A 285,868-nucleotide genomic window follows, 5' to 3' on the forward strand; every position below is an offset into this window, starting at 1 on the left:
AATCACAGCTGTTGAGAGGTGTAGAGGGCTGACACAAACTGGAATCAGGACAAGATGGCACTACCATAGTCACTTCAGTGGGTAAGGAGCAATGAGAACATCCATACCTCTGTAATGAGAGGGGCTGGACTGTAAAGGGAAGTTGGGGCAGAAACCTGGCCCACCAGAATGGGCACAGAAGGAGTTGGACCTTTTAACAGTCCACCCCCAGGCTCCCCACCTTACACAGAGGGTAGCAAGTGGCTGGTGAGTGAGCCCGGGGCCACTCCTGGCTGTCTAACTCCTAAAATCTGCACACACACCCTGAGTGTTTGCCGAAGGAATTCTGCTGGTGGCAGGACTCTCTCACACCTCCTTCCTTCCTTTTCTTTTCTTTTCTTTCTTTCTTTCTTTCTTTCTTTTTTCTTTCTTTCTTTCTAGATTAAAAATAAATAAATAAATTTAGCCAGACTGTGGTGGCACATGCCTTTAATCCCAACACTCAGGAGGCAGAGGCAGGCAGATCTCTGTGAGTTTGAGGCCAGCCTGGTTTACAAAGCGAATTTCAGGAGCCAGAGCTGTTACACAGACAGACAGACCCTGTCTTGGGAAGCAAACAACAAACAAATAAATCTTTTCCCATCACATTGATTTGCTTTGTGCCTGGTGTGGGGGTGGGTGGCAGATGACATGGCACATGTGACGGAGAGGGATTCTCGCAGGAGACAGCGCTCTCCTTCCGCTGTGTGGGTCCCTGGGGTTGACCTCAGGCTGTCAGGCTTGGCAGCAAGCACCTTTACCCATCTCGCAAGCCCCTTTTTAGATTCTGTTGTTGTTGTTGTTTTAATTTTGAGACAGAGTCCTACTATGCAGCCTGGCTGTCCCGGAACTCACTGTGTAGACCACGCTGGTCTCTAACTCACAGGAATCCTGCTGCTTCTGTCTCCCAAGTGCTGGAATCAAAGGTGTGCAGCATCACACTCAGCCAACACCTCAATTTTTGTTTTTATTACTTTCGTTAGTTGGTTGGTTCCTTGAGATCTGACTCATGTACCAAGACTGGCCTTAAACTCTTTTTTCTTTTACCTCCTGAATTCTGGGATTACAGGTGTGAGCCACCACACACAGAAACCATTTACTATTACCAAATTGTCAGTGACCCCCTCTTCAGTTACGCCACCCTCGGTGTGGAGGAGCTGGGCTCCAGTGCACCGCGAGGAAGCACACCCACACAGTTACTCGTATTGTTCTTGTAGCAAGAGCCACCAACAGCCACTCACACCGCAGGAATCCCCTACACAATACAAGTTTATTTCTTTGGGCCTTATACACAATAATGCTCTAGACTTCAGGGCCCCTTGAGGGTGCACTACTTTTGGTACCCTGATCTGCATATGCTCCCCTTTCTGTCCCCTCTCCCCGGGCTCTTTTTCGCTGCAGTGATGAATTCTTGTGTAGGGCAGGGAGGCAAGCCTGGGGACTCTGTCTTCCGGTCACAACCTGATGACAAGAGAGTTGACAGTCCAGGTCAGGCAGACTCACCCAATCTTACCGTTTCAAGAGCATCAGTGAGCTTCTTACTCACGCCACTAAAGGCATTGAATCACCAAGAGGTTACTCGCTGGCCTCTGGTGACATGGTCAGCAGGAGCTAGGTAGACCTCTGTACCCCCATTTTATAGAGGAAAACAATGAGTCTCAGAGAGGTGACATACCCTCCCGAGAGTCTAACCTCTGGATAGTCTCGGGAAGAGGAACCAGGAGCTCCAACAGGGGCCAAGCTGAGATGTTCAAGGAGACAGAATTGACCACCATCCAAAGGCCAGTAGTTGGTGCTCAGAGATCTGTGGTACCTGGAGCCAGACCACACAGTGGCCCTGGCCACTGTATATGTCAGAGATGTGAAGGCTTCGAGAGGGAAACTTGGGAGGCCTCACCTTTGCAGAAAGGTTGGCCGGTGGGACCGCTGTGGAGGGCTATGCAGGCCAGAAGCCCCTGGCCCACTCTGGTGCCTTGAGGCTCCATGAGACCCATAGGGAAGTCCCCCACCAGAAGTCGGCTGAGAGCCCTGATTAGGGTGGGGTGTGAAAGGAACATGCTAGACACTGTAGGCTTTTGGCTTTAATAAGCAGCTCCAGGCTGGGCCCTTGCTATATCTCGATGACAACCCATCTCACAAGACTAACCTGCTGTTCCCACTTAGAACCCTGGCTGTTCAAGGAGGTGGTTGGCCTCTTGCCCCACATCAGGCTTCCGTGGATTATTACCTGCTTGACCTCAGCATCCCGTAACTAATGGTGGCAATGGAGACCAGGCTGCCGGCCAGAATGCAGGTGGGTGTCAGGGGCAGCTCCCCTGTAGGGTGGGAAGGAGTGTGGGTTGGGCTTCTGCTAGGCCAGGGGCAAAGGAGGCATGCAGCATCCTCAGGGCCATCGTGCCCTGGGCAGTGCCAGGTCCAGCCCTTCCCCAGTCCTGGCCACCTTCCTGGACACACTGCAGCCCCCGCTCCAGGTCTGGAAGGGCCTTCTCACCTGGGGGCAGCAGCACGCGGGCACTGCTCTCGACACTGACGCTATTTGCAGCTTCGCAATGGAACCAGCCAAACGTCTGGGACAGCGGGATGGAGAAGTTGGCAGGCTTCCCGTGGAGGGGTCTCTGCTGTGCGTGTACACGCCCGTCATTCCCGACCAAGCGGTAGATGATGGGTGGACTGCCTGAGGATGCCAGGCAGGACAGCTCCGCCATGGGGCCTGAGTCCACATCACGTAGGGTGAAGTCAGCCTGCAGTTGGGACACGGGCTCTGACCGGGAGGGGAAGACAGGGTAGCACAGGTGAGACAGAGAAACTTTCAGGCTCCCAATACGTCCTCCTCTTCATATGTCAAAGGAACCCAGAGACATAGTTATGAATGCCACCTTCCCCTGGCAGCTTGCCAGATTGCCCTCTGCCCTGCTTGTCTAGGCTTCTAGGTGCTTATAGCATATACTATACAATTCAATCTTAAAATATTTTTTTAAAAACTCTTTTGTGAGCCAGGTGGTAGTGGCATATGCCTTTAATCACAGCACTCGGGAGGCAGAGGCAGGCAATCTCTGTAAATACAAAGCCAGCCTGGTCTACAGCGTGGGTTCCAGGACAGCCAGGACTACACAGAGAAACCCTGACTGGAAAAAAAAAAAACAATTTTTGTTTGTTTGTTTGTTTTGTTTTGTTTTGTTTTCGAGACAGGATTTCCTTGTGTAGCCCTAACTGTCCTAGAACTCATTCTGTAGCCCGAGTTGGCCTCGAACTCAGAGAGCAGACAGCCTCTGCCTCCTGAGCACTGGGATTAAAGGCATGTGCACCACCACCACCTGACATCATTAGGTAATTTTAAAATTGTTTTGGACTAAACTCCTGCGGGGACCAGGCTAAAAATAAAAATGGACTCATAAGAGCTAGGTTCCATATCACCAAACTAACACCAAGCAGACAGCAGTCAGGATTCCCAGGCAGCTGCTTTCTAAGTTCTTAAATAGAGACCTGGCTGGACAAGGCAGCACGTGCCTGAAACCCTAGCCCTCAGGAGTCAGACTGCTTTCTGCTCTTGCAGAAGACCCAGTAGGCTCCCAGCACCCGTGGTGTATGGCTCACAACCATTGTAACTCTGACTCCAGGGGGCCTTATGATTCTGGCCTCCAAAGACACCCTAAAAACCACACACAAATAGGCCAGGCATGGCACACACCTTTAATCCCAGCACTCTGGAGGGCAGAGGCAGGCAGATCTCTGTGAGTTCGAGGCCAGCCTGGTCTACAGAGTGGGTTCCAGAACGACTAGAGCTATGAAGAAAGACCCTGCCTCAAAAACAAACAAACAAATAAAAATCTTTTAATTAAAAAACAAGAAAGAAACACACAAACAAAAACAGTTGGAAACATGGGAAACACCCATTAATTTAAGGCCAGCCTGGACTACACAGCAAATTCCAGGCCAACCTGGGCTACAATGTGAGACCTGACCAGGTGTGATGGCCCATACCTTTAATCCCAGCACTGGGGATGGGAGCCACAGAGGTAGATGGATCTCTGAGTTCAAGGCCAGTTTGGTCTACATAGTGAATTCCAGGACAGACAGGAGTACACAGAGAAACCCTGTCTCAAGAAAAAGAAGAAGAAGAAGAAGAAGAAGAAGAAGAAGAAGAAGAAGAAGAAGAAGAAGAAGAAGAAGAAGAAGAAGAAGAAGAAGAAGAAAGGAAAAGGAAAAAAAAGAAGAAGAAAAGAAACAAAAGAAAAAAGTGCTTGCTGCCTTCAAAGGACCCTAGTCTGGTTCTTGGCTCCCACATGGAGGCTCACAACCATCTGCAACTGCACTTCCAGGGGCCCTGACAACCTCATCTGGCCTCCATGGCACTACACGTATGTGGAGCACAGACATAGAGACAAAACACTCATATCCATAAAATATAAATAAATCTGTAAACTAGGCTAGGGATGTACTTCAGTGATTGGGTGCTCACCTAGCCCGACAGGCCTCTGGCCTAGCAATTAAAGGTGAGAACTGTGGGGCAGGATGACAAACTCTTTCAGACAAAGGCCACCGCTTAGGAGAATGGAGGTGCTGGGGTCTTCAGGACTCTGCTGAGCAACCCTGCTGACCAGTAGCTAACTGTCCTATGCCTGCGCTTAGCCCCATCAGTGCCGAGTGTCACCTCTCTCGCATCTTTCTAAGCCCACTCCCCTCCCCTGGAGTGTCCTGTTATCATCTTGTTTCATGGGCAAAGCAATCGAGACCCAGACATGGAGAGACATGTTCAAGACCCCACAGTCAGCTCACAAAGAGATCCCAGCCTTCCATGTGCTGGGCTTCAGACCCTGGGCACCCTCTTTTAGGTTCTTGGCCTTGGTGTTTTTGGAGGGTAAGGATGCTGGACTCGTGGAGGCGAGCAATACTTCCTCGTTCCTATTAACAGAGAGTGACAGCTTGGGTGGAAAGGGAAGAAAGAAAGGTCGGGGGGGGGGGTAGCGTGGGAGATGAAAGCAGATGTGGTCACTTACGGGTAGTCTAAGCAATACCCTCAACCTCAGAGAACGCTGACTTCCACAGTGGCAGTGAGGAACCTGACTGCCTCCAATGCCTTGATGACCAGCTCCATTCAGACCCCACTGAGCCTTCTGGCCCCTGCCGGGAGACTGTGTCCTCTGGTCACCCACGGACTGGACACAGCCTTGGAGGCAGGCAGTCTGTCCTCTGTCCCCACTCTGCCGCCTCCTCCTGTCTCCCCCCATCTCAAAGTCCACCATCCCCTCTCCCAGCCCCTCCACGGATCCACATCCCACCAGCCTCACCAGCCCGCACCCTCTGTACTCACTGATCCATAGCTCCCAGTACATCTGCAGCCAGCTGCTGGGCCCATAGGTGCCCAGATCAGAGGACGCTTGGCAGGAATAGGTGAGCAGGTCTGGGCTGGACTTGAGCGTGACGTTGATGTTGAAGGAGGCCGGATTGTCGTCATGCACAACCCTTTTCGCCACCGGGACCCCTCGGCTAGCCAGGAGAGAGTAAGTGATGGGCCGGGGTGCCTCAGGGCTGTCGCAGGTTATAAGCACCCGGCGGCTTTGAGGGTAAACTTCCAGCACTTTGTAGGCAATGGTGATGTCTGGGAGGTGAGCAAGTCAGGGAAAGAAAGAAACCAAGATGGACCAAGTACTTTAAAACTCTGGTTTGATAATTTTTCAAAAATTTAAATAGTTGGAGCTGGACAGAAGACCCAGCGGTCAAGAGCAGTCCTAGGAGATTTGGGTTTTGGTTTCCGGCTTGTATCAGTCAACTCACAACCACCTGTAACTTCAGGACTGGGGATGGACATTCTCTCCTGGCCTCCAAGGGCACCTGTGCGAAGGTGGTTCACCAAAACGCATGCAGATACACACACGCATAAGCAAATAAATTTTAAATGATTTATTTATTTTTATTTTATGTGCATTGGCGTTTTGCCTGCCTGCATGTCTGTCTGTGTGAGGGTGTCAGATCTCCTGGAACTGGAGCTACAGTCAACTATGAGCTGCCATGTGGGTGCTGGGAGTTGAACCCGGGCTCTTAACCCACTGAGCTATCTCTCCAGCCCCACAAATGGGTTTTTTAAAGAAGTGTAAACATAGGGGCTGAGAGTGTATCTCAGTGGTAGAATACAAGACTAGCAATCAATTCTAAGACCCTGAGTTCAATCTACAGCACCATTAAAAAAAAAAAAGGTGTGGGAGGAGTTAAAAGAATTAGTGATGGCTCAGCATGTGTACTCCAGGACACATCCCAACAGAATCAAAGACAGACTTGAACGGATCCGTCACACACATGTCAGGGCAGCTCCGGTCACAGCTACCCAGAGGTGGAACCAACTTCAAATCCTAACAGTAGAACACAGTCTGTGCAGGGGATATGATCTAATCTCGAGGATGAACGAGGGTTTAGAGGCATCATGCCACGGCAGATCCTGAGCCAGGCATGGGCAAGGTCCTCAGTCTGGTTTCCAGTGAGGTCAAAAGGAAGAAATGAGCCCCACCCATTTCTTGATGCCATAACACCAATATAACGTGACTCCATGCTATGGAGTCAGACGGGAGGGAAATTGCTGTGTAAGCACCCTTTGGGGACTGGAGAGATGGCTCAGTGGTCAAGAATGCTTACCGCTCAGAGTCACACAGTGGCTCACAACCCCTCAGAGTCACACAGTGCCTCACAACCGCTCAGAGTCACACAGTGCCTCACAACTGCTCAGAGTCACACAGTCGCCCACAACTGCCTGTAACTCCACTCCCAGAGGGAATCCAAACCCTCTGCTGGGTTCTGTGGGAACTGCATGCATTGGTGCACAGACACATACACACACAGACATAGACACATACACACACACACACACACACACACACACATAGAAAGAGAGAGAGAGAGAGAGAGGGAGAGATAAAGAGAAGGCATGGTGTCAGCCTTTGAGAGGTAGAGGCAGGCAGATCTCTGTGAGTTTAAGGCTGGCCTTGTGTACATAGTTTACATAGTCCAGGACAGCCAAAACTACACAGTGAAAACTGTCTCAAGGAAAAGAGGAGGAAATACTTAACATCCCAGACTCCCGACCATATAGGTTGCCCTTGCTCTACTAGGCTTGTACACTGTACAGTACCCGTGGGCCAGGCGTGGTGACACAGAGCTGTAATCCCAGCACTCAGTTAGGTGAATCTCTGAGTTCAAGGCTAGCCTGGTCTACAGAGTGAGTTCCAGGACAGTCAGAGCTACACAGAGAAACCCTGTCTTGAAACCCCCACCCCCTGCAAGAAAATAGAAAGAAAAACTCCCGTGGACAGGCTTCAAGCCCAGGACTCCCCAAGTTTCTGACCACTGCACACACTTTCTTTCAGATCCTAATTTCTGCTTCAGAGGAACTTGTGTCTACTGCATTTCAGCCGAGTGCTGAGGTCAGGGACTCCATTCCATACTCCACAGCAGGGAGGAACCGGCTGAGACAGGAGCAACCCCTGGATAGAGGACAAGTTCTGGAGACACCTGCCCCAGCCACAACAGAGCACTTATCTTCCGTGGGTTTTTTTAGGGGGTGCGGGGGACGGTTTCAAGACAGGGTTTCTCTGTGTAATAGCTCTGGCTGTCCTGGAACTCACTCACTCTGTAGACCAGGCTGGCTTCAAACTCACAGAGATCCGCCTGCTTCTGCCTCCCAAGTGCTGGGATTAAAAGCATGCACCACCAGTGCCTGGCTTTTCTGCAGCTTTTTAAACACTTTGTTGAGTATCCCTCATTGTAAGGGAGTTTTTTTTTTTTCTTTTTTTTTTTTTTTTTTGCTTTTTGGATTTTTTTAATCAAAATAGATTTCTAACTTGAGATATCAGACCTTCTCTGGGCTCCGTCTGGCAGACTTGTAACAAGACTCCTGTCACTTGACCTTTGGGGACAACAGGTCTTTTCAGTGTCCAAGGGAGGTGTTCGGGGCTGGACTCTGTCTCACTGGGTGGGAAAGGAGTTGAGGGCCCAGCTGTGGTTACATGTTTGTTTGTTTTTCTGCTCCCTTCATGGAGAGCAATGAGCTTGACTTATAAAAGTGAAAAGAAAAAACGGTTCCTCTCATTTCCATTTTGGCGGCCCGGAATAGAAGCTTGGTTTGCATAGGTGGGAACTGGAAGCGCCACGCTAAAACAGCGCAGTTGGCGTCCTGGGGTGGAAATAGAACAGATCCCTCTCCACACATGCCTGCTGCGGTGACAGCTGCTGGGTTCTGTTGTTGTGTTCTGCTTTTGCTTGTTGAGACAGGGTCTCATTATGATGCCCCGGCTGTCTTGAAACTCACCGTGTAAACCATGCTGGCCCAGAACTCATAGAGCTCCTCCTGCATCTGCCTCCCAAGTGCTGGAATTAAAGGTGTGCCACCAGGACTGGTACCACCACTCCCCGACTTTTCTTTTAAAGATAGGGTCTAACTGTAGCCCAGGCTTGCCTCCACCTTGCTGAGGATAACCTTGCCCCTCTGAGCCTCCTGCCTCGGACCCCACACCCACCGATGTTCCTGATTCTAACAGCACGGGGTGCTCACTCACTTTCGCCCTCTGTCTCTGCAGGAAGAGTGGCTTCTCTTTCTGTACCTGTTTTACCCTCATGGCCAGCAACAGTGCCAGCAAACAAACATCCTCTGAGAAGATTTGTGAAGGAACAAAGGATCAGTCAGCCTTCAGAAGCCTCCTTAGCAGGACTCCACCAGCAGAGCTGAGCAGAGGCCATCGGCTGAGGGGACAGGAAGGCAGGACTGCCTCTGCCCAGGTACTTTCCTGAGACCCAGACACCAGCTCTTTTTTTAGCTATGACACTAATAACCTTTTTCTTTTTTACAGAAATGAGGAAATGGTAGTTTGGTCTGCGCCTCATCTGACTGAGACCTCCGTCAACACCACCCTGCACCCTTCCTTAAGCAGAACAGAAGGGGATGCCCAGGGACGCAAGGCGGAGGACAAGGCACAGAGGTGACTGCCTGCCTCACCCCGAGGGGCACAGAGATGAGGCTGAGTGCCAAGGGAGGGTCCAGGTAGGAGGGGCAGGGGAGGAGGCAAAGAGGAAGATGGAATAGGCCCAGGACTGTGGTCTTTCCCTGACTCCCTTTCCTCCCTGACTCTGTACCTGGGCTGTTGGGGAGGAAAAGAGGAGAGAAGGGGGCAGGGAAGGAGAAAGAGAAGGGGGAGACAAAAAAGGGGAAGAAAGGGAGACAGAAAGACATGTGTATATACATTATATACTATACATGTATGTATATTACACACTATGCATGTATATTTATCACACACTAAACATGTATATATTACACACTATGCATGTATATATTACATACTATACATGTATACATTATGTACTATACATGTATATATTACACACATATGCACGTGCACACTCCCCACCCCCCACATATATTGAGAGAGAGAGAGAGAGAGAGAGAGAGAGAGAGAGAGAGAGAGAGAGAGAACAGTCACTCTCAGCTGCTTCCAGAAAAAGAAAACTTAATGTCTAAGCCCTCCCTGCTCCCTCCCTCCCCTCCTACCCTCTTGAGGGTCCCCCTCCAGGGAAAGTGCACTCTAGAATATCCTGGCCTTCTCTGGATCCCACCCATCAAGCAGAGTTGTGGGCCTTGGGGCAGGGGAGTTCTATTCCCTATGAGGACCTGGGGTCCTGTGACTGGAACACAGCTACTGAGGACCCCTCCTCTTCACACACTGCAAACTTCCTCCTCTCCCCATGGGCCCCAGAGGCCTCCTAATGGCCTCACTCAGTCCTGCAGAGGTGGAGCCAGAGTTACCCACCTGGGTCCTCCCACGCCCCTTCCTCACCATTAGTAACCTCTTTCTGGTCAAGACACCTGCCACAAGCGTGCAGCTCTGGCCAAGGTGCCCCCAGCTAGATCCTTTCCCCTGCGGTGTGGGGGCTACTCACCTTCTGTTGGCTCCCCTGAGAAGCTGCAGGCAGCTGTAAAAGAGGAGAGGGGTAAGCGGAGCTAGGCAGAGGGAGACAGCCCAGACAGCTCCCTGTCCAGGCTGAGCCCTACTAACAAGGCCTCTGGAACCAGATGGTGGCTCTGGTCATGACTGCATGTTTTATTTTACTTCACACAGGCTCTCTCCTATATTCCAGCCTGGCCTTGAACTCACTATCTCCCTGAGGGTGGCCTGGAACTCCTGGAACTCCTGATCCTCCTGTCTCCACTTCCCAAGTGCTGGGATTTCCGGCATGCACCTGGCTTGAATGGAAACTCTTCTGCACAGTCTCACACTCGGAATCCCCAGTGCAGGCAAGTTAATGGGAATCGGAATCAGGAGAGATGACCGTGCAACCATGGTGACCACCGAAAAAGGTGGGTGTGGGGCGTGTTCCAACCGCGGTGTTGGGGGAAGCTGCAAAATTCAGGCCAGTGAGAGCCTTTGCCTCCAAAACTAAGGCAGGGATGAGATTGAAGAAGACACGATCTTAATGTTCAATGTCTGGTTTCCATAAGAAACCACACTGGCAACTACACACACACATACCAGTGGAATCGAGGTGATGCCCTGCGTGGTCATACATGCGTGTGTCATTTATGGGGCTGATGTCAGCATCCTGCTCAGACACCCCCCAACACACACACACACACACACGCACACACACACGCACGCACGCACACACACACACATCCACCCTCTCTCCCTCTGGTGCATCTGCCTTCAGTTCTTTCTCTGGACTCTCTGACACCCCATTCCCTGAGCCTACTTCCTCAAGGCCCTTCCCGTGGTGTCTGCAGGAGACTCACCCAGCACAGCCAAGAAGTACAACTGAAGGAGCCTCATGCTTCTGCGGGAGTGGGGCTGTGTGTGGCCTCCGCTCAGGCTTCCTCATCTGCCCTCTCCACCCTAAGGCCCCTGGATGCTCCTTGGGAGGCTGCCTGCAGCTAGAAGATAATTTGAAGGTTGTGGCTATCCAGGAGGCCCCCTGATACCCTGCAGGGCTGGCTCCAGGGGTGTCTGTGTCCTCCCTTGGTACCTATGGGGGAGGGAGGGAGGCTGTGTCTACTGAGTTCCAGATGGTGTTCAAACAAAGGCCTTTCTTTATCAAGGAACTTTTATTTTATTTTATTTTATTTTATTACTTTTTTGTTTTTGATTTTCGAGACAAGGGTTTCTCTGTGTTGTCCTGCGCTCGGCCTCGCCTGCAAGAACCACGCGGGACACAGGATCCTTCTGCAGAAATAGCTTTAATGCCCCTTGGGAGCTAGAGCATAAGCCACATGGCGGAGACCCAGATATGAAGGAAGCCATCCCTTATATATGAAACAGTCCTAGCTTCGGACGTGTCACTCTTGGATTGGTCAACTGCTCCCAGTCCCAGGTGATACCTTGGGAGTAGTGGAAAGTTACCAACACGTGTGAGCTTTCTAGCTCACAGCACCATCTATGGTGGAGAGTGTGGTTGCGGCCTTCTACACTGTGTATGTAGCCTTGGATATTCTGGAACTCATTCTGTAGAACAGTTGGCCTCGAACTCACCGAGATCCAGCTGCCTCTGCCTCCCAAGTGATTAAAGGTGTGGCCACCACTGCCTGATTTATCAAGGAACTTTGTAAAAAAAAATTATAATGACTTCTTTTTCTTCTGTGTACTTTGCTGTTTTGCCTGCACATACGTCTGTGTGAGAGTGTTGGATCACCTGGGACTGGAGCTATACACAGCTGTGAGCTGCCATGTGGTTGCTGGGGATCGAACCTGGGTCCTTTGGAAGAGCAGCCAGTGCTTCCAACATCTCTCTAGCCCCACCAATAAGGGGTTTTCTGTATCAAGGAGCCTGGGGCGGTGACCTGCTAAGAGACAGGGAGGAGAGGTGCTGTGGTCCGTGTCTATTGATTTGTAGCTAACCCCACTGACAGGGCACCTGCTCCGGTTGCTGTGCTCTGTATTGACTGGATGAATTCCCAGCAAGACCCCAGGGTGGATGAGGTTCTCCCTCACCTGAGAGTATGGAGCTGTGTGCCCAAGCCTGTCCTTAAAGGAGTCCAGAGAAAGGCAAAATCACCCCTTGAGGACCTGGACCCAGACTAACCTGAACAAGAGAATAGGCCATGCTACCAACCCTAAGGCCACAGCAGGGCCAGATCCCTGGGTCTGAGGGACACAACACAGGGCACCAAGGAAGCAGAGGATTTGGGCACTAGAACATGCTACCCCACGAGGGGCTGCTCATATCTGCCCACCCATGCTGTGGGCCCCTCGCCCCAGTCTAGGCCCGGGCCTGTGGACCAGTCTGTGGCTTTCTGGGCATGCTCAGTGACTGTTGAGAAAACACCCACTTTGGCAGTATCATCACAGCTGAGGTCCTTCTGCTGCCAGGTCACTTCCTGTGTCGAGTGTAGATGCTCTACAGAGCCTGGTTGACAACGGCACTCAAGCCCAGCCCTGCACTCTGGGAAGGCACACTGGATCTAGGAAGGCCCCTCCAGCCCGGTCCCTTCTGTGGAGGCCTGGGAAGGCATCAGGATGCTGTCTGAGCAGAGGGGAAAGCCATGGGAAGAGCCAGCAAAAGTGTCAGGTCACCTGGACACCCACCCACTGCGCCCCTCATGGTGAGGTCCTTCTTGCCAACTGCTTTGAGTCAGTTCCCCACTGAGCACCCACAGCCTGGCATCGCCCCCAGGGCTGGAGCCTGCATCCCACGCCCACCTCTTCAAGTTTTTCCAGTGGGAGCTGAGGGAAAGAACATTCTGACTTAGTTTCCAATAAAATTCTTTTTATTTAAAAATTAGCTTTTTAAACTTAAAATAGTTATTTACATTTTATGAGCATGCATGTATGCCTGAGTGCATGTATGTCTACCATGCATGTGCAGGAGCCTGTGGCAGTCAGAAGGCGTTGGAGCCCCTGGTGCTGGAGTCCAGGTGGTTGTGAGCCAATACTGGGTGCTGGGAACCGAACCCCGGTCCTCTGCAAGAGCAGCGAGTGCTCTTGATGGCTGGACCACCTCTCCAGTTCCTATCTATTTACGTTTGAGGCAGGGTCTCCTGCACCATGACCACTTCAGCGTCCCAGCTGCCCCAAGCCTGGACAGTGTAGCACCTACTGAATGCCTTTCTCAGCTCCCTGCACCTGCCCATCTCCTGCTCACATCCTCTCTTTCCCCAAAGCCATACCTGGGAGGAAGTCAACAAGCCCTCCCTCCGAGGTGCCATCGCCAGAGGGCCCCTGGCTAGCTTTCTGGTTGCCAGCAGGTCTCAAGTCCCCTTCCGCCCCCCCCCCACACACTGTGTCTTTTGGGGCACAACTTCACAATGTTTTGTTTAGTTTTATGTCAATGTTATTTTTAGGTGATTTTTATTGTTTGTCTGTTTGAGGCAGGGTCTTACTTTATAAGGGTCTTACTTTGTAAACTGTCCTGGAACTCACTGAACCAGGCTGAACTTGAACCTACAAAGACTCCTATCTGCCTCCAGAGAGCTGGGATTAAAGGTATATGCCACCATGCCTGGCTTTTTTTGGGGGGGGGGTATATTTGACATAACGTCTACTCTATTTCCTGGCTGGCCTGTAACTCATTATGTAGACCAGGCTAGTCTCAAATTTAAGGCTATCCTTCTGTCTCTGCCTCGAGCTTTTGGATTACAGGCATGTGCTACCATGCTGGACTAGCTTTGTCTTTGAGACAGAATCTTGCTTTGTAGTCTAGGCTGACCTCAACCTCATAATCTCCTGCCTCAGCTTCCAAGTGTTGGAGTTGTAAATGTGAACCTTGAGCCTGGCTGAAGAAACAACAAATACCCAGGTGGTGGCCCACACCTTTGATCCCAGAACTCAGGAGGCAGAGGTAGGGGTATCTCTAAATTTGAGGCCAGCCTGGTCTACAGAGTGAGTTCTAGGATAGTCAAAGTTACATAGAGAAACCCCGTCTCAAAAACAAAAAATAAAAACCAAACAAAACCAACACACACACACACACACACACACACACACACAAACCCAAATAAACAAAGAACCACAAATGACTAGTGAACCAAAAGGAACCACTGTTGCTGGCCTTACAACTCATGGTTTAGAGAGGCAGGGACAAGAGTCTGTTTCAACTGACTTTGCTCCAGCTACTGTTGAAAAAGCTGTTAATGAAGATGTCATTTTTTTACTCTTTTTTTTTTTTTTGATTTTTGAGACAGGGTTTCTCTGTAGTTTTTGGTGCCTGTCCTGGAACTAGTTCTTGTAGACCAGGCTGGCCTCGAACTCACAGAGATCCGCCTGCCTCTGCCTCCCAAGTGCTGGGATTAAAGGCGTGCGCCACCACCGCCCGGCCTGAAGATGTCATTTTTTTACCTGGACAGCTTGTGAATTCCCTCCCACTGATCACCAGAGCCTGCTTGTGCCCCTCCTGGTCTTGTTGCCCTGGGAACAGGACCCTGAATCCCTGTCCCGCCTGTCTTTGTGTCCCGGGAATGGAGACAGCATCTTCAAAGACCACCTCCTACAGTGCATTCTCTGCATGTCTCGGAGGGTAGGCCTGTACACACCACCTAGACCCTGGCACTTAGAAGCACTTAATTGGTTTGGGAGGGGGAGGTCATGTGATGGCCAGGCAAGCAAGGCAAGGTCAGCCACAGGAGGATCTGAACTGCCAAGTCTTCAGTGGTCACCTGAGAAGACTCTGTCTCCTGGGCAGAAGTCCAGGCAGGAGCTACAGGCTCCTCAGCTGGGTGGATGGCCCATGCCTGTCACCCTAGTGCTTGGGAAGCAGAGGCAGGAGGATCAGGAGTTCGGGACTGCATGTTGGCCCTGCCTTTGCAGCACCCATGAACATACCACCTCAAGGGCCACCTACACAACACACTCTCCACAGGTCTTGAAGTGCAGGCCTGCACCTGCCCCTGAGCGCCTGGCAGGGTAGGAACCGTCACCCCTCAGAGGCTCACTGTCAGTTCACAGGAAGGCCGAGAGAGAGAACAATGTTTGGCAGAGGTGTGGCTGTGAACCCTGAGCTGCTTGCTTTCCCCCAAGGGACCCAGATGTCACTCAAACTTCAGCAAGTCACTCTCAGGATCAGGCGTGACCCGGTTTACTGTGTCTCGGAGGCCATGTATCTGGCTTAAGCTCCGGCCTGGCCGCTTACTGAGCACAGGTGGGTGGAGGGTTAGCGGGTGGAACAATGTGGGGGGCACAGAAGAGCCCTCAGTACGCCCAAGCCTGTTCCAGACCAGAGCTTGCAGTGTCATGGAGAGAGGTATACAAACACTTCTGAGAGAACCCCTTCCTAAGAAATTTGAATGCTTCTAAAAAAAGGTACATAAATTTTTCCACGAGTTGATATACATACCATTATATACACTATAAAACACTCAATAAAACATTTGAAGGGATTAGACAAAATAAAATAGAGGTAGACATTCTCATGTTCTTCCTGCTGACCTGAGGATGAAGCCTGGGGCCAGCTGTAGGCAGTGACTCCTGAGACTAGGGATCCTCCGGTAACGGATGGGAGTGGAGGCGCCGGAGGAAGCTGTGGCAGAGCCGGGGGTGGGGTGGGCTGTGGGGCGATCGGTGCTACATCTCTTTGCGGCTAGGGAAGTGAAATCTGGAGACGGGAACCGAGGCACTGGGGGCTCCGGGGCTCGAGGAGCTCAGCTTGGTGGAGGGTCCCAGCCGGGGTGTCCTGGGGCCGGGTGAACCTGGGCACGGGAATCCGGGGCAGAAGGATCGCGGACGCGAAGCTCGAGAGCGAGGGGACTCGGGCTCCGGGCTCAGCTCGGGCAGCAGCCGCGACAAGTCGTCCACCAGGTGCCACTTCTCCTGGACTTGCTGCAGGGAAAAATTAAGGAACCAGCTGTTAGCTTGAAGCAAACCGTAGCCAGAAGCCACGCCCACAACGCAGTCTGAGGAGGTTGTCAATGCAGCCGGAGGCCATCTCGAAGCCCGGCCCCTAATTTAGAACCAGGCAGCACCACGGCCCCGCCTCCTACAGTCCCAACCCCGCCCCAGACCACGCCCACAAGCTAAGGCTCTGCTTCAACCCAAGGCCACGCCTCCACAGAAGTAGGCAGCCAGTCAAGGTACACACTCCTCAAGGGTTTGGCAGAAGCATAGTCACTCACCCACACCAGCTGCTTCCGCAGCCCTTGGATGGCTCTGGCGTTCGCCCGGGACTGGGAAACGCACACGGTCAGGACGAGGCTTAAAGAAGATAGAAGTGCAGGTCAGTCACCTCCCAGGCCACAGTCTTCGCTGCCTGACTTCCTTCCCGTCCCCAGTCTCTATCTTTGAGACAGGGTCTTTCCATGAAGCAGGGTGAACTCAAATTCACAGTCATCCTCCTGCCTCAGCCTCCCGAGTGCTGGGATCGCCGATGTGCACCACCACACCGGATCTACCCTCTCACTCTCAAAGCTCTGTGCACGCTGTGTTAACTGAAGACTCCCCTTCTTCCCACAGCCCCTCCCTCGCTCTAAGAGCTCCAGCGTGGTGAGGCTGCTTCGCCAGGGGCCATACAGTCCTCCTGGCGTCCTAGGAGCCCAGAAGGCCTACAATATGCCCTCAGGTCACCTGTGTTGGCGCCAGTTTCCCTAGTTCTTGCATCCCAAGACACTATCTGGATATGCCCAGCTGTACACCACCCCTGGGGAAGGAAAGCAAACTGGGTTTTCCCCTCGGTCCCTGCTGTCTGGAGTCACCTGAGCAGAATGAGGAGAGGGAAGCTGAAGGCGTGGGAGCTGAGGTACCGGAGGGCACGCTGGCCAGGAAGTGGGAGCTGGAGGGTCACCAGCTCTGGCACCACCTGCCAGGGGGCTGAATAGTTGGTGAAGAGGCCACAGTCCCAGGAGGAGTGGGTGCTGGGGAGATGGGAACGGACAGGTGTGTGAGGGTCTGGGGTAGGAGCTGCTGGACCGGCCTCCCAGCCGCCAGCCCCCATCACCTGCTGATCACGTAGGCCAGAGGGACCGCAGCCAAGAGCAAGCCCAGGAGCAACACCAGTTGGAAGAAGAAGGTGGAGCTGGAGGCTCGGAACAGCCTTGGGGACGCCCTGGAGTTCCTCAGGAGGGTGTACTGAGGTGGGCGAGATAACAGGACTTACCAGGGTGTTTTGTGGACCATGGAGTCTGAGGTCCTGGGAAGGGAAGGTAGAATCAGGATGCAGCAGCCCTCAGGTGCCTGTCCCAAGCTCCCACCTTCTTGATGTAGAAGGTGAGAAAGAGAAAGACACTGTTGAGGAGCGGCAGCAGGGGGCAGTAGAAGAGGCCCATCCAGGTGACAGTCTGCGCAGCCACGATGTCCAGCACATTCTTGGGCACCAGGAACTCCTCCCGGTCCAGCCAAGTCCAGAACCAGCCTGAGAAGCGCTCCACTAACAGCCTGGGGTGGGAAGTGCAGGATGGGGTAGGATCTGGGTCCACTCCCGGGGCGGGCAGGGTATGAGAGCCACGCGGGTCTTCCCTATGGGCCATTGCACCCTTACTCATGGGGACAGACCTGGCTCACGCTTGGCAGTGGCCTCCAGCTATCCCCTGCGGTGCCCCACCCCCATGTAGCTCACCTCCGAGGCAGGGTGACCAGAAAGGCGAAGGCCACGGTAAGCAGGAAGTTGAAGATGATTAATTTATATAACTCTTCACCCACTGAATTCTCCCAGCACTGGGGTGCAGAGGAAAGAGACCCATCACTATTCCCACATTCCTCCCAACTCTCTTCCCTCAACCACCGCTTGTCAGGGTTGGGGGTGGGTTGGTGGCGGGGGGGGGGGGGGGGGGGGGAGGGGTGACTCCCAAAGCCAGGAGAGCTATGCACCTCTGGGGTGTGGTGCAGGGCGCCCCCTGGGCGCAAGCCATGGTATGGCAGCTCCGCCTCCAGCTACTCACAAAAGCAAGGATAAGGACTGAAAGGGACCGGATTCCTGAGTTTGAGGTGGGCTTTATGGGGAAGGATGGGTGGGCACCTGGTATTCGCAGGCATTGTAGCCGTAGGTCTCGCAGCTGGTCTTGTTTCTGCCTATGCACAGCACAGTCTGACCCAGAGAGAAGGAGAACATCCCCAGGCTGGCCAGCTTCAGCACCACGCACCTGAGGGCAGCCGGGAATGCATCAGAGGTGGGTCGGAGCTCTAACCAGGTCATAGAGTGCCTGGTGTCTGAGACCTGGCGGCCTCAACCTGGCCTCCTTCCAGCCTGCTTCATCTCCCGCCGGCGTTTTTCAAAATGAGTTCCTCAAGCCTGACTCTACGTGGTTCACGGGGAATGGATCCTGCCTCTAAGTCAGTGTGGGAAATACTGTCCCAGTCAGTCCTTCCTGCTGCCAGATCTATGGTTTATTTGGACGAGTCCTGCAAGAGAAAGTCTACGCCCTCCTGGGTCCTCAGAGCCTCGGTTCAGGAGACACCTTCCTCTTCTTTTTTATTTAGTATGTAGCCCTGGCTGACCCGGGGAACTCACTATGTAGTCCAGGGTAGCCTCAAAGTTGCAGAGGGCTAGTATTAAAGGCATGCACCACCATTCCTGCCCTCCACCCTCTGTGTTGAGTACACTCACCCACATGTATGTGGAGCCCAGAGCTTGACTTTAGATGTCTCCCTCTCTCTTATTCTCTTACATTTTAAACATTTTATTGTTGTCTGTTTATTTATTTGAGACAGGGCCTCCCTACGTAGCCTGGGTTGGCCTGGGACTTGTTCTGTGAATTCAGTTGGCTTCAAACTCATAGAGACCTGCCTGTCTCTGACTCCGGAGTGCTCTTTTTATTTTTAAAACTGTGTGTTCTATGTCTGTGTGGGGGTGTGTGCCTGTGAATATGTTGTCAGCAATGGCCAGAGGCACTGGAACTCCTCAGAGTCAAGGTTACAGGATGTTGTGCTGGGAATGGGACTGGAGACTTCTGGGAGACTTGGACCTGGTCTCCAGCCTCTACTTTATTTGAGGCAGGGTCTTTCGCTGAACCTGAAGCTTAGTGTTTCAAGTCAGACTGGCCAGTGCACAGCTACCCAGTGCGCCCACCCCAACACCGGCGTGGATGTGGGGTGTGACAAGCACGTGCCACCACACCCAGCCTTTACATGGGTGCTGGAACTGAGCTCTGGCCCCTCTTTCATGCCAAGCACACGCTCCATGGCTACGCTATCTCCCGGTCCCACTCGTTAAGTCCTGGGCTCACTGCTCGGCGTCTTATGCTTCAGTAACAAATGCCATGTGTAGCTTCTTCATATGTCAGGGCCACACCGGTCTGATGGCCTGAAGCCATCATATGCCTATAGCTTGGACAATTACAATGTATGTGTGCCTAGAATAGCTGGGGACCAAGGGTTGGTTTCCAGTTCAACAGGGGCTGAGAAGCAAGGGTGGCTGGGTGCTTATTTCTTAATCTTTTACCTTTTGTGATACCTTTCTTTTTCTTTTTCCTTTTCTTTTCTTTTCTTTTCTTTTCTTTCTTTTTTTTTTGAGACAGGGTTTCTCTGTAACTTTGGAGCCTGTCCTGAAACTAGCTCTTGTAGGCCAGGCTGGTCTCAAAATCACAGAGATCTGCCTGTTTCTGCCTCCCAAGTGCTGGGATTAAAGGCTATTTTTCTTTCTTAAACAACAAGAACAAGGTAAGTCTGGTATAGTGGTGGCACAGATCTTTAATCCCAACACTGGGAGGCAGAGTCAGGTGGATCTCTGTGTGCCAGCCTGGTCTACATAGTGAGACCCTGATTCAAAAAACAACAGACAAAATCTCAAGGCAAGTTTTCTTTTTTCTCTTTCCTTCCTTCCTTCCTTCCTTCCTTCCTTCCTTCCTTCCTTCCTTCCTTCCTTCCTTTCTTTTTTGATCTTTGAGACATGGTTTCTCTGTGTATCTCTGCCTGTCCTGGAACTTTCTCTGCAGACCAGGCTCGCCTTGAATTTACAGAAATCCACCTGCCTCTGCCTCCCGAGTGCTGGGATTAAAGGCATGCATCAGCACACCTGGCTTCTGTTTTCCATGGCTGCATTTTGTGTACTCCAGGTTTACTGGCCCAAGAGTTTCCAGGTAATTCTCCTATCTCTCTCCCATCTCAACAAAGGAGTGCTGTGGTTACAGTTGTGTGCCACCACATCTGGCTTTGTACACGTTTTTCGGGGATCCAAGCCCAGATTGCCAGGCTGCATGGCATGTGCTTTTCCACACTGAGCCATCCTGCCAGCCCTTGAGGTGTTGACGGTTTTGACAGCTTCTTGCTGTGTAGCCCAGGTTAGCTTTGAGCTTGTGATCCCCCCGTCTCTGCCTTTCAAGTGCTAGGGCTATGCCGCCGTGCCTGGCACAGTTTGGAGCTGTTTTTCACGTACTTCTCAAAGCAAATCAGGCCGGGCGGTGGTAGCGCACGCCTTTAATCCCAGCACTCGGGAGGCAGAGGCTGGTGGATCTCTGTGAGTTTGAGACCAGCCTGATCTACAAGAGCTAGTTCCAAGACAGGCTCCAAAGCTACAGAGAAACCCTGTCTTGAAAAACAAAACAAAACAAAAAAAATCAAAGCAAATCAGAATTGACCACGAGGGAAGCAGAGGGGGAAAGAAGGCGAGACCCAGAGAAGAGAGAGGAGAGAGGCACTGGTGAAGCAGGCAGGGCAGATGGGGATGCTCAGAGAGGGACTTGCTGTGGAATCCGGACTGAGGGGCAGAGCTAGGAGGATGAGAGCAACCTTGGCCAGGACACCTCGGCAGTGAGCAATGGTCGTCGAGGGAAGGTGTCCAGTCCTCCCGGCTCACAGGGCTGTGTCTCGAATCGCCAGACTTTGCATGTGTTCACAGCCAGCCAAACAGCATCCCCACCCCTCCAACAGCTCTCTGTTCCCTTCAGGAGAAGCCTCAGATTTGGGACCTGAGGCTGGATGTTCTAGAAGAGCTGCCTACCTCCCCTTTGGTATAATGGTAAATATGAATCTCCCAGTTCAGGACTCCTACGGACCATGACGCTGCAACCCCAGGTACTCACCAGATTAGGGTGAGGTTGACCTCAGTGCTGGGAGAGAAGTTCTCCAGCTGGATCAGGACCGTGAACAGTTGGGGACCCAGGAAGTTGACCAGGGCAATGATTCCAGGGGGCAGGTACTGTAGCACCAGGAAAAGCGATTCCTGTCGGGAGATGAGGTGTGGTCAGGGTTCTGCAGGCACAGCTCACGTGCAGGGCCTTGGCCTGAGGGATCACCTCTCTCCTCTCACGGTTCAAAACAGAAAAGCAAGCAAGCAAACCATAAAGAGAGGAAAATATGGGGTCTAGAGAGATGGCTCAGAGGTTAGGAGCACTGGCTGCTCTTCCCGAGGTCTTGAGTTCAATTCCTAGCACCCACACGGCAGCTCACAACTGTCTTTAACCCCAGTTCCAGGGGGTCGGGGATCTAACACCCTCATATTTTTTCATACATACAGGCCAAATACCAATGCACATAAAATAAATAAGTTAATTAAAAAAGCATAATAAGCAGATCTTTTCTAAAAAGGAAGGAATATACTGCCCCACACCTCCTTGTTGTCCTGTGAGTACTTGGTGACCCAGAAGATGGCGCTGATGGCTCCAACCACTAGGAGCACAATGAGGACATTGGTACGCAGGTATGCGAGCAGGTGGCAGGCCTTCTGGGTGCGGGTCTGCTGTAGAGCCAGCTCCAGGCGGCGGCCCTCTTCCAGCTCCACCTGAGGGCAGCGGGAGGGGCCCTGAAGCACTTTACACACACACACACACACACCTACCTTTTGTGGTTGGAGTATTTTACACTGTGTGTGTGTGTGTGTGTGTGTGTGTGTGAATGCCATGGTGCACACAGGGAGGTCATAGCACAATCTGTAGGATCCAGAGAGAAACTACAAGTCAACAGGCTTCACAACAGGGCCATTTACCTGAAGAGCCATCCTGCCAACCCCTTGTCTTGTCTCACAATCTTGGCTGGCCTGGCACTTATACAACTGTAGCTCAGATTAGTGACAAACTCATGGCAATCCTCCTGCCTCAGCTTCCTGAGTGCTAGGGTCACAGGCATATACATCATACCTAAATATATTTACATATTTATATATTTTTTGAGAAGGTCTCACTGTGTATCCTTGGCTGACCTGGAGCTTGTCAAGTAATTTAGCCTGACCTTGAACTCACAGTGATTCCCCTGCCCCCACCTCCCAAGTGCAGGATTAAAGAGGTTTACCACTAGGCCTGGCTCACACATTCTTATAACATTTGCATGTTCTCCTACACAGCTGGTTCACACCGTCACCTGGCCACTCCTGTTCACACTCGTGCAGCCCCTCAGCCCCTTTCATCATGACACAGACACACATGCAGACACATGCACACACACACACAGAGACACATGCACACAGACAGACACAGACACACACACACAGACATACACACACACAGACACACACAGACACGCACCACGCACAAAGACACATACACATGCATATATACACACAGACACACACACACATATACACACAGACACAGATACGTACACACACACAGACACACATAGACACGCGCCACGCACACAGACACATACACATGCATATACACAGAGAGAGAGAGACACATGCACACACACATACACACAGACACACACACACGGAGCTACTCACATGCATACACACACAGACACACATGTACACACAGACACACGCACACACACAGAGACACACGCACGCATACACACACAGACACACGCACACACACACAGACAAGTGCACATGTACACAGACACAGACACACACACACACTCTGCCTCCCACACACCTTCAGTTCATTGCTGATTTCATGTTTCTTGATGGTGGCAGCTTCCCACACCCGGATGCAGAAGTCCCAGGATGAGAAGACTTTGGCGCTGAGGGGTGCCCTGTAGCCCTGGCCCAGGAGTGTCTGCTGTGGCAGTCCCTGTACCATCCTGGGGGACGGAAGAAGGATTGCTGTGGGAGTTCCTCCATGCTTCACCCTTGGCTTGACTTGGCTGGGATTCTGGCCTCAGAAAGCCAGTGCAGGGACCCCTGTTGCTCAGCACCCGCCTCATGGTACAGGATGCAGGCTGGGGGCCAGGTGAGCCTCGTTGCTCAGGGATCTATCTGCCAGCTGAGGGTCTCCTTGCCCCGGAAGGGATGGCCAAGGACGGAGGCCTGTAGGTGACGTGGGGTCTTTCCTCACCGCTGCAGTGTCCCACAGAAGCAGAGGAGCAGGCAAGCCATTGGGGTGAGGAGGTAGGCCAGGCGGATGCTGTACGCGGAGCTGTGCTCTGGCTCTGCACGGTAGGCACCATAGAAGAGATAGGTGTTGTTGAAGGCCTGGGGGACACAGTGAGGGTGTGTGAACGCAGGTGGACTGTTGGGCCCTGTTCTGAGTGCTTGTCCTACAAGGAAGGATGAGATTTCCCTTAAGTAGCCCAGGCTGGCCTTGAACGTGTGTCCTCCTGCCTCAGCCTCCCAAGTGTTGTGTTTGCAGGTATTTACCACTGTGTCTGGCCTAAAGTATCCTTGCTTTGCAGGCACTAAAAGAAGCTAGGTGACTTGCCCAGGTCATACAGATTTGGGCCCAGGACTTCAGTGGCCTCCAGGAATTGGTGTGTGTGTGTGTGTGTGTGTGTGTGTGTGTGTGTGTGTGTGTGTGTGTGTTCATCTTAGAGATCTGGACACCTTCCCCATTTGTCTTTTGCTCCAAACTACGTTCCATGGCTCATGGGCCCGGGTCACTATGTCCCTATATCTGGCCTGGCCTGTCTCTGTAAGACTCTCCCTTAAAAGCCAAAATGTCTCTTGAGGATCGGGGTCTTTTCTGACTAGAGTCTCCCAGATGCTCTGGAGCACAGTCACATAGACAGTAGAGACCCCACTGACCTTGCCCGTTAAAATATTCCAAAGTGGGTTGTGGAACTTCGGAATGCCGCTCTGGGACGGGTGGCTGCCGGAGCACTGAAGGCCTGCTGAGTAGGAAGAGGGGACCAACAGAACACGGTCCCCAAGACACACGTGACAACTCCACTGCATCTGCCTAACACTGAGGCTGTACGTGCAGAAGAATCCAAGGCTAGCCCACGCAGCATGCCCAGGCTGAGGGGCACAGGGGTCAGGGCAATTCTAACACTCACTCAGTTTCAAGGCAGGGCCTGGCTCAGGGTGGCGCAGCCAGACCAGGGGCAGCAGGACGAAACTGGTGGTCATCAGCAGGGTCAGCAGGTTGAGCAGCAGCAGGAAGCGAAGGAAAGTGAAGTACGACTGGATCCCAGTCCCGAAGAGGCCTAAGGGAGTAAAGTCGGGAGGGACAGGCTCCCACGTGGAGACTCCCAGGACTGAGTCGGGACCAGTCCATGGCAATGCTGGGGCTTCACATGCAGTATCTTCAATAACCCTCTGAGAGCTAACACCCATCAAGGTGTGCACGGGAGGAATTTGAAGGGACGTACAAGGATGGAGGGGCTGACTAGGGAGGTGGGACGTGAGGGTCAGTATGGGATCCTACCCCCAATCTCGTAAAGTGCTCCCTCCCAAAGCCCGAAACCATGGGCCAGCTTCTGCGCAGCATCCCTGAGGTGCTGTCGGGCCACCTGCCCTCTGCGACTCCACCGCTGCCGGCAGGACGTCTTCACCCCCTCGGGCTCCCGCAGTTCCCTAGGGGAGCGTGGTGATGGGGGCGCTCTTGAGTCATCCATCTGACAGGTACATCCTCGGGGGCTGCCCCCACCCCCACTGCGGCTCAGCCAGTATCTACCGGATGAAGCGCCTGTCGGCCATGGCGTAGGGCAGCATCCGTACCGGCGCCCGGGAGGCGCACAGCCGTTCCACTTCTTCCTCCCATAGCTCCTCGGCTGCCGCAAGGGATCCAGGCCGTCGGGGGGCCGGTCCTGACTGCATCGACCACTGGCGGAACATCCCAGCGGGCGCACGGGACAGACAAGCACGATCCTTGCTCGTAGGAGGATCGAGGGGCGCCCGGTGGTGAGCTTCGTCTTGGCCCAAGTGAAAAGAAGCTCGCTCCACCTCCGACCAAGGCCTAGGTCTCCCAGCCTGTCCAATGAGGTGAAGGGTCTCCAGAACGAGAGAGAGAGAGAGAGAGAGAGAGAGAGAGAGAGAGAGAGAGAGAGAGAGAGAGAGAGAGAGAGAGAGAGAGAAGCGGCCGCCGGCAAAGCGAAGGCTGACTGTCACAAACCTTAAGCTTTGGAAAAACACAATCCCTACTCTTTTTCATGTGCAGACTGACAGATAGGAAGTCACCCCTGTCCTGAACCCCGACAGCTCCTAGAATCCCCTTTCCTGCAAGACCCCAGCTTTGAATGTGCTAGGGCCCTTCTGTGTGTTCTTTCTCGTGCAGCCTGAGTCTACTCTGGTCTTCTTAAGGGACCCAGAACAGGAGGCGTGGCTACATCCCCAAGGCGAGAAAAGGAGGAACCCCCAAATCACCCCAGAGGAAGCCATAGACTTGGTCCAGCCCCTAGACCTCAATTCTTTCCCCTCTCACCTTCCTTTTCTCCACACATCAGGCAGCTCACGAAGGGGCAAGGGACCAAGCCCCCCAAGAAGCTCCCTCGTGTGACCAGCTCTGAACCAGACAGGGCTGTGAGGGAGTGGGGTGGAGGCAGCGTCTCCTCCCCTCCACCCACTCCCGCCTTCCCCGCAGTTTCCTCCGCCTCTGTGTGCACTTCCTGCACCGGAGCGGGAGGGCACAGGTGAGAGGCGCGTGGTGGGCACCAGGCCTACCTACCTGTTTTCTTCCCCTCCCCTTCCCGCCCAGTCGCAGAGGACCCGGTTATCTGCCCTCTGCAGTCACCCCAGAGAGCGTGATAGTGACACTTGGAGGGCCCCAGAACACCCAGCTGCTGGCTCTCTATAACCTGGCGTTATTTCTTTTCTTTTTTGTTATTCCAAGGCAGGGTCTCACTATGTTGCTATGATTGTCCTGAAACTCACCGTGTAGACCAGGCTGGCCTTGAACTCACAGAGGTACTTGCCCAAGGCTGGGGTTAAAGACCTGCACTCTTACTCCTGGCTGGCGTGTTATTTCTGAACTTGCCGCTCTCACAGCCGGCACTGCCCTCCCTTTATGGTATGCCCTGGCGCCAAGCCCAGCCTAAGTGTTCAGGAAGCGCCTTGGAGCCTTCACCGACTAGACCTTGAGGAGTCTTGGCCAGTTCCCAATTCTGAGAGCTCTAGCCTTTTCTCCCTGTCCACCTCCTTTAAGGCCTTCTCATCTCAGCTCTGGATTCCCTGAGTCTCCCTGCCCTGAGCAGCGGCTCTGTTATTCCACAAAGTTCATGCAGGAAGGCTCCCCAGGAAATGGCTTTCAAGCAGGGCCAGAAGCCATGCAAAATTCAGTGTTCAGTGCAAGAGGGAGCTGAGGACGGTTGAGTCTGCAGGCCAGGATGCCCCACCCAGCCACACAGGGACAGTTGCTGAGAATTGTCACTGCTCCTTCCACTCCCCAGCTCAACCCGACCCTGTTATCTCAGGAGTCACCACATCACTGTATCCCACACGCTTTTGTGGGGGCAGGGGCTCGTTCTCCGTTCTATTTCCTTCTCATAATCACCCTGCCTGTCACACGGGGGAAGGGGCTCTATGGAGCATTCTGGTGGCCAAGTGCCCTGCTCCAGCTGGTGACACCGAGAAGCTGGTGGAACTTTCTCAGCTTCAATTTCCTCGTCTGTGAAACAGCATGGTCTATGTCTCCGTCACAGAAAACCAGGCAATCGGCGCAGCATTTGGGACGGTGGGTACCGGAAGCGGCTTGAACTCTAGCTTCAGAAATAGACACCACGCCCAGGGTAGAGGAGGCGGTAACCCCTTTCCTCAGCGGGAGATAGGGAGCAGTGAACCGAGGCTGGGAGGAGGGGATTACCCAATCCCTCGTGGAGTGGCTGAGGACTGGTAAGTAACCTTGGGACGTGAGTGGGCTTGGAAATACCGACCCGTTTAGAAACTTGGAGAAACCGAGTCCTACAAAAATTAGGGGCTCCACCTAGGGATCTTATCTATCCAAATACTCGGCCGCGCCCACTTTGCTCAGACTTGAGGGTGGAGTCCGAAGCTGGCGGGCACAGGGCACTGTTTTGGATGGGCGGGACCTACCAGCGGGCGGGAGCAGGTCATGTGACCTTCTGGGCCCGCTGCCACGTGGGCGGGTGGTGGGGCCACCTCCAGCTGCCAGCCTGGGAACCATCAAAGGTTGCCCCCTGGACCTTAATTACTGTCTGTTAATGACGTCTGCTGGTCGAGCCGAGACTGCGCGGTTGCCCCGGCGGGTAGGCGCACAGGTGAGCCACTTGGAGGAGCGGGGCTCCTCCCGTCCAGCTGGACGCCTGGACCCCGGTGCAGGGTCGCAGCTCGGCTGTGGAGGCGGCTGCTCCCGCCGGGGTGTGTGTGTGTGACATTTTGGCTACGGGTTCCTGAGGGCTGCGGCTGCCGGCCTCTCCCGGTCTGGCTCAGGGCGCAGGATGGAACTGCGTCCCGGAACTGCGCGCACCTGGCCGGCCCCGGGCGGGACTGAAGACCTGAGGCCGGAGCAGATCCGGACTCCGGGCCTGGAGCCTCAGAGCACTTCCAGCATCTTGTGGAGAAGAGGTGTGGGGTGGCCTGGGGTGGCTTGAGTCTGAGAAGTGTTGTGACCAGGGAGGGGACCCGGAAACTAAGCGGGCACCACCTTGCCTGGCTGCTTTCCATTCGGGCGGTGCCATCCCTTGACTGGCTCCAGGCTGAAGCAGCGCAGGCAGGGGCGTGCCTGGCGCGAATCGGGGTTTCGTGGGGACTCTCGGCCGTCGGGGGAGCTCCCCGAAAACTGCGAGTTCCCCAAGTGAAGACGGAGAGGGTTTGCCAACAGGACTGAGCCTGCATTCTGGTGGGGGAGATTCTGCGGGAGTCAGGGGATTGGTTGCTCTTTCCGCCGCGCTCTCCCTTAGGGCCTTAGGCCAGGAGGACAATGAACCCCTTACAATGCTCTGGTTGCTATTGTGCCCGGTGGCAGAGCCGGACAAAGGGAGCTTGTGTAGGCTCAGCTTCCTCCTCTAGCTTTAAGCTGCGTTGGGAATGTAGGGAGGCAGTCTCCCGTGGACACGAGAACCTCTGAGCATCCAGACCCGAGCGTTGGGGGTGGGCTTCAAAGAGTCCTGTGTGTGGAGTGGGCGGTGCTAGGGGCAGGACTTTACGGCTGCCAGGCAGCGCTTCCTGCTCGGAAGAGCACTTTGGGGTCATAGGGCGGGCACAGGGAAGTCCTCTAAACTTCCCAGCCTCTTCTCTGAGAGAGTTGAAGCCCTAGGGCCACGCCTGAGAACAGACCTAAAGGGGTAGTGTTCACAGACCTCTCCCATTTCCCCGGGACTAGTGACATCTAGGAAGCCAATGGGGGAACTGCGCCTCACCCTTCCTTCCTGTTTGCTTTCCTTCCCCATAGCCGGTTACTGGTGAGAATGTCATTTGGGGCCATTTGTTTAACCAAGTGTTTAGCTGTCGATGGGGGGGCAGGGTGGAGATTCCTGTAGTGTGTGTGTGTGTGTGTGTGTGTGTGTGTGTGTGTATGGGCCCCCAGGGAATAGGTGCCAGGCACTGAAAGCTGGTTTTGTCTCAACAGATGGCCTGTTTGGGCTTCCATAGGCTGCGTCTAGTCTCTGAGCTCCCGTAGGTCTGCAGCTGGGCTGAGGGTGTACCACAGCCATGGCTCAGCCACTGGCTTTAGTCCTCAATGTCCCAGAGACCACCGGGGACGAAGAGTAAGTACCCTGGTGCTGGTGGTCTGGGATGATTCACCCTGTCTGATGTGAAGTCTTCTGGGAGTGGGGGAGGACAGGAGCATGGGTTCCCACACTCCCCCCTCCCTGGCAGCCTGGAGCCCAGCCCCTATGAAGAGAGCGAAGTGCATGACTCCTTCCACCGGCTCATACAAGAGCAGAGTCTTCGGGTGGCCGAGGAGGGGCTGGAGCTGCTGCCCCTGGCTCCAGGTGAGCTCAGCCCTGCATTGGGACCTGGTGTGGGCAGGACCAGGGAATATCTGCCCTACATGTTACAGGCCTGGGTGAGGCATCTGCAGTGTCTCCATTCTTCCTAGACAGAGGTTACCAGACCCTCCCGAGGCCTGAAGGTGCCTCCACCCACAGCACGGCCACTCTCCGCATCTTGGCCAGCATGCCTAGTCGCACCATTGGTGAGTGGGACCCTCTGCCCTTGTTCTGACTTTTGACCCCAGACTAGGTGTCTGAACCTAGTTCCTCTGGGCTCCTAGCCTCCCTGTGGCTGGGGCCTGGAGCTCAGCACAGCCCTGTGCCACACTCAGCCCTGCTGGATTCTAAACATAACGGCATTTGTCATGGGGTAAAAATAGGCTCTTGGGGCCAGACGATGGCGCACACCTTTAATCCCAGCACTCAGGAGGCAGAGGAGGTGGATCTCTGAGTTTGAGGCCAGCCTGGTCTACAGAGTTCCAGGACAGCCAGGTTACACAGAGAAACTATCTCAAAAACGAACAAACAAAGGAACAAACAAAGGCTCTTGGGTAAAATCCCTGGTAAAGGGATTTTCCTCAGCTCTGGGAAAGGCTAAAGGACAGGGAGGCTTGGTGCTAAGAACTGTCCAGAGGGATGTGAGGCTGGTCCTGCCTCTGCCATCTGCTACCCTGCCTGCCACCTGTTTTCCAAGGTCGCAGCCGCGGGGCCATCATCTCCCAGTACTACAACCGCACTGTAAGGCTGCGGCGCAGGAGTAGTCGGCCCCTGCTGGGGAACATGGTGCGCTCTGCCCGGCCCAGCCTTCGCCTGTATGACCTGGAGCTGGACCACACCATCTTGGAGGAGGATGGTAAGTGAACGAGGGCTGCCTGGCTGTGAGGCTCCTTGGGTATCAGACAAGAGCTGCAGAGGTCTCCTCCAGGGTCGGCATGCTGTGTCTCCAGCCCTTGCTGACTGAAGACAGGGTCAACGTCCTTGAACTCAGATCCTCCTGTCTCTGAAGGTCATTTATGTGTTGATTCAGAGGTAGGGAACTTCCCCCCACGGCTGGCGGCTGCCTGTTTTGTGGGGCCGGAAGTGTGGCAACAGGTTTCTTTTCCTGTTGTGATAAATTGCTGTGCCAGAAGCAGCCTAACGGAGCCAGGGTTTTCTCAGCTCACAGTTCGCACTGTGGCCCAGGGTGGCGGGGTCGTCAAGGTGACAGGAGCTGGAAGCAGCTGGTCCTGGCATCCACAGTCAAGAATGAATGCCTGCTGGGCTCAGTTCATTTCCACATTTTATATTGTCCAGGGTCCCCTATCCAGGGAACATTCTTGTCACCGTTACAATGTGGTTTCCCACATTGATTAAAATAACAGCATAACCCTTCACAGGCGTGCCCAGGGCCAGGGCTCCACTTCAGGTGATTCTAGATTCTATCAAGTTGACACTTAACACTGACATCACAGCGGCCATGAGAGGAGGCAGTGCTAACCTATCCCCATTCCCTTGTGGCTTTGCTCATCTGTTATAACAGGCTTATGACTCCTAATATGAGGGAGAACACCTGAGATTTTTTTTAAAAAATTATTTATTTATTTATTTATTTATTTATTATGTATGTAGTGTTCTGTCTGCATGTTTGCATGCAGGTCAGAAAGGGTACCAGATCTCATTATAGATGGTTGTGAGATACCATGTGGTTGCTGGGAATTGAACTCAGGACCTCTAGAAGAGCAGCCAGTGCTCTTAACCTCTGAGCCATCTCTCCATCCCTCCCTCCCTCCACCCTTTATGAGGAGTCCCAGGGTACCTTGATCAGGTCAGACCCTGTCCTCCATTCTCTGAGGACTGATCACAGCTGGGAAGCACTGGCCTCAGGGATGCCAGGATCTGGTGGGGATGAGAGAAGGGGCTCCTGGGTCCGAGGGGTAGGAGAACGAGGGGCGAGGGTCTTGGAGGCTTGTGCTGGGCTGCTGGCTGTCAGCAGGAAGGATGCTGGGCACTGAGGGACCTTCTTCCTCTTGGCAGAGAAGCGGAGCCTGCTAGTGAAGGAGCTTCAGGGTCTGTCGGTGGCCCAGCGGGACCACATGGTCCGGAACATGCCTCTGAGCCTGGGTGAGAAGCGCTGGCTTCGGTGAGTGCCCCATGGCCCTGGCGGGCCTCCCTGAGCCTGGAGGCAGCCACAGTCCTCTGTAATCTAGGCATTTATGGTCTAGGCATTGTCTCTGTCCCCAGAGAGAAAAGTTGGAGCCCAAAGGGAAAGCAGAGGGACCAGCAGGACCGAGGTGGGGCCTTCTCCTGCTGCAGCAGGCTCGGCTACAGCTGCATTCTGGTACGAGCTCTGAACTGTGAGGTCTGCTGTGGGTGTGGCTGACTGGGGTGGGGGACACCCTTTCCTGTTGCTGTCCTACCAAGGGACTTTTAACTCTACTTTTTTCCTGGGGCTGGGCATGATCTTTCCTGGTGGACTGGCCCTCAGAACTGACCTGCAGCTGTTCCTCCAGGCTCTACACAGCCTGGGGCTGGTGCTGGTCTCAGGACTGTATGCTGCCAGACCATGGCGCTACGCTCTGAAGCAGATCGGCGGCCAGTTTGGCTCCAGCGTCCTCTCCTACTTCGTCTTCCTCAAGACCTTATTGACCTTCAATGCGCTAATGCTGCTACCTTTGCTGGGCTTCCTCGTGGGTGTGCAGGCTGCCTTCCCGCCCAACCCAACAGACCCGGTCCCTACCTGCTCTGGTCTAGAACTCCTCACAGGCAGGGTGAGGTCTTCAGCTCCCGTGGTGCCCTCCTGTGCCCGTCCTGTCCCAGTGTCCCTGGTGGGCTCCTGCCTGTTCCTGGATGTCCCTATGAGTGGCTTCCCCTCCTTCTGGAGGCCTCAGGAAAGGCTAAGGCAGTGCATCGGTTCTCAACCTGTGGGTCACAACAACCCCTTTGGGGATTGCATATCATGTGTCCTGATTACCAGATATTTACATTACGATTCATAATCGTAGCAAAATTAGAGTTGTGATGTAGCAACACATTAACTTTATGGCTGGGGGTCACCACAACATGAAGTGAATTAAATGGTCACAGCATCAGGGAGGTTGAGAACCACTGGGCTTGGTGGGAAGGGAGGATCCCTGACTCTACTTGACGTCCTGACAGGGCTGTTTCATACACACCGTCATGTACTACGGCTACTACAGTAACAGCACGCTGAGCCAGTCATGTGACTCCTCACGGGACAGTGGCCGGTGCAGCCCCAGGTTGGGCAGCTTGCCCTATAACATGCCGCTGGCCTACCTCTTCACGATGGGGGCTGCCTTCTTCATTACCTGTATCACTCTGGTATACAGGTACTGACCTCAACCATGTGGACCTCACTCTGAGTCCCATCCTTCCACCCGTTGGTCCTCCATCTATATCTAGTTCCTTGTCTGCCCACCCACCTGTCTCTCTCCCCACCATCTAGCCATCTCTCTTGATTAGTCTTTCCTCCCATATACCTATTCATCTTCCCACTCACCATTCATTCATCTATATACCCATCAACCTGCCTGTCCATCTGTCCACCCACTTACCCATCTAACCATCCCGATCCCCCATTTATTAGTGCTTTCTTCTGTCAGTCCATCCATCAATCTATCCACCCATTTGCCCACCTACCTGCCGGCCAACCCACTTACCAGTCTATCCACATACCCACCCATCCATCCACCCACCCATCCACCTACCTACTCATCCACCCGTCTACCTGTCCCTCCTGTTCACTTCCTGCCTGTCTCTGCTGCTTGCTAGCATGTCCCACTCCTTCGGGGAAAGCTACCGGGTTGGCAGCACCAAAGGCATCCATGCTCTTACGGTCTTCTGCTCCTGGGACTACAAGGTGACTCAGAAGCGGGCCTCCCGTGTCCAGCAGGACAGCATCTGCACCCAGCTGAAGGTAAGCAGCTACCTACCCACACATGGCCCTGCAGACTTGGCCTGGATCCTCTCTGGATACTGGAGTGGTGTCTGCGAGCTGGTGGTCTTCCCCACAGTGTCTAGGCAGGTCTGATGCTCCTGCACCCTCAAGCTCCAGGGACACGAAGGGGCTGGAGTTACAGAAACTGCTCCAGTGTGCTTAGGCTTGGGCCAGGAGGACAGGGGTCCCTCTCTGTGTGACATTCTGTCCTCCTATCCTGAAGCCATCAGCTGCAGCTAAGAACGGCTCCTCTATAGTCATTTAATGACTGCGGTAGCCAGGGGCTTAGGACTATAGGGGAAACTGCAGCATTAAGGTCAGATCCTTTGTGCAAGGTTCAGGGTCCCAGGGCCAACTGGGCTTCATGGGAATGCTCTACCTTTCTGGGTTTCGTGCTGCTGTGACTCATGGGAGTTCCTACTGGGGACAGGTGTCCTCATCCTGGGGGCTCTGGTTGTAATGGGGCGAAGGCCACAGGCTAGGCACTGAGGATATCTGGAGACTAGGCTGTGGCGAAGGGATGAGAAAGGGCCCCAAGGTGGCAGCCATCCTGCTTTCACTGAGTCTCAGCAGAGGCAAGGGTGGCCTGGGCCTCTCTAGGGAACGGAGGGACTTGGGCAGCCTGCCTTGTATGTTAGGATCCAGTGACAGGGACATACTACCTGTCATCTACAGGAGCTGCTGGCTGAGTGGCAACTGCAGAAGCACCCCCGGAGTGCATGCGGGCAGCTGTGGCAGGCTGTCATGCTAGCTCTGGGAGGGCTGCTGTGTCTGGGCACCACGGTGGGCTGTGCAGCGGCTGTCCTCACCTTCTCAGAGGTCATGATGCAGGTAAGGCAAGGGACAGACCATCCCGGGGCTGAGACTCCCACAACCCCGCTAGGCCCATGGTTCTCATGCTCCTCCTTGGTTCCTGTGTCTTTGGAACTGAAAAGCCTGGGGTAAGCTGCATGTCTTGGAGGGAGGTGCTACGTGCATGTTGCTCCCATCTTCTAGCCAGACCCTTCCTGTAGTGCCTGCTCCCACAGGACAACAGTGAACATGTCCCCATGTGCCTTTTCTGACTGAGTCCTCTTCTCTGTCCTCATAGAGACCCACTGATGGTGGCCAGGGGGTGGAGCTGCTGGCCCTGCCACTGGTGGTCAGTGTCCTTAATCTGGGTGCCTCCTACCTGTTCTGTGGCCTGGCCACTCTGGAGCGGCATGAGTCCCCCGTGTTGGAGGTATATATGGCCATCTGCAGGTATGTGGCCGGGAGCATGAGCTGTTGGGTAGGACTTCTTGGAGCGTCCCCTGAGCCTTCACAACCTCTCCCTGTCCAGGAGTCTCATCCTGAAGACGGCTGTCCTGGGCGTGCTCTGCTATCACTGGCTGGGCCGCAGGGTGGCTACACTGCAGGACGGATGCTGGGAGGACTTTGTGGGCCAGGAGCTGTACCGCTTCCTGGTCGTGGATTTCATCTTCACGCTCTTGGACTCCCTTTTCGGGGAGTTGGTGTGGAGGTGAGGAGGCTCCACCTAGCCCTCCCACCCTGCCCTCGGTCTGTCAGCCCATGAGGGTGGTGGGCGGCAGGATGTCGGGTAGTTTCAGATCGGAAAGGAAAATGGTTTCAGTTTGCTCAGAGACAGGAAGAGAGGGGGAGGGGGCGTCGTTAGAGTGTCATGTCGTGGGGGTCTGGCTTTTTGAGTGCTCTTTGAGTCCTTTTGTGTTTTCTTTGAGAATACATGGCTTTAATGGTAGTTGAAAAGCAAGGTACCCTTTTACAAACTTTTTTGTTGTTTTTCGAGACAGGGTTTCTCTGTGGCTTTGGAGCCTGCCCTGGAACTAGCTCTTGTAGACCAGGCTGGTGTCGAACCCACAGAGATCCACCTGCCTCTGCCTCCCGAGTGCTGGGATTAAAGGTGTGCAGCATCACCACCTGGCTCAAACTTTTCTTATACATTTATTTATTGTGTTTTTGTGCATATATGTGCACGTGTGCTGGGGAATGTGGAGGTTAGTTCTCTCCTAACCATGTGGGTCTTGGGGATTGAGCTCAGGGCATTGGGTTTGGCAGTAAGCATGTTTACCTACCTGCCTAGCTATTTTACCAGCCCCCCACCCTTTTCATTAGAAGTAAATCTTGATGAGTTGCCCCTGCTGGCTTGAACTTCCTTCTACCTCACCTTTCTGAGCAGCTGAGCTGCCTGACCCACAAGTTCTTGTTTGTTTGTTTTGAGATAAGGTCTCTAAGTAGTCCCAGCTGGCCTGGAGTTCCCTACACAGACCAAGCTGGCCTCAAACTCAGAAATCCCCCTGCCTCAGCTTCCTGAGAATTATTTCAGGCATGTACCGCCTTGTCCATTCCAGTTTGTTTTGTTTTAAAGCACTACAACACTCGATGCTGTTGAGACTGGTGTCTCTTAGAGAAGGGGCTCGGGGGAGCTTGAGTGGTGGCGACAGCCTCTGGGCCCAGATGGCCCTGTCTCTCTTGACATTTGCCGGGTGCTAGTTTGCACTGGTGCAGGTGGCCCCTGCCTGGTGCCTTGGGGATAAGGGTCTCCCTGCCCATCTCTCAGGGACTCCTCTGTCCAGGCTCATCTCCGAGAAGAAGCTCAAGAGGAGGCAGAAGCCCGAGTTTGATATTGCTAGGAATGTTCTGGACCTGATTTACGGGCAGACGCTGACCTGGTGAGAGTTTCTCATCTGCATCCCGCTGGCTGTCAGCCACTGCCTTCCTTCCCTGGGCCACAGTAGCAGCCTTTTGGTTCTGGGTGGGTGGCTCAGAACCAAGTGGGAAGACACTTACCAGCCCTGCCTGCTGCCACCGTCCCTAGGCTGGGTGTCCTGTTCTCACCGCTCCTGCCCGCAGTGCAGATACTCCGGCTGCTGTTCCTTTTCTATGTCAAAAAGGTAATGTGAGCCAAGAGTTGTGGCGGGCACTTGTAATCCCAGAATTCCCAGCAGTTGGGAGGCAGAGGCAGGCAGTCTCTTAGTTGATGGCCAGCCTGGTCTACAAAGCAAGTTCCAGAACAGCTGAGGCTTAAAAAAAAAAAAAAGGAAAGACTAACTTGGCCCTGCTGCTATGCTGGGCTGCCCCTCCCTGTCAGTTCTATCTTAGGCAGGCTGGAGACATCTGCTGGTTCCCCAGTCCTTTGGGAGTGACTCTGAGTCCTTCTCCTCAGTTGGTGTGCTTGGGGACTGACAACCAGGACCTTGGTCCCCACTGGCTCTGCCCTACTTCTGGCCCTCCACACTGACCACACTGGGGCTGGTGTACTCACCAGGCTGATCTGGGCAGCATAGATCTGGAGTGCAGTCTCTGCCTGTCCTGATTAGGAACTTACACTGCTCACAGGGGTGCCCGGACGCTTGTCTTCCTGGTGACGCTAGATCCAGTCAGGCTGACAAGCCATATTAGTCATACTCTTAGAAGAGGAGGGTGGAAAGGTGCTTGGGGGCAGGGCATGGTGACCTTGGCTGAGTGAAAATCAGTCTTTGTCCCTAGGCAAGCCTGATGGCCAACTGCCAGGCACCTCGCAGGCCCTGGCTGGCATCACACATGAGCACCGTCTTCCTCACCCTGCTCTGCTTCCCATCGTTCCTGGGCGCAGCTGTTTTTCTCTGCTATGCTGTTTGGCAGTGAGTGGGGGCCTAGTTCTTTGGCTTTGGGGTGACACAGGACACATGTTGTCCTAGCTGAGAGTGGGACTGCTGCCTCAGGGTCTCTTGTCCCTCCCTTCTCCAGGGTGAAGCCCTCAAGCACTTGTGGCCCCTTCCGAACTCTGAATACCATGTATGAGGCAGGCACGGTCTGGGTGCGTCGTCTGGAGCGTGCTGGCTCCAGGGGCTCCTGGCTGCCCTGGCTGCACCACTTCCTGGTGGAGAATACCTTCTTCCTTTTCCTGGTGTCGGCCCTGCTGCTGTGAGTTCGCAGTGGGGGCTGGCCTGAGGTGGTGCCCTAAGCTGCTCTGGCCTTGCCTTGAGCCTGAGCCCCCATTTCCTCAGGGCTGTCATCTACCTCAACATCCAGGTGGTGAAAGGGCAAAGGAAGGTCATTTGCCTGCTCAAGGAACAGATCCGGAATGTAAGTCCTGCCTGTGTGGTTTCTGGGTCTGGCCACCTGTCCACCTAGCTTCTGGGGTTCCCCTTAGCACACCTGTTCTTGTTCTATTGCTTTTAGAGATAGGATTTCTCTCTGTAGCCCAGGTTGTCCTGTATACTGAGAATGACATTAGATTTCTGGTCTCTATTGTTGATGTGGTACCAGGAATTGCACCCAGGACCCTCTGTGTGCTAGGCAAGCACTCCACCAGCTGAGCTACACTTCCAATCCTTTTTTTTTTTTTTTTTTTTTGATAGGGTTTCTCTGTGTAGCCCTGACTGTCCTAGAACTTGCTTTGTAGACCAGGCTGGCCTCAAACTCAAGAGATCTGCCTGCCTCTGCCTCCTGAGTGCTGGAATTAAAGGCATGCATTCTGACTAAATTTTTAGATTTTTAGTCAATTTGTGTGGAGTTGGTCCTCCCACTTCTTTGTGGGTTCTGCTGTCGTAAGCCACCTTTTCAGGGTGACTTTTGCCGGGCTTCTAGCTGCAGCGAGGAACTTTTCTGCAGATCCATCTCCACCGCCCTGGTTTTTGTTTTTGAGATAGGGTCTTACTTTAATCTCAAAGTGATCCTCCTGTCTTAGGTGCTTGAGTACTGAGACTAGTGGGAGCCACTTCTCTTGACTGGGTTAAGCAGAGAGCAGGCAGGAAGTGGTCAGGCCTGGGGATGGAGTTGGCAGGTAGCTTGCTGTCTGCTTTAGGTGTGGGAAATACTGGGCTCACACGCTTCTCACGACCTAGGTGTCTGTGTGTATGCACATGGGCTGTCAGTGGGATCAGGACTAAAAATGTTATTAAGGAGACAGTATAAGACAGGTGTGGTGCACGCCTGAAATCGCAGCAACCGAGCTGGTTTAAGGTCATCCCCAGTTACCTGAATTTGAGACCAGCCTGGGCTTCATGAGACCCTTTCTCAAGGGAAAAAGAAAGGGGTTGGGGTAGGAAGACAACCTGTCTAGGGCAGAGGCGGAGCTTGTGTAAGTCTAGATCACGGCTTTCTTCTCTTTACCTTCATTGCTAGGCTTGGATCACAAATATCCTTTTCTCTTTGACCTTTTTGATTTTTGAGGCATGGCTTTACTACGTAGCCCCTGCCTAACATGGATTTTGCTACAAAGCTCAGGCCTCCCTCACAGAGATCTGCCTGCCTCTGCCTCCTGCACTGAGATAGAAGGTGTGGGCCACCATGCCTGGGCCCCTTTGACCTCTTAACTCTGTTCTGTGAGATGTTGAACTTCCTACATGAGCTCCACAGATGTCCAGAACAGGCCAACTCTAGGGTGGAGGGATGAACAACTCTGTCGTCTCATGCTGTGCTGTGGCCTTTCCAGGAGGGAGAGGACAAGATCTTCCTGATCAACAAGCTTCACTCTGTTTACGAGGGGGAGCAGAGCAGGTGATGGAGAGGCTGGTGGGAGGGGAAAGAGGGTGGTGTGAAGTGGCACTGCCCCATTGTAGTGGTGAGGTACTCTGGGGCTCCAGGAGTCAGCTCCTGGCTTGCCTCACCCTCTGCCTTCAGTGTCCCCACTACCTCAGTTAGAGCTGGGAAGGGGGCTGCTGAGATGTAGGGGTTTGTGTACTCAAGGCACCCTTGGGGACGGAGAGCCACTTTTGGGCATTACTAAGGTGTATGGGTGGTGTTTTGCTTGCATGTATATCTGTGCACCATATGTGTGCCTGCAGTGGTCAGACCCCCTGGAACTGGAGTTAAGCTATCATGTGGATGCTGGGAATGGAACCTGGGTTCTCTGGAAGTACAGACAGTGCCTTTGAAGTCTGAGTCATCTCTCCAGTTCCGCAGACCAGTTTTACAATGACCCCAACAACAGTTTCTCCCTGCTGAGTGGGACACGTCCACACAGAGGTCCATCCATCCCCAGTAGGCTGAGGCTGTCCCCCAGACTATGTCCACAGGTCCTCCCTCAGCTGCAGACCAGTGAGGCCAAGGCACCAAAGGCCTCTCAGAACTCCTACTCATTATGGGCCTCAGCCTATCTCGTAGGGGAACCCGAGGTCAGACATACAGCCCAGCCTCTATGCCTTGTAGAGATAGCAGGTGTATATACGCACTGTGTTTTGAGCCCCAATACTGATGACAGGCCTTTACTGAGGGGACTGTTATTGCAAGCTGCTCCACACAAGGTAACTGACAGTCCAGAGTTTTGAACCACAGAAGTGGCCAGGTCATGTGACCCAGCAGCTTTCCCCAGCAAATTCCTGGATTGTAATCCTGCAAGTTCTTCAGGCTACTCCGTCAGCCTGGCCCTCACTGCTCTAGAGCCTTCAACCTGGAAGGCCTGACATAAAACATCAGGGGCTCAGAGCATCCACTGAGCCCAGCCACACAGGTTACAGGGGCTTTCACATTGGTTGGGTCACCCTGATTCTCCTTTCTGGCAGGCCTGGCAGAACCGAGGAGGCCACCACATCATCTGCCCAGTTTGTGGATGGAGGGGACAGTCACCATGACCCTGCAGGCAGAGACTTGGACCTGAAGTCCCTATAGGACACAGCACTAGAGTAACTTTCCTTGTCACCAACTCCTTGAGGTGATGGCGGAGCAAGGATGTGGGGCTACTCCAAGGACTCTGTCCTACCTGGGACTCCCTTCCCCTAGGTTCTTCAATTTATTTATTTTGAAGACAGGATCTATCAACACAGCCTTGGCTGTCCTGAGTTCACTATGTAGACCAGGCTGGCCTTGATCTGCCTGCCAAGTACTGGAATCAAAGGCATGTGCCACCACACCTGGCTTTACCCAACTTTTTATTATTCTAATTAAATGGGTTTTGAAATCTGGATTTGTGTTTTGGGATGGGCTTGTGACCTGCTCCTGCCAGGTATGTGTAGGTGCTTGGGACCCACAAGCCTTCCATGGGAACCTTAGGACTTGGGGCTCAGTCAAAGTCGTCATCTACTAGCAAAGGGGAAGTTGCCACATTTTCCTGGGCAAGATGAAAGGCCTGGTTGTGTCCCCAGGGTGAGAAACTGATCAGTGGTGATGTTATGTGGGCAAAGGAAGGGGGCATACTTAGGGAAGGACTCCCATGTTTAGGGATGACTCAATGCTTTGGGTTGAGAAGCCCTTTGGTAGAGGGTGGGACCATCAGCACCCAGTCTAGGGTGGATGGTGTGGGGTGAGATACCCTGGGTGAACTGAGCTACAGGAGCTTGTAGGTTTTACTCCTAAGACTCAACAGCCACAGCATCCTCCAAGTCTGAATGACCTTCAGTAGGTGCAGTTTTTTTGGGAGTCACCCTGGGTCAGGACATAATAAGAGTGCTGGGCCCACTTGTGCCCATGGAACCAGAAGTCCATGCTGGGCACCAGCCATCCCCTAGTTGGTCTAGTGCCACCCTAAGGCCAGCCCCATGGGTGTCTCAGCTGTCACAGCTGGATGGTACTGTGTCTTCAGTCCCCATGGGCCCTGCATTAAATGAAGACATCAGTTCTGTCTCACAAGGTCAGGATGCACCACTGAGAAGGGGAAGAACACACCCAGGGTGTTTCACAGAATCACCAGTGCTGCCTTCTATGGGGTGTGACTCGTCACACAAGGATCCAGGCAATGCCTGAGAGCAGCAGAGGCTGTCAGCACCCCAGCTGGCCATGCTTTTTGTCTACAACCTCCATTCCTTACCTGGGGATGGGGCTCTAGGGATCCTGGGAGTACTTAGCATCAGGGGCTCTACCACAAAGCCACTCCACTGTTTTGTAGGAAAGGGAGGGAAGATGAGTTTGCTGTAATTGGCAAATGCAATCAACTCCACACTTGGAAACTGTAAACTTCTGTTTAGCAGGTAGTAGCGTTTCACAGTGAATACAGAGCTCTAGTGTGGGGTCTCATGTAGCCCATGCTAGCCAAGGATAACTGCAGTCCTGATCCTCTTGCCTGCACTCCCTAATGCTGGCATTGCAGGTGTGCGTTCCTGTCACCTCTGCTTCTTGACCTTGGCTGCACAGGGGAGCACACAGGCTTTGAAACCACCTGGGCCTCTGCTCTGAGGTCCTTAAGGAATACTCAGACCAAGCACTATGATTTTGAAGATTTCTGGGTGCGATCTAGCACCATCTGTTGTAAGTGGACACCTAAGCTGAAGGCTGTTCACAAGGATGGATGGGGCTGACAGCAGGAGATGAGCTTGTGAAGACGCCTTTATCAGCAGTGACTCCGCCTTTATCAGCAGTGACTCCGAGAAGCATTGGCTCACAAAGGCACTTGTCACCCTGGCCGCACAGAAGCTTCTTGGGATAACCCTTGCTGCCAACGTCTGTCTGCTTCATTCAACGCAGGCCCCACAGTAGCTCCCACCATGGCTTGGGTCCCATTTGGGCTTGCCCACCTCCACAGGCATTCTCTTCTGTCAGGCACACCACCTTGGCTGGGCATCCTGCCTTCTGCTGTAACTGCTGTGCCACAGTCTCGTCAGAACAGTGTAGTGCTAGGGCAGCTCCAAACCTACTGCTTCCTGGATCTGACATAAGGCCTACTTCATCCAATCCAATCCAATCCCATGAGGTTTCTTCCACTGATTCTCATTCTGGTCCTCATCAAAATCCAACGTAGCTTCGATGGCCGGGCCGGGTGCCACCTCCACAAACCTACTGTTCACTCCCTGGCTGTCTTGAAGGCACTGGAAGGCTGACAACAGCATCTGACTGACACAGGAGGCTCCTCTAAGCCACTGCTTCTTTACCTACAGGAGACAAAAACGCCTGTGCCACAGCAGCTCCAAGGCTAGCTGTAGTCTGCTCTTCTGCTGAAGCTCTGGTCAGCTGAGCTGGAGGTTGCTAGAAGGCCAAGGGCAGCTTGAAATCCTGAGTCTCACTCTTCCTCTGGATTCCCATGAGGCCAGGGCCCCTTGGGTGATTTCCTCAGCAGAGCTACCAGCTCTCCTCCTCAGCTCATGGTGGGTCAACAATAGCACGTGAGAACTGACCTAGTGCCACCCATGAGCCCTAGGGCAACAATGCTGCTGTTTTGTGCGTTTTAGCCAATACGTTTTAGGGGCAGAGATCAATAAAACACTTAGAAAGCATATTAATGCCCCCCTTTTTTTTTCTGAGTTGGGCCCTTGTTGCATGGCCTGTGGACTCAGGCAGTGCTACTCCCCAGCCTCCTGGGTGCTGGGACCACTACAGACACATACCACCGTGATTTTTCCAGACAGCACTGCGGATGGAGCCCAGTACCCTGTGCCTACACACAAAAGCCCTGCCAGTGAGCTACATCCCAGCCTCTCTGGTTTCTTTTTAAATGCCTGTATTGGACATGTGACAATGAGCATGGGTGGTAGTTCTGGGAAAACCTGCAGCCCCTGGCTCTACCCGCTGCTTGCCTGGGTTATACTGGTCTTCAAATGCATCCAATTCAGTCAGGTCAGGGGGACTTAGAAGCTGTTCTGTCTCTCAGTGGCTACTGACAGAATCCACATATTCTTAGCAAAACCAAAGCAATGCTTCAAGTCAAACAGCCAAGACTGAGTTTAGCCAGGAATGAATGCAAACTCAGCAGAAAGTGAAAAAGGAAGTCCCTGCCTCTCACAGATAGATAATGACCCAGCAAGAGTGAATAGCCAAGAAAAACCGCAGTTTATTAAGACTCAACAAAGCGCTGTATTTTTAAAAGCAACCTCTGGTGTGCGTCCAACCACCACATTCCATGAGGAGGGGCACTAAGCGCCACAAATGCTTTTTCTTTTAATCTTAGAGTCAGAGACATTTTAAATTCAAAAGATTCAAAAAAAAAAAAAAAAAAGAAAGAAAAAGGGGGGGCACAAAAATTGAAAACATCCTTTACTTCATCCCCAGTTTTAAAACATTAGGAGTTTTTCTATAACTCAGTGCTAAATGGCAGCATGGCAAGCTGTAGGTCTGAGAGCACACGCACGCACACGCACGTATTTGATATACATACATCAAATATCTAGGACGCACGTGATGGCGATGAGATGCAGTCACTCTGAGGAGGCCGTTCCGGGGGATACACGATGAACCCAGTTGTGCATAGCTCACGATCCTCTAGAGAACCAGCGTTTCTCTGCGGTCCTGCAGGATTTGCTTTCTTCCTTGTTTTGATAAAACCATTAAAAAGCTAATTAAAAAATGTAATGCACAAGTTTCCTTACCACATAGGCAGGGAGTACAATGTTCATATATTTTTTTAAAACATACTTGAGGGTGTGTTATTTCATTGTCTTTCTTCCTTGCAAAACAATCAAAACATTGATCATCTTTAAAACATAAAGCAATTTTTAATATATAAAGCACTCTTCAAACATCTATTTCTTTTGAGTCCATTATTTGGTAAATATGTAACTGCTACACATTAGAGATTAGGTATTTTTCTTCTTTGTGGTTTTTTTTTCTGTTTTTTCCTTTTTCTTTTTTTTCTTTCTTTTCTTTTTCTTTTTTTAAATAACCTCTTCAGTGCTAGGAGTTGGGTTTAAAAATACATGAAATGGTGTGGAGCTGCCCCCGGGAGCCCTGGCTTTCCTGAGAGCTAGCCGGCATGTGCAAGACAGAGACCACAATGCCTCATCACCTTGAGGAAGGGTGAAGACAACTGACAGAGTCCATGATGGCTGGAGGGAGCAGCACGCCCCATCCCAGAGCTCTGAAGTAACACATCTGCATTCTGAAAATAGGTTTTTGTTTGTTTGCTTGTTTTTTTTTCCTTTTTTAAAGATGGAAGTCTTTTTTTTTTATTCCTTTTAAATTTTTTAAATTTTTTTTAAAATTTTATTTTAAAGTCTGAAGGAGAAAAAAGGTCTGTAAACAGGTGGGAGCCCAAAGCACAGCTCCTCCAAAAGCAGTCACAACCCATGTCCAAGTGCTTGTTCCCGCTCCTTGCGGGACACCCATTCTCTACAAGTATCTATGGCCACAGTTCAACAACAGTTTTGTTTTTCTCTTTAACTTTATATTCCAGATGGGAAATGGTGCAATACTCTGGTAATAATCTTCTTGCATTAGTCCACAATGAAAAGCTGCTAAAGGTAGATAGACATATTATTCTCCAGAGATATACACTGTAACTTTAAATGCAATAACAGAGTCCTTGAGTAAACATTTACACATGAATTGTCACCAGCCCTGTCCCACGTTCTCTTTACTGTCTAGGATCAGCTGAAGGAAGGGCAGGGACACCTCAGTGCAAAGTTAGAAGCGAACAACAATGAGAACATTTGACCAATGCGCAAAAAAAAAAAAAAAGCATATACTGAATAAAAGGGAAACCCACAGTTAAATCCCTCACGCACTCTCAAACACGCATACAATAAACGCTAACCGTGCAAGCACGCACACGCACACACACTGTTCCACACGCACACACGCACATGTAGGCTATGACGTGGACATTTCCTAGAGCCTGTTTCTGTGCACAGATGTCAACGTGGAAGTGTTCACATTTCGGTATTGGCCTGCTGGGTTCAAGTATTTGCATGTCTGATATGTCTTTTTTTTTTAACTTTTTAAAAATAATTTTTTGGGATAAAAAAAATGACATGAAAAAGTAATGCAACAAGGGTAAATGTGCATAGGCGGATCCAGGGGACAGAGCATTAGCCACATCTCAGCTCTGTGCCTGCACAACGCAGCTGCCCACCCGCCCGCCCGCCGCCTCTGGTAATGTGCATAATCGTCACAGGCTCACTTTAAATAGGCTTCAAGTCTCCCCCACCCCGCCATAAAATAACCCTTTCCAGCCCACAGTCTGAAAAGTGCCCTTCATGATAGAACTATTCTAAGCAGCTTTTATACTTAAAACGCAAAATGACAACACACCGTACAAACATAAGACGACATAAAATAAAAAGCTATGAGGAACATCCTGTCGTTAGCACGTGACACTGACCAAACGCAGCCCGCACTGTCTTCAACAGTTCACAAGGGCTGAGGCCAAGGTTCATCTTCAGAACTGGACAGAGGTACTCGAAGGGGCAGCTTATCCATCAGCTGGAGCCTCAGAGCCGCGCCTGGCATGGTCAGCTCTCTCCTCCCTGATGAAGGTGACCCCTAGATGGACTCGCCGCTGAGCAGGTCCCCAGGCAGCAAAGTGTTGAGAGGCGTGGGGCTGCCGATCACCCTGGCATCATCAGCACTGGGAGGGCCCCAGAGACTGCTAGAGTACTGGGGCACCCCACCCCACAGCAGTTCACTGCTGCCTTTGCCGCTCAGGCACGGGGTGTTCCAGTGGGCAGTGTCGCTGCGCACTAGGCCATGGGTGCTGCCCGAGGAGCCCAGCCTGGGCTGGCTGCCCCCGCTACTGGATTGCCAGCTGGAGGTGGGTGGGAGGGCTTGGCCTTGGGCCAGGAACCGGTTCACTTCTTCTTCACCAGCGAACTCAGCCAAGATGGTGGTGTTTCCCAGTACACACCTAGAAAGCAAGAGGCTGGGTAAGTGTTTCATTATGAGTCCTGAGTCTGTGCTACAGGAAAGACAGACAACAAAAATCATCATGCCACAGGCTATCACGACGACCTAGCCTTGTGGCTGTGTTGTCACTGTTAACTCTAAGCTAGATAATGAATTTGGCAGCCACGGAGGACTGATGTGTGGAGTACATGTTTAAGAGTGCTGTACAGTGGGGGTTCAGCTGGCATCAGTGTCGCCCACCTCTGGCGACTCCAGAGGAGGTCTTTTTGTATTCTGCATGGAAAGCAAGTGGGCAGTGGGCTGCTGTAGTCCTGGAGGCTTCTAGAGGCTCCTTTTGACTTTTCTAAGGGGACACAAAACAAACCCAGTGACTCTGTGGAGACACAGAAGAAGATGGCTGTCTACAAGCTGAAGAGCTAAGCCAGAGGAGTCAAGTCTGTCCATATTTTTTTGATCTTGGATTTCCAAGATCTGGGCTAGGAAAGGACGGAGTTCTGCCCAGGGCACCACCTGTGCAGCAGTGTGGGGGTGGCGCCACAACACTCGCTCCCCCACCTAACAACACTGGGCACTGGTGGCAACTCAGCAGTGAGGGGACTGAGGAAAAAACATACATGTGCAGAGACTTTTGGGCCTTGGCGGCTTCTTCCTTGGAGCTGTAACGGACCACAGCATTGCCTTGGGTTAGATTCAGGTGGAATGTGATGAGAGGCCCATGCTGCAAACACAGCGTCCGCAGTGTAGAACCGTCAATCTGAGGAGGAAGCAAAGGGCAGAATATGCTTTCCTTCAAGCTCTTGCTGTGTTCTGCAATAGCAGTATGGAAACTGGGTGCACTGCATACCAGACAGACTTCTTTTGACACGCTAGTTACAGCAACTACCACTGGAAGGTGCCTTTGCGGCCAGGCATCTGCAATGTGGGCTACTCCAGTTACATTAGTCAGAGGCAAGGGCCAAAGTTCCATTTTGAGTTCTGTAGTTTACAAAAGGCATAGCAGCAGCCTGGTAGCCTTGAGGTGAGAGGCTAGTTCTGTGCCAGAGAATGGTGCCTACAAGCTGACCTACAAGCTGACATATGCCTAAGGAGGCCAAATCCCCTTGAATGGATGTGTAAGATGAAGGTTCTCTTATAAAAAGTATGTTTTTCAGCTTTTGAAGGGCAACTAAGTCACCAGGAGCATGGCTGAGAGAAGTGCCTGGCTGTGTCTGCCCACACTTACCTGTCATTCATACTTGCCTCAGCCACTCTAGGCTCTGAAGGAAGATGCCTGCCTGACACAGGTACCTGCTCCGGGGTAGAGCAGGTACCTCTTGGCCATAAGCAACTACTCATGGGTGTGACATGACAGCCCCCGACCTGGCAGCACTTTTACCTGGGGTGTGAGGTTGCGCAGAACGAGCCAGCTGCTTGTTCTTCCTGAGGTGTCAGTACTCCAAGCAGAACCTGTGTAACAAGTTCATGGATCAAGAATTCAACCCACAGGCCATGTTTCTAGTCTGGCCTAAAACATATAACAAGCTCTAGTCTTTGGACCCTGTGGAAGCCATAGCATTTTTTGATAAACCCAATCTCATAACCACAGCAGATTTCGCCCATGGCTCATGAAAACCCTGATTTCCCAAATATGTCTGCCAGCCTAGGAGGCTTTGTCTTTTTATGTCTGTGCCATAGGGGTAGGTTTGACAGGGTACCTGAGAGTCACTTGGAAAGTTCTACTCTACCTTGTGCTGTTCCAGCCCCAGGCAACACACTCAAGTTCTGCTTGTTACAGCACAACTTGCTTGTTGAACACAGCAGGGCAGGACTGCTGCTACAAGGCCGGACACTGCTCTTAATCTCCACAGCTGACTGCGCTGTCAATGGAGCCCAGTGACTGCACACGTGATGCAAATGGGGTGGAGGGACTCTACAGAGCTGCACAGCACTTCTGAGGGACCTTCATTCTGGTACAGAAAGCCCTTATATTTCTATGGAATCTTGTGAAGAAATTAAGACCCCTGTGCTGACTGAGGTGGGTGGAAAGCCTAGAATGGCTGAATTGTCTTTCCAAGGACACAGTCCATGTGGTAAGTGCCCTACAGGTTTATGATACTCCAGCTCTTTCTTAACCTCACAGGCTCCAGGGGTCTGATAATAGGCCTGGGATAAAACACGTGCATCCCTAAAGCATGTATGGAGCAGCTTCTCGTACCCTGTACCCTGTCAACAGGAGGTGCAGTGCTTACCCGAGGAGTAGGAGCTGGTCCAGCCTAGGGGGCTGGTGCCCCATGTAGAGGAAGGCTTGGGATTGGCTAAGCCTGGAGGTGGCCTGGTGGGTGCAGTAGTGTTTCTGGGTACCTTCCACAACTCATGAGACAGAGAGGCTTGTGTGTGAGAGGCTGGGCCCGAGGACCACGTTGATTTAATGTCTGACAGTTTACCTGGAAGGAGAAAAAGAGAGACTGTGTACTGTGCACACCCAGAGAAGTGAGTGCGGCTGTGGAGTGATGGAGTCCTGCAGAAGGGAGGGCAGCAGTGACAGAACACCATGTGCCTTCTGTCTCATACTGCCCTGCCTCTGGGTGGCCCAAGCCAGCCTCATGGGCTGATGGGACAGTGACCGTGCCACTGCACCCAGCGTTACTCTCTTCTCATTTCTGCTATGAAATACTGTGGGTGCCCTGTGCAGACTTGGCTGACACTTTTATCAGTTTGCTAACCTTTGCTACGAAGAAAATAGAGTACTGAAGATTAATCTTTTTTATTTATTAAATTTTGTATTTGCTTGAAATACGGTCTTCCTAGGTAGATCTCTGTGAGTTCAAGGCCTGTCTACAGATCAAGTTCCAGGACAGGCTCCAAAGCTACTAAGAAACTCTACATATAAAAAACCCAAAAAACCCAAAAAACCAAACAAAAACAAAACAGCAACAACAACAACAAAAAAAAAAGGAGAGAGGGTCTTCCTATGTAGCCCAGGTTGGCCTTGAGCTTGTGGCAATCCTGCTGCCTTTGTCTCCCAAGTGCTAGGCTTACAGGAGTACATGCATAAATATACCTGATTATTTGGTGTTGGGAATGGAGCCCAGGGATTAGTGAACGCTAGGCAAGCGGTTTATCAACTGAGCTACACCCAGTCCTCCCAAGATCAGTCTTTAACTAATCAGCAAGCTGTACTGGGATGGTCATGGTGTACACAGATGCTTCTTGTGCAGTCTCTAGGAGCATTAGTCCCCAGTCAGAGTAATGCTCCTTCTGACAGACAGACACTTCCCTCACAACCACTATGATCTCCCAAGTGTCTAGAGATCTCTTTATCTATCTCCACAGATGTCTCCACTGCTTCTGGATTGAGATGCAACACCAGGTGGGGATGCAGTAACTGGAACTCACTGGGAGAAACACAAAAGCAATGGATACCACCAGCCCCAGTTCTTTCATCTGCTCAAGCTCAACTGAACAGCCACTAAGACATATTTGCAATACAGATGTGCCCTTACCCCGGGGCTGGCTACTGAGAGGAAAATAGCCTCACAGCGAACACAGGCTAGACACACTGGAAACCAAATGCTATCAAAAAAGGTGATTTTTGCCTTTTTTCTTTAGCTACTTCCCAGTGGAGGTATAAAAGGTTGAAGCACACTTCTTTGTCAAATCAGAAGGAGTGCAAACAATCCAGCACCACTGGCTTTGCTTTCTTAGCATGATGCTGGAGCACATCAACACTGCTTTCCTCCCCAGGCCCAGGTGGAGTGTTACAGGAATCCCCAGGGAGCAGAGGCCTCAGGAGCACTTTCCTGCAGCAGCTCAGCTCTGTGCAGCAAGGTATACCATACCAGTTTAAAATCTGGATGAGATTTGATGGCATAGCGAGACAGTGTGTGTACACACATCCTATGTCTTTATCTTAAGGAAAGTTTTATAAAGCCTAGTGTGGTTGCATGCCTTTATTTACAGCACTAGGGAGGCAGAGACAGGAGGATCTGTTTGAGTTCAAAGTCAGCCAGCTACATAGAGAAACTCTAATTTTTTTTAAAGATTTATTTATTTATTTATTTATTATGTACATAATGTTCAGCCTCCACATATGCCTGCAGGCCAGAAGAGGGCACCAGATCTCATCACAGATGGCTGCTGGGAATTGAACTCAGGACCTCTGGAAGAGCAGCCAGTGCTCTTAAACCTCTGAGCCATCTCTCCAGCCCAACTCTTAATTTAAAAAAAAAAAAATATAATAAACCATTCTTGGGGCTGGAGAGGTGGTTCAGAGATGAAAGAGCACTGGCTGCTCTTCCAGAGGTCCTGAGTTCAATTCCCAGCAACCACGTGGTGGCTCACAGCCATCTATACTGAGATCCGTTCTCCACTTTCTTTTACTCTAGAAGAAATGATTTATTGAGGAGCTGTGAGGTCTGCAGTGTCACAAGAGTGTTTCAGACACCACAATGACAGGTCAGCGGAGGAAGATGGGTGCATACAGTGGGACTGCTGCAGTTAAGCACAAACCTACACTGCTGCCTGACTTTGCATGTCCAAAGAGTCACAGTGAGACGGTGGGACTGATCTAATGGGAGCTCACCAAGGCCAGCTGGACTGGGAGTGATGGAGCATGTGATCAAAATAGATACTCTGAACGTGGCTGGCAATGAAGGCTGACTGAGAAGCCAAGGACAATGGCACTGGGTTTTTATTCTACTGCATGGACTGACTTTGTGGGAGTCTGGTTTGTTTGGATGCTCACCTTTATAGACCTGTATGGAGCGGGGAGGACCTTGGACTTCCCATGGGGCAGGGAACCCTGACTGCTCTTAAGACTAGAGAGGGAGGGGGAGGAAAAAGGGAGGAGGGGAAGAGGTGGAAATTTTTAATAAAAAAAAAAAGATACTGCAAGAACATTTGAAACTGGTCTGACTTTTCACCACAATCTCTGGGAATGAAGTATTCATATTTAATATTTATTGTCTGTCATCATTTATTATATTGTTAGACTTTTTCATACATATGACTCTACAGTTTAAAATTAAAATTTTCATTAATAAATATTATCCTTTCTCATTCCCCTTACTTCTCTCAATCCCTCCAATATAGCTCTTTTGTTCTCCCTTAAATTCATATTTATCTTTAATTACCTTTATATATCTACAGATGTATTCCTAAAAAAAAAAAAAAAAACCAGAGTCACAGACCTTTGTCACTGTGAGGAGAAAGGAGCAGCTGAGCTACTCAGGAGGGACCTACAAATCACGTGGTTTCATCACTCTATGAGGAGACATTATCACCCCCACTCTGTAAGTGATGATACACGTTCCCGCTGCTGAGATGGTCAAGTCCCTGCCTTCTTTATCATAGGTGGCCTCCCTGTCCAGGAGGAGCAGGTGGGGAGAACCCTGTAGAACCAAGCAAGCGCTAAGATGGGGTGGTAGGCATGCAGTGAGCAGTGAGGATGAAGCATGACACAGAGTAGGGAGGAAGATGAGATTGAGTTTCCCAGATCCTGGGAAAGCCTACAATAGACCTTTTTTGAAAGTTCCAGAAAACCAAGATAACACAGTATATAGCAATGGCAGGAATCCCCTGAGGTAGGCAAGTCACAAGGGAGAGAACCACTGACAAGACAGCTAAACCCTAGGCCAGGACAGTGAAGGATCATGGGAATTTTCCCTACTGAAAGGATAATAATTTAAATATAGGGCAATTCTCATTCTTTTATAGCTCAAACAAAAGACACAAAATTAAAAAAAAAAGCAAACTCCTCAATATAAACTCTGGTATACATAGAAACAAGAGAACTTTTCTGAGCCTTTTTCTCTTTTTTCTTTCTTTCCTTCCTTCCTTCCTTCCTTCCTTCCTTCCTTCCTTCCTTCCTTCCTTCCTTCCTTCCTTCTTTCTTTGGTGTTTTGAGACATCTTTTCTCTGTGTAACCACCCTGGTTGTCTCTGAACTCACTCTGTAGACCAGCCTGGCCTCAAATTCAGAGATTCGCCTGCCTCTGCTGCCTGAGTGTTGGGATTGATTAAAGGTGTGGTCCACTGTTGCCCAGCATGAGTTTATCTCTTAATCCCAATTCCCTCAGGGACCTGGGGTAACAGGGAGGCATCCATCCCGACCACTGTGTATGCCAGAGCCATGACATTCTACTCTGAGAGACCTTGTCCCTGCATCTGCAGGGCCTCTGGGGATTTCGGCTACCCGTGTGACATCTTGGTTCCTCATGGCTTGGTTTGGGTCTGGCCATTCCTCTTTTTCACAAGTGTGTAAAGAAATCAAGACCCTGTAGAAAGTGAGGATGGGGTTGGTGCCAGTTCTGTGGCAGAAAGCAGAGCACAAAGAACTCCTCCAACTGGGACCCAGGCACAGCTGTGCTGCCATGCCCACTGACACAACAGAAAGCCATGGTTCCCCCAGCTCAGCCGGCTGCACTACTGTGCACATGCTATGATCTCTACTAAAGCAGACAGTGGACAGTGACTCCTGTGCTGTGGGTCTTGAGTTTTAAAAGATATCTGCTCTACCAAAAATCCTAAAATACTTCCTCAGTCCACTGACATCATCAGCCTAAGGTCACAAAATGAAAGACTGAGCCCTGCAGAGATGTCCTTTATAGTAAGTAACAGAGTGGAGTTTAGGAGGGACCTCCTGATTTGAAATGTTTTGTTTCAACAGTGAAATCTATCATATAAAATCATGTCCCTCCCTCTCCAGATGAACCAAGTCTTTTAAAATGACCTTGCAAAACTGAGCCCACCAGTCAGTCTGGCTGCTGCTCACTTCTCAAGGGTTTAAACCAAAACAGCACCCATCAAATACTGGGGCTTGGTACTATTTTTTTTTTTCTTGAGATAGGGTTTGTTTGTTCGTTTGTGTAACTATGGCTTTTCTAGATCTTGCTCTATAGACCAGGCTGGCCTCAAACTAACAGAGACATGCCTGTCTCTGCTTTCTGAGTGTTGGGATTAAAGGCATGTGCCACTACTGCCTGGCTCTGAATCTTTTTAAATACAGATCAGAATTCAATACCATGGCCATAATAATAAAAACTTAATTAAAATGTTGAGGCTGGGCAGTGGTGGCACACACCTATAATACCAGCACTCGGGAGGCAGACAGATCTCTGTGAGTTCAAGGCCAGCCTGGTCTACTAGAGCTAGTTCCAGGACAGGCTCCAAAGCTACAGAGAAACCTTGTCTCGAAAAACCAAAAAAATAAATAAAATGTTCAACAAAGTCAGAAATGTTGGTGTCATTTATATAATCTCAGTAGTTAGCTAAGCAGGAGGATAGGGAGGTTCAAGGCTAGCCTGATCTAGAGAGTAAGTCTGAGGTCAGCCTGGGACATATGAAACCTTGTTTATAAAAACAAAACCAGGGGCTGGAAATATGACTCAGTGGTTGAGAACACTGTCTGCTCTTCTAGAGGACCCAGGGTTCAATTCCCAGCAACCACATGGCAGCTCACAACTGTCTGTAACTCCAGCTCTAGTGGATCTAATACCCTCACACAGATATACATGCAGGCAAAAACACTAATGCACATAAATAAATCATATGCAAATAAATTATTAAAAACAACCAACCAACCCCCCCCCCCCAACCAAAGCAGTAAGAGCAACAAAAATAAAAACAGGATGTGGTGGTACATGCTTATATTCCTAACACTCAAGAGGATCAAAAGCTCAAGGTCATTCTCAGTTACACAGTATACTCAGGACCACATGAGACCTTGTCTCAAAACCACTGAAACAAACCTCCAAAATAATAATTAACCTCCCATCCAGATCCAAAACCCCTCATATCCAATATCCTAAAAAATATAAACAAGCACCATGGTCTAAGTACATAAAAGGAGCTCAACAGAGCTGTGGGCAGCTGTCTTTCCTTTGGGCATGAGTGTCGTCTTGTTGTAGTTTGGATCTCAGTTCAGTCATTCAAAAGGTTCTGTGGGGGAAGCTGTCCACCTGCTGATCTAGAGTGAGTGCAGAAGCACTGGTGTGGGGTGTGCCTACCAGATGTCTCCATCAGAGGAGCCCTAGGGTGACAAGTGTTTCTAGAATTCAGCAACTGGCAGAGGATGGCCTGAGTCACTGCTGAGCACTTTTGCAAATGTTCATGACCCTAAAGCTTCATCTTTGATAGGTGGTGTAGGAGTTCCTTTTGCTTATGTGTTGCTTTCATTGGTTAATGAATAAAGAAACTGCCTTGGCCTAGTTGATAGGGCGGAACTTAGGTAGGCAGAGAAGACAGACTGAATGCTAGGAGGAAGAAAGCAGACTCAGAGAAGATCCTCTGCCTGGGATAGATGCTGGTTAGAATCTTGCCAGTAAGCCACAGCCACATGGCAATACATAGATTAATAGAAACGGGCTAAATCAAGATGTAAGAGTTAGCCAATAAAAAGTTAGAGCTAATGGGTCAAGCAGTGTTTTATTTTATTTTATTTTTTTTAAAATATTTTTTATGGTTTATTTAACTTTATTTTATGTGCATTGGTGTGAAGGTGTCAGATCCCTTGAAACTGGATCTTCAGACAGTTGTGAGCTGCCATGTGGGTGCTGGGAATTGAACCCGGGTCCTCTGCAAGAGCAGTCAGTACTCTTAACCACTGAGCCATCTCTCCAGCCCCTCAAGCAGTGTTTTAATGAACACAATTTCTGTGTGGTTGTTTCAGGTGTAAGCTAGCCAGGCAGCTGAGAAGAACAATCGGGCTGCTCCTTTCCTACAGATAGGACAGGCCATGGATGCAAAGAGCTTCAAGCCACCAGGCTAGTTGGCCATCTCTTTAGTGCTGAACTTGATTCTGCTTTCTTGCCTTGTTCTGGTAGCTACTGCCTTTTCCAGGCTTGGATTCCTTTCTGCTCTCTAGGTTTATCACCTTTATCAAGAATGTATCAACTGGAAGATGGCTGCTCTCATGTCTACAATGCATATTTTTCTCTAGGCCACCTATGCCACACCTTGAGCAGATAGTACAAGTCACTCAGAATGAATGCTCCTGGTGCCAATCAGTGCTGAGGGATCACTCATTGCCCCACTGAAGCATGACTCAGGCACTTCAGGATACCTAGCAACTGCCGCAGGGCAGCTGGAGAGGAAGGTGCTCTGTATGCATACAGCTTCCATTCAGAGCTGACTATATTAAAGAGTCAGAGGTGCACCCCAAAACAGAAGGCTCTAAGCAGTGACCTAACTGAATATTTGGGTAACTGACGGCAGCTTGAGGAGTGACAGGCTACTTTGGAAAGATGGTTCTCCCATTACCATCAACAAGTAGCAACGCCTCAGCAAATGCCTCCTAGGGTGACCTCCACTGTGTGGAAATCCTACCTTCATGTTCTTCTAGCTTTACAGTGTGGCCCGGCACTACTCTGCACCCTGGTATCTAAGAGGCTGTGCCAAACATCAGCATCAATAATGGGGCAGGAAACAGACCAGAGCTGGGTGTGGTGGAGTATACTTCATCACACCTTTGATGCCAGCACTCAGGAGGCAGAGGTAGGGGTTTTTGAGTCTGAGGTCAACCTGGTCTACATAATGAGTTCTAGAATAGCCAGGAAAACACCATAAGACCGTATCCAAAAAAAAAAAAAAGACGACCAAAAAGACCAGGGGTGGGGAGAATGAACAAAGGCTCAATTTCCTTCCAGTTTAAAGAGATTTCAAGAAAAACACTGTTTCTGGGTAGTGATGGCACACATCTTTAATCCCAGCACTCAGGAGGCAGAGACAGGCTGATTGATGTGGGATGTTCTTCTGTATGCTGTGAACATGTTCTATTACCACTGGTTAATAAAGAAGGTGATCTGACCAATAGCCAGGAAGAATATAGTCAGGCGGGAAATCCAAGCAAAGATAAAAGGAAAAAGAAGGTGGAGTCTGGGAGATGTCAGACCAGTCTACAGGGTGAGTTCCAGAACAGCCAGGACTGTTATACAGAGAAACCAAACCATCTTGAAGCCACCACCCCCCCAAAAAAAGGAAAAAACAAAAAACAAAAAAACCCTTGTCTGAAAGATAGATGACCGAAGCTGTGATTGTCTAATACAATGGTTAAAAAATGATGCAGATGACTTGTGGTTGAAGATTCATCTACAGAGTGTTTGCATTTGTTTGTTTTTCTAGTCAGGGTTTCTCTACGTAACAGTCCTGGATGTCCTGGAAACCACTATGTAGACCAGGCTAGCCTCGAGCTCACTGAGATACACCTGCCTCTGTCTCCCAAGTGCTTGGATTAGAGGCGTGTGCCACCACCGTGAGTCCTACAGAATGTTGAGTTTTGTGTTTGCAGATTAGGGACAGTGTCTGAAGGCCCTGTGTCCTGAGCACTTGGTAAAGGACACCTGAGCTGTGCTGTGCTAGCCCATCCAGCACAAGCAGATGCCTCAAGTCAGTCTCCTCACAGGCTTTGCCAGGAATCCTCTGACACCACAGTCAGATGATACCTCTCCGGGAGCCTGGAGACCCACCCACAGAAGGCAGGGTGATGGCCCTCCTCACCTCCACTCTTGAGGAGGTAGCGATTCACATCCTGGATGGTGGTGTTGATGGTGGGTCCAGTAGGGACACTGCCAGGAGTGACATCAGGGTCATTCTCAGGATCAATATTCTGAAGTCCTTTCCACGGAACTCCGGGATGAAATTCTGTTCATGGAAAGCAAAATGAGGATGCATGCTAGAGCACCTTCATGTTGTATCATGACACTTAAAAGTAACTTTTTCATATTTGTAGAAATTTAGAAAATCTGAATGAGGCTCAGAGGCACTCCTTGCTTAGATTTAATGAACTCTAAGCTTATTAGATTGGTCATTCTTTTGGAACAAACTAGAAACAGTTACCAGGTAGAAGTTGGTGTCCCTTACTTACCCACTCCCCTTTGCCACTGACCTGCTCCTGTCTTGAACCGGGAAGCTACACAATAATGCTCGACACCAGCACACTCTGTCCATTCTCAGTGGAAACCCCAAACTATGGACTTTAGACCCAGACTCCCACAGCCCTAACAGCTATCCTAGGTTAGGGTACATCTGCATCTACTGCTGTCCGAGAGGGTGTGCAGTCTTACCTGGGGGCCAGCTGATGCTGGAGCCATTTGAAATTTTATCACTGTCAGATTTGGCACGTGACCAGCTATGGGGAACAGCTACGGGAGGACTGGCTGGTGACTCACTGTTCTGGATTAAATCGTACCGGCCATAGGAGTCATCAATGGAGGACTTACCTGGAGGCCCAATGCTTAGACCTCCAGGGATAGCACCTACAGAACAGGACCAGAAACCGAGTGAATATTCTGTCAAAGACCCCTGGGGATACACTGCAGTCTTCCCTTCCAGGCCCAGTACCTCACTCACCCCTTGCAGTCACACGGACTGTCAGTCTTAAGCTATCCGAAGTTCTCTAGGAACTGTTGGTTAGCCCAAATATGGTCTTTAGATGACTACATTTTTTGTGGTGCTAAGCATAGAACCTAGGGCATTGCGTATGCTTGGCCAAGCTTCTACCCGAGAAGCACTGACTAACTCATTATTATTTTTTGTTTCTTGAGACAGGGTTTCTCTGCACAGCCCTGGCTGTCCTGGGACTCACTCTGTAGATCAGGCTGGCCTCAAACTCACTGAAATTCACCTGTCTCTGCCTCCCCAGTGCTGGGATTAAAGGCGTGCTCCACTACCACCTGGTTGTTGTTGTTATCATCATTGTTACTTTTCAGTGTGGGGAATCTAATTCAAGGCCAGGGAAGTACTCTACTATTGAACTTTAGTTTCTGAGATGGTATCATATTGTCTGGATTGGCCTTGAACTTCCTATGTAGTTAAGAATGATCCTAAACTCCTAATCTTACTGCTTCTAGCTACCCAAATCCTGGGGTTATAGCTGTGTGGCACTATAAACTATTTTAGTTTGTCAAGTTGGAAGGTTTGCTTCTTTTTAAGATATGGTCAGTCCAATACTGGCTTTGAACTTGCTGTATATACTGGATCTTCCTATTTCTACCTCTCTAGTGCTAAGATCACAGGCATATACCACCAAGTTTGGTTTACATGGTGCTGTACACTCTATCCCAGACTTCTTGCAATTCATGCAAACACTCTACCAACTGAGCTATTGCCTTAGCACAGAAACATATAACATTTTTTGATTTGTGTGTGTACACCCATGTGCTTGCACAGAGGCCAGAGGTGTCCTTGGACATGGCCTCTCACTAAACCTGGAGCTAAGCTAGTGGTTAGCAAGTCCAAGGTACCCTCCCATCTGCTCCAGGAATCACTGGGGTTAAAGGTATATGCAACCACACAGGGTCTCATGCTTCTGCAGCAAGTGCTTCTACCTGCTGAGCCAACTCCCCAGCGACGCTACTCTCCCCCCTCCCCCCGCCCACTTTTAAGAGACTTGTCCAGGCATGAAAACTTGGGCTCAAGTGATCATACTGTCTTGGCCACTTGACTAAATTCATATCACGTACGCAGTGAATATTAATGACTCACTCCTTCCTTCCTTCCTTCCTTCCTTCCTTCCTTCCTTCCTTCCTTCCTTCCTTCCTATCTATCTATCTATCTATCTATCTATCTATCATCCATCTATCCATTGAGCTAGTCTCTCTTTGCAGCCCTGGCTGTCCTGAAACTCACTATGTAGACCAGACTGGCCTCAAATTCAGAGATCTTCCTGCCTCTGCCTCCAAGAGCTATTAAAGGCATACGCCATTATGCCTTTTGTGCTCTGGCTATAAATATAGATGGATGTTACACTCCTAGCTACATTGTAAATCTTTTTTTTTTTTTAAGATTTATTTATTTGTTTATTATGTACACAATGTTCTGGCATGTGTGCCCGCAGGCCAGAAGAGGACACTAGATCTCATTACAGATGGTTGTGAGCCACCATGCGGTTGCTGGGAATTGAACTCAAGTCCTCTGGAAGTGCAGTCAGTGCTCTTAATCTCTGAGCCACCTTTCCAGCCCCCATTGTAAATCTTATATCGAAAAAATATTTTTTTGAGATAGATCTCATGAAATACAGACTGGTCTCCAACTTATAAGTAGCTAAGGATAGCCTTGAACACCTGGTTCTCCTGCCTCTACCTCCCAACTGCTGGGATTACAGGTGTGCACAGAACACTCCTATCCCCGTAAGCTGGAAATCTTTATACCTTGGGAAGCTGCCCACTGTAAGTCTTTCTGGGGACAAAGTAAGAGTCTTCCTGGTTAGTGATGATATTTGCTGGTATCTCTACACCGCCTCTTTCTGCAGGGGTGCTCTTAATATGCAAGAACAAAGTGGGCACTGATTTATAGATAATAAACCAAAATTGACAAGGCCAGGTAAAGGGCACAGATGTTACATGGAGATTTTCTTGCTAAATTAAGCATTAGGGGATTTAATTTTCTTTTTAGATTATTTTCTATCTTTTGTTCCTTTCCAGTTCAGGGAATAGAACCCAGGTCCTCAAGTGTTTGAGGTTAGTTCCCTGCCACTGAGCCACACCCTAATCCACTGTAGGCTAACCTGGTGATTAGCTGTTTTGTCTCTCTCTCTTTTCTGAATATTTCTTTTTGTGTTTTACTTTTTTGAAAGATGATTATTTCTGGTACTATTTTATGTATTTGTATATCCAGGCGTGGGTATATGCATGTGAGTGTAGGGACCCATTGGGGCCACACAGCTTCAGTTACAAGCAGTTGCAAGCTATGCAATACAGGCGACAGAACTAAGCTCAGGTGTTCTGTAAGTGCAGTAACTGCTCTTACTGACCCATCTCTCCAGGCCCCATAGGAGTTACAAGGACTCTGACCTAGCCTCTCATTTTTAATTTTTATTTTTTTAGTTTTTCGAGTCAGGATTTCTCTGTAGCTTTAGAGCCTGTCCTGGAACTCACTCTGTAGACCTGCCTCTGCCTCCCAAGTGCTGGAATCAAAGGCGTGCACCACTGACCTATCTTCTTTGGTATGTTTGGAACTAAAGATCTGAAGGTTGACCTTGCTGGTAGACCTTGCCAGTCCTGTGTGATGGTAACTGCTTTTCTTCTGCTTTTGGAGCTGCATTCATAGAACTGCACAGAATCAACATGTGATACTTCAGGCTACCTCATCACTAAGTCAACCCACAACTTGCTGTGGGGCAGGCACTTACCCAGGACATACATACCATGCTTGCTAGGGTTCTGGTCCAGGGGAGAAGCAGCACTAGACAAGTTACCCATGGAGTTGGGATGTGTCCACTGAGGGAGGCGTGACTGGGACTGAGATGAGTCCTTCACAGACAAACCACTGCTCATGTCTATACTGTTGACATTCATGTTTGGGTTCAATCCAGCTGAAAACACAGGCATTATTAGTATTTTGCCTCTTCCCTGAAGATCTCACTCTGAGAGCCCTGGAGGGTCACCCTCTACCTTTACGCACAGCCATACACTTCCATTGTAAATCCACTCCCTGCTTCTATAGTTTTTTGGAGACAAGGTCTCACTATGTAGTTCCTCATTGGTCTCTAACTAAGAGCTGATTGACCCTGGCTCTAGTCATGAGCCATATGCCTACATCCCCCCCCCCCCGCCTTTTTTTGAGATAGAATCTTAACATGTAGCTTCTTACTTCTGGCTCCTAAATGCTGAGATTACAGGAGTACACATGGCTCAACTATATTTATTAAGTATAAACTATATATTTAACTATTTATAACTATGAATACTTAATATAGAAATCTTTAATCTATATTTAACATAGCTATATTATATGTGTGTGTGTGTGAGAGAGAGAGAGAGAGAGAAAGAGAGAGAGAGAGAGAGAATATGTGAGTGTGCATGTATAGGTGTTTTCCTGTATGTATACCTGTATATCACTTACATGCTTGGTTCCCACAGAGGCCAGAAGTCAGATGCCCTTTAACTGGCATTACAGATAGTTTATAAGCCACCATGTAGGTGCTGGGAATCAAACCCAGTCCTCTGGAAGAAGAGCCAGTGTTCTTAAGCACTGAGCTGTCTCTCCAGTCGCTCCTGAATTAAGGTGAGTATGCTACTAGTCTTCAGGGCATATGGCTCACAAGCCTCCCCTGCTGTCTCGGTTCTGACAAGACCTTGGTTCAGAACACCAGGTTTCTGAGGTCCAGACAGGACATGTCAAATGAGTCCATAGCACCATGTGGGAACTACCAGATCAAGCAAATTGCCTCCAAGTCCTGACACACCACCTAAAGCTGGTCGGGACAACGTGAGCCTGCAGAAGTCAGCACTGATAAAGCTTATGAGTTAAACAGTAAACAACTTTTCAGGAGCTCTGTGAGTGTGGGTGCTGCTGTCTACCCACCTCTGGAACGGTGAGCTAATGTTTGGGGGGATCGGGCAAGAAGAGCACTATGCTAGGATAATAAAGATTACTCACTGAACTTTTGCCTGGGTCTCAACTTTAAATTTTTTTTTCTCTCTCTCTCTCCCTCTCTCTTTCTTTCTTTGGTTTCTTGATACAGGGTTTCTCTGTGTACCCCTGGCTGCCTGGAACTCACCCTGTTGACCAGGCTGCCAGGCTAGCCCTGAACTCACAGGCTGCCTCCCAAGTGCTGGGATTAACTACCGCCCAGCTTATTTCTTTGTTTTGAGGGAGGGTCTTGGAACATGACCTGGCTACCCTGTTATTTGCTATACAGCCCAGCCTAATCTTTAACTGACAGCAGTCCTCCTACTTCAGCTTCTTAATGCTGAGATCATGTTTTTGCTTTTTTTTTTTTTAATTTTGTTTGTTTGTTTTGAGATAGGGTTTCTTTGTAACTTTGGAGTCTGTTCTGGAAGTAGCTTTTGTAGACCAGGCTGGCTTTGAACTCACAGAGATCTGCCTGCTTCTACCTCCCGAGTGCTAGGATTAAAGGTGTGCATGAACACAGGTGTATTTATTTTTAGTTTATCATGGTGACAGTGAACCTTTCCTTCTTGAGAGTTCTTAAGATCACTGGGTTACTGTTCCTGTTGACACGATCGAGTCCATCAGGCAAGAGACACTGCAGCCCACACTATCTGAGTGGGAGAAGGGGGAGACCCTAGAGTAACATGGGCTTCTGGTTTCCTGCCACAGGATGTTCAGTTCCTAAGTGGCTCTTCAGCATCAGTGCTGTTATAGCGAAAGGCCAGGAGCCAACAAGACAGACCATTTTGCAGGTAAAGTTTCCTATAGCTAATAAGCTGCCTATTTTAAACATGTTATATCACATATATTAAATATAACTGTAAGTTCAATACCTTAACAATTTTATCAAAATAAATCTTTATCCAGCTTCAAAGATTCACTGCATACATGATTCCTAGAAATAAAGTCTATTGGGGGACAGATACACCAGGATCTGAGGCACTGTGGATGGTGAACTGAGTGGCATTTTCAACACAAGTCTACCAGCACGTGCGACACACACATGCACACTCTTCATTCTGTTGAGCACTCTCAAAGCCAGGCTGGCCTCAAACCTAAGTCTATGTAACTGGATCAACAGCACTAGTACTGGGATCACGGGTATGAGTCACCATGTCCAACCCAAGAACTTTACATATTATTAACTCATGAAATCTTTAAAAGAGTACTGTGTGATAAATATTTCTACTTCATATGGACAGGGAAATTGAGGCAATGAGCAACCAGTTAAACTGTACACATCAGCTGTGGGTGGAAACTGGGACTGAGGAGGTCTAAGCCCTAACTCGGGTCTTGACCAAAGGAGACTTGTACTTCTGCCACTAAAGGGACAATAATGGACAAGACAGTAACAGAGGATACATTCTAGCTTAGTAGCCTTCCGCTTCATTATAAAGGAGTAATACATCTATTACCTGTCAAGTAGGAAGACATGACATACCATTCTCTAAAAATGTGCATCAGCATTCTAAAGAGGGAGGTAGGTCATTGGCAGCTATTCACTGCTATCCAGCTGGCCTTTGCCCCTTTGGAGATGTATATTTGAAGCTACTAATTCCCCTTGTCCCAGGTCCACAGATTCTTTCAGATATCAGCAGATAATCCTGAAATGTTTCTCCTAGATCCCCAGTTAGTACCAGGAAGTCTCCAGCATCAAGTGTGTTCTGACAGGTCAGGTTCTGTGTGCTGGCACTTCCCACACACCTGTACTATAGGAGTGCATGCCAGCAACCAGGCTATGGAGGGTCTGCTTTATCAGTGTGAACATCACTGACCAGAGAGAGATGTCTCTCTATAGCTGAGGCTAGAAAAGAACAGTGGAGACCTGTAATCTTAGTACTTGAGAGGTGGAGGCAGGAGGACTGCTCAGAGTTTTAGTTAGCCTGCGCTACAGTTTGAGATGGCGTCTCAAAGAAAAAAAATAAAAATAGTGAAGAGGATAAACCAGGCCAGCCTGTGGTGGCGCACGCCTTTAGTCCCAGCACTTGGAAGGCAGAGGCAGGTGAAACTGTTAGTTCGAGACCAGCCTGGTCTACAGAGTGAGTTTCAGGACAGCCAGGGCTACACAGGGAAACCCTGTTTCAGAAAACCAAACAATAACAAACCAGAATGAACTGAACGGTTTTCATAGCCCCACTCTTCAACCCCAGCACCACGGGTCAAACTAGGCAATTGTTATGTAATTCAGGCTGATCTTGAACTCATGATAATGCTGCTCCTGCCTCCCAAGTGTTTGGACTATAGGTGAGTGCTACCACATAGGGCCTCCCTGGTACTATTAAGTATCTGTAGCAGGGGGAACTTATATTATGCTGAAGGCAGTATTGCTCCCTCAAGATGAAGTCTTAGGAGGTCCACTCCCTGATTCTGCCTCTGATGTGGTGTTTCAGCATTGCCAGCCATTCAGCTTACTGTATAGCCATCCTGGTTATCATAGGAGGGACTTGAGGACTCCTGAACCTGGCATAGCTTTTACACCCACAGAAGACTCACCAAGAGGATAAGGAGCAAAGGTGTTGGGTGAAGACTGCTGCTCTTTGGTCTGCAGGTCGGGAAGGCCGGGAGTCTGGGGGTGAGGGGGGAAGCTATCCATGGCCGATTTGCCTGCAGAAGGGTGCAGAGACAGGTGTGGCGGGGGTGGTGGTGGTGGAGGCTGCTTTACAAGCAGGGCCTGGGCCAGCTGGCGCTGGTGCTGCTGGATCTGCTGCTGCAGATTAGTGATTGTGCGCGCAACCTGGCAGGTGGAAACATATATATACACTGCACGTTAGCCAGGGTTGGCCAGAGTCCACGGATGACCTACAGACTGGGTTTAGTTGTACCTCAGTCTCTACCAGCTGGGTCAGCCTCATCCCAAACCTAGCTAGTCCTGGACTTTCCACAGAGGAGGTTCAACTAGAGAAAAGTCAATATCAAGGTAAGAGTTCATCCACTGGGGTTTCTTCTACTGGAATTAGAGCTAATGGCAACAGTCAGTCCAAGTGACACCTACTTGCTGCTCCTGCTGTCTCATGGGTCCGGAAACATTCCGCTGGGCCTGTAACATCTGCTGCTGGATTTGTAAACGTTGGTATGCCTGTTGACAGAAAAATCAAGCATTGTAAGAAACCATCAAAACAAGTGAGTCAATCTCCTTAACATTCAGAAAATAGAAAAAGGAATTTTTAGGAGGATCTAGATTAAAGGCTAGGTCAGCTAGATGATGTGGCAGAACACTACAAAGCTCAGTCCAGTTGTGCATGAGCCAGCATGAAGCACTTGTGTGACCGACTCCTGGACAAGCTGGGAAAAATGAGCACAATCCTCTGGCTGATGCAGAAAGTCTTCTCACTTGATTATCTCAAATGCTGGCTGAGTGCTGCTTATTTTTCTGCACAACACATATTTTGGGAGACGTCTCAATTAGAAGACTCCTATAGGAACTTCCAAATCAAACTCTGGATCCCCAAGGCCTCTGTGAGGTCCAAATACAGTCACCCATATTGGGGTGGGCTTTTTAGTGATATAGCTGCCCAAGTCACCCATGCTCCTGTTAAGTAATGCCAATAAACTCACTGGGTCACCAATCTAGACTCAGGCGGAACAACCGTTTCTTTAATTTGTTGTTGGTGCTCATTTGATCCTTTCTCTCCAGGAAAAGTCATTCAGAAGACTTGGTTAAAACAGAACCCAATGGAGGTGGTACTGTTAAAAATGCCTCAGGAGTTCCACGTAAGGTTTTCATGTAAGAATTCTCTAGAAGTTCTAAAACTGTAGCAAGTAATAAACTTCATTTTTCTAATTTTTCTGGAAAAAAAATTGTGACCAGAATATACTAGGTGTAAGCCAGCCTTTCTTCCAACTTACTCACACAAGGAAAACCCTCCGGGAAACAAAGGCTGTGTGTACACCAGGTGCAAGCCAGCCTTTTCCTGTACCTTCTATACCATGGGGGAAAACCCTGCTGGGAAATACACTCTGTGTGTCAACCCCAAACCCAGCTCTGGCCAGCGGCAGTGCAGCAGGCTCTGCAGTGTCACTCAGAAACAAGTTGTGCAGCTTCCAGGAACCTTTCCTGCCTTGGGTGAAGGAGCCTCCTGCTACTGCTGTCAGTCCAGGAAACAGCATGACTTCATAGGTGTGTTGTCCACTTCGGGAAGGCTTCCCTGAGAGGGACCATGGGCATGTGACTCCCTTAGTTAGGGGTCTGTGTTGGTTTGAAAGAAAATGGTTGCAAAGGGGAATGGCACTATTAGGAGGTGTGGCTTTGTTGGAGGAAGTGTGTCACTGTGAGGGCAGGTTTTGAGGTTTCATATATGCTCAAGCCACATCCAGTGTCTCAGACGACTTCATGATAGAGGACTCTGAGCTACTTCCCCAGTACCATGTCTGCCTGGACGCCACCATGCTCCCCACCAGTGCTGACAATTGAACCTGGGTTCTTTGGAAGAACAGTCAGTGCTCTTAACTGCTGAGCCATCCCTCCAGCCCCTAAACTACACAACTTATAAGAACTAATGGGTCACATTAGCTAATTTCAACTGAGGTTCTGTAAGACCTGTATTTGAATAGGCCAAAGCACATGCTCCAGGTATGGCAGTAACTTTTCTCCCCTATGATCCCATGATGGTGCCTGTGTATCCCCTTCTTGGGAGAAATGAGGAAAACATTATTTTGTGTCTGTGGCTCAGAGGAGGAACAGATAGGCCAGGTTAAAGATCTATGAGACTCTGAATAGGATGGGCTAAGACATTTACAAAGCTTAGGAACAATAATACCCTTGAGCAAAAGCTTTCCTGATTCATGAACAGTCACAAGAGAGTGCAATATGGAAAGAGTATGATAGCAACTTCACCTACCAGGGTGTTTCTGCTGCTTGCTGACATGAGACCTTGTTTCTAGACTGGGACCTTTCTACTTACCAGCTGCAGCTGATAGAGCTGGTTCAACATCGTCATATGCTGAGGGTTAATTGGCGAGGTTAATAGTGCAGGGCTGAGACCAATGTTTTTTGCTGCAAACTGCAAAAGCTGTGCTTGAACCTGTTTAACAGAAAATATATCATTAACCACCATCTCTATGGAAACATTCACTTATCTGTGTAGCTTTGTTTTAGGACACAAACTGGTTAACTGACATTATACTTGTTTGACAGTTGAACTTAGAGAGGCCATCAGAACATTTTATGGACATATAAACATTAGTAGTTAACATGTTCAAAATACAGAAGACAGAAAGTCTAGAACAAATGTATTTTTTTCAGCTGTGTGTGGTGGTGCACGCCTTTAAACCCAGTACTTGGGAGGCAGAGGTAGAGGCAGGTGGATCTCTGTGAATTCAAGATCAGTCTGTTCTACATAGTGAATGAATTCCAGGACATTTAGGGCTACATAGTGAGACACTGTCTCAATAAATAATTATAATTCTTTTTTCTTTCTTGAGACAGGATCTCATGTAGCTCAGGCTAGCCTCAAATTGGCTATGTAATGGATGGCCTTGGATTCCTCCTGATCAGCTTTTGCCTCTACCTGCTGAATTCTGGGATTATAGGCAAGGACTACCATGCCAAGCCAGCTTCCAGAAGATTTCTTCCTCTAAAGACTTTAGTCCTACATTTACTCTCCATGGCTTGAGGCCAGTCCTATTAGAGGTTATGTTCTGCCAAAGGGAAACTTTAAGATCGGGAGGGGGGACGATATTAATCCAGTTATCTGCTGCCTCAGTAGGGGAGGAAGATGCATATATCTTACATAGGCCCCCAATCAATCTTCACAAAATACATGTAACTTATTTTTCTACCAAGTTCCAGCCATCTCTACTCACTGTATACACCTGTTCTTCTCCACAGGTCAACACTGTCTTTCTATGTTTGAAGGTCAGGATATATATCTCCCAAATTCCAAGGCTGCTCTTGCAGAGGACCTGGGTTTGATTTCCAGCACCCACATGATGGCTCCTAACTGTTTGTTTACTCCAGGTCTAGGGGATCTGACACTATCTTTTGGCTTCCAGGGGTACCTGGCATACATATGATATCCAGACATAACATACAGGCACAACACCTATGCACATAAAATTAAAAAGAAGTTTGTGGGTGTTGTGGTGCACACCTTTTTGAGAGGTTAAGACAAGCAGATGGATCTCTGTTAGTTCAAGGCCAGCCTGGTCTACATAAAGATCCTGTCTTGTATATACTCCATCTCAAAAAAAAAAGGGACACTGTGCTGGCTAGTTTTATGTCAACTTGACACAAGCTAGAGTCATCAGAGAGGAAGAAGATTCAACTGAGAAAATGACTCCATAAGATTGGGTTGTAGGCAAGCTGTACTACATTTTCCATTAGTTAATGATTGATGGGGGAAGGAGAACCCAGGCCATGGTGGGTTGTGCCACTCCTGGGCTGGTAGTCCTGGATGAGTAGGCTGAGCAAGCCATGGCCGTAAGTCAGCAAGCAGCACCCCTCCATGGTCTCTGTATCAACTCCTGCCTTTAGATTTCTGCACTGACTTCTCTCAATGATCAACAGTGATGTGGAAGTGTAAGTCAAATAATCCCTTTTCTCCCCAACTTGCTTTTGGTTAGGGTGTTTCATCGCAGCAATGACAACCCTAACTAGGACATATATCATGAAAACAACAAACAAATCCCCCTCAAACAAACAAACAAACAAACAAACAAACCCCAAAACCTCACCAGGCAAAAAGGATCAGCTAGTAAATAGTAAATGTAATTCCCAATCTACAGCAAACATACTCTTTTTTTTTTTTTTTCGAGACAGGGTTTCTCTGTGTAACCCTGGCTGTCCTAGAACTTGATCTGTAGACCAGGCTGGCCTCAAACTCAAGAGACACTCCCCCTGCCCTGCCTCCTCACCCTCCCAACCCACTCTGCCTCCCAAGTGCTGGACTAAAGGTGTACACCACCACACCAATGCAGTGCACTCTAATACATAATCCCAACTGCCATCCCATTAAAGCACTGCTGTCCTGGCTGTCCTGGTGGCCTCTTCTTGATGTCCCATGTCAACAGCAGTTTGCTTGTCTTTGCATTCCAAATGGCCCAAGAATACCATCAGGTCATCACAGTAATCTCCTTAAACCAGACCAAATAAAAACCAAACACAACATGCAAAGCTTATTGGGTCAGACCTGAGGGGATAGAAACTGAGGCACTTGAGCACGGAGGCTGGGCTGGGAGGAATTAAGAGGCTGCACTGGCGGCTGCTGCATGGTCCTGGCTTGTGCTGCTCCGCTATTGCCAAACACACCCAGATTGCCACTCGGGATCTGCAGGACACAGAACAGCTTTTAGGGGTAGGTAGGCTGGGGAAGGGTGAAGCAACAGGTTTCACACCATGAATACCAAGTTTTTTCTGTTTCCCACCCCTTCAACCTGATCCTTAACTGCACTCTGAATGAGTGCAATTTGTACAGGTTATAGAGGATGAAAAAAATCAACCTAGGAAGTTATGATTTTAAATCATAGGACACACACACATCAGTGCATCTTAAAGTGTCTCCAAACAAGGCTATCAGTTAAAGAGATAATTAAGAATGTTTCAAAAATAACAGTAATAAGACGTGATCTAGGTGACACACTCCCTTCCCTATGAACTCCCTGTGTTCAGCCAGGCACAAAGTGAAGTGATCATGGTGAAGCAGGTGGAGGAGGGGTCTATTTCAATGAGAAATGTGGCCGTTCAGTTACTTCAACAAACCCCAAGGCTGGGTCAGCTAGCAGAGTCAGAGAGTTAACCTGTTATCCAATACAATGAATATCATTGGAGTGTGTTCTGCACACTGCAGCATGAGCCACTTGGCTGACGGGTTGGAGCAGGATGGCTGTCTCTGCTGGAAAGCCAACTGAGAGGGACTAGGCAGCAGAGTTTGCTATGCCTGTGCTTTGCCCTGATAAGAGTGGGTTTCTAGGGTTCAGACTTGCCACTAAACTTCACCAAGGAGCTGCTAAGAGCCGACAGGTCCATGACAATCCTTCAGGGACCACAGGTACTCTAGGGACTGATTAGCTTCTGAAGAGGCACTCAGTTCTCCCAGTTCCTTTCTCACATATAACACAAGCGGGTAAGACAGCCAGGAGCTCTGCTAAGCTCACAGACGTCCCGTTTCTGGGGAGAGGACCCCATGGTGAAGAGCTCCTGGTAACACATCAGCACTTTATCCAGTACCAAGTTAGTTCTGAGTGCATACAGGAACTCAAATACACTTTAGTCCAGTGTAAAAACAATCTCGAATCATTCCTATGGAGCAGCTAAATTTCAGGAATCGCCACTCAGTTCTGAGCTTCCCTGAGCACGGCAGGGGCAGTCCTGAGGGCATTTCAGTTGTTTCCCTATTCCCTCATGTCTTAACATCCAAGCATCACCTGAAAACAATAGTTTATTCTCTAATAGTTTAAAAAAGTCAGGAGAATGAATGCAGACACTGCCCACTCTTTCCCAACAGCCTTACCTGTCTAGAAGAGTTCAAGTTTTGCATGCCCAGCCCTGAGGCAATCCCACCCAGGGCCTGACTGGGGAGTGCACTGTTGGAAAGGGGGAGCTTCAGGCTTGGGGAAGGCAAAAACGGTGAAGTCGTGGGCTCTTCCACGAGGCCGCCATCCTGATTGGAGAAAGAAAGGGTGAGCTGTGTGCGGTGCCCACCAGCACGCAGAGCACCAACAGTTTCCCATGGAAATAGTGAGGAGGGGATGGATGGATAAAAAATTGAACGATAAAAAATGTGTAGATAATGAGGAAATGGAGGACATGGGCAAAAGGAAGAAGGGAAAGAAAGAGAGAAACATGATTAAGACACTGCTGTTGCTCAGACACTGACAAACACACATTTTAGCTTCTCACATTCTCCCCATGCTACCCACTGCCCTGGTCTGGTTGGAGGGGGAGGAACAGAGACTCCAAGAGCACAGCTCCCTAGGGGGCCCAACTCCCACCTCCACACAGCACCTGGCTTACTCAATCTCATTAACAGAAGGGCCTACTGACTTTAGCTTCTCTGAGGTTACACTAAAGTGCCCAGCTCTGCAAATCTAACATCTCATCTAACAGCTCAACCAACCTGAAGGCTACTCCACACTTTAAAGAGCTCATCCCAATTACACTTCCAGATTCAGCAAATAAAAATTAATATAGTACACATCTAGAATCTCAGCACTCTGAGGCTGAGCCAGGAGGATAATGAGTTTGAGGCCAGCCAATAATTTGAAATTTCAGATAGACAAGTAATTTTTAGTGTAAATATGCTCTGACCATGCCTGCCATAGCTCATCTGCCTGTGAGGAGCATGAGAAGACTCTGGGAACAGCAAGTCCCATCAGGGTGTCAAGGGCCCTCAGAGAAGAGAACTCAGATGGGAGCTAGACTCCAGTGCCGCGAGGCACAGACTCTACCCCTGAGCTAACACTCCCAGAAAATCCCCCTTTACTTGGAAGCAAGGTCTTGTTCATAATATAAGGTGGCTTTGAACTTGAGATCCTCCTGCCTCAGTTTTTTGGGTAGCTGGGGTTACTAGTGCCACCAAGCCTCATTTTTTTTTTAAATACTTTTCTTGCTTCAGTTTTATTTTCAGGGTTCAATATTTAAGTTGAATTTAATGTGAGGTATTCTCCTTTTAGGATCATACCACTTTGAAGTAGGGACATCCTCCCATGATAATGCTAAAGGGGGACAGAGCTTTGCCTGGATTGAAAACACCCTGTGAGTTTCTCATGGGTACTTAATGTGGCCACTGGCAAGAAGGGTCAGCTAGACATAGGTACCCAACCAAACCTACCACTTACTTTTCTAAGGTTAAACCTGCTACGTATCATTTCCAATTGGAAGAACTGAGTATTCCAAGCAAGACAAAAAAACATGAGGACCCTGGCCTGCTACATAACAGAACAGATAATTGTCAAGTTAATGTAATAACAAAAAGAGCCAGTTTTCAATTCCATCACTCTCCAGGCCTTATGATACCATGTGTAAAGCAACAGTACCTCTGAGTTAAACACTCTTACATGTTAGGAAAACTGAGGAAAATCCACTTAAATGTCGTAACTTTCCATCTAACTTGCTTTAAGGATACAGCTCAAATAAAATGACTTCTTGTTGAAGGCAGAAACAAGACAGACGCCTAGATCCATACCTTGTCAAGGAAGGTGGGGCGGTCCATGGAAGACTCTTTGGAGATTGGTGGGCGGCAGCCGAGGGGTTTGGTGACCATTCCATTGTAGTCGGTCATTCCCAGTGCACGTCTGTCCATGTCCACCTTCTTTTCCAGCAGAGCGCCTGGGGCACAGCACACAGAGAGCAGCGCTGAAAACAAAGGAGCGCAGGAGGAGGTGGCCCCTTGCTTGTCAGCAATGAGCAGAGGCATCATGAGCCTGAGCTGCTCCCCAGCCCCACCACCACCCTGCTGGCCCTGCTCATGTCCACTCTAGCCACAGTGTCCTCTGCCAGCCCCTAGGGAGCTCAGTCATCTATCACCCTCTTCCTCAGGATGAACTTCCTCTGCTTCCCAGGTCTTCAATGTACTTGTTTCCTTTCTCCAAGCTACCATTCTCAAGGGTCTTCCCAATGATACGACTTGAGTGAACCCCCACATAGTCATTGCTTCCCACTTGCTGCTAGCTGTCAGGGGGTTCTTGGGCTGGTGAGCTGTGTCTGGGTTACTTTAACTGAACTACCCATGTCTAAGCAGGTACGTGACTGCTTCTACTTGCCTGGTCTCCCTGCCTTACTACACTATGCTCAACACGATTTGGCATTTTTATATAAATGTGCTACTGTCTGTCTCTTTCATTCATGAGTTCTGTACTCACTCACTGTATCATGTTTATGGTCACTTGTGGACCCCTGTAGGTGGGCAGAAAACGTGACTTTGCTGACAAGGTCCAATTCAGGTGGAAAAGTCAGCGCGCTGCCTCCTTGTTGGACCTGACACTGAAAAGCAACTCTGGTGCATCTGGTGCTACGCCCTTCATCTGTGTGTGTTTGTTGATTGTGGAATTAAAACTACTCCCTAATGTAGCACTATGTGGTGACCCTAACGCAAGAAAGCTAGCTGTGTCTTGCAGAGAAAGTGCATGCGCCAGGTCATTTTCTTTCAGACGTGGGCTGAGCATTGTGGATTTTGAGTTCAGTGTTAGCAACAATATCAGAGGGAAGCAGAGGAAAATGATTTCATTGTCTGAGGTTACCAACCACAGCATGGGCTATTGACAGATGAACAAACAGGCAGGTGTAGTGACACTGGCAACACGGCTCAGCAGTAAAGGAGCTTACTATGCACATGTGGTGACCTGAGTTTGATCCCCAGAATCCTAGTAAAAGTTGAAGGAGAAAAGTGACTCCACAAAAACTGTCTTCTGACCTCCACACATGTACCACTGCATGTGTTAAGACACTTCATACATCTACACAATTAAAAAACATGGATAATGGGCAGTACAGCTGTAGTCTGAGTACAAAACAAAAAACCAGGAAAAAAAAAACAAAAAAAATAAACCAAACCAACAAAACAACAACAACAACAACAAAAAACCCATCACAGCCACATTACCCAGGGTCAGGATATACTATATCCTAATTAACTCACATTTCATTACAAAAACATGTTAAATAAAGTGTCTGAAACATAAACATGCATAAAACAAGGGTAGCTATGGCTTATAGGCTTGTGGGGGCCTCCCTGGTTTACCCCAAAAGAGGGCTTTGTATTGGCTAAGGAAATGCTAGCCATGGCTTTAGAAAATGTAATTGCCAAGAATATAAAAATATATACTATAGGTTGTCTGCTCTTTCCCTGGTCCTCCAGCACAGGCCTCTGCGCTCCGACTTGCAGTACTGGGTGCAGACCTGATCTGGTCTTGAGAATGACTGAATAACGCAGGACGACAGTGGCACACTGGTGCCTTGACATTATTCTTGCTTGGGCTACGCAGTTCTGGTTGCTATCAGTGAAATTACTGGCTACGCAAAAGCAGATAGTGTGCTGTCCCTGGCTGCTGGACTTTTCTTTGGGATCCTACCAGGCCTTGGAGCTTACCAGCTGTGGTGGTTTGAAAGAAAATGGCCCCCAAAGGGAATGGCACTATTAGGAGGTGTGGCTATGTTAGAGTTGGTGTGGTCTTATTGGAGGAAGTGTTGTCACTGTGGAGATGGGCTCTGAGGTCCCATATATGCTCAAGCCATGCCCAGAGAGACAGATCACTTCTTGTTGTCTGCATATCAAGATGTAAACCTCTCAGCTCCTACAGCACCATGTTTGCATGGATGCTGCCATGTTGTACTGTGCTAATGATAATGGACTAAATCTCTGAAATGTAAGCCACCCCAACTAAATTTTTTCCTTTATAGGAACTGACATGGACATGGTGTCTCTTCATAGCTACAGAAATCTCAGGATTCCAGGAATGTGTGGGTCTTCTTAGCTTTATCTGGGACACTGGTTGGCTTATGGGGATGAGATTCCATAACTCTGGGAAATCTATGCCTGCAGGTTTAATCTCAGGTGCCAATTTGCTGAAGGTTGCCAAACTTGGAATCAGTATGTTGTGTTCCCATCTGTAGTAGCTAAAACCCTTCTTTAGCTCATGAAGAACTAAAACTCTCCGAACTGCCACATTTACAATGCATAAAGAAAAAGCGCAGTGTATTTACAGACTTTGACATTTTACAAAGCATGGACTGAGCATGGTCAGGAGAAGATGACCTGTTAGTGCTGTAGTGTTCGGAGGCAGCGAGTGTCTGAACCTGAGCACATGTTGCCTTCATGCAGTTTCATGCTTATGTGATGCTGTCTCTCCTTTCTGGACTAGTAGGTAAGGGGTAAAATGTCAGGTATCAACACTGGGGGGCTCCAGAACCACATGTTCTGCCCAGAAGTGTGTGAAATCTCTTGGTGATATTTGTGATGTGGGATCATTTTTATAGGTCTGCTATGAAATTATGTTACAGCGAAATGTCAGTGACAATAAAGTTTGCTATTAGCATTTTAAAAATATAGACTATATATATTTTTTTACTTCTTTTTTTTTTTTTTTTTTTTTTTGAGACAGGGTCTCACCAGTAACTCTGATAGAGATCTGCCTGCCTCTGACCCTCCTGAGTACTGGGATTAAAAACATATGCTACCAAATCCAACTAAAAATAGACAATATTTTACAGAAAATTGATAAACAATAACCTTTTGGTAGCTTAAGAATAGACTACTTGTTCTTGACTGGTACTTGTGACATGGTGTCTCCTCCAGGCCAAGGATAGATGGGTGTGTTCAGTCTGGCCTGGCATCTCAGCAGCTCACAATGCAGCTGAACACCAACTATTCCAGACTGAGAATGCTTATTCTCTGTGTGCCTGTGAGAGTGGTTTCAGGGATGATCTAAGATGAAGAATGCATTATTTCCTCTACGGGTTCGTAATATGACAACATTATTGGCAAATGCCCAGATGAAGTAGGTTACTAGTGTGTGTGTTCTTGGAGCTATGTCTTTCTCAGGTCCTTTCCTGTACTCCTCACTCCTTCCTGCTTATAGGAACTAAAGAAGGTTGCTCACATGTTCCTGTTACCATGATGGTTTTGTCCAAGTGCAAAGGGCCAAGTGACCAAGGATTGAATTTCCTGAAACTGTTAGCCAATAGAAGTAATTCCTTCTATTATTATTATTAATAATAATAATATTATTATTAATAATATTAATATTATTAGTATTCCTTTAAGCTGTTTTTGTTATAGCAACAAGAGTTAGCTAATATAAACATGAACCAAAGGCAAACAGCTGCCAACAGGGCATATTGTCTCTATAGCTCACCTGTCCCCAAACACTCGCCATATGATTGGTGCATTCTGTGGTTGCTCTTTCCCTGGACTTGGATTTGCCTTCAAGTTTAACCATGACTATAAGCAAATGGTTCTACAAAGCAAAACTTCCCAAGAGGCACCTGTTACTTACTCATGGCCTGGTCAAGGTTCATACTGTTGCTCTTCAAGGCCTCTTCAGCTGGCTCTCTCTGGGGGTGAAGCAGAGCTCTTGTTAGTGGTACACAGACAGACAACCAGAGTAGCTATGAACAGCTCAGTACTCTTAACGGAGAAAGTGTCTACCAGTACTAGCTTTTAGAATTGGAAATGTTTTTCTCTGCAGTTGAGGTCAGAGACAATATTTTTTTTTTAAAAAACAGGGTTTCATCAGGTGTGGCGGCACATGCCTCTAAATTTTACCACCTGGGAGGCAGAGACAGATAGATCTTTGTGAGTTTGAGACCAGCCTCATCTATACAAGTTTCAGGCTACCCAGAGAGACATAGTGAGACCTTGTCTCCCCCCCCCCCCCCTCTCTCTCTCACACACACACACACACACCACAGAACAAAAAAAAAGGGACAGAGTCTCACTGGCTGGCCTGGAACTCTACGGTGTAGACTTTGCCTCTGTCTCCTGAGTGTTATCGTGATGGGACTTGTAAACAGAAAACACTTGTAGCTAAAAATGACTGTACTGAGTCTAGATTGGAGAGTCAAGAACTTGTATGAGTTGGGCATTGCCAGCACACGCCTTTAATCTCAGCAGACAGATCTCTGCATTTAAAGCTGGCCTACACAGTGGGATCTTGTCTCAAAAAGAAAGAAAGCTTTTATTTAACATGCTAGAAATAAAATGTGGAATCCTAGGAAACTCTGTAAGCACCCCTACACTTGCTTCTATACAGCACCGAGCAGCAACAACTCAGCAGGATTACAGAGCTGTGACCTCACATGCAGGTCTTATTTGTCACTTTGAGTGCCAGGACCTATGTAACATCAACCTTTTGTATGTCATCAGTGCCAGTCTCTATCAACCAAACTTTTGTTTAAGAAACAAGAAAGCAATCAGATTCACACTGGTAACTGTTTTTCCATCAGTACAGACGGATCTCTGAAGAAAATCAGAGTTGTTTGCTAGGTGCTGAGAAATGGTTCAGCAGTTAAGAGCTCGCTCTTACAAAGAATCACAGTTCATTTCCTAGTATCACACTAGGTGGCTCACAAATGCCTGTAACAATTCCAGTTCTAAGAGATCTGACACTTTTCTGGCTTCTGTAGGAACTGCATGCATACATACAAACCCACAAGCAAACACACATACATACACATGAGAGCACTGCTGCTCCTCCAGAGCACCCACACACAGTCGCCTGTAGCAGTCTAGCTCCAGCTCCAGAAAATGCAGCACCTTCCTGACCTCCAAAGGCATACATGAAAATAAGGTCAGAGGTTAAGAGACCTTACTGTTCTTGCAGAGTATCTGCGTTCAATTCCTAACACCCACAAGATGGCTCACAATCCACTTTTACTCTAGTTCCAGGGGATCCCATATCTACTTTTGGCCTTTGCAGGCTCATAAACTCATACATAAATTAAACAATAATTTAAACATTGGAAAAAAATCTTAAGAATAAAAAAAAAAAGAAAACCAAAGTTGCTGGGGATAAGGGTGGGGCATGCTACAACTCCTACAATATTTTCTGGCCCTTCTAGACAGAGGCTGTCCCACAGGGGAATGTCTCATCTCAGCTTATACAGTACCAGTGTAAGGTACAAGGCTATTCTGGACCTATTTTTTTTCAGACACAGGAGTGACTGAGCGATGAATACTCATTGAACAGGGATTTGGAAGGAGACACGTGAAGGGTTTAAGCGTGGAATGTGGGCAAAAGCTTGCTATCTGGACTGCCATCACTTGACCTGAGGGACTGAGAGGCATGAGGTACTTCTTCAGGGGACATCTTAGTTCTGTCTACATACTGGAAACTTGGGAACAATTTGTTAGGGTGCCGTGGGGAGGCACGATGCTTTAACTCAGTACTCAATTTTTTACTAGACCTTTTATTTACTACATAAAGGAATTAACTCCCATGTAATTATAAATCGTTAAGTAAATATGAAATTGTCTAAGTACATGAAAATTACAAATCATAGTCTTTTATTTAGAAAAAGATATTCTTGACGGAAATTGCATGATTCTTTGCTCTACTCATGGCCTAGGCCAAAGGGAACGTAATAACTAAATAATTAGATAGAAACTTCATCCCGCAAGCATCTCTGCCTCATCACACACCACAGACTGGCTAGGGAACACTTTTAGGTCACCCACTTGGAGAATGGGAAGGATATCAAGATGCCAGTTACCGGGAAGCCCATGTCTGTGAGTTGTTTGATCAGCCGGCTCATGATCCAGGCCTCATCCTGCTTGCCAGGTGTCTTCATGCCCTGGAAGAGAAGGGACAAGGGCTCTGAGAGGTCAAGAGCTACTTTTGATGTGCCACATTAACTGGTGACAGCCCTAACTCAGTGACTGCAGCCACAGAACCTTCTTAGTGAACAGTAAACTGTGCTGTGCTCTTCAGAGTCCAGCATCATCTCGTAGTGAGCACCATGGGAAACTGCAGGTGCACCTACAGACTGGTTAACGCATGGCATTTATGGACTAACAAAAAGCAGGGTAATTATTCCCCTTTTTATAAAATTATATTTTATCACAAAACGTATTATTTCCATTGGTCACAAGGAATGTTGCTAAGTGCTGTGCTATGTGAAGTCTACTAAAGATTACACGGTTTTTACCCTTGTTCCAGGGAACAAAAGAGCACATAACAAAGGAAGAACAAGCCTGTTGACCTTATTAACTACCCATTCTCATCTATATTCTGGCCCTCAGGTGAGAGAAAAGAAGTATAAAGGAAGATGTTAAAGAAAAAGGAGAAAAGCCAACCTCAAAGAAAAGGCAGCAGTCCAGAGGTAAGGAACACAAAGGGTGACATGAGAACTAGGTATACAAAATGATCAGTGTCTAAGTATTCTCCCTAATACCAAACAAAACCAAATTAAAAAACCCTACCCTTCTTGTGAAGAATTTGCTTTACCATGTTTGCTCTCCTCATTCCTTATTTCCTTTCCCTCTAGAGGTCTTTTCTTTTCTCCCTTCTTCCTTTTCAGACAGGGTCTCATGTAGCCCAAGCTGGTCTTAAACTTGCTTTATAGCCGAGAATGACCTTGAATTCTTGACCTTTCTTGTCTTCATTGTCTGAGTGCTGGGTTACAGGTGTGTACCGCCACTCTTTCACCATGGAGGCTGTTGTAACTCCACAGTACAACGTGGAGCTGCAGCAGCCAGGAGGCGTTCTGTTCCCTAACAGGCAGTTTACCTGGACAGCATGCTGCCAGGGTCAGAGCCTATCACAGCAGTTTACTACTTGGGGATTTCTGGTCCCGTGGCAACTGGATTCCCCAGCCCCACTGTAAACCAGCTTTTCTTCATGTCTGCAATCACCCCTTATCATGAATGCTTTAAAAAACTCTATTTTTAAAAAAATAACACATTCATAATTCCTAATTACAGAAGGGGTATAGAGAAAAGGTATCTTTCCATACTATCTCATCTGCTTAGAGCCTGATCTCTCCAAGAAGTCTCTCCTTTGAAGATTTACATTTCCGAGAACAGGAAACGTGGACCATTGTGCAGAAGCAGCTTCAGGTATACACAACTATTCCCTCATTCATTTCACCACAGGTCGGTGGTCCATGCTATGTACGTTTTCTGTACCTTGCTTTTTCTCTCAATGATGTTGCTTGCTGATGTTTTCTTAAGTATATATTCATCAAGCATTTGGTTCCTCACGTTAGAAGGCACAGAGTCCAACTGGCTACTGCATTAACACATATTCATTTTCATTTTTTGATGACAACAATCTTACAAAAGAACTACAAATGCCCATGACAAATGGCAGTGCTATGTCAATGTGCAAGTGACATTAGTGTACAACTGCCAGCAAGGTGCAGTGAGAATTGATGTCCCATAGTCTGGAGAACAGATAAGCTTGTATTTCATTTACTTCTGTATTCTGTTTTGAGGATTGAGCCCACGGTCAATGGGCAGCCCAGCTCCCAGGAGTATTTAGTTGACTTCTGGATTTTTCTTAGTCTGAGATGAAAAATGGCACCTCTCAGTAATCTTTTTCAAATATTTATTTATTTATTATGTATACAATATTCTGTCTGTGTGTCCGCCTGCAGGCCAGAAGAGGGCATCAGATCTCATTTCAGATGGTTGTGAGCCACCATGTGGTTGCTGGGAATTGAACTCATGACCTTTGGAAGAGCAGGCAATGCTCTTATCTGCTGAGCCATCTCTCCAGCCCCTCAGTATTTTTTTTAAATAATTTTTTGCTAGGTTTTTAAAAAACATTTATCTATCTATCTAGATATCATGTATACAATATTCTGTCTGTGTGTAGGTCCGCAGGCCAGAAGAGGGCACCAGACTTCATTATAGATGGTTGTGGGTCACCATGTGGTTGCCGGGAATTGAACTCAGAACCTTTGGAAGAGCAGGCAATGCTCTTAACCACTGAGCTATCTCTCTAGCCCAGCACCTCTCACTATTGGCTCAAGTGGTTTTGTCTGAGTAGGGATGGCCACCCTCTTAAACGCTGGACAGTACCTTATCATCTGATCTCATTTTCATTAGAATATTGGATACTTTTATGTATCAGGAAGATGAGCCTTCTTTATGATATAAATGGTATTTCCCTCCTACATTCTCCCTCTCTTTTGGCTTATAATTAGGGTGCTATCAGTTATGTGCATGCTTTATAATTTTGCTGTAATCCACACACCACCTTTGCCCCCCAAAAAGAACTTACTGAAAGAACAAAATTTTATTAACAGGAAAATATTTTTAATCTTTCCAATTTACAGAAAGGATTAGAGTCCCAAGACTACCTGGGAGCGAATCTATTTCTGCACCATTCACTGTATCTGCCTAGTCTACAGTACAGGCCTACTGGCCACCAGATCTCTCCAGCAGTGCCTACCTTCTGAAGTCCTTTTTTTGAGGCATTGCCCCAGGAGCTGCAGGATGAGCTGCTTTCTTGAGAGGCAGCATTATTCCACATGTCCCCATCCTCATCCTCCCACTGGCTGGTGCCCAGGTTCATTTCGTCCCCACCACTGCCCCAGCCTTCTTGCATAGATTTGGAAGCTGGAAGAGAGCAGACAGGAACTTGTCAGACTCACCTGTTCTGAGAAGAAACCCGTGTCACGTGACATAACAGGGATGGGGAAAACCAGAACTATGTTATCTACCTTTTAGCCATTATTTTTCTCTTGGAAAGGCACAGATAAAGTGTAATGTTTCCTTCTAAAATCCAGTTGTGCTGCTCCAAACTTCCTCAACCAACTATACACCAGCTGGACACACAGGGATTCTAAAAATAAGTCCTGGAGCAACTGGAGGGGGGCAATGTACCGGTCTCTCACAAATGCGACTCAAATGTGAACTCCCCACAAGGTCACTGTCCTCCTTTCAGGTCTCAAGTCTCAGCCAGAGAAAACCCTGGGCAGTATTTCATCTGAGCGAGTGTTCTCACACCTGGCAACAGGCAGGAGTCAGGAAGACACAGGGATCACATTACAGGAAGCAGGTCTGGGAAGCTCAGCTGCCTGCTTTTCTAACAGTGGTCAAGAAGTCCACACTCAAGATAGAGATTGGAACCAGCCTACTAAATTTTCTTTTCAACATGTTATTTCCTCCTCCTTTTTTAAAAAAAATTAGTTTCTATTTATTTATTATTTATTTATTTAGGTTTCAGAGTTGCCGCACACTGTTTACTTCTTAGAAGAACTAGGCTGAAGTTCAGGCAGTAGCAGGCTGTTTAAGGTGCTAAAACTGAAGAGTGGAAAGAGGCTCAGCAGGCAAGAGGGCTTCCTGGTCTTCCAGGGGACTTGAGTCTGGTTTCTAGCACCACGTCTGTGCTTACAACAGCAATTTAATTAACAGCAGCTCCAGGAGATCTACCTCTTTCTCCCGGCCTCTGAGATCACCTGCACACACGGACACATACTCACCAACAAAAATAAAAATAAACATTTTTTCTTAAAAAAAAATACCAACAATTTGGGACTGAGGACAAAAGCTCAAAGTGACATCCTACTTCAAAACACATACATCTCAACATCCAGAATTTTCTTTTCCCCTAGATTTTTAACAAAAATTAACTAGAATGGAATAAATATTTCCAGAACAGTGACCATATGAAACAAATATCCGCTTTTAGCAAAGCAGGAAAATACAAAAAAGGTGCCCTTTAAGAGTCCAGGACGGAGCTGGACTTGGTGGTATACTTTTAATCCCAGCTCATGGCGGGCAGAGGCAGGAAGAGCTCTGTTGAAGTGAGCCAGCTCAATCTACAGAATAAGTTCCAGGTCAGCCAGGCCTACATAGTGAGACCCTGTCTCAAATCAATCAATCAATCAATCAATCAATCAATCAATCAATCTAGAACATATATCTAACAACAAGCAAAGAAAATAGAATGATTTTGCAGCCATGAAAATAGTTATTTTACTGTTTCTATTTGTGGTCTTTTTCAGTAATGGAATGTAACCCAGGGCCTTGTAACATACTAAGCAAGTCTACCACCAAATTGCAGCCCATACTCATTTCTGCTCGTTTTTTTAAAAAGATTTATTTTATTACGTATACAACGTTCTGCCCTTTGTATGCCTGCATGCCAGAAGAGGGCACCAGACCTCATTAACAAATGGCTGTGAGCCACCATGTGGTTTCAGGGAATTGAACTCAGGACCTCTGGAAGAACAGTCAGTGCTCTTAACCTCTGAGCCATCTCTCCAGCTCCTCAAGTTGTTTTTTAACTACAGACTTGGAAACCCAAATAGAATTTTATTTTCAAGATAAAAATCAATGCAAGAAACGTCAGGTTACTATACTTTTAAATTCTACTCCCAAGAAGAACACAATGACATTATTTATTCATCTTGTTTGGTGAAATGAATTCATATGGGTGTGTATAAAATACTAGAGACAGGTGAATGTTGTTGCATGTTTGAATGTCTATTACTGTAATGCTTGTTAACAGAAATGTTTCAGATTTTAGAATAGGATATGTTAGGGACTAGAAACATGAAAGTCATTTATATTTTGTATATAATTACATATATTTCCTGAAGGAAATTGTATTTATCATCTGTAGCTCTGGAGGTTGAGTTCAGGCAGTCTTGTGCAAGCTAGGCAAAATTATAGGTCCAGCACATGAAGGAAATTTTTAGTAGCCTTGGCTGTCCTGGAACTACTTGCTCTGGCCCTGGGATTAAAGGCTTGCGCCCCCCACTGCCCAGCTTTTTTGTGGTTTTTTTTTCGCAGTGGGGTATGGGGTATCAGGACCACAGGCAAATGGTTTGCCATTGAGCTACAGCCTGGTAGCAGTAATAGTAATAACAATAATAGTAATTTTGAGACAGGGTCCCTCTCCATAGTTCTGACTGCCTATCCAAGAACTCGCTATGTAGACCAAACTGGCCTCAGATTCTTATGCTTTTGATGGGATTAAAGCCATGTGACAGCATGCCCGGCTCAGTCTGGTGATTCTACAGAGCGTTAGGTGATGTGTGGTGTCCACTGCCATGTTGCTATATGCCAGAAGCTTTTGCTGATGACTGCTGCGCTCAGGAGCTCCTCAGCCTTAGAGCTGTGAGAGATAACCCTCTTTCCTTCCTTTATAAACATGTAATTTTTAGCCTGCCTAGACTTTGACTGATATTACATATGACATAAAATGTTCAATTTTCTACTTAGAGTGTCATGTTGTTATTCAAAAGTTCCAGATTTTAGAGCATTATGGTTATTATAAAAAGGAATTTTCTGTGGATTTTATTTTTGAGACAGGGTCTCTGTGTATAGCAATGGTTAGCCTGGAACTCTCAGAGATCTTTCTATCTCTGTTTCCCAAATGACAGTATTAAAGGCAAGCACTGCTACATCCAAGCACAAGGGAACTTAATTGAAATCCATGCTTTCTTTCTTTTAAAAATGAATATAAAACCAGATGTTGAGCTTGAAGTCATCCTACAAATGAGTTCCAGGCCAGCCAAAAGACTACACAGTGAGAAAGACTGTCTCAACAGAACAAAACACAACACAACAAAACAAAATCCTTTTGTAGTCATGTCTTAAACATGGCAAATACTGTTTTTACAGTCTTGGTTTAAGTGAATTGAGAAAAAGCATCCTAATTCTAAAAATGTAATTTTTAAAACTTTAGTATGGGCAAAAGCTCAGTGATAAGAGTGTATACTTAGCATGTTAAGCTGCTAGGTTCATAATCCAGCATTACCCACCACAACAGTAAAAAAGAAAAAAAAAACTATTAAAAGAAAGGTATGCTAAATTGGGTGTTGGTGCATGTTTCTGTTCCTAGCATTCAGGAGGCAGAGGCAAGTGGATCTCTGTGAATTCAAGGTCAGCCTGATCCACAGAGTGAGTTCCAGAACATCTAAGGTTACATGGAGAAACCCTGCCTCAAAATACATACATACATACATACAAAACAAAATGAAAACCAAAAAAAAGTTCTAAAATTCAATGAAAAATATCTCTGTAAATAGGATATTCAAAACATTTCATTTACTTATGTTCATGTGTATGACACAAGCGAATGTATGTGTTGGTACAGGCACTAAATCTAAGGATTCATACCCCATGTGTGTGCATATGAATGTCAAAGAGTGCACCAGGTGTCATTTTCTCTCTTTCTACCTCATTCCTTTAAGACACCATCTCCCACTAAATCGGATGCTAGCCATTTTAGCTATGCTAGCTGGCCAGGGAGCTCCCAGGATGTACCTGTCTCTGTCCTTCAATGCTGGATATAGATGCTGGATATTTGAACTCAGGGTCCTCATATTTGCACATCAAATAATCTTACTGATTTGTCTCCACAACCACACGAACCGTTTCTTAACTGCCAGGTCCAGGCATGCAGAAGGCTTATCTTACCTGGTTTGCACAGGGCTGGGGCAGCAGCAGGAGCGCTGGCTCTTCCAAATGGCACCACTGGCTCAGCAGGGTGATCCCACCCACTGCCACTGCTGGGAGGCTTCCCCCATGCTGCTGTGCCATTGTCGACCAGGGGAGATGGGGAGGATGGTTCTCCCCATGAGTTCTCAGCCTTGGAGTGCACACTGGGCATTTCTCCCCAGCCAGATGAAACTGGAAAAGAGGAAGGATACAAGTGAAACTGAGGTCAAACTGCGGTCTTCCAAATCAAGTTGAACCCTTGCCACTCAGCACCTCCATGGAGCCCCTGCCCACTTCTGCTGACAATGACAAGGACATTTCCCAAGACATCCAACACCACATAGTGCATTAGCTCAGAGAGACCTCAAGAGAAGACATCACATGCTGTGGTCAGTTCTAAACTGTCTGCTTTCAACATGACCATTATTATCTCAATTGTGAAATTTGTTAATTTTCTTACTAAATATCTTTACTAAGATATGGGATTGATTCCCATGATACTCTAATTTACTTTATTTATTCTAATAAAATACAGCCATTCAGATTAATGACAAAAGGGCATGTAGCTATCAATCATTTGAAATTACAAGCTCTCTGCTGAACAACAGTTTAAGCAAACTGTCAACAATAACTGGTAAGTTACTGCTGGCAACTGCTACCTGTAATTACACAGAAAGTAGTAACCAAAATTGAAGCAATTTTACAAATTTAAGGGACAATCAAATGAAGACAATTCCCCAGCTGATAATGTGTACTGTGACCCATCAGCAGAGAGCTACTGAGTCAGCAGCTGGAAGAGTGAGCAGTGATTCTCTTGATCTGGTATTCCTCCAGGTGCATGTCTCTGGAAGGCCAGACCACAAATTACTAACAGAAGAATCAAGTTAAAATTAAGTATAAATAGTCAGATCATAGTAATTAGTTAATCAATTTTTGTGGAAAGTTTTGGTTTCTGTTAAAAAAAAATCAGTAGGAAATCCTACAAAACATTTGTATGTAGCAAATATTTATCACATTCACATTTAACGCCTTGGTGGTAAGTGGGATATTACCTGATTTGAAAAGCAAGTAAGCAGTTTCCCTGGGCTAAGTGGATCTCTGGCAAGACTCACACAGACTCAGGGTCTAGCATCCAGAAGAAATGTGACAAACTGAAACATATCAACAGTTCTGGTGCACAAGCACTTCGGCTCACAGAAAATAATTTTAAATGTACAGCATTAAAATGATGTCCACTGCTTAGTGTTAGTTAGAGCAAACCTGACATCTTTTGGTAAAACAGCTGGATGGAACAGGCAGACCAAGTTTTATTTATGCTTAGAACATTGATATTAAAATGAAGAAAATTACCCTTCATGGACTGGAGGATGAAGCATAGTGGGAGAGTGTTTAAAGCATCCATGAGGCCCTCTGCTCCATCCTAAGCATTCCAAAACACCCTCCATCCCCCACCAAAACCCTCTGAAATTTTCAAATACTATCATTTTTTGCTAAAGTTTTTCTCTTGGCACGCGCGTGTTCACTTTTATGGGTATTCTGGGGGCCATATTGTATTTCCAACTGTTACCCATTTGTTTGTTTATTTTTACACGAAGGCCCTGTAGTGGGAGCCCGTATAGGCGTTCACAGGCTTTCACATACAGGCACCCTTTTCACTTCTGCAGCAGATCTGTCAATCCCCATGCCGTATAAAATATAGCAAAACAAAACCTACCCCCCCGCCACTCATAGCTATAAGAAGTACAGATCACTAAGATCACTTCCCTGTTAAAAATTACTGCATTGGTGCTGAACACTGAATCCCTCCGGCTGGTGACTGGAAGGTAATTTTAGAGTCACGGTGTCTTGCTGATTCACACTGAAGAAGAATAAAGGAAGTCCCTGGAAGGTCTGGATGCTTGGAGCAAGGTCACTGTTCCTTTGCTACTGTTAAGACTTCAGAGATCACCAATCACAGACCTAGGCAGGGGCGCATTTTCCCACGTATCAGAATAGTAAATGCGAGACGTGCCTTTTCCACGATTAACTTACGTGACCTGTCTTTATAAACCTTACAATATTTCTGTCAGAAAAGTAAGCTTTGAAGCAAGTAGCAGTGGATGCAAATGCAAAGCCAAGCTTGTAGTTAGCTTCAGTCTTTCCGGACACTGAAAGCCAACCACAGCCTCCTGGTGAGCAGTCTCAAACCTGCTGCAGCTACCGCAGGTGACCGAGGATGTAGGAGTGGGCAGTCAGCAGGATGCAGGAGTCCGAGCAAGCTCCTCAAGCGCTTTCACAGGGAGCACCACTGTGTATCTACAGGCTACAGAAGAAATGTGGCAAATGGAGACCTCTTTTGGGGTTGGACAACAGTTCAGTCTTTGGGAGCCCACGGTGGGCAGGGTTCCTCATCTTGCTTGGATCAACTATATATTGCCCTCCACATGTATCTTTCTCCAACAGCAATTCCTCTAAAAACTATCAGAGCATTTAGGTGAAATGACAATGCTCAAGGATGAAATAGCCTCTGGTGGCCAGGTCCAGGGCCAAAGGCCTGCAATCCCAGCACTGGAGGCTGAGGCAGGATGATTTCAGGCTAGAATGGATTCGACTGGGACTCAAAACAAATAAATTTCAGATACCTACCCCTCTACAAACAGAACCCAACTCAATCCAGGTCCCACAGCTGCACTTAGAGACCACCTGTCGCTGAGGACTTGTACCCTGAACAGTTACATTAATAGTTACTGCTTTTTATGCATATGCAAGCTATTTAACTGCCTTGGGATACCATGTCCAAGTAAACTAACTAGATAAACAGGCTGCCTGACATTTTTCAGAATTTGCTTTAACCTCTTAGAAACAAATGCTGTATTTATGCTTTCTTGTTCTTGAACACTTCTCGCCAGAGGTCAAAACAGAAGCCTGATTCCAATAAGATGTAGCGGTTTCAGGTTCTGTCAGACAGCCTGGCTCAGAATAAGCAATCAGGTCATGTCACGAGGAGAAACACGGTAACATGCAGTAGAGAGCTGTGACTTGGTATCCCATGTCACTATGGCTTATGAGTGCTCTATAAGCACTTGGGAATCTGATAAAATGACAGGTACAGAGACATTTCCCCAGGCGATTACTGCTGTTCTAACCCCAAGGTTGGGGGTGAGTCAGGTCCAAACAAGCCAGTTAACCACATTTAACTGTGGCATAATACCCCATTCTCACCCCTGTTCTGTCGTCACCCTTCCCCCTGGCCTGAAGGCCCAACAGGGCAGGGGCTTGGCTGTTTTGCTATGTTCTATAACTTTAGCATGAACACTGCCAAACCCAGAGCAGGCCCCACAGGGGCTAAACAATGACCATTTCAGTCACTATTGGGTGTATCATTGTCTGGGAGCCCTTTGGGCACAGTCAGCAATCTGTTCCATCTTCTACACAGACATCACGTCCCTGCTCTCACACCTCCTCTCTCCTCATGGCTAGTATTGGTGCCCTCAAGCTCCTGGCCACTGAGCTGGCCTGTCTGGGCACTTGTCCTTCTATAGGTTGGAGAATAGATGATCCTCCCTAGTAAACAAGGGATCTCTCCATTTATATCCATGCTCTTCTCTATCTTCTCCTTTCTATTGACTTTTAAATGTGTTCAGTCCTGCCACTTGAAGCATTTTCTTTGTGGGGCTGGGTATTGAGCCCAAGGGCCTTCAACATGTCGGGAAAGTATTCATTTACTGAACCACAGTTCTAGCCTCTTAAGTATCTTAAGTCATCCCCTCCCACCCAAATCTCCTGCCTGCTGTGTTCTGGAAACGCCAGCAACACCACCATTGCTTGTGTCTGGCCACAATGCTGAGCCACTCCTTTGCTTTCCCAGTCACTGCTCCTTTTAAGCATCCCTCCATTTCACCCTGCCACTATCCCTCTCTGCTGCCATCGCCTGCTTGCCTGTTTCCCCATGCAGATTCCCACTGAGTCAATCTTTGTTTTCTAGTAAGAACCAGTTCTACCAAAAGTAAGCCTAGGCCTAAGTTTTCAAGCTCTTCTTACAATTGTTTCCTTATCCTGGGGCTTCTAGATACAGTCCAGATACTTATAAAGAACTCACCTGCCCATGAGCCTCTACTTGGGTTGCCTATTACTGTAAGGACTTCTTCATGATGATGTCCAACCACTCAAGAATTCCTACCTGTTCTTCCCATTTGTTCCCTGTGTACCACACGGAATGGGAGTAGAGGATGCAAAGAGCTCACAACTTCCTGGCAGCAGTATGGAGCAAGGCTGCTACTGATGGGGCATTCAGCTCTACTTCAGCAGTGTGACTGGTCAGGACAGTGTTTTAAGTCAACACCTTTACATTTGTTATTTTAGTTTTGTTTCTTTAAAAAACTACAACCATTTACTTTTGAGGGGACTGGGAACTATGGAATAATAGTGGAAGTCAGAGAACCAACTCACAAGTCCCAGGGATCAAATTCATGCTTTCAAGGCTTGGGGACAAGTACCTTTATCTGCCAAGCCATCTCAAGGCCACTTAAGCCAGTAACTTATGTGTAGCAATCAACCAGTACTCAGCACCCATTCTAGTGACCTCTCTAAGCCTCTATCTACCTAGGACACAAGTGAAAGGGACACTTTCCTACACAGAGGGCTCAGGATACCGAGGAGAGCAGACTTTTTCCTCTTGTCTTTCATGGTCCATTTAAACACAAGGGATGCCTGGAGAGGGGTCAGTGAGCAAAGCGGCTGCCAGGCAAACATGAAGACTGCAGTTTCGACTTGCCTGCAATCCTAGTACTCAGGAGCTGGAAAAGTAATCCATGGAGCAATTTGTCTAGGTGGACTAGGTGAACCTCAAGATAAGGTGAAATGTGATTGAAAAAAAGACACCTAATATCAATCTCTGACCTCTACAAGTACGAATATACATGTACACCTTCCACTTACATGTCCACATGTGTATGAACATGCACAGACACACAACTATATTGCATATATATGTACACATACACATATAAGAAGTCCATAAAAATATCACCCCCCACCCCAAACCCCAGCACTCAGGAGGCAGAAGAAGGCAGAATTCTGTGTTTTTGAGGCTAGCCTGGTCTACAAGAGCTAGTTCCAGGACAGCCAAGGTTACATAGAGAAACCCTATCTTGAAAAACCACACACACACACACACACACACACACACACACAACAACCATACAAACCTAAAACCACCAAAAAACAGCAAACAACAAGCTCTAAAACCAAACTAAACTAAACCAAATAACCCCACATACACAAAACAGGAAGGAAAAGCTAAAATCAGGAACAGGGCTCTACACCTGGGACCTAGTGACATATATGGATGAGCAGTCCCCAGGACAGAATACCAAGAAGTAACCAGATTTTAACTCTGATCTGAGAAGGGTACGTGACACAGCTCACTTATAGAGTGTAGCTCTGGGACAGGCAGGCTGTAGTCTCTGTTAATTGCACACCATGCCACATACTTAAAGCAAGGATGCTCTGAGGATGCTCTTAAAGCCTTCTCACACGACCACCAAAAACACCAGAAATCCTAACTATAGGCCACACAGCTCCTGTGGACCGGGTAGACAAAGTAGCCCCAGTCAACTGCTCTAGCTCTACACTGTCGTCTCAAGGACAGAATTTAAAGTACAACTAAAGAACAAGGCTGCTTCAGGCCCTGGCTGTCTAAGGAAGAAGATCATGAGGCCAGGAGGTCAATCTGTGGGGCAAGGCCTCTTGAAGCCTCTTCCTTACTTGTATCAGAGGTTTCAGAACACAGCTGTGCCATGATTGGACAGTATTACCTCCCACATCCAGGGAGTGCTGTGGTATAGTTCTCACAAACCACTCAGGCTCATTTCATGCCTGGAGCATAGTACTTTGTACCAGGGACCAATATTCCAGATAGAAATCTGAGGCTCCTGCTGGTTCTCCAAAGTGCACCTGTATTACCTATGCTTTAACATAAGCTCTTGTTCTCTTAAAACCACTCGAGCCTATATGCCTATGGCTCTGGGTGGATTACTCCAGTATCTTCTTTTCCACTTACACAGAGCAGAAACTCCAGACACAAGTCTTATAGTCTGATTTGAAATTTGTCTTTCAAGTGAAATAAAAATACGACTTGGATAACGACTCAAGTTTTACAAATATTGTTTCATTTTCAGTGACGACCTTTAAAACTATCAGTGAAACTTTTAATGGTTTTCCAGAACCATTAAACCAGATTCTTTGGGACTTACAGCCCATCCCATGAAGCACCAAGACAATTTCAGGAAAGCCAAGGCTGAGAACAAAAGACACACTAGTGCAAGGGGTCTGGGGCTTCACTGAAGAGAACTATGCTTCTTTCCTCCCAAATCCCATCAGTGCTGGCCCTATCGTGTGAAGGTTATATTACGGTATGGAGTAGACCCAGACTGTTCACACAGCATAGGGAAGAATGAGCTTGTACCTGTACTAAGATCAAGTAAAGCTTCATTGACTGGGCAAAAGCCAAAGAAATGCACAGAAGCATGAACAAGGGATTTAGGCAAAAAGACTACAGCTGCACAGCAGAAAGATCTCAAAGCTGTTCCTATTAAAAAAAAAAAGGTGTCAACTGCCCAATGGCGTCATTATTGACAAAGAACCCAGACAAGCAGAGTACAGTACAGCACAGCAAAATAAAATTAGCCTGTGATTGCTGGATGGGTGCTGAAAAGGACCCAACAGGCTGGAAACACTGGCCGTATTGAGCATACCTAGTGCTTCTTTCCTTGGAAAGCTAATGAAGGATCTTGCTTCGTTTGTTCACTTGGAATCAGCTACACTACGTGGTCATTTCCTATGAAAAGTGCCAGTCCAAGGATTCACACACAGACACACAGTGCACACCAGCGGTGTAACAGAGGGCCCCCAGATTACCTGGCCCGAGCAGTGGTGACCGATTCAGCTGAGTGCCAGCCTGGTGTGAAGGCGGCGTCTCGGATTGGTGTGTGGTGCTGCTCGAGGTGGGGGTCGTGGGGGTGACAGGGGTTGTGGTACTGCTCTGGATGACTGGATTGTTTCTGTCCCACATGTTTACAGTTTTATTGTTGTAGGTGCTTGGGTCCCCCCAAGCTGAGGTACCATCATCAATTTCCATTTTGCGTCGGATGGATGGTGGGGAAGGCTCCTCCCAGCCAGTTGCCTCACAGCTGTCCTTCTGCTTGACTGGCAGTGGCCCCCCAATCCACCCTGTCCCTGTCTGCTTAACAGAAGCAGCTCCTCCCCAGTTACTCACATTGTTGTCTTGGGGCTTGTGAGCCCAATTCTGCTGGGGACCAGGCTTGAGAGACTCCCCCCAATTTGTACCAGGATTCACCTTAGCATTTGTGCCACTGCCCCAGCCACTGGTCCCAGATCTCGTGGCATCATTCCAACCAGATCCTGACCTATTACCATCAGCATCCCATCCAGATCCATTTTTCTTCCCATCCCCTAGATGTCCAAGAACAGATGATGAATCTGCCCAGTCGCCTGCTCCTGCACTCCAAGCTGGGTTTGCTCTTTGTCCATCTCCCCAGTTTTGGGATTTGGGTTTCTGAGGCTCACCCCAGGAGGGTGATTTGTCCTCTTGGTTTACGGTCCCACTCCAAGCATGGCCACTCTTGGTGGCAGCAGCATTGTTAACAGCAGTAGAGCTTATCGAGTCCCCCCAAACTCCTGGGCCACTTGGCGCTTTGTTGTTGCTGTCTCCCCAGCTCGTGTTTGCTGGCACGGCGGCAGGTGGTGAGTTGACCCACCCCGATACTGAAGAGGTATTTGTACTGTTCATGATGGACCCATCACTCTTCCCCCCTGAGTTTGAAGGCTGAGTAGCTGCATTACCCCAGGCCTCTGTCCCATTGTCATTTTTCCTTTCAGACCTAGGGGACTCTTCAAATTCCCAGGCAGTGTTTTGCTTTACAGGAGTCTGTCCCCATCCAGTATTAGACAGAACTCTTGGGTCAAGATCGTTCCTTGGCAACTGGATGTGCCCTTGGTCTAGAACCCCCTTGTCTCGCCTCCTGCCCTCTCCCGTTCCTTCCCTCCCAGTGCTTCCTTCATTGTGACTGCCAGACCCATCGCTACTTCCTTCACTTGCTGTAGTTCCAGAAGATGTGGCTTTGGCCCATGAGCTCATGTGTTCACTGCCAGGCTGCAAGGCAGGTGTCTGGCTGGTAGCACTGGGACTATCCCACCCTGCTGATCCTTTCCCGTTGATGTCACTACTGGAATGCTGGTTTGGGGGCTTCCCCCACTCCCCATTCACACCATTAGAAGAGCTTCGGCTGGGGTGGCCCCAAGCTCCTGAATGGATATTACCAATGCCATTGTTGCCACTGCCCCTTCCCCAGGAAAGGATGCCAGGACCTGTAGGAGGTCCCGAGTCCCAGGCATTCCCTCCATTCCCTTCCTTTTGCACAGCACTGCTGGATCCATTCTGTTTAGCACTTAATGCTGAGTTCACAGTGTCTCCATTCCCCTGATTGAACCCAGAACTGTTATTTCCAGTGGCAGGGTTACCAGGGGACAGTCCCCACACAGAACTGCCCATTCCTTCCCCACCACTTCCACTGCCTTGAGAGACTGATGATCCATTAGCACCAGGAAGGCCTTGCAAATGGGGTGGGATGATGGCCCCCAGACCAACAGCCATGCCCCAGTTTGGCAGTCCATTTGTCTGCATTGCATTGATAGGGTTTGGTGAAGAGTTCATGGGGTTAGTGTTATTTGGTCCATCAGTGTTAAGGTTCTGAGGTTGTACGCTGAAAGACACATTCTGAGAAGTGGACGTCTGTGGTTCTGTGCTCTCTTGGGGCAGCAAATTTCCCCAGGCACCTAGGGTGCCCACTGGGTTCCCATTCTGGCTGCCCATATTCTGACCTATGGCACTGACTGGACTGCAAATACTGGAAGGGTTGCCTGTTGCCACAGTTCCTTCATGCCCGAGTACAGGCCAGGCAGCTGGGTTGGCATTAGGATTAAGGTTGAGATTAATGCCCGCATTGGAGTTGGAAGCACCCCAACAATTTTGACTTCTCCCATCTCCAATCATGTTGTCCATTTTTCCATCTCCACCACCAACAGAGCAGTGAGTCAGGCCAGAGCTGGAGCCTGTGGCTACACCCCACACTCTGGCCACACCTCCATTCCCGTTGGTTCCACCTGCCCCAAGGGCACTCTGATTAGAAGGGCTTTGGACGAGTGCACCATTGGTGCCATTATTGCCATTTGTCTTCTTGGGATGTCCTGTGAAGCTGCCCTGGGCGCTCCCTGTAGCCATGCTACTGTTCTCCGAGCCACAGTTGGAGGCAGAGTCAGTGTCTGTAGGACATTCTGAGGCAGATTCAGTCTCTGTTACTGGGATGGACGGCCACACCTCCTGGTCAGTCCTGTCTATTGTCACTTTATCCCAGCTGCAGTTGGCTTCACTTCTGTACGTGGGCTGCTGTCCCCAGTGGGAATTTTCATAATGCTCTGCCAATCCACTATGACCAAGATCTGAAAAAAGATGAAATGAAACTCAAAATTATATTTTCCTACCATTTGCCAATGAATCAACTAAGAACTCTAAAAACTAGCTCTGGGTTTTTTTTTTAAATCTCAAGTTCTCAATTCTAAATGACAAATGCCAAAACAACTCCCCCCGCCCGAAAACAAAGACACAAAAACTCCCAAAGGTCTTAAATGGGCTCAGTGGTAGAGCCCCACAAAAACACTCTAAAACAAACTAATAAACAAACAAATCCTTAAGACTTTGCATGTTTTCTTAACAGCTAGTGATGACATTATGCTGACTGGACTAAATGAGCAGGAGGTAAGAACTAAAACTCAAGGATTGTCTACCTCAGCTAATTCTTAGGATTCAATAGTGGTTGAAGCTTGCAGGTGTCCTTATAAGGTAAAGGGTAGGTAAGTTACTGCATCTGGCCCCTACCAACTACCAAGAAAGGGCAGCAGTTAGTGGGTTAATCTGGATTTGAGAGACAGCATAAACCTCATTTGGGTATGTTACTCCAACACATAGACCAAGGGACTTGGAAAGCTGCTAGCTTTGTGAGGGGCCTGGAACAGAAGGCTCTTCAACAAACAGGTCCAGGCTGCTGTGCAGGCTGCTCTAAAACTTGGACCATATGATCCAGCAGACTTGATGGTGGTACCTGGGGTGTCAGTGGCTGATACAGATGCTTTGTGGGACTTTGGCAGCCCTATAGGTGAAACACAGAAGAGACCTTTGGGATTTTGGAGCAAGGCTCCACCATCATCTTCAGCCAATCAATCTCCATTTTCTTTTCTTTTTCTTTCTTTCTTTTTTTTTTTTTTTTTTTGGCTTTTCGAGACAGGGTTTCTCTGTGTAACAGTCCTGACTGTACTAGAACTCGCTTTGTAGACTAAGCTGGCCTCAAACTCACTGAGATCCGCCTGCCTCTGCTTCCCAAGTGCTGGAATTAAGGGGTGTGCGACCACTGCCTGGCTCATTCTCCATTTTAAAGACAGTCTTGGCCTGCTATTGGGCCTTAGTGGAAATGGAACGTTTGACCATGTGCCACCAAGTTACTATGTGACTTGACCTGCCCATTATGAGCTGGGTGTTATCTGACCCACCAAGTCAGAAAGTAGGATGTGCACAGCAGCAATCCATCATCAAATGGAAGAGGTATATACATGACTGAGTCCCAGCACATCCTGAAGGCACCAGCAAGTTGCATAAGAAGTTGCCCAAATGCCTATGGTTTCCATTCTGGTTAAGATGCTGCCAAGCATGAACCTATAGCCTCATGGGGTGTTCCCTATGACTGGGTGATTAAACAAGAGAAACTGGTTTATTGATGGTTCTGCATCTCATGCAGGCACCACCCATAAGTGAACAGCTGCAGCATTACAACCCTGAAAAACATAGGAAATTTTCACAGTGGGTGGAACTTCAGCAGTGCACACAGTCATGCATTTTGTTTGGAAGGAGAAATGATCACATGTGCAGTTGTTCACCGATTCATGGGCTGTAGCCAATGTATTGGCAGGATGGTCAGGGACTTGAAAAGGGTATGATTGGAAAATTGGTGAGACAGACATCTGGGGAAGAAGTACGCAGTTGGATTTCTCTAAACAGGTAAAGGAATATGAAGATACTTGTGTCTCATGTAAGTGCTGATCCAAAGCAGAGGAGTTCAGTAGTCAAGTAGATAGAAAGAGTTGTTCTGTGAATAGCGAGCTTCTTTCCTCAGTCATCCGTGTCACTGCCCAATGGGCTCATGAACAAAGTGGCCATGACGGCAGACAACATAGACTTCCACTCACAAAAGCTAATCTGGCTACAGCTGTTGCTGAGTGACAGATGTGTCAACAGCTGAAACCAACACTGAACCCCAGATATGACACATTCCTCAGAGCTACCAGCAGCAACCTGGGGGGGCAGGCTGACTCCACTGGACCACTTCCTTTGTGGAAAGGAAAACACTTTTGTCCTCACTGGAATAGAGAGCTATTCTGGTTATGGATTTGCCTTTCCTGCACACAATGCTTCTGCCAAAACTACCAGTGTGGGCTTACAGAATGCTGATCCTCTGAGATGGTATTTCACACAGTATTGTTTCTGACCAAGGAATTCATTTCAGTCAGAGAAGTGGTGACAGTGGGCCCACAATCATGGAATTCACTGGTCTTACCATGCTCCTTACCATCCTAAAGCAGATGGCCTGATAGAAAGATGGAATGGCCTTTTGAAGACACAGTTATAGCATCAATTAAGTGGCAGCAGCCTGAGTAAAAGCTTTGAATCAGCATCCAATATAAAGTGTGGTTTCTCTCATAGCCAGGATCACAGACTCAGGAATCAAGGGGTGGAAAAGGGAATAGTCACACTTACTAACCCCGCTAATGACCTACTAGGGAAATTTTAACTTCCCTAGGTCATGTTTTCATGACCTTAAGTTCTGCTAATCCAGAAGTTTTGGTTCCAGAGAAGGGAGTGCTCCTGCCAAAAGATACAGCAAACATTCCATTGAACTGGAAGCTGAGACATCCCCCTGGCCACTTTGGGCTTCTGATTTCTTTAAGTCAACAGGGTAAGAAAGGAGTAACAGTGTCAGGAGGGGTGATTGATTCAGATTACCATGGGGAAAGTAGATTGCATCTCTATAATGGAGGCAAGAAAGATTATGTCTGAAGTTCATGAGATCCTTTGGAGAGTCTCTTAGTGCTACCATGCCCTGTGACTAAAGTCAGTGGAAACTAGAAACAACCCAATCCAGGCAGGATGACAAAGGGCACATGCTGTGGGACAATGGTCTTTTATCCTGTCACTTTTATTATCTCTAATAAAATGCTGATTGGCCAGTAGCCAGGCAGAAGTATAGGCAGGCGACCAGGCAGGAAGTAGAGGCAGGGCAATGAGAACAAGAGAATTCTGGGAAGAGGAAAGAGTCAGTCTGCAGCCATCACTCAGACGCAGAGGAAGCAAGATGTGACTGCCTTGCCAGGCCAATCAGTTTATAATTAATGTGGGCCTCTGTGTGTTTATTTGGAACTAAACGAATGTGGGACCTGGAGGGACAGAAAACTCGGTCAGCAGGCAAACACCTGTCAGGAATAAAGGTATAGTCACTCTTCCAGGGAAAGAACCAAGACCTGCTGAGGTGCTTGCTGAAGGTAGTGGTAATACAGAACAGGTAGTGGAGGAAGGAAGCTATAAATATCAGCTAAGGCCATGCGACCAGTTGCAAAAATGAGGATTACAGTTGACATGAGGGTTTCTGTCATATTTTAAGAATGTGTTTAGGTAGATAACTGTGTTTTCTTTTTTCAATTTCTTCCTTCCTTTTTTTCTTTTTTCCCCCTGGTTTTTCAAGACACAGTTTCTCTGTGTAACAGCTATGGCAGTCCTGGAACTCACTCTGTAGATCAGGTTGGTCTGGAACTCACAGAGATCCGCCTGCCTCTACCTCCCAAATGCTGGGATTAAAGGTGTATGCTACCACTGCCCAGTCCTTTCCTCAGTTTCTTTATCATGTAATGTAACATCACTTAAGAAAGTATCAGTAGTTATCATATTTAAGTTTTCTAAAAGAATGTTCTGGAGCTGGCGATGGCTTAGTGGTTAAGAGCATTGACTGCTCTTCCAGAGGACCCAAGTTCAATTCCCAGCACCCACAACTGTTTGTAACTTCAGCTCCCAACACCTCACACAGATATACATGCAGGCAAAACACCAATGAGCAAAAAACCAAAAATAAGCCATTAAAAAAATAAGAATGTTCTTCAAGGGACATTGCCACCTTTACTAAAATTTCTAATGTGTTTGTGGTTGTACAAAGGATAGTTAAATCACATGAGGTCTAATTATGGCCTGGTTAAATATATAACGTGATTGTACATGAGATAGTTATATCATATTAGGCATAATTATGACGGTTATTGTTTTCATTTGGAAATAAAGAATGGCATGAGATATGATTATGTGTTAAGTTGACAAAGGGTATACTTGGGATAGCTATTCTTGGTTGTTGACTGCATCTGGAATTAACTAAAACTCAAGCAGGTGGGGAGGTGGGTATACCTGGAAGAGGCTTTTTCTTTTCTATTTTTTCTTCTTTTTCTTTCTTTTTCTTTCTTCTTTTTCGGTTTCTTGAGACAGAGTATCTCTGTGTAACCCTGGATGTCCTAAAACTCACTCTGTAGACCAGGCTGTCCTCAAACTTAGAGGTGCAGCACAAGAACTTTTTCTATTTTTTTTTTTGTGTGTGTGTGTGTATATATATATATATATGTGTGTGTGTGTGTGTGTATAATTTAAGTATATAATAAATGCATATAATAAAAATATATAAATATATAATAAAATATATATAAATTTTAAAACACAAAAATAGAAAAATATATATTCTCATATATATGTATATATTTATATACACATACATACACACACATATATATATGTCCTGCGTGTGTATATGTATACCACATATGTGCCTGGTACCTATGGAGGGTGTTTGAGCCTCTGAAACTAGAATTATAGATGGCTGCAATCTGCCATGTGGGTGCTGGGAATCTAACTCCAGTCCTCTGCAAGAGCAAGTGCTCTTAAGCACTGAGCCATCTCTCCAGCTCCACTTGGAGTACCAAAGGCTCCATCTATCTGATGTATAGCAGGTCTGAGAGAGTTGACAAGTGAGATTCTTCACGTCTTTATGACATCACACACCTACCAGCACTCTGAAGAATTTCCACATACACAGAGTTAAGTGAATCCCACAAACAAACCTAAACCTTGTCCATCTTGTAAGAGAAGGGAGGAGTGAGGGAGGTGGGGTGACTGAGGTCTGGGACCCTAAACACATGCTCTGAAAGAAGATTTTCTTGCTACCTACCTCATACTCTATTACCAATATAACTCCCCTTAAAAAACAGAAAGATAAATGAGGTTCAAGTGTAATGCTAAATTATCTTTTCTTCTTGTGTTTAAATGGCTTATGTTCTATAAATAGGAGTCTCTATAAAAATCTAAGCAATATAACTGTCCTAAGTGATTAAATCAAAAAAGGAATAATAACAGCAGGAAGGGAAAAGTTTTCCTCTTCATTTTTAAATATCTAAATGTTAACTATATGAGTATAAAATTTTCTAGGCAAAGTAGTTAATATCGACCTCACAAAAGCTACAGTATGCAAAGTTTTAATTAGGTATCAAATTAATCTGACAGGAAAGCGAGGACAGTGTGTTGAATGCACTGACAGGAAAAGCATCTTTTTTTTTTTTATCACCACAGGTCCTCTAACTGAAATCACAAAGTAACAACCGCAAATAGAAAGCAGTCCCTGGTGGTTTCAACAGCTGACAGTCTATGTTCCTTAATATTTATTGAGAGTACAGATTCTTTGCTACCTGGTTTTCGGGGACAGGGTAAATGTCACAGCTGTCTACAGCTTGAGACCCTCTCCCCTTTACCATGTATACATTTTACATTTCATGTAAAAAACTATGCGTGAAAGCACTTTGTGTTTCCAATTCCACTGAGGGTAAAATCAAAGCTCGCCTGTCAGCTGCTAGAAGTCTAGGCAATCAATAAGGTGGGACAAAGCAAATGGTGTCCCAAACAATCATCTGTTGCTTCATGTTTCTGTACAACAGATGATGAGTTCTAAAGGTTGAGAAGATGATTGACAATAAGGAAATGGTGTAGGGGTACGCTGCCTGGAACCATGGGCAGCAGGGTAGGTAACGCCACAGGCTTGGTGCAGCTCTCCCATTTTCTCTACTCTGAACTGCACCCAAGAGCGGCCGTCACACACTGGAATGCCACACACACTCCAGCTGGGGAAAAGCAGCTACTCCAGGCTCAGGGTCTGTTCTGTCTCTCTTGGCTTTGGGGTCTGAAGAAATACCTTCAGACAGCACAGCCCATCTCCTAGGCATTGCCGCTTCTTGCACAGTGGCCTCTGGTGAAGGGCTCTGACTGCAGCATGACGGCCACCTCTTAGCAACTGTCAGCTTGCTCCCAGCAACCTGGCTCAAGCTACATGCAGATGCCAACTGTGTCAGCCTGGAATGGACCTGAAGATGCTTTTGCCACCCTGGGGAAGTAGCCCATCTTCTCCCCTTCTAGAAGTAGTGGAGGCATCCACGGACAGGTTCTTTACGCTTTGATGATCTAATTGTAGCGGACACTAAACCAAAATTCCTTCCTCTTTAAATTCTCTCAATTGTCAAAAACATTTTACTTCAGGACTCAGTGACAATTAGCATCAGAGCCACCCCCACCCCTTCCTTTCTACTTTTTGAAATCTAGGCAAAAGAATAACAGCATGTCGCCTCAGAAGGAAACATATGCTGATTGCAAATAAACTGGCACTTCCCCACCTTGTCCTCTACACCTGCAAACCAGCACTGCAAGATTCTAGGCAAGGTCCATGTCAACTGGCATGAGTCCAAGTTCTTAACTACTTTCCTGTCTCAATCCAAAAAGGGTCTAAGAAATAAATACTGCCACATACTAGTCAGAGCTTCTGTTTATATATGTACAAAGTAGACATGAATACAATTATTGTTCTGCCTAAAGGCAGAATGAAAAAAGTTTAAATTTTTTATTACTTTTATGTAATTAAGCATTTTAATAAAAATGTTAAATTTTATTTTAAAAGATAAGAAAAAAATTTTTAAAGAAAAAAGTTTTCACCTGGTGGTGATAGCACACGCCTTTAATTTCAGCACTCAAGAGGGAGAGGTAGGCAGATCTCTGTGAGTTCGAGACCAACCTGGTCTACAAGAGCTAGTTCCAGGACAGGCTCCAAAGCTACAGAGAAACCCTGTCTCAAAAACCCAAAAATTCCAGCACTTGGGAGGCAGAGGTAGGTGGATCTCTGAGTTTGAGGTCAACCTGGTCTACAGAGCAGCCAGGGCTGCACAGAGAAAACCTGTCTTACCCTCCCCCAAAGAAGAAAGTTCTCATGTACTTCAAGCTGGAGTTTTCCTGAATCCTGAACCCTTGCTAAACCAGAGTCTGAAGAGAAGACAACAAGGCAGAGCATCTTTAGAAACACAGCACTGTGCACACAAACAGCCATGTGCAGGGCAGGTTCTCCTCCAGTCGGTTAAACAACACGGATATAAAAGTTCACTTTCTGTTGGGATCTTTTGTGACAAAGCCAAGGCTACATAAAGAACATCTGGACTGTGGCTGGGAAGGACAGAGATCCTTGCAAAGCTCACCCTGACCAGGTCAGGGCTTGGGGCCCATGACTTCAGTTTTGTAGGCATGCCTTCTCTATACCCATGGCTCTAGCTAAGGCTGTAGTGTGGTCGCCCCTCAGTTGCTTCCTGAGCCCTTTAAGGGCATTTCTAGGCTTCTGTCACTTGTCATTGGGCACACTTATCTGAAAGCTCAGTTTCAATGAGGGAAATCACATACAAAGTTGTATGAAATTGCATGCTGTGGAATAATAGTTGAAGATGTGTTACATTTGTTTATGCTGTGGAACATTTGTTTAATGATACAAAGACGTGTTGCATTCTTTTATGTCACATTTGTTTAACTCTGTGTTATTTACTTTGCCTGTCTAAAACACCTGATTGGTCTAATAAAAAGCTGAATGGTCAACAGCTAGGCAGGAGAAAGGATAGGCGGGGTTGGCAAAAAGAATAAATAGGAGGAGAAATCTGGGAAGAGAATATCAAAGATCGTGGAGTAAGAAAAAAAATGGGTCAGCCACACAGCCAGATACAGATTAAGAAGGAAAGAAAAGATATACAGAAATAGAGAAAGGTAAAATCCCAGAGGCAAAAGGTAGACAGAATGATTTAAGAAAAGGTGGCTAGAAACAAGCCAAGTTAAAGACAGGCATTCATAAAAAAGAATAAATTTCCGCGTGTGCATTTATTCCAGAGCTGGGTGGTGGAACCACAAAGAGGAAAGCCAAAAGAGTAAAAAAAAAAAAAAAAAAAAAAAGAAAAAGAAAAAAAAAAAGAAAAACAAAATTCCTCAAAACTATACAATTCTGCAGGCAGAGAATTAACTCTAATAAGCTTGATGCTAGAAAACAGAGCTTTGAATTGGTAGATTACTATAAGTCTGTTTGTGTTTTAAACTTGACTAAGCTTCATTGCTACATATTAATGAACATCATAAATATCCAGAAATAATAATAGTAATCATTATTGAGACTAGTTTCTACTATGTAGTCCTGGCTGGAATTATTATGTAGATCAAGCTGGCCTCGAACCACAGAGATCCATCTGCCTTTAACTCTAACAAAGTGCTAGAGTTAATAGCACACATTACCATGCCTGGCCAGAACACTTATTTTTGCATGCAAGTATCAGAAATCTTGGTCATCCTACAAGGTGGGATAAATGTTGACACTAGTAAGCTTCATGTGACAATACACCATCTACAATGAGTCAACAAAGGGGGGATGACTGAACCTGGGATATGGAAGGAAAAATGTCTATTACTATTCTCTGGAGACCTGTGACCCAGCAAGCATGAAATTGTCCTCAGTCACAGCTGCCCAGGCCTGGGCATGTAGTTCAATGGAAGTGTTTGCAAGGCCATGGGTTTCATTCCCAGTACTGAAAGTAAAGGTAACAAATAAGCACTGCTGGGCTGAAGATAAGGCTCAGCGGTTAAGAGCACTGACTGCTCTTCCAGAGGACCCGGGTTCAATTCCCAGCACCCACATGGCAGCTCACAACTGTCTGAAAATCCAGTTCCAGGGGATCTGACACCTTCACACCAATGCACATAAAATAAAGATAAATAAATCGTAAACAATTAAAAAAAAAACAAATAAGCACAGCCAGGCTGGTCTAGACCATCATGAAACACACAATAGCGGTCACAACTGCTTCAAAAAGGCCACAGTCAAATCCCTTTGCCTCACACACGTCTACTTGCCTGTTCTAGTGCTGTGGAGCAGAGGGTACCCACTGAGTAGGAGCCTGCAGGAAGCAAACATTCCTATGCGTGCAGCGGCTAGCTCTAGGTATTTACTGAGCACTAAAAATGCTGGCAAATCCTGCCACTGGCCCTCAACAGAGCTTACGTCAACCTCACACTGTCTTCAGGCCCACAAGCTGCCTGTGCTGCTTTTAAGTCTGGAGAGGACTGAAGTAACTAGGGCTTAGCATTTACATCAGCAAATGGTAAAAAGTACCACACACAGTATGACTATTGTCAGCCTAACAGGGAACATGTTAAAGCTTTGAGAAGAAATGGGGAGGCAGACAGAAGAGAAGAAAAAAGAAGCGGAATTAAGCTTTGATGCAAGTAGAGAACTTATGGAATACACTGGAATATACTAACACAACTAACCTAGGTTTGGCTTTAGTAAATCATTTGAACCATGAGAAGAGAAGCTCCTAGTCACAGTATGTTATATACAAGTCACAGAGGTGAGAAAGTATGACTGATTGCACTATGTGACACAATGGAGTAAATAAGACTGAGAGTTAAAAAAAAATACTTCATAACTGCCTTGAAGATGGGTCTGTGCTCACAATACACCTCAGTCTCAGCAGTCCTGCTACACAGCTGTCATTTCCATTTGCTGACACCTGTTACAGGCAACATGATACAGAGTGTGAAACTGAAACCATCTACCAGGAGGAAGCAGGAACCTTTCCACCTGATAGGAGTCCCAAGTGCCAGGAGTATAAGTGACATGGCAGCTATGGTCTGGAAGGAGAATCTGGCCTGACTGCCACACTGTACCCACAGCTGCTCACCTCCAATTCTTGTGGCTATTCTACAATACCATGTCATCTAGCAGCACCCACCTTGGAAAACACAACTTCTGTGAACTAGAATGTGAGTTAGAAAGGAAAGGGAACACTCTTTCAGAAGAGTGAAGGACTAGCTCAGCTGTTGGCATTACCAGTACTTCTAGGTTTTGACTCACAGTTTAGAGACTTTTCCATTCTATAAAGTCAGTCATTCAACAGGAAGCTCTGACGGTCTGTAGGCTATTTTCAACTTAGCTGAGAGGTGAAGACTCTAATAACTCATCAGCAGAAGATGCAAGTCATGCATCTCAGGGTTGTGCACTGCAGATCGGCACGATAGTTTCAAAAGGAGCGATGGAGACAAAGAACAAGAAGCTCTGAACAGAGGGAGACAGTGAAAGGGTGGCCCTTTGCATGGAGCTCTAGGGAAAAATAATCACGGGCCCTCTGTGAGGTGACTAGGACAGAAAGCAGGCCGTGGGGGGACAGGTGCTGATCAGACATAGCTGTGGTGGCAGAAAGACAGGCAGCATGTTAGGAACATGAAAGGTATCTGAAAGAGCTGCTGAGTCAATGAGGTGGTAGGAAGATCCAGTTGGCAGTACTGTCAGACACTGCTGGGGAGAAGACAGATGAGAAATGAAGAAGTTTGTCTGGGAGTCAAGAGCCAATTTTTCATTTATATTCATTATACAGATTGATTCCATTTTCACACATTTCTTTCATCCATAAAGTGAGTTATACTCTAAATCCACACACATACACAAACATATACATAGTGTGTGTCTGCATGTGTATTATGTGGTGACCACACAAATATCTATCTAGATATGTTCCTTGCCTTGTTTGTGTGAATCTATATATTTATAACATCTTTCAAGCCAAGGGTCTCACTGCACTGCCCAGGCTAGCCTCACTAGGACAGCTCAGCCTGAGTAGTGGAGACCATAGGCACATGGAAAGAAAGCCTCAGCACTGGCAAGCAGTGCAGGAGCCAAGTAAGTACGAGGCCCTGTCTGTCCCTAACACTGAAGAAGAAGGAAAAAAAAACCCCATTCTTCACAGTTCTTACCTGGTTGGAGTTTGCTGGGATGCAGCTGTGTTCCAGCTCCAGGGAGGGGAGGAGGGCTTGCTCCTGAAGGTCCAGCAGCCTGTGCTGGGCTCACACTGGTCAGAGTCCCTGTAGGCAATGGCTGGCCTCTCTTTAACAGCTGCTTCTGTTCTTGCTGGCGAAAGCGTGGAGGCACCTCCCGAGGCAGGTAGCGGGATGCAGCTGTCTGCTGGCCACAGGCAGATGCACGTTTGCCATTGTTGCTGCTAGAGATAGTGCTGGTGGAAGTACTGGTACTGGTACCGGCAGGTTGGGGCTGGCTTGAACAGCTCTTAGTAAGTTCTGGCACTGAAAAGACCCAAAGGAGAAAAAAAAAAAATGACCCAAAGGTTTACTAACCTCTTAAAACTCAAACAAAACAAAAAAACACATACACAAAAAAACAAAAACAAAACCCACAGCTCCCAAGGACACAGTGCTCTTGCTGAGTGCATCTGTAAGTCATTTACCCTGTGACTTCTGATAATAACAATACAATATTCTGCATCTTGGGTTATGTCAATGACTAGAGTGAGTACTATAGAGTCTCAGAGTGGGCATTTATGGAGACATACCTGCAACACTACAGACTTGTTGACAAGGATACAGGTGACATGCTTTACCAACACTAATAAGCATGTCAATGAAAAAGACAATTTGTGTCAGGTACAAAAAAAATCTAACCCTCAATACTCAGACCTACCTTCATCTTGAATGTGAACTATTATCCAGAATATATAGATGGAAAGTTTCCATGTACTTAATTTGTGACTTTATTCCCTTCTATGTCTGAATAAAAACTTTGTACAAATGAATAAAGAAACAATTTCGGAAATCTTTCTATTTTATTTTTATGTGCTGAAGTGTTTTGTCTCTATGTGCAGCATGTGTGTGCTTGGTGCTCATAGACGCTAGAAGAGGGTGTCAGATTCCCTGGAACTGGAGTTACAGGTAGTTGTGTGCTGCTATGTGGGTTTTGGGAACGGAATTTGGGTCCTTTGGAAGAGCAGCCAATGTGCTTGATCATTGAGACATTCTCTCAATATCAGGGACAGTAAACTCCTCTGAGTCATAGCTTCTCTAAGACAGCACAAGGATCTGGAAGATAGTTTTCCTTAAATCAGCAACTCCACTTAGCCTGAGTCTGGTCTGCCAGCCTGGACTTTATTGTACACTAGGTTACCAGTACCATTCAGGGCCTTTCCTATCTTTCTGTCACTTGTGCCTATCAAGAAAGCCACTGACTCTCTTTATACTGACTCAGACTAAGTAAAACTCTCAGAGTCCCCTCCCCACGTCTTTTTTCTTCTAGACAGGGTCCTGGAACTCGCTTTGTCGACCAGGCTGGCCTCAAACTCAGAGATCTTCCTGTCTCTGCCTCCTGAGTGCTGGGATTAAAGGCATGTGTCACCATGCCCAGCTTTAGGGTACCCTTTCTAGAGCAAATTCCAGTCCTCAGTGCTTCCTATTAACACTGTGTTCCTGTATCAACAATTCACCCAAGGTCTTTCACTTCCAAGCCTCTAATGCCTTAGCCTCTCATTCCCAGAAGATAAATATGACTTTTGTATGCAGAAAAAATAGAAACATTAGGGGAAAGCTTCCTAAATTTTTGGCACTACAAAAACATGACCATCATCACACTGTTCCTTGTGCTTCACATCTGCCAGCTCTACTCTAGGACTGAGACTGTGGTCTCTCACTGTGCAGCACATCCCTCAGATGCTAACACCAGAGAGAGCCACTGCTTGTTTTCTTCTTTCTTAGTGGCGTGTGCGTACCTGGTGGGGCCTCAGGATCAGTGGCTGGGCTGGGAAAAGAGAAGCCAGATGGACGCCCTGAATTTTCCACTCAAGACTTTCTTCAGAGCACAAATGAAAAACTAAAGATTGGGTCTTAGATTAATCTGTTTTTACAGATGTTTACATTTATTCCTGTTTTAATAATGCAGATATCAAGAATTTAACAGTCAATCATGTTCCCACAGGGGGTGGGAAAATGCACACTTCTTCAACATCCTTTGAGAACCACCCTTCTTCCTGGATCCCAGTTATTCCAGCTTCCTTCCAATCTCTCTCCTCTGTGAAGTCAGAGACAATCTTAAGAGAGTCTGTGTAAGCTGCCTCTTCCTGCTCCTTATTTCCCATCCTTCCCTGTCCTCCTTTTTGATTTGTGGTGTTTTTGTTTGTCCATGGAAGCCACATCGCGCAAGGTGAAAATGACTTCCTGGTGCTTAAATCCAATGCCACCTTCTGATTTGATGTTCTCACTTCTAGTCATCAGGGTCAAGCCTTCTCCTGTGGTCACAGTGAGAGCCACAAAGATGACTAAGGCACTGACAACACAGCCACTGAACAAGAACTAGAGTTGTGCTTTCAACTGCCAGTCCAGGTCTCTTCTATTATCCTGTTACCATTTTTAACAAAAGACCAAAGGAGTCAGGAAGATGACTCATCAGGCAAAGGTACTTGTCACATAAACTTGGTGACATGAGTTCAATTCCTGGAGCCCATGTAAAAGGAGAAGGTGAAAATGGATCCCACAGCCTCCACTTGAGGCTGTGTCAAGCACACCCACCCATCCTATGCAATATCAACTAATTAATGAACTAGACCACAAAGTCAGGGCTATTTTTGTTATTGTTAAACCTATTACAGGAAACAAAATTCATGTAAATCAGCCACTTTATTTTCAGTCTAAGTCACCAAAGTTTAAGACCTATGAATACAGAATATTCCGTTCTCCTTGGCTGGCATATCAAGTATGTCTGATATCCATGAATCCTCCTCTTGCCCTTGACAACTGCTATCTGGCAGGACAAAGACTGGTAGAAATTAAGAAGAATGCTTCTCATAGTTTTGAAGCATGGGAGGAAGAAACCAAAGTAATGAATAGGAGAGACCAATTATGGTCTCCTAACTCTAAACTAGCTACCACTCAGCCCTTCATAGGACAAGTTTGCTGTTTACTGACTTAGGAACAGACACTATTTGTACTATCAGACTACACACAACTCTTCTAGGAACAGACTGCAGCCGTGTATCCAAGTCTACCGCACACACCTCATATCCTTTGCTGGTCAGAGTTCATCACCATGCAATGGAAAGGGAAGGTGACACTTCTAATGGAGAAAGGCACAGGAAATAGCATGTTCCAGAAGCATTAGCTTCTTTCTGAAGACAGTGCCTTCTCTCCATCCCAGCAATGAGCTCCAGCAACAAGAATATAGTGATATTTTATTTATGCTTTAATGAATAAAGCTTGCCTAAAGAGCAGAAGGGCAAAACTAAGCCACTAGAGGCCAGTCAGTGGTGGCACACACTTTTAATCCCAGGATTTGGGAGACAGAGGCAGAAGGATCTGTGTGTTCAAGGCCACCCTGGGCTATAAGATCAATGCAGAAACAAATCCAAGTGGTGGCTCACACCTTTAATCTCAACACTAGAGGGAATATAAAATGGGAGGAGAGAGAGGCTCGGTCTGCTTAGTCTGCAGTCACCCTGCCTTGGTAGAGATAAGGCTTCTCTAGAGGCTTGGCTGCTTTGCTTTTCTGGTTTTCGGGTTGAACTCTAATATCTGACTCTGGATTTTTATTATTTGTGCTACACAAGAGAGCCACATTCATCAGGCTGGTCAGAGGAACTGCCCATCTCTTACCTCTTCTTGGGTACTTTACACCAACAGACTTCACATTTTTGTTCTCAGTTCTGTCCTAGGCCATCCAAGAGTGGGCACCCACACTCACATGGCCTCCTCTTTGAAACCCAAATACAACTCCAGTGTTGCTCTAGCCCTGACCTGGCTTTATCTTCAGTTGTCAGCTGGACAGGGCCACTTGGAAGTCATTTATTTCCCTTCCAAATGAAAATATCCAAGAGTGGAGCACCAAGTCCCTGGGGATGAGTCAAACGTCTCTTTCTATAGGAGAGCACTGAAGCACAACTTACGATTTCTTACCCAAATGAACCAACGACTGAGGAAATAAAGAACTGTAGCCACACGTGGCTACTAAATGCTACATGTACTAACTGAGATATGCTGTACATTTAACACACAGATTACCCTCAAGGCCAGGGGTAGTGGCATAGGCCTATAATCTCAGCACCTGGGGAGTGAAGGCGGAATGGTCAGGAGTTCAAAGTCATCTCAGCTGCACAGCAAGTGTAAGGACAGCCCAAACCACACACTCAGGCTCAAGAGATCCTCTGCTTCAGTCACCTGTGTGGCTATAGGCATGTGTTGTCATGGTGCGCTAAATGGAGTTTCTTCTCTCTCCTGAGGATCAAATTCAGAGCTTCACACATGCTAAACAAATACCTATCAATGAGGCAAACATTCAGCCCTTTGCATTTTGCTTCTGTTAGACAGGAGTGATCCAAAACATGGCAATGTGCTCCTTAAGAAGTTTGAGCAGGTTTCTCAGAAATATATTACACTTAATGATTTGTTCTCTTAAAAGTTGAAACAACTCTGTACTGCACGGTGAGCTACTAGCATGTTGTTTCATAAATGGAAAAATGTCACCTAGAATATGTTCCACCAGCGAACAGATTGAGGCTCCTGACCTAGGTGCTAATTTTCAGAGTTTCCAGCTGCCCGAGGGCTAACACTTTGAGCTGGTCATCTGGGACCCAAAGTAGTGAGGAGGCCAGCCAATAGTTCTGAACCAGGGCAAGCTCATCTGCTGGGCCTCTTTATGTGATATGCTGATCAAACCCTCTCTGGTTTAAGCCACTATTTCTTAAAATACTAAGAAAGTACTAGCCACATGGGGCTACATGCTTTTTTCAGACCTAAATTTCTGATTCTATCTCTACTCCCAAGAAATAGGATGTCAAGACCACCCTCTTCTTCAAATAAATGAATCTAGGGCCACATTACAAAAGAATAGTTATGGGCTGGAGAGATGGCTCAGAGGTTAAGAGCATTGCCTGCTCTTCCAAAGGTCCTGAGTTCAATTCCTAGCAACCACATGGTGGCTCACAACCATCTGTAAGGGGGTCTGGTGCCCTCTTCTGGCCCATAAGCATACACACAGACAGAATATTGCATAACAAATAAATAAATAAATAAATGCAGTTATTTAAAAAAACTTGCAGTAGGCTAAAAAGTTCAGTTTCTCTGGGGAATCAGTAGTTCACATTTCTTAAGTGAGAGCAACACCTGCTGGCAACAATCTCTGAAAACAACTTTTTAAGAAGCAAAGTTTTGTTTTTTGTTAAGTCTCCTTAACAGCAGCACAGTCACAACTGGCCAAGCAGCTCCTAAATCCCACAGTGCCAAATCCTCCCACAGACAAGGCTGCAATGACTTAGAAACCCTTTCCAAACTGACCGTAGTCTCAGCATCTCTAAGAGCCCAAGGAACACAAATTGTGCCTTAGTCCTGGGCCACTTAGCTTTGGTTCTAAACATGGTGACCAAAGCCTCTTACAGCTCACACAACCCATGCTCACATTCTCTTGTCTCTCTGGTCTTCATGTGGTTCCAGTCTTCCCTCTGCTTCACTGTTGGACTTCTATGTTTTATGTCTAACCTTTAGCATGGCTTCCAGCTTCCTGGCATCGCTGTGGCCTCAGAGACAAGATGGCACCTGCTGCCTGGTCCTTCCTTCCTAAGTGCCATGGCTGCAGGGAATTCAGTGTAGTGTGCTTGGTCAAACTGCTGTCACTGTTCAAAAAACAAATCCTCACAACCCATATCTTCATTGCCTTGTGGTCTTCAGAGGAAGAAAGTGCTCACTTACACAACAGACATATGAGCTATTTATGCAATTGCTGGCGTAGGACTGTATGGAGTATGGCAGCTAGGGGGCTGTGCGTGATCCAGCAGACATGAGAAACAATGTTTGGATGTATGTTCTGTCCCAATGCATTACCAGTTACTGTGAAATGACATTAAAATTAAATTAAGTACTGCTCTCATTATAGTGGCTACTAGCAACGCGAATAACCTCTTTCAAAGAAGATAGGGTGGGGACTGTTCTGTTAAAGCTGAGTAAGTGACACAGCACTAAAGGCTTAGTGGCCTTTCTGGACTCTTATCCACATCCATTTCCACCTTGGCAGCAGACTGCAGACTGGGCAGACAACCAAGGAAGCAAGGGGCTTCTGAAAGCCTGCAGTGCTCTCCTGCCTCTCCTTTCCCCAGTCATCCTCAAGTGTGTGAGCTCTGGGACAAACATGGTTTCCTCCATCTCAGACAGAAGCCCATAAACTTGGATCCCAGGTGTTCTTCTAGGACACAGATATGCTGAGTACACTGTCCATAGGGCTGTTTGCATTATCTTTATTAAACTGTTAAACTGTGGGAAAAAAGGTTCAATCTGCCAGAAGAGGGAGCCCATGTCAAATAACTGAAACAGTGAGAGACGGCAAGGCTTTGCAAAGTTCACGCTCATGCGGCCACACACTCTTCTCTGCTAGTTCCTGAGGAGCTGTGTCAATCTTCTGTTTAAGTTCTGGAAAATGTCCTACCACCAGCCTTAGGCAAAACTTACTCTCTTGGTGTGTGTGGGTCCTAATTTCTCGCCCCGCTCATCCAGGCTTATTAAGTCTGGTCACCTTTTAGATGTCAGTTTAGCATTACCTAGATTCCTTCTAGTAGCTCTCCACCTACTTCAGATTTCCTTGCCCTCAGTTCTCAACCAAGCCTGCAGCCACTGCAGTTAGCAAATTCACACGGAGTGGATAGTTGGGATTTATGTCCATCCTCCAGAAGACACTTGGGCCTACAAGGACAGTGTTGTTTTTATTTATTTGTTTGTTTTTCCCTCCTCTCTGAGCCTTGACTGTCCTAAAACTCATTGTGTGGACCAGGTTGGTCCTGAACTATAGAGATCTGCCTCTGCCTCCCAAACTGGGATTAAGTGTGTGTGTCACCATGCTTCACTCTCTTTTATTTTTAAAAGCAGATAATCTTCCAGTCCTTAAAGAGACAGAAATACTTAATGAAAAGAAAACTAATTTCTTTTCAGACAGAAAGTGTGACATAAGTAAATTACAGGATCCAGAAATTTTATTACATTCACTTGCCTATATAGCCATCTCTCTACTAAAATATTTGAGAGAAAAAGAAACTTACCTAGAACATCCAACAGGTCTTTCCAGTTAGCTAGCTAATGAGCTAACTAGTAAATTCCAGTACAGAAAGTGACTAATGCAAGCCTGCACTGTGTTAAGAATGTCATCATCCTTGTTATCAAGTCACCACACGTCCAGAAAGAGGACAATGACAGAACAAACAGCACACAGTGCTGAGCCTTCGCATGAAGATCAAAAGGCCATCTGAGAATCACAAATAAGTAATATAAAGGGAGGCAGCTGATGGGAACAAACACCCCTCAAAGAAGATACGTAGATGGCAAATAAGGACATGAAAATAATGTTCAAGACTGTGCTAGACAGTTTTATGCCAACTTGACACAAGCTAAAGTAATCTGAGAGAATGGAGCCTCAATTTTAAAAATGCCTTCATAAGATCAGGCTGTGGGCAATACTGTAGGGCACGTTCTTAATTAGTCATCGATGGGAAGACCCAGCCCATTGTGGGTGATGCCATCCCTGGGTGGTGGTCTTGGATTCTATAAGTAAGTAGGCTGAGCAAGCCATGAGGAGCAAGCCACTAAGTAACACTCCTCCATCCAGGTTCCTTCCCTGTTTGAGTTCCTGTTCTGTGTTCTTTGAATGATGAACAGTAACGTGGAAGTGTAAGCCAAATAAACCCTTCCCCCTGTCCCCCGCCAACTTGCTTTTTGGTCCTAGTGTTTGATCACAGCAATAGAAACCTTAACTAAATACCACTAGTTCTTAGGAATCATAACAAGGCCCAAACCACGTGCTGGTGGAAGATGGAACTGTGAATCAGAACAATAACTTTGGAAAACAGTTTGCAGCCTCTTGAAAAAAATATAATTATTCTCTTCCACATAATTATTCAAGAAAATTCAGCTCCATACTATTTTAAGACCTAAACATAAAGGCTCATAAAAGCTCAAGAACAGAAAAAACTCAAATGCCCAGGAGCAGGTGACTGGATATGCAAAATGCTGGTATGCCTGCACAATGAAATACTAGCAGCAAGAAAAGGAATGACCCAGTGACACACACAACATAAATGGATCCCCAGGAACTCTGCTGAGCAAGAGCATAATGGCCTAAGATCCATTTATTATACATTATGCTAGGAAGTTAATTCTGTGGCAGAAGCAGGCCAGTGTTTGCTCAGGGACAGATGGCCAAGGAGGAGACAGGAGAAATGGCTGTGGAAGGAACAGAGATACTCTTAGGAATTGCTTGATGTCATTTTGAATGGTAGGGATGGTTTCACAGGGGCGTATGTTCCAACATGTAGCAAACTGTCCTCTTTAAATATCTGCAATTTACTGTATTCCAGATATAAATCAATGAAGGTATTAATACACACACACACACACACACACACACACACGAAAAGAGGTCAAACTGAGGGGTGAGGGTCGGGGCTATTATATTCTCAAATTCTTTCTCAGAAAGAACACTGCCAGTCAGCTCCCTTTCAGAATTAAGAAGTGTAATTTCTAATCTTGGAAGCTGCCTTTATGGTTAAAGTCCCAGTGGCCAGCCAGATTCAGTAGAGAGGTGTCCTACCCTTCAGGCTCACAGAAGCTGAACAGACACAGGGCAGGGACCGGGACTAAGTGTCACCTGCTGAATTTTGGGACCAAGGGGCTTTCTGAATTTCTTTAAAAATTTAGATTAAGAACTTACATGTCCATGTAGCTGCCCCGAATTTGGGATTTAGCAATATGTTTTTATCTTTTAAAACGTATTAAAAACACCAAAGTCTTAACACACTTTCCTTTGTTCCTACAGGGAAAATTAACCATTTATTATCTCTCCCCCCTTGGGTTAAAGAGTAGAATTTTAAAAATTTCTTTAGACACAGAACAGGGACAACAAAAGACAAACCTAACCTTTAAAACCTTAAAAGATCTTTCACATAACAACCCTCTTAGGAATTTCTTCAGTCTTGTTTGAAAACTACAAAGTGTCTAAATTCTTTCCAACAGCAGTAGTTACACAGCTAAGAGACACACAGACTGTGTTTCCGGTTGTGTGGTAGCAGAAACAACACACAATTTGACAACCAGAAACCGAGGTTCTAATTCTGCCACTAACAAGCTGTCATAAACCATTTAACTCCTTGGGATGGCATTTCCTCACTCAGCACTACGGGAGCTGGAAAATCCTGAAGGAGCCTTCAACTCCGAGATTTTAGCAATCTCACAGACAGGCAAATGAAGTGTCATACAATGTAAAATGTACAGTGCAGAGCCCATTGAACAGACTTTTAGCTTGCCTCAAAACATCTGTCTTAATGAGTGTAAGCCTGAGATTTTTAGTCATTTTATTTTACTGTCTAATGCAGGAAACACAGACCTGGTATTTCATAAAAATTCGTTGCTGACTGCTGTATTCAGAGAATTTTCCATTCAGTGAATGTGGAATCAAGTTCTTGTTTTGTTTCATCTCCATACCATTAAGTTAGGATGAGACCCATGGTCTCAGAACTCTTCATTCACGTTGATAAAAAGCTTGTGTTTCAGGTGAGCTGCAAGTAACCTGTGACTGAAACCTAACTCCATGCATGGCTACTCAAAGACTACGGCTTCAGATGGCTACAATGATGACAGAGCGCAGAAACGGTTCTCTGAGAACTAGCAGTTACAAAGTGAACAGATGTCAGCCCACAGCCGCACCACTGAGACTGCACCTCAGTGATCTTGTCATCATAATCAACAGCAGAGCACTTGCTTTCATAGACGATGTGACTTTCAACTTTTTATAGGAAAACTCATTTATATTTATTTCAAGAATATAAAAATATTAAGCTGAAATCAATCATTTATGAGTAGTACCATGTTACTGTGGTTAATTCTGCCCTATACCTCCCAATCAATGAAAAAGACCCAGAAAATAACAGGCTCACAAAGTTCACATATAAAGCTATTATTATCTATATCCGAATTAAGGCAGGACCCTAAATAAACAGATTGCTGCTATTTGGACACTGGTTACCAAACAAGGCAGCAGTTAATGTTTTACAACAGGATTATATCTACCCCATTTCCCTACTGTCATGAGATCACTGAGGTCTCATTAGGGCAGGAGGAGACTCGGGTATTTAGCTATCCTTCTTCAGTCACTAGTACAAAGATAAGGGGCAGGAGAATTTACCAGGAAATTTTTGTCTACGGACAGGCCAGTAGGCAAGTTTTCTTACTTTCTTCCTTTCCTTTTTCCCTCTCCTTCAGTCCCCTCCCACTTTTTTTTTTTTTCAAGATAGGGTTTCTCTGTGTAACCACTCAGACTATTCCAGAACTTGCTCTGTAGACCAGGCTGGCCTCAAACTCACAGAGATCCACCGGCCTGTGCCTACAGAGTGTTGGGATTAAAGGTGTGCACCACCACCATCCATCTGGCAGGAAGGTTTTTCAACAGTTTAGTGTTTGGGTATAAGAGGACTATAAACTGTGGAATGCACTGGATTCTGTGTACTTAAATGAATACCTAATGAGATATAAAGGATGGTTAATAAACATTACAGCGCAGGATGGAGACGTTTCTTAGGATTATGTGTGTGGTATGTGTGCATGTGAACACAGAAAGAACAGAAATTGACATTAGCCGTCTTCTATCATTATTTACCTACTTTTTGAGACAGGATCTCTCAATGAACTTGGAGCTAATCAACTGGCAAAATTAGGTCAGAGAGTCCCAATCTTCAATTCCCCAGAGATGGAATTACAGGCATATGCCATCTCACCCAGTTTTTTTTACACGGTGTTGGCATCTGAACTTAAAGTCCTTATGCTTGTTTAACAAGCACTTTACCAACTGAACTATTGTGATCTCCCTTCACCCTTTAGGCAAGGTCTCCATTCTGCAGCCAAGGTTAACCTTGAACTCATTACCCTTCAGTTTCACAATGTTTTCAGTAAGGAAGGCATTAATGTAGAGCATTAATTAGGGATAGAGATCAAGTATGCCCAGAGGGTGAAAAATACTGGAAGACAAAAGTGGACTCACCATTTGCAAGCAGAGCCCCAGAGAGGAGAAGCAGTGTTCCCGTCTACAAAGAATACAGGGTTTCTCCTGGTACAATCTAGGGGCAGGATGTCAGAGAAAAGATGTTCTGCAACTCTGAGACCACCCATAAAGAAATTGTAGGCCAGGACTTGAAAGATGGCTCAGAGAGGACCAGGGTTTGATTCTAGTCACCCACACGGCAGCTCACAACTGTCTGCAAGCCTTGTTCCAGGGGATTGGACATTCTCTTTTCCAGTCTCTGTGGACATACTTACACACAGGCCCAATGCCCAAACACTTAAAATAAAAATAAATTTTAAAAAAAGAGAGCCAGAGACAATTTCTATTTCAGTTATGATTTTACAAAGACTTTCTAGAAACTACACTTAAATTTATAAGGCAAAGAGAAGTGTGTTCTACCTTTGAATAACAGACAGACAGGACTCCCAAGGTCCACCCGTCTGGAGTGCTGCTGTCCTTCTCTGACTACTTTCCTGACATGGGCTGCTCTGAAGCCCACTGGCTGCAGAGACAGGAGAAGGTGGGCAAGGGTCTGTTATGTGATGTTTCACACTCTCCTTGCTTTGTAATGAACTTTGTACCTTTAGAATACTACTAGCCCTGGTGACAACAGCAGCAACAAGGAGACTCACTAATGCCAGGGCCTAGAATAGCACAAAGGCAGTAGCTGAGTGAGGGTTCTGGGGAACAAGAAGAAACATGCAGATGCAGCCCCTGCACTTGTGTACTGCCAGGTCATGACAGGAAACAAACACAGAACTGGCAGGGTACAAAAGCAAACCTGTCTTATGTGAGCACAAATGTTATCACCAAATCAGCTGTGTCCTGTCTAACATCAGTGCCTAAGTGAGTGTCACGCCACAGCACGTGATTCTGATGGGGCTGAGTAATGGTGGAATCTGAGAAAAGTGGAAAGCCGATGCTGCGAGTTATCATTAGAAAACAATCTAGGTTGGAGAAACGACTTGGTGAGTAAGAGCACTCTGGCTGCTCTTTCAGAGGAACTGGGCAAGTTCCCAGCACCCACACGGCAGCTCACAACCACTCTCCAATTCCAAGAGACCCAAGCACCCACTTCTGCTTCCACAAGTGCCAGGCACACATATGGAGCATACACAAACATGCAGGCAATATAGTCATACATATAAAATAGAAATAATTAATTGATTAAAAAGAAAATTATGGAGAAGTACTTTAGATTGTTTTATTTATAAGGACACAACTTTTTAAGAAAAATTTTATTTCTTATATTTTATTTTTTAAAATGTTTTCTTTATTATTTATTATGTATACAGTATTCTGTCTGCATATACACCTGCAGGCCAGAAGAGGGCATCAGATCACATTATAGATGGTTGTGAGCCACCATGTGGTTGCTGGGAATTGAACTCAGGACCTTCAGAAGAATAGTCAGTGATGTTAACCTCTGAGCCATCTCTCCAGCCCCAAACAACTGTTTTTTTTTAGGACAAACCCAAAGGGCAGTTGACCCAGCTACTCAGAAGAGATAACAGAGCCCAGCTGTCAGCCACTCGCTGGCACAGTAACACAAAGCAGGGATCCCATATAAGGGACAGCACAATTAGTTCAGTCTTCACACAGTTGTGAGCAATCAATGTTGGAAGTAAACAATTAATAAATGACAATGGAAACATATTGCAAAAATGGCTTTTTAAAAGTGTGGGGGGGGTAAAAGATGTAGAAAGAGTTCTATAAATGACAGCTAAGAACCACTGTTTTATCTGAAATCATAAATTCAAATACAGCCACAGTCAAGCCTTTGGACCCTTCTGAAAATATTCTCACAGAGCAGAAATGTCCTTGGACCCCCTGCTGCTTCTGATACTCATGTAACAGTGAATGCATCTCTTGATGCAACTCTAGGAACAGGGTGCAAGGACTGACACACAGGGTCGGAAGCACTGGCTCCACCAGTTATTGCCTTTACTACAGTAAAACGAAGAACTCAAGTCCTGTTCAGTTATGAAGTAAATTCAAGTGAGATCATACATATAATTTTAACTTTGAAAGCTACAAGATGCCAACTAGAAGTGAAGTGCTGGTATGGACTACAACTGAGAGAATTCTTGCAAAAGCTCTTACAACACCAGCAAGTGTATATGTACAACTGCATCTCGTCCAAGGGAAGACAGAAAGACTGCAGCATCCCTTCACTGACATCAGTTATGCTCTAAGGATCGGCCCCTTTCCTGTGCAAGTGCATCTGTCTTTACAACAACTTTACGAGGCAAGAACAACCCATCAGTTTTCTCATTTGAAAGATGCAATACCTGAAGCTTAAAGAAGTACACTGTCATGGATGGAACAGAGTTGGTCTCTGTGACCCATGAGTGTCCCTACCGTGTCAGGTATAAAGTGGAGGGCTTGGGGGCACAGCTTCCCTGAGCTCATTCTGAACCTCCAGCATACCAAGCATGCCTGAGCCACACTGAGAATTGCCTGTGTTTCTACCAACACTGTTAAGATAAATAGGCAAGTAAGCTCTGGAAAGAAGCCTCTTACGAATCAGCAAGAAAGAAACAGAGTAAGTCTTCAAGGGAATAGCTGGCAGTAAGGAATTTCAAACTTTAAAAAAAATTAGATTTCTCTGGGTCTTATTCCAAATGAATCACCTTCCTGAATTCATTCCTTATTTGGTGGAAACTAAAAGGAAATTTAAAAGTGTTGTTGAAAACACAGATAACATTTTTTAAGCAGCTTTATATTAACCTAATGTCAATGAAATGTAGCTATATAAAACCAGCTATAAATGAAGAGCTTCAAAATGAATAATAAAGGTAGAAACAAAGATCCTTTGTTTTAAAGTCACCTTCTGTGGTTTAGGGTTTAAAAGCACTAGCTCCTGCAGAGGACCTAGGTTTAATTCCCAACACCCACATGGTGGCTCACAACCACCCGAATTCTAGAGGCTCCAAGACTCTCTTCTGGGCTTTGTGGGCACTACACACACTTGGTGCACAGATACATATGCAGGCAAAATATCCATCCATAAACATGAAATAAATTTTACAAAAGTCACCTTGTTGCAAAGTTTGGTACTGCTATAAAAAGTATGCCCCTCTCAATATATATATATATATTACAAACAAACAACTCACCTTTGGTTTTTTGATCAGCAGCCTGAAAAAAAAATCAGAAATGCTTTAGAAACAATTGTGTGGAATGCACACATTGATGACAGTTTATAAGAAGACTTTCATTTTAGGCTTTTCTCTTTTAGTTTTTTTGAGACATGAAGCCGTGACTATCCTGGAACTCACTGTGTTGAGCAGGCTTGCCTCAACACACATTACTTAGGTGAAAACAAAGATGGGTAGTATAATTTGATATACATGGAATGAAACAGAAATATGACTATAAGGTTTAATAAGGTTTAAAGAACTCTAAAAAACAGATTTTCAATTATATATGTATGTTTGTGTACATATGCGCACCTAGATGTGTGTGACCTTGCATGTGAGTGCATGTGCCAAATGGGTCCAGAAAAGGGTACTGGATCCCTGGAACTGGAGTTACAGGTGGCTGGGAACCTCTCAATATAAGTGGCTATGACTGAACTTGGGTTCTCTGGAAAAGCAGCAAACGTTTTTAACTATTGAGACATCTCTCTAGACTGGTTTGTAGAACTTCTTATTTTAACACTTTTAAATAGGATTTATAAAGAATATTTACCAAAACTGCAAAAATTATTTGTCAGTTTCATGGCCCCTTCCTGATGTTTTAGTTGGAGCTGCTCTGGGCTGAACACAGTCCACTCTCAGAAGGCATGAGCATTCTTGAAACATCAACTATACAGCCCCTGGAAACAAGACTTTGATGCGTCTGGCTCTTTAGAAAAGACATTGTGCAACAGTCACCCTAAACTCACTTCACTAGCCAAGTAGCTATTATTTACTAATTATAGATTTAGCATATTGCTTTAAAACAGTAATAGAATCAGGTGTGGTCACGAGACAGTTATGCTAATGCAGATGCGACACACATGACTGCAAGGGCATGGAGGAAGGAATTCTAGCAATCAAGTGTGGTCACAAGATAGCTTCAATAATGCAGATGTGACGCACAACCACAAGGGCACAGAGGATGGAATTTTGCAAACCTTTTTCTGAGCACCTTCCTTCTTTTTCTTGTCTTCCTGCTTTTTCTTTTTCTTTTCTTCCATCAAACGTTCCTCTTCTCGTGTTTCCTGTTCTTTTACCCTATTGAATATTTAAAAAAATGGTATTAGTATGACTACTGATTTAAAACCTATTAAAACATGAAAAAGCAACCGGGACTGGCAGCACAAGACTATAATACTAGCTATTTGGGAAGCTGAGGCAGGAGAATCACAACTGGCCTGCAGGATAAGTCTGAGACTGATCTGTGAGTGGGAGGGTGCTAACTGTGTTGTCGGTGAGAGGCCCTGGGTCTGAGACTCAACACTGGATAGGATAGTATCAGTACACAAAGTCTTGGGCTAGACAGTGTCATATACAGGATGGAGTCACTCTGAGAGGATGTCAGAAATGGAGGTTCACCCAGGACTACAGCAATTGCCTTGCTTTTTTTTGTTTTAAATAAAAAATGTCTCAGCTGTCTAGTTTGTTCAGTCCACATTTGTGGAGAAGCAGACTAGTGCTGAGCATTGTGTGAGAAATATGGAAGAAGGTACACCCCCATCAGGCTAGTGCTTTTCAAAGTATTGTCTCAACCGACTGCCATCACCTGATTTTAAGTCAGAAATGGAGGATCACCCAGTACTATAGCAATTGCCCTGCTTTTTTAAAAAATTGTTTTTATTGAGCTATACATTTTAATCCACTCCCTTCCCTTCTACTCTCTTCCGTGACCACCACACTCCCAATTTACTCAGGAGATCTTGTCTTTTTCTCCTTCCTATGTAGATCCACATATGGCTGTCTTCGGGTCCTCTTTGTTGTCTAGGGTTGATGACTATAGGTTGGTTTTCCTTTATGTCTAAAAGCCACTTGTGAGTGAGTACATATTATATTTGTCTTTCTGGGTCTGGGTTACTTCACTTAATATGTTTTTCTCTAGATACAACCATTGGCCTGCAAATTTAAAGATATTAATTTTTGTCACTGTGTAGTACTCCATTGTGTAAATGTACCACATTTTTTTCTTATCCATTCTTCGGTTGAGAGGCATCTAGGTTGTTTCCAAGTTCTGGCTATTACAAATAATGCTGCTATGAATATGGTTGATCACACGTCCTTATGATATGATTGAGCATCGTTTGGACATGCACCCAAAAGTGGTATTGCTGGGTCTTGAGGTAGGTTGTTTCCAAAGTTTCTGAGAAATCGTCATACTGATTTCCAAAGTGGCTGTTTAAGTCTGCACTTCCACCAGCAATGAAGGAGGAGTATTCCCCTTATCCCAAATCCTCTCCAGCATAAGTTGTCATCAGTATTTTTGATCTTAGCCATTCTGACAGGTGTAAAATGGAATCTTGGAGTTGTTTTGATTTGTATTTCTCTGATGGCTAAGGATGCTGAGCATTTCCTTAACTGTCTTTCAGCTATTAAAGATTCCTCTGTTGAGAGTTCACTGTTTAGGTCAGTACCCCCATTTTTTACTGGATTATTTGTTCTTTTGATGTCAAGTTTCTTGGGTTCTTTGAATACTTTGGAGATCAGTCCTCTGTCCGATGTAGGATTGGTGAAGATCTTTTCCCATTCTGTAGGCTGCTGTTTTGTCTTGTTGACCAATAAAGTGGCCCTATTAACAGAAGCACTGGGCTCTAGGCCTGCTGCACTGATGATACTCACCCAATCCATACACCTAACCATCAACAAGTCCAGGGCTCCTTTCCAATGGATATGTAAGCAACTAACTGAGGGCTGGCTGGTTGTGACTGGATTGGGTCTTGCAAGTGCTCCAGTTAAAATACAAGAAGCCTGGAAGTGCTTCCTGCTGTTCAGCTCAGCAAATCTACCCACTGCTCAGTGCATGTGCCAGCATGTGGGACTCCCTTCTAAACCAGATATTCCTCTGTGGATACTCTATAAGCTTAGGGGCCACATCACTTTCTATAGTTAATTCTTTGTTGTTGTTGTTGTTGAGAAGGGGTCTCACTATGTGGTCCTGGCTAGCCTGAAATTCATTATATAGATCAGGCTGGCTTCAAACTCAGAGATTCCCCCTGCCTCTGCCTCCTGAGTGCTGGAATTAAAGGCATGTGTCACCATGCTCAATTTACAGCTAATCCTTTTATCATGGTTTATTCCTTGAATAAAACACACCCATTTATACCACTGTGAGGTTTCTATATCCCTACTGGAGCTACACTAATACAGGTGGGCAGGCATAGTTAACAGATAAAAAGGAGGAATAATGTGCCCAAACGTCTCAGCCAACCATCGTTTACCCATGTATAGATGTTGCTTTGTATTGAATAATTTTGTGTTTTTAAATTTATCAATGTATTTTATATGTAACTACATATAAAAAAGAATTTCAACCTAGAGGCAGATTGTTCGTGACAAAATACTACCATAATAAAATTGATATGGTGGGAATATCTCTCAATATTCTATCTTCAAAACAGCGATTCCTCAGTCTTTGAATTTCAATCAGAATTAACTCAGAAAGCTTAAAAACGTCCAAAGCCAAGACTGCTGCTACTCGTCTGGATGGAATCTTTGTCGGCAGGACTCTGGCATCAGCATATGTAAAGCTTCCAGATGACTCCAGAAGCTCTGCATATTATGAACTTTGAAAAATGACTATTCGGTGACCTTAGAGATACTCTCCAGGGATGTTTTCATGATAAAAGTTGTGTTCACACTAAGTCATTCTAGGTATAAGTAATCCTAAGCATGACCATGTATGCTCCAACCATGCAGCTTCAGCCACATATCTAGAAGAAAGTAAAAATCATGCCAAGGGTAGGTAGGACTCTGTGTTAAAGAGGTATTCAATAGAAGGAGGAATAAATGATTTCTGCTTAATTCTATTCATCTGCAAATTAATTAAGGCCAGCTACTCTTCAGACCAGATAAGTGTTCCCCCTTTACTGCTCCTGTTTACATGACAAAGCACCCCAGAAGCAACCACTTCTTTCCCCTAACTCCTACTATACAGCTGCTGGTTTTTTTTCATTAATTCAAAAATTCGACCATCTAACCACATTTTTATTTTGTAACCTAAGACATGCCCACTCCTCTCCTGTGTGTCCACAGTGTCATCTCAGAAGCAATGGACGCTGAAAGTTTCTTGGAAATTCTTAGGAATGTTCTTGCTGGGACTGGGAGCATAGCTTTGCCTCAGCACATCTATTGCTCTGGGTTCAATTCCCAGGTCATCACTCTCCCATAAAAAGAAAGTGGCTGCAGCTGTAGCTGGTGGGACAGGGTGTGCACCTGCAAATCTCGAAATTGAGGCCAGTCTCAAACAGCCAAAACAACCCTGAACCAAACCAAAAGATTCACCATGTGCTTACTTTTTATTTTTTATTTTTGGTGAGCCTAGCCTTTAGTGGCCGAGCCATCTCTCCAGTCCATGTGCTTCTCTTTAAAAGTAATAAATGAGATGTATTTACTATTCCCTTCCTTCTGTGTTACTTAATGATCCATTCCAGTCAGTGTGGGACTTGTTTTTTTCTTGCTGTTTTGGTAATGATGGATTGGGCCTGTGTAAGTGTTACAGCTCTGAGGGAGAAGGTTTTCCCAGTAGGGATGCTACAGTTCTGAAGGAAAAAGTATCCTGATAGTCAGGAGCCAAGGAATACCATAAAGTCATGCACAAACCTCACACAAGAGATTTATTGGGAGAGACACAGAGGGAGCATCAAAGAACTGAGCAGAAGACAGACTTTACATAGAGTTTCAGTGTGTGTGTGTTGGTGAGTTTTCTTCAAGCATGTGAATGTAGCCAAGAAGCAAATGGAGGTCACTTTTTTACTTTTTGTGGAACCTTTTCCTCCACTTTTGAGGCAGGCTCTTACTGTGTTGTCCCTCTGCCCTGGCTGGCTTGAATTTACTATGTAGATTAGACCAGTCTTTAACTCAGAGAGATCCACCTGCTCCTGCCTGTCAACTACTGGGATTAAAGATGTGCACTGCCATGCTCAGCGGATTATACAGAGATATATAACTGGCCAAAATGCAGAGAACACTGACAGTGGAGTGCCCATTCCAATGGACACCCCTGTGATGCTGCAATCCCCACCCTGAAGCTCATGGAACATCATGGAAGAGGAAGCAGCCAGGACCCCTGCAGATAGATAGCGCTGCCTAGACATGACAGGGAGAACGCGCCACGTACTCTCAACTACATGATACCCTAACATGCCAACGTGAACAGGGGAAACTCCATAAGATCCTACCCCTAGATGAAGGGCTACAGGTCGTCAATGCTGCTAAGAGAAGAAGAATCAGTTTCCTTCATGGACAGGCTCCCACATAGATTGTCCAATCCCAAGAGGTCAGCCCTGGACATCTGTTAATATCAGCAATGCTAAATGGACTCAGTAGATTTCATATACACGTGTGTATATATCTGAGTATACACACATAACATGAATATGTATGTAATAATAATAAAGAGGAGGTTGTGAATTTGGGAGGGAGGGAGTATGGGAGAAGTTAGAGAAAGGAGTAGCATGAGAGTAATGTAGATGCGGTGCTCATATACGACATTCTCAAAAAAAACTAACACATTAGGGCAGAAAGACTTACAGGTCAACTTGCTCTCAAATAAGTGACATATTCTGTATCATTTTTTTTAAAGGCTTAGTAGTGATATTATTCCCAATGCCATGTGGTTAGCATGTTTCCCCTTTTGGTGCACTCCCCTCTCCTGGCCTCTACTTTCCGTCTTTGTGAATTTGACCATATAACTAGCTCATACAGCTGTGATTCTAACTCCTATGATGTCAGCAATGCTGACTACACTCTGTTAGGCTACTGGCATTTGTGCTCTTTCCAGTATCCTACTGGTTATTTTTTTTACATTCAACTTTTATTTTGAGTCATTTTTTAATTAAAAGTATTTTATGTGTCTTGCCTGCATGTATGTATTTGCACCGTGTGCATTCGTGAGCTAGTGGAGGTCAGCAGTGGGTGTGTCTGATCCCTAGGAACTGGGGTTACAGATGCTTGTGAGTCACCATGTGAGTGCGGTGAACTGAACCCAGGTGCTTTTCAAGAACAACAATTTCTCTTAACTGCTGAGCTCTATCTTGAGACCATGAATCACTCATTTTGATGTGACTCAAATTGACAGGGTAGGAAAAGGACACTGATGAGCATAGCAAACCACTGACATCCTTACTATCCACTGCTGTTCATTTCAATATTTTAATTCAGTCATTCCATGATTTGCCCTCGTGTAGATGCTTGTTCATATTGCTGGAAAATAAAAGTGTCTCTTTAAGAAAGGGTGCATGGTGGTGCATGCCTTTAATCCTAGCACTCAGAAGGCAGAGGCAGGTGGTGAGTTCCAGGCCAGCCTAGTCTATATAGTGAGTTTCAGGACAGCCAGAGCTACATAGTGGGACCGTGTGTGTGTGTGTGTGTGTGTGTGTGTGTGTGTGTGTGTGTGTGTGTGTGTGTGTGTGTGTGTGTGTGTGTATAGCGGGGGTAGGGGGCTGGAGAGGTGGCTCAGCAGTTAAGAGCACCGATTGTTCTTACAACGGCCCAGGTCTGATTCCCAGCACTAACTCATAACTGCCTATAACTCCAGTCCCAGAGAATCTGACACCTTCCTCTGTCCTCTGCAGTTACTGCATGCACACGGTGCATGGACATATACACAGGCAAACACCTATATACGTAAAATAAAAATAAAGAAAATTAAAAAAAAAAGAAAAAAGGGTATGTAGAGGTGAACCTCTAGAAACTTCACAAGCTTCCTTTCTGTTAGACTGGAGGCCTGGCTGGTCTAATATGTTAGGTTGAGAATTGACTAGAAGGCACCATGCTGCTGCATCTCATCACACAGTCCTGGGCAGAAGGACAAATCCTTTTTAGGTCACATGCCTTTTTTCTGCAGATACATATGTGTCTCTTACATCTGAGTTCAGAAACTTCTATATACTCTCAGTGGTTTTTGTGCTCACTATTCATGCTTAACATTTGGCAGATGGATGTTTTCAAGTTAGGTAAATTTGTTTCAGCTCTTTAGTGTGTGTGTGTGTGTGTGTGTGTGTGTGTGTGTGTGTGTGTATTGCTGCAGATAAGAATCTAAACCAGGAGCATTGGTGTACACCTTTAATCCCAGCAGACTCAGAGGCAGTGGGAGGAGGTTCTTTGTGAGTTCAAGGCCAGTCCGGTCTACACAGAGAGTTACAAGACAACCAGAATTACATAATGAGACCCTGTTTCAAAAACCTAAAACAAACAAATAAAAAATCCAGGTCCTGGCATGCTGAGCAAGTTCTCCATAGTCAAAACTACATGGCCAGACCTTGGTTACTGAGATAAGGTCTTGTATATAGAGTCAGCCTGGAACTTGCAATCTTCCTGTCTCAGCATCTTGAGTGCTGGAATTACAGACATGAATTACCATGCTCTGTGCTGGCTTCCTGAAAATATCTTCCTTTGGTTTTCTTCTTTCTTGTTCTGAGAATGGATCACATTATATAATTCAAGCTGGCATGAGTTTTGCCATTATCCTTCCTCAGCCTCCTCTGTGTTGAGGAACACACTTGTACATCACAATACCTATCTGTCCTTCAGCTTTTTAAAGGGCATACTGAAACTTTCAGATGGTCTTGGATTGACCATGTGTAATTTCCTCTTTAAGAAGTTATTTTCTAAAACCGGGTGGTGGTGGCGCACGCCTTTAGTCCCAACACTTGGGAGGCAGAGGCAGGTGGATCTCTGTGGGTCTGAAGTCAACCTGGTCTACAAAACGAGTCAGTTACACAGAGGAACCCTGTTTAGAATCAAGTTATTTTCTACTAGTGTGCGTGTGTGCATGAGTGCATGCATGTGTGTACTGAGTGCATGCATGTGTGTTTGGCTCTTTTAGGTCCTCCAAATCTATGGATACTTAAACATTTAGGTAACTTTCCCCTTTCTTGAATGCTTCTTTCCTACCACTTTGTCATTGTTTTGCATATGCGAACCTGTTCTGTTCCAGCTCCAGGTAGGAAGGCTGTCTATTTCCTACAAAATCACACTTCTCTGCTAGACTGAGGAGTTTTGTGTGCATGAATAGATGAGATTGATTTTATTGTGGATTCTGACCTTAGAAACATCAGTCAAGGAGCTGGCTGTTGTGCTAGAACAGCCTCAAATGCCAAACATATTATTCCCTCCTGGTTACCACACCTTTGATCTAGTATTAGGTACAAGACCTTAGCTGCCCATAACTGCCCCATTGCTGGAGTTGTCCCAGACTATCATGTACCCTGACTTTAACTTCCTATCCTTATTCCTATTTCTGTTGTATCCATTCTTGATCCTTACTGAAACTTCTATTTTCTGACTCTACCATGTCCTTCCAAGCTGTTGTCATTATTTGCCTTCCTTAAGAGACTAAAGTCTCAGGACTGCTAAACTTGCCTAAAGGTGAGATGGTCTTTCGGGGTTCCTGATTCATAAAAGAATTTGCAAGACATTCTACAGGACACAGCAGATAATGACTAAACTGCCTTTAAAATTTCTGCTTTATGGAAATGTCTACTGGATACTATGGGCCTAAAGGCTGAAATGGATGCCCCAACGGTACAGAGAAACTTTGGATGACTGTCCAGACAGCGAGATGTCTCTGTCATTTCTAGAGTTTGGAAGTTGCTTATTTCTTGTTTACTTAGGTAATATTATATCCTTCTGGAGTCTTTGATGGAGTTGAAGAATGTTTAGTTATAGTATAGTCTTCCATTGTTATGATAAAAGATAAAATAGGTATAAATATTGTAACTATAATTCTTGCTTGATAACTGTTTTGTTACATATAATTTTACTATGTTAAAGTTAAAGCCTTTATTTTTGTTTAAACAGAAAAAGGGGAAATGATGTAGGAGAGTCTTCTGTATTTCTGTTGCTTTCATTGGCTAATTAATAAAAAAAACTGCTTGGCCTGATAGGTCAGAACACAGGTAGGCGGGGAAGACAAAACAAAATGCTGGGAAGAAGGAAAGTGAGTTAGTCGCCATGGCTCTCCTCTCCGAGACAGATGCAGGTTAGGAACTTTCCTGGTAAGCCACCACCTCATGGTGCTACACGGATTATTAAAAATGGGTTAGATCAATATGTAAGAGTTAGCCAATAAGAGGTTACAGATAATGGGTCAGACAATGTTTAAAAGAATAAAGTTTCCATGTAATTATTTCGGGGGTAAGCTAGCCGGGATCCGGGTGGGAACACAGCCCACCGCTCCTTCCTTTTACACCTGGGGTTAGCCTGGCTAGAGAGTTCATTTCATCAAAGCATTATCTAGCTCATTCAACTCATTATGTAAGTGAGAGAGGGTACATCATCGTTTAGAAATCTGGGTAGCTGGGTGGTGCGGTAGTGCATTCCTTTAATGCAGTGGGGTGGGGGGACAGGGCAGGTCACAGACGACAAGTAGACCTCTGAGTTTGAGGCCAATCTGGTCTATAATGGGAGTTCCAAGACAGCCAGGGTTACACAAAGAAACCCTGTATTGAAAACTAATTCAGGAAAAATTTCCTTGCAGTGTTTAGGTTAGAAGGGGCTGGTAAATGTTATCAAACAAACTAAAAAGAGAAGGGGGGAGGAAATGGCACCTTGTCCAGACTAAATTCAACTTCTATTACCTGCTGTGCTCAGGAAGCCTGTGCTAGACTCTAAGGGCTGTATGAGAGAATGGGTCAAGACAGTCAAAGATCTCGAGAGCAAAAATCTGACTGGAAAGGCCCAGCAGGGCCTGAGTAATACTGAGTACTTGATAGACTTTCCATAGTCCTGGGAACGAGAGCCACAGGATTGGGTTCCATGGAAATGTCCAGTCACTAACAGAGAGTATGGACACAGTGCTTTGAACTCTTGGGTTACTTGGCAGCAAACCTTAGAAGTAGGGTGTAGACCCATGCACTAAATAATTCTGAAGGACAGGACCAGAAGGCAAGGAAGCATCACCTCTAAGGATCAAAGGGTAACAAGGTGACAGACTCTCTTCCTCTTGAGTGTAAGAGGAACAACCTGTGACTTGCTTCTAACCATCAGAGTACAGCAAAGGTCTGTGTCACTTCCCTCCCTCCCTATGGTCAGAAACCTGATTCTAACAGACTGTCTGAAGTCTCCCTCTTGACTGGGGCTTTGAAGACACAGCTCACTGTTAATCTCACTGTTGCAAGGACTTGACTTTTGTCAACTCTGGCCCGAGGAAGACTGAGGGGTGACCCTTCCTCAGAGGAGCCTTCAGGGGAAACCCAGCCCTGCCATAACTACCTCTAACCCTCAGAAGCTGTGAAACACTGAATGGGTATTGCTGTAAGCAATACCACCACGTCCATAAACTTGTTAGCCAGCATAAGAAAGTAATACAATAACATCTGAGGCTGACCAAGAAAGAAACCAAGCCCACAACAGACTCTCTTTCTTGCTGATTTACCAGACAAAGTCTAAGAAAATGCAAAACACAAATAAAGAGGAGCAAGCACAACTATGTGGACTCCCCAAAGAGGAGCTGAGATTTAGGAACTCAACCCGGCTGGAGGTAACTTTCTTATCTCTCTTCTCTCACATTCTGACCAGGGTACAGGTTGCCTCAAAGTTGTGCTGTGGTAGGGGCGGTCCAGGCAGCTCAAGTGGACAGAGCCCCTAACCCCGCTCCCCCCACCCCCCCTCGTTTCCTCAGCAGAAGAGAAGAAAGAAGGGAGCTAGCTGGGATAGAGTAATGCCAGGGAGGGGTAAGCTAGGAAAGGGATTCTTCCCCCGTTCTGGTACTAGCTGTCACAGCCTGGGCTTACTGCTGGCTCCACAGTCACAGTGGACACAGACAGCACAATCAGGCTGTGAGAAGTGCAGTGCAAGGTCAACACCCTCTCAATCTCACACCCACTCCCCAGTGCCCCAGGTAGTGAGTGAATGGAGGCCTGGAGTCTGTGCCCACAGAGTGTAATGTCAACTATGGTAAAGTCAACATGGTATGTTCTCACTCACAAGTGGATATTACCTGTAAAGAATAGACATGCTACAGTTCACAGACCCAGAGAGGCTAGGTAACAAGGAGGACGGAGGGGGGGAGGGGGGGCGCGGGTGGGCATAAGAACTTGAGGGATCAGATTGGGGACAGAGGGGCAGAATGCTGAGTGAGATGGCTGGAAAGGGGGGCTTTGGGGGGTTGGGTAGAAGCCTGATGCAAGGGAACCGTCGAGTCTACAAGGATAGCCCCAGCTAAGAAAGACTCTTGCCAGCAATGAAAGCATAGCCTGAACTGGTCATCTATGATCAGATTGGTGACTACCCTGGTTGTCATTAGAGAGCCTTCATCCAGTGACTGATGGAGGCAGATTCAGAGACCCATGGCCAAACACTGGGTTGAACTCAGGGAGTCTTGGTGAAGAGAGGGAGGAAGGATTGCAGGAGCTGCGGGAGGAGGGTATCAGGGATATCCGAGGAAAACCCACAGAAATGGCTAGCCTGGCTCATGGGTACTCACAGAGTCTGAACCAACAACCAGAGAGCCTGCATGGCACAGATCTAGGCCCTTTGCATATAAGTGACAGTTGTATAGGTTGTTCTATCTGTGGGACCCCAGCAACAGAGGCAGGGCTGTCCCTGGTGCTGACTGGCTTTTAGAACCTATTCCTCGTTCTGGATTGCCTTGCCCAGCTTGAATACAGGGGGAGAGGCTTGCTCTCACAGCACTTGATATGCTTTTGCTGATGCCCATGGGAGGCTTGCCCTTTTCTGAGAGAAAATGGAGGAGGGGTGGGAGGGAGGTGGGGAGGTGGGAGGGGAGGCTGTAATCAGGATGCAAAATAAATTAAAAGGTGAAAGACATACAATCTGAAAAGAACCTGAGAATATAAATTAAAAAAAAGATTTATTACCATGGCCTCAACAAAGGAAGATATAGATCCCAGCAGCAACCCTCAGTTTATCCCACTTAAGAAACAATGTCCCCTGCTGCCCACCTTAGACACACAACTCTCTGAAGCTTGACTCCTGGCCACCAACTAAACTGGTCCAACAGTTTTGCTGGCTTTCCTGTCAAATATGTTGTTCACCTACACATATCAACACCCTTTCCTTCTGCAGTGGTAACTGCACCTCAACTTCCTGCACAGAGCTACTTCAATCCAAGGTCCTTGAGGGACAGTATCTTCAGGGAAGCCCTGGGTGTGTAGCTAATCAGCAGGCAGCACAAACTGGGCTACAGTGCTTGGACTCAGGGATGGTTTAACATGAGGAATATCCAGAACTACAGGCTAGAAGCTGCAGTAGGCTTCTCTCAGCTAGAGATCCCAAAATAAAGGCAACACTGAGAAAGAGAAGCCAAAAAGCAGAAAGCTGAATTCAGCCCGTATGAGCATGGCCTAAGTCAGAACACATTCCTGAGCCCAGTGGCACAGAGCCTGCCCTCTAAGCTAGGGAAGAGCTTGAGTTTCACCAGGCAGTTAAGATGGTAGGGAGGCAGCACATGGCTAGGAGCATATCTGCACTGTTGGCAGTCCCCTATCCACCAGGGGCAGGTGCTCAAGTCTCTGGTGGCTGCTGGCTTTTTGTCTGAACAGTTCTTGCAGCTACCTCTACCTGACCAAAGTTCATTTTTGTTCTCCCCTAAATAACTGTTATTTTCTATCGCATGTAACTTAATCCTAAAAGCCAGTGTTATCAAAAGTCCATATATTTATCTATATTTATATAATCTAGGCTTGCCCAGGAAGACTAAGTACTAACCAGATGCAGCATCATTAACTACAATTTGCCTTAAAATCAATCTCATTCAGTAAACATCTGGATCACTAAAAACTTTGGCATTACTCTATTAATAAGTCCAATTCTGTGTGTACGAGTGTGAAGGCCAGAGATGTTTTCTTCTATCATTTTCTACCTTGTTTTCCTTTCTTTCTTTTTTTTTTTAAAAAAAATATTTATTTATTATGTATACAATATTCTGTCCATGTGTATGTCTGCAGACCAGAAGAGGGCACCAGACCCCATTACAGATGGTTGTGAGCCACCATGTGGTTGCTGGGAATTGAACTCAGGACCTTTGGAAGAGCAGGCAAAGCTCTTAACCACTGAGCCATCTCTCCAGCCCTCTTTCTTTCTTTCTTTCTTTCTTTCTTTCTTCCTTTCTTTCTCTTTCTTTCTTTTTTTTTGAGATAGGGTTCATCACTAAATTTGGAGCTCACTGCCTAAAATAACTAGTCAGCAAGCTCCAAGGACCTACCTGCCTCTCCTCTCATAGTGCATGCACTATATTCTGCGGGTGCTGGGAGCTAAATCAGGTCCTACTCTTTTAGGGTTGGTGCTTTACTGACAGTCATTTACTAGGCTGGGGGACATTTATTTGTTTTTGTTCTGTCTTTTGGGGGGATAGATTCTCCTATAGCCTAGGTTGGCCTCAAACTCCTGATCATCCTGTCACCGTGCCTGGCTTATATGAATGTTTTTTATATCACAATTAAGTTTAAGAAAGTCTCACTTTTTATTTGTTTATTTAATTTCGAGGCATTATGTAGCTCTATTATGTAGCTCTGGCTGTCCTAGAGCTCACTATGTAGACTCTGTTGGCTTTGAACTCACAGACAGCTGCCTGCCTCTGCCTCCTTAGTGCTGGGATTAACTGTGTGTACTACACCACACCTGGCCTCTAGTCTCAAAATTTAAAATCACAGTATAATTTTAACAGCACTCCATTTTCACATATATATTTCAAATATGGTTTAAATAGAAAGGAAAACTCGCAACTCATTTTTGAGAGACAGTAGCCTCTGCTAGCTCATCCTGCTGTTCATGCTACAGTGGTTGGTTACTATCAACAAGCTCTCACGGCTTGCTGGGAAATCTGACAATACATACTATATACCCATGATCAGTACTTCCAGCTGCTGAGGTGTTTGGAGGTGGGGAACTGGCTGGTTATTCATTTATGGGCCCCAGTGCCAACTTCTGCTTCTTGCCTGCTCTGTGAAATGGATCTGTGACATTTAACTACTTTTCTTTTCACCAGCTGGCACCATGTTCAGCTTCTCTGGCAGAGGGCGCTGGAGAGAAGTAGACAAGTTTACCTCCCAGCTGGGTGCTCCAAGGCAGGTTCCTGCAAGCACACTGCATAGGGGCTCCCAGGAACTGCTTTCATAGTGCACTGTAGCTCTCTGGCAAATTGGGTCCACATGGCAGGTACCTCAGAGACTTCTCTGCCATACCCACTACAGTGATGTGGATGCCAAAAGGATGCCCAGCTCATCTTCCCCACTACTCCAGCCCTGGATACACTTAATGACTCTTCAGGATTGTTTTCCTTGTTCAGATGATTACATGTTTGTTTGTTTTCTCTTAACTGAGAGAAACCTTCAAATGACAGCTTATTTCAAAGCCTGCCAATAAACTGAGAGTTTAAAAATACTTTCATACCAATAAACAAAGTCACAGATGTGTTTAAATAATGAATAAATTAATTCAGAGTATAAAGCTATAAACTGAATTTAACTACTATCACGTAAAACTGGAATCTCAGACCAACAGGCAGAATGAAAGCAGCATTGTTGAATTTATGTCATTTCTACATGTGGGTTTACGAACCGCTCTTCCTTCATGACTGTGAAAGAGAGGACAAAGCCCAGAACCAAAGCCTCAGGCCGACACTGAAGTGATGAAGCAAGCCTGCAGCAAGCCATCAACATGGGAACTAGACCGCCAGTCACCAGTCTCCAGGAGACCTGTCTGTTCAAAGCTCCTACAATTCTGTGAACTAGAAGAGCTGTTAACACCGACATTCAGCTTCAGGAGTCATTAAGCTAACTTGTGCTCAAGCTGAACTCTAATTTGGAAAAGGCAGGAGGCAGACAAGACCTGGGCAGAAATAGCTTGATGACAATCTCCACAAAGGAAAAATCAAATATAAAAAAAAGGTGATACCACCCTCCACCCCATCCCTTGATCTAGAAATAGCTAAAGCTGAGTGCTTGCCTTCAAAGTAAGCAAAGGTATATGCTCAGCACAATGGATAGATAGTTCGCTAACAGTCTCTATAATAAAACTTAATAGAAAAGGTTTCTGTGACTAATTGTAACTGCAGGAAAGAAAACCATTAGTACCAAAAATGTTTACTGACAGTTTCCACTGAAACATGAAATGTAGAAACTCCCAGAAAATACCTGACGAACACTTGTTAAAATTATTATTTTATTTTCAATTCCGCATCAGATTCAGATCAGAGGAGAAACAAGGTCTAAAGAGATTTAGAGCACCAGTTCTTGAAAGACCCTTTCACAGAGGTCACATATCAGATGTCCTGCATATCAGATATGTACATTATGATTTATAACAGTAGCAAAATTAGTTATCAAGTAGCAATAAAGATAAATTTATGGTTGGGGCCACCACAACATAAGGAACTATATTAAAGGGGCAAAGCACTAAGAAGGCTGAGAACCACTGATCTAGAGGAAGCATGCAAGACATAATGATATTTTGTCTTTATTCTTTTGCTCAGCAAACACAAAGCCACATACTCTTTACTGGACTGAACAGATGAGACCAGAGGACCTCTCACTTTATGAAGAGTGTTTCCTGCCGCCAACGTATGTCTCTGCTCCTCAAATTCCTACCTGGAAATCACTGCCTTCAAGTGACAACTTTAATACTGGAGCATGTGAGCCTGCAGGGACCATGTGACTGACACCAACACACACACAAAAGCAAATCTTCCTGTTATTCTCATAAAATCAGCATATTATCAGCTGGTCACATCCACAAGGAAGCAACAAATAAATGTGGGCTGCTCAGTTCTCCTTCTCCAGGGAAACCACAGTGAAGAAAGCCTGGGACTTTAGTTTCTCCCAAGTGCAATTAATAAGTTTAAACTGTCACTGTGACTGAAATTTCCTAAATGACACTGATATAAGTGAGGAGCTTGAAGAAAAATCCAGACAGGACTGGAGAGGTGGCTCAGAGGTTAAGAGCACTGGTAGCTCTTGCAGAGCTCCTGAGTTCAATTCCAGCAACCACATGAGGCTCACAACCATCTACAATGAAATCTGGTGCCCTCTTCTGGCGTGCAGGCACACATGCAGGCAGAAAACTATACAAAATAAATTCAGACAAAAGCATACCTTCTCTGTAAACACAGAGAGTCGCCTCTTGGAGAAGGTGGCACACATCACACACACAAAAGCATGCATAGAAATCAGGCTTCAAGTTTCTCCCACAGACACCCACCCAGAATTTTTACAATCCTAAAAGGTCTTCACCATACAGAAGTGGTTTGGGTTCTACACAGCAGCCAGGGCTCCAGATCCTGCTGCTCATCAATAGTACTGTGACAAGCTCTCTAAGGCCCAGTCATTGCCACTTGCGATTCCTCTACTGCCAAGGTATTCTCTTTAAGGCAACAAAATGACACTCAGCTAAAGCCACAGATGAGGTGGGAAGCTGGTGTCTGTTAACTGACACTGGCTGCACTGTGTCTCCTGAAGGCCTGGTTCCTGTCCTCAAGGAGCCGTCATCACAGCCATTTAAACAATGGGGTCATCAATGAGATCTCAACATTTTACATCTATACAACTTTATGTCTCCGAAGTAAAGTATAAAAACTTGGGCTGTAGCTCAGCTGGTAAAACATTTGACTAGAATACATAAAGCCCTGGGTATGGCGACATGTGCCTATAATCCCAGCACTTCAGAGAGGGAGGCAAGAGAAAAAAAATCAAATAAAAAAATCGTCTTCTGCTATACAGTGAGTTCAAGGTAAGTCTGGCCTACACAAACCCTGTCTAGAAAAAAAAGTTATAAACAATTTCCTGGCCCAGAAAGATGAGTAAACAGGTACAGGTGGAGTACTACAAGGCCTGGACCACACTCAATCCCAGAAATCCACCTGGTGGAAGGAAAGAACTGACTCCTGAAAGCCAAGTCACCCTCTGACCTCCACCTGCATGCTGTAGTAGGCATGCATACATACAAAATAAATCAAATCAAATGCAATTAAAATTTTCCTCAAAAATAAAAATATTACCTCTTTGTCATTTCTCTCCATACACACATACTATTAAATAAAGTTTAAATATATAGTACCCAACAAGTGATTTGATTCTAGTGTGAAATGTACACTGGAGAGCCTGGGTTAAGATGCTAATTATTTCTGAATCTTTTTTTTGATATTTTGAATATTCATATTAAAGAAATTAAACATTTGAAGATTATAGACTCTGTCTGTAGCACCCAGTGTATTACTAATTACACCTCATATTAATTATGCTTTTATTTCTGAATTTTGAGTCCTACAGATACTCAGACAAAAGCAAAACAAAGCAAAGGCTGGAGGGAAATGTGTGTTTCTAATGCAACAGTGGCTGTTCATCAGTAATCCCCAGTGAGAGTAGATGCAGGGACAGACAGGTGTAGAATGGGACACTCTTGAGGCTGAATGGTGCAGTGAGATTAAACAGATGTTAGACGCTAATTTACAGACTCAACAACACTGTGGTCACTGGGTTGGAGAGAGGGCTCAGTGGTTAAGAACATGTATTGTTCTCACAGAGGACAAAGGTTTGATTCCTAACAACTATATCAGGCGGCTTACAAATGCCTGTTAATTCCAGCAACGGGGGTAGGCACCTGAACATACACACAATTTAAAATGCAACTTAAATGTTTTCATGTTATTTATTTTTTTGTGTACAGGTATTTTGTGTACATGTATATGGATGAACCTGTGCAATACCAACAAAGGCCAGAAGAGGGTGTCAGATCTCTTGGGATTAGAGTTAAAGATGGTAGTCACGTGGGTTCTGAGTGAGACTACCAGATTCTCTGATAGCAGAGCAGCTATCAGAGATTAAGAGCCAGGTGCTCTTAATCTTAACCACTGAGTTGCCTCTCCAGCCCCTTCACACACATACAGATGAGCACACACACACATTTTTGAGAAAGATCTCACTAAGTAACCCTGGCTGATCTAAAACTTGCTATGTAGACTAGGCTGGCCTCAAACTCAAGAATTCACCTACCTCTGCCCCCCTCACCTACCCCAAGAGCTGGGATTAAAGGTGTGCACCACCACCACCCAGCACTACAAAAATTTTTTATGAGATTTTCATATGCAGAAACTTTGCTATTTTATTTTCCAGTTTTCTTCAATTATTTTTTCTCACACAGATGGTACTTTCTTTATAATTACTTCAGATATCAAGAGGAGACTCTACTTTTCTTTCTTAAGCAGTTAAGAGAATACCTGGCGATCATTTGGTACCCCAGGACTAAATGACCTTAACTCTACGCATCCTTCTTGTCCCCTACTGAAGCCATGTAACAGGCGAACTCTACTAACACCTGCACACATCTGTGGGAATCACACTAACATTCCAATGTCATAAAACTGTAGGGACTGCTATTATTTATTTCCATTTTAAAAATCCTTTATTCTTTTATCCTTTTAAGTGAAATTCACAATCATCTTGTTATGTTTCAAAAAGAAGAGCATTATGTAGGGCCAGGGAGATGGCTCAGCATGGTTAAGGCTCAGTTCTTGCTACTTAAACCTGATGACCTGAGTTCAATCCCCGAAATATACAGTGAAAGGAGAGAACCAACCTCTAAAGCTGTATTTTGACCTTCTCTATACATGAATCACACACCACACCCACCCTACTCCTTCCCACCACCACACACCTGCTCTCTCTTACACACAAAAAAATACATTAATTTTTTTTTTGATTCAGAATTGAACCAAGTGTAGTATCCATGCCTTCGGTTCTAGTCCTCAGGAGGCAGAGAGTGGCAGGCAGAGCTCTGTGATTTCAACTCCAGTCTGGTCTAGAAAGAAAAGTTCCAAGCCAGTTAGGGCTACATACTAAGATCCAATCTCAGAATAAACAGATAAAAATAAAAAATAGAACTGCTGGGGCTGGAGAGATGGCTCAGAGGTTAAGAGCATTGCCTGCTTTTCCAAAGGTCCTGAGTTCAATTCCCAGCAACCACATGGTGGCTCACAACCATCTGTAATGAGGTTTGGTGCCCTCTTCTGGTCTGCAGGCATACACATAGACAGAATATTGTATACATAATAAATAAATAAATAAATAAATATTTTAAAAAAATAGAACTGCTTTAGCCAGGAATGGTTATAAACTCCTATAATTCCAGCACCCAAGTGGTAGAGGCAAATCCTGGATACACAGCATTACTTCATCTCACTTAGCAGGCCAAGCTATCATGAACTGACAAGTGCCACCACACCCAATCCTGTTCACAAGTTTTAGTAGTCAGGATCATCCTGGTACTTAGAACTGAGTAGACTTTTTAAAATTTATTCATTTATTTATTTGGCTTTTTGAAACAGGGTTTCTCTGTACAGCTTTTAGAGCCTGTCCTGGAACTCGCTCTGTAGACCATGCTGGACTCCAACTCACAGAGATCTGCTTGCCTCTGCCTCCTGAGTGCTGGGATTAAAGGTGTGTGCCACCACCGCTCAGGCTGGTGATTTTAATATAAAGATCTGTTAACTGTTTAAAAGTGGGTATGTTTAAGCTTAACTATTCAAAAGTGGGTATGTTTAAGGGGTTAAAACAGGGCCTGAAAAGGCAGATATTTACTACATACAAGATGAGCGTGTCTGTGAATCTGAAAGGTGCTAAGAACTGCAAAGAGCACCCAACTCTCTGCAGGACTGAAGAGGATGTCAGCGGCTGGCTCTACAGTCAGAATGATGAAGGAATCCAGCTGAGGGCACAGGTCTGCGTTGGTCCATACAAGAGCCATCTAAGTAGGCAGAGACTTCATGGTGGGTGTGGAGAGCTGCTTTGTAAGTGCCAGAACGAGTTCCCCCGCCAACTCCTCTAGACAACTCTTTCAGTAGCTCCATCAGAAGCAAGCACACTAAAAGGAGGAAAGAAGTCTCCTCTGTCTATCTCCTCTTTCTTCCCTGCACTACCCTTTTTATAGCGAAGTGTAATGTTCACAGTGCTGGCTACACTTAAAGCAGGACAAGTCAGGTGGTGGTGGTGCATGCCTTTGATCCCAGCACTCGGGAGGCAGAGACAAGGGGATCTGTTAGTTTAAGGCCAGCCTGGTCTATAGAGTGAGTTCCAGGACAACCAGAGCTACACTGAGAAACCCTGTCTTGACCCCACTCCCCCCCTCAAAAAAAAACAAACCTTTTTTTGGGATATGGATTTATCAGACTGGAAGCTTAGAGACAGTCTACTGTTGGCAATCTATCCCCAGATGCTAGCTTCTATAAACCCTGAAAGAAGATGCATCTGAACTCACATAAAGCATCAAAACAATGTTTTTGCACCCAATGATGTTCTGACCTTCTCCCTTAAATAAGGAACTGACTTAATTACATATTACAGTTCAACTACAATCCCACTGAATAGTCCCTTCTGTAAAGATAAAACTGTTGAACTAAGTTCCAAATGTACATATAGAACATGGGCAACTGAAAAGCAAAGCAGTTACGCCTGGTTTCCAGAATGCCTGGCTTCCTCTTCCACTGCCCAGCCCATGTTTCCTTTGTCCTCCTGCAGAACCTCAGCTGGCCAGGGCTCTCACGGTGACGAGATGACTCCTCAACAGAGGTGGCAGCAGTGTTTCCCTACTTTTCAGTGCCAGAGCACAAGTTCTACCATACATCCCAGGGAGTCCCCAATTACAGAGACCCTTTGCCTTACAGCACAGCAACACCTCCATTTCTCCTCTGTCACCAGGACAGAGCATCCTAGGCAGGAGAGCAATCTCCTACTTTTTGGTTCACTGGCATAAAGAGCTCTAAGTGGGTACTGCCTTTATCTTCCAACTCAACAAAACTGTTCTATGACCGCTGGCAGAAATATTTATTTCAAGTCCTAGCGTAGTTCAAAGTTGCTAGGATAACAAGATGACATTCTGGGGGAGTTATTAGCATGAACTAGCAGGACTATTTTCAGGGTTTACCATCATTACCACCTGGAAACAGGACTATGAGCTTGTGTGTAACAGAACAGGGACACAGAGTCTGTCTTCCTTTGACACTGCTGACTTAAGAGAAAGGAGGGGTCTGTTACCATGGAAGGTATTGCTACTTCTAAACTTTCCCTGCCTATTCTATTTCTTTTTCTCTCTCCTCAATCTTTTGAACAGTTATTATTCCACTTGCCCTCTCTCTTTCCACCATTAGCTCAGTAGCTATAAATGCTCTTTTTGCTTCTCTCAACTTGAAATTCCATTAAAAAAAAAAATCATGTCCTACAGAAAACATATTGAGTGACATCTTTCTTTTCATTTTCTATGAGGAGAGTACATAGCTTCTACCATTCTAGATGCTAGGAAGCTAATTCATCAAGAACAACAGACGACTCAGAGCATAAGCATTACAGAATGGGTAATTTACATAACATGTCTCAGTTCTAGACGTAAGGTGACCAAGATCAGGAGCAAGCACGACTAGGCTGTGAGGAGGGCGTCTTCTTGGCTTGTAGATGCCTATCTTCTCTTTCTGTGCTCACAGGAGGAGAGCAGAGGGAGAGTGGCAAGCTTCCATATGTCTCTTTGTCCTACAAGGACGTACAGACTATAGGTTCATATAGAATGCCAACAGTCCACTGTTCACTAAGAAGGGGGAATTGATCCCTATCCTTGAACACTAAAATGTGATTCTATCACTAACACAGTGTAGGAAAGACTGCCTAGAGCACGGCATCACCAAAGCTTAACACAAGCTACAAGGGACTACACACACCTTCAACTCTTTGGTTTCCAGTGCTTTGGGTTGCTGTCCATCACTGGTTTTTGCTGTCTTACAGTGAGTAACACTTTAGCCTCTCCTTGCTCTTCACTCTTTTCTGTTTTTCTATGCTTCCACTGAGGAAAACTTTTCCTTCTACACAAGGAAACTTCTTTACAATTCTTTCAGCATGTGTCTGCTATAGCAAAGTCTCTCAAGCTTTTCTTAAAGTCTGCCAAGAAGCACCTATAACTTTGCCTTTGAAAGGCATTTTTGCCTGATACAGATTTCCAGGTTGGCAGCTATTTTCTTGAGACACTTTTACTGTTCCTAAACCATAGTCTGTAAGCCCAAGGTCCATGTGTCTGCTGTAACTCTCCACAGCTTCTCAGTTTTGCCTTTTCAGCCCTACAGTCAAGAGTGTGCAGTTGGCAAATGCCTTTGCAGGGTCACATGGTACCAAGAGTTTATCTGCACCCTTAAAGCAAGCTTCTCTTACATTTTAACACACACTGAGAATTTCCAACACCTTCAAACACAGGGATAATCATGCACTGGCCTTTTAAGTCTTTGGCAGAAGGTTGGTCTACCCAACCCAGAAGAAGCAGAAGTCCAAAAAAAAAAAAAAAAATTTGGCTTTTATGGCAATTCTCTTCAGCAAGCAACAGGGTGATAATCTTAGAGATTTTCTCAGTTGATCTGTTATAGAACATCAGTAGAGTTCTTTGTAGTCCAAAGGCAAACCTTTCTTCATCTTAATATTCTTTGGGGCTGTGGATGGAACCCAGGGGGTATCACACATACTAGTGTTTCTACCACTAAGTCATGTCCCCAGTCTAATTGTTTGAGTATGCTATTGCATTTCTCAAATTCTCTTAAATATCAGATTTTAATATATCAGAAATACTAAGCCAAGTGATGGTGGTGCACACCTTTAAGCCCAGTACTCAGAAAGTAGAGGCAGGTGGATCTCTGAGTTTGAGGCCAGCCTGGTCTACAGAGTAAGTTAGTTGCAGGACAGCCAGGGCTACGCAGAGAAACCCTGCTTTGAAAACCCAAAAGAAAAGGAAAAAGAAAGACAAGACAAGACCAACTAGAGCCAGTGTGATGGCTCAGGGGATAAAAGTACTTGCAACATATGCTTGATACCTGACTGTATATCACTGTCCTCTGGCCTCTACACAGGTGACATGGCACATGCATACACACACCAAAACTCCACACAGAGAGAGCAGAATGAGAATGTGAGAGAGACAGACTCACGGCTAATACTGATGAATTATCATTTCTGATTAACTGTGATGGCTATTCTAAGTTGTCAATTTGCCTTCATGTGGAATTAACTAAAGCCCAAATGGCACATCTGTGAGTGATTTTTTTCCCCTTAATTAAATAATTTGAAGTGAAAGACCTTCTTTTTGTTTTGTTTTTTTCTGGCTGTCCTGAAACTAGCTCTGTAGACCAGGCTAGTTTCAAACTCACAAAGATCTACCTGCCTCTGCCTCTCAGGTGCTGGGACTAAAGGTGTGCACCACCAACGCCCAGCAGAAGACCCTCTTGTAATCCAGATCTTTGAGGTGGGAAGATCCACCTTTAATCTGGGACACACCTGCTGGCAGCCTGTATAAAGGACAAGGAAGAAGGAAGCTTCTCTCTCTTTGCTTGCTTGACTTGCTCTTACTAACAACAAGTCTGTCCCTCCACTGGCTCAGTTCTTCAGTGTTCTGGCATCTACTGAAGACCGGCTGGGATGTTCTGCCTCATGAACCTACTGGATTCTTGAACCATTCAGTTTGTAGGCAGCCACTGTTGAATTAGCTGGACCATCGTTTATAAGTCATTCTAATAAATCCTCTTTCTGAGAGAGATTCATTTTATAAGTTCTGTTCCTCTAGGGAATCCTGACTAATGCACTGTTTTACAATAAAACTAAAAATAAAAAGTATTTTGGCTATAATTTTTCATTTTTTGTTTCATAACTAAACTAGTTTCATAAAATAAGACAGTCAATTCTTTCTAAGTTTTCAGATGACTTACCCAAAAATACAAACAAATTGTCAATTCTGAAAAGCAGAAACTTAAGGTTTGTTTGTTTGGTTGGTTGTCTTTTGATGCTACAAACCAGAATCAGGCCTTGTATGTGCTGAGTGTGTGCTTTAACTATGAGCTACACCCCATCCTAGGGAGAGGTACTTTATCAATGCCTTTCCTTGCTCTGGTTAAGCTTCTGGAGTCTAAAGGAGGCTGACTGCTTGAAAAGATCCTGCCTAACACAAAGTTAGTCAAATATTTGTTGATGCTAACTAAATGTTTGTTCTTTCTTTCCTACTAAAAAATTATCTTAAAAATAAAGGGGGTGGGTTTGCAGAGACAACTCAGTAGTTAAGAGCACTAGGTACCCTTCAAGAGGACCTGAGTTCAATTTCTAGTACCCACATGACAGCTCACAACCTTGTAACTCCAGTTCCAGAGAACCCAATGCTCTTCTGGCCTCCACAAGGAGCAGAGAAGCATGTTATACGTAAACATTAATACAGGCAAAACACTAATAATACATACATAAACATAAACAAAAATATTTTGGGGTCAGAGTGATGGCTCAGCAAGAGGCTTGCTGCTCTTGCAAAGAACCCAAGTTCAGGCCCTAACACCGACATGGTGATTCACAATCATTTTTAACTACAGTTCCAGGAGACCAGACAGACACCCTCTTCTAAAATCTAAGGGCATCAGGCACACATGTGGTGCACATATACACATGAAGGCTAATCTTTTTTTAAAGGCTTGTTTGTTTTTACCTTATGCATATGAGTGTTTGTCTGCCATGTATGTATGTGTGTCATTTGTGTGTCTGGTACACATGAAGGTCAGAAGAGGGTGTTGGAGTCTTTCAAACTGGAGTTACAAATGGATTTGAGCCAACATGTGGGTTCTGGGAACTGAAATCAAGTTCTCTGCAAGGAAAGCCAGTGCTTTTAACTGCTCTCCAGTCCCACAAAGATCTTTTGTTAAAGTCAGGTGTAATACCTACAGTCTCAATACTCAAGAAGCAGGCAGGAAGATTGAGAATTTGAGGTAAGCCTGAGCTATGGATTGAGACCCTAAGATAATTAAAATAAACACAACACCCCAAGCCTATCCCACTAAGCTCATAACAGAGCATTTGCCTAGCATCACAAGGTTCTATCTCCAGCACCATCACTTTTAAAAAAAGGGGGGGGGGTTGCTTTTCCTTCTTAATTTTTTTTTTACCAGCCATAAAAAATTACTTTCTGATTCTGAGACAGGGATTTGCTTTTTCATGATCCCAAACGTTATAACTCTGGAGATTAGGGACCTAGAAAGAGAACAGTGGAACTAAAAATGAGGCATTATTGCTCACTATACCTTCCCATATCACCCAAACCTTAAGGAACTGCAGAGTTCCAGTGTAAATCATCACAGAGTTCCAGAGCGTGAGTACTCAGTATTTAATTAGCCAAGCAGTATTTACCAAGTGCCTACTATAAGGCAATAAGCTAAGTTTTAATTAAACACAAATCCTGCCTACAAGAGTAATAATCTAAGAAAGGCAAAAAGGCACATGTCTATGACTGTGAAAAAGAATAAAAAGTTACGGTACCCCAAGAAAGATACTGAAACAGTTGTTCCTGAACAAGTCAAGCGTACGCTGTATATCAACACCATGTTAAAGGATTCTATTTTTTTCTCTTGCATGCACTTCTAAAATGGAGGAAACCAAGCTATACATAGACAAAAAGATACATGCAGTGTATACACACACACACACACACACATATAAACAAACATACAGCAACTATGCATTTTTAGGCATCTTATTTACTGCTGAAGTACCCAAGTACAAGATCACAGAAATTAAGGAAAGGAAGCAGATTTCTCAAACCCTGTCTGGGTTCTCTTTGTGAAATATAGGAAGAGAAACTGACTAATGTTGTAGAACATGTCCTAATAGTCTTACCAAGGTTACAGTTTCCATCCCAGATAATTTTATATCCCAGCATTTTTGAGTGTTTTCAGGGTAAAGAAACTTCCTTTCCCACCTTACAAATTATGCTAGTCAATTACTATGGCCATGCTCATAAAACAGTACCACTCCGTAGACTTGAGTTACTTCTTTGAAACTACAGTAATACACACAGAGAGAGGTAATTACAGAGCAGAGGTGTGACTGTGAGAAACAGTCCTGATGTATCTTTGCGCTGTGTGGTAAGCACGTGTACACCGCACAGGGTATACCACTAAGCATCTCCTCCAGTTGAGATAGCAAAGGCACCCAGATTAATCTCTGGGTTAACACACAAGTGATAGATCTAGGAAAAAAACCCAGAGGTAACACTCAAGACTATACTTGACAGTGGTTGCCAGAAACTGGTAATCGCTGATGAGAAAGATAAGGTGAAGTGTTCATAACTATTCTTTCTAACTTAAAGGACTATGCTGAAAGATGCTATCTAAAATCACCTGGGAGACAAAGTCCTGGGATGAATGTAGGGTGTTTTCAGGGAAGTTTAACTGAGGAAGAAGGAGTGTGTGTGTGTGTGTGTGTGTGTGTGTGTGCGCGCGCGCGTGTGCATGGGTGGGGAGCATCCCATGGGATGTGGTCCTGGACTCAGGAAAGGAGGAAGCCGGCTGCTGAACACCAGCATTCTGCCGATGAGGATGTAATGTGACCAGCAGCCTCACGTTCCCACCACCAAGCATTCACTATGATGGACTGTTCCCTCAGAAGACTGAAGCAAAATAACTTTCTCTCTTCCAGGTGCTTCTGTTAGGCAGCAACAGAAAGGTTGCTACTATTCCCCCACCCTTCCTCTCTCTTTGCATGACAGTATACCCTATTTTACAAAGGAATGGTAAGAATGGATGTGGTTCCTATTCACAGGGCTTACGGGCCAAGGCTAACTAAAAGCTAGCCACTAGGCGTGGCCTTTGATCCGGCACTCGAAAGGCAGAGGGATCTCTATGAGTTCAAGGGCAGCCTGGTCTACACAGTCAGGACAGCCAGAGCAACATAGTGAGATCATGTCTTTAAAAAAAGAAAAACAAAAGATAGTCACTAGCACCCATTTTTGTTGAAATTTTACTTGTGTACAAAGCCCCAAAGTCTCACAACCACAATGCTTTTCAATATTCTCATATCTGTCCTCTCCCCTCCCTCCTTTCCTCTGCAGCCCAGGCTGGCCTTAAACCTATGGCAATCCTTTGATTCCAGTCTTCCAAGTTTTGGGATTATAGCGGTGAGCCACCACCACATATGGCTTTATATTTTCTTTTTTTTTCTAATTTATTTTAACTTTATTTTATGTGCATTGGTGTAAAGGTGTCAGCTTCCAAGGAGCTGAAGCTACAGACAGTTGTGAGCTGCCATGTGGGTGCTGGGAACTGAACCCGGGTCCTTTGGAAGAGCAGCCGTGCTCTCAACCGTTGAGCCATCTCTCCAGCACAGCTTTATATTTTCAAAAGAACATTTCGCAGGGCAGTAGTGGCGCACGCCTTTAATCTCAGCACTTGGGAGGCAGAGGCAGGTGGATCTCTGTGAATTCGAGGCCAGCCTGGTCTACAGAGTGAGTTCCAGGACAGGCACCAAAGCTACAGAGAAACCCTGTCTCGAAAAACCACACACACACACACACACAAAATTTCAGTTGGGCATGGTGGTACATGCTAGTTATTTAGCACTTAGTAGGCTGAGGGTATATACATGAATTTCCAGTCAACTTGGACTACATAGTGAGTTACAGGCCAGCCTGAACTATACAAGATCCTGTCTCAGAAACATAGAAAAACAGATTTTACTCAAAAAAGATAAAATAATATTTGAGATTATTACTTTCTTAGAGGAATGAAAGATTTTAATGACAGCTACATATTTCAGCTATGAAATATAAGAAAGAAAGGATCACAAGACTGCTGAGATGACTGACCATGCCAACCTGACAGGACCTGGAATCAACTAAAAGACATGCCCCATTGGGGTGGGTCTGTGAGGGCATTTCTATAAGAACTGGCTGAGGAGAAGAGACCCTCTTCCAGAGTGAAGATGTTTGGCCTAAAGGTCCCAGGGGAAATCAGTGTGTTTGCTTGCCTGCCTGAATGAACAGCTTGCTGGGTTGTGTGCTCTTGCTCTGCAGCACTATCTTTCTTTTATACTACTATCTTTCACAGACTCCAGCTTCTCTGAGTTCTAGTGTGGAATGATCTTAAGCACCAATTAGGACACTAATGAAGCATCCATCAAAAAAACTGTGGAACTACTAGGTTCTCATCTTCTCCAGTGTACAGATGGCCACGGTTGAATTGCCCAGCCCCTAATATTCATAGGGATTTTAGTAAATCCTCCTTTATACTGTGTATCAATCACGCATTCTATCAGGTCTGTTCCTCGAGAGACTAGGTTTCCCTAGTCCCCCTGCCACTGTAGTTTCAGGGAGGCCCAAAATTTAAAACATTGCTTCTTCCTTTCCCCCATTCAATGCAAAATTTCACCTCAACAGTTATTACCCTGATTGTGAAGATGATTTTACAGTGAATACTTACCAAAATTTAAGTATTTATTAATACTTATAAACTAGCATATTTTAAACATACACAGACTGAATATATGAAAAGAAAATCACACACACACACACACACACAAGAAAACCTCATGAGGGGAAAGAAGGTTTCTATCTTTAAAATAGGCATGATTATTTCAGCACCTCAGTGCCTGCAACTGCTTCCACTGTACCACTACCAGCCACTGAAAGAATTTTTTTGCTCATCTTCCTTAGGCTTGTATTTACATTTTGCCAAAATTCAAGCTTTGAAATACTGATTAATTTACTTTTCTTTGGGTACTGGCAAAAAGATCATCATTTAAATAATGCTTGTCAACTAATATGCTTTACAAATTTTTTTCTTTTGACATTTGTCTGTGCCAAAAGGCACAGAACTAGTTTCCCCAAGACTTGGAATTGAGTCCAAGACTGTCTGGCCTTCGTAAGTCATGCCACTTTTTGTTTTTAAATTTGAAACACAGCAGGTAAGCAAGAACTGATGTCTGCTGCTTTTTAGTACCACTGTCCCTATGAACCATCATGACTTTGTCACACAGAACAAACAACAATGCTAATGCAAACCTAAAACCCAAGCAAAACAGGCTCCCATATCTTTAGCAAAAAAAAAACAAAAACAAAAATGTCAGAAAATAAAAGCATTACCAATTTTAGTATGCACCAAAGTTCTGAGATACAAGACGGTCTGGCTCTCTGAAGACCTATAGTGAATTTTCAGTTGTGACATCACAGCGATTATAATCCATTTATCTCCCAGAAACCCCTTGTGCCCATTTTCAGCCAGCCCCTTCTCATGCTAGCCCAGACAATCACTGACATACTAAGTTTCTGCAAATTTGACCCCTCTGAAACCATCACAGACATGAATTCTGGCTTCTTGACGGGGTATATATTCTTTTCTTTTCTTTTTTTTTTTTTTTGGTTTTTTAGAGACAGGGTTTCTCTGTAGCTTTGGAGCCTGTCCTGGAACTAGCTCTTGTAGACCAGGCTGGCCTTGAACTCACAGAGATCTCTGCCTTCTGAGTGCTGGGATTAAAGGTGTGTAGCACCATCTCAGTTCCACTTCTAATTCCTGAGTAGTATTCCTAAGTACACATCACACTTCTTTATATACTTACCAGTGGACAGTAAACTGGACTATCTCCATCCCTCCATTACTGTCTTCTGGTGACAGCAATTCTAATAGATGTGAACTGGTGCCTCACTATAATTTCAATTATTTCCCCAAAGTCTAGTGAGACTGAGTATCTTAGTGTATGCCAGCCATCTGGGCATCTTCTCTGATGAAATGCTTGCTGAAATCTCTTCTATTTTAAAGTGGGTTATTTTACTAACTTATGATGGTTTCTTTTCTTTCCTTTCCTAGGCATAGAGCATGTCTTTAATCCCAGCACTGGGAGGCAGAGATGGGCAGATCTGTGAGATCAAGACCAGCCAGGGATGCACGATGAGACACTGTCTCAAAAAAAAAAAAAAAAAAAGCTCTTACTCTGCCCAGGCTGGTTGGGAGCTCCTGGGCTCCAGTGCTCTTCCTGCTGTTCTGACAATGACAATTTCAATTACTTAACATGTGTCTCTCCTGAAAACCACAGTAGCAAACCAAAAATGTAAAGCCCAGCCAAATAAAGAAACAAAAGAGAACATGCTAGTCCCAAAGTCAGATGTTTGATTCTCCTGACCCAGCAAGACTATGAGGCTTATAATACTCCATTCCTGTGAACTTGTGTTAAAGGACTGAAAGAAAGATACGTTGCTGGAGAAAAATGGGTCAAGTGAGGGAAATTGCTTTCCCACTGAGGTTTGAGATTGAATAGGAAGTGGTTGAATTAGACAGAAGAAAGGCAGGCGTCTCCCATTCACACGTGGCTCTTGTATATCAAAGGTTCAGCTTCCTTTGCACTGAACCCATTAACTAAAGCATTCCAGTTTCAAGGTGACACAGATTCTACCTCCTTCTTCACAGAAATGTGTCCCCCCCACTTCACCACTTGTATTAAAACTAGAACCCTTGAACGGACTTAAATTTTTCAGTAGTATTAATTTTCAAATAATGCTCTAAGAAAAACCTGCTGCTGTGGCAGAATAAAAATAGCCTAGCAAGCTCTACATACTGAGACTGGCACCCTCCTGCCTGAGTCATCCTGATGCCACAGTCAGGAATCTGAGAAAAGGAACATTTACACCAGGGCTTTCACATGAGTGCCGTTCTTTCTATTCGCATCAAAGTCGTTTCATTTAGAGTCCCAAATGACACTGACTGGAGCTGTCAACTTGCAGCCTTATTAGTGACACATGTACCAATGGTTAAGAAATCTTTTATGAATAGGCCAGACACCTGAGATCAAGTATGGGGCATCAAAGATCCCCTAGAAGTTAGAGTCATCCAGTCTGAATGAGGTAGTGGAGGGGCTATGGGGTGGGGAGAACCGAAGACGCAGAGGTCTGGCCTCTTGAACTTGGCACTGACCAGCACTCCTGAGCTGGTGCTACTGTGACATCTTCAGCTTCTCACTGGCTACAGATTTTGGCTTGACAGACTGTACTCATTCCACATCCAGGCTGTCCTCTACCTCTGATGTATAGAACTTCAGGACAGCAAACAGGAAAGGCAGTGGGGGGCAATAAGCTGTGCAAGAGAAACCAATGAAAATTTTGAGCATATCTAAAGGTTGAATTCAGAAACGGATGTGTCTTATACTAATGTAAAATGCACTTAGAAAAATCACAAGTTAGAAAATAAAAATTATTCTGCCTTGAGATTTAACAAATCAAAGTTGTGCCATCCAAGGCTAAAGAGGCACATGGGGGCTATTTAAATAACTATATCTAGAGCCTGGAAGCATAGCTCAGTGAGAAGGCCCTTGCTGGGCATGCATGAGACTCTCAGTTGGGTTCTCAGAACCACAAATATGAGTTGACTGAACAAATACATGTAAATCTTTTGACAAGTACCTACAAGTCAATAAAAAGTGATTTCAAGCCAGGCAGTGGAGGTGCACACCTCTCACGTTTAATCCCAGCACTCGGAGAGGCAGAGGCAGAGGCAGAGGCAGAGGCAGATGGATCTCTTTGAGTTTGAGCAAGCCTGGTCTACAAGAGCTAGTTCCAGGACAGGCTCCAAAACAACAGAGAAACCTTGTCTCAAAAAACCAAAAAGTTCAAAATTCAAGAAATGAATTTTGACAACATCCTTAAAGATCCTCTAACTAAGTGAACAATAACATAACACATATGCGAACCAGGTAATTTCGCTTGGCCAGGGTGAGCCCTTCCTTGGAATGTGCTCATGGTTCTAATGGGATTGTATCTAAAGATAGTCATCCAATGGTTGACACAACAGGTACAATTGCTACCATTTATTAAGCCTAAAACTTTAACGTCTGTGAGAAATACCATGTGTTGTTCTTTCTCAATTTTATTTGGGGACATTTGCTGGCAGAGTCAGGGCCTAAGGGAAAAAGAACTACCCATTCCTCGAGGTACCCACACAAAAAATATGATGCAAGAGTCTCCGTGATGTCCACCAAGATAGACTTACCACCCTTCTAGCGCTCCTTGCAACTAGGCTGACTAGTTGAAAATCAGAAGTATTCAATTATCAACTCCCCTCTTTCCTTCATGATTGTTTGTGGAAGCAGCATCTCTGAAGAAATACTTGACTCAGAATTGAAAATATTTATTTATTAGTACTCTAACAGAGAAACTTCTCTAGTGACCAACTACAGCAATGATCCCTGAAAGTAGTTTTACAGATTTATTATTATTATTATTAATGTGTCTGTGTGAGCATATGCCACAAGTGTACAAGTGGCTGTGGAGGCCAGAAGAGGGCATCAGATCCCCCGAAGCTGGAGTTCCAGGAGGCTGTGAGCAGCCCTCTATGAGTGCTGGGAACAGAACTTTGTTCCTTTGCAAGAGCAACCAGTGTTCTTAACTGTTGAGTCATCTCTTCAACCCCTGGAAAAATTTACCTTAATATTTACAAAATACCATAGAGATTGTAGGAATTAAAAAGGTGAATAGGTTATTCTTATTAACAAGTAACTCAAGCCTAATAAAGAAATGATTAGCATATTGAAGACTTTTGCACTAATGTGCAACCAGTTAACTAAAGACTTATCAGATGTTAAGTACAGTGACAGCTAAGATTCTCCTCACCTGACTGTGTAAAAGACAACCAATTTCACCTGTTTTAAAGTTTTTTCAGGAAGAATATGGCAGGCACACTTAGAATCCCAGCACTCAGGAGGTTGAGGCAGAACAATAGTGAGTTCATGGCTAGCCTGAGGTACATAGTAAGACCTTGTCTCAAAAACAGCAAATAAAAAGCTTCTTCATTCTAAAGGAGTAAAAAAGGAAAAGTTTATTTTGTTTTTAAATCTTTTGTCTCTGTTAAACAATAATCTACTGTTCCTTAAGTTTATGGAAGTTATGTTTGTCTAATAAAATATTGTAATCTATAAAAAACACCCAACAAAACTACTAATGTAGCTATACTGTAACATTTATGTGACAACCCAATCTTGCTTCTTTGCAACTTTGAAAATATTTCCTTTTTCTTCCTTTTGGTCAATACTCCATGTCATAAAGTTTAAAGAATCTTGGGATGCTATGTAAGTTGTCAGTTAATTTCTTATGCTATGAAACTCAGAAAACTTGCTTCCACCAATAGCACTCACCATCACAGCAGAATCTCACTCTCACATGGCCCAGTGCATGTCTGGGTTTGCTGTGATCCCAAATTTCTACTCCAGGACAGAACCTCACACAATAAGCTCTCCTGCCCCAACCGTATCAAACAAGGATGCACTGATATGGCTTCTTGATGACTTAATTGTAAGCCTTCCAGGCACCGTACAAAGAGCAGGACACCAAAGGCCTCACTTCTTAGAATTGCTTCCTTCCGACAACCCACACCAATCCTGCATGTTTTGTCCTGCAAAGTCTTAATATCTTTCACTTCCACCCATCATTATGTCACCCAGGCCACTTGTCTCACGGAGCCAGTCATTCTGGCCATAATGTGAACATTGCATCTGTTCAGGGGATGCTCCCCACCCACCACTGGTCATGTCAAGTTCCCCAACAGCCATCAAGAGTTTACAAACAGGCAAACATGATAGTTCTACCCAGCATTGTCCCTACCAAGCCTCACTATCAACACAAAACTAACAACATAAAACTAACATAAAGCTCACTAACAACACAAAAGCTAGGTCCAGTGCTCATTAAGTTATTAAGAACTCTGATTCCCTCTATGTCACAGTTATGGTGTTCTCCAAACTTGGTTTGCCCACTGTCTCCTTGCAGAGTTATCACTTTCATCCAAGGAAGTTCCACCTTTCAGGACCAAGACTTTTCAAGTCAAGTTTTGTGTGTCCACACCACCATCACCCCATCAAGCCACTTTCTATTCTGACTGATGGGCACACCCTCAGCATTTCCAAGGGCAGTTTCCTTGAAGTACAAGTTAGTCTGGAGGGAAACTGTTCTTGGGGGTCATGGGAAACTGAGAAATACTGGACTGAACTTCTCTAAGCATCTATTTTGAAACCCATTCTTACAAAGAGGATATGGTAAGTGTATAACTATGTTATACTCCAACCACAGATTTTGGCCAAATTCCTGTATGGGTGTGTGGTTTCCTCCAAACCCTTTCTTGACTGCTCTCTTTTTGTAGACCATCCCCAGCAGGTCAACTCTAGGAAGTCCAAGAGAAGAGCCTTCTTTCACTGTAGCTGTGCACACAGAAGGCAGCAGAGGGGAACAAGCAGAAGCCCTGGCATTAGAGGACCTGAGGTACATACCAAGGCTGATGACAGCCAGCAACTCATTCTAAACCAGCTAAGATTCTTCCATCTATACATGACTGGAACACCCATACTTATTAGCTAACACAAAGAAAATGCTCAGAAAGCATGCTGCCAATATCAGCAGCAGGAGGGGTGAAAAAAAGGTGCAAAGAATAGAGATTAAGGAACTGTTTTCAAAGCCACCCTATTCCTGTATGAATTTGAATTCTGGTATCTCCTACAAACTGTAGGTTATTATGGAAATCCCTTCCTCGTCTGTCCTTCCATCTGTTCACCTGTGAAATGGAAGCAATAAAAGCAACTACCTTAAAGGAGTATTGTCAAGTATTAATAATATGATCTTGACATGGTGTTACATTGAATGTTTGTTAAGCATTTTTGAAGACTTTGCTTAAATGGAGATCTGACTGACAGAATACTGACCACCTCCCCTACATCGAAACTGTTCTCAATGACTCTGGCACTAGGGCCTATAGAACCACCAATTTCTTTCCTCAAGATATTCCCTGACAGAAGAAACTTTGCTCCAAATAACAATCTACAGCCTCCTTCATTGAGAATAAAGCTTACGAAGACTGTTCCTTGCACTCTTCCTCATTCACAGTATTTCCTATTTCATATGGACTGTGAGAAAACAGCACACGAACCAAGGAATACTCCTGCACTCCTCTTCCACAGCTCCTGAACAACTCTACTGTTAATCTCGTCTCAGCAAGAAGGCAATCCATGGGGCCTGAGTCGGCAGCCCCCACTTGCAGATCTACCTTAATTCAAGCTTGCTATTTTAACTTGGATTCTCCTACTTAGTTCAAAGAGTAATCAAAAAGAAATGATCTTTGGGAATAAAGAGTACACAATATAGGCTCAAGACAAACAAGTGATTTTTGCTGTGAAAGTTTCCTGGCTTTTTAGAATAATCTGACTTGATGCTTTGATACTGGAGGTCCACAGCTCAAGCCTTCTGAGGCAGGAGGCATGACTGTACAAAGAATATTCTCTACCAGAAGGTCGAAAGAAGGAAGACAGAGAAGGTCTTCAGATTGAGAAATGAGGCATCTGTTTAGGCATTTGAAGGCTCCTGGGGGATCATTTAGTATACAAAAAGATGATGGCTACAAAGAATGCTATCGGCTTCAATGGCAATGAACTGCTAATTTAAAAAAAAAAATGTTGTGGCAGAAAGGTTTATGAAGAAGCAAATGGAAAGCAAGGCCCATTAGACCAACCCAGCCTGTACTCTGGGGAACTCATCTCCCAAAGGACTCCTCAGCCTTAAGACTATGCATGGTTAGGTGAGCTCACGTGTGAGGAAAGATGTGTTGCAACAAATAGGAAAAGGGGAGGGAGTGGTGACAACTCCACATTCTAATTCCTAGAGAAAGTATTTGAATTCATTGGCCTGCAAGAGGACTCGACTTCAGAATTCACACTTTTGTCCACTCTTAATCACAACTATATCATAGCTGGAACTCCAAGAGCCACAGGATTTTCATGAGCAGGAAGGCTGCTTTCATAAGGCTCCTCCTGCTGTTGTGGTGTGCAGCTGTGGAAGGCGGGCTCAGGAGAGTGTGCACACTGGCTGGGCTGCCTCAGGGATGTTTCATGGCTGGGTGCCCAGATTGTCTAGCTCTGCACACAGCTCTGTAGTGTTTTGAGGGCTACATGGGAGGAATGCATTCTTAAATTAGCAAACAGCTCTCCATCTCTGCATAGCTTCTTCAGTCTCTGGAATCATCTGAGGCCAAGAAGTCACTTTAGTGCAATTCCAAAAATGGCACAAAGTGTACAGAGTTACACAGCACCCTGAACATGGAAAACCATGCTATAGCAAAGTGGAGGGTGAAAAATAAACCAAACGCGCTCTGGACAGAGGCTACCATTTCTCTGTCCCACATCATTTACATGCATTCTCTGCAAAGTTACACAATCATTTCTGACAAGTAATCTTTGTATTTTTAAGTAATTATGTTTTTGAAAAACTGTATCATCTGACAATTTATCAACAGGAACACATTTATGTGTTAAAGTCTATCTTTAAAAGGTGTATTATTTTATAAGAAACACTCTCCTCACAACAAGTATTTAAAAGTCAATTTGTAAAAATTTAATTTACATAATCAAACTGGCTGAAAAAAAAGTAAATCTGTAAAAAAAAAAATCTACCCCCAAATATTGACTAGTTCACAGATGACGCTCCACTCTCCTACTCAAAGCTATGATTAAGATGATTATGATTAAGGTGATTAAGATGTTAAGTATTGTTAAGTCCCCTTCACTGAAGCCACTTATCCTGACAGAGGACTTCATCACCTGCTCATCTCTCAAGACACTTCCCTCCTGCTCACCTACACACACAGCAAGGCCCGCTGAAAGAAAACCTGAATGACTGTCTCAAAGTAATTTCAGTCAAAGGAAACCCAACACAACTGGACAAAACCAGTCACCTGGTTTTCCTTAGCTCACTTGGAGCCTTCTATGCTCTGCCTGATGGGGGCTCTGCCTCTTATTCTCTCCACCCATATCTCTCCTGCTCCAAGGACTGACTGCTGTAAATCCAGCTTCCCCTTCCCATCTCCTTTTCATGCTTTCCTCAAACGTAGTTTTCTCTGCTAGCTTCAACCCCAAATCACCATTGTCTCAGACGCTATTTGTCAAACTAACAGTCTTAGCCTTACAACTGATTTCCTTTGCAAAAACATCTACCTCCTCAAGTATCACCTTTGCACAGTAAGCCGGACTGAGTTGTAAACAGTCATGGTGGTGCGCTCAGACACCCCTCCCTCCATGGATCAAATTTACACTGGAGAAGGTGGCAGTCTACAAAACAGCTCTTCAGCCTCAACATATTAGGTTGTAATAGAGCCAAAGACACATAACAAAGTCAAATCAAATCACAAAAAAAGCAATTTTACTACTCTCACCCTCCCCCATGTTATCCTGGGTCCAGCAAGAATAACTTCACAGGCATGACCCTCCCTTCTCCCCAACTGATGGATATGAATAGGTGGGGTAATACACTCAATTCTTGCAGAAATTTTATCTTTCACACAAAGCTCCCTTCAATGAAGAAAAAGTCTCTCATCCCACTCCTGACTTCCTCCTGGGCTTAGTACTGGGTAATAGTATCTGGGAAAGCACACAATTATCTCAGTAAAGGACACTGCTTAACAAAAAGGTGGCAGCAATGAGGAATACTGTCCTTTAAAGTTTCAAGTAGTCTCCAAATGGCTTGGCTACTTTTTAGCCAATAACATCAAATGAAACAATGCCTCTTACTTCTGCGTAACCAGTACCCCAAAATGCCAAGTCAATTAATTAAACATAAATATAATCCTGCCACAAAACAATCCTTTATTAAAGTTTACCTGACACTTGTGACAACCCAACACTAAACATCAAGAGGAGGAACAGCATTGGGAAGAGTCCCAACAACCACCAAAACATTTAAACACCAGAATCCCAAGTGGAATCCTTTGTCAATTCCAGGGTCAAAGCTTTAACATTATACCATACTAGCACGTGGGAGGTCAGTGTCAGGTTGCTTTGGACAAGGGGCATGATTTAAATCTATAGTATAAAAATCAGATCCCTATGATTATATCACAAGTGTAGGATGTGTACATTTAACTATTACTTCCTGAACTATTAATTTCTCATTATTCAAAATATGAAAGAAAAATAGACTCTAAGAATCTTTTGAGGAACAGATTGATACAGGGTTCTTTGTGTAGCCCTGGTTGTCTTGGAACTATGTAGACCAGGTTGGCCTCAAATTCACAGAGATCCACTTGCCTCTGCCTCCCTAGTGCTGGTATTAAAGGTGTGTGCCACTACCGCTCAGCTGACTTTTAAGAACCTTATGAGAATGCAAATATTAAAATATTTCGATAGAAGAAAAAAAAATCTTTTCAGTATGGGTAAACAAAGTCCCAACTACTCAGACCTCCTGTGAACAACAAAATCAATTCAGTCAATGTAACAGAACCCTGCATTTTAAAAGCCTCGCTGTGCATAATTTTCCTTAAAAAAAAAAGTCTTAGTGGGTGCCACACTGAAATGTCAAAAGCAAGGCTCACCTCTTCTGTTCTGGAAAAATGTAATTCTCTTCAAGGTGCCCCCTGACAGCCAAGTTCAACAGGCTTGGGCTGTCCTATCTAACTCAGTCTCTCATTTCGTAGGGAAGACGCCTGCAATCCAGAAATACAACTGTCCGCACCCCACACAGTTCAAACTGTCCTCTAAAGTCACTAGAGTCACGTTTTGAAGGTCTCAATTCATTCATATAGTTATTCCAGATCAAAGACAGGAAACTGCATAGAATAACACCGTATTCAGTCAGGTGTCATTCAGCAATGTGGTCATGAACGGACTAGCTGTAATTGGTTCAAGCCGGTTAATGTGCACACTAGATACCCACAAAACAACCACCACCACCCAGAAGCTGGGCAACACAATGGCGCAAACCAGTCAGGAGACTCCGACGTGCAACTCCTTCAAGATGCCCAAGCTGGCCATCAACGGTGCACCATTTTGAGTTTTGAATCTGCGCTTCATACCCAGAAGCCAACGACCAGACCACTCAAATGGAGGTTTCATCTGGCGAAGGCAAAGGTTGGAGCCAACTCAACTAATTACGTACGGAGGCATCAGCACTGTCAGATGTCTCGGAACGCCATAGGTGCAGCCGAGCCCCGCCGGCTCCTCCTCCCAGGGCTAACGCACAGCATCCCAGCACCATCCTTCATCAGGATTCCTCCAGCTACGCGCCGCGCGCGCGCCAACCGTCTCCTGGCCCGGCCAACGCACAGGGGGGGTGGGGTGGAGGACAGCTTGACGTCCACATCTGCAGGTTTTAACCGCTACGGATGCCATTTCGCTACATATCACCTACGTGGTGAAGGCGCGGACCAAGCATCCCTAAAAGCAGAGGCGGCGTCTGGGCGCTCGGCTTTCGTTATCTGTTAACGGGGCCGGGGCGGCTGCAGTGGCGGCGGCGGCGGCGCGTCTTCCTCGCACGCAGCACTCCGCAGTGTCCGTTTGCAACACCGTTACATAGAAATCCACCTCATTTCACAACTGCAGGGGGCCCTCGGGGTCGCGTACGACTCGTTAAACAACGCCACACTGCGGATCGGTGTATGCCACCCTTTGGAAACACACGGTCTGCAGGCGACCGTGCAAGGAGACCGAATCTCATCCACTGCATTAGTTTAAGAGAAAGAGAGAGAGAGAGTGGGGGGACAGCTCAGCGTCCGACCCCAGGATCCCTCAAGCCCGGTGCCGCACGCCCGGCCCGGCGCTCGCTGCCCGCGCCTCTCCTCCCGCCCGTCAGCCCCGGCCGGCGTCGCACGCGGGTCGCTCGGGGCCGCCGCGCTCCGGCTCGGCCGAACAAAGGGCCCCGAAGACCTCCGGGTGCAGCGGCGGCGACGCGCTCACCTGGGCTCCGTCCCCGGCGGCGGCTCCGCGGGGCTCCGGCGGCGCGGGCCTGGCGGTGGCGAGGTCGCTCTCGGCCGCCCGGGGCCCTCGGAGGCGCTCCGGCGGTGGGGGCCCGCTCAGTGCCGACGCCGCGGGATCGAGACCCGGCGCGGGCGGCGGGTGGGCGGCGGCACGTCCCGGCAGGTCCAGGTCCAGTGCCCGCGACGCCGCGATGCGCCCCGCTCCTCGGTCTCGGACGCAGCCCGGGTAGGAGGCGGCAACGGCGGCGGGCGGCTGAGCGCGGGGCCGCTCCGCTCCCTCCGCCTCGGGCTCCGGCTCGGGCGGGCCCGCGGCGGCGGCGGCGGGAGCGCGACGGCGCGGGGACGGCCTGTCACGGGGACGGCCGGGGAGGCCCGGCGGCTCTCAGGGCTGCGTGGCGACGCGGTCGGCGACGGCGGCTGCGGCTCCGGGGGCCGTCGCGCTGAGGTGCGGAGCTGCCACCGCGGCCATCTTGTTGCTCTAACTGACAAGAACCCCCCCTCCCCCCGCTCCAGCCAGACGCGGCGCTCGCGCCCCCGGCCCCGCCCCGCGTGGGCCTCCAACAGGAAGTCGTACCGGCCCCTGGCACGTGACTCCACCGCATCTGCATACCGGAGGGCGATCTGGCCAATCAACTCCCAGATCCTGAGCTCCGCCTCCAGGCACCACGCCAGAGCCCATTGGTTCGTCCCGACAAGGCCACGCCTCCTCCTGCTCCCTTAATACCCGCCCGCGCTGTGGTTCCCCAGACCGCGCGGGGTGCGCGCGGGGGTGCGAGCTGCGCGTTCTTATCGCGCATCGGATGCGCGCCTCTCCCCGGAGCTGGCTCTCGTTCGCGGTCAGCGCGGAGAGCCCGGCGGAGTGCGTCCCGTGGCCTCTTGCCCCTTCGCCTCTAGGCTCTATGGCTCCGAGCGCGTTAGCGTGCCCGCTAAATGGACGCAGACTCAGTGCTGCTACGCGGCCGCCGGGTTCTCCGGGTCTGCGCCCCGTGGCGTCCCGGCTCTACGCGGCGTTTTCGCCCGGAGGCGCTGGCTCTCTGCGCAGCGGCGCCCTGAACCTGGCGCACGCACCGGCGCGCGTCCTGCCCGTGCCGTGCACACGCCCTACACCTCCCCACGGTGCACACACGTACGTGCGCGGGCCGCGGCCTAGAAGCTCACTGCGCGCTCCTGGCAGCTGCCTCCGGCCCCCCTTCTCCGCTCAGCGACTCCCCGGGGAGCGCCCCGCTGAGAGCCAAACAATCCCGGCTGCGAAACAGCCCCCCGGGGAGGCCTGCTTTCCTTGCAGCTCCCACACCCCACCCTGCCGTGCACACTGCCTACCCACCCAGAGGCCCTGGGCTCCCGCTACTACACACCCCGCATTTCCTTCCTGGCTCTCGGTAGCCCGCCGCGGTCCTCCATTCTTTGGCTCCTCCTCGGTATACATAATAATCCGTGGTGGGCTAGGTCCGGTGAAGAGTCCCCTTTCAAGTTTCAGTTCAAGCCACGAGAATATTTTGAAAGCACCGATTTTTCTTCGTTTTTATGGAAAGGTCGTGGAAGGAGGCTAGTTCCTCTCCACCGCCTCCCACCCCTTGCTGCTCTGGAAAATCGGTGATGCTTCTGAAAGTTGTTGGTGCTGTAAGAGGCCATTCCCTGTCTGTGTGTCCCCGCCTGGAAGAAGAGACAAGGCTCTGGTACCTTCGCGAGGCAGTTTTGCTGCCGCCAGTGTCAAGCTTTGAAATGTTTGTGGATGAAAGGGACACAACAGACTCCCTGCTCTCGTTTCCCTTCAGGGTCCCACGAGCTTCGTACACTTTTTTCTTTCTGCTATATTCTAAGCCCTCGGATCGCCAGATTGGCTTACTCTCCGAAGTCGGCTTCAAACGCCTGTTGTGTATTTCCCATCCTGAAAACCCACATCCCTTAGAAAGGTCTGACGGCAGACGTGGCTCACACAGTGACTTCTTCTGCCTTTTCTATTCAGCATTTTATTGACTTCAGTTTAATTCTTGACTGCTGAGAACATGCATCTTTTGTGTTTCTCAAAAGTACAGATATCACATGATTCAAGAAGGAGCACAAACAGCATCCTGCAGATAAAAAGCGTGCACTAGGTAGATTGCTAAATCCATGAGGAGCCCAGGATCTGGATGGACCAACACTGTAAACTTCAGTTATTGGAATATTGAGCTAAAATGACATCATTTCGCATTTGTCCTTGCTGTTGACTTTTTGATGGTGACCTTTTCTCTCTTCCAGGTTCCTTTGTTACTGTTCCCTCCTCTGTAGTTTAGCCAGGCACGACAGGGATCTCTTCCTACCTTAGATTTCCAAACACCCGTAGAGAAAAGGTGGACTGTATTTTTTTTTTAATTCAAAATTAGACGCAAAGTTTGGCATATGGACCTGTGGTGGTAGAAAGAATATTTGAGGCTCAGTGGTAGAGTGTCTGCTGAGCCTTCTCAAAGCACTGGGTTCATTCCCCAGTGCTGGCACACACACGCGTGCACACACACACACACACACACACACCACACACGCATGAAAAATTGAAAAGCACGTATCAGTAATTTCGGTGCCGAGGAAGTGGAAAGAGACAAATTCTAGGGGCTTACTATCTGGCCTGCCTAGTTTGTTTGGCAAGTTTTAGGCCAGGGAGAAATCTGTCTCAAAAAACAAGGTGGCTGGTCATTGTCGGGCACACCTTTAATCCCAGCAGTCTCTCTGAATTCAAGGCCAGCCTTGTTTTACCTACAAAGTTTCAGACCAGCCAGGGCTACATAGTGAGACAAAAATAAAAATCAAGGCAGATGATGTAGGAGATTGCTCTCTGGCCTCCACATACATGTACACACATGCATATGCACACACAATACACAAAGAAATAGGATTGCCTCCTGTGAAGGTGCTGAGGAAGGTAGCCCGTCTCCTAGGTACCTTCCCAGAGGACATGAGTCCCGAGGGAGGCCAGGGAATCAGTAATAGAAGATAATGGAAGAACCCCCGGAGAGGGGAGCAACAGCAAACAGCAGGGAAGCACGGTGTTTTCAGGACCTGCACTAGCCCAGGGATAGGTGATGGGTGGTGGTGACTCTCAGACAGCAGCTAGTGCTGTTGAAGGCAAAGTAGAGCTTTCGATTGCTATAGACCTGACCTTCCTGGAAAATACGGCAGGTAACTTGGAGAAGAAGGACCAGGTGGATAATGGAAATGCTGGGCAGGAGCCCAATAAAGTTGTGTGGACAGAAACTAACCAAATGGAAGCACTGAGGTCAGACAGACAGGATGCTCTGGACAGATGAGTCTTACACTGTTGAGCGTTTGACAGAATACACACGTTGGATAAGGGAGATGGAGTTAGGTATGTATGGTCTAGTTTCCCGTCTTGGTGGTGGATAAAGGCTGAAGCAGAGCCCACAGAGGGGATAGTTAGATTCTGAAGCCTTGGATGCACTCCAGTCTACCCTCAGAGACCCAGGGGTGCGATACAGAACCTAAGATGACTGGCAGATCACAACGAGGAAGTCATCCACAGACGGTCCTGAGTGTTTCAGAAAGCCCCAGTGATCTGAGCCCTGTGATGATAGGCAGGTAGCTTGGGGTACTGATATTTCTTTGATTGTGTTCCACCAAATTGGTGATCTGGTGGATCTGTTGTACCCAGGCGAGAGCTAAGGAGATTCAGGTTGCAGGCTTTCTTTAGAGGGAGGAGACAGATTGGCTGGCAGGCTGGCAGGCATCCATGGGCTTCCTAGCTGCTTCGGTTCTCATGGCAGAGCCAGTGATGAACCGGGAACGGAGCTTTAAGTCACAGTTGGGGACTCCCAGTCGCTGTCTGAATTCACTCTAGGCCAGCCCCTCTGTTCTTAACACTCACTGAGCCAGTGTTTGCAAGAACTCACCAAGACCCCAACCAACTAGACATCTGCCTGCCTGAACTGTTGACAGTCTGCAGCAGACAGGCCATAGCGAACAGAGCAACAGTTTTGCCTCCTTGTTCTGCGTTTCTTCCTTGCACCTTTTCCATTGCCCCTTTCCCTTTTCTGAGTCTTATACTGTAGCCCGCGTTGCGCTCCCGTGCAGCGCGTAGCTCAGACTCCTGGCAATCTTTTGTCTCACCCTTTTGAGTGTCGGGATGAGAGCCGCCATGACCTACCATGCCTTGGGGGGAGGTGTTGTTTGTTTGTTTTGTTGTTGCTGCTGTTTTGGAGAGGTAAAGCCTTGTTCTGTAGCTCAGACAGACTTCAGACTTTGAGTTCTTGGTCTAGTCCTCCTGCCTCAGCCCCTGAGGGCTGAGGTTATAGGTGAACGCCTCCACATCCATCTGTACTTTTACATTTGTAAATAATGTCGCATTCTTCCTTCCTGACTCTCCTGACCCACTGTCACGACTTCTCACTTCAGGGGGATGGCTTTGTCTTAGTTAGGGTTACTATTGCTATGCTGAAACACCATCACCAAAAGCAAGTTGAGGAGAAAAGGGTTTACTTGCCATATCCTTCCACGTCAGCTCCGGTTCTTCTATGCCACTTCTCATCAGCCTCCAGGGGTCTTGTCCCTCAGGTAAATAGGATTTCAGTGTCAGAATTTAGGGTAAAATTTCTAAACAGGTAGAACATGTTTATCTGTAGAACATGTTTATCTATAGAATGGTTTATCCCTTAGGTTAGGGGGAGATAAAGAGTAGAAAGGTAGGCTGGAAGCAGAGCATGTGGAGCCAGCAGGCTGGGCTGAAGGGACAGCTCAGGGAAGAGCACTTGTGTAGCATGTGTGAGTACTTGGGGTCCATTCCCAGTACCACAGAAATAAAAAGGAGACAGGGCTCAGGCTAGGAGTGGAAGCACAGCCGTCAAAGTCTGGGGCAGGAAGGTGACACTGATGAAAGCTGTACCAGGCGCTGGCTTTCTAGGCCAGTGTGAGGATCACGTGACCTTTCCCACACTCACTCACTCGTTCGTTCATTCGTTCATCATTCATTTGTTCTCTCCGTTTTCTTCCTTCCATTTCCACCTGAGCCCCGGTAACTGCCTGTCTCTCCCTCTTCTGTTGCTATCCTACCCCTGCATTGGCACAGTGCCTGGCACGCAGTAAGTGTTTAATAACTGCTTGTTGAAGGAAGAACAAAGTTGAAGCCCGAGAAGAAAGACATCCACAAAGAAAGAAGTGGTAATTTCTCGGAGAGAGATGAACTTGGACTTGGCCGCTCCTGGGAGGCTAGGCCGTCGTGGCCATGGTCATTCCAGGTGATGGGCTCTGGGAATAGCCATGGGAGGACTTGGTGGGGACTGGTTCACACCCAAGGGAGGCTCAGCCCTCAAGAGAAATCCCTTTTTGCCTTCTGCAGCTCCTGCTTCAATGCAATGTGTATAAGGACACGTGCATGTGTAAGTACTTCTGTAGTGTTATGTGTTAGGACGTGCCATGCTAGTTCCTCATTGTGTTTCCTATCTAGTGTCACACTCCTCCAAAATACAGGGCTAGAGAAAGCATGTCATTGATTAGTTTCATTTTCTAAAGCAAGCCAAATATTTACCTGTTTTTAGTGTGTGTGTGTGTGTGTTTTGTCTGCATGTATGTGTGTTACATGTTTGCTTGGTGGCCTCAGAAACCAGAAGAGGATGCCAGAACTGGAACTACAGAAGGTTGTGATCTGCTGAGTGCTGGGAACTGAGTCCAGGTCCTCTGAAGAGCAGCAAGTGCCCTTACTGTGGATCCATCTCTCCAGCCTCTTCCTAAAGTCTTTCAAATGTCACCAGCAAGATGGCTTAGTGGGCAGAGGCACCTACCACTAGGCTTCACCACCTAAATTCAGTCCCATAATGGACAGAGAGCTGACTCTCCCAGGTTGTTCCCTGACCTCCACATAAGTGGCATGGCGTGTGCGTGCGTGCTTGCACACACGCACACACACACACACACACACACACACACACACTGAATGAAATATAAAATTTTAAGGGCCACCAAGATGGCTCAGTGGATAAAGGCGCTTATCACTAAACTTGATGATCTGCATTCAATACTCAGGACCCACTGAGGGAAGGAGAGAACCAACTCCAGAAAGCCATGGCAGGCTCATACCTGACCTGTAACACAAAAATGTGTAAAATAGGGGGCTGGAGAGATGGCTCAGTGGTTGGGAGCATTGCCTGCTCTTCCAAAGTTCCTGAGTTCAATTCCCGGCAACCACATGGTGGCTCACAGCCATCTGTAATGAGGTCTGGTGCCCTCTTCTGGTCTGCAGACATACACACAGAATATTGTATACATAATAAATAAATAAAATAAAATTTTAAAAAATGTGTAAAATATCCGGGCGGTGGTGGCGCACGCCTTTAATTCCAGTACTTGGGAGACAGAGGTAGGTGGAGCTCTGTGAGTTCGAGGTCAGCCTGGTCTACAAGAGCTAGTTCCAGGATGGGCTCCAAAGCTACAGAGAAACCCTGTCTTGAAAAACCAAAAAAAAAAAAAAAGAAAGAAAAGTGTGTAAAATAAATAAATACAATTTAATATAATTTAAATATAATTATATTTAAATATTTTAAAATATATTTATAATAAATATAATTAAAACTATTATAAATGCCTAGAAAAAGCTTATGCGTTATTTCCCACAAATATCTATTGAATATTTGTTTCAAATATGTTTACTCAAAGGAAAACAGAGAGGTTTCTTTTGTTTTCCCAGGTGGTATGATGTGGAGCTCACATGGCTGCTGCGGGGCTAGATTCTTGTTGTTCTATGGTTCTGTGTTCTGTGCTGTCTAGCTGGCGCCACGTGAGCAGAACTGTGTCTGAGCGGGTGCTTTGGGATCTCCAGTGTGCAGCACGTTGCAGGCACTCAGTAAAAACTTGTTGGATGGACAGATGACTCTTTTCTTTTCACCAGGTACCGCTGGCTCGCACTGCATGTGGCATTGAGGTGAAAGTCCATCAAAATGCCATGGGAAGCTGGGCATACCAGCGCACAGCCACAGTCCCAGCAGTTGGGAGGTGGAGGCAGAAGAATCAGGAGTTCAAATTCATCCTCAGCTACACCATGAGTTCTAGGCCGGCCTGTGGGCTATGTCTCAATAAACTTAACAAGGTGCTGGAGAGATGTCTCAGCAGTTAGGAGCACTGACTGCTTTTTCAGAGGACCCAGGTTTGATCCCAGCATCACAACTGTCTGTAACTTCAGTTTCAGGAGATCTTATGCCTTCTTCCGACCTCCATAGGCACCAGGCACACATGTACTGTATAGACAAAAATGCAGGCTAAACTCCAAACATATAATATAATTTAAAAAAAAAAACAAGCCTGGTGTGCTGGCACATACCCTTAATCCCAGCACTCGGGAGGCAGAGGCAAGCGAATCTCTGATTTCGAGACCAGCCTGGTCTACCAAGCAAGTTCCAGAATAGCCAAGGCTATTGCACAGAGGAACCCTGTCTCGAAAACAAACTAAAATAAAACAAAATAATAATAGTAATAATAATAATAAACAATGCCAAACAAAACTGCTGGAAGTGAAAGGGTATGCATCTGGAGCAGGACCAGAGTGGCAATGCTGGGCTCGAGGGCCCTCACGTGGCAAAGTGAAGATGGCAGTTTGGGTAGCAGAAGCAGATTTCAGTAGAAGTTTGCAGAATGAGACCAGTTTGACCTCAAACACTCAGAGCTGCAGTACCTGTTAGAACCAATAGGTTGGCTAATGAGAGGACCAGGGCCAAAATCCTCACTGGCTGGTTTCAGCTGCCCAGGTGGGCTGGAGAAAGGGGCAGGTTGACCAGGAGCCAGTCACACTATGTGCCAGTCTCCTGGTTTATGAGAGTGTAGCGTATCATCCCACCAGGGACAGGTCTTGTCCTTAGACCACCGAGGAGGTGCTAGCTGTGTACCTGCTAGCGTGCAGGCTTTGTTTAGGGAAGCTGCACCCAGGGAACCATTATTGAGACCTGCCCCCGCCAGAGCAGGTTTCGAGTGTCAGTGCCGTTTTTTGAGAAGAGATGGCAATTGCTCCATCTGCTGAGGGGTCGGTCTGCCTCTCAGGGGGTAGGGTTGAGTTCCCTGCACGTTTGCTCCTCGCGGTACAACCCAGATGTGTACATCCTGCCGCACACGCATGAAAGTGCACATGCACACGTGGCTAGAGCCAGAGGAAGGGGAAAGAAGAACCGGAGCCCAATGACATTCAGAGGTTGCCAGGCTTCTAAATTTGGAATCGAGTGTGATTTGGAGTCAGCCAGCGGTCCCGAGTGTTCGTCTCGAAGAGCCTGGGCAAGGTTCCCAGTGGCTCCCAAGGTTCCCAGTTGTCAGACCCAGACCATGGGTAGAACAAGACACTGGACCAAGGAGGCGGCTAGATAACCAAGTCCCCACCCCATCCTCTCACCACAACGACCGCTTGTCTGTTTATTTTTGGTTTATTCTTTCCAAATACAAATAATATATTCCATGAAATAATGTAGAAAATATAGAAAACTGGAAAGACGAACAATGCTCCATTGTCCCCAGTCCTGAAAGATGTCTATGTTTGCACTGAAGAGTGTTTCCAGCTGGGTGTGGTGGTATGTAAGTGGCGGGGGCAGGATGGTCAGGAGTTACAGGCCTGCCTCAGCTTTGTATGAAGTTTACTCCGGACTGGGCTATGTGAAACCCGGCTCTAAACACGAACAAGCGAATGGCGGTGACAGGCGCACACATTTAGCTTCATCACTCAAGAAGCAGAGGCAGGCAGATCTGTCTGAGCTGGAGGCTAGCCTGGTTTACATATTGAATGCTAAGCCGGCAGGACTGTCTGCTTCCAGACTCATGTCTTGGTGTAGATTTTAGAAACCACAGAAATGAGGCTGGGTCAATGGTTCTGTGTTTAAACATGAAATGAGGACAGAGTCTGAATTTGCAGCCCCCCATAAATGCTTGGTAGGTGTGACAGCCGACAACCTCCCTGTAATCCCAACATTTGGGAGACAGAGATAGGGCGATCCTAAGAACAAACTGGCTAGCTGGAGAGTAGCTTAATAGTGCACTCCGGATTGATTCAGTGAGAGCCTCAGGAAGGGAAGACACCTGACATGAACACCCACATATGTGTGACCCACACACACCTTAAAGGAGGGAAACGCAACACAAGTTGTTTTTTTGATTTTGTTTCTTTTGGTTTTTCGGGATAGGGTTTCTCTGTGTATCTTTGGCTGTCCTGGAACTCTCTGTAGACCAGGCTGTCCTTGAAGTCACAGAGCTCCACCTACCTCTGCCCCCAAGTGCTGGGATTAAAGGCACGTGCCGCCACCACCCAGCTCCGTACATGTTGTTGCAGGGAAAGAGAAACTTGTTTAGTCTAGGAATAAGAAATATTTTACTAGCCAGGAGGTAGTGGTGCATGCCTTAATCCCAGCACTCAGGAGGCAGAGGCAGGAGGATCTCTGTGAGTTCAAGGCCAGCCTGGACTACAGAACAAGTTCCAGAACAGGCTCTAAAGCTGTAGAAATTCTGTCTGGGGGGAAAAAAAGAAGGAAGGGAAGAAAGAAAAAAAGGGAGGGAGGAAGGAAGGAAGGAAGGAAGGAAGGAAGGAAGGAAGGAAGGAAGGAAGGAAGGGAAAGGTAGATAGATAGTGTAGTGGATTATTAAAAATTGTTGTGGGATCCCCGGCAGGCAGGAGGCAGAGGATTCCAAGACCAGCTAGTCCCAGTCAGGGCAGGGGTGAGAGACTCCAGCAGATCTCCAAAGGTGGCTGGTCCCCTGGGCGTCCCCGGCAGCTAGCCATGTGGGCAGCGGGCAGGCAAAAGACAGACAGGCACACCATGTAGAGTAAAGTTGGACATTTATTAGGTGGGAGGGGAAGGGAAAAGGGGAGAAAAGGAGAGAGAGAGAGAGAGAGAGAGAGAGAGAAAGGAGAACAAGAGGCTAAGGCTGCAAGCAGGGAGGGAGTGAGCGTGGCTTGTCTCTTAAAGGGACAGAACAGATAATTCCAGATAGATAGATAGATAGATAGATAGATAGATAGATAGATAGATAGATAGATAGATTTCACAGACTGGAGAGATGGCTCAGCAGTTATGAGCATTTATTGCTCTTGCAGAGACCAGTTCAGTTCCCAGCACCCAACATGGCAGCTCACAACCTTCTGTAACTCTCATTTTAGGTACTCTAATGCCCTCTTCTGGCCTCTGTAGGCCCCGGCACAGACACTGCTCATAAACTCATACAAACAAACACACATACACATAAAATAAATAAATCTTTTTTTATAAGATGAAGTTGGAGAAGTGATTCAGCAGTTAGAGCACTTACTGCTCTTTTTTAATATATATTTATCTATTTATTATGTATACAATATTCTGTCTGTATGCCTGCAGGCCAGAAGAGGGCACCAGACCTCATTACAGATGGTTGTGAGCCACCATGTGGTTGCTGGGAATTGAACTCAGGACCTTTGGAAGAGCAGGCAGTGCTCTTAACCTCTGAGCCATCTCTCCAGCCCAAAAATAAATGAATCTTAAGATGAGTGACATTTCACACCGAAGTCTTTCATGTAAAACATCTGCATAGCAGGCCTATTGTTTTTCTCAGTGGCCTTGCAACTGCTTACATAATGAGCTTCCTCTCAGCCGGGGAAACCTGCTGTTGGGACCTGGGCGAACTGATGTCACAGAGTGACCCTGCCACTCCCCAGCCATGGCGCTGTGCTCTGAGGGGTTGACACTGGTTTTCTACAATAAGCCAGAGAAACACCTCTCTCTGCTTCCCTCCATCCACTTAACAACCCAACTTTACACACCTACCCCACCCCACCCCACCCCCACCCCCACCCAAGAACAGGCTGTAGCTTTAGCGAGGACTGTGTTTATCCAAGTGACTCTTACTTCTGTTAGCCCTCTTGTTCGGTGCAGGAAAAATACGTGAGCCAGCTTAATTGAGGAAGGTCAGATGGAAATGTTCTGCTGTTGGCTTTGAGAGGCCCCGCCACTGAGCAGAGCTGCCGAGGACTCTGGAAGGCCCTTCAAGTTCTTTTCATCTTTTCTTTCAAATATTTATTTATGTGTGTGTGTGTGTGTGTGCCTGTATCTTTGCACAGAGCCCAGAAGAGGGTGTTGGGTTTCCCTGGAGTGGTGTGAGGAGCTGAACTCATTCTGCTGGAAGAGCAGCGCATACTCTTGACCCCTGAGCCATTTCTACAGCCCCAGGCTGTGGTTTCTGCTGGTCAGAGCCTGAGCTATTCCTCTCCAGAGTTGGAGCCTTGATCAGACTTCGTTTCTTACCGCCCTTCAAAGTCTTCCTTCTGGGGCTGGAGAGACGGCTCAGATATTAAAGTTCTCTTGACACAAGGGTTATGACCAGAGTCTGATCCCCCTGACCACCCGTGAAAGCTAGGCGTGATAGCATGCTTTAATTCCAGCACTGAGGCGGGAGAGGCAGGAGGATCCCTGGGGCCTGCTGTCCGGCCACCTAGCCAAACCGGCAAGCTCCAGTTCCAGTGAGAGACCTTGCCTGAAAAGGACAAGGTGAAAAGCAATTGAGAGATACCTGGCGTAGTCAACTTCTGGACTCGGCACAGGACTGCACAGGTGCGCGTGCGCGCATGCACACGCACACACGCATGCACCTTCTCCAGTTCTGCAGAGAAGACACCACACACAACATTAGGAACAGTTCACCCTAGGAAGACTGTAGCCTTGAAGAGTGCCGTCTGCCAGGGTACTGTCAGTGGAGTGGTGACGTGAGACTCAGAGATAACCCCTGTGCCGTCCTTGTTCTTCACAAGCCGGCAGAACAGGAGCAAAGATCTCTCCACACCTCGAGGGACCAACTCAGACTCCTTTGTCCCAAGATTTATGTGGAAAGATCCACTGGGACACAAGCAGGCCTTTGTGCCCTGGTGTCAGACATGGCTCCTAACTGGCAGCCTGCACAATGGGCCTCTGTGTTTGTTCCCAGAAGACAGCACAGATCAGCAGCAATGACACATGTTTTAATGTTTTTTTTTTTCTTTATTTCAAATAAAGCGCCAGACCTGACATTTCTGCAGAATTCTCTTTGGAGAATCTTGCACTTATCATGGAAAGACCTTGTTATGCATTATCCTCGTGGCTGTGGTGACAGTCTCCCACCACTGGAAGGCTGCTGTCCCTTTTGCAGCCCCCCAGCATGCTCCGCAGACTGCAGGCATGCCACAGATATGGGCAGTGACTATCTCAGGTGGTTTCCCTGGGCTGCTCTGCTACCAAGTGCCCGGAGTTCAGCTGGGACCAAGCGCAAGAGCTAGCAGGCAGGAAGAATCTAGGTTCCCCATGTCTCTGACCAGCTTTGCAAGGCTAAGTATGTGGAGCTTCTTTAGGAGGGATTCTTGAGGCCATTGTTGAAAAACCTGCTAAGAGGACTGGCTGGGCTGGGCACAGCTCTCCCATCGACTTGCAGCAGGAATATGGGGGCATGAAGCTTTCAGATACATTCAGGGCTCCAGCAATCTTTTCCTTTGCACCTCAACTCTGACCATCAGTGAGAGGCAGAGAGGGTAGCTGAGCCAGTGAAAGGAGAGAGAGAGAGAGAGAGAGAGAGAGAGAGAGAGAGAGCCAATTGATTAAAGAATGAATGGACTTCCACCGAGACTCGGGTTGAGTTGATTGCTTTGAGTACAGAAGGCTGTTTGGGCCGAGTTCTTTCTTTTTTTTAAAATTTTTTTATGATTTATTTATCTTTATTTTATGTGTATTGGTCTGAAGGTGTCAGATCCCTTGAAACTGGATCTTCAGACAGTTGTGAGCTGCCATGTGGGTGCTGAGAATTGAACCCGGCTTCTCTGGAAGAGCTGTCAGTGCTCTTAACCACTGAGCCATTTCTCCAGCCCCAGAGTTTCTTCTTTATTGGAGAAGTAGGGCTGCTTTCTTTTAACTTCAGATGAGGCCTGCTGCATTACATGGAGGAGGATCTTCCTTACTCAAAGCCCGCCAGCTTAGATACTACTCACATCTGGCAAGGCATGTAACTCTGTCGGCAGAGTGCTTGCTTAGCATGTATGAGAATTGCGGTTTGATCTCTGGCATCCCTTAAACAAGCTGTGGGTGGTGGCACATGCCTTTAACCTCAGCACTTGAGAAGTGGAGGCAGAAAGATCAGAAGTTCAAAGTCATCCTTGGCTACCCAGGGCATTCACTACAATATGTAAGTGGTATTTGGCCATCAACTAAATGCCACACCCTAAGCACGTCATAGTCACCTAAAACTAACCAGGGCAATAGAAGGTAGCACACAGTAGGTGGTCACCCAGTGTTTGTGGACTCTGCAGGTGATTAGTAGGTACTTTTCTCTGCAGTACCTACTCTAGCTGGGGTTCTCCATGTTTCAATCTATGCGTTGGCTTTTTTATCTCCCAGAGAAAAGCCTCGCATGCAGTAGGGACTCAATGAATCTCTGGGATAATGAATAAATAGAAGGATGGCAAAGCCCACAGGCTAAGCCTTAAACCACCCAGGAGGGGCTTGCATATGTAAAGCTGTGTGAGGTGGCACAGGTCCCAAGCCTGTTGGCTGGCACATGAAGCTGGCCCTGCTAGCTTATGTCACCTCAAGAGCACACTTATCACTACGGTCATTGTGGGGTTGTCGACTTTTCTTCCCATACAGTGGCCATGAGACTCGCTGGAAGGTGGAGCCACACCTGTTAGCTGGATTCGCTGCTGTCTGGAAGAACAAGAATGAGGAGGACTGAGGAAGTCATAGGACGTCAGAACACCAAGAAGGTGGCCCTGACATTTTCACTCCAGCTTGAGATTTAAAATGTTTTAAATGTATTTATTTATTTATTGTGTGTGTGTGTGTGATACACAGTCAGAGGTCAGAAGTGTGTCTGCTCCCGTAGAGAGCAGTTGTGAGCTGCCAAGTGTTGGCCTTGGTAACTAAATGTGGGTCCTTTGCTAGAGCAGCAAGCGCTCTTCCCCACTGTGCCATCTCTATGGTCTCCCAGTTTGAACTCTGAAAACACTTCAGGTTACATTTTTAGAATAATACATTTTTAAGCTGAAGAGCTGGCTCTGTTGGGAAAAAAAAAACAACTTTTATGTACACAAAAATAAAATAATATAAGCAGTAAGATAAGAATAATAGGACTGAAAATAAAGCAATAAAAAGAGTATTTTCTGATAAAAGAAAAAGAATAATAGGGCTGGAGAGATGGCTCAGTGATTAAGAGCACTGCTTGCTCTTCCAGAGGACCCAGGTTCAGTTCCCAGCACCCACATGGCAGCTCACAACTGTCTGTAACTCCAGTTCCAGGGAATCAAACACCCATGGCAAAACACCAACACAAATAAAATTATTGAAAAATTTAAAAAGGTAAGAATAATAACATATGACCGGCAGTAGTGGCACATGTCTTTAATGCCAGCACTCAGGAAGCAGAGGCAGGTGCATCTCTGTGAGTTCAAGGCCAGCCTGGTCTACAGCCAGGACAGCCAGGACTATTTCATAGAGAAACCCTGTCTCAAAAAACAAAACAAAACAAAAATATATGTTTTAAAATATCCTTTCACAAAACAGTTAAATAGGTTAATGCACATTATTTTAATGTATTTTATGCAGCTGTTACATGGTTGCAAAGCTGTGGGGGAGGGGAGAAAGTATAAAAGAAGTAAGAGGGGCTTGATGGGTAAAGGTGCTTGCTGTAAGGGTTACACAATAGGAGAAAATGTTTGCTCCGGTATGTACATATGTACATGCAAAAATAAGTAAATATTTTAAAAATAAATAATATACAAAACATACATAGTAGGGTTTCTTAAACATTTGTTTAAGAGCCATGTTTATCTGAGGAATTTTTATACAACCTCAGGTATATGAAATAGCTGTACGGTGGGGCTGGAGAGAGGGCTCAGTGAGTAAAAGCACTCACTGCTCTTGCAGAGGACCCCGGTTCAGTTCCCAGCCCCTACAAGGTGGTTCACAACTATCTGTATGTCCAGGTGATCCAAAGCTGCCTTCTAGCTTTCGAGGCAAATGCATACAATAAAAAATCTTTAAAAATTATAAATAGATAAAATAGTTATACCAACCAAACATTTACCTAAAATAAACCCCCAAATAAATGCATTTTGAAACAATTACTTGTTGTGAATATAATTTTACTATTTGCTCTAATTTTTAAATGTATTATTTACGTGTATGGGTGTTTTGCCTCCATGCACATTAACTGCCAGCACATATAAAAGAAGCTGGAAGAAGAGCCTCCCCACGGCTAGCAGTTGTCTCTGCGTGGTGAGATTATTTGCAGCTGTTTTTTACCATTATTTGTTAATGTGTTTATATTGTGGTGTGCGTGGCAAAGATCCCCTCCCTCTCCCTAAGCTGGTTGTCTCAGGCACGTATACAGGATTGGGAATCTCACCAGTAGACAGCCTCATTTGGCTCTGGATTCAAGTAAGACATGGAGGTTTGAGCGCCATCCCTACAGAGGCCCTTGTTCCTGACTAAAATGTCATTCAAGGAGAGGTAGAGAGCAATGATGTCTGAGGCCGGGGCTGTGGTGTTTAATGGGCTGTGTGGTGGCTAATCTCAATGGTTGAATTTAAGGAGATTTAGAACGACCTGGGAGATGGGACTCTGACCGAGGATGTGGCTGGTTACTTCAAGCTCTCGCAGCCTGACTTCCTGCCACAGTGGACCATACCCTTCAGCTGTGAACCATAACAATATCCCTTTCCCCTAGGTTTCTCACCCCCACCCCACCCCCAGAATATTTCATCACAGCAACGGGAAAACAAACTACGATGGGCAGAAAGAGGAGGGAGTCACCAAGGGGAAGGGTCGGAGAGGAATGAGGCAACTGTGCCCAAGAAGCACGGTGGGAGAACGTTCCTGAACCAAGTCAGAAAATCCACCACCTGCTCTGTGATGGAAAGGACCGGCTGGAGTAAGTGGGTAGTAGGCGGTGGTGGTGGCCATCACAGAGGGCTTTAATGGTGACATCTGAGTGCGTGGTGGGAGAGGTAAGAGGTGGGGAGCGGCACTGGCAGAGCTGAGTTGCTGATGCTAATCCTAGAGAAGCTTTGGGGATATCTGTGACAGTAGGCATCACTGGGGAAGGCTGGGGAAGAGCCTGGGGCTTAAGGAAATAGATAAGAGGAAGAGCAGGGCCTCTCACCTCTCCAGCCCCAACCCATGCCCAAGAGATGCAGAGAGGAAGGTGCAGCAGGGCTAGGCGCAGACTGCAGGATAAAGGGCAGTTTCATCTCTCACACAAAGTAAGTTTGTACTGGGCTGGAGATGTAGTTCAGTTGATAGAGTGACTGCCCAGTGTTCGCAGAGCCCTGGGTTGGACCCCCAGCACCATGCAAGCTAGGTGTGATAATGTACATCTGTAATCCCAGCACCGGAAAGGCAGAGACCAGATAATCCTGGGTGCTCACTAGCCAACCAGTCCAGCCAATGGGTAGGCTCCAGGCTTAGTGACAGATCCTACTTCAGAAAGTAAGGTAGAGAGCTACTGAGTGACAGCTGACATTGACCTCAGGTCTCCACAGTGCTACAGAGTGAAATCTGTCTAAATATAAATAAACAAATTAGTAAATAAATAAAAGGGCTGGAGAGATGGCCCACTGGGTGAAGCCACTTGCAGCCCAGCTTGACAACCTGAGTTTGGGGGGAGAACCAGCTCTCACAAACTCCTCGGACCTCCACATACGTGTTGTGGTATGTGTGCCATCATCTACCCACATACACAAAATTAATAAGCTATATTAAAAATGCTTAAAAAGCAAAATAAACAACAACAACAACAGGAAAAGAATGAAGGAGCGGTGCCCAGGTACAACTGAAACGCACCGGGCCGGTGCACACTGTTCCCTAGTGTCAGGTGCTTAGAGAGAGCAGGGAGCAAGGGAAATGGACAAGCTCCTCTTCACTCAGGACCCTACCCGCCTGCTTACCTGTGAGGCCATCCTGTTCTGAGTGTGCTGTGCCCACGGACAGTCAGCCCTACACCTCAGACAGGCTCCCTGGTGCCAAGACCCAGAGATGCAAAGGATCTGGATGAGAAAGCTCCCTACATAGCATTGGATAATGGGCCCCAGAAATGCCCGTGCCTCGGGAACTGGAACTGAAAGTCTATGCCTGATGGACGCTTATATTTGACTGCAGTGGCTGCCTCTATCCTGAGCTGTTGGAACACACATCAGAAGTTGGGGGTGTGGGGGAGCCGAGGCCAAAAACAAACGCGGAGCTTCCTGTGTACACCTGCGTACCGCAGTGAGTTCAGGCAGTTCTGTAAGCGTCTATACTGCGACTTGTGTTTAAATAGTGAGGGCTGTTCTGGGGTTCAAAGAGGGTGTCTGTTTTTCTTTTTTTACTTCCAGTAAAACAGTAATTGCAATAGAAACATCAGTCAATAAATAAATAAGTAAATAATGAATAAACCATCAAATGCTGCCTTGCCTCTCCACTGACAGTAGGAATGGAAGGTTTGAACAGATCATCAAAAATAATAAGGGTGGAGCCAAGGGAGGGAGGAAGAGCACTCCGCACTTGACTGAGATTGCCATGGGGGAGGGGGCTGGGTCACATCGTCCCCGGACAAGAAACAGACAGAAACTGGGAATGCTGGTTGATGTGAAGGGATGGGGCGGAGGGGGGGCTTCCAACCGACTGAGCCCCAGCAAGATGCGGGCTTTACAGACTCAGAGTGAGTCTCTTGAGGGATGAGGTGAAGTGTCTGGTTTTATTGAAAATTGGACTGTGTGAAAGAGGGTCAAATTAAGGGACCTTTCTCAGCAGTTACCTGAGGGACCTCTTCTCTCTAATTACTAAGATTGCGCAGTTAAACCGAGCCCCATTGTTCTGCATGCTTCTGAGAAGGCAGCCTTCCCTCAGAAGGCTCCGCAAGGCAAAGCGCCAGGCTTATCTCCTGTTGTCTTAAGTGGTTCATCTACATGGAGAGCAAAGGGACAGAGGTTTGTCGGGTTAATTGCTACTGGAAAGAAAGAAAAATAATAACAAAATAAAACAACCCTCCCATCTGCTGGGAAAATACCTTGGGAAACAGACACATAAGACTTTAAAAAAATTGGAAAAAAAATTATTTGTGTGTGTGTGTGTGTGTGTGTGTGTGTGAGAGAGAGAGAGAGAGAGAGAGAGAGAGAGAGAGAGAGAGAGAGAGAGAGAGAGATAGAGAGAGAACTACTTGCAAGGTGTCAATTTTCTCTTTCTGCCTTGTCAGTTCTGGGGATTGAACTCATGTTGCCAGGCAGCAGACACCTTTACTTTAGCTGCTGAGCCATCTTTCTGTCCCAGATACATAAAACTGCAAATAAATTGACCAGGCAGTGGTGGCACATGGCTTTAATCCCATCAGAGCCAGGTGGATCTCTGCTTGGTTTATAAAGCAAGTTCCAGGACAGTCAGGGCTACACAGAGAAATGTTGTCTCAAAACAAAACAAAACAAAAACTCATAGCCGGGTGGTGGTGGTGCATGCCTTTAATCCCAATACTAGGGAGGCAGAAGCAGGCAGATCTCTGTGAGTTCAAGGCCAGCCTGGTCTACCAGAGCTAGTTCCCAGAACAGGCACCAAAGCTACACTGAGAAACCCTGTCTCGAACCCCCACACACAAAAAGAAATGCTGTCTCAACAAACAAACAAACAACCCTGCAAATCAATGAATAGTTTGGCTACAAATTTTGTTTTTCATGAATTGGAATGGTTAAAGTTGCAGAAACTCGGGCCATAAATGACTCAGGGTAAAAGCACTTACTGTGTGAGCCTGATAACCTGAGCTCGCATCCTGGGAAACCACGGGAAAAGCTGCATTCTTCACTGCAGCCCCAATGTTCCAAAATCCTGGGAGACTGGAGGTGTCATGGGAGACTCACCCGGAAGCTCATGAGCAGCTCACGGGCCAGACAGGTGTCTTTCTGTCACCTTCTTGACGGTGACTATAAGATGCGCCTTCGTTCTTAGAATGAAGGTGTGTTTTCAAGAGACCCCGACAACCTCTTCTTCCTCTTATTATTTATTATTTATTCTGTCTATGCTTTGTTCCGCTGGTCCTCTCCTTTTCTCCCTCCTATTCCTCACAGTTTTGGAATATAGTAGGAATGCTTGGCTTAAGCTGAGGGCTGCTGAGAGCCCCTAGGAAGCACTGGTTCACACTCACTTAGCATAATAATCCCTGTTTTCCCGCGGGCACATTCTGCCATCTGAGCAAGGAGCCCTGGGGGGCAGCAGCCCTAGCAGAGAGAACGAGACTTTGATATCTTTGGACCAGATGTGTGATCCTCCCCACCCCACTCTACCCCGCCAGCCAGCCAGCGGTACCCAGAAGCCTTGAGTTAATGGCCGTCCTTCTCTCTCCGAGGTCAGTGGTGGTAAAATCCTATTTCCTAACGTGTGGTAGGATGCCAAGAAGGGCCAAATGCCTAGTGACTGCTTCTTAAACGCTCAGCTCTGGGGCTAGAGAGAAGATGGCTGAACAACTCTTCTTCCAGAGGATCAGGGTCTAATTCCCCGCATTCAAATGACAGCTCAGAACCATTTGCAATTCCAAACCTATGTTGATCCAGTGTCTTCTTCTGTCCTCTTCTGGCAATGTGTGCATGTAGTATACAGACAGACATGCAGGCAGAACACACACACGCATAAAATAAACAATACAGGAGAAAACATACTCAGCTCCCCTCCCTCACCCCGGAGACAGAATCCCCCTACCCCAGACAGGATTTCCCTGTGTAACCCTGGCTGCCAGGAACTCTCTGATAGCTGAGACTGGGGCATGTGCTGCCACCACATCCAGCTTCAACTCCTCTTTTATCTGCAAAGCCTTTGCTACAAAGTCCTGGCTGGCTGGGACTAGAGCAGTGGAATGCCAAGCTGAGTTTCAAATGTACAAGCGGAGCCTTCAAATACCGAGAAGATAGGTTTTCTTCCCATTGTCACTCAAGGTGGCAGAGCTGACATGTTCTTCGTGTAATGAAGCTCATGCAAGAGGCAGGACGAATGCAAAGCAGGAAAGAAAGTTAGGTATGGGGGCAGGATATTTGAGAAGTGCCGGAGCTGAGGTAGAATGTTCTGGATGTCTGTTTGGGCCGGCGAATTTAGCCGACATCCATGTGCGCCTAAGAGAGAACCTAAACCCAGATCTTCTCCCTAGCCTAAACTGGCGCTTGTCAAAGGACCTCACTCATTTGTGTCTGGATTCTCTGGGCCGTGGTGAGAGCCTAAGGAGCAGGAAGCTGGTGTGGTCTCCACGGGGTGACTCTGCCTGCGGCTGGCTTGTCATCAGATTGTGAAAATTAGTGATCGATTAGAAAAGATGATGTGTGGAGGCTGACGAGATGGCGCACTTGCTACGCTCGCAAAGGACCCAGGTGTCGTTCCCAGCGTCCACAGGGTATCTCACAACCATTTGTAACTCCAGTTCTAAGAATCCTGATGCCCTTTTCTGGCTTCCATGGCTACTGAACACAGAAGGTCCACATTCATAATGCAGGTAAACACGCATACACATAAAATAAAAGTAAATAATATTAATCTTTAAAAAAAAAAAGGATGAGGAATAGGAGTAAGAAGGGCTTGCCTTGCAATCACAAGGACCCGAGTTCAATCCCCAGGACCCACGTAAATACACTGGGTGGTGGCATGGACTTGCAATCTCAGCACTGAGGAGGAAGGGACAGGAGGAGCCTTGAAACTCACTGACCAGCCAGGCTAGCCTAATTAGCAAGCGAGCTCTAGGCCAGTGAAAGACTCTGCCTTAAAGGAGCTGAATAGTGCTTCTGAGGCTGACACTGAGTGATGTGTTTGTGTGTGTGTGTGTGTGCGCACACTGCCAACACATACACCTGTACACAGATGAGCATGTGCACACACGTGCATAAAGTGACAGAAGAAAAGAGAAAGCCAGGATGAAATAATACACCAGCACTCAGGCTGAAGGGTAAGTTCTGTGATAACGTTCATTTTAGTGGTTTAGAGCCAAGCAGGCACATAGGTTACTCAGCTGAGACATGGTGTGTGCCTCTGACTGTGGGTCTTGCCCTGGACTGAAAGATGCAGTTCTGGAGGTGCTCAGGAGATAGAGGGAGGGAAGTGCAGGGCACGGGAGCTGGGGGTTGGTTTGTTCTTCTCTGGCCACACTAAGAGGCAAGGTCATGTGCTTAAGTTTCCCAGCTCTGAATCTGTCCAGGCTGGGCTCTACGGAGGGCTTGTCCTCTGCCAAAGACTGGTTCTCCAAACCACGGGATCAGAAGGTACCTACATTGCTACAACTTTAATGCAGGACTCTGAGGCAAACAAAAGAAGCAGGTTTCTATAGACAGAAGTCTCTCTCCAACCTGGTCCTGCAGTTGTTAGTCCCAAAGAAACATATAGAGGCTTATATTAATTATAAACAGTTTGACCTATTAGCTCAGCCTTATTATTAACTAGCTCTTGCAACTTAAATTAACCCATAATTCTTGTCTATGTGTTTAGTCATGAGACTTGGTATCTTTTCTCACTGAGACATTCTCATCTTGCTTCCTCTGTGTCTGGCTGGTGACTGACTCTGCCTTTCCTCTTCCCAGAATTCTCCTCGTCTGGTTGCCCCACCTATACTTCCTGCCTGGCTACTGGCCAATCAGCATTTTATTAAACCAATATGAGTGACAAATCTTTACAGGGTACAAGAGGATTATCCCACAGTAGGTTTCCAGCATAGTAGGCCTTCTGAGAACATCTAAGTTGTCTTGTTCTTGACTTCCACCTTGGTTGCCTTCCTTTCCCAAGGCTTGTGCCCACTGAGAGGGTGTGAGAAAGAAAAGAGGCAGAGGGCACAAGAGAAAAATATCAGCCACACAGAACAAAGTGTGGGCACATGGTAGGTCAGGAGGACACGCCCTAGAGTCCTAGCCGCATCAATGTCAAGGATGCACAGGGTAGGTGTCCTCAGAAAAACCCAGTTCTGGCTTTTCTTCCTCTAGGCTGATTCTAGGTTGAGAGTGGGTGAGAGTTAACTGGTTCCTCGCCTCACTGCCTCAGCCTTCCCTCACTCCAGGCCCTGCCTCTCCAATGTACCAGGGTTTTGGAGGAAGGTGTGAAGAGGTGCTTGGCCAGAGGGATTTTACAAAGCCTCTCAAAGCCCCTCAGGCCACAGCTGACCCAGACTCCTTCCTGCTCCCTGAACTGGGGAAGGAATAAGTCTAAGCAAAAAACACCTGGGCATTTTGTGAAGCCTGACCCTGATGGGGTGCAACCTGCCCATGCCTTTCTAGGTAGCTGAGGAAGGAGCTGGGAGAGCAAGTCCATGGTTATGCCCCTTGACTGGGGTGGTCAGAGGCAAACAGGCAAGCTTGGGTGGGTATGTCCCCTGAGAAGCCATGCTGCCCCCACCCCCCATACTTTTTCTCCATATAGCTCTGGGACAGAAGACCCTAGGGCCTCTGAGCAAATTTTCCAAGGAGGTCAGAATCAGATTTTTCCATTCTGGGTTTGTAACACTCCATTTCTTCCTTGTAGCCAAGAGTGCATCAGGGCAGTCCTGCTGAGTGTGAGAGACAGACATCACAGACAGCAGAGGTGTGTATGCTGAGTGTTCCTATGTGAGTGTAAGACTGAGGGAGTGTGTGTGTGTGTGTGTGTGTGTGTGCGTGCACACACACATCTGCCCAACAAAATCACTTAGTAGGCAAAAGCAACCCTGAAGAAAGCAAGAATGTGTCCTCGTGTTCCATTCTCCGATGACCATTTTAAGTATATGACAATAGTTAAAATTTCATTTAGCTTTTATGCTTCCTATTCACAGTATCCATTCCAGCTAATCACAGCGATTTAAAAACATCTGCATTTACTGAAGAGCCCCCCCTCTTCCCTGTTCTCAGGGCACCCCATCCCATCTCTCTTCAGGCCACTGAGCTGACATCGTGATCTCCATGGAATGGAGTGTGGGACCAGGGCCATGGGATGTCAGCAGGGCAAGGTTTCATCAGGTTGGAGAGGAGACTGGGGTGGGCCAGAGGGAGCTGGGACAGGCGAGAAGTGAGACAGGAATGAGGTAGGGTAGGCCTTCTCTCCAGCAGAGGAAACCCTTGTTGGGAAAAGCCAACCTAGAAAGAAAGGAATAGACTCAACAATGTCCTTCATTAATTTAGACTTGAGATAGTTCACTGACACAAAGGGAGACAGACAAGAAGGGCTGATGATGGAGGCTGGAAGAAGGCAAGAGGCAGAACATGAGGGTGGGTCAGAGTCAAGCTCCCAAATGAGCACACAGGCTGGGTCTGGACCCTTCCCCATGCCCTGTAATGGTCTGTCCTGTCCCTTTAAGAGACAAGCCCTGCCCACTCCCCCCTGCTAAGGCAAGCAGATCTTCCTTCCCTTCCAGCCTGAGTTTTTCCTTTCTTATTCTCTTTCCCCAAAGAGGCAGCTTCTTCTTTGCTCCCTTTCTCCCTTGTCCCCACTTCTCCCCTTCCCCTCTCTTCTCTCTGTCTCTCTCTGTTTCTCCTTCCCCCCCCCTCTCTCTCTGCTCTTTTCCCTTTTTCCCTTCTCCCCTTCCCCCTCCATAACTCACTAAATAAATACCTACTTTCTCTGCATGGCGTGCCTAATAGGTCTCTGTCTCTCACCACCATGTGGCTCCCTGCCTGGGACCAGCTGCCTTCGTGGCCTGCTGCCCACTGCCACCACTCAGGGACCTGCAGCGTTTTACCATAATACCCTCCATGTGTATTTGTTCATGTGTGTGCATATATGTAACTCTGTGTGTGTGTGTGTGTGTGTGTGTGTGTGTGTGTGTGCAGATCAAAGGTCAACACTGGGTTGTCTTACTTTCCACCTTATTTTTTGAGTCTCTTGCTGAACCTAGAGCTCACCAGTCTGGCTGGACTGTTCCAGGGAGGCTGGAATTAAGGCACACACCACTTCGCCAGCTTTTCTGTGGGTCCTGGTGACTGAACCCAAGACCTTTGTTTCTGGGAGCTCTTGATAATAACAAGCCAGTCAATGCTGCACCCAGCGTGGCCTGGCTGCCATGACTGGCGGGTGTGTGTGTGTCTGTGTGTGCGCGCACATGGGCGCTGGGATTGAGACACGAGGCTTCTTTTCAGGTGCAAGAACAGCAACCTTTATTTTGCCCTGAGCTAAAGTCTTTTATACCTCTACTGCTTCTGTACCAGCCAGAAAGAACACAAACATCCTTGTCAATTACATTTCAGGGCAGGAGAGTTGGGTTAGTTAAAGGCTCTTGCTGCTCTCACAGAGGACCCAAATTCAGTTCCCAGCACTCAAGTTAGATGGCTCACAACTTCCTGTGACTCTAGACCTGGGGGATTTGATACCTCTGACTCCAGCAAGCACCTACACTCACATGCCCATGTGGTGTGGGAGAATTGTCTGTATTCTGTCAATCATATTTTAATAAAACGCTGATTGGCCAGGCAGGCAGTATAGGCGGGAAAGCCAGACAGGAAGTAGGGGTGGAGCAAAGAGACTGGGAGTATTCTGGGACACAGAAAGCTCCCTCCATCACTCCTGAACAGACCGAAGAGGCAGCATGTAACTTGCCCAGCTGAGAACGGTACGGAGCCACATGGCTAATGTAGATAAGGATAATGGGGTAACATAAGTTACAAGAGTTAACAAGAAGCCTGACCTAATGGGCCAATCAGTTTATAACCTTATGGAGTCCTGTGTGTGATTTCTCTTTGGGATTTGCCGGTTGTTGGGTACCGGGCGGGACGGAAACCCCAACAAGCTGGCCCCATCATGCTACACCCATGCACCTATATTCACATGCCCCTCCCACACGCACATGCCCCTCCCACACGCACATGTCCCTCCCACACGCACATGCCCCTCCCACATGCCCATACCCCTCCCACATATTCATCAGCAAAAATTCAAAAAATAAAAATTAAACTGGGTGGTAGCAGCACATGCCTTTAATCCTAGTACCTGGGAGGTAGCAGCAGGTGGATTGTTGAATTCGAGGCCAGCCTGGTCTACAGAGCAAGCTCCAGGACAGCCAAAGGTTACACAGAGAAACCCTGCCTCAAAACAAAACAAACTAACAAACAAAAAGCAAAGCAAAAAATAAATTAATTAAAATAAATAAGTAAATAAAAATAAAATTACATTTAAAAAATTAAGTAGCACTTAAATATAGATGAGGAGATTTACTTATGTCTTTTATCTGGAAGAATTTCTGTTTGGAGGGACAGAGAGATGGCTCAGTGGTTAAGAGCATCCACTTGCTACCTTTGCAGAGTCCCCAGCATCTACAAGGTGGCTAACTACTTACTGCCCGAAACTCCAGCTTCAGGAAATCTAATGCTCTCTTCTGGTCTTTTTGGGCACCTGCAAATGCTTACACACACACACACACACACACACACACACACACACACACACGCAAAACAATAATGTCCCTGGGAATGAAAGTATAAAGCAGTTTTCTGAGGTATATTGTTTGGGTTTGGAGAAGAGAGACATACATGTTACATGTGGCACAGTTAAAGTCAACACTGCTAACACTGCAGCCCTAAGTAGGCAAAGTTTTTTTTTTTTTTTTAGTTTTTTGAGACAGGGTTTCTCTGTAGCTTTGGTGCTTGTCCTGGAACTCACTCTATAGACCAGGCTGGCTTCGAACTCACAGAGATCCACCTGCCTCTGCCTCCCGAGTGCTGGGATTAAAGGCGTGCACCACCACCCGGCTGCAAAATTCATTTTTAACCCAAACACTGTTTAAAGTTGCGCTTACTAGTTTGTGCGTGTGCATGCGGGTGTGGGTGTGGGCATGCCACTGACTGGAGGTCAGAGGGCAACTCTGTGCCCTATTTGTTACTCTTAACGTCCACGCTGGAGCAGTCTTGGGCTTCCCTCTACAGGCCACTCGGCTTTATCAGTTATGTCGAGGCTTCTTTGCTCCTTTAACATCACATTTATCGATTTATTAATTTCTCTGTGTGTGCATGTGTGCCGCCGTGTGCATGTGGAGGTCAGAGGGCGCCTTGTGGGAGTCAGTTCTCCTCCTCCACCATGTGGGTCCCAGAGACTGAACTCAGGCCTTCGGGATTGGAGGCCAGCGTCTTTACCTGCTGAGCCATCTGGAAGGTACCTGTTGAAACTTCTTGACTTTCATGCAGCGGGAAAGGCTTAGTTCTCCAGGCTGTCTTTTTCTCCTCCTATCTCTTTTCTCTTTTCTTTCTGCCCGGCCTCAGTTCTACAAGGAACTTTTTGTGTTTGCTTTTTAATTCAACAGGGAGATGCTTGTTGGGCCCCCCCAGTATGGAGCAGGCCGTGAGCAGGGAAGGGTGGGAGTGAGGGCGGAGGGGAGGGGGGAGGGAGAGGTGAAAGGGGGGAGGGGGGAGGGGTATGAAGCACCATCCCTGGCCACCAGCACTGGGGAAATCAGCTTCAGGCACTTGAAGGCAGCTGGCCAGGTGGAGCCGTTACCCAGGCCTGAGGAAGGGTTCCCATTCCGTCTTTGTGGATTGTTACTTCCTGGCACTTGGTCTGGAACACTTGAGTCCTGTCCTGTGTGGGATACTCTCCATTGTCTGGTCTCAAGAGGAGGAGCCCCGAATACGGGATGGCACGATGGTTTGTGTTGTTCTGGCGACGACTCGGTCTTGGGGAGATCCGTCCAGCTATCCCTTCATCAGCCCTCTCTACAGCAGCAGGAGGGGGCGAGCAGTATGCTAATTCTCACAGGACTGCCACCCGGCCAGACACTTCCCACCCCGCTCTATGCCTGCTGGGTGAATCCAGGCACCTTGGAGTTCTGCTGACATCATGGAAAATCTTAGCTGCCTGGCCACAGAACACACACTTGCCAATTAGCAGGGAAGCCCACAGAGGAGAGAAGTGTGAGGCTTGTATTGTCCCCAAAGAGACAAAGGGCCATTGCCTGATGCCCGAGAGGTGCTGTCCTCTGCGCAGCCTGGGCAATCCACACCCAAGGTGGCACCAGGGCAGTCTCCTCTGACAGGAGGAGATGGGGGCAGGGAGCAGCTACCTGGTTGGGAGGAAGGGGGGGGGATGGCAGAGGCGGGGATCTTGCTGGAGAGTGGAAATGACAAATGTCTCCCACTGGGAACCCTGCCTGCCACCCTGCAGGATCATTCATCTCAGCTGCCAGTGATTTGCATTCCCACAGGGTGGGGGAGACTCCTGCCCACCACTCCCCCATCCCACCCAGTTCCCACTCCAGCCAAATCCCGAATGGAGCGACGGTCCTGGTGACCCCTGGAGTAGCCCCTAAAGCTTTTAAATGATCCCCAGGGGCACTACTGGAAGTCATTACCCCTCCAGGAAGCTTTTGCTAAAAGGCCAAAGCTGTGACTGGAGTGGCGGCTCTTATCTATAAATTCAGAGCACTGGGGAGGCTGGAGAAGGAAGATGGCTGAGTTTGAGGCCAGCCAACCTACTGAGTTCTGGGGCAGCCTGAGTTATATCAGGAGACCTTTTCCCTGCAATCAAACTAAATAGGCCAAAGCTTGGTAAGGTGATTCAATGGGTAAAGCCAGACAACCCCAGTCAGGACCCACATGGTAGAAAAGGACTCCTGAATGTTGTTGTCTGACCGCCACATGTGTGCAATGACACACGTGCACATATGCACGTGCACACGGTGTTGGGGGAAAAGAGGGGAGGAGAGAGAGAGAAAGAGAGAGAAGGCAATTTAATAAATGTAATTTTAAAAGCATCAGGGGTATGCCAAGACCCTTCCGGTTGAGGGATGGAGCACCAGGGGAAGGGGTTCAGGGTAATGGCACGAGGAGATGCCATTTGGGTGTACCCTTATGGTCTTAGGGGCAATGTATTGGGGAAGTGCCATGACTGGCTTTCTTGGGCAGGCACAGCACGCAGGTTGCTCGCTGGCAAGGCCCGCCAGTGCATCCTATAGCCCTGTAGGCTCCTAGTTCAGGAAGCCCACAGGTCCTTCCTGTTTCTTACCGAGAGGCCGCCTGCATCTAGAGCAAGGGGGAGGGAGGGGAGTGGATTGGAATGACTGTGATGGTGCTTTCCGCAGAGGGGAAGCCAGGTGGTGATGCTGGGCAGAGTGGCCTGTTGTTGTATTTTCCTTGTTTCCACTTCCTGGTGACTTCATCCTTCCACAGGCCAGGCTCGTGCCTGGAGACAGCGAGATGTTCTAATGGGCAGGGCTGTGATCTATGACAGGAGCTCCAGGTCGAGACCTATTCCTTTAGGGGTGAGGCCTATATGTGGGATCTAAGAGTTGGTGGCCTCAGCAGGGCTATCAGGGAGGCAGGGTGCTCCCTGAGGGAGGGGCTGCAGAGGGACTGGGAGGTCAGCTGATCCTTCCCACAGATCCCTTGCAAGTTGCTCAGTGTGGGGCAGAAGAAGGCTCTCTGTTGGTCTCTGCTTAGGAAGGGCTTGGGCCTTCTCATGGAATTCCCTCTTCCTCTGGCCTTCTGCACACATGTTCTCTCATCACAGCCCCCAGGGACCCGCCACTGCCCTGGATGTTCCCCTGGACCCCTGGCAACCGAGGGCCAGAGGAAAGTTGAGCTTCTGAGCCAAGAGAACGCCCTTCCTTCTTCCTGGACAGGGAGAAACCGGTGTGGTACCAGGGCAGGCACGGGAGCTGTCCGTTCCCCATGCCAGCAGTGAGAACAGGCCGTTCCTGAGCGAGTTTCCAAACAATAACAAAACTCATGGAAAGCTGGTCTGCTCTTTATTAAACGCCACACACCTTAATACTGACCAACTCTGGTTGACACCAACTGTTTACACTGAAATGTGTTGTGTCACTGTGGAGTCCTAATGTATAAGTAAGCTTGCAATTAGCACACTTTAAAAATTATGTATCTTTGGCCCCAGTCATCAGAATGGTTGTTTGCATTCATTTGGAAAACAATTCCTTATGGCTTGCTTTTAAAAAGGAGGATGGCCCTGCTTGCCTTTACAAGATGAAGAGATGGCTCAAAGGTTAAGAGCACTTGCTGCTTTTGCAAAGACCAGAATTCAGTTCCCAGCACTCATGCTGGGCAAATCATAACTGCCTCTAACTCCAGCTTCAAAGGATCTGATGCTCTCTTCTGGGCTCTACAGGAGCCTACACACATACGCACGCACAAACATACACACACAAATGTATACACAAACAGCACATATGCATACAAACATACACACATACATATACAAACACACATGAAGGCTCACTCCTTTAAGCTCAGCACGGGGGAGGCAGAAACGGGTGGACCTCTGTGAGTTCCAGGACAGACTGGTCTATGCAGCAAGTTTTAGGCTGGTCAGAGAAGCACAATGAAACCCTTTCTGAAAAACAAAACAAAAGCAAGTATTTAAAAATATGTATTTATTTGTGTGTGTGCATATGTGTGCCACCTACGTGTATATGTGTGCAGGCACCAGCACACTCAGGTCTCACACACACACGGAGGTCAGTCAGAGGACAACTTTTAGGAGTTGGTTCTCTGCCTTCCGCCTTGTTTCTGCCCCTGTGCTGTGTACTCTGGGCTGGCCAGGGGATTTCGGGCAGTTCTCCGGTCTCTGTCTCCCATCTGGCAGGAGTGTTGGGGTTATAGATGTGCACTGCCGCGCCCACTTTGTACAGGAGTTCCTGGTGAATTCAGGACACAAGGTTTTTGTGGCAAGGGACTTGACCTCCGTCCTCAGGTGTCCTTCCCTGCCTTCCCCAGGCAGAATCTCTTCCCCTGGCCCTTAGACAGCAGCCTGGAAATGAAGTACAGCCACACAGGGCTGGCGCCATCGAAGAAACCGAGCGCGGCTCCCATCCCATCAATCTGCAGGGGCGCGCGTAGCTTTTATTTCTGCTTCAACTTTAAAACAATGAAACAGCACGAACTGTGGCGAGAAATATTTATGTTTGGTAAATGCAAATTTTAGTGCACACATGAAATATTTTATTGAATTTGATTCTTTAAATGAAAATTTATTCTTCTATTAAAATTACTGTTAAAAATCACAAATCAAAGAGAGACCGTGACACACTTTAGTGCTTTATTAGTCCCCACAGCTGCTGTATGGAATTACCGAAAGCTAGGCTGCTGAGACAATAACGTTTATTATCTCCTACCTCTAAAGGCTAGGATGTTTCTTGGAGGGGGGCTAGGAATGTAACCTGACGCTTGTGCATGCGAGGCGAGAACCCCACTACTAACTAATCCACTGCCTGGCCCCTCAGAAGTCTCGAATGAGTTCTGCCCGAAGAAAATGATGGTTTTATCAACCCTGAGACTCTAGGGCGAATCCTGATCTAGTGTTGCCCGCTGTCTTTGGCTCATAGCCCCATCCTTCATCTTCACTACAATCTAAGTGTTTGAAGGCATGGAGTCTGCACTTAAGGCCCCCTTTGTGCCCATTTGTCTACATGAGAACTTTAGGTGTTCATGGGCTAACTTCCCATCAACAAATCCTCAAATTAAAAAAAATTAAGTTTAGTTCTAATTATATACATGCATGCATGTGTATGCATAAGAGAGTGCAGGTGGCCGAGGAGTCCAGAAGAGGGTGTCTGACCCCCTGGAACTAGAGTTGCAGACAGTGGAGAGCTGCCTGATGTGGGTGCTGCAAACCACATCCAAGTCCTCTGCAAGAACAGTATGCACTCTTAGTCGCTGGGCCATCTCTCCAGTCCCAAATCGTCAACTTTAATCACTTTTTGCAAAATTCTCTTTTCCAGTGACTGAGGGCTGTGGAAATAGGACCCAGATTTCTTCGGGGCCTTATTCAGCCTGAAGAAGAAGGAGGTTGTTGTGGGACAAAACTTTTCCTGGGGAGACACAACACTCATCTACTCACTCCAGGAAGGGAACCCATGACACACCAAAGCACGAAACCACCCAAGTCCAATTTGGTGAACCAATGAGTTTCGTTGGAGTTATTTACAGGAGCAGAAACGACTCAAAGACAGCTGCATCTCCAAAGCCCACCCCAGCATGGGTGACAGCTCACAAAGCTGGGAACCTGGAGCTCGCTGCCAGCCTGCAGGCAGCTGAGCAGGTTGAAGAGTGTCCTTCCCTCCCAGTGACTCTGGTCTAAACTTCTCTCAGCAGCTGAGTGCTTCTTCCAGGGTCTCCTTTGCATCCTTTGTAGCCTAGCTTCCCTTCCTCTGAGGGGGACTCTCAGCTTTTTTTTTTTTTTTTTTTTTTTTTTTGCTTATGATGGGAGGGAGGGGCCTAGTGAATCTGGTCAGTTTCAGGGACTTCCTGAAGCTATTTTGACTTGTTTACCTTCCTGTTTAAAGAGCTACTCTGCACGATGGAATGTTTCAGTCTCAGAGGAAACTGTTACATAACAGAGGTCAAAACACAAACTAGACCAGTCGTTTTCAACCTTCCTAATGCTGTGACCCTTTACTGTAGTTCCTCATGCTGTGGTGACCTCCAACCATAAAATTATCTTTTTTTTTTAAAAAAAAATTTTTTTATGGTTTATTTAACTTTATCTTATGTGTATTGATGTGAAGGTGTCAGATCCCCTGCAACTGGATCTTCAGACAGTTGTGAGCTGCCATGTGGGTGCTGGGAATTGAACCTGCATCCTCTGGAAGAACAGTCAGTGCTCTTAACTACTGAGCCATTTCTCCAGCCCCCCATAAAATTATCTTGTTGCTACTTCATAACTGTAAGTTAGCTACTGTTATGAATAATAATGCAAATATCTGACATGCAACCCCTGGAGGGATTGAGACCCATAGGTTGAAAACTACCGATCTTGGCTGAATGTGAAGACATAAAGCCGGGTCTGGCAGAAAATGCCTAGGATAAAGGAAATGAGAACGTATTTAATGCAGATCAGAAGTAAGCATGTGTGCATGAACACATGTACTGTGCACATGAATGTTTATAGTCCATAGGCTTAATTGCATGCTGTGCCAAGGTTGTTTGAGGCCAGTAAAATATGGTCCCACCTAGCCCTTGAAAGTGTTCATGCATGTATCTAATATGCATGTATCTAATATGCATGTGCGTTTTTGTGGGTGCATACGTATGTAGGCGCCAGGGGTCAACACTGGGTATTTTCCTCAACTGTTCTCTGTATTAGATACTTTGTGTTGCTGTGCTAAAACACCATGACCAAAGAGACTTAGAGAAGCTAGAGTTTATTTTGACTCATAGTTCCTGAGGGAGGGTTTATAAAGCCGGGGAGGCATGGCCTCTGGTGGTCAGAGCTAGCAGCTGGGTGATCACCTCTAATACTAATAAGAGAGAGAGAGAGAGAGAGCTGACTGACAGTGGGGCAAGGCTATAAACTCTCAAAGCCCATCCCCTGTGTTGATGGACTTCCTCCACAAGGCTCTGCGGTCCGAAGGTCCCCTAACTGCCCCCAAGCAGTGCCATCTACTGGTGACCAAGTGTATAAGCTCACAAGGCAACAGAGGAGATTTCTCATTTAAAACACATTTCTCATTTAAAGCAGGGTCTCTCACTGAACGTGGGGCTCACTGCCTCAGCTAGGCTGGCTGGCAGTAATCTTTGAGATTTGTCTGTCCCCCAGGCGCCGGAATAATAGATACGCACCACCGTGTCTGGCTTTCACACTGGTGCAGGGATTGGAACTCGGATCCTTAAAAAGGGGTCACTTTACCAACTAAGCCACTCCCTGCCCCTGTCCCACAATGCATCTCTTTTAACAACCTGATACAGGGTGACTTAAATGCTGAACACTCCGTAAATTCTGAGGAGGGCTGTGATTTGCACATGGTTTGAGGGTGCCCTCCAATGGCTCACGTGTTGAGAGTGTGGCCCTCACCGTGAATACGTTGGGAGGCGGGCTTGGTGGAAGGTCACCAAGGTCATTATTCCTTCTCTTTTTATGCCAGCCCACCAGAGCGGCCTCTATGTGTGACTCAGCCTTGAGGCTATGTAGTTCTTGGCAGGTGGTGTGGACTTTCAACCCCCTAGCACTTAGGAAGCTGAGACAGGAGAATTGTGAGACTAAGGCGAGCCTGTAATACATAGAGAGTCCTGTCACAAGCAACAAGTAGCACTCCCAAAATAAAACTAAATTTTTTGGTCTAAATAAACTTTCTTTACATAATTAACCTGGCATTAGGTATTTTGTTACAGTAATGGAGACCTGCCCAATATCAAGTTATGTGGTGTTCAGGGCAGCCCTCTAGCCTGGGGCCGCTGAGCAATGAATCAGGCACCCTGTTGGGGAGCCCTGGTCTTGGCTGGAATTTATCAGTCTCACTGGAAGGGCCTTGAAAGGCAGGCCCTTTGTCCTGGCTAGCCTGGGGATATTTCTCTTGAGGAACTCAGGGCACATAGAAGGTCCCTGTGCATATTTATTGAATGATACCTTAACTAGTTAAATCCTTTTCTGAATGGGAAGAAAATGTTGTCACCAGGTGTGGCAGAACTCGCCTTTAATCCTGGTACCAAGGAGACAGAGGCAGGCAGAGCTTTGTGGGTTTGAGACCATCTTGGTCTGTCTAGTGAGCTCTAGGTCACCCAGGGCTACATAGTAAGACCTATAAAAAACAAAATTTTAGAGTTCTCTTGGGAAAACTGTACCAATAGGTCACACAGGGAGATGTTGTTTCTAAGTTGCTTATTATGGGATGCTGTTGTTGCTTCTTTTGGGAGTTCCTGAGAGTCTTAGAACCCAGTGTCCATGGGGATTGTCTCTGAATCGCTGGTGGTTCAGTGGGGAAGGTTCAGCGTGGTTCCTCAGATGGCTCATGCTGCAGTGTTTGGCTGAGATCCTTTCTAGCTACCATGAAGTCTATTGTGACCCAGAACCTCTGTGCTGGTTTGCATGATGAGAGTGGCTTCCATTGGCTCAGATATTTGAATACTTAGTCCCCAGTTGTTGGAACTGTTTGGGAAGGATGGGGGTGTGGCCTTGTTGGAGGAGGTGTGTCATGGGGGCAGGCTTTGAGGCTTAAAAGCTTCATGCCCTTCCCAGTGTGCTCTTTGTCTCCTGCTCGTGGGTCAAGGTGAGCTCTCATTTGTTCCTGCTGTCAGCTGCCATACCTTTGCTCTGCCATCTTGGACTCTAATCCCTGAAACTGTGAGCCTGCTTACTTCCTTGGTTGTGTTACTAGGGTGTTTTGCTGCAGCCCTGGAAAAGTAATTAATATATCCACCTTGGAGGTGGTCACGTCCAAATTGCTGGATCTAGAAGACCTCCAACCTTGTTTGTACTTCTTTCTAAATTTTTCCCTTTCCCCAGGGCATGTACCCCAACATCCCAGGAGTCTCTCCAGCACTGCCCTCTGGAGGGAGGCCAAGGATCAAGGCAGCCAGCTGTTCATCTCTCACACCAGCAGGGAGTGATGGGGTGTTGCTTCCATGCTCAGGCAAACCCTGACCTCCGGGCAGCTCCACCTGGGCCTGAGTCTTTCAGATTCTTTCCTTAGCCCTGCATTGTCGAGGTTTTATGTTACAATCTTCCAAATGCCAAAGGAAGCAAGACAGGTGTGGTGGGAAGAGAAGTGGGGAGCTTGCAAGAGGAGACAGAAAGTGTAGGCTTGATGTCTGCAGCTGCCCTTGGTAAAACACCTGTGCCAGGTGTCATGGCAGGTGTTTATAATCCCAGGTGTGGTGGCAGGTGCTTGTAATCCCAGGTGTGGTGGCAGGTTTTGTAATCCCAGGTGTGGTGGCAGGTGCTTGTAATCCCAGGTGTGGTGGCAGGTGTTTGTAATCCCAGGTGTGGTGGCAGGTACTTGTAATCCTAGGTGTGGTGGCAGGTGCTTGTGATCCCAGGACTGTGGTGGCAGGTGCTTGTAATTTCAGAACTGTGATGGCAGGTGCTTGTAATCCCAGGACTGGGAGGGTTGACATAGGCAGATAGATTCTTGGGTCTTACTGACCAGCCAGCCTAGCCCATCTGATGAGCTCCAGTCCAGTGAGAGACCCTTTTTTAAAAACAGGATGAACAGGCCCCCCTCGACAATCTGGTCACCAGGCAGAGGCGACTACTCCCTGCGGAGCTCTCCTGATTCCAGTCCCAGCCTTTATCCAGAACCCTCATCTGGAGATGGATGGAGATGGAGGCGGAGAACCACGTTGGAACACTGGACCTAGCTCCCTAGGTCCAAATAAGAGGCAGAAGGAAAGAGAACGTGAGCAAAGTAGGCAAGGGCAGAGGAAACCTTCATCCGACGTTGGATGGCGATACAGATGGAGACCCATATTGGAACACCGAACTGAGCACTCCACGGTCCAAATGAGGAACAGAAAGATGAAGAAAATAAAAAAAGTAATCAGGACTGCGAGGGATGCGATCACCCACTGATACAAGGGAACTGATATAATGAGAGTTCACCAAGGCCTGTTGGACTGGGACTGAACGAGGTCGTGTTCCAACCAGATTCTCTGAATGTGGCTGGCCCGGAGCCTTTTTGAAAAGCCATTGACAATGACACTGGGACTTGCTTCCTCTGCATATACTGGATTTTGGCGCTCCAGTCTGTTTGGACTCTCACCTTTCCTGGACCTGGAGGGAGGGGGGAGGAACTTGAACTTCCCACAGGGCAGGAAACCCTGACTGCTCTAGGGGATGGAGAGGGAGGAGGAGAGGGAGTGGGGGGAGTGGGAGGGTGTTGAGAGGAGGGGCTGAAATGGAAACTTTTATAATTTAATAAAAAAAAAAGAAGAAAAAAAAACAGGATGAACAGTGCTTGAAGAATGTCCTCTGGCCTGCACACACACACACACACACACACACACACACACACACACACACACACACCACAAGCAAACAAATAAATAAAGGAATGAATAAATGAACTAACTTTCGTATCTACCCAGGGCTGAGGCAGGAAGAGAGGCCCAGAAAGAGCACCGAGTTACCTAAGGACAGGTTCAAGACAGCCAGACACAGACAGGAGGAAATGCTGGTGGGTGAATGAGATCCACCCCGATATGGACATAAATTACAGCCGAGAGTCCATCCCAGAATTTCGATGACATGAACCAGGAGAACAAAGAAGAGAGAGAATTTTAAATGTCAGCACTCAGCTTCTCTGTGGAGTTTATGGCATTGTTATTTAAGCTACACGCGCTGGGACACGTGGTTTCTGTGTGTTTGGCAACGCCATGGACTTCTGGCCACTCTCCTGCTGGGCTTCACACCACATCGCTGTCACCATGGCCATTTGAGTGGTTTATCTCAGAGTTGCCAGAAGGGGGGAGAGAATCTGTTCCTCCTCTTCCTTTAAAATGTGCATCCACCTAATTGTGGCAGACCAGGAAGAAAGCACCACGAAGGCTGAAGCCGGGGGAATTATGAGTGGGTTGGCCCCACCAGCTGAGGACCTCTCTGCATCCCCGTGTGGTGTTCTGTGTACCTCTGCTCTCTGGGGCACTCCTTGGGTTTGCTTTTGTGTCCGTCTGTGAGCTGCTCTGGGGAGATAGCGCTGTCAGCTCAGTGTTTGAATGAAGACCCGAGTGAGGAGTCCTCAGATCCCAGGTCAAAAAGCCAGGTGTGGTGCCTCACACCTGTAATCCCGATCCTGGGAAGGTGAAGCACCATAATAAAAACGCAGAGAGAGAGAGATTGGGTTTCAACCGGAAGGTCAGAAAAGCAAAACAGTCAGCCACTGGCTCTTACCTCTACCTCAGTCCGAAATGGCAATCTTGTCTCCAGGAATCTCAGAATGAGAGGGGAGCCTGAGAGCTGTCTCCTCCCGTTTTATAATCTTCTCTAGGGCTGGGATTAAAGGCATGCACCGCCCAGTTTCTATGGCAGCTAGTGTGCCTGCTGGGATTAAAGGTGTGTGTCACCACTGCCTGGTCTGGAAGGCTCACCAGTGGGGCTGTTTTACTCTCTGATCTTTTTTTTTTTTTTTAAAGATTTATTTATTTATTATGTATACAACATTCCTTCCATGTATGCTTGCATGCCTGAAGAGGGCACCGGGTCTCATTATAGATGGCCATGAGCCACCATGTGGTTGCTGGGAATTGAACTCAGGACCTCTGGAAGAGCAGTCGGTGCTCTTAACCTCTGAGCCATCTCTGCAGCCCTTACTCTCTGATCTTCAGGCAAGCTTTATTCATTAAGATATAAAAGAAATGCCACGACAGGGAGGTGGAGTCAAGAGGATTCCTGGAGCTTGCTGACTAGGAGGAGCACAATCCACTCGGCAGATTTCCAGGCTGGTGGGAGACCTTGTCTGCAGCAAAAGGTGGAAGGTACCTGAAGAGCAACATAGGAGGTGGTCCTCAGGTCTCCCTACGTGTTTGGAGGTACCTGCCCACAGGTGAACACACGTGCACCCCTCCCACACACATTTATTTGCTTCTCTTCCCAAATGTTCATTGGTAGTTGAGGGCTGCTGGTGTCAGAAATCCAGTCTCCTGTAAAGCCTGGGCTGGGTCCCCAGAGCCCCAACTCCTCCTCTTCAGGTTGGGGAAGAGGTGTGTGGGGCGCGGTGGCAAACCTGCATAGCTGTAGCCTGACCGTGTTCCTTGTTTATGCCTGCCCAGCTTCCTCTTGCTTTCTGACTGGGAAATTCAGACAGTGATCTGAGCTCTCGAAGAAGCTTCAGTTCCATGTTGTTTAAATCAAGATGAACGAGGCACGCTGACAGATTGTTGCCCGCAGAAGGCAGTGCAGGGATCAGGCTGGAGACCAGTGGGGTTACTCACAGCTCTCTAGCAAGGCCACCTCCATGGACTGGTTCCCACTTTCCCTGAAACTCCTCTTCAGCCTCAAGTTCAGCTGGCTTCTATTGCTGCCTGTGTACTTTTCAGCTTGGCCTTGGCCCCACTCACAATGAGATGGCTCTCGGAGGGAGCTCTGCTGTTCTCGTTAAACCACACACCTATGCAAGGACCGTGCAAACTCAGTTCTGTTAAAAAAAAAAAAAGAATATTCTACTTAATTGATTTTCTTAAAAAGTCTATTATGTTGCTGTGAGCCTATTGATCTACCGGCCCACAGAGGTAATGAAGCAGCCTGGTGATCAATAAGGCCAAAGTGTGTCTTGGTTCATGTCTTCTGGGCTTATCCACAGAGGGGTGGTGGGGTGCTGATGGGGGATAGGGGAGTTGGGGTGTGGTCAGCCCGATTCCCCAGACAGTGTGGGTCGAGTGGCAGCCTTCCTCTGAAGCAGAGATTTATTTCTGTCAGTGTAAACATAACAGATGGAGCCTGGTGACTTTTCTTGCTCTGAAAACCACGAGGAATTACATCAGTCAAGATTTGCAGGGGTCAGGGGGAGAAGTGTTTGGTTTTGTTGTTGTTGTTGTTGTTTGTTTTTTGGTTTTTGTTTTTTGATTTTTCTAGACAGGGTTTCTCTGTAATAGTCCTGGTTGCCCTGGAACTCGCTTTGTACATCAGGCTGGCCTTGAATTTACTGAGATTCGCCTGCCTCTGCCTTCCAAGTGCTGGGATTAAAGGTGTGTGCCGCCACCACCCAGTTTACTAGTCTGTTTTTTGGAGGGAGGCAGTTTGAATCTTATTGTTTGGTTTCCCCTTAAGCCATAATCCAGGGAATATTTTACTACTTGGCTTCCATGCTCTGTTCCCTTTTTTATATCTGTCCTCTGCCTGGCAATTCTGGTCGCTTTCACAAGCCCTGGAAGCTCTTGCTGTCTCGGCCATGAATACAAAGTGTAGGTAGCTGCAGCAGAGGGCTGATGGCTCCGACAGGCTCACGTTGCTCTCTTATCCTTGAGAAATAATAATGCTGAATGAGATAAGACACCTGCAGTCACACGCTCCTCGCAGTCAAGGGTAGGCTTGCACACAGTCGCGGCTGTTCCCTGCAGAGAGAAAGCTCCCTGTGCTTGGAAAATCACCTCAGGTGCTATTAATTCCAGAATTTATCATTTGCATTTTGCCCCGAAACCACAGGCTACTGCTGGACGCAGCTGCCAAGCCGTCCTGCCAAGCTGAATTGATGTGGGGCCACATGTTTTTGTTTTTGTTTTGTTCCACACCCCACCCCACCCCTCGAGGGGAGTAGCTGTGCCGTTGGCCCTCTTCCCCTCTGATGAAGCTGGATGAATGACTGGGGAGTGTAAACCGCCAGCCAGCAGTAGTTTGAGAGAAGGGTGCTGTGAGCCCCGGGAGGGTTTTCAGGAAGGAGGGAGGTGACCAGCTGAGCAACTCTCATCAGCTACAGTGCAGAACTGTATTTCTTACCCACCCCCCCCCTTTTTAAAATTAAGTGTGTGTGCACTAGTTTATGTGTGAGTGCACATATACACTCAGGTACATATGTGGAGACCGGAGGTCAGCATCAGGCATCTTCCTCTGTTGGTTCCCACCCTAGTGTTGGAGGCAGCTGAATTGGCTGGACCAGCTGGCTGGGCACTCTGGGAATCTGCCTGTCTCTGCCTCCCAGGGAAGGTTCCAGTGTGTCCTCTAAAAAGCCCAGCACCTTAGCAGCACGCAAAGAGCCATTAAAAAGTCCACGCGCGTCTTCCAGCAGGTCACATGGATCCACTGCGGAGGGTAGGCTGGGGGCTGGGTAGCTGCAGAGAGAAGGGCAAGAGGGTGGTGTGGCCAGAGCAGGAGGAGTGGCCCTGTCTTGGGATAGCAAGGGATTCCGAGGAGGGAGGGACCGTGCCCTCCATACTGGCTGGTGTGTTCAGACTTGTGTATGTGAGTGTGTGTAGGTGTTTATTTCATTGCTCCACACAGTTCTCAAGCACCAACTCTGAGTAGCTCCCATCCATGCTGGGTGCTGGGACACAGCAGGGGCATGCTGGGGACACACAAGGAAAGTGAAAGAGAAGCTGCAGAAAGCTATAGTGGAGAGACTCTGAGTTCAAACCTACCCAGTGGTATTCCTTGCTACACACAACAAGCATAAAGCCTTGTGTATTCATTCCGCAGAGACAGCTGAGCAAGAGGAGGCATGGCTAGAAGGTGTGCAGCTCTCAGGTGTCCATTAGGGCATGGTAGGGTTATTCAGAGAACAGGGGTCCAGAGCGTAAGCCTGAGCCCCGCCCCTAGCTTTGCATCTGAGAGGAGAACGGTAGCTTCCTACTCTGAGTGTTGACTGTCTTCTCAGGTGCGGGAGCCCCTGTCCAAGGGTCACCTCCGCTGCTCTGAATCATTCCAAACCTGGGCTGTCACTCTCCCACTGACAAAGCTGGCAGGATGCCTGCTACCCCTGTATTGGGACATGGGCTCCGCCAGAGGTTCTCACTGAACTGTGTTCCGGAACCCTTGGTGGCCATTCAGAAACATGGTGATCAGACACCTTCTCTAAGGCTGTTTGTAAGGATCCAGGGTGAGGCCAGGACACTGGGGGTATCACAGCCCAAGTGGTCCTCACAAATCACTAGTGTACCCAAGCTAAGACCCTGGGGACGAACCGTGATAGTAGTCACCTGTGAGCGTGTCTACCGGGGCAGGATTGTCTTAGTTAAGCTAATAAATGTTGGGAGGCCCATGGTGTCACAATTCCTTGGGCCAGGGGGTCCTGAAGAGACAGGTGCAGGGTTCAGGAGCAGGAAAGACAAGGGCAGAGGGGCAAGAGGTTCTGGAACAGGAATTTTTCCTGTAAGACAAACTATTTCTCAAGCTGTCTAGTAAGCAGATGCAAGCCTGGTGCCTCCTCTGGGCCAGGTTAGCTATGTGCATCATGCTGCTGTGTGGCAGGTGTGGGAGTGGAGAGGTGTGGAGCGAAGTGGGTGGGTAGGGGGGAGGGTGCTGTGAGGGGATAGAGTGGGCAGTGGGGAGGATGCTGTGGAGTAGGGATGGGATGGGCAGTGGGGGGATGCTGTGGGCAGGGGACAGGATAGGGTGGGCAGTGGGGAGGGTGCTGTGGGGGGGACAGGATAGGGTGGGCAGTGGGGTGGACACTGTAGAGGGGAAGTGGGGAAAGGCTGTGGAGGGGGGATGGGATGGGCAGTGGGGAGGACGCTATGTAGGAGGGATAGGGTGGGCAGTGGGGAGGTTGCTGTGGAGAGGGACAGGATAGGGTGGGCAGTGGGGAGGGTGCTGTGGAGGGGCAGGATAGGGTGGGCAGTGGGGAGGACTGTGGGCATGGGGACAGGATAGGGTGGGCAGTGGGGAGGACTGTGGGCATGGGGACCCATTCAGGCTTTCCTGTTGGTTCTTTCATTCACACCACACAGGATGCTGCTCTAGGAGCCAACACTTGATGTCCATGTCTGTCCAACACCAAAGCCCGTGTTTGGGACCATACTACTTTCTTGTTGGGGGCTGCAGACCCCGGCCCTTTGACTTTCTTTGCCTGCCTCAGACCCTTTGCCTGCTGGAGTGAACTGGGCAAAACAACTGTTTTCCTGTGTTTGCAGCTGCTCTGAGCAAGAGACCCTCATGCATTCCTGATGGCAGGGGAATGAATGCTGGTGGATTTTGCAGCTGAAAGATCCCGAGAGCTGGGGCGTGGCTATCAGTTAAGGATCCCTATATAAGTTTCCCTGGAGCACAATAAAGTTGGCATTCCTGTTTCAAGGACGACCTGTGTCCTATTTGTGTTTGCGTGTTTAAATCTCCAGCCTAGTTCCCGGCTTGCACCCAGGCATGTAGTGCAGGCCTTACACTCTCTGCCTCCCAGGACCTGTGCAAGAGTAGCTTTCTGATTTCTTCACTTGCCACTCTGACATGGGGGGCAGGGCATCCCACAAAACACAAGAAGAGCTCTCTACACAACCCCAGGACTGCCAGCCAAGCTGGGAGGTGGGGTTTGTCTTTTACTCTCCTTGCCTTGGTATGCCAGACGTTGTTGCTTGTGTTTTATCCTTTGCTCTTTGGGGACCCACCACCCAGCACCCAAATAAAGCACACACAAAGACTTATTATTTCTTATGAATACCCAGCCTTAGCTTGCCTTGTTTCTTTGCCAGCTTTCCTTAACTTAAATTATCCCATCTACTTTTTGTCTCTGGGATTTTTCCTTTTCTTACTTCTGTGTATCTTAATTTCACTCTTACTCTGTGACTGGCTGGGTGTCTGTGTGACTGACCCCTAGTGTCCTCTTCCTCCTTCTCATTTCTCCTTCCATTTGTCTTCTCTGCCTGCCAGCCCTGCCTATCCTTTTTCCTGCCTCAGCATTGGCTATTCAGCTCTTTTTTAGACCATCGGGTGTTTTAGGCAGGCAAAGAATCACAGCTTCACAGAGTTAAACAAATGCAGCACAAGCAAAAGCCACACACCTTTATACCATTAAGCAAACGTTCCAGAGCATAAACCAATGTAACACATCTTAAAATAATAGTCTACATTTCCCCCTTTTTGTCTAAACAACAAAAAAAATATTTTAACTTTAACATAGTAAAACTAACATATAAAAACAAAAACAGTTATCAGTAAGAATTACATTTATAATATTCTGTCCATTTGTAGTTAGCATATTCAGAGAAAATAACGCACTATCTATTCTATCTTAGTGAATCCAAAGTTTTACACCTAACTTTCTTTCATAATTAAAGAAAATGACAACTATAACTATCTAGTCTTCAACTCCATTTAAGACACCAGAAGGAATTAATATTACCTAAGTAAACATTGCAAGCAACTTCCAAGACTCTAGAAATGACAGAGACATCTGACTGCCTGGACAGTCACCCAAAGTTTCTCTGCAATGTTGGAGCATCTATTTTCAGCCTACAAACCTAGGATATCTGGCAGACTTTTCAGTGAAGCAGGAAAGTTGAAGGACTGTTTTGCCTTTGGCAAAATTTGTCACTTGATTTCCTCTGTATCCTGCAGAATGTCTGGCAGACTCTTCTGTAAAGCAGGAATTTTAAAAGATTGTCTTACCTTGTTTTGGCAAGGTTCAACAATCTTTTCCTGTGTGACCTGCTTGTCCAGTCTGCACACCATATTGTCAGCAGAGGCAAGAGCAGTTTATTTTTCCAGTGGCTTATTTTGCCACAATAAAAGCAAACTCTTATGGAGTTTCTTCAATTCCCATCATCCTTTTATGAAGTAAATTGGTGCTTCCAAGAGCAGATGTGTCTCATTGTCATGAAAAACCCTAAGTTAACAAAACATTTCAAATGCCAAATTCTGTAGGTCTTTGAAGTATTTGAAAACCATTTATCTACTTAAAATATATCCTAACATAGCTACAAATTTGATTATTATGAATGAATAACTACTAACTTATATTTTTGATTATTCTAAATACTTTATAATAATAGCTTTCAAAAACTAGAACTTTACCTTACATTTTTAAATAAACTGCATAGGTACAATGCCTTAAACAACAGCAGAATCATATCTACACTATGCTATAGCAACAATAACCTTAAATTTGTATCAATATATAAAAGTCCATACCAATACAAAATATCTGAAATTAATAGTTGTCTTTTTATCCCATATTCCTATATTTCCCTAAATATGACAAACTTCCATGACCCACCAAAGAACCAATGACCATCCACACCCCCAAGTCTTGGGAGTGTGAACATCATTTTCTCCAAAATGCTTTCTGCTGTCTGTAGGCAAAGCATCTTTGAGATCCCAAAGAAAAAACTGAGAAAATAGTCAAGCCCTAGGAAGACCAGCAGTAACCTTTATTGCTATATATCACCTGTCAAGATTCAGGAGGTCTTCCCTGATCAAACCATATTAACCTGGAGGGAATTCACCACCTCTTGTTTCCTGTGGAAACAAAAGCAAACGTGCTTCTCCAAAGCATTTTTTGATTCCCCTTTGACAAATACATTTTTTGACGTCTTTACAGTCAAAGCATTCCTAAAGTATCTAGGCTGCTTTATTTCAGTGTTCCTCTTTCGACTCCAGATCTCTCAGCAGCCGTCCTTTGCTTTTCAGCAATCAAAAAATTCAAAATCAACACAATAGCACACAGGATCCAGACTCCCTGTGGACTTCCCATCTTTACCTGGCTTTTTTCTTTTATATTACTTTTACTGTCTCTTTAAAGACTTTGTTTTATTTTTTAAAGCTTTTTAATTCTTTTATAACTGTTGATACCCGTTTTCTTTTTTTCTTAAGCCTACAATGTTGTAAAACACTGGAACCTATTTAGAGATTTTTTTTTTTCCATCTGGACCTCTTTTACTGTGTATCTTTTAGCCTTTTTTGACTGCATGAGCAAAATTTAGACTTTTAAGCTACGCCTGGATCTTCTGTGTGCTCTAGTAGCAGCTGACTTTGCCCACTTTCTCAGTTGGTGAACGCAAAGCCTAAAGTTGTAGCCTGGTCAGACGTAGGTGATCAAGAACCTTATTCAACCTTCCTAGAGCTCTTGCATTGCCTACTCTGTCTAAGAACCAGTTCCTCAAGGGATCCCCAGCAGGCAGAAACTTTTAAAGGAACTGTGCATTTTTCCCCCAGCTTTCTCAGGCCCTACATGAAAATACAGCCCCACATTGGGCACCATATTGTTGTCAAAATGTAGCTGTGTTTTCTTTTACATTAGCCCTGCGTTGGAACGCCAAAGCTGTGTTTTCTTTTACATTAGCCCTGCATTGGAATGCCAAAATGTTGTTGGTTGTTTTTTTCCACTCTTTACGTTTTTCTGGGGGGCTGCCACTCAGCACCCAAATAAATACCCAGTTGACTGCTTATTATTGCTTGCAAATGCCCAGCCTTAGCTTGGCTTATTTTAGCCAGCTTTTCTTATCTTAAATTATCCCAGCTATCTTTTGTCTCTGGGCTTTCATCCTTCTCTGTTTCTGTATACCTTTCTTTACTTCTCTCTTCGTAGCTTGCTGTGTAATTGGGTTGCTGATCCATGGACTCCTCCTCCTTCTCGTTCTATCTTCTTCCTTTCCCAAATTTCTCCTTCTATTTATACTCTCTGCCTGTCAGCCCCACCTATCCTTTTTCCTGCCTCGCTGTTGGTCATTCAGTGCTTCATTAGACCATCAGGTGTTTTAGACAGGCAAAGAATCACAGCTTTACAGAGTTAAACAAATGTAGCATAAACAAAAGTAACACATCTTTACATTATTAAATAAATGTTTCAGAGCATAAGCAAATTTAACATGCCTTAAAAAATATTCTACAGCAGGGAGGCAGGACCAGCTAGTTCACAGGGCAGCTAGTACCCTTCTGCCTATCCAGTAGCTGTTGGGGACTGTAGCTCACCCTTTGGAGGCCTCCTGGGAAGCAGGTCATTGCCAGGTAGGAATGCAAAGCCTTATCCTGGCTACCTGATGAACCCCTTCTCTTTGGACAGAGTGGGGGCCCCTAGTCTGGAAGACCCAGGCATCCCTGGGAGGTAATGTGCTGGAAGCCCTGTTTTGTTCCTACAGCTGAGCATGGGCAAGTATCCTTTTATTAACCCAGAGCCTTCATCCTGGCCCAGCACTGTCCCCTGGTCCCATCAGGGTGGTCCAAACCATCTCTGGACTGGGTCTTTCCAGGCAGCAACCTTCGGAATAGGAACCCATAGCCTACTGAGGCCTGTCATCCCCCAAATCCAGAGGATCTCAGGGGTCTCAGCCCTGCTCCTGACAGGGCAGAAAGACAACTCTTCCTCTTCCCAGCAGGGAGCTGACCCCCACAGTGTGTATTTAGATTCAGGGGTGAGGAGTCTGCGAAGCAGTAATGGGTGAACCAGTTTCTGTCTTCCTACAGTGCTGGTCAGCAGGACTCAGCTTTGTGCGTTGGCAAGGCCTGCTGGTCCTGAGGGATCCCTGCCTTCAGGGTAGGTGCTCAGCTCTTTACAGCTGTGCATGGTTGGGGCTGAGCCCCTGTGAGAGGCCAGTGTTCAGGGCAGAGATATTGTTTCCCACATCAGCTCTCACCCATCTTCTTGTCTAAGGAGGTGGACATCACCTCTCTACCTTACAGGCAGACAGGGAACAAATATTGGGGGGAGTGAAGCTGCTTGTTGGGAACATGCAGCTGGGTGGGGCTCCTGACTCCTCACTGAAGCTTCCTTGACCTGGTCTAGCTCCCCATTTTGTTCCCAGATAATGGTTCTGTTTGGGGAGCTTGTAAAGCCTTTCTGAGGGGGGGGGCACGCTGGAGGAAGTGGTTCTCTGGGGAAGCCGACCTTGAGCTGCATAGCCCAGCACCATTTCCTATTATTTTCCTGCTTTTTAAATTAAAAAAAAAATAGTTAAGAAAATTTCCTGTGTATGAGTGTTCTGCCTGCATGCGTACATACACCATTTTCATGCCTGGTGCCTGCGGAAACAAGAAGAGGGCACTGGATCCCCTAGAACTGGAGTTACAGACAGTGGCGAGCCACCATGTGGGTGCTGCTAACTGAACCCAGGTCCTCTGCAAGAGCAGCTAATGCTCTCAGCTCCTGAACCATCTCTCTCATTCCTTTTAAAAAAGTCTCTAAAAAGTTTTTGTTTTTATGTAATGTGAGTGTATGGTACACGTGTATAGATGCCGTGGAAGGCATGGAAGGCACGAGAGGGTATCAGATCCCTTGAGCTAGAGTAATCGGACCCTGTGCGGAGTCTGATCTGAGTAACTGGAATGCAACTTGGGTCCTCTACAAAGGCAGCAAATCCTCTTAACTGCTGAGCCATTTCTGTAGCTCCTTAATTCAATGCTTGTCAACTGTTTGGTCACAACAATGAGAAAAATAACTAATATAGCATATGTATGTATATTCATATCTATATACATATTTGCATGTATTTATACTCAATTACACACATCTATATTCATAGATATGCAATACATATTCATGTATGTGTGTAAATTTATATCTATATGAACATATATTATTCATATATATGCACATATATTTACATCTACCTAAATACATAACCATATATATGCATATATATTTTTATCTACCTACACACATATGTACAGTTATCATATATGCCTACATTCTTATATCTGTCTAAACACACATATACAGATATTCATGTCTATGTAAACACACGTGTGCACATATGCTTATATCTATACACAATCTTGCATGCATGTACACATGGGTTTATTTTGTTTCTCTCTCCTTGGCTAGGGTATTGGAGGGATTTTTTTTCTCTCCACAGGATAACATCACAGTAACTTTCAAAGCTATGCTTTTTTTCCTTTCTAAATTCTTTCCTTCTACCATGGGGGTCTTGGGGATCAAACTCAAGTCCTCAGGCTTGGAGGCAGGTAGGTACCTTTACCACTGAGCCCTCTTCCAGCCCCTGCTTGAGTTCCCTAAGTGCTGAAGTTCCAGCCACTCACTATGAGGCTGATTCTGTAACCTCAGTAGTAGTAGTGGTGAGAGTGGCTGGTCCTGGCTGCCCTGGCAGTGGTGGCCAGCAGGCACCTGAGAGGCAGTGTCATTGCATCTAGCCTTCCCTTGCTCCTGAAGCAGACTATGCAGCAAGTCTCTGACATGCCAGACTGGCAAACGAATGAGAGAATTTGGAAGATGTCAAACCTGACCCGCACCTATGAGGCTTAAAAATATGGTAATGCAATTAGCAACCTCGACAGCCTAATGAAGCTGCTCTAAGAGTCTGATCAGATACCACCCAAGGAAATGCTCAAGAGCCTCTTCAAACTCCCCAAAATATGAAGTGTGTCCTTACAGAGCAAGCGGCAATCCAGCCTCCTTTCTTCAAGCTTCGAGATTAATTAGGGGCTTATTTAGTGCGTGAATGAGGGAACAAATGAACTCTCGGATTGAAAGCGCTGAGACCGATTTAAAATTTCCTTTTTACAATCATGAAAGTCTTCATGATATCACCACCAGCAGGCTTTGTATCTGGGGAGGGAGACTGCCCTCCCCTCCCACTACTGCCTAACAAAAGGCCTTTCTTCCCAAGGCTCAGCTTGGGAGCTGGTTGAGGCTTCAGACAGTTTTCACCCTCTACCTGCCCTGTAGCGCTTGAACCCAGGACAGAGAGGCCAAGCAGGTGAGGTGGGAGGAAGGAGGTACCTACCTCCTTGGAGGCCTTATTCTCTTCTCAGCCATTTGTGCTGAAGAGACAAGTGGGGGACTGGGGACATGAGACAAGTGGGGGGCTGGGGACTTGAATCAGTTGGTAAAGTGCTTGTAAGCACAGGGACCTGAGTTGGAGACTCAAAACCCATGTTAAAACAACAACAACACAACAACAACACAACAACAATAGCACAACAAGAAGTCAGGTGTGACAGTACATGATTTAGACCCGAGGAAGAGTACCTAGGTGTGTGTGTGTATGCATGTGCGTGTGCGCGCATGCACACACACACACACACACACACACACACACACACACACAGGAGGTAGATGCCTGGAGAGATGACTCAGTAGTTAAGAATACTTATTGTTCTCACAGAGGGCTTGAGTTCCCAGCACCCGTGTCAAGAGGCCTACAACTACACATAACTCTGTCTTGGTGGGGAGACAACACCTTCCTTTGGACTCCACGGGCACTGTACTCAGGTGTACCAACCTGCACCCAATCACACACTTATACACTTAATTAAAAACAAATGGGAAACAACAAAAAATTTAAAAAAGGAAGACAGGTACAGGAGAGGCAGCAGTGCGTAGCTGAGGCCTGACGAGCTCCCTTTCCACAGTGACTGCTGGGTAGAGGCAGGACCAGCAGGCCAGGCCACTCTCAACCATTTGCACTTTGCCAGCTGGTGCAAAGGGCACACTGCACACCGTGCAGCCCGGCCCTCCTAGGTGACAGGACCGCAGCGGTAAGGGAAGCTTCAGTCTCCCGGCTCCCACAGCCTGCAGTCTAGGGTTAACTTCCTGGGTAGTTACAGATTACCAAGTGGATCTGCTCTGGATCTGGGACAGTCAGGGTACCAATCCACCTCCATGTATATAGCTCATTGACATCAAAGACGTCGAGAACATTGTCATGCTGAATTGAGCCTGGATGTGTCCTTTGCCTGTTCTCGACATTCTTCTAGCATCTGGAAATTGGGGGTGTGGCTGTGTGACTACCATGTCTTGGTGTGGTCCTCTCCCAGGACTCAGGGTGGGACTGTGCCGGATCAAATGCGCATGACCACTGAAAGATTGTCATACTGTCTGGCCGGGATACTCCCCCTTCTTCTGTGCTGACTTCGGCAAAGCAGTTGAATAAGCTCTGAGTTGCCTTATTATGGAGGGGGCTACTTAGCAAGAGGTAGAGGGTGGCCTCCTGCTGATGGCCAGCAAAGAAACAGGTCCAGCAGCCCACAGGGTCCCCCAACCTGACAGCCCATAAAGAACCGAGTCGATTGACAGTCCAGACGTTGATGGCAGCACCATGAGACTCCTCCAAACTGGAGGACCTGGCCAGACAGAGCCTGGACCCCTGAACGCTCTTTTGTTTTACGTTCATTGTCTTGCGGTCATTTGCTACAAAGTACCTGGGAGCTGGTCAGCCCTCCTGGGTGGTTTAAAACACAATCACGAGCTGTGGGGTCAAGAGAGCAGACAATCTGTCCGGTTTTCTCAGGGTTGGATAGCAAGGCTATCTGAGATGTGGGATCTGAATCAGGGTGCCTGGAGGAGACCCCACCCCATCCCATCTTCGCTGGGTGATAACGGATAAATGGTCTAATTGCCACATGCTTGAGTTTCCTCACCTGCAGTAAGGAAGTGGTACTGGTCCCTCCTTTTTCTTGTAGAAGGAGGAGAGCAATCACTAACTAAACACCCCGTAGTTCCTGATTGATAGATGTTTCTGAGACAGCTCCTTCTGCTGTAGGAGTGTTTCAGAGAGGAAAGACCAACAGTGCAGGGAGTAAGAAGCAAAGTGACAGCGTCACCTGCCCCCAGGTCTCTGATGTCACTCTGCGCCTTAGCCTGAAAACAATAACCAAAGAGGTTGCCAGAAGTACAGGAGGGGACCATCTGATCTGGTTGTTTTATTCTCTTCCCTCCACCGCCATTGTTCTTAGACAAAGAGGTGTCGGAGAGACCCAGAGAAGGAACCTAGGGAGGGGCAAAGGATGTGGAACAACCTTGTAGAACCCTTGACCAACTTTGGGGACCCTGAGTAGAACTGGAGCCACCTAAAGCCATGGCCTTTTTGAGAAGTCTAGGCTCTCGTCAGGCCAGTGGCCAGGACAGCGGGACTCGGCCACGCTGTGGGGGTGGGGCAGAGGTGGCCCTTTCTGAAGTTTTCTCACTTCTCTGCTTTTCCTCACCTTCCACATCCCTTCCTGTGGGAGCCACACCTTCTACGCCTGGGAATGGGGTGCAGGAGGAGGCCCCTCCTATTCTGATTTTCGTCTCTTCCCTGCCCCTGAGAATGGCCGTGAGTCTTCCTCCTTGCTTTCCTGTGGTTTCCCACCTGGCTCTCTTGCTCCATGCGGGAAACGGCCCTACACTGTTCTTTGGGTGGCTTAGTGGAGAAGACCATGTATATTACAGTATCTGGGTTCAGCACACCACCCTGCCACTGCCACGGTAACGGGGCTCAGGACATGCGTCCTCACTGAGTGCCAGCCCTCAGCATTCTTGGGCATCCCCGAGGTTTTCTGTGCCAACCTCTCTGCACTCTGTCCTGGACCGTGAAGTGTGATGGTGGGTGATGGCAGGGTGCCTGCACCCCCAGAGGCTGTAGCAATGTTCTTCGGGGAACCATAGCTGCTAGCCCTGGTACTTGTCAGCCTGTGGTAGGTTTGCGGCTGGTCTGTCCCACCCCTGCCCTCTGTGAAGTCCCATTCACCTGCTTGATGGAGCTTGTAGTTCTGTCTTTGATGTACAAGGAACTGGGAGGAGAGGGGAGGTGGTCTTTAGAATTCAGAGAAGGCTATAGAGGCATGTCCCAGGATCATAGAGATTCAGAACCGTAAGATGCAATTTGTATATCGCTTTGCATGTCATTTGCATGGGTGTCCAGTCTATTAAAGCAATCTCACTCTTCCCTCCTCTTCCAGTGGCTGGGGCTCCTTGGGTCTGCTCTATAGAAGAAGCCTGTCACTGTGCTCAGTCAGGAGGGCAGAACTTCTGCCGGCTGTCCTGGGGTGACAGCTCTGTACAGATTCTGGTCTCCCTCAGGACATGCTGGCAGTCAGGGAAGATTTTATAGATTCTCTTGGGGGGCGGCGTTTTTTTCTCTAAAGCCAAGAGCTCACTATGCTAACAAAGTAGCCTGTGACTCTGTTTCTGTTCTGGTCCCTTGGTCCTTGTGTGCAGTCTAGGGGCTGTGGAAAGGGAAAATCCATCTTCCTGAGTTTGAAGGGTCCGTAAATGTTCTTCCTTTGGTTTGGGAATGTAACTCAGTTGGTAGAATGCTTGCCTAGCATGCAAAAAGCCCAAGGCTCCATTCCCAGCTCCACATAAAGTTGAGTGGGGTGACGCACCCTATAACCCCAGCACTGGGGAGGAAGAGGTAGGAGGAACAGAACTACAAAGTTGTCTTCAGCTTCTGTGAGTCTGAGGCCCATCTGGACTATAGGAAATGATGTTTAAAAATTTTTTTATATATTCACTGATATTACTTGAGGTGGGTATAGTCTCAGCTGGCCCCTTCCTGTCCCTCCTGTTCCCAGAAGTCTGAACTGTGAAGTCTCCCTTTCCCAGTGTAAGGTCTGAGACCTTTGGTGACATATCCTAGGCTTTCTGGTGAATGCAATTCACCCCCTCCTTGATCTTATCCTGTAATTCAGGCTTGCCTCATACTCAGAGTGACCCCTAGCCTCAGCCTCCCAAGTGCTAGAATTACAGTCACGAGCTATCACATCCAGCTCATTGGTTTAATTTTGCAAGTACTGGGCAATTGGGCTCCCCTCCTACTTACTCTGAATCCTAGAAAGTAGAAACGCCCCAGGAGCACCTGCTGCACACTGCCCTTCTCTCTGCTCTTCTCACCTCCTGGTGAGAAGCTGACCTGGCTCCTCGCATCCAGGGTTCTGGCCTTCAGCAGAGAAACACCCAGATGGACCCTTCCTTGATTCAGCTGGCCAGATGTCGAGGGCTTGAGAGCAAATCCCAGCTCTGTCACTTATTGCTGAGTGATCCTGGGTAAGTTCTAAGCCTTTCTGCATCTTACCTTCCTGTACCAAACATTTAGAAACGGAAGCATTTTGGCAAATCTGAGGCCTGCAGGCCAATGGCCGTGTTGTGTGAAGGACATTCTTTTCTTGTGTTTGTTTCTATGTGTGTGTTGTATGTACGTGTTTGTGTGGGTGTGCACGTGTGTGACCACCCATGGAGACAGAGGTATTTTCCTCAGTTGTGCTTCACAGTTTTTGTCGAGCTGGGGACTCTCGCGGAACCTGGAGCTCACTAATTTGGCTAGATTGCTTGGCTAGGCAGCTCCGGGAATCCATCCCAGCCTTGGGATGCCAGGCGTGTGCTGCCATGCCCAGCTTTGCCGTGAATGTGGAGGATCCCAGCTCAGGGTTTCATGCTTGTGTGGTGAGTACTAAGCCATCTCCCCAGCCCAGGTTCCTGTTCTGAAATCAGCCCCTAACCCCTGCGGTTCCAGGAATGGTGGTTCTGGGCACCTGTGGGTGACAGATCCCACCTCATCCTGGAAGGGAGCGCTCTGACCTGAGGGTACCAGATACACATCTTGTCCATCAGCGAGAAGCAAGTTGAGAGCAGCATTTGCGGTAGGGGTGTGAAGCTTCATAGGCGTCCATCACTCCCATCCCCCTCCGGAGCAGAAAAGGGAAGGGGGGTTACAGTGAGGAGCGGAGATGGAAGAGGGAGTGAGCTGAGAAATATCAAACAATAAAGGACTTTAAAATAGATTTACTTTAATTATATACTTTGGTAATTTGCTGCAGTTTCCCACCCATTATTAAATTACAACAGTAACTCATCCTAATGAAGCTTTTTTTTTTTTTCTGGGAAAACATTCATTGTATTTTATTGTGTTTTTGTACTATAGTCTATAATGATGGCAAGCCAGTCTGCCCTTGTACCTTGAACAAGCTGGATATCTGGACAGTGACGGAGGGGCATTGTAGATTCAAATGCCTGCTGCTAATGTCCCTTGGCCACTTGGAGCTGAGGTTCTGGAAGGAACAGACATGGTGGCAAGAGAGGGAGGCTGGGGGCAGAGTCTTGGAAGTGGGCATGTACCTTCTGGGGTAACGAGTCACAAATGGGCAGAATGACCAATCAGGCCATGGTTTTCCCTAAGGTTTGTGCAGGCCCAGAGGACAGTTCTTTACTCATGGCTGACCACTCTTCCAGATGAGACAAAGACCCAAGGAAGGTGCCTAAGGATGGCCACAGGTGGGAAGGATCATCACCAGTGATATTGAATGTTGCTGGTCCCATGTCACCAACTCCAGGGTCAGGCCCGTCATGCTCTGGGTGGCAGGAGGATGCCAGTAGTACCGTCATGCCCAATGGAAGGAAGTCTGGAGCTGCCAGGCTTGGGGGACTCCTCCTAGCACCCCCACATTCTCCTCCCTCGCTTCTTTGAGCTGGAGTCACTAGCCACTCTGAACCTCAAATCTGGCTTTGCTCAAGTATTAAAGAGAAAAAGTACTTGTGTTTTTCCCACACCCGTGTGTGGCTGGGTCCAAAGCTGTCCCTGGGAACAGGAAAAATAGGTGGTATGGAATGCTAACTTCTGGGTGCAACATGGCTGCGGTACAGCAGCGGTGTTACCTGCACGACATCTACAGAAGACTGGACAGTCACCCCGTTGTGGAAAGGGCAGTCACCCCTGAGGCATTCCCACTACCAGTTTATACACAGATAATAGTTGTTGGGGCAGGGGTTCTCTCTCTTCTTCCCTCCCTCCCTCCCTCCCTCCCTCCCTCTCTCTCTGATGTATGTGTGTGGCATATTCATGCACATATGTCTGTGGTTGTGCATGGCGCATGGATGTATGCAGAAGCCAGAGAGGAGGATGTTGGGTGTCTGGTTCTGTCGCTCTCCACCTTATTTCCTTGAGACAGGGTGTCTCACTGAACCTAGAGCTTGACTGACCACCAACAAGCCCTGGAGATCCTCCTGCCGCTGCTCCCCACAACACTGGGGTTTGGAACACATGCCCGGCTTTTCACGTAGGTCCTAGGGATTTGAACTTGGGTTCTTAGGCTTCCACAGCTGGGGCTCCCATCTTCTTCAGTCAAACAACCAACATGAATCATTCCTTTTTCTCATTTACATATAAGGAAGCTGGGGCTCAGATTAGGTGAGTCAGAGAAGGCAGAGAGGTGTCCAGTGCCCGATGGAGAACTTGACCCCGGCTGTGGTGTCAAGTTAAAGGTCAGCGAGCCAAGGTGCTACTGGAGCCGACTGGCCGCTGGGAAATGGGATGGCTGCGGTGGGTGGAGCTAGGAAGCGGTCTTTATAAACAATCTCACATGACATGCCACCTAAGCCGCCTAGAAATGATCCTGCAGTGGAGATGGCTGATCCCTGAGTGGCCCCTGTGGACCAGTGTCTTCCTTGCTTCTTCTGGCTGACTTCAGAACGTTCCATGGGACACACATCCGCCTTTGCTGGTTGTCCTGCCTGGCCCTTTGAGATAGAAATCTGGTTTGGGAGGGGGCTTGAAGCTTAGGAGTAAAAACTCTGTGGTGGTGAGGATTCGGATACTTGCCACAGGAGAGAGAAGACTCTCCCTCTCCTAGGGAACCCCAGGCTTTCCTTGGTACAGCACCCCTCCTCCTGCCTGTCCCCAGATATTTTCCAGATTTTTCCATGACTTTTCTCTCAGGAGTCAGCATGACTCTGTGAGATAAGATGCTTCTAGACCAGAGAACTCTGGTTCCCCCTGCCCCTAAGGGTCCTGTCTGTCTAACCAGCCAGGAGGATAGCATCTTGTTGTGGTCCCTAAGTTGCTCTAGGCCCTGGGGTCTCCTGATGGACTGGTTTCTGCCTGGTCCCACCTCATCCTGAGATTTCTCTAGTCTGCCCCCCCACCCCCTCTGCCCTACCCCGCAAGTCCCATAAGGAGAAGGGTGAGGGGACAGGCATGCTCATAGGAACCAGCTTTGTCTGCAGGGACCAGAATCTGTAAGCCATTGTCATATAACCAGGCACATTAGACAGTCAGGGGGCAGAAAGCCTCTCTCTCCAAGGGGCAAAGGAAGCCGCCCAGCAGGTCAGAACAAAACACCAGGGTTTTATTCAACAAATCCCTAGCAACTGAGCTTGCTGGAGATAAACAGACAGACAGGATCCTCCAGCAGCTCCAAGCTGGCGTCAGGTGAGTGCTCCGTCAGGACAGCAGCTGCTTCAGGAAAGTAGGTTGCAAATGGGCTTTGGAGGGCCAGTGAGCAGGAGCATCTTGATGCATTTGCCTTTGATCTTCTCAGATAGGGACCTAGGAGGAGAGGAGGGGCCCCACTCTGCAGATGACCAAGCTGGTAGAGAGCGCAAGGTGGGTAACCAGCTGTAGCGAGGAGTCAGATCCCTGTGACTTATTTTCACTTTTTAAAATGTTTGTCTCTGGGCACGCGCACATGTAAGTTCAGTACCCACGGAGGTATTGGATCCCCCTGGAGCATCCTTGAAGGTGGTCGAGAGTGTACTGGGGATCGAACTCTGGTCCTTTGCCAGAGCAATGCAAGCTCTTAACCTCTCAGTCATCTCCCTGGTCTCCCCAACCCTGTGGCATTTGTTCTCTGCAGCTCCGTAGCTGTCTCAGAGGAGCTGTGGAGATGTCCTGAGTCCCACTATGTGCCCCCACTCCTGTTCTAACATGGGGCTTGTATATCGCCCTGCTCATAACAGCTGTGCTACCAAAGCTCCCCGTGCTGTCTCCACCCCTTATGCACAGCCCTTCTGCAGAACAATCCCTGTCTGCCCCGTGGCATCATCCTAAATGTGCTGTGTCCCAGTTTAGGAACTGTGAGCTAAGGGGAACTCGGTATGAGCGCAGCTCCCCAGGAGGTCTCAGATCCCTGCTGATCTCTGTGGGGGTCCTGTTGGCGCAGCCGCAGAGGAGCCCAGCGTCTTCACAGTGAAATTAGAACCTTTTTTGTGTCTCTCATGAGTGGAGAGTTGGTTTCTGATCTAGAGCATTGACTAGTTATTTCTGAATTAGGGTCTTTCTTTCCTTCACCCTTTCAGGAGGGTTGCAGGTTTGGTTTCTGGAGGGCAGATGGAGCCTTCGGAGGGGAGGGGGGCGGTGGACAGCAAAGAACCAGAGGAGGGAAGGAAGCGAGCAAGTGAGCTGGGGGAGGTGGGTAGCGGCTGGTGCTGTACTGAGCTGGCTCACATGGCCAGCTCTGACTCACCTCCCACCTAGCCTTTAGCTGTGGCCACTTGGGCGGGTCAGGCCATGGGCAGTACTCCTCTCAGCACCCCGCGCCTGCTGCCAGGAGGAAGTGGCACACCTACTGCTGAAACTTAGTGTTCAGAGAGTTTCGTAGCTCCTTGGAGCTGGCTCCACTGACCCCCTCCAGAGAGACCAGGATTCTAGCCATGGCCCCCATCTCCTAGCTACTCCGTTTAGGTTGCCTGTGTTTGTGCGGATAGCTCTTGTTCTAACTAGGGTCAAATGTGGCTGTTCAGAGGGAGAACCCCTGACTTCTCCGGCCACTGGACTCCATAACCATCCCGGCAGGAGAGAGGATATTCTAAAGAGACACACATCCGCTACCAGACTACAGAGACAAAGGACCTCAAAGGGTTAACATTTCCGCAGGAATCTCATGCTGCGGGGAGGGAAAGACTGAAATCCTGAGTGCTGATCCAGAGAATGGACTTGCTTCCCAGGAAGAGATTGTATACAATTCTGACAATTTGGTAACAGTTGCAGAATCCACTGGAGCAGAGACCGGGCTGGGTCAGTCCTGGGCGGGGCCACTCGTACCTTGAGCTCTTAGTTCTCTGGACCTCTTGCCCTTTCACGTCATACCTTAAAGGTGGGCTTGGGGAGGGATCTCATCTGTCCCTTTTTATATGATTCCATTTCTAGATTACATTTATTTATTTATATTTATATTTATATTTATAGACAGGTGTGTGTGTGTGTGTGTGTGTGTGTGTGTGTATGTGTGTGTGTGTGTGTAAGGTCAGAGGACAGCTTGCAGGATTCAGTTCTGTCCTTCACCATTGGGTCCTGGGGATCTAACCCAGGCTGTCAAACTTCACTGCAGGCACCTTTACCCACAGAGTCATCTCACTGGCCCCATTTGTCCCAACATGGCCACACTGAAAAAAATTTTTTTTCTTTGCTCTTCTCTAACACTTGTCTTTTTAATTGATACCAGGATAGGTAGCAAAACTTGTTGGGATGTGACCCTGAAAGCTTAGGTCACAGCTCTTCCACCGCCCTCAGGGCTCCCCAGCACCCTCTTCTTGCCCATTTTGTGGTTTGTGTCAACCCATAGTAATGATTTCTCAGGGTACCTCTTGCATCGGCTTCACCTGGGGTCAGGTACGACCTTTTATTTCGTCTTTTACCCTCGGTTTTTTACCATGCTGGGAGCATGACAGTTGCTCGGCATCCTGGTGGTGTAGATGTGTGAGGGGGGCGGCGGGGAGTGGTGGGGTCTGTGCCCCATCCCTTGCCTGCTTTTCTGCCCAGACATCAGAGACCACAGCAGCAGTAGTCCCTGGGAAGTGGTGACAGGCAGACTCAGTGCTGCATGCTGACATCTTTGTTGGCCTTTGTCCTGCCTGGAAGCCCCCTGGACTCCAGAGGCCAGGGCTCTGTCATTGTGATTGATAGAGTAGGGAGGGGTCGGCCACAGCAGCCACCCCTGCTTGTTTTCAACTTTCTCCCCTCTGTGACCTGAGAGTCCCATAAAGTACCATGGGGGGGGGGGATGTAGAAGGCCTTGGGAGGGGTAGGGGAAGGCTCTCAGCTTCTTCTCTCCCTACCTCTCTTCTCTTTCCTCCCTTTTTACTCTCCTCCTCTCTCTCTGGGTAGCACCCTAGGGCCCTTTAATGGTGAAGTGTGTTTATGTGGTATCTACAGGAGATTGTCTGGGTTGACAGCAAGGAAGAGGATGATTAATGGCTGGTGTCCCACTGATACACAAGGAGAGACTTCAGCGGCCTCCCAGGAAGCTCTGGTCAGCTGTACCTCTCACCAGCTTTGAGCCAGGGAGATGCTGAGGTCTGGAGGGAGGCCCAGGAAGTGTCTGTCCTGGCCAAGGTGTTCTCCACATTGCTGGGTGATTCGAAAAGCTGGAAGGAGCAATGTGAGATCCCGATGGTCTGGTGTGTGAGGCTGAAGTGGGCTGGAGTTGGAGAACTCCGCTGAAGCTTGTCTTAAAGACTCACGGTACTTTTGTGCCCTGTATCATTCTGTAGTCGTTGGTGTCTTAGTGAAGTTAACCTTTCCAGTGCTTACCAACTGATTGCATGATGTCAGCAAGATGTGCCATTGAGCTAATGCCTCAATCTCAGCCCATGTTGGGGGAGGGGGCTCCAAGTTGTGGGGACCTGGGTTCCCAAAGATTCCCTACGAGAAAGAGTATGTTGGTTTATCTTCTTTTCAGAATGTACTCACCTGATCTGAGATACCCAAACTCACCCTGAAGGGTGAAGCAGTAGTGTAACACAGTGCCCACCCAAAGCTTGGTGCCCTCTTGAGCGCCATGATTGATGCTGGGATGTGGGTGTCGAAATCACCCTTACCCAAGCCAAAGACTCTGAGCTGGTCTGCACAGGGCTTTGACTCCAAGTCTTGCCTCCCTGCTGGTCACAGGTATCCCCTCAGCAGTGCTTCTAAAAGGCTCATTGTGAGCAGCCCTGCCTTGTTTCTTTCTAGGGACCATGGAGCTTCACTCATTGATGGAAACAAGTGGCATGGTGTCTGTTGTCAGGACTGGCTCTTGGATGACTTGGTCCCATGCTGCTTTCCTTATGTCTGGAGGTAGCTTGCCAGGCTTAGCCTGTCCCGGCTTGAAGATTTGCCACTCCATTTTCTGCCTCAGCAAGTCTGTGTCTAAACTCTCCTTTTCTTTTGGGGGTACCAGTCAATAGATTAGAGACCACCTTGGTGTGTTATGACTCCCACCCTAACTTGATGCCACCGAAAAAGACCCCATTCACAAGGCAAGTCCCACCGACAGGTCCTAGAGTTCAGAACTTGGGATGATCTTTGAGGGGACATACAGCCACCCGTGCATACTTAGCTTTGTGTTCATCTTCCAAACCTGAGCCCAGGCTGTGCTTTAGGGACACCCTGAGCTGAGATGCATCTGTCATGGAGCAGGGGAGGAGGCACAGACTGGATGGAGAAGGGGAGGATAGAAGAGCCTGAGGAGCACCGGGCATCTCCCACACGAGGAACCTGGCAGGAAGCATAGGAGGCTGTTTCTGGCCTCGTTCCCTAGGGGCCAGTGTCTGACCCCTGGCTTTGGACCTTCCTAATCCAGAGAAAACACAAGCAGAATTCTCCATGAAAGATATCTTGACGCTGCACCATTGAACATTAATAACTTAGCTATTTTTGGATCCACACTAAGGATCAATACCCCTGGGGCCTTTAAAATGCCACTGTAAGTGTTTACATTATTTTCTCGGATGAACAGAGCTTTGGAAAAGAATAAAAGCAAACTAGAAAACAGACAAACTTCTGAGAACACACGGAGCTAGCTGATGCTTCCTTCTCTCCCCATGAGCGAAATTGGGGTCAAGCGACACTCCCTGCACTTGGAGTATGTTCCCCTCTCAGGTCCTTGTCCAAGGCACTTTCTCATCTGACACCCACAGCAGCTCCAAGCCAGACAGACAGCGCATATTTACACTTTGGAATTGAGTCCCTCTAGGGGAGCAGGCGCTGAGAGAGGGAGGGAGGGAGGGAGGGAAGGAGGCAGGTGGGGGCAGAAGAAGGGAGGGGATGCTTCTCAGACGGGAGTAAGGGGGAGGTAGAGCCCTCTGGCTCCGATGCTAACCACACATACCCAGAAGCTGGCTGCACATTGCCAAGGAGCCCAAAGGAATAGCAATATATCTGCCATCTATTCTGCATCCTGAAAGCTTTTGAAATGCCAAGCTGGCTTCCCTCAGCTTGTCCCCACCCCTGAGTAATTCTCAGAGGAGCTGTGCTCATAAGACAAATCTTCCGTTTCCCTCCCTCTTTGAGGTGAGTCCCCCTACCTTGTTGCTCAAGGGCCTCTCCGCTCCCTTCTGTAAGAAAGAGGTTGCTTAGGGTCCCCTTGTGGTTGCAGTGCACAGGTGTTTGGGTAGAGCGCCCTTGAAACATTGTTACCAACATTCTTCCCCTTGAAACATTGTTACCAACATTCTTCCCCGAAAGGGGCGTTTTTCTTTACAACTTCTCTCCCATAGGTCTTGGTAGATTCCATCCTTATTCCCAATTCTCCTCCCATCCCTCCTGGTGGAGAAATTCACATTTTTGTGAGGTGGCTTTGCAGTACCTTCCTCCCAATCCAGGTGCAGAGTCCCCCGTCCACTCAGGTTGGTGTAGCTATATGATGTGCAAGCACCCGGCACCGAGCCCCCACCGACCTGTGCCCACAAATAAGAGCACTGACCCGGCAGAGTGCTTACCATGCAGATATGAAGCCCTGGGGTCTGGTGCTGAGTCTGAAGAGCTGAAGAGCTGGTGTTCTAGAGAGCTGACGCTCATCCTGCCCAGGGCTGGCCACAGCATCCTGACAGGTTCCTACTCCAGCCATCCCCAGAAAGAGCGTCCCTATGTATGTATGTCAGCACACCTCCTTCCCCCTTCTCTAGTGATGCTCTGGGGCCATTGAGAAACAGCAATGCCGTTCTAAATCTTCCCAAGCTGGGTAGCTAGCCTATGCATTCGTTCCTTGCAGGAGGTAGCTACTGTGGCAGCCACATTACTGAGGCGCCCGCCAGAGTCGGGCCGTGTTTAAATGTGACCAGCATGCCTATAGGCACTGTCTTTATTTTCAGGTGCCACACAAAATCTTTGAGTGCAGCGATGGATACATTTTTCGCTCTTTCCTGCAACCCTACCCAAGTTGGGGTGACGGGTCAGAGACAAAATCCCTCACAACCACCTCCTAGAAAGCTAATGCAGAAATCAAAATGACATGGTGTCAGTCCAACACGCTACACGGCTTCGTTCCATCTCTGCTCAGCAGCAGAGACTGACAGACTCACCCACATTCTACTCATGTGACACGGGGATGTGAAGTGACTCCCTGAGGTCACCAAGTGCAGGAAAGAGAGGGTAGGCAGGTGGGGACCAGCCCTGGGTTTCTCTGGGTGTGGAGCTACGTGCTTTCCCTTGTTTGGCTGGGCTCCCTCTGTGGTTATACCTTCACTGTGCCCAGCAGCAGGAGGGCATGGAGCTGACTGCTGGCTGGTCTCCATGGCAACAACTGACGAGCCAGCCTGTATCAGATGATGGCAGAGCCGCCAGCCTCAAGCTGCCTTGGAGTCAAAGCTGGACATGGCAGGCTCTGTAGGGGAGAAGAGTGGATAGAGGGGGATGGGGTGGGGGTGGGAGGCCCCCTCCTTAGCAGCCATCATCTTAGTTCATCCCTGGTCCTGCGGGTAGGGTTCTGTTCTGTGCTGGAGAGGTTTGTCCATTTCACATGTATTTCCTGGAGATACACCCTGAGTTAGACACAGGACACAAGGCACATGAGGATCTTGCCTTCAAGGGGATACAGTCCAGGGAGGTAAGCTAAGCTAATTGCTAGGCAGTCCCAGTCCGCCATTACTGAAGAAAGATGGTGGGTGTCTGGGGCACAGTGTAAGCTCCCAAGAGCGGTGTTCTCTTCTCTGTATATCAGACTCGGATGTTTGTGGGGCATACTTGAAGGATGGAACAGTCCATTAGAGAAGAATGGGGGCAAAGGATCCAGGCTTAGGTGGGGAGAAGGTCAGGGGGAGGGAAGAGAGGGGGTTGGACTATTGTGAGTCTGCAGAGCTCTTTGAAGAGGTGGACAGGGCAGCAAGCTGGTCACGTCCCAGGATCTGGTGAGGGGAAGTCTGCCCCAGGCCAGGCCCTGGGCAATAGGACAGATTTAACCTTCACAGGACACCAAGTAAGGCATCCCTACCTCCCGTGTTACAGAGGAGAATGCCAAGGTGCAGATAGCTGCCCTGGATGGCAGCCTTGACCTAGGCAGCTGTTTCTAGGAAGAGAAAGATCATCCCTCATGCTGTGATTCCCCCTTCACCCCACTAAACCTAGGGGTTTAGAAGAGTATATGGATCTGCCAGGGTCGGCCAGTTGCTGCCTCAGGGCCTCGTCTATGGAAGGGACCCTTGAGCACGAGGACGATAAAGGAGAGTGAACTCCTGGGGCTGTGTGGACCCCTCCGGTCTCTGGGAAGAGATCAGAACCTCAGAGTTGCTGGTTGACTACTGTGAGCAGGTAGGGGTGGGGGTGGGGCTTCTGCCCTTCTCTCTTCTTTTCCTCCCCTTTCTCCCCAGCTTTTCCACATAGGTGCATTGGCACAAATGAGCACAGCTGTGCAAGATGTTTGCACACACACACACACTTGGATACACTCCATTGGCAGACCTGCCTGCACATTTTCTGCATCACCCTGGTACCTTTGCACATCACACACCCTTGTGCGCCTATGTACTTGCCTGCATGCAAATGCACACTCATCTCCTGCACATACAGCAAATGTGCACCCATGAACACATATGTAGTGAGATATGCACAGTGGCTTATGCCTCTCTGTCCCTGGGACCCCTGTTCTCTCCTTTGTTTCCCCCAATGTTGTCTCCATTGGAAGACTCTGAGCCTTGTGTCCTCTCTGTCAGTCTCCCGGGCGTAGGGCTGGTTAACGTCTTTCCTGCAGCTGGCTGCAACTGAGGGGTGAGGCTGAGAGGAAGCCACGTGTGGGGCCTTTGTGGGAGGGGTGTAAGAAGCTGCTTCTTCAGGAGGGAGAGGAAACCTCCTGCCCCAGGAGAAGGGGCAGTCTGTATCTCCCAGGCTGGTCTGGCACCCAGTTACTTGGGCCTCAGTCTTTCTCCTTTTGGTATTATCCTCTGGGTCTTACAACCAGCTTTGGGTGGGTAAATCCTCCACAAGGTGGGTCCTACCAGCCTCCAGGACATCCCCAAAGCTTGGGAAGGGGCTACCATTGATATAAATGGCCCCCAGGAGTTGGGCAGTGTGGGGTACCAAGCAGCAGCCTAGGGCCTTCCTGTAGCTTTTGCTTTTCCTGGCTCTGCCTCTGTCTCAGGCAGGAGGCCAGGCCTCAAGAGTCAGAGGTTCCTGCCTGAGCGGCGGGACACCCATCCTCCACCATCACACCCTGCCAGCTGGGGCGGGAGCTGCCATGCTCGACAGGGCAGGGCCTAGCTGCAAGATAATGCAGGGCTTGGAACATAGGCCTTCCTGGCCACCTACTGTGTACTGGGCACTGCTCCACGTGTGTTCTGGGTGGTGACTAGGGTAGAGATTCAGAGGGAGTGTCGTAACTTCCTTGATCATGCAGTCCGCATGACACAACCAGAAGACAGCGAGCAGATTTGATTCGACTCGAACCTAGGCAGTCTGGCTCCACGCTCTCACCACTGGGCCACCCAGTCTCCTGGGCCTGAGGCTTGCTGGCTTCATCTTCTTCTGTTCCCAGGCAGACAAACACAAGCAGTGCTTTCCTTTTACCAGCAGTTTGGCCCTGCTCCCTGGCTTCCATGACAGGCAGCCAGGGGCATCTTGCCTCCTCGAGAGGCCTGGGTGGGTCTCCTCTAGCCAGCTCCCCAGATCCCACCAGGATCTGAGTTTTCTCATGTGGGTAGGGAGAGGAGGGAAGTGTCATGGAAGGACACTCACTTGGCCCTGGAGAGCCTGTAGTAGGTACCTGCTGGCTTTTCTGTAGGACAGTGGGGCCCATGGCCTGTACCCACATCAAGGAGGAGTCAGTGAAGGCCTGAGCCTGTAAGGTGACCAGGCCTGGGACCTGACCTACAGGGGCACTGCACCCCAATCTAGACTTCCTTCCCTCAGGTTTTCTTGCCTTAGGGCAGGTGAGAAGAGTTCTTAGACCCTGGATAGCTCTCACCAAAGCCAGGAGGACTGTGGTGCCCATTTTGAACCTCCATCAATGAGTCAGAAGCGCGTGTCCCTGGACCCTAAGCCTTACTCTCTCGTGTCTCTGCTCAGCAAGGCAGCATGGAGGCTGGTTCCCAGTCCCCAGGTTCTCCCCCGCTCTGCAGGCACCAGGTCTTGGCTTCTCTGGCAGTCAGGCATACTATTGTGTGTTGGTCTGCGTATTCTTTTTGAGCCTCATTCTCTTTCCTTCAGGGCGCCTTGCCTGTATGAAGAGCATTTTGACAGGGATGGCAAAAGGGAGAGTGGAAAGGGATGAAAGGTAAACAAACCCTGGAAATCCTCTTGGTCCCCTCTGCCACCAGGTCTCTGCTGGACAGCAGGACAGGGAAGGCTCCAAGGACTCTGTCCTCTTCAGTTTCTCCATCCGCGTGCCAGGTGCTGATGGAGTAGGCCGTCTGGACTGTGCCATCCTGATGCTGCCCTCTTCTGCTCACTGCCCAGCCACTGGCCCACCCTTGGCACATGCCAACACGCAAGAATTTCATGGGTTAGAGAGATGGTTAAGAGGTTAAGAGCACCTACTGGCTCAACTCATGAAGAGGACCTGAGCGGGCTCTCAGCACCCATGGTAGGCTGATCACAACTCTTTGACTGTGTTCCAAGGGAGCTGATGATCTCTTTGAACACTATATTCAGGTGTAACACACATACACACAAATAAAACGAATTAAAAAAAAGAATTTATGTTTCAGCATCAGGGATGATGGCTCGTGTCTGTAATTTTAGCACTCTTGAGGCTGAGGTTAGAGGATTCAAGTTTCAGGTCAGTTAGGGCTACATAGAAGTTGATGTTTAAAAAATAATTTTTTAAGTTAGGCGGTGGTGGTGCACACCTTTAATCCCAGCACTTGGGAGGCAGAGGCAGGTGGATCTCTGTGAGTTTGAGGTCAGCCTGGTCTATAAGCTGTGAATGTTTTACTACCGTTAGTTAATAAAGAAGCCGATTTGGCCAATAGCCAGGCAGAATAGATTCAGGTGAGAAATCTAAGCAAAGAAAAAGGAAAAAAAGAAGGTGGAGTCTGGGAGACGCCAGCAGCCACTGGAGAAGCAAGATGTGAGGTAACAAGCCATGAGACTCATGGTAAAATGTAGAATAATAGAAATGGGTTAATTGAAGTTGTAAGAGTTAGTTAGTAATAAGCCTAAGCTAATAGGGCAAACAGTTTGTAATTAATATTAAGCCTCGGAGTGGGTGTTCAGGAACTGGTGGACAGGAGAGAAACCTCCAGTTACAACAGAGTGCATGCACATGGTCAGAAGAGGGTGTCAGAGCCTCTGCAATTGGAATTACAGGTGATAGTGAGTCACCATGTGGGTGCGGGAAACTGAACCCTGGGTCCTCTGCAAGAACAGCAGGTGCTCTTAATTGCTTAGCCCTCTCTCCAGTCCCCGCAGGGATATTTCTGAGCTGCACCTGAGATGAAGCAATAGGATTATAAAGAGACCAGCACGCTGAACCAGGGCTTGAAGAATAATTACACATAATTAAATATTTAAATGTTAATCGCTTCCTCAGGTCAAGGCACTTGTCATGAAAGTCACATCTCTGGAACCCATGTATTGGTGGAAGTTGTCTTCTGACCTCCACATGTGTGCCAAAGCACATATGCCAGCCCCTCCCAAATAACTTAAAAAGTTGCCACTTAGCCGCATGTGATGGAATGCTAACCAGAAGTGAAAAGAACAGAGCTATAGATACAGACAACAACAAAGCGTCTTCAAAACTCTTAAAGGTAAAGAAGCCAGAGCTAATGAAGTTGTAGAAATCCAGGGTGGAAACTGTGGTGGCCTGAGAGGCCATGACAGGTGGGGCTGTGAGGACTGAACAGGGGCAGGAGGGGGTTCTGAGGGGTCACAGAGAACTCTTTTCTTTTTTCTTGTTTTTCTTTTCTTTTCTTTTCTTTTCTTTTCTTTTCTTTTCTTTTCTTTTCTTTTCTTTTCTTTTCTTTTCTTTTCTGTCTCTTCTCTTTTCTTCCCCGCCCCCCACTTTGGTTTTTCGAGACAGGGTTTCTCTGTACCAGAACTCATTTTGTAGACCAGGCCGGCCTTGAACTCACAGAGGTACATCTGCCTCTGCCTCTTGAGTGCTGGGATTAAAGGCGTGCGCTGCCACTGCCCGGACCGTGGAGACGTTTTCTGTCTTGACTTGGAAGTATTCTCCACAACCTCACATGAAGTCCAAACCTGTCAGACGGACCCTGAAGACTGGCGACTTTTAGCCAGGCGCTGTTGGCACTCGGGAGGCAGAGGCAGGTCTGCCTGGTCTACAGAGCGAATTCCAGGACAGCCAGAGTTATACCGAGAAACCCTGTCTTGGGGTGAGGGGAAGGGTGACTTTTATTGCACGTGCATTGCACCTCATTGAACCTTTGTTTTGTTCACTGCAGTCCTGTGCTCTAGGCTCAAACTGGGCTGCCAGCACCAGGGTTTCAGCATCCCATCTGCCCTGCCCATCCTTTCTCAGATGAAGATGTGGCTTTGTGAGGTCACTCAGTGTCCAGGCCTATTGCTCACATCCCACCCTTTCCCCTCTAAACCACTAGACTTTTATAAATCAGGGCTGGCCTCATGAAGGTCCAGGCAGGCACCCAGGTCACTTGTCCTGCAGGAAGTCCCTATGCTCACCCATCCCCTACTGGTCCCCCTCCCCCACTGTCCCCCCCCCCCCCCCCCCCCCCCGCCCAGCCCTTCTCTCCTACTTCATTTCTCCTCTTGCACACTGATTCAAGATGATCGGTAAGAGTGCTGTTTGGGTGAGGATTATGAAGGGCCAGAAACCATGGAAACGGCTCAGTACCCCCCCCCCCCAAGGTGCAGCGTCTAGGATGGATACTCTGTTGCCATTGGCCTGCAGTTTGCACCTCTCCCTAATGTGATGTGTGACTTTTATTTATTTATTTTCCCATGGTGCATCTCCTCCTCTCTCTTGCACTCTTTTCCAGGTTACTCTACTTGCCAGACTGTGCGGGAAGCTGCAAGGTCAGTAGGAAAAAACCCAAGGCTTTGTCCTTGCTTCCTGCGGCTTTTAGGCTTCTTGTGCTTTGAGCTTCACTCTAGGGGGCTGTCCTGACTGCTGGGACCAGTGTTGACGGTGGAAGCAGAGACTGGGGCTATGAGCAGCCGAGAGGGAGCCAGCTTCTCCATAGGTATGATGATTGCAGAAGTAATTTTCATTTCTCTTTATCTCTGAGAAGCCGTCTGAGGGCTGAAGACCGGGTGGGCTCCATAGGTGGACTCCTAAGCAGAGACTGGGGTTATGAGCAGCAGAGAGGGAGCCAGTTTCTCCACAGGTAGGAAGTAACTCATTTCTGTTTGTCTCTAAGAAGTCATTGGGCTCCATAGGTGTGCTCCTCATGAATGTCAACGGAGCGTGGGCAGCCTGAGTCACGCTAAGTTTTCTTTTCTATAAATGCATTGTGTGGGCTGTGCAACTTTACCTGACTATGCGGAGAGAGGGCCAGATGTGCTCTGGATTTCAGAAGTTTTCCAGTTTTCACATATTTGCACAAACTCTGCCGGCTAGGTATGGTTCATCTGAAGACACAGACCCACAGTGCTTCCATCTGATGCCAAGCGTGTGCACGCCAAGTGAGCTCAACAAACCCCAGGTCTGTCTCAGCCTCCTCTCCTCTGGACCAGTAATGAGAGTAAGGGTTCTGCTGGGGCTAGAGTAAGAGCTCAGCTGAATTCAGATCCCCAGCTTGGTGTGGTGTCACACCTCTGTAATCCGGCACTGGGAAGGCGGAGCCAGGCAGAGCCAGGCAGAGCCACAGGGCTTTCTGACCAGCTAGTTTATATAAATTGGTGAGCTCTGGGTTCAGAGAGACCCCGACTCCAAAAAATAAGGTGAAGGATGGAAGTGAGGGATCAGGAGTAAATAAACTCAAACGGTCAAGCTTGGAGACCTGCATTTTGTCCCAGGCCCCACAAGGTAGAAAGAGAGATTCCCACAAACTGTCCTTTGACCTCTATTCTTTTGACTTCCTTACTAGATAAATAGAAAATGTAATTTGAAATATTTTAAAGGGTGAGAAGCAATTGAAGAAGACAATCGACATCAGCCTCTGGTCTTCACACACATGCATGTGCACATTAGTGCATACACACGAGAATGTAAATACATATGCATGTACACACTTATGCACATGCACACATACACATGCACACAAGAGTGCAAACACACATGCATGCACACATACATGCACAAAACACGTCCACTTACACCTGTCCCCTCTTATCCCCTCGGCTAGGACTCTAACCTCATTGTTGTGGTTTACCCTGGAAGATTCTTATGGTAGGGCTTCATCTCCTAAGTAGCAGAATCAAGAGAGGGTGTGGCCTTGTGGAACTTTTGGGAGTCTGCCCTCAGAAGGAATTCGTCCCGGGCTTGAGTGACTTAGGTTTCTTGGGGTTGGGTTCATCCCTGGGAAAGTGAGTTTGGCTCTCCAGGTGTTTGTTTCCTCTATGACTGTGTGCTCTGCCATGCATATGTTCCCATCATGAGATGCTGTCTGTGTGAGACCCTCACCAGAGGCTGGCAAGGGTGCCATGCTTGAACTAAAGAAGTCTCTTTTCTTGGTAATTTTCCAGCCTCTGGAGGTCTGTAGTAGTAACACAAAATGGGCCAAGACACCCATTAAGCCACTAAAGTCATTCCAGTGAAGTTGTAGAAGACTTTTTTTTCTTAAAAATGAAACCATGATTTTGCTTCCTGTATCAAAACAGTTTCATTGTTGTGGTGACTCAGATGAGAACTGTGCCGGCTGGTGAAAGTGTTTGAGAAGGAGTAGGAGGTATGGCCTTGTCGGAGAATGTGTCACTGGGGACAAATCTCCGAGGTTTCAAATGCCCATGATGTTCCAGTTAGCTCTTTCTCTGCCTTCTACTTCTGGATAAGGATGTACACTCTCCACTTACTAATCTGGCGGCACCCTGCCTGCCTGCCTGCCTGCTGCATGCTCCCCACCATCGTGGACAGAGACTCTAATCCTCTGCAACCGGGAGTCCCAAATTAAACCTTTTTTTAAACATATAAGCTGCCTTGGTCATGGGATTTCGTCACAGCCGATGGAAAATGACTACGGCAATTATCTTGTGATTTTGTGAACTGTCTGCACTCAGCTGGGAAGGTCTTGAGCTGCAGCCAGGAACGTGTTGCTCACTCACGTGACTGGCATCTGGTCACCTGGCCAGGCTGTGGACTGGAGGTACTCTCTGTTTCCTAGGCTGTTCATAGCAGAGGAGAGACCCATCACTGAAGGAAAGAGGAAGTAGGGAAGGAAATAGGAGTGGCTGGCTGCTTCAAGACCAGATCAGAACCACACAGCCTTTCTTTGCCCTCCAGAGGACTGTCTGAGGCTCAGGTCAATCCAGCACTCCCTCAGACCTGTCTTTTGCTGAGGCCCCGCCCTTAGCCTCAAGCCGTCCTTTCCCTGGTTTCTCACCCTTTTCCCCCACAGCCCCTGCTCTACCTTCTAGACCTTCCCAACGCTGGGTGATCTACTCTGCTTCTCACATCCTGCTGACCTCCAACCTTAGAATTACTTTTGTTGCTTCTTCACAACTATAGTTTTGCTGCTGTTATGAATCATAATGTAAACAGCTGGTATGCGGGATATCTGATACTCCACCCCTGTGAAAGGATCGTTTCACCCCCTAAGGGTGGTGACCCACAGATTGAGAACTGCTGTTGTAGACTACTAACTCACTCTTTCAGGTTCTGTTCATTTTACCCTTGACTCTACCTATTGTCCCCAAGACCGCTGCCTCTCCTGTGCCCAGGACCCTGCCAGGCCAACCTACGGCAACACCTGAGTGATCGTCCAGGGCATCCAGGCCCCTTTCCTATTTTAGGCAGAATTAACAACCTCACTCAGCGGGTACAGAGGGGAATCTTGTCTGTGTCCCAACCCTCTCCTGTGTGGTCCTGGTCACCACCTCCCAGGTTTCCTACTCACACCAAGCCCTGCAGGGCATTCTTCGAGGACAGAATAAACACCACCTGGGTCGTCAAAATAAGAGCTGGAAGTCAAAGAGGAAGTGAAAGGAAAGGATGTCGTGGTCCCAGGCTTTCTGGGGAAGCAGAAAGGTGCGCGCGTGTGCGTGTGCGTGTGCGTGTGCGTGTGCGTGTGTGTGTGTGTGTGGTGCCGTCCAGCTTGATTGGAAACCACACTGGTGCAACTGAGAGGCCCCAGGAATGGCAAACAGCTTCTCCTTGCTTAAAGGAATTTTCTGGAAACCATAATGGCCGCCGTTCCTAACCACAGCCTGGCCTTCCTGGCAGAATTGGTGCATGCGTGTGGTCAGGGCGGCCAGGCTGGAGCCGGCCTGGGAGCTTCTGCAATCTGAGCCCCCTCAGTGTTGACAAGTGGGGCCTGGTATTCCTGAGCAAGGAACAGGCGCTGCCTCCCCTTTTCAGTGGAGAGGAAGGCGCTTCGGCCGTCGGCTGAACCCTCTTTCTGTGCAAGGCCCCGCTCGGTCTCAGGGGTATGTGGTTCTCATTTCCACTTTTCATTAGCGGAAGCAGGCTCTGAGGAGCACAGGACTTGCTCAGTGTCAAAGAGGAAGCCTGGTGATTCTGGCCAGGTTGGCTGGCTGCACAGGGCTCTGGTTACTGTAAGCAGGGGGATGGCTGAGCTGGGCCTCCCATAACCTGGTTTTCCCTGCTCCTTACATAATAGCATCACTCCTGAGGTCAAGGGTGGGACAAGACAGGAGGGTCCCAGCTCAGCACCTGCAGGGGGCCAGCCATTTGCAGAGCAGCAGTCAGCTGCAGATGGCCCACCTGGCCAGGTGCTTGCATGCCATCAAGTCATTTGCTCTTCTTTACATATTTGCATGGTAATCTTATTTAAGTAATGACTACTTGAAGATGGAAGCTATATATAGATGCACTATATATATTTACAATACACACACACACACACACACACATACACAATTGAGAGCAAGGTCTGCAGAAACACCGTGCCAAGAGTATTTTTAGATAATTTCATTATGAAAATTTTAAGCACATAACTGAGTAGCACTCTGCTACGTCAGGGTGGATTTCCTGGGAGGCCCAAGGAGCTGAAATTCCAGGGCCTTTTCTGTGCCGTGAGAGGCATCCAGGGAGGGGGTCACCATTGTCATATGCTCTTGTAGATTTTGCAAAAACAATAACAAAAAAGTCTTTTAAGTACTCCCCTCCACCCCAGTTTTTCGAGACAGGGTTTCTCTGTGTAGCCTTCGTTGTCCTGGAACTCACTCTGTAGACCAGGCTGGGCTCAAATTCCTAGAGATCCGCCTGCCTCTCAGTGCTGGGATTAAAGGCATGTGCCCAGGCCCTCCACATATATGAGCTTCTAAGTCTTAAGCCTTCCCTTCCCAGCTTGGTAGACACCGGGAAGAACAGTCTAGGTTTGTTCCTGCCCCATTCTCAGGCTGAAGTCTGAAAACAGGCCCAAGGCCTCAGGGGGCTTCATTTGCTCCTCCCCAAGTGCTCAACTGGGGTTTCCCTACCCTTGGCCAAACAAAGTCCACAGGACTTTGGGGTACAGAGTGAGGGAAACTGGTGTGCCTGTTCCCAGGCAGTCAGGACTTCCTACGGGCCTACATGGGCAAACTGCTTCTTTTACTACCTGGAGATCCTTATGGGCCCCGGAGAATCTGTCTGCTGACCACTGCTCCTGAAGAAAGCCCTCTGGGCCTTAGTGCATCTGCTTGGGGGAAAAATGTGGAAGCAGGGTCCTGCCCAACCCCTTCCCTACCCAGCAGGCACCTGCCATCCCTCCTTCCCAGTGGCTACCATTGACTCCTTGTGTTCTGTAACCCGATTCCCTCCAGGACATTTGTGCTATATGGCTTCCTAGGGGCTAGCCTGGAACTTTGCCATGTGGGACAAGTTAGATGGCTGTTGACGATTAGTTTTAATTGCCTACTGTATATAACCTTGGTGGTTAGTCTCAGAAGTTAATTATGTTAACTGACATAGGAAGTCCTAGCCCACTGTGGGTGGCTCCATTCCCTAGGCAGTTGGGCGGCAAAATCAAGCTGAGCGCAATCAAGCAGGCACGTGAGTATGCAATGGCCATCTCTTTCTGCTCCTGACTATGGACATGACGTGACCAGTTCTCTCCACCTCCTTCCTCCCACTGTGACTTTGGGGACGGACAGTAACCTGGGGGTGGTGAGCTAAGATAAGCCCTTTCTTCCCCCAGCTGCTTTTGTCGGAACATTTAATCACAGAAATTAGACTAGGACACTGGCCCAGGAGCTCCCAGGGACCTGTCTGCCTCCCATCTCACCACCGCCAGGGCTGCAGACACGGGGACCAAGAGTGCCAGCTCCTTATGTGGGCTCCAGATCCAGACTCGGGTTCTCATGCTTCGGAGGCAAGCCCTTTCCTAGCTGAGCCACCATCTCCTCAGCCCCTGAAGATGTTTTTGAGGGAAGTGTGAGATCCATTTCCGGAGAGGCCCTTTGGGAATGACTGGCAAACAAAAGGGGTTGGAGAGTCCCCCAGTGCATCTGCTGGCCACATGGAACCAGAGGACAGAAGAGGTGGCCTAGAGAGAGACGTAGCTTTTCTCTCTCAGCCGCCACAATCCTCCCCAGATCCTCCAGGTCACAAGGCCAAAGCTTAGTCATGTTCCCACAATGCTACATGCTACATTTTGTTTGTTTGTTTGTTTGTTTGTTTTGTTTTGTTTTTTCAAGACAGGGTTTCTCTGTAGCTTTGGAGCCTGCCCTGGAATAGACCAGGTTGGCCTCAAACTCACAGAGATCTGTCTGCCTCTGCCTCCTGAGTGCTGGGATTAAAGGCGTGCATCATCACCGCCCAGCACACTACGTTTTATGGTATTGGAAGCTTCCTGGGCCTCTGGTGATGTTCTGTTAATTTCTGCTACGCTTGGACTGGCTTGTCTTTGAGCAGTTGGGCTGTTTAATTCATTCATTCATCCTTAGTCCATGCCTTCATTTGCATGTTCATTCAGCATTTATTAACTGTGCTTGATGCCACCAACACAGCTCAGTCGTCCTAGAGCCCCTGGGCTGATGACCGTGGCTCCCTAGAGGTGGGGATGGCTCACATAGGCCCTGAAGTCTGGAAAAGATGTTCACATAGGGACAAGTGCTTAAAATTGAAGAGAAAGGAGTTGAGTCGGGAGACTGGAGGATGCTATGCAGAGAAGCTATGGCCGAGCCTGCAGCCGAGGAGTGGGTTCCTGTCGATAAGGAGAACACACTAATAGCAGAGTATCCGAGCTAGGGATTCCCAAGGAGTCAGGATCCCAAAGATGCCCCCAGTTTCTGGTTTTGACTGAGTAGAGGATCCATTTTTTTAGAATGGGGTTCGCTTTTGGAGGGGACCCCACCAGACCAGGGAACATGCGTCTTTCCTGGGTACAGTCTTCAAAATCTTCTGGAACATAGCAAGCACATCCTTAGACACAGTCAGCTAGGAGATGGGGCTCCTGCGTAGATGTGGACACAGGAAAAGAGGGCAGGAAGTCAGCCTCACCTGAACTGTCCAGGGAAACGCTGCAGTGAAAAGGTTCGTGTTCCCTCCTTCCCTCGTGCGCGGCCTCAGATCCTTCTCCTTTCCTACCCCTCGCAAGCCAGGTGCAGGCTTTCAGAGCCTGCATCCTGTTTGAAGTCTGTTTACTCTACAAAATTAATCCCTTTGATGCCTGGAGAAGAAAAGACTCAAATTAAACAAAGACCCGGCTCTGGACTCTGCACACTAAGCCCCGCTATGGAGGGTCTTTGTTTACACACTCAGGAAAACAATGCCCCAAGCTCAGGTTGCACATCCACTGGGTGTGACTCCTTAGGTAGATGGGCACAACTCTCACTACTTCATATCAGTAGGGTACATGCTTGCCTTCCAGACACTAGGCTACAACCATAACAGAGAAAGAAACACAATGGTAATTTGGAACAAATAGCAAAGGAACTAGAACCATGCACTGTTGAACTGTTGAACTGTTGAACGAGATCATGTGTGTGTGTGTGTGTGTGTGTGTGTGTGTGTGTGTCTTTGCCACTACCAAGGTCTTCCTAGGAACTGAAAAACCAATAAGGGCTGAGAATGTAGCTTGGTTGGTGGGGGGCCTGCCTAGCACACAGGAGGCCCTAGGTTTGACTCCCAGCACTGCATGAACCAGCAGAGGTGGCATATGCCTGTAATCCAAGCACTCAAGAAGTGAAGGCAGGAGGATCAGGAGTCAAGGTTGTGGTGGTTTGAATGAGAACAGCCCCCCATAGCTTCATATACTTGGATGTTTGGTTCCCAGTGTGTAGAATTGTTTGGGAAGGATTAGGAGGCGTGGCCTTGCTGGAGGAGGTGTATCATTGAAGGTGGGCTTTGAGGTTTCAAAATCCCACACCATTCCCAGTTAGCTCTCTCTACCTCCTGGTTGTTGCTTCAACATTTAAGCTCCCAGTTGCTGTCTGAGCACCATGCCTGCTGCCACGCTTCTTGCTATGACAGTCATGAACTCAGCCTTTGAAACTGTCAGCAAGCTCCTAATAAACTCTTCTGTAAATTGTCTTGGAGATGACGTCTCTTCACAACAATGGAAAAGCAACTAAGACAAAGGTCATCCTCAGTTGCATAGGGAATTTGAGGCCAGTCTGGGTTCCATGAGACCCTATCTCAAAACAGGATAAAAGTAAAAACAAACAAACAAATAATAATAACACTGGAAGGCCGGCTGTGTGGCTACTACCATCGCAAATCCTCTGATATTCAGTTGGCATAGAGAGATAGGTGGGGCATGGGTGCCCCTCAACTCTTGACCTGCTCTGCACCCACCCATGATGGTTTGTAAGAAAATGGCTCCCATAAATTCACAGAGGGTGGCACTGTTAGGAGGTGTGGCCGTGTTGAAGTTTGTACAGCTTGGAGGAAATGTGCCACTGGAGGTGGGGTTTGAGGTTTCAAATGCTCAAGTCAGGCCCAGGGTCTCTCTCTTCCTGCTGCCTGCCTTCCTGGTGGTAGAACTAGCAGCTTCCTCTGCAGCACCATACATCTGCCTGTGCACTGCCGTGCCCCCCCTACCCAGGGATGATAAATGTTTTCCTTTATAAGAGTTGCCAAGGTCATGGTGTTTCTTCACAGCTATAAAATTCTTGCTAAGACAAGTTCTATGGTCAAGAAATGTGGTCTTTTGGAGACAGCGCTTTCAGAGAGGTGATTTATAATAAGATATGTAATGAGATAGCCAGGATGAGCCTGCACTCATGGGAATTTTCATAGGATGAGGAAGTTTTGTCACACAGAGAGACCAAGATGCATGTGAGAACATAACGAAGTGTGTCCCACAAGCCTAGGAAAGAAACCTGCACTGGTTGGACTTTACTATCAGCTTGACTTAACCTGGAGTCACCTAGGAAGTGGAAACTTTAATTGCCTGGGTCAGATTGGCCTGTGACCATGTCTGTGGGAGATTGTCTTGATTGATGGTTGATATGCTAAGGCCTCACCCACTGTGGGTAGTATCATCCCTAGGCATGTGGGTCTTAGCTGAGCAAGAAAGGTGGCTGAACAGGAACCCAGAACTGTGAGACAATACATGTTTGTGGTTTAGACTGCATTGTGGTGCTGTGTTGGGACAGATGCATAAGGATGCCATCACCTTCCCCTCGGATGCCCAGCAATGTTTCAACTTACACTAAATGTGGTAAACATGCCTGTAATCTCAAGAGTTCAAGGCTATCCTGGGACATGAAAGAAAGACTTACCAAATACAGAAATAACGGTATTGTTAGGTATGGTGTGTGGTTTGGATGAGAATGTCCCCCTCCACAGGTGTATATAGATATTTGCCTGCTTAGTCCCCAGTTGACTGGAAGGATTAGGAGGTGTGGCCTTGTTGGAGGAGGTGTGTCATTGGGGGTGGGCTTTGAGGTTTTAAAAGCTCACACCAGGCACAGTTCTCTCTCTGCCTTCCGCCTGTGGGTCAGGATGTAAAAGCTCTCAGCTTCTGCTTCAGCACCAAGCCTTCCTGCTTGCTTCCTGCCATGATGATCATGGATGAATCCTCTGAAACTGTAAGCCAGCCCCAGTTAAAGGCTTTCTTTTATAAGAGTTGCCATGGGCATGGTGTCTCTTCATAGCAATGGAACACTGGCACCAGGTAAGTGAGCGCGGAAGGCATTTTTACTTTTTTGGCTTTTTCTCGCCTCAGTTCCTCACATGGTACCCAGAAGAGAGTGGGCGCTCAATAAACATTGTTGAGTCAATGGTTGTGTGCGCTAATACCTTTATTCAATATTAAATACATATTGAATTTAATATGTATTTATACGTATTAGTCCAGGTAGTCCTGGTGGGGAGCAGATAGACTGAAATCATGATGTGAAAAGCAACAGACCCTTATGTCGGAGTCCAACCTTTTGACATTGTGGAATGACGTCACCCTCCACAAAGCTCAGGGGAATCACACAGTCTAACTACCAAAAAAAGAAGTTCATAAGGACTGGAAAGATTGCTCAGCCCTTCAGAGTGCTTACTGCTCTAGCAGAGGACCCGCGTTTGGTCCCCAGCACCCACATCAGGCAGCTCACCTGTAACTCCAGCTCCAGAGGCTCCAACACCCTCTTCTGGACTCCGTGGGCTCCTGCACTCACATGTATACATGTACGCAGAAATACATGTATATACTTAGCTTAAAAATAATAAAAACAAATTGTCATTGGTTGTCTTTTTTTACACTTTGTTCTTTGGCTCTTTGGGAGCCCACCACCCAGCTCCCAAATAAATACATGGAAGCTTATTCTTTCTTATAAATGCCAGGCCTTAGCTTGGCTTGTTTCTAGACAGCTTTTATTAAATTATCCCATCTACCTTTTGCCTCTTGGCTTTTATCTTTCTTTATTCTATATACTTTACTTCCTTCCCTCTCTCCCTCCCTCCTTCCCTATTTCCTTCCTTCCTTCCTTCCTTCCTTCCTTCCTTTCTTTCTTTCTTTTCTCTCTTTCTTTCTTCATTGCTGGTTGTGTAGCTGTGGGGTTGGCCCCTGATGTTTCCTCTCCTTCTCCTTTTCTTGCTCCTTGATAATCCTCTCTTCCCAGAATTTTCCTCCTATTTATTCTTTCTGCCTTCCAGCCCTGTCTATGCTTTCTCCTGCCTCACTATTGGCCATTCAGCTCTTTATTAGACCAAATCAGGTATTTTGGACAGGCGAAGTAACACAGCTTCACAGAGCTAAACCAATACAACATAAAAGAATGTAACACATCTTTGCATCATGAAACAAATGTTTCATAGCATAAACGAATGTAACACTTCCTTATTTAATACCCTTCAACAATAAACAATCCTTTAAAGGCCTCCAAGTTTCCAGTTTTGTTGGGCAGCACTCACAGCTGTTTTCAGGATCATGTGGTTTTCAGGCTGGAGGTTAGAGACACCTTCAAGCTGGCCCGGAAGTCATCAGACAGATATGAGGGCGTCATCCAGCCTTATCACCTGCTGACACCTCTCTGTTTTTCCTCAAGACCTCAGTTTCCTCCTCCCAACACAGGACTGCTGAGGAATGAGCCTGTGCTGCACGCCACACCTACCACAAAGGCCAGTAGCTGCCATTATCTGCTGCTGTAGAGGACAGCAGGAAGGGGAGAGAGAAAGCGAGGGACCAGCTTGGTAACTCAGTGCAGCAGGATCCTAGAGTGATGGGCAGGTTTTCCAGCCTATGGTAGGCAGACCCTAAACCAGTGTGGGCATGCCTGTGTCCTCAGCACAGCACCGCTCTCTCCCCACCGCTCTGGGTTCTGAATCTTACCAGATCTGCCTGCAGGCTGGCTATGGTCCCTCTTTGATGGCAGAGAAGCTGAGTAGCAGGCAATGACTGGGGAGCAGGAGTTCACAAAAGTGCCTGAGCCTGTGGCGGTTTCATGTCAGTCTGGAGTACTGCCCTGGGGCCTTCTTGGTCTCCAGGTCTTAAATGAGATGCCATGAGCGTGTGATGCATGGCTGTGTGTGCCTCCTTTTCCAGTACTTGGGGTGGGGCAGAGGGGATCTAGAGTTTGTCAACCTGGCTTACACAGTTAGTAGATCCTGTCTCAAAAAATGGGTGGGACTGGAGAGATGGTTCAGCTGTTTAGAGCACTTGTAGAAGACCCTGGTGTAGTAGGAGGCCGCTTGTTGGTTCCTGGCTACCCAGCCTCGAAATAATCACACAGACACTGTATTAATTAAATCTTGGCCCATTAACTCTAACTTCTTATTGGCTAGCTCTTACATCTTAATTTAACCCGTTTCCATTCATTTGTATATCGCCACGTGGCTGTGGCTTATTGTGTAAAGTTCCCATCTTCTGTCTCTGGTGGCGCTACATGGTTTCTCTCCAACTCCGCCCTTCTTTTTCCCAGCATTCAGTTTAGTTTTCCCCACCTAGCTAAGTTCTGCCCTGCTATAGGTCCAAAGCAATTTCTTTATTCCCTCATAGTAATCACAGCACACAGAGGGAAATCCCACATCACCCTGGTTTGATCCCCAGTATCCACATGGCAGCTCACAACCGTCTGTAACTCCAGTTCCACCAAGCAATTCTCTGACATCCGAGGGTATACATGTGGTGAATTCATACATGCAGGCAAAACACACAATACAGGTTTAAGAAGAACTCAGAGAAAGGAACAGATGTTTAAATTACTACTTAGCTTTTTTCACAGCATGGGAGCCAGCTGCCCAGATGCCTCCCTCGGGGTGGGGTTTGGGATGTGTCTTTCAGGTTGTATCTAGCCACTCATGTTGCCTTGTTCTGGCTCGTTATTTTTCCAGCTTTGAGGGCATCTGCAGGCACACCCTCTCAGAGACAGTGGGAAGATGGACCAGTTCAGTGACCACGGATGGCTACAGTGGGGCGAGAGCACACTGCACCCACCAGACAGTCTTGCGGTGGTACTGGGCCACCTGCAGGCATTTCAGAGGGGCCCCTTTTATAACACGCCTCACTCTCCCATGAGGAATGCAGGTGTCACCCAGGGACACTGACCTCACCGGATCAAGCCAGCCTGTGCAGAATTAGCTGGGCACAGACAGAAGGGTTCAGATGAGGAGCCAGACATGGGTTTGCAGGGAGGAGAAAACCTCCTAGCCAGGCCTGGTGCCGTCTATTCTTCTGATGCATCTTTACAGAGACAAGCGGAATATGTGCCCCTGTCGGCTCCTCAACCTTTATCATGGCTATTGGCCTAGAGAGCCTTGGGAGCATGGTCTTCAGAGTGACACAGAGTTTATTACACGCTCCACCTCTTGACAGTCTTCTCCAGCCCCCACCCCTTTCTCTTTGGGACCAAAAAAGGTTCCTGCCAATCTTTCTATTGCCATAAGTGTTTATTTATTAGGTCTTGTGTATATTGATGACTTCCCCACTGTCTGTTTAGACATCAGTGACTGGATGGCTCAGTGGTTAAGAGCACTGACCCTTCTTTCAGAGGACCCAGGTTCCAGTCTCAGTATCCACATGGTGACTCACAACCATCAGTAACTCCAGTTCTAGGAGATCCAAAGCCTTCTGGCCCTTGCAGGCATTTTACGCATGTGGTACATGGACATACACTGACATACATGGACACATGCAGACATACACGGACGTATGCAGACATTCACAGACATACATGAGGGCAAAATGCTCATACACATAAAAGAAAAGAAAAGAAAGAAAGAAAAGAATCTTCTCAGTGGGCTAGCAAGATGATTCAGTGGGTAAAGGTGTTTACCGCTAAACCAGATGGCTGGAGCTTGCTCCCTGGGTCTCACTGCAGAAGGAGAAAGCCTACTCCCGCAAGCTGTCCTCTGATCTCCACACATGCGTGTTGTGGCGTGCACACATACACACAAAATAAGTAAATGCAAAAATAAAATTTGAAACAAGAAAATTGAGAGGGAAGTAGACATGGCCCCCACCCCTAACCAAGAAGCAGTCTGTAAATGACACCCTGGTGAAGGAACAGTTAGTTCTCTCCAATGGGGTCTTATCAAACATATTAACCACACTCCAGGGTAGGCCCCACACCCAGGCATAGTTGGCCAACACAAAAGGATCTCAATGGTATTTTTGTAGACTTTTTGTCTCATTCGCTTGTTTGGGCATTTTTTTTTTTTTGTCTTACTGGTATTTTGTTTATATATTTTGGCTTCCTTTCTTGTTTTCTCTTTGTGTGTTCCTTGTCTTTGTGTGTGTGTGCGTGTTTGTTTGTTTGTTTTAAAGAGAGAGAGAGAACATAACGCTGGGTGGAGAAGTGGGAGAGGATCTGGGAGGAATTGGGGGAGGGGAAAATGTGAACAAAATATATTGAATGAAAAAAATTTAATGAAACATGAAACAAGAAAGTCCTTAAAGAGAGTTGATCCCAAGGCTAAACACTAGTCTCACACAGCTGCTGAGACCTCTGGGTAATAGGCTGAGCGCTGCCCAGTGCTGTAGGAAGACTTCCAACAATACAGTAGCAAGGGGTCCCTCCTGCTTGCTCCTCTGTGGCTCCAGACCTTACAGGAAAGCCCAGAAGTGAGCAGTTGTAAGCAGTCGGAGGCATGTCCTTCGATGGGACGCCACTTTGGAGCCCCTCGGCTCACTGCCACCCTCTTCTCCGTGACCAGGGCACATCAGCCGGAAGCACTTGAATACATGGACTGCTCGTAGCTCCTGTCCCTGAGACACCAGAGAGTGTGGAAAAAGAGTCATGCTAGAGAAGCCAGGGAAGGGCTGGGTCCTTCCATTAGCCTCTGTACAGGGCAGGATCAGCCGCAGGGAATGGGGCAAGCCATGGTGAAGACCTTGCAAGCACAGAAGCCCCCGCTGTGCTCCCCCGCAGGGGGGCAGGTTCACAGGCCACCCTGGAGGCCTCCCTGGAGGAGGAGGACTGTCCCTGGACTGTGGGAAAACTCTGATCCTTGGTGTCTGCTTGCTGCGCAGGAGGGCTACTTGATAGATACTGGCCTGTGGCCTCTGGGAGTGGAGAGGAGCTTCTTTGAGAACTGGAGCTGTTCTGTGACTCGGTAGGCACTGAGGCGAGTGACAGGCGGCACTGCATGTGGCTTAGACGTCCCTGTGGTTCTGGATCCACGGCGCTGGCAAGGAAGGTTGGAGTTGTGTGAGCACACATGCACACACAAACGTCTCTGCCCTTCCTCCATTTAGTCAGCTCGGCCGCTGCTAGGCAGAAATGGGAGCTGCCGTCTGCGAGCAGCGAGGGCAAGGAGGCTTTGCAGGAGCCACAGCCGGGCCCAGGTGCTGGGTGGACCCGGTTCAAGTCTCAAAAGTAAAAAGGATTTGAGGCCCATCAGGATGAGGTGGCTCAGTGGGGAAAAAGTGCTGACTGCCAAGCCTGACAACCCCGAGTTCAGTCCCTGGGCCCCACACGGTGGAAGGAGAAAACAGACTCCCAAAAGATGTTCTCTGACCTCCATACACCAGCCATAGCACACACGTGTGTGTGCTTACATGCATGCAGGCAAGTGTGTGTGTGCACACACAGAGAGAATAAATAGATGTAAAATAGTAGTATTTGAGGGGGGCACAGGGAGTGCCAGCAGTAGGATACCCCTGGGTTCTGGTGGCTTAGCAGCTCATCCCGCTGCCCACTGGCCAGGCAGCCTCCTGCCTACTGGGCACGTGGCACCTGCTTCCTTCGGACCTGTGAATAAAGGACAGGGAACCAGCTCTGTGAAGAAGGGAACGAAAAGCATCACTTAGATGACTCCAGTTCATGATGCCGCCTGCACCCACACGACCTCAGGACTCGGGGTCCTGTGATCACCAGTCAGACCTTGGACAGCCTGAACACAGCTGACAGTGCCTTGTCTGTCCTCCCCACTCCTCACAGCCCCATCCTCTTATTCAGAGCCCACCTTGGTGTCCCCAGTCTTAGGCCCTGAAGTCTAGGAAGAACTGAGACCTGAAGGTGGGGTCTCAGTACTGGTGGGCAGGAGGGTCCCCAACGCACGCACACAGGCCTTACTCATCCCACCAGAGAAATTCAGCCCAACCAAGCACTTTACCTAAAGCCCTGGGGAACGCAAGCCCTTAGGGGACATGGCACAACCCCACAGTGGACAGAGAACCAGCTCCAAAGCCTCTTTGTGGCTGGGCCAATGGCTGCAAGACCAAGGAGGAGCAAGAGAGCCAGCGTTCTGTTGTGATGTATCCAGATGATGTGCCCTCTGCTTGGGTGAGGATGCGCCCAGAGCAGCTGAGGCACACGGTACTGGAGGCCAGTGGCAGCCACTAGAGAAGCCATCTTGGCTGAGGGCCCAAAGGCCGTATGATGTCCACTTGGGAGGCTGCTTGGCTCCTGTCACTCATGCTCACCTGTCCCTGTCCTCTCAGCTCAGAGTGCTCGCTGGCAGCTATCAACTTCTCTTCCTGCAATGTCCAGAAGACAGCAGAAAGCTGCCAGCTTCTGAGGGCTGGCAGAGGCCTGGCGGGAGCAGAAGAGGGGTGCTTTAGTATCTCCCATGTTTCTCTTTACCTCCGGGTAGTGGGGACATGAAGTCACCCCCTATTGTGAGACAAGAGCAAAAACTCCTTCAGCCACTGCCCTGCTGTGTGTCTTGGGGACACAGAGAGCAGCTAGAAGGGCAAGGCTTACTTCAGTCCTTATCAGGGAAGAGACCCCTACAAGGAAACTCCCCTCTAACCTGGGCACACATTCTTGTAAAAGGAGCTGCAGGCCACTTCCCACTGCCGCCCTACTCCCGGCTAGTTTTACCCAAAATAATTACACGGAAACTGTATTCATTTAAACACTGCCTAGCCCATTAGTTCTAGCCTCTTATTGGCTAACTCTCACATATTGATTCAACCCATTTCTAGTAATCTGTATCGCCACTTGACTGTGGCTTACCGGCATGAGTCTAACCACCGTCTGTCTTGGAGAGAAGAGCCATGGCATCTGCCTGAGTCTACTTTCTTTCTCCCAGCATTCTGTTTGGTCTACTCCGCCTGTCTACTCTGCTGTCCTATCAAAAGGACAAGGCAGTTTCTTTATTTGACTAATGAAAGCAACATATAGCTAGAAGGCCCTCCTACTTCACATTCTGAGCTCCCCAAACTCTGAAGACCTGGCTGAGCAGGGAGCATGCTCCATCCCAGGAGAATCGAGACAAGTTGAACAATGGGCCCAGCTAGAGCAAAGCCTGAATCCTTCCGAGTACCAAGGGGCAGGCTGAGCCCCAGCTTCGGGAGTGAGCTTGGAGGCTGGCCGGGACTCCCGGCCTGAGCTGGGTATTAGTCACCATCAGCTGTAAACTAGACCCATTGTCCTCTGCTAACACAATCCAGGCTGGCCTCAAGCTTGCTCTGTAGCTAAGGATGACCTTGAACTCCTTGTCTGCCTGGCTACACCTCCTGTGTGATGGGATTATAGGGGTGTGCCACCATGCCTGGCATATGTGGTGCTAGACCAGCGCTTCACACATGCCAGGCAAGTGCTCTACCACTGAACTATATCTTCATCCTGAAAGAACAGAATTCTCAGGTGAGCCTCTCACGTCCAAAGCACAGCTCTTTGCCTCTCGAAGGCCAGCTCTGTCTTAACAACAACAGTAAATGAACAGGAGAGAATTAGCCGGACAGCCCTGCCCAGGGAGTGCTGATGGGCAGAGCTGCTGAGTTTGCTGGCTGGAATTGGTGGTTCCTCAAAAGAGTCACGGTGAGTTTCACACCTAGAAATCTGCCCATGCAGCCCAGTCACCTCCCATGCCCTGGCATTGTCAGGGGAGTGGTTGTGGGTAATGGGATGGACACATCCAGAGCTAGACTCAGAGGGCTAGACTCAGAGCATTTGCCTTCTTCTTCTTCTTCTTCTTCTTCTTCTTCTTCTTCTTCTTCTTCTTCTTCTTCTTCTTCTTCTTCTTCTTCTTCTTCTTCTTCTTCTCTCCTTCTTCTTCTCCTCCTCCTCCTCCTCCTCTTCCTCCCCTCCTCCTCCTCCTCTTTCTCTTCCTCTTCTTCTTCTTCCTCCTCCTCTTCTTCTTCTCCTCCTCCTCCTCTTCCTCCCCCCTCCTCCTCCTCATCCTCCTCCTCGTCCTTCTCCTCTTCCTCCTCCTCTTCTTCTCCTTTGTCATCACCTTCTTCTCTAGGAAAAAGTGACTAGAAGTTTTTTAGAAGGGACAGATTAGTGGTAGAGTATTTGCCTAACATGGAAAACCTTGGGCTTCAACCCCAGCACTGAAAAAAAAAAAAGAAAAAAGAAAAAGAGGGTGAAAAGGAAGATGGAAGGAAAGATGGAAGGAAGAGAGGGAGGGAGGAAGGGATAGACGAAGGAAGGAAGGAAGGAAGGAAGGAAGGAAGGAAGGAAGGAAGGAAGGAAGGAAGAAAAATAAGTCCAGGTTTGGCGGTATTGATCTGTAACCCTAACACTGGGAGATTAAGGTGGGAGAATTGAGGGTTCAAGTTTGGCTTGACTACAGGGTGAGGCACTCTCAATCAAACAGAAGCTGGGTGTTGTAACACAGGCCTGTAATCTTAGCATTTAGGAGACAAAGGCAGGAGAATCACTGTGAGTTCAAAGCCCCCCCTGGGCAGAATACATAGCAAAGGCCTGTTTCAAAACAAAGAAGGAAAAAGTTACATGCACACACATGCATACACGCAATCATACAACCCCCCCTTTGGCCATAGTAAGAAGACTTGAGGCAACAGAGCCATGAAAAAATGCCAGACACTCACGATGGGCTGGGACCACCACCCACGTCAGTCAATCACACTCTGCAAAGGGAAGGTGTTCAGTCTGTGATGTGACACCTGTTTGGAAAGCCCACAGCTGGGACAGGCAAACTGCTTGGGGCTGCCTGGCTTGCTGGTACCCCCATGGCTTTTTCATGAACCATAGCAGCAGTAAAAAAAAAAAAAAAATCAGGCCTCAGAACTTCTTCTCACAGTGGGGTCCCTTTTACGAGGTTGTGGGGACACACAGCAACCTCACTATGAGACAAACTGTCACCCAGTTGGCAACAACAGGGGCTTCTGTGTTTTCAAAAGCCATTTTCAGTCTAACGCAAGGACTCGTTCCGGTTTCCTTTGCACAATGGACTGGATTTTCTGTCATTATAAGGACTTGATTTCCAGAATCGGACCAGGAGTGGGGATGTTTTATGTAGAGAAGGGTGTGGGGAGAGGTGCAGTGGGGGAGGCAGCAGGAAGGCTGGGGAGAGCAGAAGCGGACAGGAGGGCATCTGTGTGTATGCACACATGTGGGTGCTTGTGTGTATGTGCACACATGTGGGTGCTTGTGTGTGCTGGAGTGTGTGGTCTCATTCATGGGATGGAGTGTGAATGCAGCCTCTCACACACACAAAGCTTCAGAGATCTCCCGCACAGGAACCCAAAACACAAACAAATAAAACAAACAGGCCAAGCTAAAAATAAAGGCGGCGGCTCTATAGCCCCGCAGCCTGGCAGCCCCTGAACAGCGCCAGCTCCTGCTCCTAGTGAGACAGCTGTCACAGCGTAGGTCTGCAATCCTGAGGCCAAGCTTGTTCGAAAAGGAGAGGTTTTCCATCTGTGCCCAGTGCTGGGGCCTCGTCTTCTCCCAGAAGCACTTCCTCTAGCTGCTCTTTGGGGCCTCGGTTCCACCATGGCTTCCTGCCCGAGCAGGTGTCTTCTACTCAAGGACGCTTCCTAATACCCAAGTCAGAAGGTGGCCTGTACCCAGGGGTGGCCTGAGGTTTCTGGCTTTTCCACATCCCCCCCAATCCACCCTGATCCTTAGGTGGTACCAACTCAGGGAGGGCAGAGAGCCTGGGAGAGCTCTGTGGTGCGCTTGTCCCTAGGAATGCAATCTGGTGTTTATCTGAAGCCTGATTCTCTACCTGTGGGCCGCAATCCCTTTGGGGTCACATACCGGGTATATATATTACGATTCATAACAGTAGCAAAATTACAGTTATGAAGTAGCAATGAAAATAATTTTATGGTTGGGAGTCACGACAACATGAGGAACTGTATTAAAGGACCACTGCGCCAGGAAGGCTGAGAACCACTGCCCCATTGACCTGTCTTCCTTCCTTGCCAACATGAACCCCTCTCTCTGCAGCTGCAGGAAGTGTTCTGAGCAAGGACTTCCTCCTTCCTCTTCATCCTTCCTTTTGGTCAGTATATTTCCATCAACCCTGTCTTGTCTGCCCTCCCCTCTCCCTCCTCTGTCTCTCCCACAGGCCCCACAGGCCGAGCTATTGAGACCCCTTGGGGTTGGGAGCCCATTGCCAGGATATAGCCAGGAACTTCAGGGGGACACTGAGGGGCAGTGGGCTTCCCTAGGGAACCTCACAGATTCCCAAGCAGGAAATGCAGGCTAGAAACAGGCCTTGCTTTTGCTTTTCCATCCTTCTTTTCTGAGAGTAGACTAGTGCTGACTGTGCACAGGCAGGAGATTTTAGCCTCACAGGGGCATGGGACGCAGAGATGCTCTATCCCTCCCCCTCTCCACCTCCCTGGGGGCACAGAGCTTCCTCCTAGCGCTTGTGCATCAGTAGAAAGGAAACCTTAGGGGGCTCAGCTGCAGGTGTCTGGGAGGCCTCACACCTTGCATGGTGGCTCCTGCCTTCTGGAAGTTTCTGAATTTCAGGTTCTGGGTCTCTCGGATAGAGATGGTAAAGGAGGATTCAAGAACTTGTCAGCCTTCCCACATGGGTTACTCAGTCTCAGGTCTTCTGACGCCCCTGTGGGCGGTCTGCACTAGCTTAGGGTGCCCCTCATGCGTCCTGACTCTTTGTCTCCATGCACACCTCACACTCGTAGCTGTTTGCCCCCGTGTGTGAGCGTCACTTTCCCCATGAGGGAAGGAGTTGTAGCTTCAGCTTGTCAAGGTCAGAGTTTAAAAGCCAGGCGAAGGGATGATTGGTTGCATGTATGGATGAAGGGATGGAGGAGGGGGATTGAAGGATAACTTGCCGGATGGATTGATGGATGGAAAGATGAATGGATGGACAGATGGATGGGTGGGTGGGTGGATGGGTGAATGGGAAGGTAGATTGAAAGATGAATGGTTGGATGGACAGATGGGTGACCGGATGGATAGGAAGATGGGAGATTGGGTTGGAGAATGGGAGGGTAGATGGATGGATGGGCAGATGGGAACAGGTAAGTAGATGACTGACTGAAAGGGTAGATAGATGACTGACTGTCTAGATGGATGGATGGGTGGATGGATGGATGGGTGGGTGGATGGATGGATGGGTGGATGGATGGGTGGATGGATGGATGGGTGGGTGGATGGATGGGTGGATGGATGGATGGGTGGATGGATGGATGAACAGATGGGATGGGTGAGTTAATGGGTAGACAGCTGACTGTCTAGATGGATGGATGGATGAAGAAATGGATGATGGGAATGGGCGAGTGAATGGGTAGATGGCTGACTGTCTAGATGCTTGTTGGGAGCAGGAAGGATGGGTAGATTTGTTAAGTGGGCTTCTCCTCTCTTCAAGAGCTCATGAAGTATAAGCACACAGAGGAAAAAAACCTCTGGTTTTCGCTGAAAGGGGTTCCCATTAGTGATCAAAGGAGCAGAACCCACAGTCCAGTGGGTGACACAAGACACTCATTCTGAAAAACAACACATATGTTTGGAAGAGCTCTGAAAAGTAGGTGTCTAAATAATACTAAAGCTAAACCCAACCAATTAATACCCCACCTCCAGATAACAACAGTGAAACCCAGGATCTGCAGGGGCGGAGGCTTCTGGAAGCAGTGTGGGCCGTCAGTTTCAGGAGGTAGCAGAACAGAGGCCCTGGATCTCCTCAGCCAAGGTTGAGAACACCCAGTCCAGGTGCTATGTACTTACTGCCAGGACAGTCTGGCACCAGGTTCATCCTGGTGGTCCGTGTTGGGGAAGGAACATGCTGATGTCTGGGGACTTCTGAGGCTAAGACATGCACACACACGTGCACGCGCGCGCACACACACACCACACATGCACATACACCACACACAAACACACCACACACACACAGTCTGTAGCTTCTGTTTGGGCCTCTGTCCTAGAGGGAAGTGCACACTTTTCCTCACTGGCAGGGTCATCCACGTTGTTTTTAGCTGTTTGTCCATGTTGGATTGAAAACTAGAATTCTTGGGGGCTGGAGAGATGGCTCAGAGGTTAAGAGCACCGACTGCTCTTCCAGAGGTCCTGAATTCAATTCCCAACAACTACATGGTGGCTCACAGCCATCTATATTGAGATCTGGTACATGTAGGCATACATGGAAGGAACGTTATATACATAATAAATAAATAAATCTTAAAAAAAAAGAAAACTAGAATTCTTGGAAGCAATTGAAATTCTGTCCTTCACAAAGAACCTCTTCCTCCATACGTCAATCTGGTAAAATTATGCAAATGACATGCAAGTCACACCATACAAATTATGTAAATTGGATGCCTTTACTCTCCCAGGCCTTTGGGAGTACACGAGTCATAGTAACGTTTACAGTCCGATGGTGCTGATGTGTCTGTCCTCACCTGTGCAGGTGTGTGGCTTGTCTCCTGGCTGCCATCCCTAGAGCCCATGGGCTGGGGCCCTTCCACACTTTCCACCATCCTGCCTATCACTCCTGCCGCCATCTTGAGGTGTTGGTACGTGGTCTGCTCCTTTAAGATGTCCACTGTAAGTTGGTCAGAACCCACCGTCTGAAGCAACCCCATAGCTCACTCTCTGGGGCAGAAAGTTAAGAAGTCATGCTGTGCTATGGCTCCACAGCCCCTCATATATGGTCCTTCCCAGTGCTGGCTCCTCCATCCCTTCTTGTCACAAAGTAACATGGTGGGGAACTCTCTGGCACCCTCTGGGTGGACGTCAGAGTCAGACCTTGCCCCTGGTACGGAGAATTTCCTCGGAGCCCTCTCTCACGGTCTTGCCCTGCCAGCAGTTGCTTTCTTACTTTTATTTGAAGCTATCGTTCTCCATGAGACCCCTTCCAGGCTAGAGGAGAGCCTCTCTCCCCCTTTAAAGCCCCATCACATTGTCTCTGACACAATGTCCCATCTGTTTCTAGAGCTCTCCCAGCTCCGGGCCTAATCATGGCTCCCACAGACCTCTGCTCCTTTCTCCCAGGTCTTCACTTCCGGAGGGGCCACTCTCGTTCCTAGCACCTGGACCATCGGCACACACTTGCTTTTTCTGGCCCATGGAGATGAGAATAGCGGGACTGACCATCCCTTTGGTGGCACACTTCTTCCTTCCGGAGCAGGTGTGTGTCCACAGACCCGGGCCTCAAGGGCCCCTCCTTGTCCCTTTAGAGTCTCCTGTAGCCTGCCTGGCTTCCAACTGGACATGTAGCCTGAGAAGAACTGATTCTTCTTCCCGAGTGCTGAGACTGCAGGTATACATACGTGTGTCAGGTTTATGCGGCGTGGGACTTCAACTCAGGACAGCGCGCATGCTGGGGCAAGCCCTGGACCTACCCTGGCCCCAGGTGTCTATCTTGGGGACCCTCTTCCTTTTGTACTCTAGTCTGTTCTTGTCCTTGTCAGGAGGGACCTTCCAGGAGAGGTGACCACCTGTGGCCACAGTTTGTTCCCAGTCACTTCCCAGTAACTCATAGCTTGGGAAATTCCTCGGTCTAAGTGGTCCTCACATCGATGTCAGCAACTGACCAAGGTCTCTGGGAGGCCATGACCAGGGTACTTGCTGAAGAATAATGGCAGGTGAGACCCCTAGGAGCTTAGCTGCTTGGAGCAGCTCCCTGAGGTCCTTTCCTGGACTGTACAGGATGTTCCATACCCCATCACCTACCTGAAAATAGGTGGCCCTTGTCCCCTAGAGGGCGTCTGTCTCTTTCAGACAGTCTTGGGGTCAGCCATGAATAGGGGCCAGCACTCAACCTGATTCCAAGCTCAACCTTCCTGTGTTGTCTGTGAGGAACTGTCAGGAGCTAGAGTGAGTTTCCCAGGTCAGACCTGCCTGGAAATGTTTATGGACAGAGGTCCCTTCCACAGGCAGGTGTTGAAAGTTGTCACAGCAAGCTGGATTCCCAGGGAGCATACTGGGAGGGGCCTTCCTAGGCTGTCTTCCTCCACAGCACCCGCTGGTGCCTCCCTTGCTCCCAAGCACATCTTTGAGACAGGGTGTGTCTCTGTCACACACATGTAGGCCTTGTCAATGTGCATGCCCACTTGGTGACCTTTAGGTGGTGTTAAGTGAAGAGTTCCTCCCTCTGCCGTCCACTCCACATGCCCACGCCCCCCTACTGTACTCAACCACTAGCAACCTGGTCTCCAGCTTCCAGATAACACCTGCTTATGCCATGCATAATTTAGACCTGTGTCTGCAAACATGGGATACACACCTCCTTTCCGGGGACAGTGTGTCCCTCTCTCTCACTTCTGAGCAGAATTTTTCTGTCCTAAGGCCACACAATGGTGAGGTCTCCTCTCTGGTGAGGTCTCCTCCGGGCAGAGCCAGACTGCCTTGATGTTGAGTGTACTCTTTGTAGACTCTCTCTCCCTTTCTCCCTCCCTCTTCTCTCTCTATGGCTTTGATGGTACTAGGGGCCACTCTGGGGAGGCCCACAGATCAAGGAATAGAAAACAGCCCCTTGCCAACAGTTATGAAGACACTGAGGCACTCAACACAGTGGGCCACAAGCCACTGAACAGCCGCCGTGTGGTTTGGGGGTCTGATCTCTCTGAGACCAACCCTGACCTATGACCCTGAGCCTGTATTGAAGATCCTGAAGCAGGAGATCCAGCTAAGTCATATCAGACTCTAGGCTACAGAGTCCTGAGGCAACAGAGTGTGTGTGTGTGTGTGTGTGTGTGTGTGTGTGTGTGTGTGTGTGTGTGTGTATGTGTGACTGTAAGTGTCCAAATGTGTGGGGATATTGAAACACAGCCACTGATGACCAGGACAAGATGTTGAGGAGGAGTGAACGGCTGCCAGGAGACCAGACTAGCTTTGTTATTGTTTGCTTTTGGGTTTTTTAGTTGTCTGTTTTGAGACAGGGTCTCATCATATAGCCTTGACTGACCTGGCTCTCATCATTAGAGCAGGCTAGCCTTGAACCCACAGAGATTCACCTGCTTCTACCTGACAGTGCTGGGATTAAAGGCGTGTGTCCCCAAGTCTGGCGTCAGACTATCTTGTTCACACAGCATCTTTCTCATACTTGTCTCCCTAGCTGTACTTAGTTCAGGTCCTTACATGGACTGTGGGCACTGGCTCATGCGTCTGAGGTGCTGGGGGGCTACATGGTGGCTGTGTCTGAGCCACTTTGGAGTGGGAGCCCAAGCCCAGATCTGGCCTTGCTCGCGCTGCCTTCTCCCACCATGACCTTGAGCAGGGCTGAGTGCGTCTATCTCATCGATAAAGCATGGGACCTGCCTACTTACAGGTTTGTGCAGGTCAAGCGATCTAATACTGCTAACATGGAGGCCCTATTACTTGTTAGGAAATGCTGCAGGCATTCCTGATGGCTGACTCACAAGGCTGAGACTTGGCGAGTTTCCCTTCCAAATAAGGCTCCATGGGCTTCTTGTTTGAGTCCAAAGGCTCCAGATGCCAGGCCCTGCCACCCTTGCCCTTCCTTCTCCTCTGTAGAAAAAGCCACTCTGAATGGATGCCAGCACAGAGCCCAAGGCAGATCTGCCCCTGCGGTGCTTACTCTGGGCTTGACTTCAGTACCAGGTGGTCCGAAGCCTTGGGAGCAGTCTCTGTGGATACAGGGGAGGACAGCATGCTTCCTGAGTCAGAGGTAGAGGGAGATGGGGAGGAGGGCCTCGGGGAGACTAGGGGGTTCGTTGACAAGGTCTGGCGAACAGGTTCCCTCTCCCTATTTTCTAGCTTTGTAGCAAGTAGCAGGCCTCTGAAAAGAGATGGTTCCTTGGGGCCCAACCTTCTAGGCAAACTCTTCCCCCATCCTACAACACCCCACACAGGCCTGGGAATACCCTGGGGTCCTAGGCCCCCCAGAGCCTGTCACAGATGAGTTCTCATCTCTCTCCCCCCAGGGTCCAGGCCAAGATTTCCTCCAGACCAGTCACTGCTATAGATCCCTTAGGTCACAGACAGGGTGTGGCTGGCTGTTCCTCATTTCCCCAGACCACCCTCAAGCTGCTTCTCCTGGCTTTGCCGTGGACTTGCACGGAAGCTGGGAGCTGAGGCGGAGTCCGGGAGGAGCTCAGCGGGTTTCATCACCTCTAATGATCCAACAGCAATGACAACTGCCTACTAGGTAATCTCTAGACAACTGTAATTACACCAATTAGTGTATATCCACCAAGCCTTGGAAGGCAACCATCCATCGGTGCTGAACTCAGCATACAGGAGAACCATTCACACCAAAGGGAGAAGGCCAGTCCCAAGCCACTGTCCATCCTGGTTGCAGGTTCCCACACATGCAGAAGATGGGTCTAGCCCCACTAGGAATGGAGCTCTGCCCTGGGGCTTGCAGTAGGTACCATAGCTGGCAGATTTCCTCCCGACGACTTCCTGTCTGCATTCTGTTTGTGTCTGCCTGTAGAGCCTTGGAGATGGGATGACTTCCTCCTCGGGACTCCACACTCCTGTCAGGCCTAAGGTTCCTCCTTGCATGCAGTGTCTGGGCCGGGCTTCCCAGACTTGGTGCTGTCTGAGTCCCCAGCAGGATTCTGGGTAGCAGGTGGGACCTTCAATGGATGACTTGTTCTCCCGTGTGTCCTGTAGCAGAGCTGCCTGGGGCTGGATTACGGAACCCGGAGCGGCTGCAGCTCCTGTGCTGACTGCAGTACCCAGGATCCACCTGCCTGGCTGGGTCCAGGGCTCTTATCACCTCTTTAGGGTGTGGGGTCAGCTGGACTGCTCAGGAAGTTAAACAGTGGTCACCTGGTAAGAAATATGCCCCCACCCTCTACTTTGGAAAGACCTTCACTAGCTTCTTTTCCTTTTTAAAACAACATTTTGGAATTATGCTTTAATTGCCGTGTGTGTGGAGCAGAGGGAGAGGGAAGAGAGAGAACACACACATACACACTCACACTCAACAGGGTCTGCTTGTGGAAATCAGAGGAAAACTTGTAGGAGTCGCTTCTCTCCCTCCAGGTGGGGCCTGGGGGATTGAAATCAGGTCGGAGGATTTGGAGGCAAGTGCAGCCCGGATTCTGATTGGTCTTAATAATAAAACCCAGAGTCAGATTAAAGAGACAAGGGAGCAAACCAGGGCTGGAGAGATGGCTCAGAGGTTAGAAGAACCGACTGCTGTTCCGGAGGTCCTGAGTTCAATTCCCAGCAACCACATGATGGCTCACACCCATCTGTAATGAGAACTGGTGCCCAGAACACTATATACGTAATAAATAATTATTTTTTAAAAAGGAGCAAGCCACAGCTACTTCTTAACTTGTCAACTCCCCTCAGCCCGAAAGGGGGAGGGGTAGCTCCTATCTCCGCCCAACCATATCACTCCCTGTCTCCTCCTTCCTAGTGATGGGATTAAAGGCCTCCCAAAAACTGGGATCAAAGGCTTGAGATCCCAAGTGCTGGGATTAAAGGTGTGTGCTACCACAGCTGGCCTCTTTGGTTAACTGGTGGCTTAGCTCCACCCTCTGATGTCAGGCAAGCTTTATTTGTTACAGCACAAACAAGGTATCACTACAGGCAAGCACCTTTATCCCCTGAGCCGCTTGCTGGCTCCTTCACACACACACACACACACACCAGTTTCAGTTGAGACAGAATTTACATGTCCGTTTATAGGCCGTGTTGTTGTATCTTCTCAAAGTTCATGAGTAAGCTCAGACTCCAGCAGTCCCTGTCCACGAGACTGCCTGAAGAACTGGAATGACTGAGGTGGTTAGGGTGGGCTCCAGCCCCGCAGCCCTGGGGACGGCCGTCCTTCAGAGGCACAGAGGCACCGGCATGACGACGTCAGAGAAGAAATCACCTGCCACCAGGGATGACGGCTTCACGAGGAGCCTCCTGCCCGTGGCTTCTCTTGGACTCTGGTTTCTAGAGCTGTCTCAGCCTGTGCTGCTCTGACAGGTCACATGCTGAAGGGACAGTTTGGTGGGTTTCCGTGTTTCCCTGTCTTAGCGGTCATTGCCTCCCTTGCTTTTGTCATCTTGGGGAGCATCTCAGCGCACTGGGGTTGGGGGTGTGGTTTAGTGGGTCAGAACACTTGCTGCTCAAGCATGAGGGCCTGAGTTCAAATTCCCAGCACCTGTGTTGTAAAAGCTGGGCAGACTCTGCACACCTGTTACTCCAGTGCTGTGCTGGGGGGCACTGGGGTGGAGACAGGAGGATGGCTGGGACTTGTCACTGCCAGCTTAGCTCTAGGCTCAGTGAGATACTCTGTTTCAAGAGAGTAAGTCGGAGAGAATAACAGAACAAGACAGGTACCGCTGTCTTCTGGGATCTGCCTGCGTGCCTGGGTGCGCTTGTGCTGTGCACACACATATGCATACAACACGCACACATGTAATACAAACACACGTAACACACACACAGAATACAACCATCATAGAATACAAACTGAATACATACCAAAGATTTATTTTCAGTTATTAGTGATTAAGTTACTTGTGGTGCCAAATTGAAAACAGCGAGGGCGCCCCCAGGTCTCCATCAGGTCCTGCAGGCCTCTCTGCGACTTGTTAGCTTTCCCACCAGGGTTCCAAAATACCCAACGTAAATAACTTAAGGAAGTCAAGTTTTATGTTGACTCATGGTTTTGGGGGGTTCAGTCCACGATTGCTTGGCCTGCCCGCCTAGGCAGAGCATATGGCAGTGGGTGGGTGTGGGGAAAGATGCTTCTTACCTCATGGAAGACAGGAAGCAGATGGAGTCTTCAACGGTGAGCCCCTACTGACCAGTGTCCTCCAGCTAAGGCCCAGCTCTCCTAGAGTTTCCCAAGTGTCCCCGAAGAGTGCCATCAGCTGGCGACCAGATGCATGAGACATGAGCTGTACCGTGAGCTCTGTCACCTAAACCTCCCCAGACAGTGCCACTAACTGGGACAAGTATGCAAATGCCTACGACTATGGGGAACATTTCTCATTCAAGCCACTACCCACTTCCATGCCCTATCAAGGGTAAGTAGTATCAACCGTGACATGCCACCATGTCAGCAACCTCAGTCATGTGTGCTGCTGGTCACTGAGAGCACATGAGTGTATCCTTCAGTCTTCGGTACCATGTGTGAGTAGGGGCGGCCGCTGGCCTTCAGTGTGAGCAGGGGGCGGCTGCTGGCCTTCAGTGTGAGCAGGGGAGGCTGCTGGCCTTCAGTGTGAGCAGAGGGCGGCCGCTGGCCTTCAGTGTGAGCAGAGGGCGGCCGCTGGCCTTCAGTGTGAGCAGAGGGTGACCGCTGGCCTTCAGTGTGAGCAGGGGGCGGCTGCTGGCCTTCAGTGTGAGCAGGGGGTGGCTGCTGGCCTTCAGTGTGAGCAGGGGTGGCTGCTGGCCTTCAGTGTGAGCAGGGGGTGACCGCTGCCCTTCAGTGTGAACAGGGGTGGCTGCTGGCCTTCAGTGTGAACAGGGGTGGCTGCTGGCCTTCAGTGTGAGCAGGGGTGGCTGCTGGCCTTCAGTGTGAGCAGGGGGTGACCGCTGCCCTTCAGTGTGAGCAGGGGTGGCTGCTGGCCTTCAGTGTGAGCAGGGGTGGCTGCTGGCTTCAGTGTGAACAGGGGGTGGCTGCTGGCCTTCAGTGTGAGCAGAGGGCGGCTGCTAGCCTTCAGTGTGAACAGGGGTGGCTGCTGGCCTTCAGTGTGAGCAGGGGTGGCTGCTGGCCTTCAGTGTGAACAGGGGGTGGCTGCTGGCCTTCAGTGTGAACAGGGGGTGGCTGCTGGCCTTCAGTGTGAGCAGGGGGTGATCGCTGGCCTTCAGTGTGAACAGGGGGTGGCTGCTGGCCTTCAGTGTGAGCAGGGGGTGACCGCTGGCCTTCAGTGTGAACAGGGGGTGGCTGCTGGCCTTCAGTGTGAATAGGGGGTGGCTCACTGGCCTTCAGTGTGAATAGGGGGTGGCTCTCTGGCCTTCAGTGTGAGCAGGGGTGGCTCACTGACTCAACACAAAGAAATCCCCAAGCTTTTGAGGGTGAATCAGCTTCTGAGGTGAACCCAGGCAGGTTATCAGGAGAGATGAAAGATATATTTGTGTGACTAGGGATAGAGAGTGCAGGTAGTGGGGTGACGTCCCCTTTCCCACCTCCCAAATTTCCTGCATTCCTTTCAAAGCAGAACCTGACTTGAGTACCAAGGCAGGAGGATTTGTATATCTCTGGTTCCCTCTCTCCAGATTTGCCCAATGATGGAAGGAAGGTGTTTGGAGAAAAACAAACAAAACAAGAAAATACAGCTAAAAACCCAACGCAGCACAACGGTTTGCACAGTGTCTTCTTTGCGCTCACAGTGATGATTGTCACAGCTCACATGCAAATACCATTGCCACTGTACCGGGGGCCTGGCACCAGGAAATGGGGAGTTGCCTCCAGGAGGGAGGCACCTAGACTGTGGTTGTGCCTGCTTTGGCCTTGGCCAAGGTGTTAAACAGAATAAAAGATGAGAAACAGAGGTAGGTCTGGGAAGGAAGCTGGTACAATTCCCTTCAGCGAGGTTTGCTAGAGTCAAAGACCCTCACAGCCACGATGGGCCTCGATGAGGAGGGGGGCATTAGACAGGAGCAGTAATACATTCTATGGGGAGCTAAACAAATTGGGGCCCCAACAGGAAGGAGAGTTCCCCCCTTTAAAGCTGGGGAGGAGCTTTGTTAAGAGCGAGAATGAGAGAGAAGAGAGAGCGGCTATGGGGAGGAGGGGGCTGCAGAAGAGCGTCCTTCAAATCACCCCTCCCAACAGCCCCCACCCCTGCCACCACCAGGAGAGTCTGGACCAAAATTCCGAGACCTGACTTTTAATAACCTTTCAGAGGTGGTAGGAAGTGTCACATTGTGTGATTTAGTTCAACATAGCATTTGGTCGAAGAACACGGAAAAGCCAGGCGCCACAAATTTCTTGACTCTGTCCCAGAGAGAGCTTTGGGAAGGTGTAGCCTGATCCAGGCAGTGGGACCCAGCCTAAGGTGCAGGCCTGCGCTCTGACTCGGGGGAAGACATGGGGTCAGGACAGTGTGGAAGAAATGACAAGAGCCCAGGGATGGTGAGCCAGTCACTGTTGATGTCTCCCACCCACACCTCCCAGTAGACGATGAGCCAAGCTGGCCTTGTTCCTCCTCTTCTTTGTACTTCTCCAGAGGTGTGGGCAGGTGGAAACACCATGCTGAGTGTCCTGGCTTGGCCTAGGTGCTAACACTACCCAGACACCCGAGGTCCCCCCAACACTACCCAGTCACCCGAGGTCCCCCCAACACTACCCAGACACCCGAGGTCCTCCCAACACTACCCAGACACCCGAGGTCCCCCCAACACTACCCAGACACCCGAGGTCCCCCCAACACTACCCAGTCACCCGAGGTCCCCCCAACACTACCCAGTCACCCGAGGTCCCCCCAACACTAACCAGTCACCCGAGGTCCCCACAACACTAACCAGACACCCGAGGTCCCCCCAACACTAACCAGACACCCGAGGTCCCCCCAACACTAACCAGACACCCGAGGTCCCCCCAACACTAACCAGTCACCTGAAGTCCCCCCAACACTACCCAGACACCCGAGGTCCCCCCAACACTACCCAGTCACCCGAGGTCCCCCCAACACTACCCAGTCACCTGAAGTCCCCAACACTACCTAGATACCTGCTGTCCCCCAAAATGACCCAGTTGTAGGAGCCAGCCATGATAAGCTAAATACGAACAGACCACCCAAAGGAAGCTCTTTACTTCCAACCATTATCACCTGCCAGTGTAGGATTCAGCCATTGATAAGTTTACCCTGAAGCAATACCTGGTTGCAGGAAGGACCATAAACTAAGATTACCCGGGCACCACCCAAAAACAGACCATCCAAAGGAAATGCCTAGCATTCCAACCACTGTAGATAGGATCACCTGCCATCACACACTCACCAGAACACCCCTAGACAAATGTCAGCCAATCAGTGGTCCTGAACCTCAGAAATCCCTCAACCCCACCTTTACTACCTTAAAAACCCTACTCTAACTGAGCTCGGGGCTCTCCGTTTATTCCAGTACATTGGACACGCGGAGAGACCGAGTTTGCAAACTTGCATAAAATAAAGGCTCTTTGTTTTTACATACGGGACTCGGTCTCCTTGTTGGCTTTTGGGGGACTTCACAGATTTGTGCATAACACCAGTCACCTGATATCCCCCCAAGACTACCCAATCACCTGAGGTCCCCAGTATCAGGGACAGAAGCTGAAAGAGTCCCCATGCTGAGGACAGGCAGGCAAAGAACCAGGAGGAGCTGGGCTGGGCTGGGGGATGAACAGAGCAATCCCAGAGTTCACAGAGCTCAGAGGCCAGCTCCCCTGGGTGATTTGGGGAGGGTGGAGGAGCACCCCTTTCCCAGAGCTGCTTCCTGCCCAGCCTCATGGTGACCCAGAGGAGGCTGGAAAGGCAATGGCCAATCACAGCTCAGGGAATTTATGATGAGCCCAGATGGCTGGTTTGAAGGTCTGTGTTTCTTCAAGAAGCGGGGCTTCCCTTGTGGAGAGCACAAGAGCTTCATACAGGGATCCGGAGCTGAGGAGAAGTCAGGGCAGGTTTCCTAATCAGAACCTCAGCTGTGTGTCACTGGGAGCTGCAAGCGGGCCTTCTGGGGTGGGGTGTCTGGAACCAGTCCCAGCTCTGTTGTCTGGGTTTCTTTCTTCTTTTAGTCCTGGGCTGTCCCATCCGGTCTCAACTGGTCCTGCCCCTGAGCCTTCTGAGCAGGAGGCCAAGGAAGAGCTGAGGGTGATGGTCGGGCTCTACCTCGGGAATCTGCCTGACCAACCGAACCAGAAGGGTTTAATGAAGAAATTAAGAGTCCCTGGGGGCCACTGTTCCCATTTCAATCTTTGCCTTTGGCTTTTTTGTAAGAACAATGGAAACTTGGGGTGGAGTTTCCTTCTTCAGTTGCTGTGCACCCCTGAAGGGGAGGCTGTGGCTCAAAGGGTGGGCAGGGCTGGTTCTGGCAGGTGGGGCCTGCTCAGGCTGGCAGAGTGGGTACCTGGCTCCAGTTCTTATTGTGGCCTGCTCACGCACGGCCTGGCTGTCCAGTTGGCCCAGCGGCTAGAGTGTGGTATTCAGCGTGTGGAAGTCACTGTTCCCTGTGGATCTGGGCCATGATGAATTGTGGTCTTGGGACCTGAAACTGACAGGCTGGACTTGGGGCCGGAGAATCTCCTTGGGCAGACCCAGCTCACAATGGTCCCTGTGTCTGGGAAAGGAATCCAGGTGACTGATGCCCTGAGGTCATCAGCCTGGGGTAGAGCTAGCTCCTTGCTAGGCTTCCCGGCTTCCCACAGCCAGCCAGCTCTTCTGTGGCTCTCTGAGCAATCCCTCACCCAGCTACTACTATAAAGCCTGACTTTTAAAGACCCCACTTTGGGCCTTGTGTTTGTTTTGGCTCAGGGTGTTGACTTGTAGCCCAGGCTAGTCTTGGACTTTAGATCTTCCTGTCTCAATTTCCTGAGTACCGGGATTATAACTGTGTGTCACCAAACTCAGTTTGATTGTTTTTATGTCTGCCGGATGGTGGGATTCAAGCAGGCCTGTTACCACAAGGGAGAGCTCAGATTAAATTCATGGAATGAAGATGTCTTCAAGAGTAGGGATGTAGTTCAGTTTTTAGAGCACTTGCTTACATGAAGAAGGGACTGACACACGCACACCACATTCACATACATGCACACACACATACACACACACTGCACTCCATACATGCACTCACACATGCAGACATCCATGTGTGCGCACACACGCACATGCACACACACCGCACTCATATGCACAAGATACTCATGCACATACGCACATGCACAAGCATGTGCATACGCATACACACACATGCACACACCACACTCACATGCACACTGTACTCACACACACATGTACATGCACAAACATGTGCACACACACTGCACTCCATATATGCACACACATGCACACATCATGTACGTGCACACACACCACACTCACATGCACACTGCACTCACAAATGAGCACACAAACACGACATGCACACACACATCACACTCACACATGGTACTCACACGCACACACCACACTCATATACATGCGCAGACACGCGCGCGCGCGCACACACACACACACACACACACACCCCTTCCTGACAGGGCTAGAGACAGAAGGCAGAAGCTTCCAGAGGCTCTGGGTCTCCAGCAACTGGAAGGTGGCTCTGCCAGCCTCCTGGAGGCCCCACAAGCTTGGCTTCTGGGACTGGGCTCTTTGTTTTCATTAGGGAAAGATCTCAATTAAAATAATTACAGTTAAAAAAAAGCCAACTGCAGAAACTAGAGGGCCGGGGAGTAGAGTGTGCTGCAATGCGTTTAGAAAGCCTCTGAACTCTCACCCCCTCCCAAATCTCCATTAGCATCTCACTAATTACCCACCTTCCCATTGTTTTGAGGAGGAAGAGAGTCCTTCCCCGGAAGATGGTGCCACACACTGCTTGGTGGGCCAGCCGCAGGCCCCACAACCTTTTAATCAAACCACTAGGAGATTAGACAGTTCTGTGGAGCTAAACAGGCAAACAAACAAACACAGCCAGTGCTTGAGACTGTGAAGGGCCTTTCTCCCCCTTGGGCGGTTTGTAATGCCCACTCATACCCCTGCTCCCAGCCCCCAGCCCCCAGCTCCCAGCCCCCAGCCCCGTCCTACCCTCCCCACCCCGCCCCACTCCAGCCCCTGCTCCCGCCCCCGTCTCTCCCGCCCCAGCTCCGCCTCTTACCCCTGTCCCGCCTCTTCACGCCCCTTGCCCGCCCTAACCCGTCCTTCTAGCCCCCTGCCCCGCCCCTCCCGACCTCACCCGTACCACTCCCAATTTTACCCCTGCTTCTTACCCCAGCCCTCAGGAACCCGGCTCAGCCTGGAGAAATGTCTGACTTCTTTTCCTCACTCATTTTGCTTGGTGTGGGTGCGGCTGCTTCTCTCCGCCCTGACTCCTCATTTGTCAGGAACTCTGAGGCAGATGGATGTTTCTAGACCATGCAGATACCCCGAAGTTGGGCCTTCTGGGTGAGCCGAACTTTGGGTCAGGCCACACCCTGTGTGTCTGTCTGCATCCATCTGGGCTTCATTCAATCCTGCCTTCCTAGTCAGTCACCTGCAGATTTTGAGACTTTTGTGACTTTCCCTATCTGACCCCCCTGAGATTTACAGAAGTCACGGCGCTCAAGGTGTACAGGCTGAACTGTGAGGGACAAGCTGGCGCTGGCCACTCAGGTCCCAGACTGCATGGAGACTTGAAGAGTGACCCAGTAGGGTTCAAGTCTCAACTTTCCGTCTTCCTAGTCTGGGACGCTTCTGCTTGAACCCAGACTTCATGATGTCACCCATTCTTGGTCCCTGCCTCTCCCTCACAGCCTTCCCCGAAGATTCTGCTTCTACCGTTTGCTGGCTCAGGTCCTGTCCGTGTCCCGAGTCCTGTATCCTGTTCCCCGTCTGTGCACCCCCTCTCCCCGGTCCGTGCCCCCGCCCCGCACCCCCGCATGCAGGGACCCAACCTTCCCTCTGGCCTTCTGGCCTCGGCCCTGCTCTCACAGCCTGCCTTGGCTCTGTGGCAGTCTGTGGTCCTCCCACTGCACCAGGCCCCAAGCCAGCCTGTGCCGGCTGTGTTTGGCCTCCAGCCTCCCCATCCTGCTTGGCTGTTGACTGGACTCCTCAACCTGTTGTTCTCAGAGTTGGCGGTGTTGTTCTACAGGTCCACTGGCTCCTCACGCCGTCTCTGCCCAGAGCGCCGGCACTAACCCTTGGTAGCTTTGGCAAGCCCCTACTGTGTATCCAACCCAGCCTCAGAGTTACCATCCATTTCCCTTTCAATAAGTTTGCTTGTTACTTATGGAAAATGATCAGTTCACCAGCCCCTTCCTTCTGGACTCCACACCATCTAGGAAGACATTGCTGGCACTCTCAGTGGCCAGCTTGGCCCTTAACAAAGCCGGTTAAATAGAACAAAATGGCCCCGATTTTTCCCACTCTTCTATCTTGTAGCCCCCCTCGGGAGGATTCTGCTCTCTGTCAGCTTGCAAACCCGTGGAGCCCGTCTCTGGTTTGTGAAGGCTTGACTTTCTCGGCTACAGGCTCAGGCCCTGTGACCATCCATCTCTCTGGTGACCTGTGTGCCCAACCCGCCTCTCTCCTTCTCCCTTCGGCCACACTGTGGCCGAGCCTCAAAGGTAGGGCTTGTTCTTCAGAAGGATGAGTTCCAGCCAAGTTGGCCGGGGAGTGATTTTCTGCGCAGTAATTGGATGGATGTTGCCATGGCAACTGAGCCTTTCCTGGAAACCATTGGTAGGAGGCAGGAGATGGCCAGCTCTGGCTGCCCTGGGCACTTCGGGCCCTGGGGTCCAGCCAGGAGGAACCGGTGGCACCGCTCTCTGCAGCTTCCCTTGCTCAGGCCTCCCTCCTGCTGCCCTCTTTCTGTCTCACTGAGCCTCAGAAATCATTTCCACAGTGGTTGGGCTGTCTCTTGGGCATTCCTGCTGTTCCCAGAACTTGCTACCTCTCCCTCTCAATCAGCAAAAAACAGTCTTCTTGCTACAGCACTTCACAATTCTTATGTCGACAGGTTTGGAGCGGCTTTTGTGGTCTGACCAGCTGTGGGACTCTCCATAAATGGCATGGATAACGGTGCTTTAGTGTGCCCATTTCACAGATGGGCACAGGTGAGGTGGCTGGAACAGAGTCCATGCTCCCACCAGGTTTCCAGGATAAAGCAGCCTAGACCTCCAGAGCAGAGCCTTGTCTTTACCCTATAGGAGGGGGAGGGGACATTACTCTGACCCTCTCTGCCCTTTGACCCAGTAAGGAGCTACAGGGACATCACCCTCCTAGCCAGTGTAGAGGAGAGGGAATACTCCTAGGAATTCTGGGAAGCTCCTGCCTATCATCACTTCTCTAGGGAGAGTCCACAGATGCTTTCTTCCCTCTCCTGTCTCAGCTCCCAACATGCCTGGCGGTTGGAGAGAAACCACACTCTGTCTCTGGATCACTGGTCCTTTAGTCTGGGGAAAGCTTCCAAGCCCATTGAGCAAGAGGCCCTGTAGTGTTTGCTCAGTGTGTGCATATGTGAGTGTGTAAATGCAGATGACCATACATGCTCATGCATGAGTGTAAGATGCTATAGTGTCTGATCAGAAGGGTGTACATATGCAAATGTGTAAATACAGATGCGTGTGCATGCCAGTGCCTAAGTGAATATGAGATCCTTGCCTCTTTTAATTTATATACTGAGGTGTAGGAACGTGAACATAGGTGCAAAGCAAGGCTGTCAGTCAGGTCATCCGTCTCCAGAAGACCGCAGGGCCCGTGCCTAAGGGACTCCTGAGAGCCTCTGTGGTCCCCTCATTGGGAGTGAAGCGAGACGATGAAGGTGACCAGTGGCTCCAGGAGACTCGCCAGGTCCTCCTTGTTGCACTGTAGTTTGAGTCAGATGAGGACTGAATCCACCCCACTGACCCCTGCTCTGAGTTGTTCAGCTGCTGTCCCAGCCACCCACACGGCTCCACGTTTGTGACTCATACAGGTGCATAGTGAAAGGGCTCTTTTAAATGAGGACTGCTTTGTTACACATCCCTGGGACCATGAGACGGGAGGGACAATTCCTAAGTCTCGACTCAAGGACAGCTCACCTTCTGAGCTTCTGATCCCTGCACCCTGTTGTCTCCCAGATGCCCTAGAGCCCTAAAGTACACGGGATATCCACAGATCATTAGACCAGCACATAACTGAACCGAAACCATCATCTTCCCACTTTTGATACCTTGATGGCAACTGACCAGCTAAGGCTATGGCCAATGGTTCAGAGTCATGGGGACATCTTCTGGGGGTTGGCTGAGGCAGTCTGGGCTGATAGAGAAGTGAGCCAATGGTATAGTTTTCACCTGGATGAAGTCCTGACCATGGTGTGTACTGCTATGCTCCTCCCTCCACTGCTGGATTAGCGGTTTGCAGCACACTGTAGTGGGCTTCCTTCAATCATAGGGGAGCTCTACTTCCTGGTCCCCTGAGGTAGAAAGGCCCTGATGGGCTTCATCAGCAAGGTATGATTAATGATATCCTATCCCAAAGGAAGGGCTGACTTTCCTGCACCACACACACCAACAGTGTGGAGGAGCCCTGCCTCCTAGAATCACTTGTCCACGAGGCAGGCCTTATGTGAGCCAGAAGTACGCCTCTTACTTTCCACCCTTTTAAATTTAGCATTTCTGTGATGTTATAAGGAGCATATAGTTTGATTTTAAATTAATTAAATCTGGCCATCATTACCTTTTAATTGGAATATTTAGTTCATTTATGTTTAATGTAGTAACTGACTTGTTTTGATTTGAATTTACCATCTTAAATTCAGTTCAACATTTGCCCCATCTATTCCATGCTTCTTTTTTTTCTTTCTTGCCATCTCATTGATGAATCGAGTAGAGGCTATGCTGTCAGCCATTCACCATTGCCTTGTCCGTCACACCCCTTGGCTCACTGGATGCTTGGTTCACTTTTCTTTTTTAATAATTTATTTTTATTTTATGTGCATTGGTGTTTTGCCTGCATATATGTCTGTGTGAGAGTATCAGATCTTGGAGTTACAGACAGTTGTGAGCTGCTATGTTGGTGCTTGGAATTGAACCAGGGTCCTCTGAAAAAGCGGCTTGTACTCTTAACCTTTGGACCATCTCTCTAGCTCCATTGGCTCACTTTCTCTTCAGCCCTAGTTAGCCAATTTCTTGTCTTGTCTTTTTTGCATGTATCTGTGGCGTGTGTGTGTACATGTGTGTATGCATATGTGTACATTTGCATGTGTGTGGTCTTTTTGGATCACTCTCCACTATATTTATTGAGGCAAGGTCTCGCTGAATCTGAATCTCACCAGTTCTGACTAGTCTTGCTAGTCACATTGCCCCTGTGTCTGCTTCCTGAGTCCTGGAACCACAAGTGGCCTCCATACCTGCCTGATGTTCACATGTATTCTGAGGATCCAAACTCTGGTGTTCATGTTTGGGCAGCATGTGGTTTTGATTTTTTCCACTGGGAACAACCCACTGGGCCTCCTCCCCAGCCCAAATTGTTGGTTCCCATTTTTCTTGCTGTTGTAAATAATACTGGGTTAAGGAGTCATTTAAACCATTTAAAAAGATTTTTGTTTTGTGCGTGTGTATGTGATAGGTGTGTGTCTTTGGTGGATGCACACATGTGTGTGTGTGCTGAGGCTAAAGGAGGTCTTTGAGTGTCCGGCTCTATCAGAGACAGGGTTTCTCATTAAGCCTGGAGCTAGACTGGCCGCCAGCAAGCTCTAGCTGTCCTGTTCTCCCCACCCCACACCAGTGCTTATAAGCAAATGTGGCCATGCCTGACTTTTTATGGGGGTTCTCTAGGTCTAGACTCAGGTCTGCAAGCTTTCATAGCAAGTGCTCTTACTGTGATCATCCATGCTGATGGGGCACAATACTCATTGGTCTGTTCCTAGGCTGGGCATCCGGCTGATGATGAGGCATGTTGACCCTTCCTTCATCCACATGTCATACTCTCATGGTTGCTGCAGATGCTATGATCCTCATGTTACCCTCTTGGGGTGACTGCGGATGCCCTGATCCTCACATCACACTCTCAGGGTGATTGTGGGTACCCTGACCCTTTCATCACACTCTCAGGGTGACTGTGAGTACCCTGACCCTTTCATCACACTATCAGGGTGACTGTGGGTATGCTGACCCTTTCATCACACTATCAGGGTGACTGTGGGTACCCTGATCCTCACATCAGACTCTTGGGGTGGCTGCAGGTACCCTGATCCTCACATCACACTCTCAGGGTGACTGTGGGTACCCTAATTTTTGCATCACACTCTCGGGGTGGCTGCGGGTGCCCTGTCTGGACACTAGGGAAGCTGAGGCTGTCTGAACTAGATCTCATCTCTTTACCTTCAGGAGATGATACCCATTCTCATGAAGCCTGAATCCATCCAGCACTCCAGCATCTGAAGGGAACCAGGTTTGCAGGTGAACAGCTGACCTCGAGGCTCCAGTGAGCAGGCAGAGGCCTCAGAGCAACAGAACTGAGATCTACCTCCCGTGAGATGCCCAGAGGACTAAGCTGATGAAGCCTGGGAAGTGACTCTGAGAGGCATCTTAGTGACCATGTGACTTGCAGCTTGGAGCTCAGGGTCCAAATGCCTTTCCTTCCCCTGCAGCTGGGTGAAAGCCAGCTCTCTGCTTGGCCCATGTGTCCCCTGGCCTGGCTTCTGGTTGCCAAAAGGCAGTGCCATGTTCTTGCCTTTGCTGGAGTCAGAAGCTGCCTGTGTCACTTGGTTGTATTTTTAGCAGCTCTTGGGAATCTGCTGCAGGACAGAGACTTAGAGGGGACAATTGCACAGTCACCAGAACAGAGGCAAATTATTCTGAACTGATCCCTGGGGTGGGTTGGCTAGATAGGAAGAGAAAGAGAAAGGGCTGATGGGTAGATGGCCATGCTCCAGGGAGGAAGGTACCTCAGGGGATTGGACAAGCAGAGGGCATTGTGAATGATGTCCTGATGTGATCAATAAGTCTGTTTCACCTTGTCAGGTTGGGGTGTGGGCTCTCCCCTGGGGATCCCCAGTACCTCAGACAAGTCCCATGTTTCCCGAGTCCTGCCAATGTAATCGTGTTTCTTCAACTTGATAACCATTACCACCATGTTCATCACCACCATCACCAACACCCTTGATATCATTCAATTATAACCATTGCCATTGCCACCCCTACTGCCGTTGGCACTGCTACAACCACCCTAACCATCACCACTGCTGCTACCACAGCTGCCATCCCCACCATTGCCACCACCACTGCTACTGCCACCATCACTACTATCACTACCATCACCACACCCACCACCACCACCACCATTGCCACCACTGCCACCATCACCACCACCACCATTGCCACCATCTCTATCACCACCACCATCACCACCACTACCATCACCACCACAACCACCATCACTACCACCATCACTACCACAACCACCATCATCACCACAACCACCATCACCACAACCACCATCACCACAACCACCATCACCACCACTATCACCACCACCACCACCACAATCATTACCATTATCACCACCATTACCACCACCACCACCACTACCACCATTGCCACCACCTCTATCACCATTCTACCACGATCTTTATTTATCATTGTTACCAGTGTCATCACAAGCTTCAGCATTTTCCACTTCATTAGCATCACCATACTCATCACTATCGTTATCACCATCACCATCCTCATACATAGAGATCTGGATAAGACCTTGACACTTTGCTAAATTTACTTATTTCATTGGGTTTATTCTTTTCTTTCTTTTTCTTTTCCCCTTTCACTCTTCTTCTTCTTCTCTTCTTCTTCTTCTTCTTCTTCTTCTTCTTCTTCTTCTTCTTCTTCTTCTTCTTCTTCTTCTTCTTCTTCTTCTTTTTCTCCTCCTCCTCCTTTTCCTCCTTCTTCTTTTTTTCAGAGACAGAATTTCTCCGTGCACTCCTGGTTGTCCTGGAACTCACTCTACTGGCCTTGAACTCCCAGAGATCTGGCTGCCTCTGCCTCCCTCATTGGGTTTATTCTTCATGACATCCCCAGAAAGGAACCACCACAGAAATGATCCCCAGAGGATTTGGCCCTCACCTCCAAAAGTGAGTCATCCCGAGAAGGCATGGTTCCCAGGGATCTTCAGATCTCTCTCCACAGCCTTTTTTTCCTAAAGAACAGCTCAACAAAACAAAATCCCAGTTCATTGTTGATGTGGGATTCCCCTCAGTATGCTGTGAATACCATTGGTTAATAAAGAAACTGTCTTAGGCCTGTGATAGGGTAGAGTAGAGCTAGGCAGGGCAAAACTAAACTGAATGCTGGAAGAAAGGAGGCGGAGTCAGAGAGAAGCCATAGAGCCATCACCAGGGACAGACACTTCAGAACCTTGCCTGTAGGTCATGAGCTTCGTGGTAAGATATAAATTTTCATTCTTACATCTAGAATGAAAATGGGTTCATTCTAGATGTAAGAGCTAGCTAGCAATACGCCTAAGTGATTGGCCAAGCAGTGATTTAATTAATACAGTTTCTGTGTGGTTATTTCGGGAGTCTGAGCCACTGGAAAGTGAACAAGTGGCCTCCTATAATACATTGTTGTACATTGTTTCACAGATACATAAACAGGTCCCAAACCCAAGAAACCACAGCAGTTTCATAGACAAAAGTTTTATCTTTGGCTTTTTAAACCATCTCATACAAACTAATGACTTATAGCACAACTAGATACCACAAAAGTTACTGGAATGCCTCCAGCTCTGGCCTCTGTGGTCACATGTCTGCCTGCCCATCAGTGTCTCACGAGGACTGCTGTGAACAACTGCTCTTAATGACTAAGTCGTTTCTCCACCCTTCAGCCTGATCCTTGATTCCCACTTCAACCTCACTCTACCATAAACTAGAGTGTGACTCTGACACAAGCCAGCACCTGTGGTTTTAGCTGGGGTTTCCACTGCTGTGGAGAGACACCATGACCATGGCAAGTCTCACAAAGGAAACATTTAATTGGGGCTGGCTTACAGTTTCAGAGGTTTAGCGGATGATCCTCATGGTGGGACATGGCTGTGTACAGGCAGGCATGGTACTAGAGGACTGAGAAGCCTACAGCTTGATATGCAGGCAACAGGAAGTAAGCTGTGTGTCACACTGGGCACAGCTTGAGCATGTGAGACCTCAACACTTGCCCCCACAGTGAAACACTTCCTCCAACAAGGCCACTCCCTTCAAACCTAGGAGCCCATGGGGGCCATCCCTATTCATACCACAAAACCCATGCTACCAAATCTTGGGCATTGTCACTGTTGAAGGGTCTCTGGAAGGGGATCATCTGAGAAGAGTCACATTGACCTGTCTTTTCCATCATTGCTGAGGGATCTTCTGGAAGAGTCATGACTTAGAAAGGCCAGAGTCTCCTTCATAAATTCTTCTGGCCCATGGGACTGCTGATCCAATACCCCAGGCCTTAGTTTTCTTTTGTAATCATTGGACAGTGCATCCAGTGAGCTAAGCCCTGAGCGTTTGAAGACAGGCAGACACACGACTTGCCTGCTTCCCTGCATCCCTCCCTCCCAGCCTCCCTCCTAGTCATCTCCCTCCCTGCCTCCCTCCTAGTCATCTCCCTCCCTCTCAGTCTTCCTCCCTCCCAGCCTCCCTCCCTGCTTCCCTGCATCCCTCCCTCACAGCTTCCCTCCCTCCCTGCCTCCCTGCCTCCCTCCTAGTTATTTCCCTCCCTCTCAGTCTCCTTTCCTCCCAGCCTCCCTCCCTGCCTCCCAGCCTCCTTCCCTGGCTCCCTGCTTCCCTTCCTCCCTGCCCCCTTTGCAGGGTTGCACTGAAGACAATAAAAGTGAAAATTCTCTGGCAAATTCAAACACTCAGTGCAAGCGAAGTGCATGGTAATTCTTCTCCCTTAGGAGTTGGTCACCTGGATGATGAGATGACCCCCATACACACACTCCTGGATGATGAGATGATCCCCCCCTCCACACACACTCCCGGATGATGAGATGACCCCCCCTCCACACACACTCCCGGATGATGAGATGACCCCCATACACACACTCCCGGATGATGAGATGACTCCCCCTCCACACACACACACTGTCTCCTCAGATGAACTTGACATTCCTAAAGCTCAAACATCAGCTTTCTTTGCTTCTGGAAAAAAATAGCTAGAGGTTTTATGTTCCCTTAAAGTCCCTGCTGCCATCAGCTCCCAGCTGGTCCTCCCCTTCCAGGGGCAGATTTGGGGCTCTTGGGGTGCCTGGAGGACATCCTTGAACCATCACACCCCCAGCACATGCTCAAGGAAGACAAGCTTCTGATTTGTCCCCTTTGAGGATGTCAATGATGAATGGGCTAGGAAGGGGCTTCAAATCCAAGTCAGACCCTCTAGGCTCCCTTTACTCTGGGACAGGCTGCCCAGAAGGATGATTGAGTACTCCTAAGCCATGAGTTAAAAAACCCAGATACTCTTAGTCAATGGTGCCAGCATCTCAGGAGCTGTGGCCTGCCTTCCCAGAAACAAGCGGGAGCTGATGGCAGATCGTGAAGGCTGAGTCCAATGTAATCTGCCCCACAGTCAAGATGGGAGGCCCTGGGTAGACGCTGGGACCTGGGTGGGGTGGACAGAGCCCATCTATTCTGGCTCCCCTGTCTTGGAGTCTGCCCAGAGCCTTGCCTTGGTCTGTCTTTCGCAAACCCCCAGCTTCTATGGAGTGCCACGTTTATCCCAGTCCCTCTCACATTTGCTGGTCACCCAGTCAACCTCTCACAGCAGTCTCAGAGCAACTGGTTTGGGGTGTGTGTGGATGGAGGGGGGGGGTTCGTTTTTATTCTAGCCTAAGGGCGACTTTACTAGAGTTTAAGAGAAAACATGGGTTAGGCAAAAATCCCAGCAGCCACCAGGAAAAGATAGAGAAAATGTCACGCTTCTAGACACGGACAAGAAATAACTCATTAAGGGAAAAACAGGTACTGGAGAGATGGCTCAGTGGCTAAAAGTACTGGGTTTGCCTTGCAGAGGACTTGGGTTCGATTCCCAGAATTTACGTGGTGGCTCACGTAAATAAGTAATAAATAAGTAAGTTCATCCATAACTCTAGTTCCAGGGGACCTAATGCCTTCTTCTGGTCTCCTTGGGCACCGAACACACATGCGGTACACATACATACACACATGCGGTACACATACATACACACATGCGGTGCACATACATACACACATGCGGTACACATACATACACACATGCGGTGCACACACATACACACATGCGGTGCACATACATACACACATGCAGTGCACATACATACACACATGCAGCAAAACACTAGTACAGATTTTACAAAGCAGGGTGTGGGGTAGCACCCTAAGAAGGGAAGTGGGCTAATGAGCTGAGGAAGGAGCCCAATGTTTTTAAAATTTAAATTGATTTTTTGATCAACTCCTAACTGCAGCTCTTGGAACCTCTTCTGCCCTCACTTTGCTTCACCCGCCCTCTCCTTCAGCCTTCTTCTCAGTGGTCATCTACTGAGCTTCTAGGCAAGCCCTGGCCAGGGCCTGCTGACCAGCTCTGAGGCTGCCTCCTCCTTCCTGTTTCCTCTGACTGCTGTGCACTTGCCCTGTGATGCACCCAGCCTGCTGTCCTGGGACTGGGCCTTCCTCCGCCAGAACCCCTGCTGTTCCACACGTGTGCCTCACCTCCCCCCCTCCCTCCCCGTGTCACCCAACCCTGACTGACTAGCTCCATGGTAGCCTACTTCCTGGACAGTCTACATGCACTGGGACTGGGGACAGAGAACAGGGGACAGAAAGTCTCTTTACAACCATTGTGGCAAATTTCTGTCTGTGAAGCTGTGCTTGATGGGATATACTTGTCAGAGCCTGTCTCAGAATCAAAGCGGTAAGAGAGCTGAGAATTTAGCTCACAACAGAGCTCTCCTGACTAGTGTGTGCACTAGTGTGTGCAAGACCCCGAGCTGAATGTTCAGTACTGGAAGGAAGGTGGGGAGTGGACTGGGCTGCACAGATTTTTAAAATGTGTGTATTTTGTTTTCAATCATGTGTGTCATGTGTGTATGTGTGTGTGTGTGTTTATATATGTGTGTATATATATGTGAGTATTTGTGCATGTATATGCATGTGTATATATGTGTGTGTATGTGTGAGTATATATATATGTGTGTAAGTGTATGCGTATGTATGTGTGTATATGTGAGTGCATGTGCATATATATGTGTATATATGTGAGTGTATGTATATATATGTGTTGATGTGTGTATATGTGTGAGTATGTTTGTATATGTGCATGTATGTGTGTGTACATGTGTACATGTGTGTCTGTTCACTTGAGTGCAGGTTCTTGTGGAATCCAGAAGGTGGCAGTAGATGCCCTGGAGCTGTAGACACTCAATGTGGGTGCTGGAAATGGAATTCAGGTGCTGGGCAAGAGCAAAGCAAGCTCTTAACCACTGAGACTCCTTCAGTTCTGTATGCTTTTTATAAGGGCATCAGCAAAGGTTATCTGGGCCGTGGCGGCCATGACCACCCTCTGATCTTTATATCTGCTGTTTCTCAAAATTTCAGGATGCAGATTTTTAAACAGTCTTCACCTTACTTTTTAAGACAGGGTCTCTTACTAAATCTGGAGCTCACTGATTGGCTAGATTGCTGGATCCTCTGTTCTCCACCATCTGGAGCTGAGGTTGTAGATTTTATTATGCCAAGCCTAGGTTTTTATCTGAGTGCCAGAGATGGGCCTCAGGTCCTCATTCTTGCATGGCAGACTCTATTCACTGAGTCGTCTCTCTGCCTTTACGAGAGCATCTTTTACCCAGAAGGTGGGGTCCATCCTAGAGTTCCCTGTACCCCGCTGACATGGAACCCCTAAGTCCTAGGCAATGGCACGACTGTGGGGATCTCTGGTGTCACAGACAGCATTGGGGCAGCAGGGTCTGGAGGCAGGGGTTAGGCAGAGGGTTAGAACTCCAAAAGAGGGAGCTAGTTTGTCTCTCTTTCCTACCCCTCACACTGACCAGTGGGGATCCCCTGTCCAACCTCAACCTTCTTTCCCCCCAGCCTCCTGTTCTGTATTGTTTGCCTTTTTCAAAGCCCTGATGCAGGGCTTCCATTATGGAAAGTGCTGTTAATGTCCAGGGCGCCTTGAAAAGGCAACTAAAGTCTCCCTGACTGCGGTCCTCTCCACTTGTTGCCCTGGCAACCGGAGGCAGGGAAAACAGGACCTGTCAGATGGAAAATGTCAGTTACAGCAGATTTAGAGAGCAGGAAGCAGAGTGGGGAGGGGAGAGAAGGGAGAGCTGGGGCTCAGTCTGCTGCCCGCTCTGGCTGTGCCCCAGCCTCCAGAGAGGCTGAACTGTGAAGGAGAGGGGCTGTTTCCAGAGCAGAAGGCTTTCAAGAGGAGAGGGAAGGTGGGGAGAGGAGATACACTTAAGTCACCCGGTAGTCTCATTGTTTCAGAGGTGATTTGGGCTGGGCATTAGGAGGGCTCAGGAGTACATTTTAGAAGCCTGGCTGGCTAAGGGTTTGATGCTGAGGGTTTGGGCAGCAGAAGGGGAGGGCTGGGAAGAAGAGATGCCAAGTCTTGGCTCTCAAGGTTCTGGACCCTGCTCCCTTGCCCTCTGCGCCCAGCCCTTTCTCTGCTTCCCACTGATGGACCCACTGCCACAAAGAGGGGTCAGGTCCCCCTCCCCCTAAAGTGGCGAGGAAGGTGCTTCAAAAGAGTCTGGACAGGAAGCGGTGTGGATCCTCTAAGGACACAGGGGAGAGGAAACAAAGGAGGGTCGCTGTAGACGCTGTTGCGAGAGGGCCAGCCATCAATTCTGGAAGAAGTGAGATGCAGGTGCAGGGAGGGGGCTCTCCGAGAGAAGAATGGGCGTGAGCACGTGTGAGCCGATGGGAATATGGGGGCGGGAGAATGAGCACTGGTGTGCATCGGCATGTGGGTCTCTCTCCTCTCTCTTTATCCTCAGAAATTCCTCAAGTTCCCCAGGCTCTTGATTCCCTCAAGGGATGACATCGGCCCCCAATCCACCAGAAAGAGTGTGGGACTGAGAGAGGCTGCTGTCCAAGGTCAAATGAGCCCCCATCCTGGGCTAGAGATGCTATCCAGATGGATAATAATTAAAGCAAAACCCCGTGCACATGTGTGTGCATGTGTATGTAGCTGTGTGGCTCCAAAAGAGAAGTCAGAGCTTCATGCTGAATGAGGAGGGGAAGGATCAGCACCAGACACTGGACTGGGTTATCTTGAGGGAGATCCAGGTACAAAGGGTGGGGGGAGGGTTCCATCTGAAAGTGGGGATAGGTGAGGGTGAGCCTGCCTCAAGGACTTTTCTTTTTTTAAGAAATCAATTTAGTTTATTTACAGTTTGTGTGTATGTGTAATGGGCACGCAGGTGCCTGGGCATATGTAGAGGTCAAAGGGCAATTTGTGGGAGTTGATTTTATTCCTTCCACCATGTGGGTCCACAGATCAGTCTCAGGGTATCAGGCTTGGTTGCAAGTGACTTTTACCCACTGAGCCATGCTGCTGGCCCATTAAAGACTTTTCTGATTCCAGGGTCTTCTGCTACTGAACTTTAAGGGTCTGAAAGTGTGGTCTTAAGTTTCCTGTTTGTGTCGTGAAGGAGGGGAGGTAGGGCATTGCCCATGAAGCTGCCGCAGTTACAGAGGCAGTGGAAAGAGGGAGGCGTAGATCCTGTCTTTCTGGTATAAGATGGATAGAGAGACTCCTCAAGCCCTGTCTGGGTCAAAGTTCAAGAGCGTCTCTTACCTCCTGGTTTCTGGAAGAATCTCAGAAATAAACACCTGGGCTGTCAACATGGCTCAGTTGGCAGAGCATTGCCCCACATCCACGAAGTCCTGGCTTTTGTCTCCAGCACTGTGGGGATCACTCCACCTCTGTCACCCCAACTCTCAGAGGATGTAGAAGCAGGAGGATCAGTCTACTATCATTCTCTGCTACATGGGGAGTTGAGGACAGTCTGGGCTACATGAGACCCTACTTAAAAAAAAAAAAAGCAGGGGCTGGAGAGTGGCTCAGTGTGGAGTTTCATCCCAGCACCCACACGGTGGCTCACAACCACCTGTGACACCAGTTGCGGGGGATCCAATGCCCTCTTCTAGTTTCTGAGGGCACTAGGAGCACACATGGTACGTAGACACATGGACAGGCAAAGTGCCCATAAGCACAAAATAGTGGAAAGGAAGGCAGCTTAATGTGTACTTTGGCTTTGATGCAATCATCCTTATGAAGATGGGAGGTCTGTGGTTGCAGTGGCCTTGAGAATGCAAGAATTCATAGCACACAGTTCCCTTCCCGGGCTCTGGTCACACACTGTGACCATCTCAGGGCCCTCTGGTCGCATCCTACGCCTTTCTCCCACATTATTTTCAGTTAAGGGACTCCTTCAGGATCTCCAGGCTGTGGTCTTCGCCTGTCTAGTTTCCTGCTGAAGGAGAGGGTGACCAAGAGACTCTGTCTGTGAAGACTGGCTCTCATGGTCCTCCACTGTCCCTGCAAAGGAAGCTTGGCTACTGACAATGGTGAATCGCCGCTCCCCATGCTCACTCACAGACATATGAGCCTACTTGTCAGGCCGGGACATCCACAAAGGATGACATGTTTCCTCTTGATTGACAGTTACCTTCTCCTAGAAATTCAGTAACGGCCTGGCCACAATTATGTCTTGTTCAATAAAACGAGGGGAATAAAAAGGAGAGTCATTACTTTATGGATATGGTCTCTGGCAGTTGTCTGTGGAGGTAATCTTTATTCCCACGGCTCCTATGCTTTATTATTTTATTAAGAGTTAACTCTCGATTATCCACATGTGAGTTTGCGAGATGATTTTATTCCCATAGCTGTTTAATATTATTCTTTTATTATTACTAGTTTGGCTTCCCCCACTCCAGGGCTCTGTAGGGGGCCTGAAAAGAGCCTGACAGATCACATGCGTCTTTGCTGGCCTTTTTGAATTATGGCAGTAAACATTTATAATCCCAATGTCGATTCTCCCTTCTAGGGGAGGGGTAAGGGCCATATTTTTTATTGTGCTAAAACACACAAGACATAGTGCTATGGGACAATGGTCTTGTACCCTGTAAAGATTTGTCACTTGTATTGGTTTAATAAAATGCTGATTGGCCAGTAGCCAGGCAGGAAGTATAGGCGGGACAACCAGACTAGGAGAATTCTGGGAAGAGGAAAGGTTCAGTTTGCTGTTGTCACCCAGATGTAGAAGAAGCAAGATGAAAAGGCCTCACTGATAAAGGTACCAAGCCACGTGGCTAACACAGACAAGAATTATAGGTTAATGTAAGATGTAAGAGTTAATTAATAAGGAAGCCTGAGCTAATAGGCCAACCAGTTTATAATTAATGTAGACCTCTGTGTGTTTCTTTGGGGCTGAACGGCTGCGGGATCGGGCGGGACAGAAACCTCTGTCAACAAATTCCTGTTTTAATTATTTATTTTCAGTTTTCATTATAGTTATTTACCTTCTTATATGTGAGAGAGAGATCACGTACACGCCATGGAGATCAGAGGGACACACCTTTTGGGGGGGTTGGTTCTCTCCTTCCTCCATGTGGATCCTGGGTTTGAACTCAGGTCCCTGGGCTTGGCAGCAAGTGTATTTACCTGTTGAGCCATTTCTTCAGCTCCCTCCTTCCCTGTTCTGTGTCTGGCCAGCTGCTCTCTTTCACACTCCCACCAGCAGGGCATTGGGATCCCACTTCCCTCACCCTTCAGTCCTTGCCAGTGGTGATTCTCGCTCAGAGACTGTGTCTCACGAGAGTAGACATCTTCAAGCTTGACCTCTGATCCTCACCTGGCCTTTTATGAGTAGTCTTTTGATTTTTGACTTTTTGCCTTGGGTGGGGGGTAAGGTCTCATACAGGCCAGGCTGGCCTCATTGGGTAGCTGAGGATGGCCTTGAACTTCTGACTCTCCTACCTTACCTCCAGGATTATAAGCACGCACCACCGCAGCCAGCCAGATTTTGCCCAGCCTTTGATCCAGGGTGCTGCCAATAACGTGGCTCTCGACTGAGACAGGAATTGGGGGTGGCTAGCAAGAGGACAGTCAGTCCCCTTTATCTTGGGAAATGAGGAGCCCTGGGGGAGCTCATGGAGGCAGGATCACTGGACAGCAGCGCTTTAGACAGGGTCATCAGGGTGTAGGGGATGGATGGGAGTTCAAACCCCCACTTACCGTCAGTCTTATGACCTTTCAGAGCATCCTTTTTGGGCTTAGCTATGTAAAATGTGCTTTTCCAAGGCTGAATTGCAGAAAAGCAGGCATCTCCTTTGGGTGTCCCCATTTGGCGGGGGGGGGGGGGAGGGAAGAAAGGGTTGTGGGTACAGCAATGCTGGTCCTGAAGCGAAAAATAGCTTTAGATTATCTACAAAGTGCTCCTTCCACCGTGGAGAATTGAGAGGTAGCCATGCTTATTTAGAGCCACCCTGTCAGGGCCAAGCACTGGAAGAGGAGGGGGGACGGAGAGGGAAGGAGGGGGACGGAAGGGGAGGGATGAAAGTGATGGGTGTTAGTCAGCCAGACCTGGACAGAAGAGGGGCTCCTTCTGCCTGCGGAGGCTGGAGGGAATCACCTCACCGATACCAGACTCCCGTCGTCCCTTGGCTCCCACGACAGAAGTCTGTCTATTCAAGCACAGCCAACAGTGCTTCTCTCTTTAACCCATTTTCAGCACTGGCCATTTTGTAGAGAGGGAGCTCAAAGAGAAGTCACAGAGGTAACAGGAAAGGACATCATGGGCTTAAACACTCAAGGGACTGATCAAAGACACAGAGGACTTGCTGCTTCAAAGCTCAGATTCTTCCACTCCTAGACAGCCAGTGCTCCCTGACATCTGTCAGCAGCAGATCTTAGGATCCCCACTCTGCCCTCCCACCCTCTGCATTATCATCAGCTTAAGACCCGAGGAATGAAGGATGCAGGCTCCTGGAGCTACCTCTGGGTCTTCTGGGAGTGTCTAAGGCCACATGAGGTCCTGGCGTCTCTGGGTTGGGAGGCTATCTTCTCTTGCTGGTCAGCACATTGGGGCTGAATTTGTCTTGGTTCTTTCCCCAAGTCCACAGACAGGGAAGAGCCTTGGCCTTTTGATCAAGCATGGAGTTGCCTCATCCTCTGTGAGGTGGATAAACTGGAGGTCCAAATAGATCCCCCTCCACAAATCCTAGACACGCCCTCCCCCGCCCCCAGCCCTGAATCAGACCTTGTTAGGATTTTCTCCTAGGTCTCCCGGCCCACTGGTTGGTTGGTCATGTTCTCTCATTCTCTCTCAGTAAGAATGTCCCCGTGGCTACTTGCCCTCAGCCGATATTGTGCAGGGAACTGGGAAGTTGCTGGGAGAGAAGCGCAGGGTGTAGAGCTGGTCAGAGCTGGCGGGGATGAATCATGCTGGCAGCAGGCACAAGCAGATGGAAAGTACCTGGAATTGTGCCCGTTTGTGATGCTCCTTCCCCGAGGTCTGCTCCTCCTAGGTCCTCCTCTGCTTCTCTCCACCTCCCTCCGCCTCCCGCCTCTTTCCTCCTCTCCCTCTGCCTACTTTATGAGGAAGGGTCTCTAGTCTAGAATTTACTACGTAGCTGAAGTTGACTTTGAACTTCTCATCTTCCACCCCCACCTCCTGGGTTCTGGGGTTGCCAGGTGCAACCAGGTTTTACCTGATGCTGGGGATTGAGCCTCGTGCATAGTAGGCAAGTGCTTTGGCAACAGAGCCACACCCCTAACTTCTCTAGAGCAGGGTGCATTATCATGACCTTAAGACTCAAGGAATGAAGGATGCAGGTTCCCCAGGCTACTTCTGGGTCTTTTGGAGTATCCAAGGCCACACGTGGTCCTGGTGTCTCCAGGTGGGGAGGCGGTCTTCTCCTATTGGTCAGCACGTTGGGGTTGAATTTGTCTTCACTCGTTCCCCAAGCTACTCATAAACCTGTTCTTCACACCCACTCAATCCTTCGAACCATCATCGAACCAGTGAAGCCCATAAATTATTGTACAAACCACTCCAAACAATACCGGCAGTTTTACTTACTGAACCATTAAATGTACATACTTAAATTCGACCCAACAAGACATCGCGTGGGGATGTCTTGAGACCAGGCAAACAATGAGTCTTGGGGGAAGTGCTGTCTTGTGTTGCCCCACCTCTGCTGTGAAATTAATGAGGTGCTTCAGTTGCATTCTGATGACCACACTGGCTTTATTTAGCCAGTTGGCTGGGGCTGACCTGCCGTCAGCAGTGACCTCCCTTGGCTGCTCCGGGCTGTCCCGATAGCCAGCTTGAGTTCAGCAGTAAGTTGGATGCTGAAGGGCTGCTCTGGCCCAGAAGTGAGTTAGTCTCATTGACAAATGCTCAGTGTCTGGGACTCACAGAGGCTCAGCCATGGCTATCAGAGCTACCCCTTGGAAGACATAGCGCTGGCTCTCCTCTGCTCCCCATGTCTGACTTGACATCGAATGAACTAATTACCTCTTTCACACTGCTTGGGTCTTTGCTTCTCTTTTGTTCCTTCAGTGTTCTAGTTCAGGTCTTAAACTCTTTGTCCCTTTTGTGTTAACCCTTTCATACCCTGTCTGCCAGAACCATTTGTAGAGAAGCTCACCCTGGCTCGCCCCCTGTTCAGAGCCCTTCGGTAGCTTCCAGTGCTTATTGGAGAACGGTCACAGCTGGGTGTGGTGGCCAAGGTGCCTCCTGCCTTCCCTTATCCCATCCCTCCAGCCTGTTTAGAACTTTGCCAAGCACCCTCCATGGTGAGTCCTCCAACCCCCCCTCCCGCACTTGGAGCCATGCAGGTCAGCTCACACTGTCCCATGCTCACAGTCTTTGTCCTTGAACACAGTGGTGGTGCCTTGCCACCTGCTCCAAGCATGCAGTGGCAGCCCAGTTCCTCCCTCCATCTGAAAATGCCTTTCCAAGTCTCCATGCTGGGCCAAATGCCTGAAGACACGCCAGGCTACCTCTTCTTCCCCACTGAGGTATCTGCAGTGGGCAGTGTGCCCATGTGTCAAGGCACCTAGTACAGAGTCTGCCAAGCAGAACAGTCAGAGACATTCAGTACCCGGGAGCATCAGCAACCTGAAGCACTGGTCCTCAGACTTCGGCATCCACCGGCGGTCTCTCGCCCTTACCCTGGTGTCCCTCTCGCTCTCCAAGGGCTTGCAAGATAGACCCAGCACTCAGTGGCCCAGAGTGGGACCTGTGCTCCCATTGTTTGTGGATAGCAGTGGACATTTGGTTATTGTTACACATGGCCCAGATGTCACCCCCCATGTACCAAGAAACTCCTTGGTAGCCTCCCCTTGGTGGCAATTTTAAGATGTAGCTTGAAATAAATCTGAGCATCCAGGGGCAGGAGAAGGGAGCGGAGCAACCCCAGGCTCAGTCCCCAGGCTCGGGTGGGCACTGCGGGTATTTGCAGGAGGAATGGCCACTGTCTACTCCCTGCTGAGGTCACCAATACTCTTGAAAAGGGTGATATGGAGGTGCCCTTTCTGCCTCTGTCTCTCTGTCTGTCTCCAAGAACACATCTAAGGGTTTAGAAATGAAATGGAGGGGAGTGTCAGGCCTGGGACACATCAGTGGTCCCCTAGGTTGCTGGCATAGTAAGTCCTGTCTTTATCCCCATAAGGTGGGGGGCACTTTGTCTCCTAGGGCACAAGTGGGATTTTTCCGTGCTCCCACCCTGCTCCTCCCACACGGAGTGGATCTCTGCATGAGGTGCAGTCTGGCCTACAGACCAGGAAGCACTCAGGCAACTGCCCATCTCCTAGTCACCAAACGGCATAAAAGAAGCAGGTGAGGTTAAGTTTAACCCGACTTTAAATTTTGCTCGACGTATCTGAAACACCACTGTTTTATCTGACTTCATTTGCACCTGTGGATGTTTTGTCTGCGTGTAGATCTGTGCACCCTTTGTGTGCAGTGGCTGCAGAGTGCCAGAGGGGGCATCATGTATCTTGGAACTGGAGTGACAGGTAGGTGGTTGTGAGCTGCCATGTGGGCACTGGAAACCAAATCCAGGTCCCCCGGAAGGGTGACAAGTGCTCTTAACTGCTGAACTAGCTCTCCACCCCCTCAAGCACCATTATTTGCCATGTAGCTAATATGAGAGTTGCCAGTTAGATGATTTCCTGGTTTGGATGGGTATCCAACCTTTGAAATCAGTGCGTTCAGAGAGATGAGGCCTCATTTCCTGGCTGCAGAAGTCCCACCCAATGTGTTGCTACTTCACTAATTTGGGGTAGCTGTAAGTTGGGTGGCATCGGGAACCCTAGTGGGTTCTCATATCCTGAGCTCAATAGTGTGACATCCTTTCAATTAGGCTTGGAGCAGCAAAGGTGGAGCTAAGGTGTAAGGTAGGAGGAGCTAAGGTGTAAGGTAGGAGGAGCTAAGGTGTAACGTAGAAGGAGCTGGTTATCTCAGGTACAGCCTATGTCCCTGAAAAACAGCTCCAGAGTGACCGGAGGAGGAGAGGGGCTGGTTGGCCTCTAGGTCACAGATGTGGTTTGTTAATGCTAAATTATGCAGGCTCAGCAGAGGCATCAGGGACATAGTATTTGTCAGTGCTGGGGACATGAATAAGCCCTTGACTGAGGACACTGAGAAGGCAGCTCCTTCCCCCGACTCCTGTGGAGAAAGGCTGGGTTTCTAGGATGCTTAGGTACCAGGACTTAGGATGTGGGCGTATAGGAATGCCTAGATGCAGGGATACTGAGAGGCTGGGATACTGGGTTGCAGGAGTGCCTGGGATATAGGGATGCTGTGATACACAGATATGGGGATGCTGGTTTCATGGCTGTCAGGCTGTTGAGCTATGTGGGTGCTGGGGATGATGGGAGACCATGGAGCCCTGCAGATTGTAATGGGGTGAGACTTGGAGAGCCATCACCAGGTTGGGATATACTGTGGGACTCAAGACTTCCCAGGCAGTGCTCACAACTGCTCCCATGCATGGTGATTAATGGCTGGTACCCTGGTGTGAAAACCGTTTTAGTAGTGGCGGTTTTGTCATGGACAGTGTTCTACATATCGTAAAGGTCATACATGATAAGAGCATTACCCACATTTCCCTGGCAAACATGCTTAACCTTGTAGCGCACACTCGCGGGCAGATCAGCGTGCAGCCCCCTCATCTCAGAGGCCCCAGTAGCAAGGATTCTTTGCCAATAGAGATGAAAGGCGACAGTGATGACACCATGCTGGGACTCTAGACAAAGCGCCGAATCAGCTGCTGGCCTCGTGCTGTGCCAGGGGCAGACAGAGCTGTGGGCAAGAGACTTCTGTGAAGGTTGGCAGGGACTGGTCAGCTTTGATTCCCTTCACAAGGCTGCAGAGGGGCCTCCCCGATCAGGTTGGGTCAGAGGGAAGGAGAGGGCCATCTCAAGCTGTGGCTGTTTGGGCTAGTTCTAGGCCTGTGGACACATGAGGCCTTCAAGGGCACTCAGAAGTGGCATCAGCTTGCCTGGAGAAAATGGTGCTGTGTGTGACCTTTGGAATCCCCAAGGTCAATGGTTGGGTAACTGCTTGCTCACAGTTAAAGCAGGCTATAGATGGTTTGGGAGTCTGCAGGAGAGGTCTGTAGGAAAGGTCAGCCTTGCCCTTGACAATTCACTGTATGATCTAATGCCCCTGGGTTCATTGGAGAAAGGCCTTGTGTTCAAAAACACCTGGGCATAGATGCATAAGCCTTCCCCTACAGGTCATGTCCCTTGGCTGTGGAACTGGGCAGAGAAACGTCCTGCCTGTTCCTCTTTTGCTCCCACAGTCCACACACCTACCACACAGGCACATGCACATATACAGGCACACACACGTACACATGCACACATACCATGCACACACACACACACACACACACACACACACACACACTCACACCACCCATCCGAGCCAGATCTCTTTACCCTGCCTCCCAGTTTCTTTGCTTCATGACCGTTGTTCAAAGCCCCCATCAAATGATATATTCACGCTTTCAGTCCCAACAAAGGAGTCAGAGGGAGAAAGCCTACTTGTTACTATAAACATCAACAGCATAAAGGAATCATGGCAGGTGGGGTGGGTGGTTCTCATCTGCAATTCCAGCGTTCAGTAAGAGGACTTAGGAAACCAGCATCCGCTATATAGGGAGACTCAGACAGACAGACATAAATAGGGGCCATAAATTTACAAATAATTATAAAATATAAAATTTCCCTTTTTATAACTTATAATATATATAATATTATATATGATATATATTACATATTATATATATATATATATATGTAACACATATAATTAATTGACACAGAAGACTGCACGATTGCTGCTGAACTCTTAGTTCTGTGGCTGTGGTTACAATTCAACCCTAATGTAACTTCTTTTGCAACACTCACCTGCTAACGCTAGCCAGCCCACTTTTAATGTCACTTGTCTCTGCTGAATTGTTTCAAGTCTAGACAATCAACAGAACTAGGTAAATTAAGGCCAGGATTGGCTGCTTTCATTTCAAGTTTGCAACATGGTTCTGCCAAAGTCTGAAAGAGATACATAGTAGCCACTGTTACTATAAATAATAGTCCATCTAAAATAATATTTTCACCACTCTGATGCAAGAAATGTAAATGACCCCAGGAACACAGTAACAAAATGAAGTAAAATAATTAGGGAGGGCTTTGAGGTTTTATTACCAGTCTCAAATAAAATTAACTGAATTATAATTTGATATAAATTAATATTTTATGTAGCTGGATTAAGCAGCAGCTCACAAAATTTCTGAACATTTTATAATCAGATATCCAGAGTAGGTAGGAGCAGGTTCAGTCACCTCCACTCCACCGCAGAAGGTACCTTCCCCACCCTATTCTCTCTCCACATTCTTTCTCCTCCCCCTTTCTTCTTGATTTCAGACTGGCCTAGGAGACACTCTGCAGCCCAGACTGGTCTCAAACTCAGATCCATTTTCTTGTCTCCTCCTCCCAAGTGCGGGGGAGACAGTACACCTTCTGTTCTTGCCCCCACAGCCACCTGCTGTGTCGAAGTCCTTTCCTTCACATAATCCCAGCTCTGTCCTTACCTGAGAGTAGTCCATCTGTTGCAGGCTTGTTGCTGCTGCCTGTTGTGTGATCTCTGTTTCCCGGGGGTGGGGGGAGGGGGCAAAGGGTGAGAAGATGCGGAGACAATGACACACAGACTCCAAAAGATTCCTATGTAAAAGGTCTTTATCGTAAAAGGGTTGGGGGTGTTTATAGGGTTAGGGAAATTAACCTGCAGCAGGAATGCTTTTGGTTGGTCCTTTTAAAACTCTCAGTTGCTGCTGGCGTGCTGTGATTGGCTAGGAGTCATTAGTTGCTGTGCTTTTGGTCGGCTGACAGGTTGTTTTGGCCAATTTTGCTATTCATTGTGAGTTTGCTTGCTTGTGCTTGTGCTATTGCCCTGTCTCATCTCACCCTTTCTATTTTATTTTTATTGGATGACCTAGTGGGAGTTTTGGATTTTTATAATCCCACCTCAGGGACCCCCTAGCCTTTTGGTCTGTGCCTCTCTTAGGATGGCCTGCCAGTCAGGCTCTTACCTATCTTTGACTACCAGTCCTTGAAGGGTTGGGTCCTCCTGGAAGGTCCCAAGAAGTCAGAAACTAGGGGAGACTTTTAGGAGAACTAGGGCTTTAAATGGCCTCCTGTATTTGCGTTAGCCAAGCATGCATCACCTCTTTTGGAGGTTTTGGTCCAGCATTCTCCATAGCTATTAACACCTGGAGTGTTACTTTATTCACCCGCTGTGGTCAGGATCTTAGCTGGAGGAGATACTTAAGCAGAAATATTAGCACCACCACCAACCGCCATGCAGCAAGCTTAGAGCAGGGGTCTAGCAGAGATTTTGTAAGATCCCATACTTGACCAAAGATTGTAGTGGATAGGTCCAATGGATGAACCTATGTTAAGTTGTATAGTCTCTGATTAAATGTTTACAGCTGGGCAAGGGTTTATAAACCAGGTAAAAACTTGTGCAAATTTTGAGGGGGACAGATGAAATTGCTGATGGAGTAGCCTAATCTGTTCCAGCAAAGGCAAGGGTACTGTCATAGTCATAATTAGGCGGTCTACTCTGTGGTTGCCTGTTGCTAGCATTCCTGGCAGCCCCGTATGAGACCTGATATGGGATATGTGCCAGGGGTGTCCTCTGGACTGTAATAAGTCTTGAATAGTTTGCATGGTTTGGGAGATGGAATCCTTTTGGGACTTTAATTTTGCAAAAGATAGTATTTTGCATGCTTGTGTGGCATAGCGGTTATCTGAAAAAATATTTATGGGTTCTGGTTGGGTCATTTCCAATACCTTAAGTACTGCTAATAATTCCCCTAGTTGTACTACTCCAGGATTTGGTTGGGTATAGGCCCTTTCCTTATGATTAACTCCCATTATTATTAACCCAAGATTAGTTTTATTGACATCTGTAAAGGCTATCACTGCCTAGAGGATAACATTTTTGATGGTGTGGCATATTTTTTGTCTTTAATTCTAAAAGGGGGAGGGCAGAAAGTTGTCCTGAGGGAAATCATTATCCAGTGTGCCCATACTGAACCTAGCAATCGCTTTAAAACAGACTTCCTCTCTGGGTGGTTTGCTGTTTTCCCAGGCTTTGCTTACAACAATGTTTCTGCAGTCTGTATCTATAACTGTAACTCCTGGCTCAGGGAATATACCAAGTACCAGGAGCAGCTGCTGACTGGCCTGAAGGGCAGCAAATGGCTTATTTTCATAGATTGTCCCGGGAAGCTGGCTGAGCACATAGAGCATGAACAACAGAAACTCCCTGCTGCCACCAAGGCTCTGGAAGAGGACCTAAAGGTGTTCTACAATGCTCTCAAGCTGGCTCACAAAGACACCAAAGCCTCTACTGAGGTTGGTTCTACTGCTGCTCAAGCGACCCTGAACAGAGGGAAAAGTTTTTCTTGAGCTTCAGCTTTGAGGACTTTGTAGAGGAGGAAGAGACTGAGGAAGGAAGGGGGTCAGCTAGGTCCTTAGAAGATAGAAATGGGCCCAACATAGCCAGGGGACCACCTACCTTCATTTGCCAAGGGGCAAGTCGTGTGGTGGTGCAATCTCCACACCAGGGCTCAATGGGGTCGAGACAGTCGGGGAGAGTGAGCCCGAGGCCAGGGTCACCTCAGCTTCAAAGTGCTGCAGGATAGCTCAGCAAAACGGCCAGAAAAGGCTGCTTCTGCCCCAGACTCTGCATATTGTGGGTGGGAGGCCAGGTAGAGGCAAAAATGGGGGGCAAGATCCAGGGCAGCAGATGGGACTCACATGGGACTCGGAATTCTTGCCAACTTGGGGGAGGGGGTGGTGGAAGCGCGGGTGGAGAAAGGAAGGCCCCATCCTCCAGGGAAGGAGCAGCATTCATGATGGACCCCAGGAGGAGCCTGTGAGGATGGGCAGCAAAGAAGAAAGCAGCCAGAAGACAAAGAGTGAGCAGCCACAACTACATCTCGGTCCCCGTGCTCAGCTCCAGGGTCAAGCTAATAGGAGTAGCCACCATCTGTCGAGAACGTGCCAATTCCGGAAGGGAAAGGGGATTCAACCACATTGAACAGCAAAAGCCTTCCTGTGAATTAGGAGACTGGCCACCACCCGGATGGCTCTTAACTGGTGGTCACATAACCGGATTTTAAGGGAGAGAGTGGAGAGAAAGGGTTCAAAAGTCCACACTCCGAAGAGCCGTCGGGACTCCTAGAAAAGCAAGAGAACCTTCAGACAATCCCAGAGAGTGGCCCAGGGCAAAAGACTGCGAGGTGCGGGGAGGGGTGAGGGGCGTCCATGCAAGGATAAGGGTGGAAGGGAAAGGGAAAGTCCTGTTCACCACCCAGTGTGCTGCTTACAGTGAGAGACTTCCACGGTTCATTAGGCCCGCCCGCGGGGGCCGTAAGCTCATAAAGTGTCTCCATGCGAAAACAACCAGTCGGAGGGAGGCTCCTTTACTGTTTCCACCTCCTGGATGGTAGATTGGTCAGTCCTTACGTGGAGGTACTGGGATGAACCGAGGCAGGATGGAGAGTTCCTAACCCGGAAGACAAACAGGGGAAGGCAAGGAAATGTGGAGATAGGAAAGAAAGGGCCACCAAGGGTCCAGAAAACGAAAACAGGGCTCAACTCACGGAAAACAGCCAGAGGGGGCGAACTTAAGATGCCAGCGGGATGGGGACAGCAGTGGGGGCAGCAAGCAAGCAAGAAAAATGCCCAAAGGAGGGTAAGGAGTACCCAAAAAGCAAGCACAAGAGGAAAATCCATCCACTCTGGGTGCCAGTTGTGGGATTGTTGCTGCTGCCTGTCGTGCGACCCCCATTTTCCCGGGGGGGGGGGGGGGGCGGTGACACAGACTCTGAAAGGTTCCAATGTGAAAGGGTTGGGGGGGTGTTTATGGGGTTAGGGAAATTAAGCTGCCGCAGGAACGTTTCTGGTTGGCCCTTTTGAAACTGGTGGTGGATGCTGGTGTGTTGTGATTGGCTAGGAGCACGTGTCATTAGTGACCGTGCTTTTGCTTTGCTGATGGTGGTCTTGGCCAATTTTGCTTATTCATCGTGAGTTTGCACCTTGTGCTTGCACTATTGCCCTGCCTCATCCATCTGTGTGCACACGTGTGTGCGTCCTATGTCCAGTGTCATAGCCAGCAGTTTTCTTAAAAAGAGGGGCTGTCTTGTTCTCCTTCTGTGTCTTCCCTTGACACGGGCGAATACTAAATGCATATTCAACATACAGAAGTCCTTTGGGGAGCAGCCACGCTTCTGTGCCAAGCCTGGGACCTGGTCTACAAGGCTTCTGCTGACCTCAGTGCCACCCTCCCTGATGGTGGGTGAGGCCTGGGTGTGACATCTGCGGGCAGGCACTGCATTGGCCTGTGTCAGAGTGAGGGCTGGGCTGCCCTGTGACAGGCAGTGTGCTAGGGTGGGACGGTAGAGCGAGCTCTCTGTTCTGTTGTTTTCAGACAGGGTCTCATGTAGACTCACACTCTATGTAGTCCACGGCAGTGAGTAGTTTCGCTGTTTTCTTGTTTACTTATTCTTTTAGATTTATTTGTTTTATGTTTATGAGTGTTTGCCAACATGCAGGTATGTGTATTTGGGAGTCAGAAGGAGGCACCAGATTCTGTAGACCTAGAATTACAAACATTTGTGAGCCACCATGTGGGTGCTGGGAACAAAACCTGGGGCCTCTGCAAGAGCAACAAATGCTCTTAATTGCTGAGCCATCTCTCTGGCCTGGACCCCGAACTCTTGATCCTTGTGCCTAGACCTCCTAAGTGCTGGGATTATACAGGTGGGCACAACAGTTGCTAGGAGCTGGCCAGCCTCTTGCATATATACAGGCAGCTCGTGCTGGATTGAACCTCTCTCCTAATGACCGATTTTTAGCTTTTCTAAATAGACTGCCCATGCGCTAGAGTATGGCCTGGGCGTGTTTGGGGGGCGGGCAAATTTGGAGGCTGTGGAAACGGTTCTTGCTAATTGCTGGGGCGTACACACTGGAGACCGTCTCCTGCTCTCATGGGACTGTGCGCGGTCGTTAGATTTTCTAGGCTGCTGCATTTGAACCTGGAAAGTTAGGGAAACATCTGGCTGTGGTTACCTGGGAAACCGACCCAGAAGCTGGCCCTGATTTTAATGAGGTTCTGCCCCCTGAAAGCTGCTGGTGCTTGGGGGGCTCACTTGAAGTGTGAGCTGATGTATGTGTGTGTTGGCATGCGACCGCGACACTAATGCTTCAAAACCATGCCAACGTAAATCATTGGTGGCCTCTCTTCCGTTCCCAGCTAGCCGAGTCTGAGCACAGAGGGGGTGAAGTGAGCTCCTAAGTCCTGTGCTTCGTGTCTCAAGGCTGCACCTCCATATTCATTAAGTACTTGTCACCCAATCTCCATAGTAGAAGGTGAAAAAAAAAAACCAAAAAAAAACCCAAAAAGCCATTTCTCTCTGGAATGCCTGGAAGGGCACTAAGGACCAGTGGAGAGGGTGGCCGCTCAGTTCCTGCCCCTCCCCCACAATTGCACAGCTGAAGCCTTGTGTGCAGAGATG

General features: G+C 47.9%; 4 protein-coding genes, 2 long non-coding RNA genes and 1 pseudogene across 34 annotated transcripts; 4 read left to right on the forward strand and 3 right to left on the reverse strand.

Moving 5' to 3' along the window:
• Positions 1-1,269: 1,269 nt before the first annotated feature.
• Il40 (interleukin 40) lies at positions 1,270-10,928 on the reverse strand. 3 transcript variants are annotated; one of them, XM_048451877.3, is made up of 6 exons: positions 10,790-10,928; positions 9,940-9,972; positions 5,330-5,617; positions 2,510-2,779; positions 2,246-2,333; positions 1,270-1,479 (listed from the first exon to the last, which is right to left on the reverse strand). In XM_048451877.3, the coding sequence occupies exons 1-6, from the start codon at positions 10,824-10,826 to the stop codon at positions 1,473-1,475; spliced, it is 723 nt and encodes a 240-aa protein (XP_048307834.3). In that variant the 5' UTR covers positions 10,827-10,928; the 3' UTR covers positions 1,270-1,472. The 3 variants fall into 3 exon arrangements, with proteins under 3 accessions (XP_048307834.3, XP_048307833.3, XP_087765848.1); XM_048451876.3 differs by lacking the exon at positions 2,246-2,333; XM_087909722.1 differs by lacking the exon at positions 1,270-1,479 and having other exon boundaries at positions 1,581-2,333.
• On the forward strand, positions 8,078-10,914 carry LOC125411654 (uncharacterized). Of its 2 annotated transcripts, none has more exons than XR_007235375.3 (5): positions 8,078-8,385; positions 8,583-8,781; positions 8,853-9,043; positions 10,119-10,357; positions 10,781-10,914. It is a non-coding gene; the product is annotated as an uncharacterized LOC125411654 (long non-coding RNA). The 2 variants fall into 2 exon arrangements; XR_015738703.1 differs by having other exon boundaries at positions 8,085-8,385; positions 8,853-8,981.
• A 4,116-nt stretch (positions 10,929-15,044) lies between the features above and the next one.
• Positions 15,045-25,649, reverse strand: Tmc8 (transmembrane channel like 8). Of its 7 annotated transcripts, none has more exons than XM_048451898.3 (16): positions 25,427-25,649; positions 24,680-24,828; positions 24,431-24,579; positions 24,060-24,209; positions 23,809-23,894; positions 23,123-23,259; positions 22,721-22,868; positions 21,457-21,627; positions 20,930-21,069; positions 17,929-18,052; positions 17,530-17,627; positions 17,165-17,348; positions 16,912-17,042; positions 16,670-16,828; positions 16,094-16,172; positions 15,045-15,800 (listed from the first exon to the last, which is right to left on the reverse strand). In XM_048451898.3, exons 2-16 carry the CDS (start codon positions 24,820-24,822, stop codon positions 15,546-15,548), a joined length of 2,154 nt encoding a protein of 717 aa, XP_048307855.2. In that variant the 5' UTR covers positions 24,823-24,828; positions 25,427-25,649; the 3' UTR covers positions 15,045-15,545. The 7 variants fall into 7 exon arrangements, with proteins under 7 accessions (XP_048307855.2, XP_087765846.1, XP_085552235.2 ...); XM_087909720.1 differs by having other exon boundaries at positions 24,680-24,873; XM_085696109.2 differs by having other exon boundaries at positions 24,680-24,917.
• On the forward strand, positions 16,055-18,706 carry LOC125411659 (uncharacterized). 2 transcript variants are annotated; one of them, XR_015003915.2, is made up of 5 exons: positions 16,055-16,194; positions 16,431-16,713; positions 16,927-17,047; positions 17,178-17,372; positions 17,992-18,706. It is a non-coding gene; the product is annotated as an uncharacterized LOC125411659 (long non-coding RNA). The 2 variants fall into 2 exon arrangements; XR_015003916.2 differs by lacking the exon at positions 17,178-17,372.
• Positions 25,650-26,652: 1,003 nt separating the features above from the next.
• Tmc6 (transmembrane channel like 6) lies at positions 26,653-39,713 on the forward strand. Of its 13 annotated transcripts, none has more exons than XM_087909717.1 (20): positions 26,653-26,674; positions 28,529-28,667; positions 28,780-28,895; positions 29,003-29,098; positions 29,590-29,748; positions 30,909-31,014; positions 31,116-31,212; positions 31,385-31,642; positions 32,031-32,221; positions 32,664-32,808; positions 33,505-33,660; positions 33,920-34,071; positions 34,151-34,330; positions 35,403-35,498; positions 35,645-35,720; positions 36,316-36,449; positions 36,556-36,732; positions 36,816-36,894; positions 38,246-38,310; positions 39,315-39,713. In XM_087909717.1, exons 2-20 carry the CDS (start codon positions 28,612-28,614, stop codon positions 39,418-39,420), a joined length of 2,445 nt encoding a protein of 814 aa, XP_087765843.1. In that variant the 5' UTR covers positions 26,653-26,674; positions 28,529-28,611; the 3' UTR covers positions 39,421-39,713. The 13 variants fall into 13 exon arrangements, with proteins under 13 accessions (XP_087765843.1, XP_085552231.2, XP_048307840.3 ...); XM_048451883.3 differs by lacking the exon at positions 26,653-26,674 and adding an exon at positions 26,701-26,832; XM_048451881.3 differs by lacking the exon at positions 26,653-26,674 and adding an exon at positions 27,060-27,218.
• Positions 39,714-42,488: 2,775 nt separating this feature from the next.
• On the reverse strand, positions 42,489-157,837 carry Tnrc6c (trinucleotide repeat containing adaptor 6C). Of its 7 annotated transcripts, none has more exons than XM_085696098.2 (22): positions 157,526-157,657; positions 119,003-119,102; positions 118,002-118,023; positions 103,776-104,102; positions 90,389-92,989; positions 83,471-83,683; positions 79,491-79,657; positions 76,807-76,887; positions 74,592-74,649; positions 70,784-70,953; positions 69,110-69,283; positions 67,790-67,927; positions 65,564-65,683; positions 63,655-63,738; positions 63,156-63,396; positions 59,413-59,580; positions 56,333-56,524; positions 55,767-55,910; positions 47,523-47,717; positions 46,670-46,740; positions 45,909-46,048; positions 42,489-45,295 (listed from the first exon to the last, which is right to left on the reverse strand). In XM_085696098.2, the coding sequence occupies exons 2-22, from the start codon at positions 119,063-119,065 to the stop codon at positions 44,935-44,937; spliced, it is 5,730 nt and encodes a 1,909-aa protein (XP_085552224.2). In that variant the 5' UTR covers positions 119,066-119,102; positions 157,526-157,657; the 3' UTR covers positions 42,489-44,934. The 7 variants fall into 7 exon arrangements, with proteins under 7 accessions (XP_085552224.2, XP_085552225.2, XP_087765841.1 ...); XM_085696099.2 differs by lacking the exon at positions 157,526-157,657 and adding an exon at positions 148,744-148,844; XM_087909715.1 differs by lacking the exon at positions 118,002-118,023 and having other exon boundaries at positions 157,526-157,837.
• On the forward strand, positions 71,327-73,209 carry LOC148120740 (transmembrane protein 14C pseudogene; annotated as a pseudogene).
• Positions 157,838-285,868: the final 128,031 nt, after the last annotated feature.

Source organism: Myodes glareolus, chromosome 9 (genome assembly GCF_982192425.1).
Source record: "Myodes glareolus chromosome 9, mMyoGla1.1, whole genome shotgun sequence".
Lineage (NCBI taxonomy): Eukaryota > Metazoa > Chordata > Mammalia > Rodentia > Cricetidae > Myodes > Myodes glareolus.

Excerpts from the sequence above, each read along its gene's own strand:
- Tnrc6c (XM_085696098.2), bottom strand. The coding sequence starts at position 119,065 with ATGGAAGAAAAGAAAAAGAAAAAGCAGGAAGACAAGAAAAAGAAGGAA. Across the intron at positions 118,024-119,002 it reads AGGAAGGTGCTCAGAAAAAG|GCTGCTGATCAAAAAACCAA; the intron begins GTTTGCAAAATT and ends TTTTTTTTTCAG. Across the intron at positions 92,990-103,775 it reads TCCCAGCAAACTCCAACCAG|ATCTTGGTCATAGTGGATTG; the intron begins GTAAGAACTGTG and ends ATCTTTTTTCAG.
- Il40 (XM_048451876.3), bottom strand. The coding sequence starts at position 10,826 with ATGAGGCTCCTTCAGTTGTACTTCTTGGCTGTGCTGG. Across the intron at positions 2,780-5,329 it reads GTACTGGGAGCTATGGATCA|AGCCCGTGTCCCAACTGCAG; the intron begins GTGAGTACAGAG and ends CCTCCCGGTCAG. Across the intron at positions 1,480-2,509 it reads CCGCGTGCTGCTGCCCCCAG|GTTGTGACCGGAAGACAGAG; the intron begins GTGAGAAGGCCC and ends TCTTGTCATCAG.
- Tmc8 (XM_085696109.2), bottom strand. Across the intron at positions 24,210-24,430 it reads AGCACTTTACGAGATTGGGG|GCCTCTTCGGGACTGGGATC; the intron begins GTAGGATCCCAT and ends TTACTCCCTTAG. Across the intron at positions 17,349-17,529 it reads CTGGTCACCCTGCCTCGGAG|GCTGTTAGTGGAGCGCTTCT; the intron begins GTGAGCTACATG and ends TTCCCACCCCAG.
- Tmc6 (XM_087909717.1), top strand. The coding sequence starts at position 28,612 with ATGGCTCAGCCACTGGCTTTAGTCCTCAATGTCCCAGAGACCACCGGG. Across the intron at positions 31,213-31,384 it reads TCGGCTACAGCTGCATTCTG|GCTCTACACAGCCTGGGGCT; the intron begins GTACGAGCTCTG and ends CTGTTCCTCCAG. Across the intron at positions 34,331-35,402 it reads TTCGGGGAGTTGGTGTGGAG|GCTCATCTCCGAGAAGAAGC; the intron begins GTGAGGAGGCTC and ends TCCTCTGTCCAG.